Source organism: Hordeum vulgare, chromosome 3H (assembly GCF_904849725.1).
Source record: "Hordeum vulgare subsp. vulgare chromosome 3H, MorexV3_pseudomolecules_assembly, whole genome shotgun sequence".
Lineage (NCBI taxonomy): Eukaryota > Viridiplantae > Streptophyta > Magnoliopsida > Poales > Poaceae > Hordeum > Hordeum vulgare.
The window spans coordinates 464,394,374-464,682,731 of NC_058520.1; the positions used below are offsets into that span (position 1 = coordinate 464,394,374).

A 288,358-nucleotide genomic window follows, 5' to 3' on the forward strand; every position below is an offset into this window, starting at 1 on the left:
TTGTCATCATCAACCTTCCTTCATCGCCAATTCCATGATGCTCTTCACCATTCGTGAGTAATCTCATCGTAGGCTTGCTGGACGGTGATGTGTTGGATGAGATCTATCATGTAATCGAGTTAGTTTTGACGGGGATTGATCCCTAGTATCCACTATGTTCTGAGATTGATGTTGCTACTACTTTGCCATGCTTAATGCTTGTCACTAGGGCCCGAGTGCCATGATTTCAGATCTGAACCTATTATGTTGTCGCTAATATATGTGTGTTTTAGATTCTATCTTGCAAGTTGTAGTCACCTACTATGTGTTATGACCCGGCAAGCCCGGAGTGACAATAGCCGGAACCACTCCCGAAGATGACTATAGTATGAGGAGTTCATCTATTCACCAAGTGTTAATTCGTCACTCCCGGTACACTATCGCAATGCCTGAAATCTTTCCGGAAGCCAAATGAAACAATCCTATATATCAATCTTCGTTTCTGGACCATTCCGGAAACCCTCGTGAAGTCCGTGATCTCATCCGGGACTCCAAACAAAACTTCGGTCACCAGCACCTATAGCTCAACTATACCAAAACGTCATTGAACCTTAAGTTTGGAGACCATGCGGGTTCGAGAACTATGCCGACATGACGTGAGACAGTCCCCGGTCAATATCCAATAACGGGACCTGGATGTCCATATTGGATCCTACATATTCTACGAAGATCTTATCGGTTGAACCTGTGTGCCAAGGATTCATATAATCCCGTTTATCATTCCCTTTGTCCTTCGGTATGTTACTTGCCCGAGATTTGATCGTCGGTATTCCTATACCTATTTCAATCTCGTTACCGGCAAGTCTCTTTACTCGTTCCGTAATACAAGATCTCGTGACTAAAACTTTAGTCACATTGCTTGCAAGGCTTATATGTGATGTTGTATTACTGAGTGGGCCCGAAGATACCTCTCCGTCACACGGAGTGAAAAATCCAAGTCTTGATCCATGCTAACTCAACGGACACCTTTGAAGATACCTGTAGAGCACCTTTATAGTCACACAGTAACGTTGCGACGTTTGATACACACAAGGTATTCCTCCAGTGTCAGTGAGTTACATGATCTCATGGTCATAGGAATGAATACTTGACACGCAGAAAACAATAGCAACAAAACAAGACGATCACATGCTATGTTTGTAGTTTGGGTCTTGTCCATCACATCATTCTCCCAATGGTGTGATCCAGTCATCAAGTGACAACACTTGTATATGGTCAAAAAACCTTAACCATCCTTGATCAACTTGCTAGTCAACTAGAGGCTTACTAGGGACATAGTTTTGTCTATATATCCACACATGCATTTATGTTTTCATTCAATACAATTGTAGCATGGATAATAAATGATTATCTCGAAACGGGAAATATAATAATAACTATTTTATCATTGCCTCTAGGGCATATTTCCAATAGGAAGGCCATTAAATGTTACATAACCCGACATTGGATTTTCTGAAATTGATCTCCATGTGCGGTCTTCAAGTGACACCTAGTTCAAGCCGCCTCCAGATAATCCTGCATCGAGCTTTCGCCGTCTTGGATTTGTAAGTCGCCCATTTTCCAATTGCAATTGGTTAAGGCATGGAACTCAGCCTCGTCGGTCAAGATGGTGGACGGATCAGCATCAGATTCAAAAGGATGCTTATGGCGCTGCGGCGTCAGAACTGTGATTTCGTAAGAAGGAGGAGTAACACGCTTGTTGTGCTCATCATAAGCCGCCTGATACTTGGTTAAGTCCAGACTAGCTGCCAGTTGAGTCGCAGCGAAGCGAGATTCCTTCACACAGCGATGGTAATTCTCTTTTGTAAATTCTGACTCGTCATCTTTGTATTCTGGAAATCCCCCAGTTATCTCCTCCAGCTTAAGCTCTGGAGCATAAGCCAAGCACAGGGTCAGGGTGGTCAGTACTCCTTTCCGGGCGGCTGATCTTTTTAGTTCTTCAATCTGTGGTGGCAGCATGGACAAGCATCCCAACATATATTTGATTGACTTTACGGGCTCCTTGTCGCCCATAACAGCCTTAATAGCCATCACGCCGCTAGTATACAGTTGCTCTGTCAAGGTATATATTGCCTTCAGCTTCAATACACAATCATCATGAAGATTGGTAGATCGAGGACCTCCAGCAAGGATACACACGCATAAGTCGCCGGAATGTCTTACAACACGACTTTGGAAGTAAGGATACTGGCGGATACTTACCAAACACGGCATTGGCCATTTTTGAGATATGAAATTTCAACCCGGACAGTTCCTACACGGCGACCTTCATTTGTTCCTCGGCTTGTTCAGCCCTTTTCAGCAAGGCGGCTCGCTCGGCTTCGGCCTTTTCTTCAAGCTCCTTGTGATCCGCCTTCATCTTTTCAATATCAACCAATGCAAGGTGGAGATTCTCTTCAAACTTAGCTTGAGCATCTTGCTGCTCATCTAGGCTTTGCCTCAGGTCGGCCTGGTTCAACGATTCCTGCAAACACCAGAAGGTTATAACAAGTTTCATGCAGATTGCGAGCAATATCCCTGACACTTGGGGGCTAATGTCCGATTCATTTTTTCTGTGGTAATACCTTAAAGCAAGACCCGGCTCATCTTCAAGAAGATGACCCGGCCCTTGGGGGCTACAGGTTGAGGCTTTCTTCAAATAAAAACTAAAAGACCCGACTCATCTTCAAGAAGATGACCCGGCCCTTGGGGCTACAGGTTGAACCTTTCTTCAAATAAAAACTAAAGACCCGACTCATCTTCAAGGAGATGACCGGCCCTTGGAGGCTACAGGTTGAGGCTTTCTTCAAATAAAAACTAAAGACCCACCTCATCTTCAAGAAGATGACTCGGTCCTTGTGGGCTACAGGTTGAAAATTTCTACAAAGCTCGACTCATCACAGATGACTCGCCCTTTGGAGGGCTAATAGGAGTACATGTAAAGAAGGATAACAGGTATCATACCTCATGTTTTCTTTTCATCATATTAACCAGGATTTTCTCCATTTCATGACTCGTCTCCAGGCGACTCAAAAAGCCAGAATATAATTCATCAAACTCCAGCTTCTCAAAGTTGGGAAGCTTCAATTTGGTCATGCCCTTCTCTACAAGGACTGGGGCGTCCTTGGGAGCATGCTTGGTCAATACTACGGATGGAGGTTTAGAATAGCCTATTCCAACGACGAAGATTGGATCTGTATCAAGCGTCACGTCTTCAGCCGCCTTTTGAGGGCTTGGCGGATTGGGATTTGTAGTTGTTTCCTTCTGCGGGCTTGGTAGTTCATCCTGGATATCATGGAAGTCGTTAGGAGCTTCGACGTGAGTCTCAGCCAGCTCATCTTGAGCCTCTGGGATGGAAGCACTCATTCCAATTATCTCAGCCGCCTTGGGAATGGATGATGACTCGCGGGTTTTCCTCTTCTTTGCTTGAGCCCTACAAAGGATGGTAATTATGTTAAAATAGAAACATTGGGGACCAAAGTACATGTTGGCAAATGAACTTGTCCCTGGAGGCGGATTAAAGGGGGAAGAGCCGAAGCAGCTAAGTCGCTAGATGAAGGAGGTGAAACCTGTTGGACATAAGATTCCAAAGATTGTGAAAATCATAAAGAATCGTCTCCATAAGAAAGGACATTTAGTATAACACATACCTCGCTCTGTCGTTTGCGACCAGTTGTTTTCTTAGGCAACCCGGACAAGAGATCACCAGTATGGCTTCGAGTATGACGTTTTGGCATGAAACTCGCCTTCTTCAAAAGGAAATTGGGATCTAGATGAGCATCTGGGTGAGACAGGGGAACTTTCCTACACACCCGCCTTCCCAGCCTGGGAGGGGAAGAATTTGAGTCGGAAGAAATGTAAATTACCTCGATGTCTTCATCTTGGCTCTCCATGTCATCATCCTATAAACAGAAACGACAATGCTTAAGTATGGACTGAGGTAGAACAAAAAGACAAAAAAACTTTTACCTCTGAGTGCTCCTGTGTGGCGCGAGACTCGCCCACAATAGAGGACTCTTTTGTGGCGGCTTTGCCCATGGTCTTCTTCTTCTTTGGGACAGCTTTCGTTGTCGTCTTCTTGATGACAGTTTTAGATCTTCGCTTCTAGAAAGGCGAGTTCTTTTGGTTAACATAATTCGAGGCCGGGTCAGAAAACAAGCTCAAAATTATAAAGAGAACAAAACAAGCGAGTCAAGTTATTTTACCTTTGGAGCCGGGTTGGAGACACAGAACAGTTTTAAGCCAATCTTGGAGCAATTCTCGATTGGCTCACCACATTGTTTCTTCACAATATTGACAATATCTTCCTCCACAAGCATGACGTTGTAGAAGCATTGCGGATGGTTTAAGTTGCCATCATATTCACACATTAAGCCGCCTCGGCGGATCAGAGGCATTATCCGCCATTCCACCTAACAGCGAATCAAATCAATTCCAGTGAGGCCGTTGGCGGTCAAGGCCGTGAGTTTTGTGAAGACAGGGGCGAGTGAAGCTTCTTCCTCATCAGTCAGCTTTTCGGGCAGCTCAAAATCCATGGGTAGACGTTACTGCCTAAAACCTGGTAGAGGGTTCTTAGTGGCTGGAGCAGTGTTGCGGCAGTAAAACCAAGTCTTCCCCCAGCCCTTAGGGTGACTAGGTAAAGCGGCAGTTGGGAACCCGCATTCTCATCGTCTTTGAATGTTTATCCCGCCAAGTTCTAGGCAGGGGCCGTCGGCGAATTCGGTTTGGCGGTTCAAATAGAAGAATTTCCTAGACAGAAGGACGGTTGGCTCTATCTGCAAGTAAGCTTCACGGAATACTTGGAATTGACAGAGGTTGGTGATCGAGTTCGGGCCTAAATCCCGGGGATGGAGGTTAAAGAAATGTAGTGCGTCTCTAAAGAATTTTGAGCCGGGCGGTGTGAAGCCCCGCTCAATATGGTTAGGCAAAACAACCACCTCCCCATCGGCGGGTTGTGGACGTTGTTCTCCTAAGGCAGCTCGCCAACCGATTTGTTCCTACGGAGCTAGAGTTCCCACTTTGATAAAGTCTTCAAGGATTGTGTCGCTGACCTCTGATGGCAACCAATTACACTTGGAGATGTGACCCATGGCTGCAAAGGCACAGAGGCAGAGATTTGCATAAAGGTGATTGGCGGGTCGTAATGACCTGTAGAAATGTAAACTCGCCAACAAGTGGTTGGAGAGGCATCTAAACAGAAATTATGACTCGCCGCAGCCTGGGAGGCATCTAAACAGAAATTATGACTCGCCACAGACTGGGAGGCGTCTAGACAGAAATTATGACTCATCGCAGCCTAAGGACGAATTGCTTTTCAAGTTTTCCTTAGTAAATTTCCTGGATCTGAGGCAAATACAATGCTAGGAAATATGGATCTACGGGTGCCCTAAATAAAAAAATATTCTGCAAGTCCTAAGAACACTAAGGATGCAGAAGCACCGTAGAACCCATGAGGGGATCTTGCGAAGCCATGGAAAAGAGCAACAAATTTGCTGCCATTATTAAACGAATCTACCACGAGTTTTTACTAAGCTACGGGATTCAAATGGTACGTATGAGGCAAATGGCGAATCCACAAAGGGTTGAAGAACTAAAACATCGCCCTAGGAACCAAAATGATTGGTAAACTAGATCTAAGTGTTGGGGTAACGTAGAATAAATTCAAAAAACTTCCTACGCATATTCAGATCTTCCTATGGAGAGACCAGCAACGAGAGAGGGGTGAGTGCATCTTCATACCTTTGAAGATCGCTAAGCGGAAGCATTACTAGAACGCGGTTGATGGAGTCGTACTCGCGGCGATTCAGATCGCGGTGTGATTCCGATCTAGTGCCGAACTACGGCACCTCCGCGTTCAACACACGTGCAACCCGGTGACGTCTCCCGCACCTTGATCCAGCAAGGAGGAGGGAGAGGTTGGGGAAGAACTCCAGCAGCACGATGGCGTGGTGTCGATGGAGAGAAGAGGTCTCCCGGCAGGGCTTCGCCAAGCACCGGCAGAGAGGAGGAGAAAGAAGGGCAGGGCTGCGCCGAGGGAGAGGGAAAAGTGTGTCTCCAAAATCCCAAAAGTGCCCACTATATATAGGAGGAGGGGAGGGGGTGCCACCCCTAGGGTTCCCACCCTAGGTGGTGCGGCAGCACCCCCCAGATGGGACGTGCGGCGGTCAGGGGGGAGGAGGGGTGGCACACCCCTCTGGTGGGCCTTAGGCCCACCTGCGCTAGGGTTCCCCTCCCTCTCCCCTCTTCCTGCGCCATGGGCTGGTTCCCTCTCCCACTTGGCCCATCTAGCCTAAGGGGTCGTTGCCCCCTTTCGGTGGACCCCCGAGGCCACCTCCGGTGGTCCCGGTACGTTACCGGTGACGCCCGAAACACGTGCGGTGTCCGAAACCATCCGTCCTATATATCAATCTTTACCTCCGGACCATTCCGGAGCTCCTCGTGACGTTCGGGATCTCATCCGGGACTCCGAACAACTTTCGATAACCTCGTATAACAATTCCCTATGACCCTAACGTCATCGAACCTTAAGTGTGTAGACCCTACGGGTTCGGGAGACAGGTAGACATGACCGAGACACCTCTTTGGCCAATAACCATCAGCAGGGTCTGGATACCCATGGTGGCTCCCACTTGCTCCACGATGATCTCATCGGATGAACCACGATGTCAAGGATTCAATCAATCCCGTATACAATTCCCTTTGTCTGTCGGTATAGAACTTGCCCGAGATTCGATCGTCGGTATACCTATACCTTGTTCAATCTCGTTACCGGTAAGTATCTTTACTCGTTCCGTAGCACGTCATCGTGTGACTAACTCCTTAGTCACATTGAGCTCATGATGATGTTCTACCGAGTAGGCCCAGAGATACCTCTCCGTCATACGGAGTGACAAATCCCGATCTCGATTCGTGCCAACCCAACAGATACTTTCGGAGGTACCCGTAGTGCATCTTTATAGTCACCGTTTACGTTGTGACGTTTGATACACCCAAAGCACTCCTACGGTATCCGGGAGTTGCACAATCTCACGGTCGAAGGAAAAGACACTTGACATTAGAAAAGCTTTAGCATACGAACAATATGATCTAGTGCTATGCTTAGGATTGGGTCTTGTCCATCACATCATTCTCCCAATGATGTGATCCCATTATCAATGACATCTAATGCCCATGACCAGGAAACCATGATCATCTATTGACCAACGAGCTAGCCAACTAGAGGCTTGCTAGGGACACATTGTGATCTATTTATTCACACATGTATTATTGGTTCCTGTTAATACAATTATAGCATGAACAATAGACGATTATCATGAACAAGGAAATATGATAATAACCATTTTACTATTGCCTCTAGGGCATATTTCCAACAGTCTCCCACTTGCACTAGAATCAATAATCTAGTTACATTGTGATGTATCGAACACCCATAGCATTATGGTGTTGATCATGTTTTGCTTGTGGAAGAGGTTTAGTCAACGGGTCTACAATATTCAGATCTGTGTGTACTTTACAAATATCTATTACTCCACTCTGGACATGGTCCTGGATGGAGTTGTAGCGGCGTTTGATGTGCTTCGTCTTCCGGTGAAACCTGGGCTCCTTGGCTATGGCAATGGCCCCAGTGTTATCACAGAAGAGTGTCATTGGACCCGATGCGCTTGGAACCACCCCAAGGTCGGTGATGAGCTCCTTCATCCAAATTCCTTCATGAGCCGCTTCTGAAGCAGCTATGTACTCCGCTTCACATGTAGATGCTGCCATAACTTCTTGCTTGCTGCTGCACCAGCTCACTGCCCCACCATTCAAAACATATACGTATCCGGTCTGTGACTTAGAGTCATCCGGATCTGTGTCGAAGCTAGCATCGACGTAACCCTTTACGACGAGCTCTTCGTCACCTCCTTAAACGAGAAACATTTCCTTAGTCCTTTTCAGGTACTGAAGGATATTCTTGATCGTTGTCCATTGTTCCATACCGGGATCACTTTGGTACCTCCCTACCAAACTTATGGCAAGGTTTATATCAGGTCCGGTACACAGCATGGCATACATGAGAGAGCCTACGGCTGAAGTGTAGGGGACATAACTCATCTTCTCTCTATCTGCTGCCGTGGTCGGCGATTGAGTCTTACTCAATCTCATACCTTGCAAAACTGGCAAGAACCCTTTCTTTGAGTTTTCCATATTAAACTTATTCAATATCTTGTCAAGGTATGTACTTTGCGAAAGACCTATGAGGTGTCTCGATCTATCTCTATAGATCTTGATGCCGAATATGTATGCAGCTTCTCCAAGGTCCTTCATTGAAAAACTCTTGTTCAAATATGCCTTTATGCTCTCCAACATTTCTGTATTGTTCCCCATCAATAATATGTCATCCACATACAGTATGAGGAAAGCTACAGAGCTCCCACTCACTTTCTTGTACAGACGGGCTTCTTCATAAACCTGTATGAACCCAAACGCTTTAATCACCTCATTAAAGCGAATGTTCCAACTCCGAGATGCTTGCACCAGCCCATAGATGGAGCGCTGGAGCTTGCACACTTTGTTAGCACCCTTAGGGTCGACAAAACCTTCTGGTTGCATCATATACAACTCTTCCTTAAGGTTCCCGTTAAGGAACGCTGTTTTGACGTCCATTTGCCAAATTTCATAATCATAAAAGGCGGCAATTGCTAACATGATTCGGACTGATTTCAGCTTCGCTACATAAGAGAAAGTCTCTTCGTAGTCATCTCCTTAAATTTGTTGAAAACCCTTTGCGACAAGTCGAGCTTTATAAACGGTTACATTACCGTTTGCATCTGTCCTCTTCTTGAAGATCCATTTATTTTCTATGGCTCGTTGGTCATCGGGCAAGTCCACCAAAGTCCATACTTTGTTCTCATACATGGATCCTATCTTGGATTTCATAGCTTCAAGCCATTTGTTGGAATCCGGGCCCGCCATCGCTTCTTCATTGTTCGAAGGTTCATCGTTGTCTAACAACATGATTTCCATCACAGGGTTGCCGTACCACTCTGGTGCGGAGCGTGCCCTCATGGACCTTTGCGGTTCAGTAGTAACTTGATCCGAGGCTTGATGATCATTATCATTAACTTCCTCTTCAGTTGGTGTAGGCGCCACAGGAACAACTTCCCGCGCCGCGCTACTATCCTGTTCGAGAGGGGGTGTAATTACCTCATCAAGTTCTACCTTCCTCCCACTTACTTCTTTCGAGAGAAAATCTTTCTCTAGAAAGGATCCGTTCTTGGCAACAAAGGTTTTACCTTCGGATCTAAGATAGAAGGTATACCCAACAGTTTCTTAGGGTATCCTATGAATACGCATTTCTCCGCTTTGGGTTCGAGCTTTTCTGGTTGAAGTTTCTTGACATAAGCATCGCAGCCCCAAACTTTAAGAAACTACAACTTAGGTTTCTTGCCAAACCATAGTTCATACGGTGTCGTCTCAACGGATTTAGACGGTGCCCTATTTAAAGTGAATGCTGCAGTTTCTAATGTGTATCCCCAAAATGATAGCGGTAAGTCAGTAAGAGACATCATAGATCGTACCATATCTAATAAAGTGAGATTACGACGTTCAGACACTCCATTGCGTTGCGGTGTGCCAGTCGGCGTCAGTTGTGAAACGATTCCACACTTCCTTAGGTGTGTGCCAAACTTGTGAGTCAAATATTCTCCTCCACGATCAGATCGTAGATACTTAATTTTTCTATCACGTTGATTCTCGACCTCACTCTGAAATTCCTTGAACTTTTCAAATGTCTCAGATTTGTGCTTCATCAAGTAGATATACCCATACCTACTCAAATCATCGGTGAGAGTGAGAACACAACGATAGCCACCGCGAGCTTCAACGTTCATTGGACCACACACATCAGTATGTATTATTTCCAATAAGCGGTTGCTCTCTCCATTATTCCTGAGAATGGAGTCTTAGTCATCTTGCCCATGAGGCACGGTTCGCATGTGTCAAATGATTCAAAATCAAGAGACTCGAATAGTCCATCACTATGGAGCTTCTTCATGCGCTTAACGCCGATATGACCAAGGCGGCAGTGCCACAAGTATGTGAGACTATCATTATCAACTTTACATCTTTTGGTACTCACACTATGAATATGCGTGACATCACGATCGAGATTCATCAAGAATAAACCATTCACCAGCGGAGCATGACCATAAAACATATCACTCATATAAATAGAACAACCATTATTCTCTGACTTAAATGAGTAGCCGTCTTGCATTAAGCAAGACCCTGATACAATGTTCATGCTTAAAGCTGGTACTAAATAACAATTATTAAGGTTTAAAACAAATCCCGACGGTAGATGTAGAGGTAGCGTGCCGACGGCGATCACATCGACCTTGGAGCCATTCCCGATGCGCATCGTCACCTCGTCCTTTGCCAGTCTCCGCTTATTCCGCAGTTCCTGCTTTGAGTTGCAAATGTGAGCAACAGCACCGGTATCAAATACCCAGGAGCTACTACGAGAGTTGTTAAGGTACACATCAATAACATGTATATCACATATACCTTTAACGTTGCCGGCCTTCTTGTCCGCTAAGTATTTGGGGCAGTTCCGTTTCTAGTGACCCTTTCCCTTGCAATAGAAGCACTCAGTCTCAGGCTTGGGTCCATTCTTTTTCTTCTTCCCGGCATCTGGCTTACCGGGCGCGGAAACGGCTTTGCCGTCTTTCTTGAAGTTTTTCTTACCCTTGCCCTTCTTGAAACTAGTGGTCTTGTTGATCATCAACACTTGATGCTCTTTCTTGATTTCTACTTCTACAGACTTGAGCATCGAGTACAACTCGAGAATGGTCTTCTCCATCCCTTGCATGTTGTACTTCAGCACAAAACCTTTGTAGCTTGGTGGGAGAGGTTGGAGGATTCTGTCAATTATAGCATCATCCGGAAGTTCGACTCCAAGTGAAGTCAGACGACCGTGTAACCCAGACATTTTGAGTATGTGCTCACTGACAGAACTGTTCTCCTCCATCTTACAGCTAAAGAACTTGTCGGAGACTTCATATCTCTCGACACGGGCATGAGCTTGAAAAACTAGCTTCAGCTCTTGGAACATCTCATATGCACCGTGTTGCTCAAAACGCCTTTGGAGCCCCGTTTCTAAACTGTATAACATGCCACACCTAACTAGAGAGTAGTCATCACTCCGCGTTTGCCGGACGTTCAGAATGTCCTGGGCTGCTGCGGGAGCGGGAGGGTCACCTAGGGGCGCATCAAGGACATAAGCCATTTTAGCTGCTTCAAGGATGAGCTTCAAGTTGCGAACCCAGACCGCATAGTTGCTACCATCATCTTTCATCTTGTTTTTCTCTAGGAATGCGTTGAAATTGAGGTTGACGTTGGCCATCTACAATATTTATAAAGACAACTTTTAGACTAAGTTCATGACAATTAAGTTCATTTAATCAAATTAAGTATGAACTCCCACTTAAATCGACATCCCTCTAGTCATCTAAGTGATACATGATCCATGTTGACTAACTCGTGTTCGATCATCACGTGAGACGGACTAGTCACCATGGTGAGCAACTTCATGCTGATCGTATTCAACCATACGACTCATGTTCGACCTTTCGGTCTCTTGTATTCGAGGTCATGTCTGTACATGCTAAGCTCGTCGGGTCAACCTAGGTGTTTCGCGTGTGTAAATCTGGCTTACACCCGTTGTATGCGAATGTTAGAATCTATCACACCCGATCATCACGTGGTGCTTCGAGACAACGATCCTTCGCAATGGTGCACACTTAGGGGAATACGTTCTCGAAATTTTAAGAGGGATCATCTTATTATGCTACCGTCGTTCTAAGCAATAAGATGAAAACATGATAAACATCACAATGCAATCATATAGTGACATGATATGGCCATTATCATCTTTGCTCTTTCGATCTCCATCTTCAGGCATCGCATGATCATCATCGTCACCGGCGTGACACCATGATCTCCATCATCGTGTCACCGTGAAGTCGTCACGCCAACTACTACTATCACTAATACTATAGCTAACCGTTAGCAATGAAGTAAAAGTAGTAAGCACATGGCGTTGCATCTTATACAATAAATTAAGACAACTCCTATGGCTCCTGTCGGTTGTCATACTCATTGACATGCAAGTCGTGAAACCTATTACAATAACATGATCATCTCATACATCATACATGCAACATCACAACTATGGCCATATCACATCACATGTCAAACCCTGCAAAAACAAGTTAGACGTCCTCTAATTGTTGTTGCAAGTTTTACGTGGCTGATTTGGGTTTCTAGCAAGAACTCTTTCTTACCTACGTGACAGCCACAATGATGATATGTCAAAGCTATTTACCCTTCATAAGGACCCTTTTCATCAAATCCAATCCGACTAGAGTAGGAGAGACAGACACCCGCTAGCCACCTTTATGCACGGTGTGAATGTCTGTCGGTGGAACCAATCTCACGTAAGCGTATGTGTAAGGTCGGTCCGGGCCGCTTCATCCCACAATACCGCCGGAAAAGAATAAGACTAGTAGAGGCAAGAAATTTACAAATCATCGCCCACAACCTTTTGTGTTCTGCTCGTGCATAGAATCTGCGCATAGAAAACCTGGCTCGGATGCCACTGTTGGGGTAACGTAGCATAAATTCAAAAAAATTCCTACGAATATTCAGATCTTCCTATGGAGAGACCAGCAACGAGAGAGGGGTGAGTGCATCTTCATACCTTTGAAGATCGCTAAGCGGAAGCGTTACTAGAACGCGGTTGATGGAGTCGTACTCGCGGCATTCAGATCGCGGTGTGATTCCGATCTAGTGCCGAACTATGGCACCTCCGCGTTCAACACACGTGCAGCCCGGTGACTTCTCCCGCACCTTGATCCAGCAAGGAGGAGGGAGAGGTTGGGGAAGAAATCCAGCAGCACGACGGCGTGGTGTCGATGGAGAGACGAGGTCTCCCGGGAGGGCTTCTCCAAGCACCGGCAGAGAGGAGGAGAAAGAAGGGCAGGGCTGCGCCGAGGTAGAGGGAAAAGTGTGTCTCCAGAAGCCCAAAAGTGCCCACTATATATAGGAGGAGGGGAGGAGGGTGCCACCCCTAGGGTTCCCACCCTAGGTGGTGCGGCAGCCCCCCCCAGATGGGAGGTGCGGCGGCCAGGGGGGAGGAGGGGTGGCGCACCCCTCTGGTGGGCCTTAGGCCCACCTGCGCTAGGGTCCCCCCCCTCTTCCTACGCCATGGGCTGAGTGGGGGGCGCACCAGCCCACCTAGGGGCTGGTTCCCTCCCCCACTTGGCCCATCTAGCCTCCCGGGGTCGTTGCCCCTTTCGGTGGTCCCGGTGGTCCCGGTACGTTACCGGTGACGCCCGAAACACTTCCGGTGTCCGAAACCATCCGTCCTATATATCAATCTTTAACTATGGACCATTCCGGAGCTCCTCGTGGCGTCCAGGATCTCATCTGGGACTGCGAACAACTTTCGATAACTTCGTATAACAATTCCCTATAACCCTAGCGTCATCGAACCTTAAGTGTGTAGACCCTACGGGTTCGGGAGACAGGTAGACATGACCGAGACACCTCTCTGGCCAATAACCATCAACAGGGTATGGATACCCATGGTGGCTCCCACTTGCTCCACGATGATCTCATCGGATGAACCACGATGTCAAGGATTCAATCAATCCCATATACAATTCCCTTTGTCTGTCGGTATAGAACTTGCCCGAGATTCGATCGTCGATATACCTATACTTTGTTCAATCTCGTTACCGGTAAGTCTCTTTACTCGTTCCGTAGCACGTCATCGTGTGACTAACTCCTTAGTCACATTGAGCTCATGATGATGTTCTACCGAGTGGGCCTAGAGATACCTCTCCGTCACACGGAGTGACAAATCCCGATCTCGATTCGTGCCAACCCAACAGATACTTTTGGAGGTACCCGTAGTGCACCTTTATTATCACCCAGTTACATTGTGACGTTTGATACACCCAAAGCACCCCTACGGTATTCGGGAGTTGCACAATCTCACGGTCGAAGGAAAAGACACTTTACATTAGAAAAGCTTTAGCATACGAACAATACGATCTAGTGCTATGCTTAGGATTGGGTCTTGTCCATCACATCATTCTCCCAATGATGTGATCCCATTATCAATGACATCTAATGTCCATGACCAGGAAACCATGATCATCTATTGACCAACGAGCTAGCCAACTAGAGGCTTGCTAGGGACACATTGTGATCTATTTATTCACACATGTATTACTGTTTCCTGTTAATACAATTATAGCATGAACAATAGACGATGATCATGAACAAGGAAATATGATAATAACCATTTTATTATTGCCTCTAGGCCATATTTCCAACACTAAGAAGAAGAGGAAGTTTACCTGGTGAATGCAGACATTGGCGGAGGCGGACCCGCTAAGATCTGCGCCGAGCGCCGAGCCCGAACGATCGGACAGTAGATCCGAAGCGGAAGCTCTGTGGCGGTGGAACACTCGCAGCACCAACTCGAGGAGGAAGAAGAGGAGCGACAGTGCACGCGAAGGAAAAGGCCCCCTCCCCTGTGGCTATTTAAGAACCCAGGCCAAAGCTGGAACAACACTCGCTGGAAACGTGTGGACACATTAAAAATCGGCAATGATGGCGCTTGGATTTTCGGGGTGACAAGATAAAGTCAAAGAAGATCCGTTGAGATAACGTCACTAGATCCGTGAACTGATGGGGGATATGATGTCACCTATGAGTAATCTGGGGATTTGGGCGAAGCATGGAGATTGGCGGCTTGTCACTTTTTTGAGAAAAAAGGCCGAGTCAGATATTTTGTGTGAGTCGCCATGGTTAGGAGTAAAGGTTTGTTGGCGTGAATAAATTCAAGACAATATGGGGCCTAATGTTGGGGATATTACCCGCTGTGTGACCCGCCCTATTGGATCGGGTCAGGTTCATGGCGACTCAAGGCCCAAGAACACAGGAGGCGTGGGGTGATCTTCATAGAGAGGGTCGTTTCAGCCCGTGAGCCTGGGGGCGACTCAAGACCCAAGAAGAGGAAGACTCGCTGGGAGGTTTCCTTACTTGAGAGACAAGACGGGTTAGAGATATATCGGGTCACAATTCATGATGTGACCTGGACTCCTGTAAAATCTAGGGCCTCGACCTAGATATAAAGGCGAGCCTCTAGGGTAGAAAGTTAAGTTACAATCCATCGAGAGCTAGGTCAGGCGCGTTACGCACCCTTGTAACCGATTCCACCATCAGATATAAACAAAGCAGGACGTAGGCTTTTACCTCCATCGGAGGGGCCGAACCTGGGTAAACCCGAGTCTCGCTTCTGCTCAACCCCTTTGAGTCGCCACCAAGGTGCGATGGCTCCATCACTAAGTCCTTTCACGAGGACATCTGCCGTGACAAAACCACGACACGGGTCTTAAGTTTAGCTTCCATAAAAGCGAATTGTTCTGTTTTGGTGAGGCTCGGGAAAATGCCGCTTTGTATGCTGAATTATTCGGATGCGGACAAGGTCATTTTCCTATCAACTATTTGGGTATTCCGATTCATTATCGGAGACTTACAAAGGTTGAGTGGAAAAAGGTGGAGGAAAGACTCCAACTAAGACTTAATAGTTGGAAAGGCAAGCTCCTATCTCTTGGTGGAAGATTGGTCCTCATAAATTCGGTACTAACTAACATGGTACTGTATATGATCTCATTCTTCCAAATACCTAAAGGAGTTCTAAAACGATTGGATTATTTCCGATCTAGGTTCTTCTCGCAAGGGGATGGAGAGAAAAATAAATATTGACTGACTAAGTGGAGCGCGGTTTGTTGTCCTAAAGACCAAGGAGGGCTCGGTGTTCATGACCTTGAGGTTAAGGACAGAGCTCTATTGGGTAAATGGCTCTTCAAGCTTCTTTCTGAAGAAGAATTGTGGCAAACCCTCCTCACGAGAAAGTATGTGGGAAATTAAGCCGTATCTCAGGTTCTTTAGAAGCCTCGTGATTCGCAGTTCTGGGCAGGCCTGATGGCTACGAAGAAGTTCTTTTTCCCACAAGGATCCTTCTCAATTAGGGATGGGTTGGAAATTCGCTTTTGGGAGGATAAATGTCTAGGTCCATCCACTCTCAAAGAGCAATATCCGGCTTTGTATGCGATTGTGTGCGAAACAAGAGTGACACGATTGCTAAGGTGTTGGGTACCTCCCCACCAAACGTTTCATTTAGGAGAAGTTTACTTGGAACAAGACAAGCATCTTGGAATGCCTTGCTCACCCGATTGGATACCATCCGTCTATCGGAAGGTCTAGATAAATTTCGATGGAATCTTACGAAGAATGGTCAATTCTCAGTTGATTCCATGTATAGAGCATTAATCCTACCCGAAGTACCACTCGATAATAAGGAGAATAACAAAGTTTGGAAGATGAAGATTCTGCTAAAAACTAAGGTGTTTGCATGGTATCTTCGCCGAGATGTTATTCTTACGAGAGATAACCTTGCAAAACGCAATTGGCATGAAAGTAAAAAGTGTGTATTCTGTCAACACGACAAGAGTATTACACACTTGTTCTTTCAGTGCGAGTTCGCTAGGTCTATATGGTCAGCCATCCAAATAGGTTCTACCTTACATCCTCCGACTTCGGCTGCAAACATTTTTGGCAACCGACTGAACGGGGTTGATTCTAGGTTTAAACTATTTTGTAGGATGGAAGCGATTGCCGTTGTTCGCTCGTTGTGGCTATGTAGAAATGACAAGGTTTTTAATGACAAAAATACTTCTGTTATGCAGGTTATTCATCGGTGTACAACAACACTACGAGTCTGGTCGGCCCTGCAGCGTGCGCAACATCGAGACTTATTTTTGGAGGTGACGTTACGTTTGAAGGCAGCGGCTAGGGAGTTATTTTCCCGGCATGGATGGCAGCATAGTCTCCGGATTTATCTACCACCCTGTTAGGCGGCTTCACAAATTCTCATATGTAGTTTGCCATGCTTTTTTTTCAGTTTGTGTACTAGTAAACTTCTATACTTCTTGGTTGTGTGCATCCTTGGTATGCAAAGGCCGGATGTAAATCTTAAAACTCTTAAGTAATAAATTCTTTTTATAAAAAAAAACGATGAACTGAAGTCGTACGTGAGTGTTGCTTTATCTCTAAAACGGACGAAATCCTATTTTAAAAAGAGAAGTAAGCAGTGCAAAGCCCGAAAGTCGTTTCGTACATTGCGAAATATACATTGTATGGTACACCACGCCACTAGTACTGTTTTCTGGTCCGCGTGCCTGCGACGAGCTCTGTTCCTCCTCTGGGTTTTGCCTGGCCACTTCGGCGCCCACCAGCGTACTGCTCCCACGCATGCATGAGCACGATGCGTCCATCGCCCAAGCAAGCAAGCGCGCCGAGCTGATGACGCCGAGCATACCGCACGCACATATCCATTCGCGGTCCCGGCGGTCGATGATCCACTCCTCCTACTGTCACCGTCGCTGTGCACGAGCCATGCATGTAGACGCGCAGGCACAGCAGACGCTCGCCACGCATTCACAGCTGGCGGGCGGGTTAACAATCCGACCTTGTTCGCCTTGTTCGAGTCAAAATACGGCGCCAACTTGCATCATTGCATGTGCCCATCGAGGCAGGGCAAGGCGATGATGCATGCATGCAGCGCCCTTGGGCCTTCGGGGTGCGCTGCGACGCATGCAGCACGCCACCACGGCCGGTCGCAAGATTACAATCAGCTCGGGTGCGTGCGTGCGTGCACCTCCATCATCATCACCATCATCATCCGATCCATGCATGCATGCACGCACACACGATCGCACGTGTGGAACCCCCCTCGCACGTACTGTAGGTACACCCGGTCACGGCGCATGTCCCGCCCTGCACGTGCGACGCCAGGTTACCTGTCGGTGGGAGGTCTGGCTCGGCCAGTATGATGATGATGATGATATGAAATCCTAACTACTGATCGGTAGGAGTACAACAAGCAAGCGCGTGTGCCCCACGTGTCATCGAGCCAAACCGATCGAACCCCGATCTAGCCAAAGAGGTAACCGCGCTGGTAGCTTAGCCAAAAGGACCGGGCAGAGGACAAAGCTACTAATTTACGCAGATTGGCGCTCATCTTGTCGCAGAAAGCATTATGTATGTGCTGCACCGTACTCTTCCCACTTGCACTCCAATATGACAAAAAATCATGCATCGAATGGTAGTACTTCCTTTTGACCAGGAGAGCGTTCATTGGCCATGGCCACCTCACGCGCATAATTGGATACTTATATACGAGTGTTATAAACAAATCAAGCATCTAACGGTCCCAAAAATGACAACATGACAAACGATTTCATATACTACAGTGGCTGCTACTCCTGCTTTTCTTTGAGTACGGGCTGATACTCAAATCACGCATCCACGCTTGCATTGATTGTCATAACATACTGCGGTGTCATTGGGGTGGATCTTGGACTGCTCCCCTCTTCTCCTCGTTGTCAGTTGGCTGTGAGCTGTTGAAGGATTTGACCAGATGATCAAAGCCACGGAGGAGGGCAGGAGGTGCATGTGCCGACTATGATTCGATGGCCCTCTACTGCCCGGGTGCTACCTGCTTCTGCTGCTACTATGAAAAGGCCGGCCGGGACTACCACCTTCGTCGTGCAGGACTGTGCAGATTGTTGCGTCCATTGCCTCTCAATCGCACCCACGGGCCACGAGTTTAGTAGCATATTTCAGTCTTTACACAACAAAAATTCTAGTAGTATTGCTAAAGCTGTGACGAGTAATATGAATTGGAAGGAATACATCTTTTTTCTCATACTATATAGCTGCTCCGTCTCGTCGATCCTAAATCAGGTCGCAGTACTACCTACTGGCCGTTGCACGATCGACATCATAAGCCAGGATTAGCTTAGCTTTTGAGCCGCGGGACGCAACGGATTCTCCCGATTCTTAACTTCACGAGCATCACAGCGAAAGAAATATAGACATCCGTCCAGTATAGCATAATTCAGACAGCAAGCCAGACCAAGTGTCAGTGCCGTTGTAGTTGTAGCCCAACATCAAAGCTACGACAGGAGTTGCCTCTTTCCAGCATCCAGACTCCCGGGCCGTGAATTAACGTAGACACGTCTCATTCGATCGGTTGCTCCCAAGGCCAAAACCTCCGAGACGGCAGCACCACCCTCGTACTTCGCCGCACGCACGCACGCACGAGTGCATGACACGACACAGTCTGCCTTCGTCGTGCCATCGCTGAAACTTGGTAGCATCAATCAACGACAAAAAAAAGAGTACTGTACAAAGAAACTTGCTGATGCATGCATCCGTTCGGTTCATTTCGTGTGCACGTACATGTAACTGGAGTGTACGGTGTAGCTGCATGGACGCTAGATCTGTTGAAAGAGTCCGTACAACCTCGCACGGCTAGTAGTCCAATATACTCTTGGTTTCATGCATCTTGTCCTGCCACCATTTTTTGGGCCAAGAGAAACAATGGCACGCCGGACACACAGGATAACAAGGTTAAAGGTTGTTCATCGGCTCTCTACCGTGCCTGTAGTACTAGCCCCGGATCATCCATGCTATACCGTGCCAGCTTGCGAGTACGTGCCGTTAGTTTGTTCCATGCTTGAGCTAGCTGGAGTTGGACCCAACAAACTACAACGCGCCGTGTCACATGTGCACAGCGCTGCAGAAAACGAGCCCGAAAATTGTATACTACCAGCCCGGAGACGCGGCAGAGACACGCACAGGCATATTCGAGCAGCCGGTTGTATTAAAAATCCAAGCTCCTGGTTTCGGTACTAGCCAAGAGCCATCGTGAAAGGCCAACACGACCACGCACCTCGACGATCTCGAGTTAACATATGAGCCGAAGCCTGAGGAGGACATATATATCCTAGCATGCAGTGTCGTCACTGACACCGGCAATGGCGAGAATTTTAAGCCGCATGCAGTGCAGGTCTCGGAAGGAAGGCCACGCTGAACCGCAGGCAGATCGAGGCGAGGCCAGTGCACGCGCACGCGAACGCACAGCTGGGCGCGCGCAAGTTGGCGGTAGACTAGTGGAGCGGTAGGAGAGGGGAGGTGGATGCGACGACTATGTGAGACAGGTCATGTGACGGTGCGGAGTCTGAGGCGCCCAGCAAGGCTTGTTCTCCCGATACTCCATCCACTCCCGTTGTTTATCTTCTTGGAATCGTGTCTTGTTCATTCATTCATGGGAACCGGATGGGCAGCTTTTATGTGTCTGCCGTCCGGGGTAGTAAGATCTAGCTTCCGTGTGTACGGCACGCATAGGCTGTAGCGTGTGTGCAGGCCAGGCACCTGCGCCTCTCCCGCTGCTGTGATGCAGGACAGGCTCCAACGTGTGGGACTGGAAATAAGAGCCTGATGCAGGCCAGGTTCCAACGTGTGAGACTGGAAATAAAAGCAACTCTACCGGACGAGTATATGGGTTTTTTTTCTGCGAGATCAGAGCATCTCTAGTAGAACCCTCAAATCCTTAAATGTAAAACCAGTTTTAAGGGTTGAGAATTGCCCAATTTTAACACTTTTAAGGGTTGAAAAACAGGGGAATCCGTTATAAGGGTTGGGTTTGAGGGTTCTACTCTTTGCCCCAACCCCAACCCTTAAAACTGTCATTTGGCATTGCATAATTTTCACTAGAAAAACATAATAAACCTCCAAACAAACACGGAAATAAAGATCATTGATGCATGGTTTAATAGTTTTTACATCACACAATCATCATCTTCCCCCTCTACTCGGCACCATCACTAAAAAATTACACTTGGCGCCATTTCCTAGACCACTTCCACATCCATCAAGCACCTCCATTGTCGCCGGTGGTGGAGTCTTCCACGCCGCCATCGCCACCACAACTCATCGGAGCGTCACCCCGAAGAGTAGAGGACGCACCACGGAATATCCTCTTCCTCTCCGCGATGTCCTCCTTGTAGTCCTTCCACCATTGCAATTGTTCTTGATCCATGTCCTTCTTGGACATCATCATGTGCTCCTTCTCTTCCACCATGAGTTCTTTCCATACCTTTGCCTCTTTCACCTTGATCATCCTCTCCTCCAAGTCGGCCTTGCGCTTTGCTTCTTCATGCTTTGCTTCCACTTGCGCAAGCTTGACCTCTTTCTTCTTCTCGATGATAAGAAGCTTCGTCTCCAATGTCTACGTTGTCAATTCCTCTCTTGCCTTCATCATTTGCTCCACTTGTCCACTTGTCAAAGGTTTGAAGAATTGCCCAAGCATGTTTAAATGGGAATGGCTTGCCCTTGGAAGCGGCCATCTCCTTGTACCTCATGCCGGCAATTGTCTCCTATCAACCACACATAATCACATAAGAACACAACAATGGCCACACATAATCACATAATCAAAATAGTGAAGAGATATGTACTCACATAGTCACTCTCCACAGTTCCACTAGGTGGTGCATCCCTCACTTGGTCCATGGCCGCACTCCAACGAGCACAAGCGGGCTTCATCAACTCCCACCGGCCTTGAAGCGACCGGTAAGTGCGAGAGATGAACCCACTATTCTTCGGCTTGATCCTACAATAGTTGTCCTCGATCCTTTGCCAATACAGTTTATCGGTTTGGTCGGTGCCGGTGGTTGCATCCATCCCCACAGCTTCCCAAGCACGAACCAAGAGGATATCTTCCGCCTCGGTGTAGTTTGTCGACCGCGTGCGTGGATGGGAAGCGACGGTAAATGCCTCCTCCCCTATCTCGGCCACCTCCTCCTCGTCATCCCCTTCATCCTCCTCATCTTCCTCCAAGTCATCAACCCTAAAGGGTTCTAGAGGCGGAGCCCCGAGGTTCATGAACACCATTTCCTCGAACAAGGATGGGGTTGCCATTTCCTCGAACACCTCGTGCGCGACGGGAGGAGGTTCGGCGGGCGTGGCAGCAGGCTTCTTCCGCGTCGCGAGCTTCTTCCGCTGCTTGGCCACGGCGGAGGACTCGCCGACGGCCTTGGAGGCAGCCCCTCGCGGCCCACGGGAAGCCGGGGCGGTGGCAGGGGCGGGAGTGGCGGCCGGGGCTGGCGCGGACGGAGGCGGTGGCAGGCCTGCCCGCCGCCGCTTGGCCCCGACGGTGGCGGGGGCGACCGGGGCTGGCGCTGCGGCGGCCGTGGCGGGGATGGGGCCGGCAGGGGCGGGCGCGGCCGGGGCCGGGGCGGGCGCGGCCGGGGCCGGGGCGGGCGCATCGGCGGCCGGGGCGGGCGCTGCAGCCGCGGCCGGGGCGGGGACGGGGCCGGCAGGGGCGGGCGCGGCCGGGGCCGGGGCGGGCGCGGCGGCGGCGGGGGGCTCCATGGCGGCGGCGGGGGCGAGGCGGGCGCGAGGAAGGCGACGGCTGGAGACGGGAGCGGGATGAAAATCCCTCCCGCGCTGGAGCTGAAGTGGAGTGCGGGTTGGGAGGAGAAACTCCTCCCAACCCTCACTTCTACAGGCTCAAAATTAGTTTGAGGGTCGGACCTCTAAAAATATTTACGGGTTTAAGGGTTTAAGGGTTCTAGTCTACGCCGTTTTTGGGACGAAAACTGTAAAAAAGCGGTTATTTTTAAGGGTTTGTGGGTTCGAGGGTTCTACTAGAGATGCTCTCACACCCCCACATACTCGGTCCGGTCCTTTACCCATGATTTCTCATTTCTCATCATGTTTCTGGTCGTCTGTATCTCAAATCCATCGCCCCGTCATCGATCCGCGAGATGTGGAACACCGACCGGCGCGACGACTATGACCCCGAGCGGAGGTCCTGCGTCAAAGCCGACGCGACGCGGAAGTGGTCACCCGTACGACACTCGAGAGAGCGCACGCGGGGCCGGAACGACGGACCGGTGGCGTCGTCGGCCGAGTGGACTTCCTCCTCCCCCCGCCCCCCGGTGGATGGAGACGCGATTTTAGCAGCGATGCTCACATGCAGTGCACGGGAGGAGGAAGAGGAGCGGTAACACTGCCGAAGGGAGGAGAAAATCAAGGCCGAAGTAGGGCCTTGCATCGGCCCTCGCATTCGACGAGAAGGAAGAGGAGTGGCGCCGCGAGGCTGCTAACCAGGAGAGGATTTTCATCAACCTCACCTCCGACTCCGACTCCGATTGAACGCGATCGCTGGGCGTCGGTAAGCTTGATAGTCAGCTACCGCATCATATGAGCTCAAGCGAGCTTGATTTTACCTATTTCTAGGGTAGGACAGCTCCAACGAGCTTGATTTTACCTAGTTCTAGGGTAGAACAACTTCAGCGAGCTTTTTATGTAAAATATGTATGATATGTATGAACGACCTGCCCCTATGTATGAACGATCTGCCCGCTTTTACGTTATAATTTGTCACGCGATTTTTTTCTTCAAATTTTACAATTTCGGTTATGGTTCCTGTTCGGTAATGGCTATTTTAAACCAGCACCGACGCTGTTGTGCAAACTTTAAACGCGTCGGCGGCGTCGCGGAATACGGGGTATGCTAGAGTTGTTCTAATCAAAGGCGGATGTTAAATGTGGTAACCTTTGGTGTAGGGCCAACTGTCCTTCATGAAATACCAACTGAGTCGCCGAAAGCAAACTGGAGAATATTGTTAATGGAGTTGCCTAGAGGAAACTAAAGTAATCTCGCCCATCACTTTGGGAACTGCTCATGCATGCTTGATGGAGACTCAAAAGGCCAAAAAGTACTCAAACTAGCAATTGCTCAACTGTTAATGTTAGGGAAAAACAGTACCCCTAGCTAAACATTCTTAGCTTTATTTTGTTATAAAAAAAAGACATCATCATGGTTCAATCAACTTCAACAGAGTCGACGCCCTGAACATACGTACCACACGATTTGACCTCAGATGTCACAGCTAGCGTGTAGTGGTACGTCAGTTGCCTACCGAAATAGCCAAGCCATCCATCCATCCATCCATCCATCCATCCCCGAGAGAAACAAGATACGCAGTAGGAACGAGATGATGCAGGTGGCGGTATTGGAGTTCATCAAGCTCGTCACCTGCAGCCTGCATTGTCCTGTACATCAATTAAGTTGTCCATCAAGGTAGGACACCCATCACGCAGCTGCACGCCCTGTTTCCTTGCGGCCTCGTACCGGCTCGAGAGGGACTGCCACTAACCACGGACGGGCGTGCGTGCACGCGCGGCGTCTTCAATTCCCGGACGACACCAACTCCTGGCGGTCACAGCCGCGCGCGCACGGCTGGACGACACAGGCCGCTCGCGCGCCGTGCGCCGGGTCGCCGTGAGCAGTGGTCTGATGGCGCCGGCCGCGCCGCTGTCCGCGGTCGACGGCGACCGCTGCGCCGGGACACGGCGGCAGCGGCGCTTTCCGCCGGGGCCGCGTGCGCCCTCTCGACGGCGACGTGGATTGCTCCGTCCCAACCATACGTGACGGCGATGTCCAGAGGGACGCATGCATGAATCTCCTCTGTTTCTCTGCACACACACACATCAGTTGTGCACTCGCGCGTGGTCGCATGGCCACACGATCTAGGGCAATCCTTCATCGGGACTTTAGGGATTCCGAAACTTTCTGGCTTTCAGTTTGTTGTCGGGGAATTAACCAGGCTAAACGCGGATATTTGGCAGCAATACAAACTGTCAAGGACCAATGAATCGACAACCCCAAGGAAAACAATAACACCTGAATGATTAACCACTAAGTGAATGAATCCGCATGGCATGATTACCTTTGATGCAACCACCATTTATTTCCGGAGAAACATGAGATACTGTACTAGCATAGTGTGGGATATAATAGTAGGACCTAATTATGGCCTGTGATGGTGAAAAGTTTCAAATGCCCTAAAGGTGAAAGGAAAAGAACCATTGTGGTGCTTAAATATTTGCTATTGTCATCTTGCGTGTAATCTATTGCCCCCCACACTTAGCCCATGCGTGTTTGTCTCTTGTGACCGAATTCAAGAACACCTCTTTCCACTCCCACTCACAAAAGAAGCAAGGGTCCTCCCCGGGAAAGAGAAGAAAAGCAAGGGCAGGTGACACGATTACTACAATTCAAGAACGGTTCCATACGGATATACTAATAATTAGCAAAGAAGCTGCATTACTTTATAATTTCTTTAGGGCCGCCAGTTAATCATGCACATCAATCATATTAGTGGGCCGGACTTCCTTTTAGAACTCTAGTAGTACGTGCATGCATAGTCTATGGAGCACTGGCCTATCTTGAATTCGCCTATCTTCGCATCACTTGTTTATTTTGTATTAGTAGCAAAGAAGATTGGACGTACCCGCGATGGAAAATTGGGCGTACGGCGCCGAGCTCTTGACTAGACATGGGCAATTTGATCTAGATGTTCTCAAAGGGAATTGTTTAATTGTTCAGTGGACTTAGATTCAAGGGACATATTTATCGATTGCATGTTAACTGAGGGGAATACAAGTTGCTGTTTTGAAGAAGAAGAAAAAGAGAGGAGGTGACACGATTGTGAAGCGAAATGGCCTTTTGCTACGTTCGGGAGTAGTAGTAGTACTAGGCTCGTTGTGTAGTCGCATCTGATGGATGAAGGTTGGACAGAGGCGACCCCACACTCCGTCGCTCATCATGTCAGCTAGGCAGAGCACCACCTGAATCCGAGAATTTTATGATGCCGCTGCTGCTGCGTGTACGTCGTCCACTTCCCGTAGCATCAACTCTAGTAACACGAGACGTGACCCCGCCGCTCGAGAAACCTACGATCTTCCGTACTAGTTGCCCGTAAAACCAAACAGATGCTGAGCAAAAGTTGAGAACCACTAATATCCCGTGAGAAGTCAGCTGCACAAGATACCGGCAGCACTGCATGCATGCATGCATGCCGCCGGGATCCCGGTTTCACCGATATTATCACAGGGGCAGCCCCACTGGGACGGAACGGGGGCGCGCACGGGCGTAGCATTAAACCCCGTTGGCCACTAGCGCCCCCCGAAATCCCGTCGAGCTAGTAGTATCTCTGATGGTGACCGCCACCCCTGCTGCACGTGAACCGCTCTCACGTCGGTCAAGCGGCAGTGGCGGCACAAGCGCAACAGCGGCGTACGTGCGCGCGGTGCGGCGTAGCGCACGTCGGGCGTGGCGAAGGCGCGCGCGGCACGGCGGGGGATCCGGTGCTCGGCATGGCAGCAGTCAAATCCGGGCATGTGGGCGGTGGGTGGCTGCATCTGCGTGGGGTTGCGGTGACCCGCACGTCTCGCCCGCACGGTTGGGTTTCGATGGCGACGTCGCACCCTTCCTCTGTTGACGTGCATCGCTTGTTTGGGGGCAATATTGTTGATTGGGGTTGATGGTCACACCATTCACGCGAAAATTCGCGAGGCACGCACTGCGGAAACGTCTGCTGCCGTCCGTCTGTGCCTGCTCCGTACCTTTATTTGGGCAGAAAATGGCTGGAAAATGGATGGAAATTGTTAACCCTTAAAACAGTATAGATGTTTATTTTGGTATAAATTCGTCTGTCTATATGTCCGGATCCTACATCCCCGTTTTGTTACAAACCCTGTTTCACGAGTTCCGACCACTCTTAATCTTCTTCTTTCTTTATGTTATTTCAGCTTTGTTTTCTCATCTTCTTTTATCTTCCTTTCTCTTCTGTTCATTTTTTCCCGTTTACTTGATCTTCATTCATTCCTTCGCGCTCCCCTATGTGTTGTTTGTTTGATGGATTGCTCTTTCTAACATGTTATGTTCTCTTGCCTCGTATATGTATCATTCTCTTCTTCGACACTTGCTTCCTTCTATTGTTAAATATTGGTTTGTGAAAACATTTTGATACAATAGTTATGATTTTTTTCCTTAGCAGATATGATTTCGATTATTTTGTTCAAAGTGCACTGCCTTTTCTATTATCTGATTTCATTTTGATTGCTAACATCTTTTTCTGTTGTACGATAGGGATATCTTTCGTCATGAAACTTCGTCTTTGCATTAAGTTTTTTTCCCTTGGAACTTGTGCCTATTGTTGAATAAATAGATATGTTTTGATTAAACTAATTTAGGAAATAATCATGATCATGACATTGACAATATTACTGACATACATACTTCATTAGTATGTACTACGCATATAATAAAGACATCTACGCATATATCTAGTACTGTTAAAATAAAAATTAATAAAAACGGGATAACATGTTATACCCTTCAATAGGCTAGTTTGCCGTAGCCGCGACAGTGGCGGTTGCAACATCCCCGGCCGCCTTCTTATCGACTTAGAGTTTCTCGACGATGATGGCGTCGTTGGGGAAGACATGTGATGACGAAGACGACGCAAACATAGAGAAAGCACATGAACGGGGGTGAGAGGAGTCGCGTAGTCGCTCCCCAAAAACCTAATCGTCCCTCTCGCGTATAGGATCTAGAGAAGCGCGGTTTTAGAGGCTTGCTCTCCTGTCAACCGTGTACAGGGGTGAACGGAGTGGAGTTGCCGACGACAGTAGCAGCAAGAGGAACGAGTTCGCGTGAAGCAGATGTGATTTGTTCGTGGCGGCTAGGGTTGGCTGAGACCTCACGTATTTATATGCGTGTCCGGGTGGAGAAACTTGGGACGGACCCACACCCGAGTAGGCAACAACCCACGATTCGACGTCTCAGATCATGGCGCGTCCGTTACGGACTCTCCGTTCCTGGTGAGCAAAAATAAGCGTGTAGGTATGTCCTCGGCTTGGTTCAATCCCGCGGCGCGTCGTGACGAGGCGGGCGACGAAGGAGTAGTGCGTGGGGGTCCCTTCTCTTCTCAAGCTCCAATAACATGTTGAATAGAAACCATTATAAGGGGTCTAACTCTTTCTCCACTAGCGGGGTGGGACTAAAGTTTCCATCACTCTGCCATATAACCCACATGGACCCTTGTAGATTTTCCGAAATTATTATATGGGCCCTAGGCCCATCTCATATTTCAACAATCCCCCATCAGATCTCAAGGCCCCATTATGTCCTTTGTTCCAGTCACTGTTTTGATATACCAGCATTTCAGTGAAGACTTGTTAAGGTTGAGCTTCACCTAGAGCATGCTACACTCCTTCACAACTGAACAACGGACAATGCCTTGAATTGTCTGTTTGGCATAAAGAAGTTTCACCACATGTCTTACTAGTACTAGGTTGTCGAAGGCTCACCCTCGGGTGGAGCATATTGATCACACTCTTGGCCTATTCATGAGATTACTAGAGATCACCCCCAATCTTATAGACTGTGACCAACAGTCAGGCTCATATAGATGTGTTCCTCCAAAGACCACTCTATAGGACATCATCTTCCTTACATATAAGCTTTAGAACACATTAAGGGAGTAGTCATCCTATCATACAATATCCGAGAGTATTGCATCTCCAACGGAGTGGGTTAGTAGAAATACTCTCATCAGCTCATCACTCGCTTGTTTTCATGGGTCCTACTTCACGGGATCTCCGATCACATAGGTTGGGTTACCACCATGGCAACTCATGTGGGTCTCATACCCATCTCCCTTGATGCATTATCTATCACAACATGTGACAGCCCTTAGGGAAAGGGATCAGCCATATTCTTAGCCGTTTGGATATAATCCAACACTATCACTCCAAAGTTTCTTAAATGTGTCGCAACTTTCAATCTTATTCTTTTATGTTTGTTGGACTTCATGTTGTCCTTTGAACTCTTTACTTTGACAATAACTGTTTGATTCTCGTAGTTCATAAGGATAGCCGAAACCGACTTCTCAACCACTCGCAAGTCCATTAAAAGTTCTTGAAGAAATTCTGGTTCGACACCAGATGTGTCTAATGTTGTTAATTCTGCTTCCATTGTTGATCTCGTTAAGATCGTTTGATTGCAATACTTCCAAGAAACATCACCACCTCCAGGGGTAAACACATACCTAGTAGTGGCCTTTATCTCATCAGCATCAGAGATCCAATCCACATCACTATACCCTTAAAGTACCGATGGATATACGGTCTAGTGAAGTCGATGGTTCATAGTACCTTTCAAATAGCGCATAATTCTTTCAACACCCTGCCAATGTACATCACGTGGATTAGCAACCAACCGACTCAGTTTGCTCATAGCAAACACGATGTCACGCCTCACTGCACTCGCTAGATACATAAGTGAACCAATAATTTGAGAGTATCTCAATTGATTTTTAGTCGTGCCTTTTAACTTTTGAATCAACACTCTAGGATCATATGGCATTTGAGAAATTTTGCAGCCCGAATATTCAAAATGACTCAAATCTTCTCAACATAATGGGATTGCAGAAGTGTATTCCCACCATCATCATATCTCAATAGCTTGATGTTCAAGATAACATCATCCACCCCAAGGTCCTTCATCACAAAATTCTGAGACAAGAAATGACTTAACCTCCTCAATCACTTTGAGGTTGGTTTCAAATATCAGTATGCCATCAACATACAAGCACAAGATAACTCCTTCGCCCCTACCATGGCGATAGTATGCACATTTGTCACCTTCATTAACAAGTAACAACGAAGCCAATAGATGTCAGAGTTGTATTAAACTTCTCATGCCATTGCTTAGGTGTTTCTCTCAGTCCATACAAAGACTTCAACAACTTACACACGTTTCCTTCCTGATCATCTATCATAAAGCCATCTGGCTGTTGCATATAGGTTTCCTTGTCTAGCTCTACATTTAGGAAAGCCGTCTTGACATCCATTTGATGGACGAGAATACCATGTGAGGCCGCCAACGAAAGTAGTACACGAATGCTGGTCAGCCTAGCCACACATGAATATGTATCCAAGAAATCTTCTTCTTCTTTCTGGGAATAACCCTTGGCCACAAGCCTAGCCTTGTACTTTTCAATCGTACCGTTGGGCATAAGTTTCTTTTGAACACCCACTTACATCCCAATGGTTAGCAACCATAGGGACGTTCAATAATCTCCCAAGTCCCGTTAGACATGATGGAATCCATCTCTCTACGGTATGCATCTTTCCAGTAGTGAGGATCTGGAGATGCATCAACTTTTGAAATATAAGTGGGATTATCATCCACGAGGTACACGAGGAAATCATCACCAAAGGTCTTTTTAGTCTATTGTCACTTGCCCCTAACAAGCGTTTCCTCATCATCCTCCTGAGGATTTTCATCACGTGTTTCTCATAATATTCCATAGGAATGGAAGGATCAGGAGTCTCCTCAGATGGGGATGTATCTCGTGCACCGAGGAAATCATGTGTTTTTTCATAATAGTCCATTCAAAAGTGTTCAAAAAAATTCAGAATTGTTTTAGTGCATTCACGCAACATCAATGTATATTGTCAAAAAAATGTAAATCAAAATTTAAAACATTGGTCGAGATAAAAATGACAAACTTGACACTAAATAGTACATAACACAAATTGGGTTTCAGTTTTGTCCCATTAGCACATTAATGTCAAAAAATTTATTTTTGTATCTCAAGCAATGTTTCGAATTTTAATATGAACTTTTTGTTGGTGATCGTAGTAATTTCAAAAAAAATCCTACGTCATGCAAGGATCTATTTGTGGAGAAACCAACAACGAGAGAGGTTGTAGAGCATCTTCATACCTTTGAAGATCGCTAAGCGGAAGCGTTTCTAGAACGTGGTTGATGGAGTCGTACTCGCAGCGATTCAGACCGTGGTGGATTCCGATCTATGTGACGAACCACGGCACCTCCGCGCTCAACACACGTTCAGTCCGATGATGTCTCCAACGCCTTGATCCAGCAAGGAGGAAGGAGAGGTTGAGGGAGAGCTCTGACATCACGACGACGTGGTGGCGGTGGAGCTACGTGGCACTCCGGTAGGGCTTCGCCAAGCTATGCGGAGGGCGAGGAGGGGGAAGGGTAGGGCTGCACCGTGTAGGGAGGAAAAGATGTGTGCAGCCCTCCCAAAACCCTTGGGTATATATATAGGAGGGAGGGAGAGGGGCCGGCCACATGATACGTCCAAAATGCATCACAATTTTGTATCATAATTTGTCTCTATTCATTGATATATTTCACAATATGATGCTGTTCTTATAGTGTTTTGGCTTATTTTACACATTTTACAACTTTCCGGTGCCGAAACAGCAGACGCAGGATTCAGCGGAGAAAAGAGCATGAAGAGTTGCCATATGAGAACATCTCCAAATTAGCTCAAATTTACGGGGAAGGAGTTTCTGAAAAATTAACGAAGATAGGCCGAAGAAGGGCCGGAGGGGGGACACCACGCACCCAGGCGACTTGGTGGCGCGACGTGCCTCCTGGCCGCGCAGGGAGGCCTCCTGGGTGGTGGGTCCCACCTCTGGTGCTCCTCTTTGGCCTGTATGCCCTCGTGACCCAAAACTCCCGAGGACATAAGAGTTTTAGCGGTTCCGCCGCCGCTCCGCGGCGGAAACCTACATAGAAGAAAAGACCTTTCCGGCGGGCAGATTCCATCGGGGAGAACTCCTCACGGAAGGGGAGATCGTCCTCATCGTCATCACCATCGTCACGGGCATCATTGGGATCATCATCACCATCATCATCATCACCAACACCATCTCCATCTTCACCCCATCTCACTTTACCATTGCAATCGGAGTTGTATCTTGCACTATTCAACCCCTCTACTCTACCGGCGTAGATTACTCTTTTGTTGTGAATGCTATTGAGTTTTGTTGGAGAATTATTGTTATGACCAGATTGTTCATCATTTTCATCACCTCTGATCATGATCTCTTTTATGTCTTATGAGTAGTCATATGATGTTGAAGTAATATGTGTTGATTGATATTTAAGTTGTGGTGTTATTCTTCTAGTGGTGCTATGTGAACGTCGACTACATAACACTTCGCCTTTTTAAGGACCTATGGGAATGCATCGTGTATAAAGAATGCTTATGGTGTGTTGCCGGAGTGACAGAAACCTGAACCCCAGTTCATGTACTTTTGCACGAGGGAGTGTTGGATCCTAAAGCTTATTGCTATGGTTAGGTTTTGCCTTAATTTCTCTCTTGTATTTGCGGATGCTTGCAAGGGGTTTAACCATAAGAGTGTACTTGTCTTAGCCTAGACGGTGCACTAGTAAAGATCCACCCACATAACAATTATCAATACAAAGCATAGTACTAGACGGAATATGGCGAAAGCACTTGACTATCTCTCCCGTGTGTCCTCAGGAACGCCTTAGTCTTTATAAGTTTAGTCCCTCGGCTTATTCTTTGTGTTCAAAAGTATAGGGCCACTTGCTCCACCTCGGCACCATTTACTTTCCTTGCATTTATTTCCTTGTTTCTCATACGAGAAAACCCATAAAAATTTACCTTTCAGTGCTTGCAGTTATTCCTTGCTCAAGATCGCTTGTCAGTACCTTCTGCTCCTTGTTGGGTTCGACACTCTTACTTATCAAAAATTATACGATCCCCTACACTTGTTGTCATCAAGACCATTTTCTGGAGTCGTTGTCAGGGAGTGTGGCGCTATTGGTAAGTGAAATTGGTAAGGAAACCTTTACGTTGTACGTGGTGTTTTTTACTTTGCTCTTTCCGCTTCTTGTCCCTATGGACAACTCTGCTCTTGGTTTGTTGCTTGTGGGGAACCGCCCTAACGCTATTGTGGTGGAGTAGCCTCCTCCACCTACGGAAATTGTGCCCTTTAAACTACCAACTGGTATTATTCATTGTATCTTGGCTAATCGATATGCAGGAGATAGACATCTCATGACGAGATAATGTATATACTTCTCGCCCCTCGTTGGATACCCCAAGTGGAAGGTGGAGATGTAGTTAGGAGCAAATTTCCCTTACACGGAGACTGTAAGGTTTATCGAACCAGGAGGACTCCAAGGTTCAACAAGTAGGTGTCTCCTGTCCTAGTTAGAAGAAGACGTGGACCTGCACACAGAACAAATAACTTTGCTCCCAACGAGTACACAAAGGTTGTCAATCTCTCCGGCCTTGTAGTTTGCAAAGGGTCAAAACACAAGCGGGAAGGTAATAGTGATTGCCACGGAAAAGTAAATGAAAGCGATAGATGATGGAGGTGTAAACAATGATGGTGATATGGACCAGAGTCACATGATGTTCAGTAGTGATGTCTTTCTCCCAAAAGACGATAAACAACTATGCTAGGGCAACAAAGCACAATTGGGCAATTGACAGAATTATTACCGCACCGCAATGCTAATTATGCTCCTTGATAGTTAGAGGTTCAATAGTAATGGGCAGTACGCCAAGACAAGTAGATCGTTTATTCATCAGCATCTACTTACTAATCATGCACCTTGAGATATCTATCCAGAACATCTCTCCGGTATTAAGTTGCGAGCCCCACACAAAGTGTAAACTCAAAGCAACGGACAACTACATTAACGAACTATGCGTAAGGTAAACAATCCTTGCAACTGTGGTCACAAGCACCGTTTTTTCTCCTTGCTGGCAACAAGCACATCCCCTAGTATCATGTTTCTGTCACTCAAGCTAGACATCGAGGGGCCCGAACCCACAATCATGGATAATGCTCCCTCTTGGAGTTACGATCTACTACTTGGCCAAAGGAATAAAAAGCAACGGAGAACATGCAAGGATCACTAAGGAACATAATATAAAAGGATAATCAAATATATAACTCATAAAAATCTGAACATAATCTCATAATCCATCGGATCCCAACAAACTGAGCATAGGAAAAGGAAGAGAATTACATAGATGCCTTGATCATTTAGGCCAGCTCGCAAGGACTAACCATTGAAGCACAAGATTGGAGAGAATACATCACATAGCTACTGGTCATGGACTCATGGTCCAAGGAGGACTACTCACGACACGTCCTGGAAGCGTCCATGGCGGTGGAGAAGCTCCCGGAGGTCAATCCTCCCTCCGGCAGGGTGCCGGGAAGAGGTCACCTGACGCTCTCGATCTTGGAAGCGCTGCAGCGACAGAACGATGGAGAAATTCATGATCCCAGAAAATCTGCGAGGGTTTCCTCACGGATCTCTCAATACAGGCCAAAGGAGGGCACCGGAGGAGGTGGGACCCACCCAGGCGACCTCCTGGCGCGGCCTAGCTAGGGCCTGGCCGCGCCAGCAGTCCGCCTCGGAGTCAGCCTGGGCATTCGGGTATTTCGGTTATTTCGGTTCGAGTAGTTCGGTTTATGGGTAATTCGGGTATTCGAAAATGGGAACCAAAATTATTTCTGTCAAAAAAATTCCCGAACCCAAATTACCCTAAATTTCGGTTCGAGTAATTCGGGTACCCAAAATACTCAAAATATTCTGAGCATACATCAACTTTTGGTATGAATAACTCGGATAGTATGGGTATTTTTTGGTAATATGAGTATTTTAGTTAGTATGGGAAACAAGTTAGTGTAATAATAGCATGAAAAATTTGGACAGTATGAAAATTTGGGTAGTATGGGTATTTCGGGTTTTCCACACTAGAACCCAAACCCTAACCCGAAAACCGAATAGTCAAGAATTGAGAACCGAACCCTTACCGGATACTCGAATTACCCGACAATTCGGGTAATTCGGTTCGGTTCGGGTTCGGGTACCCAAATGCCCAAGGTGACCTGGGAGGCCCCTGACCTCCCTCTGGCCCTCCTTCGGTGATTCCGAAGCTTCTGTTTCGCTGATTTTTTTTATATATTTTTCTGGATTTTTTCGGGCTTCGGAAAATTGGGTAAAAGCCCCTGCAAAATAGACATCGGCACACAGAAACTAGCACTAGGTGCACTGAGTTAGTAGGTTAGTCCAAATATGTGTAAAATGATATAAAAGTGTAGCAAAACATATAACAATGACACCCAAAAGATCATGAAACAAGCATAAATTATAGATACGTTTGGGACGTATCAACATCCCGAAGCTTAATTTTTGCTCGTCCCCGAGTAGATAAATGATAACACAATAATTTATGTGGTGACATGCTAACACACATATAAGAATTTCAAAGTAAAGCAAGTGAGATATGCAATTCAAGTTAAGACAATAACAAGCAAGAGCTTATATCTAGTATTGAATTTAGCAAAGTAAGAACATAAAGGTGCAAGAGCTCTCGTTGTCCGTGACTCGAATGTCTTCAAATGGTGTTTGCGTGCAAGAAGTGGGAGATGTGTTCATAAATAAAATATTTTTTAATTGAGAACTCAATCTACTAAACCTCACACTTAGACTCCTTCGGAATCTTATTTTTACTCATCCCCAGACCACTTGTGAGGCACAAGTCAAAATAATCCTCTCCCTTTCGATTTTGAGCACTCATGCAATGAATGAGCGTAAGCAAGATATGTTGGCATTTAGGATGGCAAATATAATAATGATGGGAAGGAAGACAAAAAGGTGCGAAAGGCTCACATCAATGAGGACAACCATAGGCGAGAGAAAGCCAAATGATAGATATGATGTGAGGAGTAGGGATTGCCATGTAACGGATGCACATATGAGCTAAGGTAAGCTCTCCAATGGGACTAGTGGGGGTGCATCCAACTTGTTTTCTCATGGAGACCTAGAGCTCATTTGAGGAGGCTCATCATTGGATTATGCAAACGAAGTTTTATAGTGTAAGGGTCCCCACATAGTTATGCATGAATGATAATCTCTATGTAGTACCAATATAGTAATGGAGTACGAGTGTGGATCTTTCAAAAGGAATAGTAGTGTTGCCCCCTTCTCTCTTTTTATTTCTTTTTCTTTTTCTATTTTTTTTATTTTTTTGTGGCCTCTTCGGCTCTTTCTTTTTATCTCCCATTTGTCCTCTTTGGGATCTTTTGTTTTGTCCTCTTTGGGATCTTTTCCTCTCTTAAGGGCAACACTCTATGTTTTACATGAATAGAAAGAAAAATCATCACACTTTATCAGAAGTACTCAACATAAAGGCAAATGAAAACTATCATGATGTATGCAAATGTATGCCTCTGCCAGTGTAGCAGGATATGCAATGATTCTAGCGCGTCATGTAGCAGTAATGAGGGCAAGTCCCAACTATCATGCGACTCTATGATCAAGAAAAAGCATGTATGACATGAAGATCAAGTCATGAGATGATGGATGTTGCATGGCAATGTATCTCCGAAGGGCTATGGAAATGCCTTTATAGGTAGGTATGGTGGCTGTTTTGAGGAAAGATATAATGAGGCTTATGTATGACAGAGCGTATCATGTCATGGGTTTGGATGCACCGGCGGAGTTTGCACCAACTCTCAATGTGAGAAAGGGAAATGCACGGTACCAGAGAGGCTAGCAAAATATGGATGGTGGAAGTGCCAACAATCGAATACTCACATTAGTCCGGAGAACTCATACACTTGTTATCGGTAACTCTCTATCTAGTTAGGAAATTCACAAAGAAACAAGTACCCCGAGGAGGAATGTTTGGGGGTTTGGTTATCCTTGCGCATCCCCAACTCATGGTAACGTGAGGGTACTCTATATATTCCAACCCCTTCATAGGTTAGCGATCAATTTAGTAGCTAGAGTTCTCAACTAATTTTTAGTTTTTAAAAATCACACGGATTTCCCAAAATACGACACCTATTACCAATAAGCTTAAGCTCTTGGCACCAATAGTCCAAACGTTTCTCAAATCAATACCTCAAAACTATTGCAAGTTACTACTATACTTAAATAGCAACCTCAATTACCTACTCATGCAAGACACACAACTCAGTACAACGAGCCAACTCTCTAAACAAGATAAGCATGAAAACTCAAGGGAGTTCCAAGATCAACCTAAATAAAAGCTCTTAAAAAGATAAGCATGAAAACTAAGAGCTAAGCATGACAGTAGCTACGAGAAGATGAAGAACACACATAAAAGATAAGCATGAAAAGCTATGTTGTGTTCTAGAGTGGAATGGAGCGTGTCTCTCTCCCAAACAAGGTAGGCTAGGTTTCAACTTGTTATGACCGGCAAACAAACTAGCGGGACGCTCCAAGTATAGCACATATCATATGACGTGATAAAAATATAGCATGGAGATGGACGAACTGATGATTGTTGATAGAGAAGGGGATGCACGGGGGCATCCTCAAGCTTAGACTCTTGAGTCTCCTTGAATATTTCTTGGGATTCATGGGGAAATCCCCAAGCTTGAGTGTTTGACAATCCTTTATCTTCTTTCATCATCTCTCCCATCGCATACTTGAAAACTCTCTTCATACAAAACTCATCATAAGCTGATTAGAGTGGTTAGTTCCCTTAATAAAATAATTCAATACCTGCTAGAAATAAATATTTTCATGAAACGCTACTGATTCTCATGATTGCCAAAAGGTTTTTGCAAAAAAAAAGCAAGCTTAGGATTCGCAAAACAATGAAAACACAAAACATGGCAGAATCTGTGAAAAACAAAACATCACGTAGTAAATAATTTATTCGGGGTACTTATGCAACTCAAATAAAAAAACTCATAACAGATGACAGAAAGACAATTCTATAGAGCATGCTGTAAAAACACTTCAAATCAAAAAGATGATCTGGTGATTTTTGGCGAATTTTTCCGTCAAGCAGACAAAATCTGTTTCTGGACAACATGTCACAACTTTTGTACTTTCTTGCAATCGGAGGCAATAACTTGGCACAAAGCTTAAAAATAAAGATACAATGATGTTTCTATAGTAGTAACACACATCTAGACCACTAAAACAGAAAGTAAAAACCAATTGGTTTGCCTCCCAACAAACACTTTCTTTTATGCCTTTTAGCTAGACACAATGCAAGATGATCAAGTTGTATCAATTGAACCATCATCAAGATCATCAAAGAGCTCTTCAATAATACAACTAGTCTTAAGAGGACTCTCAAAGAGAGGCTTAGTGGCAACACTTCTAGGAGCGAAAGCAAAGGTAGTAAGACCAATTGGAATTTCATTTCTAATTCTATTTAAGAGAGGTATCTCTTCCAAGGTCTTCACAGTTTCAACACCCCTAGCAATAGGTATACTTGTTTTGGGTAGAGGAACCTTGGGTATGTTTACGAATCTAGGTCCCTTACTTGCAGGGGTTTCTACTTTTTAAGTCTTGATGGAGGATAGAGTAGTTCCTAGAGTTTCAAAAATATCCTCGATCCACATCATGGGATTTAAGGGTCTCCAAAATTTTATAAATTTTGTTCATGGAGCTATCAAGTCTATTTAAGTTCCCTTGAATCCTACGATCTACTTCATTAATCTTACTCATGCTTGGCATCTCTAGCTCTATTTTCTCAAGTTTACTCATAACATGAGATAAAGTGATATCATCCTTTATGTCAACAATAGGTGGGATTCTGACAAGATTTTCCATAACGTTAGGGGCCTCCCCTACGGGAGCTTCCAAGAAATTCCCTCCTATTGTTGTGTCTAGAACAAACCTATGCCAAGAAGTAATACCAACATAAAAATTTCTAAGCAAAATAGTGGTGGATTGCTTCTTGGTGGCTCTATCTTGAGAATTTTTAATTCTATACCAAGCAACTTTCAAACTTTCTCCAACCCTTTGTTTGAAGGTGAGAATCTCTCCTTCGGGCGCAACACTAGAGGCAAAGGATTTAGGCATACTGACTAAACAAAGCTAAATTTTTTTGTGGCTTTTGTATAAGACTCTAAAGCAAAAACTGAAAAGCAAACTAACAAGACTAAAGAGCAAAGGTAAAAGATAGTGTGCAACTCCCCTATGTTGAAGAGTGGAGTCCCCGGCAATGGCGCTACAAATTCGCTTGATGACGAGATGATGTATATACTTCTCGCCCCTCGTTGGATACCCCAAGTGGAAGGTGGAGATGTAGTCAGCAACAAATTTCCCTTACATGGAGACTGTAAGGTTTATCGAATCAGGAGGACTCCTGGGCTCAACAAGTAGGTGTCTCCTGTCCTGGTCAGCAGAAGACGTGGACCTGCTGATGACCCACAAGTGTAGGGGATCTATCATAGCCTTTTCAATAAGTAAGAGTGTCGAACCCAACGAGGAGCAGGAGGTATTGACAAGTGATCTTGACCAAGGAATAACTGCAAGTACTGAAAGGTAACTTTTTATGGGTTTTCGAGTATAAGCAACAAGGAAATAAATGCAAGTAAAGTAAATAGTGTTGAGGTGCATCAAGTGGCCCAATCCTTTTGAGTGCAAAGGATAAGCCAAGGGACTAAACTTATAAAGACTAAGGCGTTCCTGAGGACACACGGGAGAGATAGTCAAGTGCTTTCGCCATACTCTGTCTAGTACTATGTTTTGTATTGATAAGTGTTATGTGGGTGGATCTTAACTAGTGCACTGTCTAGGCTAAGACAAGTACACTCTTATGATTAATCCCTCTTGCAAGCATCCGCAAATATAAGAGAGAAATTAAGGCAAATCCTAACCATAGCAATAAGCTTTAGGATCCAATACTCCCTCATGCAAAAGTATGTGAACTGGGGTTCATGTTTCTGTCACTCCGGCAACCCAGCATAAGCATTCTTTATACACGATGCATTCCCTTAGGTCCTTAAAAAGGCGAAGTGTTATGTAGTCGACATTCACATAACACCACTAAAAGAATAACACCATAACTTAAATATCAATCAACACATATTACTTCAACATCATATGACTACTAACATCTAGACTTTTCCCATGTCCTCAAGAACTAATGGAACTACTCACAAGACATAAAAGAGATCATGATCAGAGGTGATGAAAATATGATTAACAATCTGGTCATAACAATAATTATCCAACAAAACTCAATAACATTCACCACAAAAGAGTAATCAACACCGGTAGAGTAGAGGGGATGAATAGTGCAAGGTACAACTCTGATTGCAATGCTGAAGTAGATGGGATGAAGGTGGGGATGGTGTTGGTGTTGGTGATAATGGTGATGATGATCTCGATGATGCCCGTGACGATGGTGATGACGATGAGGACAATCTCCCCTTCTGGGAGGAGTTCTCCCCGGCGGAATCTGCCTGCCGAAAAGGTCTTTTCTTCCCAGAATTTTTAGGTCAAGAGGGACATATAGGCCAAAGGAGAGCACCGGGGGATGGGCCCATCACCTAGGCGGCCTCCTGGCCGGCCTAGGGGGAGGGGGCGAGCAGGTCGCCTGGGTGACCTGTGGCCCCCCTCCGACTCTTCTTTGGCCTGTCTTTGGGACCTGTTCGGGAACTTCCTCCCTCAAAATTTCAGCGCAATTGGATATGTTCTGATATTGTAACTCTTCGTGCTATTTTCTCCGCTGAATCATGCGTCTGCTGTTTCGGCATCGGAAAGTTGTAAACTGTGTAAAATAGGCCAAAATACTATAAATACATCATCATAAAGTGAAACATATCAATGAATAGAGACAAATTATCATGCAAAATAGTGATGCATTTTGGACGTATCAACTCCCCCAAGCTTAGATCTCGCTTGTCCCCAAGCGAATAGTGAGATCGATGAACCTGTCCACAAGTTTAGAGAGTGAAGTGTCGATAAATAAGAATACGAACAAGAAGCATCATAATTTCTCTACTAAACTCAACCATCCTCAACAACAATCTCAACTCATAAGGCCCTTATGAAAGAGTAATATCAATTACAATCAAAAATAGAGCTAAGAAAACTCATCAAACCATGGCAAAGATGTCCTTGGTCAAAGAACAACTAATAATTTTTAACTTTTGTTCTTCCTCTTATATTTTGATTACATCAATTGAAGATTTTTGAAAGAACATGTTATTTGTCAAGAAATGAAAATGCTAACACGAAGGAAGATGTTTGCTTTAGCTAGGCTTAACAAACAACTCACTTATCTTAATGATAACATCAACAAAGGTGTGATATGACGACTCTCAATGAAACGATATAAATGTATGCATCTTTGCCAACATAAGGTGTCTGCTCTTTTCAGGATAGAAAGAAGTAGGTTTACTGACTCAACATAAAAGTAAAAGATTGGCCCTTCGCAGAGGAAAGTAGGGAAAACTCATGTGCTAGAGCTTTTTTAGAGAACAACAAGATTGTAAAACAAGCTTCTGAGAGGTGCATGTTTTGTCAACGAATGCTAGTAGATAGCCCAATACTTCTCATGTTGGACAAATTTGGAGGAACGGCTCCCAAAGTGGGGACGATCACATCCCCTTAGTCTCCCTTGTTTATCACTACCAAAGTTTTCTGATTTCTCATCAACAAAGCGTGAAGGAGGTTTCATTTGTTGTTATTATCTTTTACGAGCTGGGCGCGCTCATGCCAGTTGCTCCTCATATTAGGGGTTCGCAGATAACATGCAAACCCAAGATAAAACTTGTCTAGTATGAAAAGATCATGAATTATCTACTACTTCCTCATGACCTAAAGCAGAGGCACAAAACAGGGAGTAATATTTGAAGGTTTAAAGATAGCACATGAGTAATATACTTTAGGAGTGGCGTTGAAATATCGGGATATATGGTGGACTCTTGGGAAGGTTGAGGTTTCAGGGTATGGATGCACAAGCAATATTCCCGCTTAGTGCAAGGGTTGGCTAGCAAAGGCTTTTTGAGAGCAGACAAATAATGTTGACTTGGATGCAAAACAATATAAAGTTTAACATAAAGAAATGGCATAAAACATCAAGTTGTCTTCCTTGTCAGCATAAGACTTCAAGCATAAGCATATAAAAGGTTTTGGCTATGTCGCTACTAGAAAAACTCATGCTTGTTGTTATGACCAATGCTATGTTTGCCAAGATTAAATAAAGTTTTCAAAGCCATACCTGATGTGTAAGATCAAAACTCCCATAAGAATCAGCATATAAGATCAATTGCATGAAGAGAATACCAAGTGCAGCAAAGAAACCAATAGACTTATCATTAATATTCCATCATAGACACAACACACTCACGGATACAACTCTCCACAATGTAGTGATAGACCTCAATGCAAACACCTATTTCATAAGATAACTTCCCTAGACATGATATGACACTAAACTTGACAAAAAGAGGTAAAAGATAAAAATAAAAATACCGGGCACTCCCCCAAGCTTGGAACAAGCTAAGGGAATGCCATTACCCATGAAGATTTCACTCTTCATCCTTGTTCTTTTTGTTCTTCAAGTCCGTTATTATGCGCCGAAGGGTTTTGTTTTCAGCTTCGAATATGACCACCTGTACTTTGAGCACACGGAAGTCTTCAAAGAATTGGTTACTAATTCTGTAAGCTTCGGATAAAGTAGATGACACAGGTGGAGCTCCTGGTGGAGGGGCAGTTTCTAGAAGGTGCAGAGAAAGACCATGTTGAGGGTTAATAAACCCTACGAGGATGGGGTTGTTGGAGCTGGATCCTCGTGATGAAGGATCTCCTTCTTACTGGGTGGTGACCATCTTGACTTCCTCTCTCACGAAGCACTCCATCTCTGCTTGTCTTACGGCTATAGCTTTGTTGGTGGGCCATCCGGTGACCTTCCCTTGGTTGATATCCTGCTGGACACGACAGAGACGACGACCTGTGTAGTCTTCCCCGCTTGAGTCGCAAGAAGACATCTCGAATAATAGCTTCTTAGCCTGGCAAAAACACGGAATCGCAAGATACAAAGCCGGGACGATTCCTGCTTGAGTCGCAAGAAAACACACGAAATCACAAGATACAAAGCAGGGACGATCCGGTAAAATATATAGGAAACATTTCTGCACCAAAAGGAAGGTAATGAGCCAAAGTGGAGTCGGAGATGGGCTCTATGTTGTCCTGGCGGCCTCCTGGCGCGGCCAGGGCCTAGCCCGCGCCAGCAGGTCGCCTGGGTGACCTAGAGATCCTCTCCGGCTCTGCTTCGGCTCGGAATTTTCCTAATTTTGCAAAAATGCATAAAACGGAACTTCTATTGATGTTCACAAACTTTCCTAACCGTATTTCATACCTTTTCTTATTCTGCTTCTGCCGGTGTCTGATACAGTGTTGCAATATGTTCTTCATGAGTGGCTACCTGTATCACATCCACCTCTACATTGATGGGGTCTCCAGCCATGTAATGCTTGAGTCTTTGCCCATTCACAACATGTGGTTTTGTGCCTTCAAAATTATTAATCTTGATTGCACCGGAGCGGTAGACTTCTTCGATATGGTACGGTCCTTCCCACTTGGAAAGTAGTTTACCTGGAGAAAACCTGAAACAAGATCTATACAACAAAACTTTGTCACTGATACGTCTCCAACGTATCTATAATTTTTGATGGTTTCATGCTATTATCTTGTCAAACTTTGGATGTTTTGTATGCCTTTTTTTAATCTTTTTTGGGACTAACTTCTTAACTCAGTGCCAAGTGCCAGTTCCTATTTTTTCCGTGTTTTTGACCCTTTTCACAGGAGGATTTTAAACAGATTCCAAACGGAATAAAACTTCCGAAAAGATTTTTTTCGAAACAGAAGACGATCGATAGACTTGAGAACCATGACAGAGGGTCACCAGGGACCCCACAAGCCCCCTAGCCTTGGCCAGGGGGGCCCGCGCCTCCCAGGCTTGTGGGCTCCCTCGGCCTCCTCTGCCCTAGGTCTTTCGCCTATATATTCCCAAAAATCCCAGAAAAAATCAGGAGATCAACGAAAACACTTTTCCACCGCCGCAAGCTTTTGTCTCCGCAAGATCCCATCTGGGGCACGTTCTAGTGCCCTGTCGGAGGGGGGATTCGGATACAGAGGGCTTCTTCATCAACACCATGACCTCTCCAATGATGCGTGAGTAGTTCACCATAGACCTACGGGTCCATAGCTAGTAGCTAGATGGCTTCTTCTCTCTCTTGGATCTTCAATACAAGGTTCTCCATGATATTCGTGGAGATCTATCCGATGTAATCTTCTTTGCGGTGTGTTTGTCGAGATCCGATGAATTGTGGATTTATGATCAGATTATCTATGAATCTTATTTGAGTTTCTTCTGATCTCTCTTATGCATGATTTCATATCCTTGTAATTCTCTTTGACTTGTGGGTTTTGTTTGGACAACTTGATCTATGATTCTTGCAATGGGAGAACTGCTTGGTTTTGGGTTCATACCGTGCGGTGACCTCACCCAGTGACAGAAGGGGTAGCGAGGCACACATCGTGTTGTTGCCATCAAGGGTAAAAAGATGGGGTTTTCATCATTGGTTTGAGTTTATCCCTCTACATCATGTCATCTTGCTTAAAGTATCGGTCTACTCGTCTCGGACGTGATGCCTATATGTATGATCATTGCCTTAGATATCGTCATGACTTTGCGCGGTTCTATCAATTGCTCGACAGTAATTTGTTCACCCACTATAATATTTTCTATTTTGAGAGAAGCCTGTAGTGAACACTATGGCCCCCGGGTCTACTTCACACCATATTTTCAGCCCCACTCTTTTACTTCGTTGCACTTTCCGCCTCCAGATCTCACTTTGCAATCAATCTTGAAGGGATTGACAACCCCTTTATAGTGTTGGGTGCAAGCTCTTTTGTGTTTGCACAGGTACTCTGGACTTGACGAGATTCTCCTACTGGATTGATACCTTGGTTCTCAAACTGAGGGAAATACTTACTGCTCCTGCCCAGCATCACCCTTTCCTCTTCAAGGGAAAAACCAACGCAAGCCAAGTCTCCGTCAACGTGCCAATTTCTGGCGCTGTTGTTTGAGAAGTAGAAGTCACCAACATTAAATTCACGTTTCAAAATTCTCTTGTCATGCCACTTCTTTACCTTTTCTTTGAACATTTTTGCGCTCTCATAAGCTTCACTTCTCCACTCATCTAGAGAAGTCAAGTCCATGAGCCGCTTTTCACCAGCAAGCTTTGGATCAACATTAAGCTCTCTAACAGCCCAAAAAGCTTTGTGTTCTAACTCCAGAGGTAGATGGCATGCCTTGCCATAAACCATCTTATACGGAGACATCCCCATGGGATTTTTGTAAGCAGTTCTATATGCCCACAAGGCATCTCCTATCTTACGGGACCAATCCTTTCTAGAACTGTTCACTGTCGTTTGCAAGATCAACTTGATCTCTCTATTTGTGAGCTCAACTTGCCCACTTGTTTGCGGGTGGTAGGGTGAAGCAATTCTATGATTAACATCATATTTGGCTAGAGCTTTCCTAAAAGCACCGTGTGTAAAATGTGATCCTCCGTCGGTCATGAGGTACCTAGGTACACCAAACCTGGGGAAGATTACATCCTTGAGCATTTTCAAAGGTGTCTTATGATCAACACTTTCAGTGGGGATTGCTTCAACCCACTTGGTCACATAATCTACAACTACTAAGATGTGAGTGTACTTGTGTGAAGGAGGTAAAGGACCCATAAAATTAAATCCCCAGCAATCAAAATGCTCAATGACTAGAGAATAATTCATAGGGATCTCATTCCTCCTACTAATATTACCAACTCTCTCGCACTTATCACATGATAAAACGTAATTTCTAGCATCTTTAAAAAGAGTAGGCCAATAAAAACCTAATTGGAGAACCTTGTGTGCGGTCCTCTCACCGGCATGATGTCCTCCATAAGGACTATTATGACATTGTCTCAAGATATCCTTCTGCTCATGCTCCGGTATGCACCTCCTCACAATTCCATCCGCACCTTCTCTAAAAAGATGTGGGTCATACCAAAAGTAATACCTCAAGTCATGGAAGAACTTCTTCCGCTGTTGGAATGTTAAACCTGGAGGCAAAAACTTTGCAACAATAAAGTTAGCATAATCTGCATACCATGGATCTGAATTAGATTTCACGTGCAAAACAACTAACTGTTCATCAGGAAAATTATCGTTGACCGGAATAGGATCATGTGGTATGTCCTCCATCCTGGAAAGGTTGTCTGCTACAGGGTTGTCTGCTCCTTTCCTATCAACAATCTGCAAATCAAATTCTTGAAGAAGAAGGACCCATCTGATAAGCCTTCGTTTGGCATCCTTCTTTTCCATAAGATACTTAATAGCAACATGATCAATGTGAATGATAATTTTAGAATCAACAATGTAAGGCCTAAACTTATCACAAGCAAACACTACCGCTAAAAATTCTTTAACAGTAGTAGCATAATTCTTTTAAGGAGTGTCAAGGGTTTTGCTGGCATAATGGATAACATTCAATTTCTTATCAACCCTTTGTCCTAACACAACTCCAACAGCAAAATCACTAGCATCACATATGATTTCAAAAGGAAAATTCCAATCAAGTGATTGGACTATAGGGGCGGTTATCAAGGCTTTCTTAAGAACTTTGAAGGCTTCCTTACAATTCATCAAACACAAAAGGAATATCCTTCTGGAGAAGATTGGTAAGGGGTTTCGAAGTTTTAGAAAAGTCTTTAATAAATCTCCTATAGAAACCAGCATGACAGAGGAAACTATGAATACCTCTGATGTCCCTTGGATAAGGCATTCTCTCGATTGCTTCAACCTTTGCCTTGTCCACCTCGATTCCTTTTTCAGAAATCTTGTGGCCAAGAACAATTCCCTCATTGACCATGAAGTGGCACTTCTCCCAGTTGAGTACCAAGTTCGTCTCCACGCATCTCTGCAAAAGTTTATTAAGGTTGTGGAGACAATGGTCAAAAGATGTTCCATAAACACAGAAATCATCCATGAAGACCTCAAAAATTTCGTCACAAAAGCCATGATAGATAGCGGACATACACCTTTGAAAAGTAGCACGAGCATTGTGTAAACCAAAAGGCATACGTCTATAAGCATAAGTACCAAAGGGACAAGTAAAAGTGGTCTTCTCTTGATCGGCAGTATTAACATGAATTTGAGATAAGCCAGAGTACCCATCAAGATAGCAAAAGTGAGTGTTTTTGGATAACCTTTGGAGAATTTGGTCAATGGACGACAGCGGGTAGTGGTCCTTCCTGGTTGCCTTGTTCAACTTCCTCTAATCAATACATATTCTATATCCAATAACAATTCTCTGAGGTATTAGTTCATTCTTATCATCAGGAACCACAATTGTACCGCCTTTCTTGGGAACACATTGTATTGGACTTACCCACTTACTATCAGCTATAGGGTAGATAATACCCGTGGCTAGAAGCTTGAGGATTTCGGTCCTCACAACATCCTTCATCTCCGGGTTTAAACGTCGTTGATGATCAACCACCGGTTTAGCATCAGGCTCAAGATTGATAGTATGCTGACAAATAGATGGACTAATCCCTTTAAAATCATCAAGGGTATAGCCAATAACGCCTTGGTGTTTACGAAGGACTTCCAATAATCGTTGTTCTTCATATCCTGAAAGGTTAGAATTGATAATAACAGGATATACTTTCTTTTCATCTCAATAAGCATACTTGAGCGTACTGGGAAGAGGTTTGAGATCAAACACCGGGTCCTCTTTTGGTTTTGGTAAAATTCCCAAAGGTTGAACCGGAAGGTTGTGCTTCAGGATAGCATGTTGTCTCAAGAATATGTCATCTAGCTCATTCCTTTCCTGCATATGCATATCATTCTCGTGGTTTTCCATAAATTGCTACAAAGGATCATTAGGAGGAATAGCAATAGAAGCAATCTCTTCAATAATTTTATCATTACTAGTTAGATCACTACCACGAGTTTGCTTCGAGAATTTAGAAAAGTAAAATTCATATGGCTCACCATTAAATTCAACATATACTTTTCCTTTCCTGCAATCTATAATAGCTCCACAAGTTTTGAGAATAGGCCTACCAAAGATAATAGGGCAAAAACTATCTGATATTGAACCAAGTACTAGAAAGTCGGTAGGATATTTTACCTTTCCACATAAAACTTCAATATCTCGCACAATTCCAATATGAGAGATAGTTTCTTTGTTTGCAAGATGAATAGTGACATTGACTTCTTCAATTTCACATGGTAGAATCTCATTCATAATCTCTTGGTAAAGTGAAAAAGGAATAGCACAAGCACCGGATCCCAAATCACATAGCCCATAATAATTATGATGTCCTATTTTAACAAATACAAATGGAGTACCTGAAATTGGGCCTTTATTCTTGGCTGTAACAAGGTTAGTGGAAACAACACAAAAATTTATATTAGAATCCTCAGTATTACTAGTAACAAGATCCTTGACTAATGCAACTTGAGGATCTACTTTAATCAGGTCCTCATGCTCATCAGTCGTTCTTTCACTTTTATTCAGGATGCGTGTGACAAAACAATGCTCACTCATCCTTGCGGGAAAAGGGCGCTTTTCATATTCAACTGCAAACAAGATAGGGTCAATAACGTTAATATCAACAGGTAATTCCTTAAAAGTTTATGATGTTTATCCTCCTTCTTCTCAGAAGAGTCAATATGAGAGGCAAAGTTTTTGCAAAAATCAATTAGAAGCTCAGAATCAAGACCAATCTTAGCACAAAAGGTATTGAAGTAATTAGTTTTCACATAGCTCTCAACGTAATCACGCTCATAATTTATAACGGGTTCAATACCTTTATCAATCTCCCAGTCTTGAGTGTTCTTATGGATCCTTTCAATAAGATCTCATTTTGCTTCTGTGCTTTTGTTGGAGGATGCCCCACTAGAAGAAGCATCAAGCATCTCTTTATCTTGACGAGAAAGCCTTGCATAAAAATTTATGAGAATAATTTCTTTGGAGAGCTCATGATTGGGGCATTTGAGCATTAAGGATTTCAGTCTCCCCAAGCTTGAGCAATGCTTTCTCCGTCATGAGACCAAAAGTTATAAATATAATTCCTGTCTCGATGTATTCCATGAAGAGGATAAAACTTTGCATAAAAGAGAGGCATAAGATCTTGCCAATTTAGTAAACGAGAGTCATCAAGAAGCCTATACCAATCCAAATCCTTATCTTTTAATGATACATATAATAGATTTCTCATAACAAAATCTGTCGATATACGTGCAAGCTTAAATATGGAGCATAGTTGTGAAAGATATAGCAAGTGTTCACCTCGATGTCTACCTCCTGCATATCGATTAGCCAAAACACAATTAATAATACAAGTTGGTATTTTAAAGGGGACAATTTCTGTAGGTGAGGGAGGATTATCCACCACAATAGCGTTGGGGAGGTTCCCCACGAGCAACAAACCAAGAGCAGAGTGGTCCATAGGGACAAAAAGCAGTAACAGTAAAACAAAAACAACACGTACAGTGTAAAGATTTCCTTACCAATAGCACTCTACTCCCCGCCAACGGCGCCAGAAAATGGTCTTGATGACCCACAAGTGTAGGGGACCTTTCATAGCTATTTATATAAGTAAGAGTGTCGAACCCAACGAGGAGCAGGAGGTATTGACAAGTGATCTTGAGCAAGGAATAACTGCAAGTACTGAAAGGTAACTTTTTATGGGTTTTCGAGTATAAGCAACAAGGAAATAAATGCAAGTAAAGTAAATGGTGCTGAGGTGCAGCAAGTGGCCCAATCCTTTTGAGTGAAAATGATAAGCCGTGGGACTAAACTTATAAAGACTAAAGAGTTCCCGAGGACACACGGGAGAGATAGTCAAGTGCTTCCGCCATACTGTGTCTAGTATTATGTTTTGTATTGATAAGTGTTATGTGGGTGGATCGTAACTAGTGCACTGTCTAGGATAAGACAAGTACACTCTTATGATTAATCCCTCTTGCAAGCATCTGCAAATACAAGAGAGAAATTAAGGCAAAGCCTAACCATATCAATAAGCTTTAGGATCCAATACTCCCTCATGCAAAAGTATGCGAACTGGGGTTCAGGTTTCTGTCACTCCGGCAACCCACCATAAGCATTCTTTATACAGGATGAATTCCCCTAGGTCCTTAAAAAGGCGAAGTGTTATGTAGTCGACGTTCACATAACACCACTAGAAGAGTAACACCATAATTTAAATATCAATCAACACATATTACTTCAACATCATATGACTACTAACATCTAGACTTTTCCCATGTCCTCAAGAACTAATAGAACTACTGACAAGACATAAAAGAGATCATGATTAGAGGTGTTGAAAATATGATTAACAATCTGGTCATAACAATAATCCTCCAACAAAAATCAATAGCATTCACCACAAAAGAGTAATCAACACCGGTAGAGTAGAGGGGATGAATAATGCAAGGTACAACTCTGATTGCAATGGTGAAGTAGATGGGATGAAGGTGGAGATGGTGCTGGTGTTGGTGATGATGATCTCGATGATGCCGGTGACGATGGAGATGATGATGAAGACGATCTCCCCTTTCGAGAGGAGTTCTCCCTGGCGGAATCTGCTCGCCGGAAAGGTCTTTTCTTCTATGTAGGTTTCCGTCGTAGAGCTGCGGCAGAATCGCGAAAAATCTTATGTTCCCAGATCTTTTAGGTCAAGAGGGACATATAGGCCAAAGGAGAGCACCGAGGGCTGGTCCCATCACTCAGGCAGCCTCCTGGAGCGGCCTAGGGGGGCGCCAGCAGGTCGCATGGGTGACCTATGGCCCCCTTCGGATCTTCTTTGGCCTGTATTCGGGACCTGTTCGGAAACTTCTTCCCTCAAAATTTCAGCGCAATTGGAGATGTTCTCATATTGCAACTCTTCGTGCTATTTTTTCCGCTGAATTCTGCGTTTGCTGTTTCGGCACCGGAAAGTTGTAAACTGTGTAAAATAGTCCAAAACACTATAAGTACATCATCATAAAGTGAAATATATCAATGAATAGAGACAAATTATGATAAAAAATAGTGATGCATTTTGGACGTATCACCTGCACACACAACAAATAAGTTTCCTCCCAACAAGTACAGAGAGGTTGTCAATCTCTCCGGCAAAGGGTCAAAACACAAGCGGGGAGGTAATAGTGATTCAACGACAAAGTAAATAAAAGCGATAGATGATGGAGGTGTAAACAATGATGGTGATATGGACCGAAGTCACATGATGTTCATTAGTGTCTCTCTCCCAAAAGACGATAACAACTATGCTAGGGTAACAAATCATAGTTGGGCAATCGACAGAATTATGATCGCACGACAATGCTTATTATGCTCCTTGATAGTTAGAGGTTCAATAGTAATGGGTAGTACGCCAAGACAAGTAGACCGTTTATTCATCAGCATCTACTTACTAATCATCCACCTTGAGATATCTATCCAGAACATCTCTCCGGTATTAAGTTGCGAGCCCCACACGAAGTGTAAACTCAAAACAACGGACAACTGCATTAACGAACTATGCGTAAGGTAAACAATCCTTCACAAGCACCGTTGTTTTCTCCCTCGTGGCAACAGGCACATCCCCTAGTACTAACCATTGAAGCACAAGATTGGAGAGAAGACATCACATAGCTACTGGTCATGGACTCATGGTCCAAGGAGGACTACTCACGGCACGTCCGGAAAGCGTCCATGGCGGTGGAGAAGCTCTCGGAGGTCAATCCTCCCTCCGGCAGGGTGCTGGGAAGAGGTATCCTGATGCTCGTGATCTTGGAAGTGTTGTGGTGATGGAACGATGGAGAAATTCGTGATTCCAGAAAATCTGCGAGGGTTTCCTCACGGATCTCTAAATATAGGCCAAAGGAGGACACCGGAGGAGGTGGGACCCACCCAGGCGACCTCGTGGTGCGGCCTAGGGCCTGGCCGCACCAACAGGCCTCCTGGGAGGCCCCTGGCCCCCCTCTGGCCCTCCTTCGGTGATCCCGAAGCTTCTGTTTCGCTGATCTTTTATATATTTTTCTGGATTTTTTCGGGCTTCGGAAAATTGGGTAAAATCCCCTGCAAAATAGACATCGGCAGACAGAAAGTGGCAGTGGGTGCACTGAGTTAGTAGGTTAGTCCAAATATGTGTAAAATGATCTAAAAGTGTAGCAAAACATATAGCAATGTCACCCAAAAGATCATGGAACAAGCAAAAATTATAGATACGTTTGGGACGTATCAACATCCAGGTGAACACTTGCTATATCTTTCACAACTATGCTCCTTATTTAAGATTGCACGTAGGTATAAGCTTCTTGATGACTCTCATTCTCTAAATTGGCAAGATCTTATGCCTCTCTTTTATGCAAAGTTTTATACTCTTCATGAAATGCATCGCGACATGAACTATATTTATAACTTTTGGTCTCGTGGCACAGAAAGCATCGCTCAAGCTTGGGGGAGATTGAAGTCCCTAATGTTCAAATGTCCCAATCATGAGCTCCCAAAGGAAATTATTCTTACAAATTTGTATGCAAGGCTTTCTCGTCAAGATAAAGAAATGTTTGATGCCTCCTCTAGTGGGGCATTCTCCAACAAAAGCATTGTAGCTAGGTGGGATCTTATTGAAAGGATCGAGAGGAACACTGAAGATTGGGAGATTGATAAAGGTATTGAACCTATTATAAATTATAAGCATGATTACATTGAGAGCTATGTGAAAATTGATTACTTCAATACCTTTTGTGCTAAGATTGGTCTTGATTCCCAGCTTCTAATTGATTTTTGCAAAGACTTTGTCTCTCATAATGATTCCTCTGAAAAAGAGGATCAACACCATAAACCATTTAAGTAATTATGTGTTGATATCAATGTTGCTGACCCTATCTTGCATGCAGTTTTATGTGAAAAGCCCCCTTTCCCCACAAGGATGAGGGAGAATTCTTTTGTCACACGCATACTGAATAAAAGTGAAAGAACGACTGATGAGCATGAGGACCTGATTAAGGTCAATCCTCAAGTTGCATTAGTCAATGATCTTGTTACTAGTAATAGTGATGATTCCAATATAAATTTTGTGCTATTTCTACTAACCTTGTTACAACCAAGAATAAAGGCCCATTTTCAGGTACTCCAGTTGTATCTGTTAAAATAGGAGATCATAATTATTACGGGCTATGCGATTTGGGATCCAGTGCTAGTGCTATTCCTTTTTCACTTTATCAAGAGATCATGAATGAGATTCTACGATGTGAAATTGAAGACGTTGATGTTACTATTCATCTTGCAAACAAAGAAACTATCTCTCATATTGGAATTGTGCGAGATGTTGAAGTCCTATGTGGAAAGGTAAAATATCCTACCGACTTTCTAGTACTCGGTTCAGTGCAAGATAGTTTTTCCCATATTATCTTTGGTAGGCCTTTTCTCAAAACTTGTGGAGCTATTATAGATTGGAGGAAAGGAAAAGTATCCGTTGAATTTAATGGTGCGCTATATGAATTTAACTTTTCTAAATTCTCGAAGCAAACTCGTGGTACTGACTTGCTTAGTAATGATAAAATTATTGAAGAGATTGCTTCTATTGCTATTCCTCCTAACGATCCTTTGCAGCAATTTATGGAGGACCACGAGAATGATATGCATATGCAGAAAAAGGATGAGCTAGACGACATTGAGACAACCTGCTACCCTGAAGCACCACCTTCTGATTGAGCCTTTGGGAATTCTATAAAAAGCAAAAGAAGACCCGTTGTTTGATCTTAAACCTCTTCCCAATACGCTCAAGTATACTTATTTAGATGAAAATAAAGTATATCCTGTTATTATCAATGCTAACCTTTCGGGACATGAAGAAGAGTGATTATTCGAAGTCCTTCGCAAACACCGGGGCGCTATTGGCTATACCCTTGATGATATTAAGGGGATTAGTCCATCTATTTGTCAGCATACTGTCAATCTTGAGCCTGATGCTAAACTGGTTTTTGATCATCAACGATGGTTGAACCCGAAGATGAAGGATGTTGTGAGGACCAAAATCCTCAAGCTTCTAGCTGCAGGTATTATCTATCCTATAGATGATAGTAACTGGGTAAGTCTGGTACATTGTGTTCCCAAGAAAGGAGGTACGACTGTGGTTCCTAATGATAAGAATGAACTAATACCTCAGAGAATTATTATTGGATATAGAATGTGTATTGATTACATGAAGCTGAACAAAGCAACGAGGAAGGACAACTACCCGCTGTCGTTCATCGACCAAATGCATGAAAGGTTATCTAAAAACACTCACTTTTGCTATCTTGATGGGTATTCTGGCTTCTCTCAAATTCATGTTAACACTGCCGATCAAGAGAAGACCACTTTTACTTGTCCCTTTGGTACTTATGCTTATAGACGTATGCCTTTTGGTTTATGCAATGCCCCTGCTACTTTTCAAAGGTGTATGTCTTCTATCTTTCATGGTTTTTGTGAGGAAACTTTGGAGGTTTTCATGGACGATTTCTCCGTCTATGGAACCTCTTTTGACCATTGTCTCCACAACCTTAATAAAGTTTTGCAGAGATGTGAGGAGACGAACTTGGTACTCAACTGGGAGAAGTGCCACTTCATGGTCAATGAGGGAATTGTTCTTGGCCACAAGATTTCTGAAAAGGGAATCGAGGTGGACAGGGCAAAGGTCGAAGCAATTGAGAGGATGCCTTATCCAAAGGACATCAGAGGTATTCGTAGTTACCTCGGTCATGGTGGTTTCTATAGAAGATTTATTAAAGACTTTTCTAAGACTCTGAAACACCTCACTAATCTTTTCTAGAAGATTATTCCTTTTGTGTTTGACGAAAATTGTAAGGAAGCCTTCGAAGTTCTTAAGAAAGCCTTGATAACCTCCCCTATAGTACAACCACGTGATTGGAATTTGCCTTTTGAAATTATGTGTGATGCTAGTTATTTTACTGTTAGAGCTGTGTTAGGACAAAGGGTTGATTAAAAATTGAATGTTATACATTATGCTAGCAAAACCCTTGATAGTTCTCAAAAACAATTAGTGGTAGAGTTATCTTGTGATAAGTTTAGGCCTTACATTGTTGATTCCAAAGTCATCATTCATACTGATCATGCTGCTATTAAGTATCTTATGGAAAAGAAGGATGCCAAACCAAGGCTTATCAAATGGGTCCTTCTTATTAAAGAATTTGATTTACAAATTGTTGATTGGAAGGGAGCAGACAACCCTGTAGCAGACAACCTTTCCAGGATGGAGGACATACCACACGATCCTATTCCGGTCAATGATAGTTTTCCTGATGAACAGTTAGTTCTTTTGAAGGTACAATCTAATTCCAATCCATGGTATGCAGATTATGCTAACTTTATTGTTGCAAAGTTTTTGCCTCTAGGTTTAACATTCCAGCAAAGGAAGAAATTCTTCCACGACTGGAGGTATTACTTTTGGGATGATCCACATCTTTTTAGAGAAGGTGTGGATGGGATCGTGAGGAGATGCGTACCGGAGCATGAGCAGAAGGATATCTTGAGATAATGTCATAGCAGTCCTTATGGAGGACATCATGCCGGTGAGTGGACCACACACAAGATTCTCCAGTCATTTTTTTATTGGCCTACTCTCTTTAAATATGCTAGAAATTATGTTTTATCTTGTGATGAGTGTTAGAGAGTTGGTAATATTAGTAGGAGAAATGAGATGCATATGAATTATTCTCTAGTCATTGATCCTTTTGAATGATGGGGTTTTGATTTTATGGGTCCTTTTCCTCCTTCACACAAGTACACTCACATCTTAGTGGGTGTAGATTATGTGACCAAGTGGGTTGAAGCAATCCCCACTGAAAGTACCGATCACAAGACATCTTTGAAAATGCTCAAGGATGTAATCTTCCCTAGGTTTGGTGTACCTAGGTACCTCATGACCGACGGAGGATCACATTTACACACGGTGCTTTTAGAAAAGCTCTAGCCAAACATGATGTTAATCATAGAATTGCTTCACCTTACCACCCTCAAACAAGTGGGTAAGTTGAGATCACAAATAGAGAGATCAAGTTGATCTTGCAAAAGACAGTGAACAGTTCTAGAAAGGACTGGTCCAAAAAGTTAGGAGATGCCTTGTGGGCGTATAGAATGGCTTACAGAAATCCCATGGGAATGTCTCCGTATAAGATGGTCTATGGCAAGGCAGGCCATCTACCTTTAGAGTTAGAGCACATAGCTTTCTGGGTTGTTAGAGAGCTTAATGCTGACCCAAAGCTTGCTCGTGAAAAGCGTAATCATGAACTTGGCTTCTCTAGATGAGTGGAGAAGTGAAGCTTACAAGAGTGGAAAAATGTTCAAAGAAAAGGTAAAGAAGTGGCATGACAAGAGAATTTTGAAACATGAATTTAATGTTGGTGATAAAGTTTTGCTGTATAGATCTCCTTTCAGGTTTTCTCCAGGTAAATTACTTTCCAAGTGGGAAGGACCGTACCATATCGAAGAAGTCTACCGCTCTGGTGCAATCAAGATTTATAATTTTGAAGGCACCATACCACATGTTGTGAATGGGCAAAGACACAAGCATTACATGGCTGGAGACCCCATTAATGTAGAGGTGGATGTGATACACATAGCTATTCATGAAGAACATATTGCAATACTATGTCAGACACCAGCAGAAGTAGAACATGAATATATATGTAATACGACAAGGAAACTTCGCGAACATAAATAAAAGTTCTGTATTATGTGTTTTTGCGAAATTAGGAAAATTCCAAGCCGAAGTGGAGCCGGAAAGGAACTCCCCGGGCTCCACGCGACCTGATGGCGTGGCCTGCCTCCTGGCCGTGCAGGGAGGCCGCCTGGGCCACCAGGAGTTCGTCTCCAACCCCACTTTGGCTTGTTACTTTCCTTTCGGTGCAGAAATCTTTTCTATATATTTTCCCGGATCGTCCGGTTTTGTATATTGCGATTCCGTGCGTTTTCTCTTTTGATCTTTTTATGCGAGGCTAACAAGCTATTTTTCAAGATGTCTTCTTGCGAGTCAAGCAGGAAAGACTACACGGGTCGTCGTCTCCGCCGTGTCCAGCAAGATATCAACCAAGGGAAGGTCACCAGATGGGCTACTAATGAAGAAATTGCCGCAAGATGAGCAGAGATGGAGTGCTCCATGAGAGAGGAAGTCAAGATGGTCAACATCCAGCAAGAATGAGATCCTTCATCACGAGTATCCAGCTCCAACAACCCCATCCTCGTGGGGTTTATTAACCCTCAACATGATCTTACAGAATCACTAACCAATTCTGTGAAGACTTCCGTGTGCTTAAAGTACAAGTGGCCATATTGGAAGCTGAAAACCAAACCCTTCGGCACATAATAGTGGACTTGAAGAACAACAAGTAGGATGAAGAGTGAAATCTTCATGGGTAATGGCATTCCCTTAGCTCGTTCCAAGCTTGGGGGAGTGTCGGGTATCTTTATCTTTATCCTTTATCTTTTATGGTCAAGTTTAGTGCCGTATCATGTCTAGGGAAGTTATCTTATCAAATAGGTGTTTGCATTGAGGTCTATCACTCCTTTGTGGAGAGTCTTGTATCCAAGAGTGTGCACTTGTCTATGATGGACTATTAATGAGAAGTCTATTGGTTTCTTCGCTGCACCTGGCAATCTCTTCATGCAATCGACTTTATCTGCTGATTCTTATGGGAGTATTGATCTTATATATCAGGTATGGCTTTGAAAACTTTATTTTATCTTGGCAAACATAGCATTGGTCATAACAACAAGCATGAGTTTTTCTAGTAGCGACATAGCCAAAACTTTTATGTTCTTATGCTTGATGTCTTATGCTGACAAGGAAGACAACTTGATGTTTCATCCCAATTATTTATGTTAAACTTTATATTGTTTTGCATCCAAGTCAACATAATTTGTCTGCTCTCCAAAGCCTTTGCCAGCTAACCCTTGTACTAAGCGGGAATACTGCTTGTGCACCCATACCTTCAAACCTCAACCTCCCCAAGAGTCCACCATACCTTCCCAATATGTGGTATTTCACCGCCACTCCTAAAGTATATAACTCATGTGCTATCTTTAAACTTTCAAAATATTATTCCCTGTTTTGTGCCTCTGTTTTAGCTCATGAGGAAGTGGCAGATAAGTCATGATCTTCTCATACCGGACAAGCTTTATCCTGAGTTTGCATGTCTAATCTGCGAACCCCTAATACAAGAAGGGACTGGCATGAGTGCGCCCAGCTCGTAAAAGATAATAGCAATAAGTAAAACCTCCTTCACACTTTGTTTATGATAAATCAGAAAACTTTGGTAGTGATAAACAGAGGAGACTAAGGGGATGTGATCGTCCCCACTTTGGGAGCCGTTCCTCAAAACTTGTCCATGATGAGAAGTATTGGGCTATCTGCTAGCATTCATTAACAAATTATGCACCTCCCAAAAACTTGTTTTACAATATTATTGATTTCAAAATCTCTAAAAGTTCTAGCACATGAGTTTTCCCTACTTCCCTCCGCGAAGGGCTAATCCTTTACTTTTATGTTGAGTCAGTAAACCTACTTCTTTCTATCCTATAAAAGAGGAGACACCTTATGTTAACAAAGATGCATGCATTTATATTGTTTCATTGAGAATTTCCATATCACAACTTTGTTGACTTCATCATTAAGATAAGTAAGTTGTTTGTTAAGCCTAGCTAAAGCAAACATGTTCTTTCAAAAAGCTTCAATTGATCTCGTCAAAATATAAGAGGAAGAGCAAAAGTTAAAAGTTATTAGTTGTTCTTTGACCAAGGACATGTTTGCCATGGTTTAATGAGTTTCCTTAGCCCTATTTTTTATTGTAACTGATATTACTCTTTCATATGAACCTTCTGATTTGAGATTGCTGTTGAGGATGGTTGAGTTTAGTAGAGAAATTATGATGCTTCTTGTCCATATTCTTATTTATCGACACTTCACTCTCTAAACTTGTGGACAGGTTTATAGAGCTCAGTATTCGCTTGGGGACAAGCGATGTCTAAGCTTGGGGGAGTTGATATTTCCAAAATGCATCACTATTTTGTATCATAATTTGTCTCTATTCATTGATATATTTCACAATATGATGTTGTTCTTATAGTGTTTTGGTTATTTTACATAGTTTACAACTTTCTGGTGGCGAAACAGCAGACGCGGGATTCAACGGAGGAAAGAGCATGAAGAGTTGCCATATCAGAACATCTCCAACTTATCTGAAGTTTATGGGGAAGGAGTTTCTGAACAATTCACGAAGAGAGGCCAAAGAAAGGCCAGAGGGGGCCACCAGGCACCCATACGACCTGGTGGCATGGCCTGCCTCCTGGACGCACAGGGAGGCCGCCTGGGTGGTGGGTCCCACCTCTGGTGCTCCTATTTGGCCTATATGACCCTTGTGACATAAAACTCCCGAGGACAGAAGAGTTTTCGCAGTTCCGTCGCCGTTCCGCGGCGGAAACCTACACAGAAGAAAAGACCTTTCAAGCGGGCAGATTCCGTCGGGGAGAACTCCTCCCGGAAGGGGAGATCGTCCTAATCGTCACGGGCATCATCGAGATCATCATCACCATCATCATCATCACCAGCACCATCTCCATCTTCACTCCATCTCACTTTACCATTGCAATCGGAGTTGTACCTTGCACTATTCATCCCCTCTACTCTACCGGTGTTGATTACTCTTTTGTGGTGAATGCTATTGAGTTTTGTTGGAGAATTATTGTTATGACCAGATTGTTCATCATATTTTCATCCCCTCTGATCATGATCTCTTTTATGTCTTGTGAGTAGTTACTTTAGTTCTTGAGGACATGGGAGAAGTCTAGCTGTTAGTAGTCATATGATGTTGAAGTAATATGTGTTGATTGATATTTAAGTTGTGGTCTTATTCTTCTAGTGGTGTTATGTGAACGTCGACTACATAACACTTGGGATACTTTTTAAGGACCTAGGAGAATTCATAGTGTATAAAGAATTCTTATGGTGGGTTCCTGGAGTGACAAAACCTGAACCCCAGTTCGCAATCTTTTGCACGATGGAGTGTTGGATCCTAAAGCTTATTGCTATGGTTAGGCTTTGCCTTAATTTATCTCTTGTATTTGCGGATGCTTGCAAGGGGTTTAACCGTAAGAGTGTACTTGTCTTAGCCTAGACGGTGCACTAGTAAAGATCCACCCACATAACACTTATCAATACAAAACATAGTACTAGACCGAATATGGCGAAAGCACTTGACTATCTCTCCCGTGTGTCCTCAGGAACGCCTTAGTCTTTATAAGTTTAGTCCCTCGGCTTATCCTTTGTGTTCAAAAGGATTGGTCCACTTGCTCCACCTCGGCACCATTTACTTTCCTTGCATTTATTTCCTTGTTGCTCATACCAGAAAACCCATAAAAATTTACCTTTCAGTGCTTGCAGTTATTCCTTGCTCAAGATCGCATGTCACTACCTTCTGCTCCTCGTTGGGTTTGACACTCTAACTTATCAAAAAGGCTACAATAGATCCCCTACACTTGTGGGTCATCACCACTCTAGGGTTTCCCCTAGGTGGTGCGGCTACCCCCTCAGATGGGAGGCAAGGGCGGCGGCCAGGGCAAGGGTGTGGCATCCCTAGGGATAGCTTGCCACCCAAGGCAAGCCCCCACGCCCTAGGGTTTTTGCCTATCTTGCCCCCTTGCGCCTTGGGCTGGGTGGTGGTGGCCCACCAGCCCACTTTGGGCTGGTTCCCAACCACCTCTGGCCCAAATAACCTTTCGAAGCTAGTGGCCCCTCCCGATGGACCCCTAGAACCCTTTGGGTGGTCCCGGTGCATTACTGGTGACGCCCGAAACACTTCCGGCGTCCGAATCCTCACTTCCTATACCTGAATCTTTACCTCCGAACAATTCTGGAGCTCCTCGTGACGTCTGGGATCTCATATGGGACTCCTAACAACCTTCGGTAACCACGTACACTATTTCCATATAACCCTAGCGTCATCGAACCTTAAGTGTGTCGCCCCTACGGGTTCGGGAGACATGCAGACATGACCGAGACACCTCTCTGGTCATTAACCAACAACGGGATTTGGATATGCATGTTGGTTTCCACATGTTCCATGATGGTCTCATGGGATGAACCACAATGTTGGGGCTTCGACGAATCAAGTATGCAATTCCCTTTGTCTACCAGTATGATACTTGTCCGAGATTTGATCGTCGGTATCCCTATACGTTGTTCAATCTCGTTACCGACAAGTCTCTTTACTCGTTCCGTAACACATCATCCTGTGGCTAACTCCTTATTTACACTGAGCTCAATATGATGATGGATTACCGAGTGGGCCCAGAGATACCTGTCCGTCACATGGAGTGACAAATCTCAGTCTTCATTTGTACAACCCATCAGACACTTCCGAAGATACCTGTAGTGTACCTTTATAATCACCCAGTTACGTTGTAACGTTTGATACACCCAAAGCACTCCTACGGTATCCGAGAGTTTCACAATCTCATGGTCTAAGGAAATGATACTTGACATTAGAAAAGCTTTAGCAGACAAGCAACACAATCTAGTGCTATGCTTAGGATTGGGTTTTGTCCATCACATCATTCCCCAATGATGTCATCCCGTTATCAATGACATCCAATGTCCATGATCAGGAAACCATGATCATCTATTGATCAATGAGCTAGCCTACTAGAGGCTCACTAGGGACACATTGTGATCTATATATTCACACAGTATTATAGTTTCTGGTTAATACAATTATAGCATGAATAATAGACAATTATCATGAACGAGGAAATATAATATTAACCACTTTATTATTGCCTCTAGGGCATATTTCCAACACTTTTGTGACAACATAAATTGTTGTTGTCTCAATGACCTAATTTATTTTCAGAATGTGCAACAAGGTCTGGTGCACCGGTAGCATCAATTACGCTGGTGCACGAGATACGTTCCCATCCTTAGATTCCTATCTAGAAGTGCTTTGCATATCTCTCATGGGGAAAATATCGTCAAAGAATGTAGTATCCTTAGACTCCATAATCGTACCGACCTTCACATCAGGTACCTCAGATTTCACTACTAGAAATCTATAGCCAACACTATTCTTAGCATATCCCAAATTAACACACTCCACAGTCTTTGGACCATGCTTACGCTTTTTTGGGGATCGACACATTAGCTTTCGCCACACAACCCAAAATACGCAAGTAGGAGAGTGTTGTCCTTCTCTTGTATGTAACGACTAAGATGCGGCCCTTTCCTTATTTGGGGGCGAGGCCTCAAAAGGGGAAAGGGGCGCATCTATGCGTTTCGCAAATGGGATAATCATCACAATACATAAATGAGATTAACAAGTAGGGCATACACTTGCCATCTGTTAAGAATATATCATATAGCTTACAGACACACATTATTCAGAGTAGCAGCAAGTCCAGCTACAGACTTAAACCGAAGAAAAACAGATGATCTAACACATCCCGTATGCTACTCCACGATCACGACCACGGCCTGAGTCTTCCGGATAGTTCACATATAGACGGCCAGAGTCCTCATCAAACTCCCACTTCAGCTGGTTCTCATCAGGATCTCCCGCATCAGGCGTACGTGTACGTGTTGGGATTTGTAGTAATCTGTGAGCCACGGGGACTCAGCAATCTAATGACCTTGGTACTGAATCTAGTCAAGTTATTAGGTGAGGAGGGTTTAGTGTATGGCTTTGCAGCAACCTAAGCATATATGGTGGCTAACTTACGATGAACAGAGTAATTTATATGGTGGTCTACGCGATCGATGGAAGACTAGATGATCACTAAGTGATCATGTACACCTACTTACGTCAAACATAACCCCACCGTGTTCCCGATCGAAGAGTGGTCTTCGAAGGAGACAATCACGGTTACGCACACAGTTGGCAGTTTTATTAGAGTTACTTGAAGTTGTCTAGAACCGGATGTTAACAAATTATCCATATTTGCCACATAACCGCGGGCACGACTTTCCGAAAGATTAAACCCTGCAGGGGTGCTCCAACTAGTCCATCACAAAATGCCACGGGCCGCAAAGTAATCCTCTATCACGAAACTCGTGATCTCGTCAGATTCCTTAGAGGAAAACCTCAACTTTGAGGAGACCCAAAGTTTCATCGGGATTCCTATACACAAGATCTATCGCTAAGGTAAGACAAATTTGGCAAGACCTCCCGACGTGTCGACGAACCCGATAGGAGCCGCGCATCTCGTTCTCAGGACACGATGGATGAGCACTACGTACACTCGCCGGATAGACATCCCCCGAGTTGCCCTGGGTGGCCCCGCAAGTGGCTCTAATTTTGGACCAACGCTCATGAGGAGCACTGGCCTGGGTTGTTGATTAAATCCTCAGGGTAGCTATTCCCTATGAAAATTATTATTAGGTGATTAGCATATTAAAACCAATGTTGGGTCCTACCAGACTAGCCTTAACAGTACACGATTTATCAAGGGGGTCCCCATAAAAACCCTGAACGTGTTAGGAGCAATCAGTTATGGAAACAAACACCGGTAACCGAAACTGGGGCGGCAATAATGGAACAAATCACCCGGAAAAAGGCTAGGCCTTCCATCATTTACCAAGTATATAGGTGCATTAATTAAATAGCAGTTTAAACATAATTACATCAAAATACTCATGTTATCACATGAGACAGCTGGCACCTGCAACTAGGAAAGCTATTCATTAGAAGTTGAGCAAGCCTACTTAGCCAAACAACATTTGCTAGGAGAGGAAGGTGTTTGGGGTTCATGGCAATGACAGGTGGAATTTATATCAAGTGGTAGGCAGCGAGCATGTATCGAAGGAAACGTGATTCTAAGCATAACAAAGCTAGATACAGTATCAAGGTCACGGTCATCTTGCATGTGATGTCTTCAGCTTGGAGCCGCTCTGGATCTTCCTGCATGTACTCTCCAGAATCCATGTACTCGCTCTCCGATCCCGATGATACCCAAGATAAGATAACAGCCAATGAACACCAACACAACATGATGCAAAAAGCAATATGATGCATGTGTGAAGAAGGAAGCATGCATCACTATTCTAGTCACTTTCATATGCATTAGTTAAGTTAATAGGTTTCTGGACAAAACCTCATTTTAAGTTATCTTGACATGCATGATGATGGCATTAACATGTGCATCACGAGAAAACGATGCAAAAGCATATAAGGAACATGGAGAACGGAGTTACGGATCAACCGGAAACTACAAAACAAGATATGGAGACCCATGGTTCAAATCAGCCACAAACACACTCCAATGGCACTCTCCTGGTGTTACCTGGTTGCCACATGATCAAGCAACCAAATATAAGTGGGGTGGTGCAAGGGAACACACCACACCATCAACAATGCCCACACAAGCTTCAAATCAACAAAAACATGCAATCTGTTTTCAACTGCATCATAACAGTTTCTCTACAACATTCAAAGTAGCTACAACCATCCAAATGAGCCAAACAAGATATGAGGAAAAAGCCATCCAAAATCTCTACAACCCTGTGATAGAAGTTAATACAAAGGATTCACCCATGAGCAGATCTATGGACACAAACTTGGACATAATATTACATATTCTGGGACTTGGTGAAAATCTCAGATTTTCACGAGCTCCTTATGCTCTGAAGCATTTTAGCAGCCTCCAAAATGATATCTATAGGAAATGAATAAGCATGAAATTTAACATGGATCTAGAAAAACATAAAATCTTACAAACTTTAGTTTGTTGCATGGGCTGTTTCCCAACACAGGAGCTAATGCAACCAAGACAATAGGGGAAGAAAATAACATCAGATTCCCAGACTTTGACAAGGCACAATAGGTGCATACAAATTCCTATGAACAAAAGAAACACCCCATGTTGTAGAGTGGTTCACCCACTACTACTACCTCATGGATTCATCCTCATAGGGTCAAGGCACGACCTAATACAAAGCACTAAACATGGCATCATGACAGAAAATAACAGTTTTGTGAAGTTGCTCTAAAGTTAAATATGATTGCACCAATGGATTCCTGGGATGATTCTACCCTAGAATCATATATAATACATAGGTACTTGCATGTAACATCTAGGCACAACGCTAGCTCGAAAAACACACCTAGAATCCAATATGACATATAGGAACAATATCACATGTAAATATTGTTGGAATTATGCCCTAGAGGCAATAATAAATATAGTAAATATAGTTATTATTATAATTCCTGTATCAAGATAATCGTTTATTATCCATGCTATAATTGTATTGAATGAAGACTTATATACATGTGTGGATACATAGACAAAACACTGTCCCTAGCAAGCCTCTAGTTGGCTAGCCAGTTGATCAAAGAATGTCAGTGTCTTCTGATTATAAACAAGGTGTTGTTGCTTGATAACTGGATCACGTCATTAGGAGAATCACGTGATGGACTAGACCCAAACTAATAGACGTAGCATGTTGATCGTGTCATTTTGTTGCTACTGTTTTCTGCGTGTCAAGTATTTGTTCCTATGACCATGAGATCATATAACTCACTGACACCGGAGGAATACTTTGTGTGTATCAAACGTCGCAACGTAACTGGGTGACTATAAATATGCTCTACAGGTATCTCCGAAGGTGTTCGTTGAGTTAGTATGGATCGAGACTGGAATTTGTCACTCCGTGTGACGGAGAGGTATCTCGGGGCCCACTCGGTAATACAACATCACACACAAGCCTTGCAAGCAATGTGACTTAGTGTAAGTTGCGGGATCTTGTATTACGGAACGAGTAAAGAGACTTGCCGGTAAACGAGATTGAAATAGGTATGCGGATACTGACGATCGAATCTCGGGCAAGTAACATACCGAAGGACAAAGGGAATGACATACGGAATTATATGAATCCTTGGCACTGAGGTTCAAACGATAAGATCTTCGTAGAATATGTAGGATCCAATATGGACATCCAGGTCCCGCTATTGGATATTGACCGAGGAGTCTCTCGGGTCATGTCTACATAGTTCTCGAACCCGCAGGGTCTGCACACTTAAGGTTCGACGTTGTTTTATGCGTATTTGAGTTATATGGTTGGTTACCGAATGTTGTTCGGAGTCCCGGATGAGATCACGGACGTCACGAGGGTTTCCGGAATGGTCCGGAAACGAAGATTGATATATAGGATGACCACATTTGATTACCGGAAGGTTTTCGGAGTTACCGGGAATGTACCGGGAATGAGGAATGGGTTCCGGGAGTTCACCGGGGGGTGGGGGCAACCCACCCCGGGGAAGCCCATAGGCCTTGGGGGTGGCGCACCAGCCCTTAGTGGGCTTGTGGGACAGCCCAAGAGGGCCCTATGCGCCATAGGAAGAAAATCAAAGAGAAAAGAAAAAAAAGGGGAGGGTTGCCCCCCTTGGCTCGGCCGAAGCCCTTGAGGATCCTTGGACCCCAAGGCAAGGCTCCCCCTCTTCCCCCTATATATACAGAGGTTTTAGGGCTGATTTGAGACGACTTTTCCACGGCAGCCCGACCACATACCTCCACGGTTTTTCCTCTAGATCGCGTTTCTGCGGAGCTCGGGCGGAGCCCTGCTGAGATAAGATCACCACCAACCTCCGGAGCGCCATGGATATAGCACTATATGTGGAATAGAGTGTGGTGGTTGTGAGACAAAAAGGATGAGATGGTCACATTGACTCGGCGTGTCAAAAGGCTATGGAGATGCCCATTAATAGATATCAATGTGAATGAGTAGGGATTGCCATACAAGAGATGCACTAGAGCTAAAAGTATGTGAAAGCTCAAAAGGAAAACTAGTGGGTGTGCATCCAACTTGCTTGCTCAAGAAGACCTAGGGAAATTTTGAGGAAGCCCATCATTGGAATATACAAGCCAAGTTATATAATGAAGATTCCCACTAGCATATGGTAGTGACAAAGCAAGAAGCTCTCAATCATGAAGAACATGGTGCTATTATGAAGCACAAGTGAGGAAAAAGATAGTAGCATTGTCCCTTCTCTCTTTTTCTCTTTTTTTCATTTGGGATCTTAGGCCTCTTTTTTTGGGCTCTTTGGCCTCTTTTTTTTATTTCCTCACATGGGACAATGCTCTAATAATGAAGATCATCACACTTTTGTTTACTCACAGCTCAAAATGGTGATGACTCTATAGGAAATGCCTCCGGCAGTGTACCGAGATGTGCAACGATCTAGCATGGCGTATGACCTTGAAACATCTCGCTAGCTATCTTACGATCATGCAAAGACAATATGAGAGTGACGGCACAAGTCATGAGACGGAACAGTGGGAGTTGCATGGCAATATATCTCGGAATGGCTATGAAAATGCCATAGTAGGTAGGTATGGTGGCTGTTTTGAGGAAGGCATATGGTGGGTTTGTGCACCGACGAGAATTGCGTGGCACTAGAGAGGCTAGCAATGGTTGAAGGTGAAAGTGCATCTATACCATGCACTCACATTAGTCATGAAGAACTCACATACTTGTTGCGAAAGTTTTTATTAGTAATCGAAATAAAGTGCTAAACGCATACTCCGAGGGGAAGGGTTGGTAGGTGTTAACCATCGCGCGATCCCAACCTCAACACAAAGGATGACAATCAATAGATCAATTATGCTCCGACTTCCTAACATAGCGGTTCACCATACGTGCATGCTACGGGAATCACTAACTTTAACACAAGTATTTCTAGATTCACAACACCCTACTAACATAGCTCTTAATATTACCAAATCCATGTCTCAAAACTAATTGAGAGGAATCAAAACTTCTCTTTCTACTCAATGCACATGAAGATGGAGATTTTTGCATCCTCTTTGGGCACCTATCACATTTGGGACTACCTTCATAGCATAAGCCAACTACCAAATCACGCACCGCCGTGCTCTAAATATATAAGTGAAGCACTAGAGCAAAAGTATCTAGCTCAAAAGATATAAGTGAAGCACAAAGAGCAAAAGTATCTAGCTCAAAAGATATAAGTGAAGCACAAAGAGCAAAAGTATCTAGCTCAAAAGATATAAGTGAAGCACTATGAGCATTCTAGCAAAATCACGATGAGTGCATGTCTCTCTCTCTCAAAAAGGTGTGCAGCAAGGATGATTGTGACACAACAAAAGGAAAAGACTCCTAAGATACAAGACGCTCCAAGCAAAAGACATATCATGTGGTGAATAAAAATATAGCTCCAAGTAATGTTACCGATGGATTGAAGAAGAAAGAGGGGATGCCTTCCCGGGGCATCCCCAAGCTTAGGCTTTTTGGTGTCCTTGAATTTTCTTGGGATGCCTTGGGCATCCCTAAGCTTGAGCTCTTTCCACTCCTTATCTCTTTGTCCATGAGAACATCACCCAAAACTTGAAAACTTCACAACACAAAACTTAAATAGAAACTCGTGATAACATTAGCACAAGAAAACAAACTACCACTTCTTTTAGTACTCTAGCAAACTTGAATTCCATCTATATTGGTGTTGGGCTACTGTATTTTCACTTTTCCATGGCTAGTACCCCCCGATACTAACCATAGTTTCATCAAAACAAGCAACCAACTCAACAAAAACAGAATCTGTCAAAAACAGACCAGTCTGTAGCAATCTGTATACTTCGTATACTTATGGTACCTCAACAAATCTGAAAAATTAAGACGGCCTGGGAAAAAGTCATATCAACCAGCAGCAAAAAGAATCAACTCAAAAGCTCTGTCTGAATAAAAACGAAAAATCATCTCGTGAGCGAAAAGTTTCTGTCTTTTTCCAGCATGATCAAACAACCATTACCAAGACTAGTCATAAAGGTTTTGCTTGGCTCAAACACAAAAAGAAACACAAAAAACACAATCACAACAGAATTGTGATGGTGTGGACGCAACAAAATAGAAAGAAAAAGATAAATTCATTGGGTTGCTTCCCAACAAGCGCTATTGTTTAACGCCCTTAGCTAGGCATTGATAATTCAATGATGCTCACAGAAAAGAAAAGAATTGAAGCACAACGAGAGCATCATAAAGCATGTGAAAGTCACATCTAAGTCTAACATACTTCCTATGCATAGGCATTTTATAGGAAAACAGATTATCAAGACAACCAGTAGTTGTCATATGCAAGGAAGAAGAAAGAGACAATAGCAATCTCCACATAACGAGAGGTAATTTAGTGATATGAAAGTTTCTACCACCATATTTTCCTCTATCATAATAATTACATGTGGGACCGTATTCGAATTCAACAATGTAACTATCACATAGGATATTCTTTTCATGATCCACATGCATGCAAAGTTGACGCTTCTCAAAAATAGTGGGATTATCATCAACTAAAGTCATGACTTCTCCAAACCCACTTTCAATAATATTGCAAATATCATATTCATCATGAGGGTTAAACAAATTTTCAAGATCATAAGAAAAATCATCGCCCCACTCATGATCATTGCAACAAGTAGTGGACATAGCAAAACTAGCATCCCCAAGCTTAGGGTTTTGCATATTTTTTGCATGATTGTCACTAATAGAATTTATAGTGCAACCATTGCAATCATGCTTTTCATCCAAGGAGCCCTCGTGAATCACTTCATAAATTTCTTCCTCACAATTTTCAGATTCATGCATCTCAATCAAAACTCCATAAAGATAATCAAGTGCACTCAACTCAGTAGCAATTGGATCTCTTAAAGAGATTAGCAAGTGGATGAGGATCCATATCACTAGATTTTCAGCAAGCGAAGATGCAAGCATATTGAAGGCACATGGCACACAAGCGAATAGAAAGCAAGCGAGAGAAAAGGGTGAACGAAAAAGGCAAACAAAAAAGGTACATTGGTGAAGTGGGGGAGAGGAAAACAAGAGGTAACTAGCAAACAAAGTAAATGCAAGAGATGAGTTTGCGACACTTACTTGGATGAGTTCTTGACTTGATCTTCCTCCCCGGCAACGGTGCCAGAAATTATTCTGCTACGGCAACAAAAGTCCTTCCTTGGCGCTAGGAATTCTTCTTGTTACTTCTCTGGTTTGCATCGGTTTTCCCTTGAAGAGAAAAGGGTGATGCATCACAAGAGCAGTAAGTATTTCCCTCAGTTTGAGAACCAGGGTATCGATCCAGAAGGAGGGTCTCGTCAAGTCCAGAGTACCTGTGCAAACACAAACAAGCTTGCACCCAACGCTTCAAAGGGGTTGTCAATCCCTTCAAGATTGTTTGCAAAGTGAGATCTGAAGGCGGAAAATGCAACTAAGTAAAAAGTGCAAGGCTAGAAATATGATGTGGAGTAGACCCGGGGGCCATAGTGTTCACTAGAGGCTTCTCTGAAAATAGCAAATATCATGGTGGGTGAACAAATTACTGTCGAGCAGTTGATAGAACTGCGCAAAGTCATGATGATATCTAAGGCAATGATCATACATATAGGCATCACGTCCGAGACAAGTAGACCGATACTTTCAGCATCTACTACTATTACTCCACACATCGACCGCTATCCAGCATGCATCTAGTCTATTGAGTTCATGACGAACAGAGTAACGCCTTAAGCAAGATGACATGATGTAGAGGGATAATGTCAAACCAATGATGAAAACCCCATCTTTTTACCCTTGATGGCAACAACACGATGCGTGCCTCGCTACCCCTTCTGTCACTAGGTGAGGTGACCGCACGGTATGAACCCAAAACCAAGCACTTCTCCCATTGCAAGAATCATAGATCTAGCTGGCCAGACAAAACCCACAACTCGTAGAGAATTACAAGGATATGAAATCATGCATAAGAGAGATCAGAAGAAAATCAAATAATATTCATAGATAATATGATCATAAATCCACAATTCATCGGATCTCGACAAACACACCGCAAAAGAAGATTACATCGGATAGATCTCCATGAAGATCATGGAGAACTTTGTATTGAAGATCCAAGAGAGAGAAGAAGCCATCTAGTTACTAGCTATGGACCCGTAGGTCTATGGTGAACTACTCATGCATCATCGGAGAGGTCATGGTGTTGATGAAGAAGCCCTCCATATCCGAATCCCCCTCCGGCAGGGCACCAGAATGTGCCCCAGATGGGATCTGCGGAGACAGAAGCTTGCGGCGGTGGAAAAGTACTTCCGATGATCTCCTGATTTTTTTGGGATTTTTAAGGAATATATAGGCGCAACCCCTAGGGCAAAGGGCGTCCAGGGGGCCCACAAGCCTGTGGGCCGCGGCCTACCCGCTAGCCATGGGGTGGGGGCTTGTGGGCCCCCTGAGGTTCCCTTGCCTTGGTTCTCAAGCTTCCCGATCTTCTTCCGTTACGGAAAAAATCTTTTCAGGGATTTTCTTCCGTTTGGACTCTGTTTCAAGATCTCCTTTGAAAGGGGTCAAAAACATGGAAAAAACAAGAACTGGCACTTGGCACTGAGTTAATAAGTTAGTCCTAGAAAATATATAAAAGGCATGCAAAACATCCAAAGTTTGACAAGATAATAGCATGAAACCATCAAAAATTATAGATACGTTGGAGACTTATCAATAAGCAAGGTCGCCTCTCTTGCCAACGATTCTGAAAGGCCCAACAAAACAAGGAGCAAGCTTGCCTTTGATGCCAAAACGCTGAGTGCCCTTCATAGGAGATACTTTGAGATAGACGAAGTCATCGAGCTCATAACACATGTCACGATGCTTGCTATCATAGTAGCTCTTCTGACGGGACTGCGCTGCTTTGAGATTATCCCGAATGACACGACACATTTCTTCTGCTTCTTCAATCAAGTCATTTCCAAGAACCTGACGCTCGCCAATCTCTGACCAGTTGAGCGGGGAACGACACTTCCTGCCATAGAGAATCTCAAACGGAGCTTTGCCTGAACTTGCGTGATAGATGTTGTTATATGAAAACTCAGCAGAAGGTAGGTAGTCTTCCCACTTCACGCCAAAGGAAGTGACGCATGCTCTTAGCATATCCTCGAGGATCTGATTGACTCTCTCAACTTTCCCACCAGTCTGAGGATGAAAGGTTGTGCTGACTCGAATCTTAGTACCCATCGCAGACTGAAATGAGTCCCAGAACTTGGAAGTAAAGATGCTTCCGCGATCCGAAGAAATCAGCATTGGGACGCCGTGCAATGAGACTATCCTCAAAGTGTACAACTCTGCAAGCTGAGCTGCCGAGATAAACTCCTTGACTGGAAGGAAATGAGAGACTTTGCTCAACTTGTCGATGACGACGAAGATGGCATCGTTACCCTTCTTGGACTTCGGAAACCCGGTGACGAAATCCATCTCAATATGGTCAAACTTCTACTTGGGAATGGGAAATGGATGCAAAAGACCTGCTAGACATTGATGCTCTACTTTCACCCTTCGACATACATCACATTCATTTACGAACTGAACAATTTCACGCTTCATGCGAGTCCACCAGAAGGTCTGTTTCAAATCCTGAGACATCTTGGAACTTCCTGGATGTATCGAGGGAAGAGAGTTATGAGCTTGTTCCATGATAACCTTTCTGAGATCCCCTTTCGGAACGACAAGACGATCCTCAAAGAATAATGTATCTCTGGCATCAACACTGAAGCACTTATACTTGGGAACTCACTTTGCCAAGCCAATCTTAACTTTCTTCACCATTGCATCAAGAAGTTGAGCTTGTCGGACCTAGTCTTCCAAGGTAGGAGAAATTTGAAGATTGGCAAGAAATCCCTGAGGTACTAACTGAAGGTTGAGCTTTCTGAAAGATTCACAAAGATCACGCTGGAGAGGCTTCAGAACGAGACTGTTGCAGTAAGCCGTCCTGCTCAAAGCATCTGCCACAACATTAGCTTTGCCTGGAGTGTACTCAACGCTCAGATTAAAATCTTGGAGCATTTCCACCCAACGAGTTTGCCAAAGATTGAGGTTAGGCTGGGTGAAGATGTACTTGAGACTCTTGTGATCGGTGAACACTTCAACCTTTCTCTCCAACAAGAGGTGTCTCCAAGTCATCAGAGCATGTCCACTGCCGCCAACTCAAGATCATGAGTGGGGTAATTCTTCTCACTTGGCTTCAACTGCCTCGAGGTATAAGCTACCAATTTCTTGTCTTGCATCAACACTGCACCAAGACCTTGAAGAGAGGCGTCGCAGAACACTTGATAAGGTTTGGAGTCATCAGGAGGAACCAAGACTGGAGTAGAAGTGAGTTTCTCTTTGAGTGTTTTGAAAGCCAACTGACACTCTAGAGACCAGACATACTTCACACCCTTCTGAAGAAGACTTGAGAGAGGCTTAGAAATGTTGGAGAAATTCTCAACGAATCTTCTACAATAGCTTGCAAGCCCGAGAAAGCTTCGAAGCTGCTTCACATTTTGCGGAGGTTCCCACTCAACAATGGCGTGCACCTTTGACGGATCAACTTTGATTCCCTCGGCAGAGGTGATGTGCCCAAGGTAGACAACTTCTTTCAACCAGAACTCACATTTGGAAAACTTAGCATAGAACTTATGCTCTCTTAGCTTATCAAGCACAAGTCTCAGATGTTCTTCATGCTCTTCCTCAGTTTCCGAAAAGACTAGAATATCATCAAGATACAACAAGACGAATTCATTCTTGAATGGGGAGAAGATATAATTCATCATCCGACAGAAGGTCGGTGGAGCATTGGCTAGACAGAAAGACATCACCGTGTACTCATACGAGCCAAAGCTTCTTCTGAAAGCAGTCTTTGGAATGTCCTGAGATCAAGCTTCAAGAAGATCTTAGCCCCTTTCAATTGCTCAAACAACTCATTGATGTTAGGAAGTGGATACTTGTTTTTAATCATCTTCTTATTCAATGGGCAGTAATCGACACAGAGTCGTTCTGTACCATCCTTCTTCTCGACCCAGACGCTCTTGCTCATCAAGTTGTTTCTTCAGCTCCTTCAGCTCTTCTGGACCCAATTTGTACGGCCGTTTGCACATAGGCTCAGTACCCAGTTCAAGCTCAATTACGAACTCAACTGCTCGGTGCGGATATATTCCTGGCAGTTCTTCTGGAAAAACATCTTCATATTCGCAGACCACTGGGACTTGCGAAATTGGAGAGATCTCACCCTTCTCATTCAAAGAAAACAGACAGACCGTGCCTTCACGTGCTGCGAAGATAATCACGTCCTCCGAAGAATGAGTTAGCTTCACTTCTTTAGCTTCACAATCAATAGACGCCTTGTGCATAGCCAACCAATCCATCTCAAGGATCAAATAAATATGAGAGTTGCCAAGGACAATAGGAGAAGTCAGAAAGGCATAATTACCCATCTTGACAGTGACATCCGGAACAAACCCATTCGATGTCATTTGCATTCCCGGAGAAATGATTTTTAATGGCCTAGGAGTGTCTGCTGTCACGAAATCATGCTTCGCAACAAAAGGCCTTGAAATGAATGAATGCAATGCACCAGAGTCAAATAAAACCTTAGCAGGAATATCATTAACTGAGAGATTACCCATAATCACGTCTGAGGAGTTCTCTGCTGCAGCTGCATTCACCATATTGACTCTCACAGACCTGGGGGTGAACTTCACTATAGCATTGATTGGAGGCTTCCCTGGAGGAGGAGGCGGAAGACATAGCTGAGAGGTGCACTTGTCGGCATAGTGACCCTTCTGCCCACACTTGTGACCAGTAACATCTGCCGGCTGACGGAACTGCACCTGAGGATTCCCTTGCTTCTGGTGCTGAAACCTGTGCTGGAAAGCTGGGTTGGGTGGGTGGGAAGAACCAGGACCACCTGATTGCTTGAACTGCTGAGTCCGTCGAGGAGGAGGAGGAGACACCGAGTATTTCTGCTGCTTCGAAACCACCTGAGTTGAGGGCGACGAACTGGACTCTGTGTAACGCTTCTTCGAATTCTCCACCCTGAGCAAAGCTGCCTCAGCCCTGAGAGCCAAGTTATAGAACTTATCAAACACATCGGGATCGTGCAAGGCGAGGGCCAACTCCAAGTCCTCTCTCAGACCACCTTTGAACTAATAGATCTTGCTCTTCTGATCTGGAATGTCCTGCAAGGCATATCGAGCCAGCTCATGGAACTCAACGTTGTACTTGTACATAGAGGAACCACCTTGCTTCAAGCGTCTGAACTTCTCACGCATCTCTTCCACAAAGCTAGACGGGATATAGTGGGACCTGAAATCTCTGTAGAACTCATCCCAACTAATCAATCTGCCACCCGTGGAGTCCTTCAACTGCTGCCACCAAACTGTTGCCTGCCCCTTGAGCTGAAACGTTGCAAACTTGACGAAGTCCTCTAGACGGACATTGCTGCACTCAAAGTATTTGTTCATGTCCCGAATCCAGTCCTGAGCATCAAACGGCTGATCACACGACGTGAAGGTCTTCGGCTGGTTTGCCAAGAATTGACTCAGAGATGCAAACTGATTACCACCGTGGTTGAAATTGCCCTGCTGCTGCTTGGTCCTCTCTTGCAACAGCTGGATTAACATCTGGGTGTTAGCATTTGTTGCAGCCATCACCGCTTGCCAAGTCTCTGCAGGAGCAAGCGGCGGCGGCGGAGGAGGCGGAGGAGGTGGTGGCGGAACATCAGCACCCTCGCGACCCGGATTCTGACGAGTTGGTGGAGCCATCCTGAAGATGGACAACACATTAGACCAGAGAATAACATTGAAGGTAAAGCTGAATCAAAAGGCAGGAATATCTGAACAAGAATATTAGCAATTGCACTCGAACAAAATAGTAAGAATGCTTCCCCAAAGTGATTGTCGACAAAATCTGATTAAAGACCACTAGCAAACCAAGTATGAGCTAGAACTGCTCGGAACAAACGTATGACAGAGATTCCATCCGATATCTTCGTGGATATGATCCCACGGACTCGTATTTACAGTAGCCATCCTATGCAAGGTGGTGCACACGACTTACGAAGCACCCCGAGTCGTAGCAAGCTACAAGGACTCTTTAAGACACAACGAGAACCGCTGTAAGACGACCGTGAACAAACGTACCCACTAATATCAAATCCGAACCTCACATCATGCATCTGTAGGAAGATTGTCCTATAAGTCACTACTTGATATCCCACCTATGAATTCCCGAAATATCTGGTCACGCAATCTGGTACACGGATACAAGGAGTAATATGTCACACAACTCCTATACTAACCCGTCCAGTGTATTACATCCGTCAACACATAACCAGAATCTCGGACCTTCATCTACTACAGACCCTCGTGATCACAACGATACAAAGTGTGGTGATACATCTGGAACTCTGTGCACCAATACTGGGGAAGCTGGACTCCTCTCGTCACAACTAGTATTGAAGCAATTACGAACATCCTCCGTCCTAAGATACTAAGAAATGTGAATGATGGCGATGTGCACAAGAATCCCCTCGAGCTCAAATCCCCGGAAGAAATCAAGTCAGATAGGAGGCACCAAGACAGAACTCCGTCACATCGATATCATATAGATTTCAAAATACCCGCGTGATCCTAAATTTTTTTTGAGCGAGAAGAGGAGTAGAATTAAGATTTACTAAGTCGAGAACCTCACCAGAGCATAGAAGAGGAGAAAAAAGAAACCTACTCTCCGATATAACTAAGACTCAAAACATTTTACTAGACTCGACTCGTCCAAGTTCGATCACACGAAGGCTCCTATTGTCGTAAGGCTCTGATTACCAACTTCTAATGACTAAGATGCGACCCTTTCCTTATTTGGGGGCGAGGCCTCAAAAGGGAAAAGGGGAGCATCTACGCATTTCGCAAACGGGATAATCATCACAATACATAAATAAAGATTAACAAGTAGGGCATACACTTGCCATCTGTTAAGAATATATCATATAGCTTACACACACACATTATTCAGAGTAGCAGCAAGTCCAGCTACGGACTTAAACCGAATAAAAACAAATGATCTAACACATCCCGTATGCTACCCCACGATCACGACCACGGTCTCAGTCTTCCGGATAGTTCACATACAGACGACCAGAGTCCTCATTGAACTCCCACTTCAGCTGCTTGTCATTAGGATCTCCTGCATCGGGCGTACCTGTACCTGTTGGGGTTTGTAGTAATTTGTGAGCCACGGGGACTCAGCAATCTAATGACCTTGGTACTGAATCTAGTCAAGTTATTAGGTGAGGACGGTTTAGTGTATGGGTTTGCAGCAACCTAAGCATATATGATGGATAACTTATGATGAACAGAGTAATTTATATGGTGGTCTATGCTTAGCAGTCCCCGGCAACGGCGCCAGAAAAATGTTGTTTAGCAGTCCCCGGCAACGACACTAGAAGAATATTGTTGACGAGTCCCTGACTTGATGCCTTCGCGACAACAGAGCCAGAACTGCTCCCAGTTCCTCAACAATTAGCAATTGTCTTGCAATGGCCCACCAGCGCGTGGGTTCGCGGCAGTTTTCGATGGTAGAGTATTCGACCCAAATTTGTTGATTCGCCAATCAAGAGGTGGGAGGATACTCTCGAGTATTAGCAGCTGAATGTGTCAGATTCAACCACACCTGAAAGATTAGTATCTGCAAGCAAAGTATCAGCAGCAAAGTAGTATGATAACAACGGCGTCAGAAACGATCTGGTGGTAAGGCAGACTATTCCTTACTGTCGTATCAATGGCGCCAGAAAAGTATTGTAGCAGGTAGCAGCAGTGTAACGAGTAACAACAGTGGCAAGGAACAGCAGTAGTGACTGCGGTAGCAAGTAGCAACAATAGCAAGCGACAGTAGTGGCAGCAACAACATTAGTAACAGCAGTAACAACAGCAGAGGAAAGCAAGTAACAGTAGTAACATCAGTAGTAGGACTAACTCGTAGGCAATGGGTCGGTGATTCGTTTGGATGATATTCATCATGCAACAGTTATAACATGGAGAGATATGTGGCTAGCTCCTGTTCGTCAATGTGATGTAGGCATGCATTTCGTGTGTAGTCATACGTGCTTAGGGAAAAGAACTTGCATGACATCTATTGTCCATCCCTCCCGTGGCAGCGGGGTCCAAAAGGATACTATAGGATATTAAGGTTCTCCTTTTAATAAAGAACCGGAACAACGCATTAGCACTTGGTGAACACATGAACTCCTCAAACTATGGTCATCACCAGGAGTGGTTCCGGTTATTGTCACTCCGGGGTTGCCGGGTCATAACACATAGTAGGTAACTACAATTTGCAAGATCGGATCTAAAACACACATGTATTGGTGACAACGTAATAATTTCATATCTGAAATCATGGCACTCGGGCCCTAGTGACAAGCATTAAGCATGGCAAAGTAGTAGCAACATCAATCTCAGAACATAGTGGATACTAGGGATCAATCCCCGTCAAAACTAACTTGATTACATGATAGATCTCATCCTACTCATCACCGCCCAGCGAGCCTACGAATAGATTACTCACGAATGATGAAGTGCTTCATGGAATTGGAGAGGGAAGAAGGTTGATGATGACGATGGCGACGATTTCCCCTCTCCGGAGCCCAAAACGGACTCCAGATTTGTCCTCCAGATGAAGAACAGGATGTGGCGGCGCCTCCGTATCGCAAACGCGCCGAAATCTTCTCTTATGATTTTTCTTCTGGGCGAAATTGAATTTATAGAGCTGAGTTTGGGGGCGGCAGAGCCACGTGGGCCCCACAAGCTTGGTTGCCACGGCTAGGGGGGTGGCCGCGGCAACAGGGCTTGTGGCCCACTAGCCCATCCCCTCCGTTGGATCTTTGTGCACGTATTTTTCATATTTTCCAGAAAAATTCTCCGTAAATTTTCAGGACGTTCCGAGAACTTTCATTTCTGCACAAAAACAACACCATCGCAATTCTGCTGAAAACAGCGCCAGTCCGGGTTAGTTCCATTCAAATCATGCAAATTAGAGTCCAAAACAAGGGCAAAAGAGTTTGGAAAAGTAGATACGACGGAGACATATCAACTCCCCCAAGCTTAAAACCTTGCTTGTCCTCAAGCAATTCAGTTGACAAACTGAAAGAGAAAGAAAAACTTTGACAAACTCTGGTTGATCTTGTTGTTGCAACTATGTATAACTCATAACCAGAATTTCAGCAAGATCACAGGTTAACCACATAAGCAAGTGACACAAAGGTCTCCCGGTAAACTAATATCAATGGCTAATCAGCTAGCGAGCAAATAATAATGAGTTTCAGATACCAACAATTCAATCAAAACAAGCATGAAGCCATATGAATAGGTGGTATCTCGCTAGCTCTTTCTGAGACCGCAAAACATAAATGCTGAGCACTTTCAAAGATCAAGGGCTCACTAAACATTGTAACTCATAGCAACGAAGATCCAGTCATAGTCATACTCAATATCAATCAAAAGCAAAGCATAAAATTGACAGAGGTGCTCTCTAATTGGTGCTTATATAAGAAGAGGATGACTCAACAGGAAAGTAAATAGACAGGCCCTTCGTATAGGGAAGCATTGATTTGCAGAGGTGCCAGAGCTCAAGCTTTGAAAACAGAGATAATAATTTTGGGTGGCATGCTTTCATTGTCAACGCAATGACCAAGAGTTCTCAATATCTTCCACGCTACTCATGCTATAGGCAGTTCCCAAACAGAAAAGTAAAGTTTTAACTCCCCCACCACCAATCAATCACACTCCACGGCTAGCCGAATCCTCGGGTACCGTCCATACTAACATCAATCCAGGGGGAGTCTTGTTTTACAATTATTTTTTCGATTTAAGCGTGGAACTGGGCATTCCAATTACCGGCCCCTTTCTCGTGAATGACAGTGAATAAAAACATGTCGAGGATAACACGCCTAGCATGGAAGGTATCAATAGCCCCCTGTCACCACATGAGCGGTTCGGGCGTGCAAAACAGAATATTTCTTGAAGGTTTAGAGAATGGCACATGCAAATTTACTTGGAACGGCAAGTAAATACCGCAAATAGGTAGGTATGGTGGACTCTCATGGAAAAACTTTTGGGTTTATGGAAGTGGATGCACAAGCAGTATTCCGCTTAGTACAAATGAAGGCTAGCAAAAGACTGGGACGCGACCAACTCGAGAGCGACAACAGTCATCAAGATGCAATTAGTTTGACTAACATGGAGTGCAAGCCTGAACAAGATATAAATCACCATGAACACGAACATCATAGAGGCTATGTTGATATTGTTTCAACTACATGCATGAACATGCACCAAGTTAAGCCACTTGAATCATTCAAACGAGAATACCATCCTATCATACTGCATCATAGTCATCTCAAAATCTATGTTGGCATTCAAGACAAACCATTATAAGCTCCTAGCTAAATAAGCATGGCATCAGAAACTATGATCTCTAAGTTGTCATTGCAAACATGGTTCTCTCACAACAAAGCTGAATCTGGGACGACAAGCTAGCCATATTTACAAAAACAAAATAGATAGAGTTCATACCAGCTTTTCCAATCTCAGTCACTTCATCATATCTCATCATTATTGGCTTTCACTTGCACGATTGAACGACGTGAACAATAATAAGCGTGCTCGTGCAATGGACTAAGCTGAATCTGCAGGCAAACACAAAGGAGAAGACAAAGTAATATGGATCTTTGAAAGCTAAACAGGTATGCATGCAAAAGCCACTAAACATTGCAACCAATATCTTCTACCTTGGCCCAAAGAAAAAGAAAACTATTTACACGGGAAAGATCCCAACAAGCAAAATAAGAAAGGAAAATCTTTTTGGGTTTTCTCAAAAGGACACAAAACAAGAAAACAGGAAAACGAAAATAAACTAGCATGGATAATAAAGTGGCAAAGTGTAAACACCGCCTAACAAAGTGAAAGCATAAGCATGAATGTAAGGTCGGTGAGAACACGTACTCCCCCAAGATTAGGCTTTTGGCCTAGCTTGGTCTACTCCCAAGGTGGGAAATAATCAGCTCCGGGATACTCTGGAGCAGACTGTGGATGCCAGTGCTGTGTGAGCTCCTCTCGCTCCCACTGATAAACTGGCGTCTGGTACTCGACTGGCGGCTCGGGCACGGGCACCTGTGGTTGGGCCAAGCCCCAATATGTGTAGATCTCCGAGGGCATAATAATGTACCTGCCTGCATGAAGATCGAACAAAGAAGGAGCAGGCAAAGTAATAGTGTCTCGAGTACCCTCAGTAAATACGAGGTTATAAATCATCCGTCTACTAGCATCTCTATCCAGAAAATCATGGCGAACCATGCTGTCATAATCCAGATATTTCTCAGGAAGAAGAATCTCTTCTTCCTCGCGAAGTCTAATAGGTATCTCAAAGTGTCTAGCGAGACGAGTAGCATAAATACCTCCATAGACGACACCTTTGGAATGGTTTGTGTTCAACCGCTGAGCTACTATAGCACCTAGGCTATAAGTCTTAGTGCTATAAAGGCCTTCGCGCAAAGCCGCAAGGTCTGGGGAACTAAGTGATCCAGCCTCCCCACAGCCAATCAAACATTTTCCCACAAATAATGAGAAGTACCGAAGCACAGGAAAATGTATGCCAGCAATTCTAGCGCGAGACACTCCTCGCTCCTCTCCAACAGCAATAGTGCCTATAAAATTCTCCAAGTCCCGTGGATGAGGATCATGAATATCCCCAACATAAGGTAATTTGCATGCAATGCAAAAATCCTGTAGTGTCATGCACTGGGGGATATCGTACAACATGAACTCAACCATGGGAGGATTCTTCCTCGGATAAAAGTTGAAGCTTTGAACGAAAGTATTGGTGAGGAGGAGGTATTGTGAGCACTTATCTTCAACGAACGCGGTAAGACGTGCGTTCTCCACCAAGTAATAAAAGTCTTCTTAAAGCCCAGTGGCGCGGAAAAATTCACCACTTGGCCACTCGCACGCTCGAACTTATGTGACTCGAGGAACCACGTACTTGGGGTGATTCTTCTCATCCTCCTTGGGGTTACGGCTTGAAGAGCCTCTCAAGAATCTCCTCATCTTTTCCTTTTCTAGCTTTGAAAAATTCCGAAATTTTTAGAGACTTCGAAAGAAAAGTGAATAAAGATTAACCCAACTCGTAGCAACTACTCCTACTAGTGCCTAGAGACCGTATCACGCACTAACACTACTTGGGACCAGCTAACATCAACATTTCAAGCTCAAGAACAGGGTCACCAAGGTAGCAAGAATATGCGAAGGATAAATCACTAGAGAAAAAACTAATTGGACCAATGGAGGAGTCACTTACCAAGGAGTAATTTCCCCAAAACAGTTCGGAGAATGATGCTTTGAGCAAGGAGATCGAAAATCACAGCCAAATTAGCAAGAACAGGGGTTTGAGCTGTGAAACAATTTTTTCTGGAGGTAGAGGAAGAGTATGGGAGCTGGAATGAGTGGAGGGGGCCCCTGTGGGCCCCACAAGCTTGCTCCCTGCAGCCAGGGGGTAGCCCACGGTGACAGGGCTTGTGGCCCACTGGGGTGGCCCCCAGGCCAGCTCTCTGTCCCAGTATTTTTCAAATATTCCAAAAAAAATCATACTACATTTTCAGGACCATCGGAGAACTTTTATTTTTGAGGTATTTTTCTCCGCGACGCTAAAATAGAAAACAGGGAAAACTAAACTAAATCTATCATTTTTCTTCTAAGAAAAAGAAAGTGAAAGCTTAAAACAGAGGTATGTGACTCTTTGGTTCATCCATTTCATGGTCATTGTAAGTGCATCTAGTGCCCCTTAGTGATTTTGGTGGTTTGAAGACTTATAAGTTAAGTATCTAATGTGTTTGTGAGTGTACACAGGATCTATAAGTCATTGAGGAGTTTGAGATATTTGAAGAATATCGACCCCTAAAAAATTATATCTTCAGTTGAAGAAATTGGTCTGAAGCTGAAGAAATGAATCGCGAGGAATCTGCGATGAAATTGATATTCCTCATGAAGATACTGATATTGAGAAGACCGGTGGTTCCTGAAGAAAATCATTCTGAAGAAATTGAAGCATGAAGATTTACGTTTTCTGTTTTACTTTCTTCGCATTTGATGAATAGGAACACCGTACTGTTAAAGGGGGTCAAAGTTACACTATGGAATGGATTTCCTCATGATGCTCAACCCAAGCCTAATCCTACTAAAAGCCTCAAGTGAGGAATATGAGTGACATGAGGACTCTCACAGTTGAGGGTCCCGACCGTTTCGATAACCACGCCAAGTCACTGGTCTTATCCACTCCAACGGTAATATTATTTAAGGGCATTAGTGTCAAATCATGCCGGGATGCTCCCAGGCTATAAATAGCCACCCCCACAACCACTAGCTGGTTGGCTGCTCCGTTAGAAACTGACACTTGTCATAAGAGCAACCCAAATTCCTCAGAGCCTTCAAGAGTAATTCATCTGTGAGGAAATACACCACCCACCGAAACCACAAACCAAACCTAGTGATTGAGCATCACTGAAGAAGTTGTTCCTGTGTGGGAGTGAAGCCTTTTACCTTTGAGGACTGTGCATCCTCCAGACGGTTAGACGTCATGGTCTAGAGCAATCCAGCAGTCAATTGTGGATCGCCGGGTGACCAAGTTTGTGAGGGTTTGGAAGTCTGCCCTGAAGACTTACCACGAGTGTTGGGCGAGGACTGTGTGTCCTTAGCTCAAGGAGAATACGGTAGGGACTGTGTGTCCCGGGACTGGGTGTCCTTTGGTTTCAATGCCAAGCCGCTCCAAACCAGATGTACAACTGTCACAACAGTTGGAACTGGGTCATCAACGACTGTCTTCTCTGAGAATCGGGTTCTAATTCCTCAACTCTTTACTTTCTTTGTATTATGTGTTCATGACTTTCACTGTGACTGTTTGAAGAATTTTTTGAAGACTTTCTCTGAATTTCCTCAACCCCAAATTCTTCACAATAGTTAATCATCATCTGTATTCTGCGTGCCTGCTTACTGTGCAATCTGTTTTCACATTCTTCACTCTATAATACTGCTGTTGTGAACGTTTGCACGTCTGATCCTATACTGTTTCCGCTGTAAGTTAGTCATCAGTGAGGAATTTCCTCAAAAGGAATTTCCTCAGTGATGAAATTCTAAAAATCTCCTATTCACCCCCCTCTAGTCGATACAACACACTTTCAGTCATCGAAAGAAATCCGTCAATGTGGTTGATCAAATCCTTATGACAAAACTTTCTCGAATCGCAAGAGAGAAAGGAGAATTTTCGAATAGCCACTAAGTCACCTCAATGGGGATATGAATCTCCCTAACAAGCAAATCATACTTCATCTTGACACGAGGAATAGGGCATTCAAAGCTCCCAATAAGAATCGATGAAGTTTTTTTGATAGCATTGATGCAATGTACTTGATATCGTTTCTTCGGAAAGTGCACGGTATGCTCATTACCGTTGACGTGGAAAGTGACATTGCCTTTGTTGCAATCTATAACAGCCCCTGAAGTGTTTAAAAAGGGTCTTCCGAGAATGACAGCCATGGCATCGTCCTCGGGAATATCCAAGATAACAAAGTCTGTTAAGATAGTGGTGTTAGCAACCACAACAGGCACATCCTCGCAAATGCCAACAGGGAAAGCAGTTGATTTGTCAGCCATTTGCAGAGAGATTTCAGTAGGTGTCAACTTATCCATCTCAAGTCTACGATAAAGAGAGAGAGGCATAACACTAACTCCGGCTCCAAGGTCACATAAGGCAGTTCTTACGTAGTTTCCTTTAATGGAGCAAGGTATAGTGGGCACTCCGGGATCACCAAGTTTCTTAAGAGTTCCACCTTTGAAGGTGTGATTGGGAAGCATGGCGGAGATCTCAAGATCTGGTATCTTCCGTTTATTAGTCACGATATCTTTCATGTACTTGGCATACAGAGACATTTTGAGCATATCAACTAACCGCATCTGCAGAAAGACGGGTCTTATCATTTCAATAAAGCTCTCAAAATCCTCATCATCCTTTTTCTTGGATGGCTTAGGAGGAAAGGGCATAGGTCTCCGAACCCATGACTCTCTTTCTTTACCATGCTTCCTAGGAGTGAAGTCATTCTTATCGTATCTCTTAGGTTGTGGGTTATCAGGATTAACCGTAGGTTCAATCTCCACATCCTCACCATTGCTAGGTTGAGCACCATTATGAACATCGTTGTCCACATTGTCACCAGGTTCATGTTCATCACCAGATTGTGTTTCTGCATCAGACGCAGAAATATCATTTGGTTCTTTAGGTGTGACAGTATTTGGTGAACTAACATGCAGGTTTCTATCTTCCTTCTTCTTCTCCTTAGGATGATTGGGTGCATCTGCATTAATTCCTTGAGAATATTGATCAATTCTCTTAGGATGACCTTTAGGATACAAAGGTTCCTGAGTCATTTTGCCTCCTCTAGTAATGACTTTGACAAAATTGTCATTTAATTCATTGAGCAAGTCATTCTGAGCTTTAAATACTTGCTCTACCTGAGTAGTAATCATAGAGGCATGTTTACTCAGAAGCTTCAGATCATTGACATTTCTGTCTACACAAGCACTTAAATGACTGAGCATACGAGTACTTTGTTCCAAATGTCTGCTAACATAATCATTGAACTCTGTTGTTTGGCAACAAAGTTGTCAAATTCATCAAAGCATAGGCTAGCAGGTTTATCAAAAGGAATATCACTCTCATCAAACCTACGCAAAGAATTTACTTCTACTACCTGTATCGGGTTATCGAGACCATGGATCTCTTTGATAGGTGGCAGATTTTTGACATCTTCAGATCTAATGCCTTTCTCTTGCATAGATTTCTTGGCTTCTTGCATATCTTCGGGACGTAGGAATAGAATACCTCTTTTCTTCGGAGTTGGCTTAGGAGGTGGTTTGGAAATAGTCCAAGCATTATCGTTGATCAAGATGTTATTCAGTAGAGTCTCAGCTTGTTCTACAGTTTGTTCCCTAAAAACACAACCGACACAACTATCTAGGTGGTCTCTAGAAGCATCGGTAAGTCCGTTATAGAATATATCAAGTATCTCGTTCTTCTTAAGAGGGTGATTAGGCAAAGCATTCTGTAGCTGGACGAGCCTCCCCCAAGCTTGCGGGAGACTCTCTTCTTGGAGTTGAGCAAAGTTGTATATTTCCTGCAAGGCAGCTTGCTTCTTATGGGCAGGGAAATATTTCTCACAGAAGTAATAGACCATATCTTGGGGACTACTCACACATCCAGGAGCAAGAGAAGTGAACCAAGTTTTAGCGTCATCCTTTAGAGAGAAAGGAAACAACTTAAGGATATAGTAGTGGCGGATCTTCTCCTCACTAGTGAAAAGGGTGGTTATATCGTGTAGTTTAGTAAGATGGGCTATGACCGTCTCAGACTCATAACCGTGAAAAGGATCAGATTCGACTAGAGAGATTATCTCAGGGTCGACAGAGAATTCATAATCCTTATCGGTGATAAAGATAGGTGAAGTGGCAAACTTCGGGTCGTATTTCATCCTAGCTTTCAGAGATTTTTCCTTCCACTTGAGGAGTAATTTCTCAGCATCATAGGCATCCTTACACGCAAGAAAATCCTCAGCTATCTCTCCCTCCATATCGTAACCCTCAGGTATATAAGGCAATTCATATCTAGGAGAGCTAGATCTAGCAGGAGCAAAAGCAGGTTCTATCTCAATAGTATCGGCAGTTTCAGAAGCATCACGAGCATTGGCAGTAACTCTAGCAATATGAGCACCAAGGAACACTCCTAGTGGCACATCAGGCAAAGTAGTATCTCTAGCATCATCAGGCAAAGCAGTATCAAGCATAGCATCTCTAGCAGTATAAGGCATAACATCTCTAGCAGTATCTGGCATAACATCTCTAGCAGTATCAGGCATAGCATCATCAAGCATAGCATCTCTAGCAGTATCAGGCATAGCATCTCTAGCAGTATCAGGCATAGCATCATCAAGCATAGTAGCATCATAACCATCATCAAGCACAGGCGACATATCAAGATTTCTAACAGGAGGTGATGTCGCAAACTTACTCATAACTGAAGGTGAATCATGTGCAGAGCTAGATGGCAGTTCCTTACCTCCCCTCGTAGTTGAGGGCAAGACTTTAGTTTTTGGATCTTTTAGATTCTTCATAGTGATCAGCAGATATAAATCCCAAGTGACTCAAAGAATATAGCAATACCTCCCCGGCAACAACGCCAGAAAAATGATGCTTAGCAGTCCCCGGCAACGGCGCCAGAAAAATGCTGCTTAGCAGTCCCCAGCAACGACACTAGAAGAATGTTGTTGATGAGTCCCTGACTTGATGCCTTCGCGACAACAGAGCCAGAACTGCTCCCATTTGCTCAACAATTAGCAATTGTCTTGCAATGGCCCACCAGCGCGTGGGTTCGTGGCAGTTTTCGAGGGTAGAGTATTCGACCCAAATTTGTTTTCGAGGGTAGAGTTTTCGAGGATACTCGCGAGTATTACCAGTTGAATGTGTCAGATTCAACCAGACCTGAAAGATTAGTATCTGCAAGCAAAGTATCAGCAGCAAAGTAGTATGATAACAACAGCGTCAGAAACGATCTGGTGATAAGGCAGACTATTCCTAACTGTCGTATCAATGGCGCCAGAAAAGTATTGTAGCAGGTAGCAGCAGTGTAACGAGTAACAACGGTGGCAAGGAACAGCAGTAGTGACTACGGTAAGAAGTAGCAACAGTAGCAAGCGGCAGTAGTAACTGCAGCAGAGCAAAGCAAGTAACATCAGTAAGAGCAGCAGTAGGACTAACTCGTAGGCAATGGGTCAGTGATTCGTTTGGATGATATTCATCATGCAATAGTTATAACACGGAGAGATATGTGGCTAGCTCCCGTTTGTCAATGTGATGTAGGCATGCATTCCGTGTGTAGTCGTACGTGCTTAGGGAAAAGAACTTGCATGACATCTATTGTCCATCCCTCCCGTGGCAGTGGGGTCCAAAAGGATACTACAGGATATTAAGGTTCTCCTTTTAATAAAGAACCGAACAACGCATTAGCACTTGGTGAACACATGAACTCCTCAAACTATGGTCATCACCGGGAGTGGTTCCGATTATTGTCACTCCGGGGTTGCCAGGTCATAACACATAGTAGGTAACTACAACTTGCAAGATCGGATCTAAAACACACATATATTGATGGCAACATAATAATTTCAGATCTAAAATCATGGCACTCGGGCCCTAGTGACAAGCATTAAGCATGGCAAAGTAGTAGGAACATCAATCTCAAAACATAGTGGATACTAGGGATCAATCCCCGTCAAAACTAACTCGATTACATGATAGATCTCATCCTACTCATCACCGCCCAGCGAGCCTACGAATAGATTACTCACGAACGATGAAGAGCTTCATGGAATTGGAGAGGGGAGAAGGTTGATGATGACGATGGCGACGATTTCCCCTCTCCGGAGCCCAAAACGGACTCCAGATTTGTCCTCCAGATGAAGAACAGGATGTGGCGGCGCCTCCGTATCGCAAACGCGACGAAATCTTCTCTTCTGATTTTTTCCTGGGTGTAAGTGAATTTATAGAGCTGAGTTTGGGGCGGCAGAGCCACGTGGGCCCCACAAGCTTGGTTGCCGCGGCCAGGGGGCTGGCCGCGGCAACAGGGCTTGTGGCCCACTAGCCCATCCCCTCCGGTGGATCTTTGCGCAGGTATTTTTCATATTTTAGAGAAAAATTCTCCGCAAATTTTTAGGACGTTCCGAGAACTTTCATTTCTGCACAAAAACAACACCATGGCAATTCTGCTGAAAACAGCGTTAGTCCGGGTTAGTTCCATTCAAATCATGCAAATTAGAGTCCAAAACAAGGGCAAAAGAGTTTGGAAAAGGAGATACGACGGAGACGTATGAGTCTACGCGATCGATCGAAGACTAGATGATCACTAAGTGATCTTGTACACCTACTTACGTCAAACATAACCCCATAGTGTTCCCGATCGAAGAGTGGTCTTCGAAGGAGACAGTCACGGTTACGCACACAGTTGATAGTTTTATTAGAGTTACTTTAACTTGTCTAGAACCAGATGTTAACAAATTATCCATATTTGCCACATAACCGCGGGCACGACTTTCCGAAAGATTAAACCCTGCAGGGGTGCTCCAACTAGTCCATCACAAACTGCCATGGGCCGCAAAGTAATCTTCTATCACAAAACTCGTGATCTCTTCGGATTCCTTAGAGGAAAACCTCAACTTTGAGGAGACCCAAAGTTTCATCGAGATTCCTATACGCAATGATATATCGCTAAGGTAAGACAAATCTGGCAAGACCTCCCAATGTGTTGACTAATCTGATAGGAGCCGCGTATCTCGTTCTCACGACATGACGGATGAGCACTACGCACGGTGGCTCAATAGACATCCCCCGAGTTGCCCCGGGTGGCCCCGCAAGTGGCTCTAGTTTTGGACCAACACTCATGAGGAGCACTGGCCCGGGTTGTTGATTAAATCCTCGGGGTAGCTATTCCCTATGCAAATTATTATTAGGTGATTAGCAGATTAAAACCAATGTTGGGTCCTGCCACACAAGCCTTAACACTACACGATTTATCAAGGGGTCCCCATAACAACCCAGAACGTGTTAGGAGCGATCAGTTATGGAAACAAACACCGGTAACCGAAACTAGGGCGACAATAACGGAACAAATCACCCGACAAAAGGCTAGGCCTTCCATCATTTACCAAGTATATAGGTGCATTAATTAAATAGCAGTTTAAACATAATGATATCAAAATACTCATGTTATCACATGAGACAGCTCGCACGTGCAACTAGCAAAGCTATTCATTAGAAGTTGAGCAAGCCTACTTAGCCAAACAACATTTGCTAGGAGAGGAAGGAGTTTGGGGTTCATGGCAATGACAGGTGGCATTTATATCAAGTGGTAGGCAGCGAGCATGTATCAAAGGAAACGTGATTCTAAGCATAACAAAACTAGATACGGTATCAAGGTCACGGTCATCTTGCGTGTGATGTCTGTAGCTTGGAACTGCTCTTGATCTTCCTGCACGTACTCTCCAGAATCCACGTACTCACTCTCCGATCCCGATGCTACCCAAGATAAGATAACAGCCAATGAACACCAACACAGCATGACACAACAAGCAATATGATGCATGTGTGAAGAAGGAAGCATGCATCACTATTCTAGTCACTTTCATATGCATTAGTTGAGTTAATAGGATTCTGGACAAAACCTCATTTTAAGTTATCTTGACATGCATGATGATGTCATGAACATGTGCATCACGAGAAAACGATGCAAAATCATATAAAGAACATGGAGAACGGAGTTACGGATCAACCAGAAACTACAAAACAAGATATAGAGACCTACGATTCAAATCAGCCACAAACACACTCCAATGGCACTCTCCTGGTGTTACCAGGTTGCCACATGATCAAGCAACCAAATATAAGTGGGATGGTGCACGGGAACACACCACACCATCAACAATGCCCACACAAGCTTCAAATCAACAAAAACATGCAATCTGTTTTCAACAGCATCATAACAGTTTGTCTACAACATTTAAAGTAGCTACAACCATCAAATGAGCCAAACAAGATATGAGGCAAAAGCCATCCAAAATCTCTACAACCCTGTGAAAGAAGTTAATACAAAGGATTCACCCATGAGCAGATCTATGGACACAAACTTGGACAAAATATTACAGATTTTGGGACTTAGTGTAAATCTCAGATTTTCACCAGCTGCTTATGCTCTAAAGCATTTTGGCAGCCTCCAAAATGATATCTACAGGAAGTGAATAAGCATGAAATTTAACATGGATCTAGACAAACACAAAATCTCACAAACTTTAGTTTGTTGCATGGGCTGATTACCAACACAGGAGCTAATGCAACCAAGACAACAGGGTAAGAAAATAACATCAAATTCCCAAACTTAGTGAAAATCACAGATTTTCACAAATCTGTCAGTTTCAGCCAAGTGTCAACTTTGACAAGGCACAATAGGTGCATACAAATTCCTATGAACAAAACAAAGACCCCATGATGTAGAGGGGTTCACCCACTACTACTACCTCAAGGATTCATCCTCATAGGGTCAAGGGACCACCTAATACAAAGCACTAAACATGGCATCATGACAGAAAATAACAGTTTTATGAAGTTGCTCTAAAGTGAAATATGATTGCACCAATGGATTCCTCGGATAATTCTACCCCAAAATCATATATATAATACATAGGTAGTTGCATGTAACATCTAGGCACAAAGCTAGCTCGAAAAACACACATAGAATCCAATATGACATATAGGAACAATATCACATGTAAATATAGCACAAGTAGCAACATCTACACCTACACATGCACACACACAAGACCCACACACAACTACATCACTCCAATGTGGCAAGCATGAGGGGTTAGCCCTCATGCACAAGTGCATATGTGCACCCATGCCCACACACACACATGCATGAGCACATACACACACACACATGTGCTCACACACACACTCTACAAAAGTATGTGCAACATGAGGGTTAGGCCCCCTTGCACATGTGCATATGTGCACCCACATGCACACACACTCACATATACATACACTCACTCATGTGCACATACACATTCCCACATACATACACACACTCATGAGCACAAGCACTCTCTCACACACATACACACACACACTCATGCATGAACTCTAGGCATTAAAATAAACAACGATGTTTTGGTTTTGCTAAAAAAAGGACAAAGCATTACTTTCTGCACAAGAAAAGGAAAAGGGAAAAAAACAAGGGGAAGAAAAAATAAAATGGGGAGGCCGTGGAATCAAACCGAGTACCTTCCTGGTAGCACAACCCATCGGCTACCACCCTGCTAGCACCCAGTTACTGCACTAGTAGGAGCAACAAAACAGGTAAGCTAGCTCTGACGATAGTACACACTGAATTAAATCGAAACAACAAAAGGGGGGGCGTCAGGAGGATTCGAACCCGAGACCTGAGGCGTACGAGCCCACACGTGCAACCAGTCGGGCTACAGACACACACTTGAGAGGGAGAGGGGAGTTGCTCTTTTGAGCATCCCACTCTGCTCCTACTGCAGGCCAGCGGAAGCCGGAACAGGGGAGGCGCAACGGCGGCACTCCAGTGATCTACCACCTACAACTACTACGGCCCGAGACATGGGAGGTTGGGGGAACCCATTCCCGTGCCAAACTCCATAGGAGAAGGCCCGCGATGGGGCGGCTGCACCGGAACAAGGGGAGCTCGACGTCGGCGACCTACGAGCTCAGAGAGGGGAACCTAAGCGCGGGGAAGAAGAGGAGGAGACGGCGCTCACCCAGAGGAACTCGGAGATGCGCTCGACGCCGAGGAAGAGGAAGAAGAGGCGGGGCGACCGACGACCACCACTGCTCCGCTCCGTCTCCGACGAGGCCGGCGTGGAGAAGACGACAGAGGAGAGGATCCGGCTCTCTGGCGATGGGAACGGGTCGAGGGAGGATCCAGCATCCTCCCTACCCCATTGGCCTTCCCAGAGGGGCTACCGGCGACGAGGGAACGGTGGGGGTCGACGGGCTGACAGTCTGAATCGGCCCTCTGAACCTACCTTGCAGAGGGGAAACGAAGGGGGAGAAGGAAGAGGTGGCGGCGGTGAGGAGGGGAGACGCGGAACCCTAGGAGGAGGGGCAAGGATGACAAGGTTAAATAGCCCCTCGACGTTCGTGTACTCACAGTGTCGATGCGCCGATCCTCTCTCGCGCACTCGCCTCTGTCTGACGGGAGAAACAGGGAACGGCGTCACGGAGAAGAAAGGAGAGAGAGATGGGCTTGCGCGGGGAAAAGGAGGAGATGGGCGAGGGAGAAGGAGGGAGCCAGCCCACGTGGCGCCTGATAACAGAGAAGAAAAAGGTTTCTCATTTTCAAATAACAACTCTCAAACAAAAATGCACACAGCCACACAGGGGTTGAAAATAAAATAATATAAATACATAGGGCATAAGGAAATTATGCCCTATTTAACAAAAATGAAAACCAGAATTTCGGACGTAATTAAATTATATTTAAAACATAATTTCCTATGCTGTTTTGTTGATAAAATCCCTATATGTCTTAAGTTTTGAAACCCCAAGACAACACCCCTTCATACACAAGATAAAACAACAAATGATCAACATTTTTAAAACAGGTTTAAACCAAGTGAATTCATGAGTTCAAATATAATGGAGAAGGGGTTTTGAAACCTTGTTTGAAAGCAACCTAGTTTGAAAACACCACCACATCAAACACAAGCACCTAGCACTCTTAATGGATCAAGCAACAACAACATCACAATGGAATGTCATGCATGCAAATGAATGCCATGATGCAAGATGGAGACACAATACAAAGCCACATGAAATGATAACTCTTATAGCATTGATGGTTCCAAAATAGAAAAGGTCCCCAAAATAGCAAGGGTTACATATGGGGCATTACATTGGACCACTGCTCATAGGGAATGACCTCATTATATTTTATCAGAACCTTATTCAGGACATGGCATGAAGTCAATATGGCCTTCCTTCACCATGCGTTGGATAGATCCGATGTATCTCACATGACGTTAACCAAAATAGCTAGAGTATGATTTTTATGCTCGGCAACCCCGTATGACTGGGGAGAATAGGGAGGCTTCCTGTCATGAATAATATCGTGTTCCGCACAAAAATAATCAAAATCATTCGAGAAGTACTCTCCATCATGATCTGAACAGACTCGTCTAATTTTCTTTTAAAGTTGGTTCTCAACTACTGCATTGTAGATTTTAAAGTAGTGTAGAGCCTCATATTTAGTATTTAACATATACACATACAATATCTAGTGGAATCATCTATCAATGTCATGAAATATTTGTTTCCATCTTTAGTCAACACACCACTCATCTCATAAAGATCAGAATGTATGAGTTCTAATGAAGCCAAGTGTCTCTCCTTCGCAGCCTTGTGAGGCTTGCGAGGTTGCTTTGCTTGCACACACGAATGACACTTAGAACCTTTGGGTAAGGTGAAACTTGGGATTAAATTCAGTTTTGCTAGCCGCGACATAACATCAAAACTAATGTGACAAACACGTGAATGCCAAACTTCAGATTCATTAACACTCGAATGAATATTGTCCATGACTTGATTACAAAAATCCGCAAGGAAAAGGCAGAACACATCTCCGCATTCATAACCTTTTCCAACAAAAAGCCCATATTTCATAAAAACTACCTTATTAGGCTAGAAGAGAACCTTAAACCCTTCTCTACGCAGAAGGGAGCCACTCAGGAGATTCCCCATGATGGCGGGGACATGCTTCACGTTGTTCAACTACACGATCCTTCCCGAAGTAAACCTCATATCAACCGTGCGAACACCAAGAAAACAAGCACTCGTCATTCCCCATAAATACGGACCCGCGGTGTGACCTGGTAACAAGAAAACAATAAAATGTGAGCACGCACATGAATATTTGCACCCGTGTCGAGCCACCAATCATTGGATTGACAAACTAAAAATATAGTAAATAAATTACTGTACACTGATGCCCATGATCATATTGTCATACTTGGAGTCCGGCCTTGGCTTCTTGTACTTGTTTGGGCACTTGTTGGCCCAATGTTCACTAGTGCAGGCGACTCCTATACAAACGGTTTTTATCCCCTTTCTGCGACGTAGTTTTAAACCGTCGCCTTACTTGTGTGGGCGATAGCCCCGAGGGGGAAGGGGGTATCTTGCACAACACCAATATTTCATCGGCAATGCATACGTGCGGTCTCACACGCCACACAAAAATAGAACGTGTGCGTTTTGGAGCGTCATCACAAACACCCATATTGCAGAAGTCGTGTGAGATGTGCTTAGCATCCCACACAGGGAATTTCAAAGATACGTTTCCGTTCGTATTATACATCACACACAATTTTCTGCATAAAGTCGTCTGTGATAGGGGTGGCTATCATACACGGTGCCTAGAAGAAACTATTTGGCATAGATTATCCATAACACACACTTTTTATGTGGAAACGTTTATGAAAGGGTGGCCTAACAGATACAATTGTCCGTCGGAAGTCGTGTCTGATTATTCGCTGATCCAACACTCCAGCTTTCCAGATTATTCGCTGATCCAACACTCCAACTTTTCAGAAACCATGTGTGTTTGTTTAGGTCATCGCTCACAATGTTGTCTTAGAAACCGTTTGCGATTGGAAACCCCAACAATCGGACTAATTGCTCTATTATTTATAATCCTGTTAGTAATCAAATTGACACTACATACCAAGCACACCACATATTTCATATTCGTATTACGGTAACCAGGATTTCATAATTGAAATACATCAGAGTACAACATCATATAGGAATATACTACCGAGCTACTCAATTACACGACAGGACCAAGTTGCATATGCAACATCTAAAATCTTTGGAAGTACAATCATAGACGGTAAATATGAGATGTATCTCGTCTAGAAAACCGTTGAGGCGGGAGGCAAACATTGAGACTTCAGTCATGTCGAAGGTCCTTACAACTTTAGGCCAGTGCCTGTGGATGGTTGCCCGTCCATCCTTCATCCTCTTGAGAAATACTTCAAGATTATACCATGGGTGAATACCTCCCTCGCATCTTTACCATACATGTGGTTTGATACGTACTCATCGATGAACTACTTTGGAAATGACTAGAGACAAAGATATGCATAAATTTCGTTTCAAAAATCTGAAATGTCGCAAAGGAAAAAAAGACAAGGTAAAAGAGATAGTACCATCCTATAGTTCATTGATGTCTTTTTTATTGTGCACACAAACATCTTATTTTTTTGTCGCTAGTTTCTTTATCTTAACAATCTTTCTGAGTTTCTTGATTTGACTGATATTCATGAACAACTCATTTCCCCACATGCAAAATGGGTCGAACAGTGCGTCTAAACCTCTTACAGTAGGACCTACATGTGCAAGACCAAATTATTAGAAACCTAAATATTAGAATGGTTTCTGCAATTGCACAATAATGTGTTATTAGCCAAAGGATCGTGAATGTGCAAACCTCGATGGTAAACTTCAATACCTTCCATTATTCCCTGTGTAACGTATTTAAGATAGATATTGATCATATTATAAGTGAGATTTGGCATGCTATCAGCAAAATATGTTAGTGGAAAATATACGCATTGCAGATCCAACATATTAATCCGAGCCACATGCAAAAGCCAACCGTACTAAGAATTAAAAGTTATAGCAATTGTTTGTTTACATTTATTTAGTATATTCAAATTCGATTTAGCTTTTGCATGCATAACAATAAATTTTTTTACCAACAACAATCGAACATCACATTGCACATGTCTTAGTGCTTTATCGGGAGCCATAATGTGGAGTTTGTTCGTGGCTCCGGAGAGAGGGATTCATCACCGTCGTCATCAACAAGCCTTCTCCATCAACAATTTCATGATGCTCACAACCATGTGTGAGTAATTTCATTGTAGGCATGCTGAAGGTAGTTGGGTTAGATAAGATTTCATATGTAATCAAATCAGTTTTGTTAGGGATTAATCCCTAGTATCCACTAAGATAAGATTGATGTTATTATGACTTAAGGTGACTAATTCTTGTCACTAAGGCCGAGTGTCATGATTTCAGATATGTACCTATCATGTTTTTATGAATATATTATATATAATTAATTTATCAAAAAATCAATAGTTTCTACACAAAAGCATTCATCACAAAAGAATAAATTCATCGAATTGTACAGTATGTAAATTGGATTGTGCATTAGACATATATATCAGAGATTTGACACTAAAAATCGGTTTCTACACTAGTAAATCAAATTTTACTAAGTATAACAAGATTGAATAGAACATTAATAAGCATAAAATCGGTCTCTAGACTAGCAAATTAAATTCTACTAAGTATAATCGGATTGAACTCTACTAAACCAACACAAAGAATAGCATTTGGTTCTAAACTAAAAATAATTTCTTCACTAATAAGTATAAAATCGATTTATACACTAATAATACAAATTCTACTAAGTATAATCTGATTGAACACTACTAAATCAACACAAAAAACAAGCATCCAACTCGACACCAAAACATATTCAACACTAAAAAATATTCCACCCAAAGCACAAAATTGATTTCTACACTAGTAAATCAAATTCTACTAAGTATGATTGGATTGTGCACTACTAAATCTAATTCAACACTACTAATGTTCTACAGGCGTCCGTAAACGAGGGAAGCGCGAGGGGAGGGGAAGAAGATGTGTGAGGGGAGGGGAAGAAGATGTGCGAGGAGAGAGGATCTCACGTGCTGACTCGGATGTGGGGCGGCCGCACTGGTTCGATAATGATGAGCGGCGAGTCCAAAGGTGGCGATGATGGCATGGTCGAGAAAAATATATAAAAAATAGGGTAAATCACAATGACTTAGATTTTTTTGACTCGAAGAGGTGGATAAAAGATCATCTAGTACTCGCGCGAGCCTAGGAGGCCATGCCATAGCAAAATTTAGCCCACAGAAAAAAGAATTAAAAAACATCTATATCATACTAAGAAGGTACAACGCGTGTGAAATGTAAATATTTTCATTTGGATTAAATGAAAATCATTTAGTTTGCATATAATGCATTCAGTTATTTTAAACCATGTTGAAATATATGTGGATAGCTTTGAATGGCTGACTTCCGTATGTGTCTTCGTGGACCGGTCTTCCTTCCTTCGCGGACGAATGTGGTGTCCAGTTTGCGGGCCGAGCCCTTATAACTTTTAATAGCAAAACCGAATATTTGTGTCACTTCTCTTTCTGCAGTCATCGCTTCCATACTTAACTGAAATCGCAATATATCACAGCAAATTACATAATGCCTGCACGGCATATTGCCCCCTCCGAATGTAGCTCGAGATTCAGAGAAGGAGAATGTGGAACACACGATTTGACAACAGATTGATCTTCTTCATCTTCACCAGCCATATAGGGAAGCAGCTGTCACGAGGAAGCAATCCAGATTCAGAGTAACCACCATCAACATCGGACAGAAGTCCTATAATTCGGCAGCCGTACAGCGAAAAAACTGGATACATGGCCGACCTGGAACTTAGCTGGAACTTGCGCTAGGGGCTGAATCAGCTCGTGAGATAAAGCGCTGGGATTGGTTTTCGTCCACTCAATCACGCAATGATCATGTGAATAATACCCGTTGCTAACAAGATAGGGTGCGTGCATGCCAGCTGTCACTTCAGAGATCAAATTTTGTCAAAAGGAGCCTTCCCGGCTTCTGCTTCTTTATTCCAGGTCTTGGATGAGATCTCGAAATCCTGCCCTCTCGCGCTGCAATTGGCCATTGGACAAGAAATGGTTTTTGCATGTTGACCAAAATAACAAACTTTTTTCAAAACACAAAGTAAGAAACTTCTCGAAGCATGTGGATGGTGGTTTAGTTGGGATTACTTTATCATTATTATTATTATTATTAGTTGGGGACTACTTTATTGTACAGCTCAATCGGTAGAAAAGCTAATTTGAAATTGTGTTCAAAGTTTTTTTTTTGAGCTGCCCTTACTAATAGGAGGAACCTTGACCGGAGTGAGGAAACGAGAAGTAGGATGCGATCGGCTCGGTCTGGTTTACCAAGAGATCGAGTGGGTCGTGATAGGCCTTTTTCTTTTCTTTTCGACTGACAGGATTTTGTGACTTCTGAGAGTGATTCTTTCGTCACGTACCAGTGACTTTGTTCATACGAAGGTAACGTTCGATTGTTAAAGGAATATAAACGTATCGTTCGTTACTACGGAGAATTCCTTTACATCTGCTGTATTTTTGTTCCATTCATATGTGTATTTCAACCTTCCATGTACTCAGGACGGAGGGAGCATATGCGTACTTCAATCTTGCCACGGTACGTGCGATTCGTGTGCCGGGCCTGACAGTAGTAGCCTGCCAGGGTTGGTGAAAGGATTACGTTCGTGCGGCGATGCGCAAAGCAGACTACCGGCTCCATTTTGATAACAACAAGCAGGGAGTCAAAAGTACGAAGGACCCGGACGGGCATAGGCACCGTGCGGGGTGGCCACGTCGCAGCGTTCGCGCCAGGGTTCCACGTGCCGATCAATACATCAAGCGCGCCGAAAGCCGCGGCCATGGCCGTCCGTCGCGGATGGATCGTCGGAGAAGGATGTGACATGCACGTACCGGTAGGCGTGGCCGTAGGCCCGTAGCGGGTGAACAAATCTGCACGTCTATCCACCCGGGGCAACGCGCCGGCGCCACGAGCCAGGGAGACGAGGAACAGTTCCGAATCGCGGGGATCCCCTCCTGCTCACACGGACCATGGAGTTGTTGAGGTTCATCTTAAAGCAACTCTAGCACACCCCGCATTCGCCCGGCCCGTAAAACGTGTTTGCAGTTCGTTTAAAAATATCTATGCGGACCGACGCGTACGGACGCGGATGCAGACACCGCATAACGGATCCGTAAAAGAGCATATTCGCGAAATATGCTTTGGTGGGGGAAAGCGCGGGCTGAAATGATCCCTCCCAACCGCTTTCCCTCATATGCGGGGCACCGCAGCGGCGAGGTGGAAACCCGCGAATACGCGGGGTGGGGCCGAGATTTTGCCGCGCCCCGCAAAAATATTTGTGGACCGGGGCGGGATGCGTGGTCTGATCGTGCAGGTTTTCCCGCCCCGACCCGTATTTTGGCATTTATTTTCCGGATCGGGGCGGGATGGGGGGTGTGCTAGAGTTGCTCTTAGGGCAACGTCAAGGTGTCGACGCAAACTGTCAATGCGTGTCTGTTTAGATTCAACCGGACAAAATCATGGCCTAACGCGTGAAAGTAAAAGTAGGAGTGTCTTTTTTGTCCGCGCGTGATCAACTTTCAGATTCAAATGTAATTTGGGTTCATGTCGGCACGAACACGGAACACATGCACGCGTTGTCCGTCCTTGTCCCTCTTCGCATGCTAGTCGGTGATACATTGGTCATTTCTCCATCTCTTTCATGGACAACTAACACACCTGGCCACCCTGCCTACGTCGTCGCCACCCAACTCCGGTGGTCAGGCCGCCGCCCGCACCCACATAGCTCCCCAACAGCACGTTGTACCTTGACGAACGTTCTTGTCGGCGTTGGTGCTCTATTTTTGCCGCCGTAGCACCCGCACGTCCATGCCAACCTCTCGCCTCCACTACCGCCAACAACTCTCCAAGTGCGGCTACCGGCCTCGCCGGTCGTTGCCACTACTGCCTCCACGCCGGCATGACTGCTGCCTCGTTTGGGAGAGATGCGGGGCCCTCTCCCGGCCGACTTCTTCCGCGAGGCCTGCATGTTTTTGGCGTTTCGCATGCAAGGTACAAATGGATAGTGTCGATAATTACTTTTTCAACAACTTCATTTGTGATTCAGATGATTTGTCGTCCGATGATGAGGAAACTATGGTCGGGACTTTGGACATCCATGACCACATTAGTATGCAGCGGGTGATGTTTAGGGGCTTGATCCTGGGGCATACTCTTGCGTTGAATCGCAACAAAGAGAGAGTGGCCATTGCCTACTGTGCAAGGACTACTTCTAGTCCGCTGACCCACTATTCAAACATAACCTATTCTCACGTCGCTTTCCGATGGCTAGACATGTGTTCTATCATATCCGGGCAGGGACGAATCCAGGATGGACGCATGGAGGGGGCGAGTTTGCTCATGGAGGGGGAAAAGCTTTCATGGTGTAGGAAAATTTGGCTGAAGTAGCTAATTGGATTGAACAAAAATCAAATCATTGAGGGGGGTCTAGCCCCCTTGCCCCCCTTAGATCCATCCATGTATCCGGGAGGGGGTAGTGGAGTGCGATAATTATTTCGACTGCAAGGAGGATGTCTTGGAAAATGTTGGCTTCTCCTCTTAGCAGAAATGCACTATAGCTATTCAGATGCTTGCATACAGAATACCCGATGATCTTATTGATGAATATGTTCACATGAGAGAGTCCATGTGCCTAGAATCCATGTATAGGTTCTGCAAGGCTAGTATTTGGCCCAGAGTACTTGAGAGAGCCAACAACTGCATATACAACCCGGTTATTGGTGGTCAATGCCAATAGGGGCTTTTTGGGGATGCTTGGTAGCATAGATTGCATGCACTCGGAGTGCAAGAACTGTCTTTATGCTTAGCAGGGATAGTATAGGGCCATGTCAAAGCTTGCATTGTCATAGTTGAGGTCCTAGCTTCACAAGGTCACTAGATTTGACACTCTTTCTTTGGCATGTTCGGCTCTCACAATGACATCAACATGCTTCAACGCTCTTCGGTGTTCGCAAGGCTTGCATAAGGTCAACTTTGAGAGAAATGGCCACCACTACAACAAAGGATACTACCTAGTTGATGGTATCTATCATCAATGGACTACTCTGGTAAAAACAATCTCTAACCCGATAAGAGAGAAGAGGTAGAGATTTTCCCAAGCACAAGAGAATACTAGAAAGAATGTGGAGCGTGTTTTCAGTGTTCTTCAATCTCGATGGCGCATCGTCCGGTATCCCGCTAGAACTTGGAGCACCAAGAAGTTATGGAAGGTGATGACTGCTTGTGTAATCATGCGCAACATGATCGTAGAGGATGAGCATAAGGATGAAATCTTCAATCACTGGTAAGAATTTCAAGGTGAAAATATAGTGCCTGAGCATGAAGGAGGGACACCGTTTGCACAGTAGACCGAATTTCATCATCAAATGCATGTTTGGGAAACTCAGAATCAACTACAAGATGATTTGGTCGAGCATATGTGGGCCCACCATGGCAACCAATAGATGTATCGGGTATTTTTCAACTATGAGATTTTATTTGGTTTTGAAACTATAATATTTGTATTTGGTTGAATTATATGAACTTTGGGAATTGTATTTGATATGTATGCGAAATGAAAAAAAAATATTGCCGTGCGGACGAAACTGTATCGGCGTGTTGGGCGCACTACCAACCCAAACGCGGACACGGGCGGACAAAGTCTAGAGCGCCGACCCAAATGGACAAAAAGCGGACAAAATCCACGCTCGTTCATGTCGGTGCGTTGGAGTTGCCCTTAGAGCATCTACATATGATATGTCCACTTTGCATCATGTTTTCCTGTTGAGATTTATTATTTCTTTGGTCATTATTTCACTTTATGATGCAATCCTAATGCCCTTTCTCTCTTATTTTTCAAGATTCATACAAAGAGGGAGATTGTTGGCAGCTACAATTTTGGACCGGAAAAGGCTACGGAAGAGTTGAATATTCTGTGGAACTCCACATGACGTGAAAATTGATGGAGAATTATTTTGGAATATATTAAAATATTGGCGAAAAAGTTAACAAAAAGGGGCCCAACAGAAGGCCATAAGCCTAGGGGACGCGCCCCTTGAGCTCATGGCCCCCCGGCATGCCTCTTGTGCCCATCTAAGAGTATAGCAGCGGAAAGTAAAACATGCAAGTGTAAGGTAGAGGGTAAGGTAGGGAGATCAAACGCAAAGGTTGACACGACAATTTTGGCATGGTTTCGATAGGTGGCGCTATCGTATGTCCATGTTAGTGGAGACTTCAACCCACGAAGGGTAATGTCTGCGAGAGTTCACGGAGGGCTCCACCCACAAGGGGTCCACAAAGAAGCGGCCTTTTCTATTCCACCACGACTTCTGTCCACACAAGACTAGCCTCACTCATGGTAGATCTTCACGAAATAGGTGATCTCCTTGCCCTTACAAACATCTTGGTTCAACTCCACAACACGAAGTAGGAGGCTCCCAAGTGATACCTAACCAATCTAGGAGGCACCACCCTCCAAAAGGTAATAGATGTGGTAGAACAATGAACTCCTTGCTCTTTGCTTCTAAAGATAGTCTCCTTAACACACAATCACTCTCTCTCAGATTTGGCACGGGTAGGAGAGATTGATCTTGTGGAAAGCAACTTGGGAGGTTATAAATATAGGTTCAAATGATTGGAATGGAATCTGATGATCTCAACACATGAGTAGGTGGCTCTCTCTCAGAAAAATGGATGTGGCAAGTGTTTGTGTGTGTTCTGAGTACTTCCTCTACGAATGATAGGTAGGTGGAGGGGTATATATAGGCACCCCCCAAAATCCAACTGTTACAACATTATTGTCCAACTCGGTGACACTAAAAAGAATCTCGGTGGTACCGAGTTGCACTGAATGTGGCAACTTTTGAATTCTCGGTGAGACCGATATTGGAATCTCAGTGGTACCGATTTCAAACTCGGAAATTCGGATTCGTGAAACCTTCTCAACAGAAAGTTGGTCGCTGATTGTCGGTTGCATCGATAGGAACATTGGTGGTACCGAGATGATAGGGTTTGGCATAGGTTCTGTCAAGTGTAAAATCGGTAGGGCTGAATGGAAATTGTTGGTGGCACCACTTTTACTAGTTTTGGTTTGGACAAAGATATTTTGTGGGAGAATGGCTGAGTAGTTTTGGTGGCTATATCTAAGCATTTGAGCAACCAATTCCTCATAATACCTCATCCCCTTTTAATTGTATTGGCTTTCCTACGGACTCAAAGTGATTTCTCACAAAGTAAAATGTAGAGTCTTCTTGCTTGAAGCTTGAGCCACTCCTATTCCTTCCTTGCATCAGGGGGCATGTCCTCACAATCCTATAGCCAAAGCATATTTGAACTTTTCTTAAATATACTTGAATAAACTCATTAGTCCAATGATGCATATGTTGTGATTAATTACCGAAACCACCTTAGGGAGCAATTGTGCTTTCAATCTCCCCCTTTTTGGTAATTGGTGAGAACATATATATCAAAGCTTCGACAAAAGATATAATCAATGATTAGCATAAACGCTTTGAGGAGTATGTGAAAATCAAGAGCTCCCCCTAAATTCGTGCATTGTTTTCAATTTTTGTTTGACTGCAAATGGACAATCGATTAGGATCATGGGTTACTCTTCCATGTCACATACAACTTGGTGGTGCGCATAAATGATATGAATGAAAAGTAATGCACATATCACCAAACAAGACGTGAATGATCAACATGTAGATAGCTCAAAAGTAATAATGTGGTAGCATCAAACAACCATAACGTATGATCAAACACACCTCTAAACCAAAAAATTCATCCAAAGGACCAAACGTTTTGAAAAACTAAACGAGAGAAAATAAAATGCAAAGCTCTCCCTCTCTAAGCCCTATTTGACCTATACACTTCTCCCCCTTTGGCAACAAGTTACCAAAAATTTCAAAGGTCTAGAAGTAAGCGTCTCTCTAGGCACAATCTCCTACGGTAGCTGAAGATGGAGTGGACAAGAGAGCATCAACAAAGGCTTCTGCAGATGTCTCTTGAGCTCGAGCTGTAGACATTGGAGGTGCTCGAGCAATAGCTGAAGCTTGAGCTGACGAAGATGGTCTCGCTTCAGGTGCTACCATAGCTGCAGACCTATCCTGGGTCCTAAACTGAGTGGTAGTAGGAAGAGACGAATCATCATCATCATCATCATTGCTGGTGCATGGAATCTTCACCGAGTCAACTTCATGCTGAAGCTGCTCAATAGTGGTGGTCAACTAAGTCAGCTTGACATCTAGGTCATGGAATTTTGTCTCCACGATCCTCTCTAGGCTCTTCTGGTTCAGCAAGATTTCACAAACATTGTTCTTCATCGCTTGGATGCTGCTGACCAAGAAAGACATCTGCTCATCTCTGGTTTTGAGCTGTGGGGGTTGAGCTAGAGCATTCCTAGCAGCCTCTGCAATTGCTGCCTCTGGTGCCTCTCTAGAAGTAGGTGAGCTGGGATGGGTGTCATCCATCACAACTTCATTATATTCAAAATCAGGCTGAAGTGGCAGGTTGGGACGATCAAGTTGATATGCATGCTTGCCAATCTTGGCATTGATGAGCATCAAAATGTATGGAGCATATCCACAAGATCTGTTCTGGTCTGCTGCAGTTCTCTTGACAGTCTCAACTATCAAGTCCATCACTCGGGACCGGGTTTGGGTGTCTAGATGGTGCAGCATGTTGATGGAATATCCTCTAATCATCTTGTCATCACCTAACTTGGGCATCAGGTTGTGTCTCTTGATAGTGTTTGTAGTGGGCATTCTAGCTTGGAGGAAATAGACAGAGCCAAATTTGCGAGATGTCAGATAATCATTGGTCACAACCTTGCACGTGCTAGCCATGGAGTTGTGATTCATTTTGAGTTGTGAACACGCATCCAAGTCCTGTTCACGTGCTTTAGGAGCACCAATTATAGTGGGTCATTCATCAACTGTGGTTTCATACCGGTGACCCTCACTCATCCAAACAATTCTTCTATCTGGATAGAAATGAGCGGTGGAATAGAATTGGATGATCATTTCATCATTCTATGCAGTCATCTCGTTGCCAACAAAATCTTCAATGTCAACCATCCAGAAGTTTTTCTCACATGAGGAAAATAATGTTCATTGGCTTGATGTATTCCCAATCGACATATCTCATGTCACTCAGTGCAGGATTCTTGTCGAGCAAGACCGTCTCATAGAAATCTTGTTGTTCCCTTGTGAGAAAGTGGGGATCAACAACAATTATCCTTCTCACAGCATATGGATCAACAGATCCCCACTTCTTCAATCGTGTATCTTTCCTCGTCTTCATGTTCTCAGCAACAAGGTGAGATGCATCATGATTTGGCAGATGAGGTTTTAGCTTCATAAGCACAAGGGCATCATCATCTTACTCAGCAGAAAAATCTTTGGACACAGAGTCGTTGTTTTTCTCAGCTGCATGAATATACTTTGTAGTCATCTTCGGAGCTACATGCTTCTTTGGGGCACAAGACTTCTTGGGAGCAGAGGGCTTCTTTGGCATAGCATCAACCATCAGCTTAGTCTTCTTTGGAGGAGAAACCTGAGCTGAATTTTCTTCTTCATCATCAGCTGCAACAATTTTTGCTGGATCTTCATACATGGAGGTTTACCTTCCAACAACATGGACTATCCTATTCCTGGCTCTCTTCACACTTGGCTTCTTGGTAAGCCTAGACTCTCGAGCTGTGGTGTGTGAAGGTTTAGCATACTATTTCCTCAGAGTCTTCCTGACTGTGGTCTTCCCCTTCTGCTTTCGGGGATTAGATTCCTCAGGGTTGAAATCAACATCTTCTTCATCAGAAATAAGCTTCCTTCTCGTCCTAGTGCCTGCCTTGGGCAAGGTATAAGAGCTGGGAGTACCTGGATCAGAAGGGGTCCTCTCAGGACTTGTGCGTGAGTCAGATTCAGCATGGGGCTCACTGAAGTTGTTCTCACTATCATCGGAACCTCACAACTTGCAAGACCAAGCACACAGGCAGACTAGCAAACTAGCAGACAAGTAGACCATGTGAAAAGATATAGAAGAGGTTGAAAACATAAGCATCACATAATTGCAGAAGTTTCATCGAATTTGAAATCTGAAAAACTTAGTTTCAACTTTCAACAAAAATGGATTTCGGTTCCACCAAGTCAGAAATTTCGGAGCCACCGAGACACATGTTCTCTTTAACATAAACTTAGCACCCGTTTCGGTTTCACCGAAACGAAGAACTCAGTTCCACCGCAAACATTCTCAGTAACCCTAAAACCAAAATCGGTACTACCGACTTACGCAACTCGATGACACCGAGATTCAATCTGGTGGGCTGTTAAACCTAAATTCTTCTTTGCGCGCTAATCTAAGGAATTTTTCTTCTCGATTGAACTTGTAGCAATTATGGAAAGATAATGGCATAACCTTTTCTGCAAGAATAAGATTGGAGCACAAACGGAATTCGAATCCATACCCTAACTCAGTGTGGATCCGCTTTGGCGGCCACGACGGTGAAGATCCCGTTGGTGGCGAGGACTCCTAGCGAAGGCGCACAATATAAAACAAGTAGATGTGCGGGGACTAGGGCGCAGCGACAAAGGTGTACGGCAGGTCGACATTTGAAGAAATTTCCAACCGTCGGGTCCGCTGATATATGTATCCCTTCAGTGTCGGTGACACCGAGTTGAGATTTTCGGTGCCACCGAGTTCCAAAACTGTCAGCTCACAAATAAACTCGGTGAGGCCAAAAAGCCAAACTCGGTTACACTGAGATGATAAAACAGATCAACACTAGGCTTCGATGGGACCGAGATTTTGGGGTTGGTCACACCGAGTTGCACTTTGGGAGGTTTTGGAATTCATCCCTTGTCGAAACGGATCTCCGAGTGCTCCTGACACACACTGTCTCGAGAGTGCTTTCTCCAAATTTTTGATGAAGCATAAAGAGAAGTTGAGACGAGAAATGATAGATATCTAGAAGGGGGTACTTAGGCATTCTTGTATATCCAATTGGCCAAAAGAAATAGGAAGCCAAATAAGAACAGTTGGTTATCCTCGAATGAGTAAGACATGCATACCAACATGCTCACACAATAAGATGTCAAATAAAACATGGTGTACATGCACAAACATTCTAGCATCTATCGGGAACTTTGGTGATGACGAAGTCATCTATATATGAGTATATTGACATAGGAGCCAAGTAAAAATACTCGATCATAGGTCATACTTATCGATTATTCACAAGTGGGGTTACCACTTTTACATAATGCATTAATGTGTGCACATCATTTAGGAGACGCTTGTACTCAAGTCTTGGAGTAAATCTCCCCCTAGATGTGACATCCCCCCTAGGAGGGATAAACTAACCTTGGTTTTTTTGTAGAAGACTTCAAGTAGGTGAAGTAGTGGTGGATGCTCATTGTTGATAAAGATCATCTTGAGTTGGGAGCAATCCTTGTTGTTTCTTACTCTTCTCACCTACATGGGTTAGTGCCAAAGCAAAAGGAACAAATGCAATGATATCTATGTACATGGAGTAAATTACATGGTAGGTGATGTCCAAAGATGCATTAATTACCTTGTCCCTTGCTCACCTTTGAGGGAATGTGTGACTCCCTGAACTAATGCATGTGATTGGAGTTGATTACATATAGTTCTTGCCAAAATGAATAAGAGTGAATTTCATTACCGGAGTCACCCCTCAAGAACTTTATAGTTCTTGCTCTTGGGGATACACATCACTTTGATGGGGATCCTTGGAGTTGTGGTAGAACTAGATGAGGTCGTACTAGAAGTGTCCTTGGGAACCCTCTCAACCTTGGCTTGGGGTTCTTCCTCAAATGAGTCAATCTCCTCTTGAAGCTTTCCCTTGGCTTTGTGGTCTTGTGGTAGAAGGCCATCTTGAGAGCTTGTTCCCTTGGGAGGAGTAGGATCATACTTCTCTTCTTGAGGAATAAACTTGGGAATGGGATATTGACCTTCTTCCCAAACATCTCCATTGACGTTGAAGTAGCCAACACCTTGTTTCTTCCGATGTCCTCCTTCCTTGTGCACAATTTCCTCGATTTGCTTACTTCCGACAAGTCTCTTGAAGACACCTCTCTCTCTATAATCCCTTCCAATAAATCATTTTCTTGCTCAAGTGTAACTTGGCTAAGAGAATCATTAGTGTAATCAAGAGAGCTACTAGGAACAACATCATTTGATCTAGCTTTAGCATTGTTGTTACTAGATGAAGAATTTTTTTTTGCCTTTGTTACTAGTGTTCTTAGGTTTAACTCATGGAACAAAAGTAGACAAGAGTAATCATTTCACTAGATAAGAGGAACACTTCTTTCAAAGATCATCATTGATTGCTTTTAGAAACTCATGCTCTTGCTCTAAATTTAGCTTCTCAAAGCGGTAGCTTCTTATGAGTTTTTGTAAGCTTTCTATCATCTTCTAGAGTAGTTTCATGAGCTAACTTAAGAGTGTTTAATTCTTTAGTTAGTCGTTCAATCTCTTTCTTATCCTCATCATTTTATTTCTCTTGACTAGCATGAATATTTTCAAGTTCATTTTCAATGTTATCACTAGTCTTATCAAGGAGCAAGTCATCTTCTCCTAACAAGCCATCCTCATCACTATCAAAGTCAAAGTACTCGGGGTGTGATACCTTGGGGCCTTTTGCTATGAAGAAGTTTGCAATCCCTTCATTTGGTGAATCAAATAAGTCGTAGGAGTTGCAGGAAATGAGTGCAATGCCGGCAACACCTTCATCTTGATTGTTGTTGGGGTTGGAGTGATAGCTTCTCTCGGATTGGTTGTCAGACTTGGAGCCGGAAACACATTCACCAACGTGAGCTTGATGTCTTCTTCTTTAAATGCTCTTGGTGTACTTGTCCATCTTCTCCGATTCTTTGCCTCCCCAGGGGTGTCTTCGTTCATAATGATCTTCTCTACTCCTTCGCTCTCTACGAGATGACTCATCTCTTGAGCTTTGTCTTCTAGGTGAGTCTTCTCTTTTGTGGGGATCCGAGCACTCATTGGAAAAGTGTTCGGGCTTTCCACGGTTGTAGCAGTTTCGATCATGACTAGACGAACGCTTCTCATCTTATCTTGAGCTTGAGCTTCTCTATTTGCCTCTACTCTTGTAGAACTTGTTGAATTTTGTGAGCATGAGGCTGATCTCTTCATTGGTAACAAGGTTGTCACTGGATGTAGCGGATGTCGGTGTCAAAACCGACAGATCTTGGTAGGGGGTCCCGAACAGTAGACCTAGGATCAATGGGTGCAGGAGAGAAGGGGAGACGGTATTTACCTAGATTTGGGCCATCTTGAGGAGGTAAAACCCTACGTATTGCTTTATTATGTTGATGGGGAAACAAAGGTTACAGAGTTGATCTACCTCAATATCGCATGAGCTAACCTGCCTATATGCATAAGAACCTCTGGTTTATATACACACCACGGTTCCTAGGGTCACATGTTACCAACCTTTGTCGGGGATAGATGGGTCGAACTGGTCCTCTTGACTTGGAGTGCACGTCTAGTCTTCGGAGCTTTCCATCTTGATTACGAATCTGTCAAAGAACCCGGTCTTCAATGATACAACCCATATGGTCGGCCCATAGGGGACTACCTGACTACCCGAGGACCCCTTAATCCAGAACTCCCCGAATAGCCCCCGAACTGGCTTTCAACACCGATGTGTACGATCTTTGGTAGTCGGACACTTAGTATAATCGGCTTGCACGATGAGTTCCTCTTATGTTCGGCTGGCATCAGTTTAGTCGCTGTAATGACATCGCGTTCTCAAAACAAGCATCATTAAATCTTGAATCGCGGCAAGTCCTAGATGTGAACATTCCCTTATCCGACAAGTCTTCTGATGAAAAGTCGTGATAACTAATAATGAGAAAAACTTGAATCGCGGCTCGAGGCCACTTTCCTCGGGGCACGTTCTATCAGCAAAGAGATCGTGTCCCGTATTTAAGGGGATTTGAACAACAACACGGGCCAGCCCACAGGCGCTCAAAGGTGCGATCGCTTCAAGAAGTGTCGGAGCCAAGGACGGAGTAAGCGAAAACCCTTGGTTTTACGACCTCCTTTAAAAAGACAGAAAAGATCCAAAGCTCACCACATGCATTCCAAACTCGACCCCCTCCTTCCAAGGTCGAGCGCCCAGATCCATTTCATCCCACCCTTTCCAGCCACTCCCTTTTCCAAGCTTCACAATGGCCGGCTCGGGCTCTCAGCGCAAGTAGGAGATCTCCCGTGTCTTCGACGGGTACATGAAGGAACTAAAGCGCTGTGGCTATCTTGCACCCGACATCGCCCACCGAGCACCGAAAAAGGGCCAGGTGGTACCTACACCAAGGACTAGTGAGCGGGTGGTGTTCGCCCCCCACTTCCTCCGGGAACTAGCTAGGCTTCCCTCTTCACCCCTTCGTCAGGGGTTTGATGTTTTATTACGGGTTAGATTTCCATGACCTTCCCCCGAATACTATCATGAATGTTTCCACCTTCATCACTGTTTGCCAGGACTTCCTGCGGGTTCATCCGCATTTTGTCCTATGGATTAAAGTCTTCTACGTTAAGCCGAAGTCGGTCAGCAGTCAACACGCCAAATATGGTGGGGCTATGATAAGCAAGATTTGCCGCGTGCCGTGGCTGGAGGGTACCTTGATCGACTCCAGCAAGGGCTAGCAGAAGGAGTGGTTCTACATCATGGAGCCACGAGAAGCAAGCTGGGCAGTGCCCGACGCCTTCAGATCTGGACTCCTCGTGAGGTTAACCTCATGGGTCAAGAATGGCCTAGACCAGGGCTTGGCTTTGGATGTGAACCTGCTGCAAAAGTGCATCAAGCAGATAATGGCAATGAACATCCAACTCACCGATGTAGTCCAGGTCATGCTCCACCGCCACATCCTTCCCTGCCAGCACCGAGATAACATGATGTGATCTTACAAGCCGAGCTACCCCTGGGTGGTGCATGACTTCTACCGCACCACCCATGAGAACTTGTGGCGGATACTTCTCAAGCCGCAACAAGAGTGGCCGACCGAGGATGAAGACACATGCTTGGATGCCGATACCACCCTTTCGAGGTACGTCCAAACTCTTATAGTTACTTAAAGTTCTTGTTTTATTGAAGGCTTACTATCTCTCCTACCTTGTAGGATTGGCTGGCCCTAGCCGAGAACATAGACGGCCTAGCTCCCCTGCCCAAGGGACCTCGGTCTCCTCTGCTCAGCCTCATGTTGGTGGTGGTGCCATACACGGCGCCAAAAAATAAGAAGGAGACCCGCGGGGGTCTCCATTTGAGGGACCCCCTGGATACCAAGTACGGGGACACCCATGCATCCTCCACCCACGAGCGAGAGGATGCAGAAGACGATGAAGAGAAAGAATCTCTCCAGACAGAAAGAGGGAGGCGCCAGAGGGGGCCGAGGAGGGGCTGCCTCCTCGGCTCCAAAGAGACCTTGCAAGAGCAAGGTTGCCCTGATCGGCGCTGGCCCGGATTCTGATGATGAGCTCGGATCCTTCGAGGTGATTCCTCGCCGAACCCCTAGGGTAAAGCCCCCGACCCAAAGGTATGGAATCTCATTCTCTATTTAGCGGAATTACACCGGATTTATATTAATAATGAACAACGAGCTGCTCTTGTCACAGCCGTGTGCAAGACCTTCCAATAGACGAGGTCTTAGAGGGGGTATGATGGCCGTTGAGCAGGCGGAGAGCGGGAATGCATCTCGCAATACCCATCCTCGGGCCTCGGATGAGGTAGCCAAGGTGATGTACCATCAGGCCCCGCCGGCCGGTGTCGAGGTGGTGATGGCTGAGGTGGGTACATCGAACACCCGGACCGGGAGGTCCCGGCCAAAGTTGATACACTAGCCTCCGAAGACCGGAAGGTCATAACTGGCATTGATGCACTAGCCACTGAAGAACAGGAGATCCCGCCCTAGGTCCATGCCTCGGTTACCGTCCCCTAGGAGATTGGTTCCCTCCCCGCAAGTGGAGTGGGGAACCATATTCCCTCCGAGCTTTGCATGGAGAAGGATTCCCGAAGCCCTGATGTTTCGTAGTCTTCGGTGTCGCCTCCAGCATGGCCCGTAGCAGAGCAGGCTACGACTGGGTGGCCGCACAAGATGGAGGACGCCTTGACTGGTTCCTTCATTTGCGAAGAACATCGCACCCTTATGGGGGCGGTTTTGCAGAGTATTCAGTTTAGTAACAGCAGACTAAGCGAAGCCTTCAATGGCTTGCTGGTGGGTTTTAAGGTAAGTTGTGTAATGTTTTAAGTTTTATTCATAAGGTTTTATATGCCTTTATGGGTACAACAGCCCCGAGCCATGGCTAAGTTTGACAAGCTTATCCGTGGCTCAAAATAACTCCTAAGCATAAAAAATAATTTGGTGATTTTTCAATTAACGGCTTGCTCGAATAATTACAATGAAAGAATCTAGCATGCCGATAACTTGGAGTATTTTAAAATTCATAACTCTGTCTTGCACACCTCGTCCTCCACTGCTGATGCCAATGCTCTTGAGATAGCCGAGCTGAACCAGGAATTGAAGGTTTCCGACGAAGATCTCAGCTGCGTGAATGTCTGGTTCGATGAAAGGCACGGTAAGTTCCAAGTAGTGGTGCAAAAATTATTACTGCCCTTGGTAAACAAGAATGTCCTGATTTTTAATATCTGACCCCGTGATATCGATTTGGTCAGCAGCCCAGGACAGAGAGTTCGAGAAACTCCAGACCAAACTGGAGCAGGCCAAGAAGGAGGCCGCTGTTGATAACCCACACGTATAGGGGATCAATTGTAGCCTTTCTCTATAAGTAAGAGTGTTGAACCCAACAAGGAGCTAAAGGTAGAACAAATATTCACTCCAGTTCTATCGACCACCGATACAACTCTATGCACGCTTAATGTTCGATTACCTAGAACAAGTATGAAACTAGAAGTATTTTGTAGGTGTGATAGGATAGGTTTGCAAGAAAATAAAGAATACATAAATAAAACTAGGGGGTGCTAAGATAAAGAAACAACTAAGTTAGTCATAGTAGAGTTCTTTTTGTCACAAGAAGGTTATTTGTCCCTAGGCAAGCGATAACTCGACCGGTAATCATAATTGCAATTTTATATGAGGGAGAGGCATAAGCTAACATACTTTCTCTACTTGGACGATATGCACTTATGATTGGAACTCAAGCAAGCATCCGCAACTACAAAAGATCATTAAGGTAAAACTCAACCATAGCATTGTAAGGTATCAAGTCCTCTTTATTCCCATACGCAAACAACCTACTTATTGGGTCTGTGCTTCTGTCACTCACGCCACCCACCATAAGCGAATCATAAGCATATTGAAAACCCTACAATGGGGATTCCTCATGCATGCGCGACACGGTGAGCACCATAGGACAACACCAATAATAAAACATGCAACTCAAACGAATCATGATCATCGATCAACCCATAGGACAAAAATGATCTACTCAAACATCATAGGATAGCTGTGCATCATTGGGAAATAATATATAGCCTTGAGCACCATGTTTAAGTAAAGATTACAGCGGGGAGAAGGGGTGTTACACCGCTTCATAGAGGGGGAGAGAGTTGGTGATGACGACAGCGAAGTTGTTGGTGTAGATGGCCGTTACGGTGATGGCCCCGGTGGCGTTCCGGCGCCACCAGGAGAGAGGGGGAGAGAGCCCCTCCTTATTCTTCTTCCTTGTCCTTCCCCCTAGATGGGAGAATGATTTCCCCTCTGGTCCATGGTCCCCATGGCAGCGGAGGAGCAAGAGCCCCTCCAAGATTGGATCTCTCTCTCTGTTTCCTTCTCTTTCTGCGTTTTTGTCCGTTCCAGATTCTAGCGTTTCACCATTTCTTATATTCCCGGAGATCCGTAACTCTAATTGGGCTGAAATTTTAACACGATTTTAACCCAAAAATTAGCTTTCATTTGGTGAAAGAAGGGCACCAACAGCCTTATGGTGTGGCCACAAGCCTGCCCGGCGTGACCTACCCCCCAGGCCGCGCCTCTATGGCTTGTGGCCCCCTCGGGCACTGCCTTCTGTTGATTCCACTTCTCAAAATTCACAAATATTCAAAAAAACAATCTTTGTAAGTTTTTATCCCATTTGGACTTCGTTTTATATGAATTTTCTGCGAAAAAAACATGCCACAAACAGGAATTGGCACTCGTCACTCGATCAATATGTTAGTCCCAATAATAGTATAAAAAGTTGCCAAAAGTATATGAAAGTTGAAGAATATTGGCATGAAACAATAAAAAATGATAGATATGATGGAGACGTATCAACATCCCCAAGCTTAATTCCTGCTCGTCCTCGAGTAGGTTGATACGTCCATTTTGCATCATGTTTTCATGTTGATATTTATCGCTTCTTTGGCTATTATTTCACTTCACGGTACTATTCTTATGCCTTTTCTCTCATATTTTGCAAGGTTTACATGAAGAGGGAGGATACCGGCAACTGGAATTCTGGCCTGAAAGTGGAGCAAAGTTGAGATACCTATTCTGCGCAACTCCAAACGCCGTAAAAATCAACGAGGAATTTTTCCCGATTTATCAAAAATACTGGGCCGAAAAAGTGCGAGAGGGGCACCAGGGGGTGCCCACAAGCCTGCACGGCGCGGCCAGCCCCCCAGGCCGCGCCATGGGGGCTTGTGGGCAGGCCACTGGCCCACTTGCTCCCCTCTTTTGCTATATGGAGGGTTTCGTCCAGAAAAAATAAAGTAGGACCTTTTTCGTGATTTCGCCGCCGCCACGAGGCGGAACTTGAGCAGAACCAATCTAGAGCTCTGGCAGGATGATCCTGCCGGGGAAACTTCCCTCCCGGAGGGGGAAATCGTCACCATCGTCATCACCAACACTCCTCTCATCTAAGGGGACTCGTCACCATCAACATCTTCGTAAGCACTATCTCATCTCCAAACCCTAGTTCATCTCTCGTAACCAATCTCCGTCTCGCGACTTCGATTGGTACTTGTAAGGTTGCTAGTAGTGTTGATTACTCTTTGTAGTTGATGCTAGTTGGATTATTTGGTAGAAGATTTTATATTCAGATCCTTGATGCTACTCATTACCTCTCTGGTCATGAATATGATTGTGCTTTTTGAGTAGTTACTTTTGTTCCTGAGGACATGGGATAAGTCATGCTAATAGTAGTCATGTGAATTTGGTATTCGTTCGGTATTTTGATATGTTGTATGTTGTTTTTCCTCTAGTAGTGTTATGTGAACGTCGACTGCATAACACTTCACCATTAGTAAGGGCCTAGAGGAAGGCATTGGGAAGTAGTAAGTAGATGATTGGTTGCTAGAGTGACAGAAGCTTAAACCCTAGTTTATGCGTTACTTCGTAAGGGGCTGATTTGGATCCACTAGTTTAATGCTATGGTTAGACTTTGTCTTAATTCTTCTTTCGTAGTTGCGGATGCTTGCGAGAGGGGTTAATCATAAGTGGGATGCTTGTCCAAGTAAGGGCAGTACCCAAGCGCCGGTCCACCCACATATCAAACTATCAAAGTAACGAACGCGAATCATATGAACATGATGAAACTAGCATGACAGAAATTCCCGTGTGTCCCCGTGAGCGTTTTTCCTCCTAAAAAACTTTGTCCAGGCTTGTATCTTTCTACAAAAGGGATTGGGCCAATTTTCTGCATCGTTGCTACTTTTGTTACTTGTTGCTCGCTACGAATCATCTCACCACACAATCACTTGTTACCGACAATTTCAGTGTTTGCAGATATTTCCTTGGTGAAAACCACTTGTCAGATCCTACTGCTCCTCGTTGGGTTGACACTCTTACTTATCGAAAGGACTACGATTGATCCCCTATACTTGTGGGTAATCAAGGCTCTTTTCTGGCGCCGTTGCCGGGGAGTGAAGCGCCTTTGGTAAGTGGAACTTGGTAAGGAAACATTCATATAGTGTGCTGAAATTTATTGTCACTTGTCACTATGGATACTAATCCTTTGAGGGCCTTGTTCGGGGTATCTTCACCTCGAACGGAAGCACAAATAGTTGCTCCTCAACCTGCTGCACCTACTGAAAATATTTGCTTTTTATTTCCTTCGGGTATGCTTGAGAAACTGTTGGCTAATCCTTTTACAGGAGATGGAACATCACATCCAGACTTGCATCTAATCTATGTAGATGAAGTTTGTGGTTTATTTAAGCTTGCAGGTGTGCCTGAGGATGAGGTCAAGAAGAAGGTCTTTCCTTTATCTTCGAAGGATAAGGCGTTGACATGTTATAGGCTATGTGATGATACTGGATCATAGGACTACAATCGGTTGAAATTGGAATTTCATCAAAAGTTTTATCCTATGCATTTAGTACATTGTGATCGGAATTATATTTATAATTTTTGGCCTCGTGATAGAGAAAGCATCGCTCAATCTTGGGGGAGGCTTAAATCAATGCTACATTCATGCCCCAATCATGAGCTCTCGAGAGAAATTATCATTCAGAACTTCTATGCTCGGCTTTCTCATGATGATCGCACCATGCTTGACACTTCTTGTACCGGTTCTTTTATGAAGAGAGATATCGACTTCAAATGGAATTTATTGGAGAGAATTAAACGCAACTCTGAAGATTGGGAGCTTGAAGAAGTAAGGAGTGAGGTATGAATTTCACGTTTGATTGCGTTAAATCCTTTGTTGAGACAAAAACCTTTAGTGATTTTAGCGCTAAGTATGGACTTGACTCTGAGATAGTAGCTTCATTGTGTGAATCCTTTGCTGCTCATATTGATCTCCCCAAAGAGAAGTGGTTTAAATATCCTCCTCCTTTAGAAGTCAATGTAGTTAAACCCACTCCAGTTGAAGAGGAAGTCATTGCCTATAATGATCCTGTTGTTCCTAGTGCTTACATTGAGAAACCACCTTTCCCTGTTAGGATAAAGGATCATTCTAAAGCTTCAACTATGATACGTAGAGGCTATATTAGAACACCTACACCCCCTGAGCAAATTAGAGTTGAACCTAGCATTGCTATTATCAAAGATCTTCTGTCCGAAGAAGTTGAGGGACATAATATTCACTTCTGTGATTATGCTGCTAGAATTGCTAAACCTCACGCTAGAGACAAACATAGGCCTGTTGTTGGCATGCCTGTGGTTTCTGTTAAGATAGGAGATCATTGTTATCATGGCTTATGTGACGTGGGTGCTAGTGTTAGTGCAATACCTCAACCCTTATATGATGAAATCAAAGATGAGATTGTACCTGTTGAGATAGAGCCCATTGATGTCACTATTCAGCTTACCAATAGAGATACTATCTGCCCTGTGGGAATTGTAAGGGATGTTGAAGTCTTGTGTCGTAAAACGAAGTATCCTGCTGATTTCCTCATTCTTGCTACTGCACAAGATAGCTTGTGTCCCATCATATTTGGTAAACCTTTTCTCAATACTGTCAATGCTCATATTGATTGTGAGAAGCAAACTGTCACTGTTGGCTTTGAAGGTGTGTCACATGAGTTCAATTTCTCTAAGTTTGGTAGACAACCTCATGTGCCTAGTAGGGATTAAACTATTGCTTTAGCCTCTATTGCCGTGCCTCCTACTGATCCCTTAGAGAAATACTTACTTAAGCATGAAAATGATATGCATATGGATGAAAGGGATGAGATAGATAGAGTTCTCTTAGAACAATATCCTATCCTTAAGAATAACTTGCCTGTTGAACTGCTTGGGGATCCACCCCTACCAAAGAGTAATCCTGTGTTTGAGCTTAAACAGTTGCCTGATACTCTTAAGTATGCCTACCTTGATGAAAAGGAGATATATCATGTTATTATTAGTGCTAGCCTCTCAGAGCATGAAGAAAAGAAGTTACTAAAAACTCTGAGGAAGCACCGTGCTGCTATTGGATATACTCTTGATGATATTAAGGGCATTAGTCCTACCCTATGCCAGCACAATATCCCGTTGTCCCTAATGATAAGGATGAATTGATCCCACAGAGGATTATCACCCGCTATAGGATGGTGATCGGTTTTAGGAAATTAAATAAAGCCACTAGGAAAGATCATTGCCCTTTGCCTTTTATCGACCAAATGCTAGAAAGGTTGTATAAACACACACACTTGTGCTTTCTAGACGGTTATTCTGGTTTCTCCCAAATACCAATTGCACAATCTGATCAGGAGAAAACCACTTTCACCTGTCCTTTCGGTACCTTTGCTTATAGACTTATGCCTTTTGGCTTATGTAATGCACTTGCCACCTTTCAAAGATGTATGATGGCTATATTCTCTGACTTCTGTGAAAAGATTGTTGAGGTTTTCATGGATGACTTTTCCGTTTACGGGTCTTCCTTTGATGATTGCCTCAGCAACCTTGATCGAGTCTTGCAGAGATGTAAAGACACCAATCTTGTCTTGAATTGGGAGAAGTGCCACTTTATGGTTAATGAAGGCATCGTCTTAGGACATAATATTTGTGAAAGAGGTATTGAAGTTGATAAGGCTAAGGTTGGTGCAATCGAGAAAATGCCATACCCCATAGATATCAAAGGGATAAGAAGTTTCCTTGGTCATGCTGGTTTATATAGAAGGTTCATTAAAGACTTCTCTAAGATTTCTAGGCCTCTTACCAATCTCTTGCAAAAGGATATTCCTTTTGTTTTTGACGATGATTGTGAGGAAGCCTTCAAAATACTTAAGAGGGCTTTGATAACTGCACCTATTGTTCAACCACCTGATTGGAACTTGCCTTTTGAAATCATGTGTGACGCTAGTGATTATGCTGTTGGTGCTGTTCTAGGGCAAAGAGTTGATAAGAAGTTGAATGTTATTCACTATGCTAGTAAAACCCTAGACAGTGCCCAAAGAAACTATGCCACTACGGAAAAGGAGTTTTTAGCAGTCGTGTTTGCATGTGAAAAGTTTAGGTCTTACATAGTTGATTCCAAAGTCACTATTGACACTGATCATGCTGCTATTAAGTACCTCATAGAGAAGAAACACGCTAAACCTAGACTTATCAGATGGGTTCTCTTGCTACAAGAATTTGATTTGCACGTTGTCGATAGAAAGGGTGCTGATAACCTAGTAGCAGATAACTTGTCTAGGTTGGAGAACATTCTTGATGACCCACAACCTATTGATGATAGCTTTCCCGGTGAGCAACTGAGTGTCATCAATGCTTCACGTAGTGCACCGTCGTATGTTGATTATGCGAACTATATCGTTGCCAAATACATACCACCTAGTTTCACGTACCAGCAAAAGAAGAAATCCTTCTTTGACTTGAGACACTACTTTTGGGATGATCCTCACCTTTATAAGGAAGGAGTAGATGGTGTTATTAGACATTGTGTACCTGAACATGAACAGGGACAGATCCTACACAAGTGTCACTCCGAGGCCTATGGAGGACGCCATGTGGGATATAGAACTCCACACAAGGTATTGCAATCATGTTTCTATGGGCCCACTCTCTTCAAGGATGCCCGTAAGTTTGTCTTGTCGTGTGACGAGTGTCAAAGGATAAGTAATATTAGTAAACGTCAGGAAATGCCTATGAACTATTCACTTGTCATTGAACCATTTGATGTCTTGGGCTTTGATTATATGGGACCTTTTCCAAAATCCAACGAGTATACTCATATCTTAGTTGCTGTTGATTACGTCACTAAGTGGGTAGAAGCTATCCCCACTAGTAGTGTTGATCACAACACCTCTATCAAGATGCTGAAAGAAGTTATCTTCCCTAGATTTGGAGTCCCTAGATATCTAATGACCGACGGTGGTTCACATTTCATTCATGGTGCTTTCCGTAAAGCGCTTGCTAAGTACGATGTCAACCATAGAATTGCGTCTCCCTATCACCCTCAGTCCAGTGGTCAAGTAGAGCTAAGCAATAGAGAGATTAAACTAATTCTGCAAAAGACTGTCAACAGGTCTAGAAAGAATTGGTCTAAGAAGCTCGATGATGCACTGTGGGCTTATAGAACTGCCTATAAGAATCCCATGGGCATGTCTCCGTACAAAATGGTGTATGGGAAAGCATGTAACTTACCTCTTGAGCTAGAGCATAAAGCTTATTGGGCAATCAAAGAGCTCAACTTTGATTTCAAACTTGCCGGTGAGAAGAGGTTAGTTGATATTAGCTCACTTGATGAGTGGATAACTCAGGCATATGAGAATGCCGAGCTGTTCAAAGAGAAGGCTAAGAGGTGGCATGATAAGAGGATACAAAAGCGTGAGTTCAATGTAGGTGATTATGTCTTGCTATATAACTCTCGTTTAAGATTCTTTGCACGCAAGCTTCTCTCTAAATGGGAAGGTCCCGATGTTGTTGAGTAAGTATATCCTTCCGGTGCTATCAAGATCAACAACACGGAAGGTAATTGTCCGAGAGTGGTAAATGGGCAGAGAATCAAGCATTATATCTCAGGTACTCCCATAAATGTTGAAAGTAATATCATCAATACCATAACTCCGGAAGAATACCTAAGGGATATTTATCAACCCGTTTCAGACTCCGAAAATGAAGAGGTATGTGATTCGGTAAGAAAACAGAGTCCAAAACTTTTCCAGTAGGAAATTTTCTCCATTTTGGAATATTTGAAAAAATACAAAAATTGGAAGTAGTTCGGAAAGTGCGTGAGGAGGCGACAAGCCTGCACGGTGCGAGCCCACCCCATGGCCACGCCGTGAGGGCTTGTGGACACCTCGTACGCCTCCCGGACTCCGTTTTCGTGTAGGATACTCCTTCTGGTTTGGAAAATATCATTATATATACTCCCGTTTGGTCTGACCCCTGCATCGCGCAGATTTCCTCTGTTTTTCGTTTTGAGCCTGTTTTCTGCCGCAGATCTAGGTCAAGATGTCGTCCCAGGAATCTGTGGGGGAGAAGAGCCCCGTCAAATCTATGGAGAAGTTCATGCTGATCTGAAAAGGATGGAGGTCATGGAGGCTAAGGAGAGGCTACCTAAAGAAACCAAGGGCAAAGCTAAGGAGAAGGATCAGGCATGGGACGAAGTGCAATCTGTGCTCAACAAGGAAGAAGTTGAAGAAGTGGATTTCCTCCAACCTTACCTCCACCTAATGTCTCCATCTTTGATTGAACTCTTGAGGTTTTGTGAAACAACTCGTGCTCACAATACTTGTCTCACTCGTGAAGTTGTTTTGTTGGAAAAACATATCGCATATCTCCAAGGTATAAATCAAAGATTAATGTCCCTCTTGTAGTGAAAGATTGCAACAACTCCACCATCACCACCAAAGGAAGACAACTGAGCATTGGTATGGGCAATCCCCTTGGCTTGTGCCAAGCTTGGGGGAGTTGCCCCGGTATCGTATCACCATCACATCTTTTGCCTTTACCTTTGTTTTAGTTTTCCTTTTCAATTTTCTCTTTCTCTAGTAGTTTAAAAGTCTTAGTGTTTTAGTTTTGAGTTTTGCTTTGTGTCACCCCCGTTGTATTCTTGCTCGTGAGCCTTATAATAAAGAGTGTCTTAGTTGAAGGGCCTTGCCTCTTGCCATGATCAAAAGAGTGAGAATAGAACAAAAGCATGAAAGATCATGTAATGATCTTATGGGAAGTGATGGCTTCACATATAAAAAGAATGAGGATTGAAACTTGTTGAGGGTAGGCAAACGTAGACCTTGGTCATTGTTGCAATTAATAGAAAGTGATAAGGAAGGAGAGGTTCACATATAAATATATCATCTCTAACACCATCTATGATTTCGAACACTCACTAAACTATTACATACCTAAAAGTAGATGTTGGACAAGGAAGACAACGTAATGACTTGTGTTTGCTTGGCTCTGAACAATGTTATATGATTAGAGATCCCTTAGCATGTGATGATTGCTTCCACCTCACAGTAGCCGAAACTCCCGCACCAAGTAGCATAAACCTTCAAACCAGTTTTGCCATGAGTGTCCACCTTACCTACCTATGGGTTGAATAAGATCCCTCAAGTAAGTTGTCATCGGTGCAAGCAATAAAAATTGCTCTCTAATATGTATGATCTATTAGTGTGTGGAAAATAAGATTTATACGAACCTGTGATGAGGAAGACATAAAAGCGACAGACTGCATAATAAAGTTCTTTATCACAGGAGGCAATATAAAGTGACGTTCCTCCGCACTAAGAGGACACACATCCAAACCTCAAAAGCGCATGACAACCTCTGCTTCCCTTTGCGAAGGGCCTATCTTGTACCTTTACTTTTTGCCCTTGAAAGAGTCATGGTGATCTTCACCAATTCCTTATCTCGCCTTTATCTTGGCTAACGTCATATGCTAGGGAAAGATCTATATTCATATGTCAACTTGGAGGTAGGCATTCATGAATTATTATTGTTGACATTACCCTTGAGGTGAGCAGTTGGGAGGCAAAACTATAAGCCCCCATCTTTCTCTGTGTCCAGCTGGAACTTTGATCTCATGAGTACCACGTGAGTTGTAGCAATTGTAGAGAACGAAAGAATGATTGAGTATCTGGATTTGCTTTACAAGCTCTTATTTGACTCTTTCTGATGTTGTGATTAATAGCAATTGCTTCAATGACTAAAGGCTATCGGTTGTTACTTATCGGTAAGGTTCTTGATCCATGCTTTACTTTGTGAAGGAATTATCACTTTAGCATGAGAGATTATATGTTGGTATTGCTGTTCTGATCTTGATCATGATGCATGCATGTTCGTGTGTTGTTTTGTCGACACCTATCTCCCTAAACATGTGGACATTTATTGAGCTCAGCTTTCGATTGAGGACAAGCGAGGTCTAAGCTTGGGGGAGTTGATACGTCCATTTTGCATCATGTTTTCATGTTGATATTTATTGCTTCTTTGGCTGTTATTTCACTTCACGGTAATATTCTTATGCCTTTTCTCTCTTATTTTGCAAGGTTTACATGAAGAGGGAGAATATCGGCAACTGGAATTCTGGCCTGAAAGTGGAGCAAAGTTGAGATACCTATTTTGCGCAACTCCAAAGACCGTAAAAATCAACGAGGATTTTTTTCCCGATTTATCAAAAATATTGGTCCGAAGAAGTGCTAGAGGAGCACCAGGGGGTGCCCACAAGCCTGCACGGCGCGACCACCCCCCCCAGGCCGTGCCATGGGGGCTTGTGGGCAGCCCACTGGCCCACTTGCTCCCCTCTTTTGCTATATGGAGGGTTTCGTCATGAAAAAAAATAAAGGTGGAGCTTTTTCGTGTTTTCGCCGCCGCCACGAGGCGGAACTTGAGCAGAACCAATCTAGAGTTCAGGCAGGACGATCCTGCTGGGGAAACTTCCCTCCTGGAGGGGGAAATCGTCGCCATCATCATCACCAACACTCCTCTCATCGGAGGGGACTCGTTACCATCAACACCTTCATTAGCACCATCTCATATCCAAACCCTAGTTCATCTCTCGTAACCAATCTCCGTCTCGCGACTCCAATTGGTACTTGTAAGGTTGCTAGTAGTGTTGATTACTCGTTGTAGTTGATGCTAGTTGGATTATTTGGTGGAAGAGTTTATGTTCAGATCCTTGATGCTACTCATTACCTCTCTGGTCATGAATATGATTATGCTTTGTGAGTAGTTACTTTTGTTCCTGAGGATATGGGATAAGTCATGCTAATAGTAGTCATGTGAATTTGGTATTCGTTCGGTATATTGATATGTTATATGTTGTTTTTCCTCTAGTGGTGTTATGTGAACGTCGACTACATAACACTTCACCATTATTTGGGCCTAGAGGAAGGCATTGGGAAGTAGTAAGTAGATGATGGGTTGCTAGAGTGACAGAAGCTTAAACCCTAGTTTATGCGTTACTTCGTAAGGGGCTGATTTGGATCCACTAGTTTAATGCTATGGTTAGACTTTGTCTTAATTCTTCTTTCGTAGTTGCGGATGCTTGCGAGAGGGGTTAATCATAAGTGGGATGCTTGTCCAAGTAAGGGCAGTACCCAAGCGTCGGTCCATCCACATATCAAACTATCAAAGTAACGAACGCGAATCATATGAACATGATGAAACTAGCATGACAGAAATTCTCGTGTGTCCTCGGGAGCGTTTTTCGTCCTATAAGACTTTGTTCAGGCTTGTCTCTTGCTACAAAAAGGATTGATCCACTTTGTTGCACCGTTGCTACTTTTGTTACTTGTTGCTTGCTACGAATCATCTCACCACACAATCACTTGTTACCGACAATTTCAGTGCTTGCAGATATGTCCTTGCTGAAAACCACTTGTCAGATCGTTCTGCTCCTCGTTGGGTTCGACATTCTTACTTATCAAAAGGACTACGATTGATCCCCTATACTTGTGGGTCATCATAGGTAAATGATAAAAAAGATAATTTTTGATGCGGAATGCTACCTAGCATAATCTTTATCATATAATCTAATCATGGCATGAATATTAAGACACGAGTGATTCAAAGCAATAGTCTATCATTTGACATTAAGACTATAATACTTCAAGCGTACTAATAAAGCAATCATGTCTTCTCAATCATTGACCCATTCATGAAACACACTCAAATATTAGCTATGCCCAATGCTCAAGTACGATCATAGTGTTCCCTAGTTGGTGCTTATAAGAGAAGATGGAGATTCAAAGCAAAAATAAAAAATGCATAATGTAAATAGATAGGCCCTTTGCACAGGGAAGTAGGTATTTGTAGAGGTGCCAGAGCTCAAGGTTTAAATTGAGAGAGAAAAATTATTTTGAGTACCATGCTTTTCCTGTCAACGAAAACGACAAAGTAGTTCACAATACTTTACATGCTAGATACATCATAGGCGGTTTCCAAATAGAATGGTAAAGTTTTTACCCCCCTCCACCAATCAATCACACTCCACGGCAAGCCGAATCCACAGGTACCGTCCATACTAACAACATTCCTGGGAGAGTTTTGTTTCATTATATTTGATTTAATTTTTGAGCATGGAACTGGGCATCCCGAATACCAGCCACTTTCTCGTGAGTGATAGTGAATAAACACATATCGTGAGAATAACCCACATAGCATGGAAAAATATTGGATACTCCCCACCGTTTCATGAGCGGTAGGGCACACGAAAGAGAAATTTTATTTTGAAAATTTAGAGATGGTACATACAAATTAGCTTGGATCGGCATGGAAATACCACATATAGGTAGGTATGATGGACTCATGAGGCAAAACTTGGTTTATGGATTTTGGATGCACAAGTAGTGTTTCTACTTAGTACAAATGAAGGCTAGAAAATAGATTGGGAAGCAATAAAACCAAGAAACAAAAATTCACATAAGTGAGCATTGTGTCATAACTAACACCGAATAATGCACCACAGTAGGATATAACTTCGTTGCATAACTATTGACTTGTGTGCATGCATAGGGAATCACAAACCTTAACACCAATATTCCTATTAATGCACAATTACTCACTAGCATGACTCTAATTCACCATCTTTATATCGCAAAACTATTACAAGGAATCAAACATATTATATTTAGTGATCTACAAGTTTTATGTAGGATTTTATGACTAACCATGTGAATGACCAACTCGTGTTAACACTCTAAATAGATATAAGTGAATAATGAGAGTTTAGTTCTTTCTACAAAATATAAGCCCACGCTCTAACAAATGTAAGTGAAGCAAAAGAGCATTCTACGAATGGCGGTTTTCTATGTGTAGAGAAACATGCAATCCAAACTTCAAATGATATAAGTGAAGCACATGAAGTATTCTATAAAGCCATACTCAATATATATAAGTGAGGTGCAAAGAGCCTTCTATAAATCAACCAAGGACATTCTCATACCAGCATGGTGCATTATAAAAAGAAATCACATGATGCTCCAAGATTTACGCATATCATGTGACGAATAAAAATAGCTCCAAGTAAAATTACCGTTGGTTGTTAGAAGAAAGAGGGGATGCCTTCAGGGGAATCCCCAAGCTTAGTTGCTTGGGAGTCCTTTAATATTACCTTGGGGTGTCTCAGGCATCCCCAAGCTTAGTATCTTTCCACTTCTTATTCCTTCATCCATCATGATCTTGCCCAAAACTTGAAAACTTCAATCACACAAAACTTAACAAAACCCTCGTGAGATCCGTTAGTAATAATAAAGAAAATTATAACTTTAAGTACTGTTGCCAACCAATTCATATTTTGTTTTTGCATTTTATTTGATATAATATAACTTTTCCATGGCTTACACCACCGATACAATCGATAGTTTCATCAAAACGAGCAAAATAATGCATCAAAAACAGAATCTGTCAAAAACAGGACAATATGTAGTAATATGTACATTAACCATAATTTTGTAACTCTAAAAACTCTGTAAAATAAGGAAGAAATAAAAAATATGCATAGTAGTACTATGTAAGAATTTCAGAAACTTTTGACATTCCAATAAAAAATGTAAATTCACACACTACAGCCAAAGTTCTGTTTTTGCACTGCACACACCAAACAAGCAATCTAATCATCCTAAAGGAAAATCTTGGCACATTATTTTTATAATACATTGAATATATTCAATGGGATAATTATTTTTGTTGAAAAGTTTCTGTAATTAAGATTCGCAAAGTTTCCATGGGCATGAACAAAGTTCAAGGAGCTCCCCCACTTCAACGGTGCTCGTCCTTCTTACTTTCACTTCTCTTTTTGAAAAAGTTTTAGGTTCCCCTCTTTATTTTTTGTTTTTAAACTATATCAAAGTAGATAAAAGAATAAAATGACTCTCTAAAACAACCAGGTTGTCTCCCTGGCAGTGCTTTCTTTAAAGCCATTAAGCTAGGCATAAAGTGCTCAAGTAATGGATCCACCCGGATCCCAAGGTATATCAAAGCCAATTTTAATTAACAATGATATGTAATTTAGTAGTGAGCACAAAGTAACATATATCACACAACAACGAAGTATAACTCTTTTCCTATGCATCGGCATGTCATAAAAGAACAATTCATGCACACAAAGTAAAGGCCAATACATAGCATAAGAAGTTTCTTGCAATTTTATCATATTGAAAACATAGAGAGGTGGAGATGTAGTTCCTCTCCCATAATAATTACAAGTAGGAGCAGCAAGCACATGCATATTATATCTATTAAAATCATCCCGTGCAATGGTAAAACGCAACCCATCAATATAATCCTTAATAAGCGCAAACTTCTCCGATATAGTGTAGTTGTGAGAATTCAAAAAGATAATAGGACTATCATGCGTGGGTGCAATAGCAACAATTTCATTCTTAACATAAGTAACTATAGCAAGTTCATCTCCATAAGCATCATTCATATTGGCATCATGGCCACAAGCATAGCAAGAATCAAGTTCATGAAAAAGGGATATATCAAACGAATCCAAGGGATCATAGAAATTGTCATAGCATTCATCCTTCCGTAAGCACGAATGGAAATTAAACAATTTTTAAGTTGAAGAGTTACTCTCATTAGAAGGTGGGTACGGGTATCTAAGATGCTCTTCCTCCTTTTGTTCTTCGCTCCCCTCCTCATCTTTTTCATCCAATGAGCTCGCAGTGTCATCCATAGATTCCTGCAAAAATATTAGTCTCCTCTTGGACACCGGAGGAGTCCTCAATATATGGCTTAACATAAGCATTAGTAGCATAGTTTTCATAGCAATATTTAAGTATGGCAAAACTTTCAGATTTGTAAAGAGTAGCATCATACTTTTCAATCAAAGAAGCAATTTCATAGGCACCCTTAAAAGCAACAAATTCTTCAATTTTCTCAATATCATAGTAATTATAAACACCCTTGGCACAAGAAGATACAATTCCATTATCCTTAAACTCACATTGATAGGGAAGGTGTTTTTAGGGTCTTCAGAACAACAATTAAAATCATAAATTTCGCATAAATTGCAAGCATAACATTGCAAAGTATTAATATGATGCCATAAAAGTTTCCCTTTTTGAGATAAGCGGTGTCACACATAATAAGCATGCTCATTTAATGATTTGTTGTCAACTAAGCTAGTTGGGGTTTCAACACGAGCACAAATGGATCGAAGATGACCCAAGTAATATTGTTAGGTGGTACGGAACACGAGTGGTTCCTCAACTTGTGGAGCAGCAAGTACATCTAATTTCTTTGGTATTTTGCGTTTCCTACCCCTATTTAAAAATAGAAAACAAGCTAAACAACAAATAAAATCTACGTAGTGATAAATCAAACAAGCAGACACGAGAATATTCACCCCACGCTACGTATCCTTCTCGATAAGTAAGAGTATCGAACCCAACAAGGAGCTAAAGATAGAACAAATTTCCCCTCAAGTTCTATCGACCACCGATACAACTCTACGCATGCTTAACGTTTGCTTTACCTAGAACAATTATGAAACTAACAGTACTTTTTAGGTGTGATATGATAGGTTTGCAAGAAAATAAAGAACACGTAAATAAAGACTAGGGGCTGCTAAGATAAAGAAACAACTAAGTTAGTCTTAGTAGAGATCTTTTTGTCACAAGAAGGTTATTTGTCCGTAGGCAATCGATAACTAGACCGGTAATCATCATTGTAATTTTATATGAGGGAGAGGCATAAGCTAACATACTCTCTCTACTTGGATCATATGCACTCATGATTGGAACTCTAGCAAGCATCCGCAACTACAAAAGGTCATTAAGGTAAAACTCAACCATAGCATTATAAGGTATCAAGTCCTCTTTATTCCCATACGCGAACAACCTACTTACTTGGGTCTATGCTTCTGTCACTCACGCAACCCACCATAAGAGAATCATAAACATATTGCAAACCCTACAATGGGGATCCCTCATGCTTGCGCGACACGGAGAGCACCATAGGACAACACCAATAATAAAACATGCAACTCAAACCAATCATGATCATAAATCAACCCATAGGACAAAAAAGATCTACTCAAACATTATAGGATAGCCATGCATCATTGGGAAATAGTATATAGTGTTGATCACCATGGTTAAGTAGAGATTACAGCGGGGTGAGGGGGAGAGAGTTGGTGATGACAGCGGCAAAGTTGTTTGTGTAGATCGTCGTCACGATGATGGCCTCGACGGTGTTCCGGTGCCACCGGAGAGACGGGGAGAGAGCCCCCCTCCTTCTTATTATTCCTTGTCCTTCCCCCTAGATGGGAGAAGGGTTTCCCTTGTGGTCCATGGCCTCCATGGCGGCAGAGGGGCGAGAGCCCCTCCGAGATTGGATCTCTTTCTCTGTTTCCTTCTGTTTTTGCGTTCTTCTCCGTTCCAGATTCTGGCGTTTCACTGTTTCTTATATTCCCGGAGATCGTTAACTCCGATTGGGCTGAAATTTTAACACGTTTTTATCCAGAAATTAGCTTTCTTGTGGCGAAATATGGGCACCAACCACGTTACAGGGTGGACACAAGCCCGCCCGATGCGACCTACCCCCACGCCGCACCCCTATGGCTTGTGGTCCCCTCGGGCCCTGCCTTTTGTTGATTCCACTTCCCAAAATTCACAAATATTCCAAAAAAATCTTTGTAAGTTTTTTTTTATCTCATTTGGACTTTGTTTGATATGGATTTTCTGCGAAACAAAAAACATGCAACAAACAAGAACTGACACTGGGCACTAGATCAATATGTTTGTCCCATAAATAGAATAAAAAGTTGCCAAAAGTATATGAAAGTTGTAGAATATTAGCATGAAACAATCAAAAATTATATATATGACGGATACATATCAGCTGCTCATAAGGTGGTGGCCGAACAAGTAGCTACCAAGCTGAACTCCCTCAAGGTTGATAGAAACAAGCATGATGCTAGGGTTGCAGAGATTCAACACAGTCTGTAAGAGGCGAGCTCTAAGTGTCAGGCCTTGGAGCAGAAATCTTGGGAGCAAATGACCGAGATCTCCAAGCTGTCCACCAAGCTCAAATCAGAGCGGGTGGACCGGAAGTTCTTTGAAGAAGAGGTGCGTCAAGGCAAGCTGATGGAAAATGGTAAGCCATAATTATTGCAATGTGCCTTTTGTGGAAACATGTATGCCTTTCTTACGCGGATATGGCGTTCCTCACGCACCTTCAAGGAGCTCATGCGGAGTGTGGCGGAAGCAACCAAGCACTACTTGGGCCATGACGGGGATGTTGAGCGGAGGCTTTTCGGGCTCAGTTTGAGACTCTTGAGCCTAACCGTATTATGAGCTACCAGATGAAACATCTCATGGAGCTGCATAGGATGGCGGAGCCAGCCATGAAGGATCTCTGTGTCCAGTTGTAGCCTATCGAGCCTCTGCTGAGGAGCTACTATGACATAGTTGAGAAGTTGGTTGATGTCGTGCCCCGTATCGAGGTCCTTAAGCGTTCCATCCTCATAGAAGGAGCCCGGATGGCCTTTGCGAGGACCATGGTGCATTTTCCAGGATGAAGCCCCTTATGAAGGCAACCGTACCTTCGCGTGTTGGGAAGGAGCGCATGCTTCCTGAGCTGTATTTTCCCTCTACGACGGAGGGTGCTTAGGTTATAGAAGCTCAATTCTCAAAAGATGTACTCTTGGAGTGAATGTAATGTCATGTGCTTCCGAACACTTTATTTTTATGATGCTAGTCTTTGAATGTGATGCACTTGTGTATTAATTTGACTCTTGTCTTTTGGCCGTTTAATCTGAAGGTACCAGTCGTCGGCTTCAGCCCCTAGGTAGAGGCTACTTGGGGTGTTTCATCATTCGTACTACTACCCTTAGCCGATGTGTCGGTCCACAAAGGTGGTAGTGTCACTACACCATGGTAGAGATTTCGTGACACAAACTATATGTTGGCATAGGGTAACTTTGCCGAGACATAAGTTGTAGCTAACACCAATACTGACAGAAGACGGAACAGTCGGAGGACATGCTGTGAGCAAAAGTATTGCCAACAGTTATTTACTTCCCGACACATTTTCACTCGGCATACACCCTACCTATGCCGATAGACTACATGCTTACATACACCCTACCTTTCCCGAAAGTTGGTTTGTGGACATACACCCTACCTACACTGACAGTTTGTGTGTGTGCATACACCCTACTTTGGATGGCACATGGATTGTACTTCTAGGTATATATCTTTGCCAACACTTTTTCTGTTGGGATAGGCACATACCTTTGCCGACATTTATGCTTTCTATATAGGTACCTGATACGTCTCCAACGTATCTATAATTTTTGATGGTTTCATGCTATTATCTTGTCAAACTTTGGATGTTTTGTATACCATTTATATATTTTTTGGGACTAACTTATTAACTCAGTGCCAAGCGCCAGTTCCTGTTTTTCCATGTTTTTGACCCCTTTCAGAGGAGGATTTTGAATGGAATCCAAACGGAATGAAACTGCGAAAACGATTTTTTCCGGAACAGAAAAAGATCGGAGAGCCGGAGAATCAGGGAAGGGGCCCACCAGGGACCCCACAAGCCCTCATGGCGCGGACAGGGGGGCTCGCGGCCCCCTGGCTTGTGGGCTCCCTGAGGCTCCTTTGCCCTAGGTTTTGCGCCTATATATTCCCTAAAATCCCAGAAAAAATCTGGAGATCATCGAAAGTACTTTTCCGCCGCCGCAAGCTTTTGTCTCCGCAAGATCCCATCTGGGGCACGTTCTGGTGCCCTGCCGGAGGGGGGATTCAGATATGGAGGGCTTCTTCATCAACACCATGACCTCTCCGATGATGCGTGAGTATTTCACCGTAGACCTACGGGTCCATAGCTAGTAAATAGATGGCTTCTTCTCTCTCTTGGATCTTCAATACAAAGTTCTCCATGATCTTCATGGAGATCTATCCGATGTAATCTTCTTTTGCGGTGTATTTGTCGAGATCCGATGAATTGTGGATTTATGATCAGATTATCTATGAATCTTATTTGAGTTTCTTCTGACCTCTCTTATGCATGATTTCATATCCTTGTAATTCTCTTCGAGTTGTGGGTTTTGTTTGGCCAACTAGATCTATGATTCTTGCAATGGGAGAAGTGCTTGGTCTTGGGTTCCTACCGTGCGGTGACCTCACCTAGTGACACAAGGGGTAGCGAGGCACGCATCATGTTGTTTCCATCAAGGGTAAAAATATGGCGTTTTCATCATTGGTTTGAGATTATACCTCTACAGCATGTCATCTTGCTTAAGGCGTTACTCTGTTCGTCATGAACTCAATACACTAGATGCTTGCTGGATAGCGGTCGATGTGTGGAGTAATAGTAGTAGATGTAGAAAGTATCAGTGTACTTGTCTCGGACATGATGCCTATATGTATGATCATTGCCTTAGATATCGTCATGACTTTGCGCGGTTCTATCAATTGCTCGACAGTAATTTATTCACCCATCGTGATATTTGCTATTTTCAGAGAAGCCTCTAGTAACACTATGGCCCCCGGGTCCACTCCACACCATATTTTCATCCTTACACTTTTCTTCGTTGCACTTTCCGCCTTCAGATCTCACTTTGCAATCAATCTTGAAGGGATTGACAACCCCTTTAAAGCGTTGGGTGCAAGCTCTTTTGTGTTTGCGCGGGTACTGTGGACTTGATGATATTCTCCTACTGGATTGATACCTTAGTTCTCAAACTGAGGGAAATACTTACTTCTCCTGTGCTGCATCACCCTTTCCTCTTCAAGGGAAAAACCAACGCAAGCTCAAGAGACGATAGAAGGATCTCTGGCACCATTGCCAGGGAAGGACCTTTGTTGCCGTAGCAGAAGGATTTCTGGCGCCGTTGCCGGGGAGGATCAAGTCAAGAACTCATCCAAGTAAGTGTCGCAAACTCATCTCTTGCATTTACTTTGTTTGCCAGTTGCCTCTCGTTTTCCTCTCCCCCACTTCACAATTTGCATTTTTCGTTTGCCTTTTCGTGCGCCCTTTTTCTCACTTGCTCTTTGTTCGCTTGTGTGCTTGCTTGCTTGCTGAAGTCACCATGAATGAAAACAAAAAACTTTGTGACTTCTCGAATACTAATAATAATGATTTTATTAGTATCCGATTGCTCCCGCCACTAGTGCGGAGTCATACGAAATCAATGCCGCTTTGCTGAATCTTGTTATGAAAGAGAAATTCTCTGGCCTTCCTAGTGAAGAGGCCGCATCCCATCTCAATACCTTATAGAGCTTTGCGATATGCAAAAGAAAAAAGATGTGGATAATGATGTGATTAAATTGAAACTTTTTCCTTTCTCGTTGCGAGATCGCGAAAAAACTTGGTTTTCGTCTTTCCCAAAAATAGTATCGATTCTTGGGATAAGTGCAAAAATACTTATATTTCCAAGTATTTTCCGCCGGCTAAGATTATCTCTCTCCGTAATGATATCATGAATTTCAAGCAACTTGATCATGAGCATGTTGCACAATCTTGGGACAGAATGAAATTGATGATTAGAAATTGTCCCGCTCATGCCTTGAGTCTTTGGATGATTATACAAATCTTTTACGCTGGCTTGAATTTCGCTTCTAGAAATATCTTGGACTCTCCCTCAGGTGGAACGTTCATGGAAATCATGTTAGGGGAAGCCACAAAGCTCCTAGAAAATATCATGACGAACTACTCTCAGTGGCATACTGAAAGGTCACCTACTAGTAAGAAGGTACACGCTATAGAACAAATTAACTCATTGAGTGCTAAGATGGATGAGTTAATGAATTTGGTTGCTAGTAGAAGTGCTCCTTTAGATCCTAATGATATGCCCTTGTCTTCTTTGATTGAGAGTAGCAACTCTAGCTTGTACGTTAATTTTGTTGGTAGGAATAATTTTGGCAACAATAATGCTTTTAGAGGAAACTATGTTCCTAGACCTTTTCCTAGTAACTCCTCTAAGAACTTTGGCAACTCCTACAACAATACTCATGGAAATTACAATAGGTTACCCTCTGATCTAGAGAGTAATATCAAAGAGTTTATCAACTTGCAATTTTTTTTCAATGCGTCCATAGAGGAAAAACTACTCAAAATGGACGATTTGGCTAAGAGCGTTGATAGAATGTCTAGTGATATTGATGCTTTGAAAGTTAGATGTTCTCCTCCCAAGATCAATATGTATGAAACTTTGAAAGCTATGTGTGTTTCTATGATTGAGAGCAAAGAAAGAACCGCCCAAATTCATGCTAGACATGAATGGCTTAAAAAGGCGTGTTCTCGTGTTAAGAATCACGAAGATCTTAAAGTGCTTGGTGTAAATCCTATTGAATCTTTGTTTTCTTGTGTCAAACCTAATGATGATGGGTCTGGATATGAATCCAGCTTGGTTGAAAAACGCCTGAATGATTCGGAGTCCATCTATCATGATGCTAAAAGCATTGAAAGTGGAGTAGAAGATATTAAAACTTTGAGTAGTAATGAAATTACTACTTTGGATTTCAAGGAATTCAATTATGATAGTTGCTCCTTGATTGAATGCATTTCATTGATGCAATCCATGTTAAACTCTCCACACGCTTATAGCGAAAACAAGGCCTTTATCGATCATATCGTCGAAGCCATGATAAAATCTCTTGAAGAGAAACTTGAATTGGAAGTCCCTATCCCTAGAAAGCTTCATGATGAGTGGGAATCTACTACCAAAATCAAAATCAAAAACTATGAATGCAATGCTTTGTGTGATTTGGGTGCTAGTGTTATCGCGATTCCAAAGTCTTTATGTGATGTTTAATGGGATTGAAGAGTGTTCTCTTAATTTGCATCTTGCGGATTCTACTGTCAAGAAACCCATGGGAAGGATCAATGATGTTCTTATTATTTCAAATAGGAACTATGTGCGTGTGGATTTCATTGTGACTGACATTGATTGCAATCCTACATGCCCTATTATTCTTGGTAGACATTTCCTAAGGACTATCAGTGCTATCATCGATATGAAGGAAGGGAATATTAGATTTCAATTTCCTTTAAAGAAGGGCATGGAGCACTTTCCTAGAAATAAAATAAGATTGCCTTATGAATCCATGATGAGGGCCACTTATGGTTTGAGCACCAAAGACGACGATACGTGATTCTATCGCTTTTATGCCTAGCTAAGGGCGTTGAACAATAGCGCTTGTTGGGAGGCAAACCAATGAATTTATCTTTTTTCTTTATGTTTTGTTGCGTCCACACCATCATAATTCTGTTGTGATTGTGTTTTTTGTGTTTCTTTTTGTGTTTGATCCAAGCAAAACCTTTATGACTAGTCTTGGTGATGGTTGTTTGATCCTGCTGGAAAAAGTCAGATAAATTTTTGGTCACGAGATGTTTTTTCATTTTTATTCAGAAAGAGCTTCTGAGTTGATTCTTTTTGGTTCTGGTTGATATGCCTTTTTCCCAGGCAGTCGTAAGTTTTCAGAATTTTTGAGGTACCGGAATATATGAAGTATACAGATTGCTACAGACTGGTCTATTTTTGACATATTCTGTTTTTGTTGAGTTGGTTGCTTGTTTTGATGAAACTATGGATAGTATCGGGGGGGGGGGGGGGTACTAGACATGGAAAATTGAGAATACAATAGCCCAACATCAATATAGATAGAATTCAAGTTTTCTACAGTACCAAAAGAGGTGGTAGTTTGTTTTCTTGTGCTAATGTTATCACGAGTTTCTGTTTAAGTTTTGCGTTGTGAAGTTTTCAAGTTTTGGGTGATGTTCTCATGGAAAAAGAGATAAGGAGTGGAAATAGCTCAAGCTTGGAGATGCCCAATTCATCCCAAGCCAAATTCAAGGACACCAAAAAGCCTAAGCTTGGGGATTCCCCGGGAAGGCATCCCCTCTTTCGTCTTCAATCCATCGGTAACATTACTTGGAGCTATATTTTTATTCACCACAGGATATGTGTTTTGCTTGGAGCGTCTTGTATCATAGGAGTATTTTATTTTTGTTGTGTCACAATCATCCTTGCTGCACACATTTTTGAGAGATAGAGACATGCACTCATCGTGATTTTGCTAGAGTTCTCATAGTGCTTCACTTATATCTTTTGAGCTAGATAATTTTGCTCTATGTGCTTCACTTATATCTTTTAGAGCATGGCGGTGCGTGATTTGGTAGTTTGCTTATGCTATGAAAGTAGTCCCAAACGTGATAGGTACCCAAAGAGGATACAAAAACCTCCATCTTCATGTGCATTGAGTAGAAAGAGAAGTCTTGATTCCTCTCAATTAGTTTTGAGACGTGGATTCGGTAATATTAAGAGTTATGTTAGTAGGGTGTTGTGAATCTAGAAATACTTGTGTTGAAGTTAGTGATTCCCGTAGCATGCACGTATGGTGAACCGCTGTGTTAGGAAGTCGGAGCATAATTGATCTACTGATTGTCATCCTTTGTGTTGAGGTCGGGATCGCGCGATGGTTAACACCTACCAACCCTTCCCCTAGGAGTATGCGTTTAGCACTTTGTTTCGATTACTAATAAAAACTTCCGCAACAAGTATGTGAGTTCTTCATGACTAATGTGAGTCCATGGTATAGATGCACTTTCACCTTCCACCTTTGCTAGCCTCTCTTGTGCCACGCAACTTTCGCCGGTACACAAACCCACCATATGCCTTCCTCAAAACAGCCACCATACCTACCTACTATGGCATTTTCATAGCCATTCCGAGATATATTGCCATGCAACTCCCACTATTCCATCTCATTACTTGTGCCGTCACTCTCATATTGCCATTGCATGATCGTAAGATAGCTAGCGAGATGTTTCAACGTGATACGCCAAGCACATCCCGGTACACTGCCGAAGGCATTTCCTATAGAGTCATCATCGTTCTGAGCTTTGAGTAAATAAAAGTGTGATGATCATCATTATTAGAGCATTGTACCATGTGAGGAAATAAAAAAAGAGCCCAAAGAGCCCAAAAAAAGGAGAAAAGAGAAAAGAAAAAAAGAGAGGCCTAAGAGCCCAAAAAAAGAGAGAAAACGAAAGAAGGGACAATGCTACTATCTTTTTCCACACTTGTGCTTCATAATAGCACCATGTTCTTCATGATTGAGAGCTTCTTGCTTTGTCACTACCATATGCTAGTGGGAACCTTCATTATATAACTTGGTTTGTATATTCCAATGATGGGCTTCCTCAAAACTGCCCTAGGTCTTCGTGAGCAAGCAAGTTGGATGCACACCCACTACTTTTCCTATTGAGGTTTCACATATTTATAGCTCTAGTGCATCCTTTGTATGGCAATACCTACTCATTCACATTGATATCTATTAGTGGGCATCTCCATAGCCTTTTGATACGCCGAGTCAATGTGACCATCTCCTCCTTTTTGTCTCACAACCACCACCACACTCTATTCCACCTATAGTCCTATATCCATGGCTCACGCTCATGTATTGCATGATAGTTATAAAAAGTTTGAGAAAGTAAGAGTGCGAAAACAATTACTTGGCCAATACCGGGGTTGTGCATGATTTACATTAGTTGTGTGAGGATGATGGAGATTAGCCAGACTATATGATTTTGTAGGGATAACTTTCCTTGGCCTTGTTATTTTGAAAGTTCAAGATTACCTTGCTAGTTTGCTTGAAGTATTATTGTTTTCATGTCAATAGCAAACTATTGTTTTGAATCTTACGGATCTGAACATTCATGTCACATGAAAGAAATTGCAAAGGACAATTATGCTAGGTAGAATTCCACATCAAAAATTCATTCTTTATCACTTCCCTACTCGAGGACGAGCAGGAGTTAAGCTTGGGGATGCTTGATACGTCTCCAACGTATCTATAATTTTTGATGGTTTCATGCTATTATCCTGTCGAACTTTGAATGTTTTGTATACCTTTTATATACTTTTTGGGACTAACTTTTTAACTCAGTGCCAAGCGCCAGTTCCTGTTTTTTCCATGTTTTTGACCACTTTCAGAGGAGGTTTTTTAACGGAGTCCAAACGGAATGAAACTGCCAAAAAGATTTTTTCCGGAACAGAAAAAGATCGTAGAGCCGGAGAATCAGGGCAGGGGCCCACCAGGGACCCCACAAGCCCTCATGACGCGGCCAGGGGGCCGCGACCCCCTGGTTTGTGGGCTCCCTAAGGCTCCTTTGCCCTAGGTTTTGGGCCTATATATTCCCTAAAATCCCTGAAAAAATCAGGAGATCATCGAAGTACTTTTCCGCCGCCGCAAGCTTCTGTCTCCGCAAGATCCCATCTGGGGCACGTTCTCGTGCCCTGTCGGAGGGGGGATTCGGATACGAAGGGCTTCTTCATCAACACCATGACCTCTCTGATGATGCGTGAGTAGTTCACCATAGACCTACGGGTCCATAGCTAGTAGCTAGATGGCTTCTTCTCTCTCTTGGATCTTCAATACAAAGTTCTCCATGATCTTCATGGAGATCTATCCGATGTAATCTTCTTTTGCGGTGTATTTGTCGAGATCCAATGAATTGTGGATTTATGATCAGATTATCTATGAATCTTATTTGAGTTTCTTCCGATCTCTCTTATGCATGATTACAAATCCACAATTCATCGGATGTCGACAAACACACCGCCAAAGAAGATTACATCGGATAGATCTCCATGAAGATCATGGAGAACTTTGTATTGAAGATCCAAGAGAGAGAAGAAGCCAACTAGCTACTAACTACGGATCCGTAGGTCTGAAGTGAACTACTCACGAGTCATTGGAGGGGCGATGTTGATGATGAAGTAGCCCTCCAACTCCAAAGCCCCCTCCAGCAGGGTACCGGGAAGGGTCTCCAGATGAGATCTCGCGGAAACGGAAGCTTGCGGCGGCGAAAAAGTATTTTCGAGGCTCCCCTGATTTTTTGCGGAATATTTGGGAATTTATAGGCCAAAAACCTAGGTCATGTTGCGGCCAGCGAGGCCACAAGCCTGCCCACCGCCGCCCCCTGGTGGTGGAGTGGGGGCTTGTGGGCTCCCTGGAGCCCACCTGGCTTGGCCCAAAAGCCCCCTGGTCTTCTTCCATTCGGGAAAAAATCATTTCGGGGTTTTTATTCCATTTGGACTCCGTTCCAAAATCAGATCTGAAAAGAGTCAAAAACACGGAAAAACAAGAACTGACACTTGGCACTGAATCAATAAGTTAGTCCCAAAAAAGATATAAAAGATACATAAAACATCCAAAGAAGACAAGATAACAGCGTGAAACCATCAAAAATTATAGATACGTTTGAGACGTATCAATATGTATGTTTGCTGACACTTTGAATTTGTTTACCAACACATGATTTGTTGGTAAGTAGTGCACAACCAAACCAATAATTTCATATATATATACTGAAATGCAATCGACAAACAACATCAAGATGGACACAATGTACAACAATGATTATAGGTTCACAAAGATACGTATATTGACATGGGTTCACAAATAGCCATATATATCACATAGGTTCACAAGCACAACTAGAAGTATAGTTTAACCATACAAAACACACAAGTCAGATGGTTGATACGTCTCAAACGTATCTATAATTTTTGATGGTTTCATGATGTTATCTTGTCATCTTTGGATGTTTTATGTACCTTTTATATATTTTTGGGACTAACTTATTAATTCAGTGCCAAGTGCCAGTTCCTGTTTTTTCTGTGTTTTTGGCTCTTTTCAGATCTGATTTTGGAACGGAGTCCAAACGGAATAAAATCCCCGAATAAAATTTTCCCGAACGGAAGAAGAACAGGGGGCTTGAGGGCCCAGCCAGGAGAGCTACAGGGGGCCCACAAGCCCTGTAGTCGCCACCAGGGGGAGGCGGCTAGCAGGCTTGTGGCCTCCCTCGTGCCCCCCTGACCTAGCTCCTTCGCCTATATATTCCCTAAAATACAGAAAAAATCAGGGAATCCACGAAAACACTTTTCTGCCGCCGCAAGCTTCCGTTTCCGCAAGATCTCATCTAGAGACCCTACCCGGTGCCCTGCCGGAGGGGACTTTGGAGTTGGAGGGCTTCTACATCAACATCATCGCCCCTCCAATGACTCGTGAGTAGTTCACTTCAGACCTACAGGTCCGTAGTTAGTTTCTAGATGGCTTCTTGTCTCTCTTGGATCTTCAATACAAAGTTCTCCATGATCTTCATGGAGATCTATCCGATGTAATCCGCTTTGGCGGTGTGTTTGTCGAGATCCAATGAATTGTGGATTTGTGATCAGATTATCTATGATATATATTTGAGTCTTTGCTGATTTCTTATATGCATGATTTGATATCCTTGTAAGTCTCCGAGTCTTGGGTTTTGTTTGGCCAACTAGATCTATGATTCTTGCAATGGGAGAAGTGCTTGGTTTTGGGTTCATACCATGTGGTGGCCTTTCCCAGTGACAGTAGGGGCAGCAAGGCACACATCGTGTAGTTGCCATCAAGGGTAACAAGATGGGCTTTGTCGTAGATATGAGATTGTCCATCTACATCATGTCATCTTGCTTAAGGCGTTACTCTGTTCTTTTGGACTTAATACACTAGATGCATGCTGGATAGCGGTCGACGTGTGGAGTAATAGTAGTAGATGCAGAAAGTATCGGTCTACTTGTTTTGGACATGATGCCTATAGATATAATCATTGCCATAGATGACGTCACGACTTTGCGTGGTTCTATCAATTGCTCGACAGTAATTTGTTCACCCACCGTCTACTTGCTTTCATGAGAGAAGCCACTAGTGAACACTACGGCCCCCGGGTCTATTCACACCTATCGTTTCCACTTTTGCTTTTACTTTGATTTGTTACTTTGTTCCTTTCAGTTCTCACTTGGCAAACAATCTATAAGGGATTGACAACCCCTTCATAGTGTTGGGAGCAAGCTTTTTGTGTTTGTGTAGGTACTTGTGATACTCCTTCACTGGATCGATAACTTGGTTCTCAAAACCGAGGGAAATACTTACCACCGTTGTGCTACATCACCCTTTCTGCTTCGAGGGAACACCAAGGCAAGGCTCCAAGGCCACGCGGGAAATCCTTTGCATATTTGCCTAGGAAGTCCCTAAAGGCGTAGCCGTAGCAGAAGGATTCCTGGTGTCGTTGCTGAGGAGAATCAATACAAGAATAGTCTCCCGTCAGCACGTGTTTGTGGCGTCGTTGGAAGGTCTTTTGTTGCAGTAACAGAAGTATTTCTGGCGCCGTTGCCGGGGAAGGGGAGATCTATTCAAGTATTTCTCACAAACTCATCTCTTGCATTTACTTTTTTGCCAGTTGCCTCTTGTTTTCCTCTCCCCCACTTCACATTTGTCGTTTTCATTTGCCTTTCTCCTTTGCCTTTTTCGTTTGCCTTTCCTTTGCTTGTGTGCTATGTGCCTTCAATATGCTTGCATCTTTGCTTGCTGAAAATCTAGTGATATGGATCCTCATCCACTTGCTAATCTCTTTAAGAGATCCAGTTATGTTGATCCAATTGCTAGTGAGTTGAGTGCACTTGACTTTCTCTATGGAGTTTTGCTTGAGATGCGTGAATCTGAAAATCGTGATGAAGAAATTTACGAAGTGATTCATGACGGCTCCTTGAATGAAAAGCATGATTGCAATGGTTTCACTATAAATCCTATTAGTGACAGTCATGCTAAAAATATGCAAAACCCTAAGCTTGGGGATGCTAGTTTTTCTTTGTCCACTACTTGTTGCAATAATCATGATTGGGGTGATGATCTTTCTTATGATCTTGAAAATTTATTCAAACCTCATAATGAATATGATATTTGCAATAATATTGAAAGTGGGTTTGGAGAATTCATGACTTTAGTTGATGATAATCCCACTATTTTTGAAGAGCGTCAACTTTGCATGCATGTGGGTCATGAAAAGAGTATCCTATGGGATAGCTATTTTGTTGAATTTGATTATGATCCCACATATAATTGCTTTGAGAGAGGAAAATATTGTAGTAGAAACTTTCATGTTACCAAATCACCTCTCTTTATGTGGAGATTGCTATTGTCTCTTTCTTCTTCCTTGCATATGGCAACTATTGGTTGTCTTGACAATCTGTTTTCCTATAAAATGCCTATGCATAGGAAATATGTTAGACTTAGATGTGATTTTCACATGCTTTATGATGCTCTCGTTGTGCTTCCATTCTTGTCTTTTGTGTGAGCATCATTGAATTATCAATGCCTAGCTAAGGGCGTTAAACAATAGCGCTTGTTGGGAGGCAACCCAATGAATTTATCTTTTTCTTTCTGTTTTGTTGCGTCCACACTTTCATAATTCTGTTATGATTGTGATGGGGTTATAGTCCCAAGATAGGGTCAGAGGCCTGCCCTATAGGTCGTACCCAAGGACTACCCTTCAGAGAGGACGAGGCCCTTGGACAGTTCCGACTGAACTAAGGACTCCCCCATCATCCAGTCGGTGACGAGCACTCGGAGCATATTTAACGTACCGACTGGATTCCACTCTGGACATCGTAACCTCCCAGGAGGGCAATGGTCATACGTTTTCATACACCATTATTAACATTTAAGGCTTACATTACCTGTAACGTAGGAATTTATTCGCCACTATTCCACCCCTGTCCACCGGGTCATTATGAAGGGCAGCGCACTCTATATAAGCTGCCCTTCCCCATTGGTGCGGGGGTTGGTTTTTCAACTGTAATCCGATATTCCACTCGACACTAAGCTCCCAAGAGCACTGAGACGTAGAGCTTTTACCTCCACTGAAGAGGGGCCTGAACTAATACATCCTCGCCGTAGCTAAGGCTCTGCCCATCCTTTTGTACCCTACACTTCTACTGTCAGACTTATACCCACAACAGTTGGCGCCCACCGTGGGGCAGGCGTCTAAGCGACTTCCGGCGAGTTTGTGATTTCATCTTTTCATCATGTCGTCCGGCGGAGATCTGTGCATGGGTCACGAGATGCTCTTTGGCGCACTCTCCTTCATCGTCGACGATTCGGCATGGCTTCGGGATGCACCCCTCGACATCGAGGCGCTCCCCAGTCGCGGGGCTACGCACTTCCGTGCCGGTTCCTGCGACATCCTTCTTCTCCAGCCATCGGCCCCGGTGTCGATCCTCGCCCCCGTCACGCGTCGCAACAAGCGATCCCGTCGCCCTGGCTCCAGCGTTGGGTGCGACACGCCCAGGCGCGACAGAGCGCGTCCTCTCAAGTGGCGGTGCTCAAATCGGTTGTGGTCGCGCCACCATCCCAGTGCTTGGACTCAGTTCCGACTGAGCTACCTTCCGAGTACCTGGGTCGCGGGCCTGCAGCCGAAGTTCTCATGGCCGATTCCCATGAAAGTCCCCTCCGGACTGGTCGGAACGAGCATGAGGTCGGAGAATCATCCGGCGCTCGTCGTCAACACCGTCGTTCTGTCAGTCGACGCACTCGCCAGAGCGACGTCGAGGTGTTCCGCACACCCGTCCTCAACCTGGCTGTGGCTGCCAGGATAGCCGACTCTCTCCAGCCGACTGATTCGGAGGTTGGCAGAGGGATCGAGCAGATCCATGCCCTGTTGCATATGGGGCAGCAGCAAAATTCGGCGGTCTCCCAGTCGCACAACAGGATCCACAACAGTTCTGTTCACACAAACACGCATCGGTCGGTTTTCAGCCCCGACTCTCATCAGCGACGCAGAGGGGGCAGCCGTTCCAGGAATCCCGAAGATCGTCGCCGTTCACGCACCCCTCCGCGGGGTGGGCCCTACGGACCTCGGCATCACGATGATCGTCGTTCAGTCGGCGACGCGCATGATCCAAGGCCTGACGCAAGAGGGTACATCGCCCAGAAGAAGGTCGACAGGAGTCGAGCCCACCGTGATGGTCACGATAGAGACCGTCCGAGTGGAAGCAAGACCGCCATCTCGGGCCCCGAGTGCTTCAGCCAGGCCATCCGTTCAGCTGACATCCCTCCCAACTTCCGATTGGCGTCGGGAATCAGCAAGTTCATGGGAGAGTCCAAGCCACAAACGTGGTTGGACGACTACAGAGTGGCGGTCCAGATCAGTGGCGGAGATGACCAGGTCGCCATGAAACATCTCCCCCTGATGCTCGACGGCTCGGCGCGAGCTTGGCTAAAACAGTTGGCTCCGTCAAGCATCTACAGCTGGGCAGATCTGTCCCGTGTCTTCATCAGGACCTTCGAGGGCATGTGCAAACGCCCTGCTGGTCTCGTGGAGCTCCAGCACTGCGTCCAAAAGCAGAACAAGCCCTTGCGCGATTTCATCCAGCGCTGGACGACCCTCTACCACACGGTGGAGAACGTCACGGAGCATCAAGCAGTCTGCGCCTTCAAGGCAGGCGGGCGGTATAGGGATCTGTACCTGAAATTCGGTCGGATAGGCGACATCTCCATGAGCAAGATGATGGAGATAGCCGCACGCTATGCAAATGGCGAAGAGGAGGACCGGATACACAACGGCAAGCATAAGTCACTCGCCGATGGAGATGGGAACAGCAGTCGGAAGCAGAAGCAGAAGGCTCAATCCACTCCGCATGCAGAGGCAGCAACTGTTACAAATGCCAAGTTCAAAGGCAAGGGGAAGGCTCAGTACACCCCCAAGAAGAGGCAGTCAGGAAATTCCATCCTGGATCAGCCGTGTCCAATCCACACGAAGATGGACGAAGAAGGCAACACCATATTCCCGAAGCATACCACTCGGCAGTGTCGCCTCCTGATCCAAGGATTCGGTGAAGGTCAGCCGAGTGAAAAGGACACCGAGCAGGATGAGGAGGACAAGGGGGATCCGTTCCCCCAAGTCCATGCAACGCTGATGATTTTTGCTGATGTGGAAAGCAAAAGTCGACTGAAGCTGATGAACAGGGAGGTGAACATGGCAACCCCAATCACCCCCACGTTCATCAAGTGGTCACAGACTGCGATCACCTTTGATCAGTCGGACTATCCAGCACACATACCCACCCCAGGGAGGCAAGCTCTGGTCGTGGACCCGGTGGTGGAAGGAGTCCGACTGCGCAAAGTCCCCATGGACGGCAGCAGCGGTTTGAACATCATGTACGCCGACACTCTCAAGGGAATGGGCATTCAGATGTCCAAACTTAGCGAGAGCACTATGTAGTTCCACGGAGTCGTCCCAGGACGAAAGGCCAAGTCACTCGGTCAAATCGCGTTGGATTTCGTCTTCGGCTCTGACAAGAACTTCCGTAAGGAGAAGCTGACATTCGAGGTGGTGGACTTCCAGAGTGCATACCACGCGATTCTGGGCTGTCCGGCGTATGCGCGTTTCATGGCCCGTCCATGTTACGTGTATTTGAAGCTGAAGATGCCAGGTCCCAAAGGTGTGATCACGATTACAGGCAATCGGCAGCGAGCCGAGGAGTGTTTGCAGCAGGGCTCGAGGATTGCTGATCAGCAGATGGCTATTCTCGAGCTGGATGAGTACAAGAAGACCGCCGACCCTGCTGACCTGATGCGTTCAAAGAAGCCAGCTTCCGAGTCCGCGTTTTAGTCGGCGGGTGACACGAAGAAAGTCAGCATCCACCCGACAGAGGACACCGCCGCCCCGATGAACATCTCCACCACCCTTGATCCAAAATAGGAAGCCGAGCTCATCCAATTCCTTCGTGAGAACTGGAACATTTTCGCATGGAAGCCCGCTGACATGCCAGGTGTACCCAAGGAGTTGGTTGAGCACCGACTGCATGTGGATCCTGCTGCTCGGCCCGTCCGAGAACGCCTGCGTCGGTCCGCCGCGCACAAGAGGAAAGCAATCGGAGAGGAGGTGGTTAAACTTTCGGCAGCCAACTTCATTCGCGAGGTGCACCACTCCGAGTGGCTCGCTAATGTGGTCATGGTGCCCAAGAAGGACTAGTCTCTCCGTATGTGCATTGATTTCAAGCATCTCAATAAGGTCTGTCCGAAAGATCACTTCCCGCTCCCCCGCATCGATCAAATTGTCGATTCGACTGCGGGTTGTTAGCGTTTATCCTTCCTTGATGCCTATTCGGGCTATCATCAGATCCGTCTGTATGGTCCGGATGAATTAAAAACAGCCTTCATCACCCCATTCGGGTGTTTCTGCTACATCACTATGCCATTCGGTTTGAAGAATGCAGGAGCAACTTTTATGCGCATGATCCAAAAATGCCTCCTTGACCAGATCGGTCGAAATGTGGAGGCATATATGGACGATATCATAGTCAAGTCGCGCAAAGGTTCCTACCTGCTGACTGACTTGGCAGAAACATTCGCCAACCTACGTAGGTACGATATCAAGCTCAACCCAGCCAAGTGTTCATTCGGTGTTCCCAGCGGGAAGTTACTCGGTTTCTTCGTTTCCGAACGAGGGATCGATGTCAACCCCGAAAAGATCGGGACCATCGTTCGAATGGAACGGCCGGTAAGAATACATGATGTTCAAAGGCTCACAGGTTGCCTAGCGGCTTTGAGCAGGTTTATCGCACAACTCGGCGAGAAGGCGTTACCTCTGTACCGACTCATGAAGAAATCAGATACCTTTGAGTGGACAGACGAAGCCCAAATTGCATTCGACGACCTCAAAGCCCTGCTTTCCACCCAACCGGTTCTTACTGCCCCGCTCAGTAAAGAACCCCTTCTTCTGTACATCGCGGCTACAAATCAAGTCGTCAGCACCGTTCTGACAGTCGAACGCGAAGAAGAAGGCAAAGCGTACAAGGTTCAGCGGCCAGTATATTATGTCTCCGAAGTCCTGACTCCTTCCAAGCAGAGGTATCCCCATATCAGAAGCTTATTTATGGGATCTACATAAATAAGGTGGCTCATTACTTCCAAGACCACTCGGTGTCTGTCATGTCTGATGCTCCGTTGTCGGAAATTCTCCACAATCGGGATGCATCGGGCCGAGTCGCAAAGTGGGCAATGGAGATGCTATACTGCGACATCAAGTTCGAAGCCAAGAAAGCTATAAAGTCTCAAGCTCTGGCTGACTTCATAGCAAAATGGGTAGAACAACAGCAACCGACTCACATCTACTCAAGTATGTGTTGCAGATACATTTCGATTCCTCCAACAACGAAGCAGAGTACGAAGCTCTCCTTTACGGGTTGCGCATGGCCATCACACTCAGCGTCCGTCGCCTGATGATATATGGCGACTCAGATCTGGTGGTTAATCAAGTAATTAAGGAGTGGGATGTAAGGAACCCCACCATGACTGCATACTGCAACATAGTAAGGAAGCTCGAGAAGAAGTTTTAAGGTCTGGAACTTCACCATGTTCCCACACTGAAAAACCAAGTAGCAGATGAATTGGCAAAACTTGGATCCACTCGGAGACCAGTCCCGAGTGATGTCTACCTCGAGCACCTACATCTCCCCTCGGTGAAGGAAGATCCCTTTACATAGGATCCAGTACAACCAAAGAGATCAACAGATCTGACTAAAGTCGAGGTCCCCGTTGTGGTTGATTTGATCATGGAGATTCTTGTTGTCATCCCCGAGTGGATTGTGCCGTTCATTGCGTACATCATGAGGCAAGAGTTACCAGAAGAAGAAGTCCAAGCTAGGCAGATCGTCCGCAGGTCGAAGTCCTTCATCGTCATTGATGGCCAGTTGTACAGGGAAAGTGTTTTGGGCGTCCTTCAGCGGTGTATCTCCCCTGAGGAGGGACAGTTAATCTTGGAAGAAATTCACTCGGGAACCTGCGGTCATCATGCCTCCTCAAGAGCAATCGTCGCCAAAGCATTCAGAGCTGGTTTCTTCTGGTTACTGGCGAATGAAATCGCAAAAGATGTGGTCGACCGATGCGAAGGCTGTAAGTTCTATTCGAACAAGTCCCACAAGCCAACGTCTGCGCTGATGACAATTCCTCTTGTTTGGCCATTCGCCGTGTGGGGATTAGACACGGTCGGACCATTCAGAACAGGCCAAGGAGGATTCACTCATCTGCTAGTAGCAGTCGACAAGTTTACCAAGTGGATCGAAGCCAAGCCCATCAAGAAGCTCGACGCCCTTACGGCCATCAAGTTTATCAGAGACATCATCGCCAGATTCGGGGTTCCGCACAGCATAATCACCGACAATGGCACGAACTTTGACTCAGACAGATTCAAAGGTTTTTGCAAAGGCCAAGGTATCCGAGTGGATTTTGCATCCGTGGCGCACCCCCAAACAAACGGGCAAGTAGAGCGGGCGAATGGACTTATTCTTCAAGGGTTGAAGCCTTGACTCCTGCGAGAAGTTGGACATGCCGCCGGCGCATGGGTCACCGAGCTGCCTTCGGTGTTGTGGGGCCTCCGCACAACTCCGAATAGATCTACAGGGCGATCCCTGTTCTTCCTCGTTTATGGAGCAGAGGTAGTCCTTCCGAGCGATTTGCTTCACAACTCTCCACGAGTCGAACTCTTCTCCGAAGCCCAAGCAGAGCAAGCCAGGCAAGACGGAGTGGATCTTCTAGAAGAAGAGCGCGAGATGGCACTGACTCGCTCAACAATTTATCAACAAGATCTGCGGCGATTTCACGTGCGGCACGTCATGAGTCGCACATTCCAAGCAGGCGACCTCGTGCTCCGAGTGGATCAACAGAGACCACACAAGCTGGCTCCCGCCTGGGAAGGACCCTTCATCGTCTCTAAGGTGCTGAACAATGGAGCATATCGACTCTACAACCTCGACACGGAAACGGACGAGCCGCGAGCATGGAATGGAGATCTCCTGAAGCGCTTCTACACATAACCGCCGACGGGGGCAATGTAAAGAGCAAGTATCGTTGAAGTAATACAAAGCAGATTGATTTCTTGCCGATTCAAAATTCTTCCGTGTTTGCAGACTCCGGCCTAAAAAACTCGCTCCAAGTGTGCACTAAAATTCGCACTCGGGGACTTAGCTGTGACCCAGAATCGCCTACGTACAAACTCGCTCTGAGTGCGCACTAAAAGTGCCCACTAGGGGACTTAGCTGCGACCCAGAATCGCCTAAGTACAAACTCGCTCCGAGTGTGCACTAAAAGTCGCACTCGGGGACTTAGCTGCAACCCAGAATCGCCTAAGTACAAACTCGCTCCGAGTGTGCACTAAAAGTCGCACTCGGGGACTTAGCTGCGACCCAGAATCGCCTAAGTACAAACTCGCTCCGAGTGTGCACTAAAATTCGCACTCGGGGACTTAGCTGTGACCCAGAATCGCCTAAGTACAAACTCGCTCCGAGTGTGCACTAAAAGTCGCACTCGAGGACTTAGCTGTGACCCAGAATCGCCTACGTACAAACTCGCTTCGAGTGTGCACTAAAAGCCGCACTCAGGGACTTAGCTGTGACCCGGAATCGCATAAGTACAAACTCGCTCCGAGTGTGCACTAAAAGTCGCACTCGGGGACTTAGCTGCGACCCAGAATCGCCTAAGTACAAACTCGCTCCGAGTGTGCACTAAAAGCCGCACTCGGGGACTTAGCTGCAACCCTGCATCGCCTAAGTACAAACTCGCTCTGAGTGTGCACTAAAAGTCGCACTCGGGGACTTAGCTGCGACCCAGCATCGCCTAAGTACAAACTCACTCCGAGTGTGCACTAAAAGTCGCACTCGGGGACTTAGCTGTGACCCAGAGTCGCCTAAGTACAAACTCGCTCCGAGTGCGCGCTAAAAGACATGCTCAGAGACTTAGCTGCGATCCAGAGTCGCCTAAGTAAAAAAGCTTCCTCCAAGTGTATACTCGAGATCCACTTGGAGGCTTAGCAGACCCTCATTGAGGCTCATGTGGATGTGAAGACAACTGACAACTACATGTGTATCGACTCACTCCGAGTGCGCACGAAAAGTCACACTCGGGGACTTAGCTGCGACTCAGAGTCTCCTAAGTAAAAAAGCTTCCTCCGACTGTGTACTCGAGATACACTCGAAGGCTTAGCAGACCCTCATTGAGGCTCATGTGGATGTGAAGACAACTAACAACTACATGACTATCAACTCACTCCGAGTGCGCACAAAAAGTCACACTCGGGGACTTAGTTGCGACTCAGAGTCGCCTAAGTAAAAAGCTTCCTCGTGTTTGCCATTGGCTTCACGAAGAAATGCCAAACAAAAACCACGAGCCAAAATTGTGTAAAAAAAACTTGGCGAAAGACGAGCAAAATATTCGATTCGAATTCAAAGTTGGATCTACGATCAGTCGGCTCGGTGTGAATCAAGCTTATCCACACCGAACCACGAATGTGACGGCCAACAGCAGTGGCCAAAGTTTGATACAGATACCACTCGGCATACCGAGGTAAATGTGCGTTCACTATCAAGTTTTTTTCAAGCGTCACTGGGACTGGCAGGCTCCACAAAGGTGTCAAGGTCGATTCCGTGTGCAATGCGAGTAGCTGTGTCCAGGAAGGTCTCCATGAAATCTTCGAATCGAAGCTTCTTGGTGTTGGCAACCTCCCATGTCTTCAGCTTTTCTTCGCGAGCTTCCTTGCAGTGCACTCGGACCAGAGATAGCACCACGTCCGCACCACAATGAGCGGTAGACTTCTTCCATGCCTGCACTCTGCTCGGGACGTCCTCCAGCCGAGTCATCAACCCGTCTATTTCTTGCCGAGAATCGTCTTCAGGCCACAACTCCTTGTCGATCCGGCCGATGACTTCTCTCAGGTGGCCAATGAAAGGTCCAACCCTGCTCAGGCGAATGTGGCTCGGAGCAAGTCCCGGTTGGCTTCGTCGCCGAGTGGAACGTTCGGAACAACCGCCCATTCAATATCGGCTGCTTCAGCCTCAACGTCCCGACAGAAGTCTGCAAAGAAAAGACAAGCAGAAAGTAAGAGCAGAGTGGACTCCAAAGTCAAGAAGCGCTCGTCAAAAACTTACCACCAAGTAGTGCAACCATCTTCCTTGCCCAGTCGCTGACGTACTTCTCCTGCGCCATGCATCGAGTGTTTTTCAACTTCGGCTAGCAATGCTTTGTTGGTCTCCCGAGACTCCTCCAATGACTTCTCTTGGTGAGCAAGAGCCCCCTTCACACCAGCCAGGTCATTCACAGCCGCCTCCAAGTCCGCAGCAAGCTGAATCTTCTCAGCCTTCAGAGCATTGTACACACACCCCATTTCGCAAGTCTTCTGCCAAATAAGCACAAAGGGAAGATCAAACACATTCAACAAAGAAAACAATCAAAGCTCAAAGTTCTTCAGACCCATGCCGATGCAAGCAATCGACATCGGTCTCGGGGACTACACCCAGTGGGTTCACTAAGAGTGACCCCACTGGCATGAAGCTCGAACAGGTCGGCCCTATTGAGCTACATGACAAACAGACAAATCTATGAGACCGCTAATGGGCCAACCTGAGTAGGGCCGACCTGAGTAACACTACTCTCGGGGACTACACCCAGTGGGTGCACTCGGAGTGCCCCCACTCGTACCATTCGGGCAGATCAGCTCTGATATGTTCAGGTCATGGAAAATACATATAAAGACAACTGCCGGTGCAAGCACTCGACAGAAGTCTTGGGGACGACACCCAGTGGGTTCACTCGGAGTGAACCCACTGCAAAATCATCCTACTGTATCCGAGTATATCACTCAAACCCCAGTGGGTGACAAGAGGAAAGTAAACACTTACTAGCACACTTACTCGGATATCGTCCCGGAGCTCCAAGATTTTCTTGTACAAAGATGCGATGGAGTCGTACGCTCCCTTGGCATCACCCACCATCAGCTCCACCTGTGCCATGGCGTCCTTGGCGGCCCCCACCTGGTCTTCCGGGAGATGTCGGGCGTCATATTGAACGGTTGACGGACCCGGCGCGACAGAAGACTCCCTGGCCATCCAGAGCTCAGCTCCAGTCAGTCCCGCCGTGAGGGGCACCGTCTCAGTCGGCGGCACCGTCTCGGTCGGCGGCTCATTCATGGTGGGAGCAGCAGTAGATGGGACAACCTCAAGGACAGACGCCAAAGCTGGCTCCGACCCCCTTTGGTCGTCGTCCTCCAGATGGATCACCTCCGAAGGAAGCTCGACTGAACAAAATGAAACTACAGAAAAAGGTCAAGATCAAAGACAGCACTCGCGAATCAATAATACAAACTCTCGGAGTTGTGACAACGTACCTTGCTGGGACGTGGCAGCGCTATCCGTGTCCATGGGTTCATCGTCCTGGCGCGGCAGAGAGGTGGCAGAGGTAGCAGCTCTGTTGAGTGAAATACACTTGACATGTAAGCATGAGTTCAATCAGATACTGAAGGAAGATAGAAGAACAAGACACTTACGCTGAGGCGACTGGAACAACGATCCTCATCCGAGGCAAAGCTTTCCGAGGCTTAGGCCCACTAGGTTTGGCCACCTTAGACGGCTGGTCCGTGTGCTCGGCAGCCGCGTCCCTGGTCCTCTTCACACTCCGAGCACTTGGAGCCACGGGAGGGGCTGGCGGAGCACTCGGGGCCGCTCGAGGAGCCGCCGGAGCAGCAGGATCGTGACGGAGCTTAGTTCGGTGCTCTGGTGGTGGAGGTGGCAAGCTCTGCTCCCCTTCCTCCTCCTCCTCCTCTTCCGACTCCTCCTCCGTGTCCCCACTGTCGGTGACATACTCGGCGCTATCCACGCTGCCCTCCTGGCTGCCCTCCTCTTCCTCAGCTGGATTCCCGTTCGAGACAGCAGAATACCAGTTAGTCCACGCCTGCACAAGACACAGTCGGCAACGTCAGTCAGCAGGACAAGAAAAGTAATAAATCTAAGAAGATTAAAAGCACTCGACAAGATGCGCTTACCTCATTCGGAGGAGGATTGTCGGCGTGGAAGGGCTTCACCCGCCAGGCTCCTTCGGGGTTATCACACGCGCCTGTGATACCGCGGACGCACGCCCTCATAGTTTCCCCGATCACGCACTCTGGATGAGACCGAGTGGAGTCTGAAGGCCCCGTGTAGTGCCACATAGTGTGGTGTCGGGCCTGCATTGGCTGGATGCGCCAACCCAGAAAAGTCTCCAGCAGGTCCGTGCCGGTGGCTCCCTTGCAGACGACGGCTATCAGCACGTCGACCAAAGGCTGGATCTGGATCCTTTCCCCCTTAGAGAGCGCAAGCTTCCTGGGAGGGCCCGGACGGTCTAGGCTAAAAGGTGGCAACCCGCTCGAGGCATTCGGACAAGCAATGTCCTGGCAATTGAACCAGGTCGACTGCCAGTTCCTAACTGACTCGGAAAACTTGAGGGGGGGGGGGGTAGCTACTCTTTGTTTTCTTCTGGAAACCTAAACCCCCGCAGAGCTGGAGGAGATGGGTCTTATCGTCCGACTGGCTAAGCTTTTTGACGGTTTGGGATCTAGCGGAGAAGACGTACTTAAAAAGCCCCCAATGAGGGGGACATCCAATAAAGCACTCGCAAAGGGTGACGAATGCAGCAAGGTGGGCTATTGCGTTTGGAGGAAAATGATGGAGCTGCGCCCCGAAGTAGGTCATGATACCTCAGAAGAAGTGGTGGGGAGGCAAGGAGAAGCCCCTGAACACATGGCTAAGCAGCAGAACGCGCTCCCCCTCCTTCGGCGCCGGCTCCGTCTCGCCTTCCAGCAGCCGCCAGGACTTGTTGACGATCATGCCATGCTCCACCAACTCCAGCAGGTCGTCCTCCGTCACCGAGGAGGGGAGGAAATCCCCCTGGATCCAACCCGCCCGCTGCCGCCGCTGGGAAGGAGGCGCCCTCTTCTTCTTCTTCTTCTGCGACTCAAGTTTGCTGGTCTGCCCCTTCGCCATGGTGAAGGCGACGGATCCGCGGAGGAGGAGGGGAAGGAGGAAGCTTGGGGCGTGCAGAGAGCTTCGGGAGAAGCGGGATTAATGCGAGGAACATAAGCAGCGCAACAAAGAATCCCGCCGGAGAGGTTTAAATAAGCTTCCGACTGGGTCACTAACAGGTGAACCCAAAATCTTATCCCCCGAACCGGCTGCTGCGATGTTGGTGGAGAAGATAAAGGCGCGGTAATCGAGGCGGCGAAACCTACTCGATGGCAATGTCGTCATCCCCGCTGAGCGTGTGGCAACCGAAATTTGAGGATCCCGGAAAATCCGGCGCTGTCAGTTTGACCAATCACGTCGAAAGATTCCTCGGAAGCACTCGGTCTCTGACGGTTCGTTTCACCGATACCTTCGCTCGGATCACTGGTTGAAAGGACAAAATGGATCGAGGCAAACAACACCAAAGTCACCTCCATACCAGTTGGATCCATACTCCGGACATCACTTCATCGTTCCAACCCCGATCCATTCGGGGACTAATGATGGGGTTATAGTCTGAGGATAGGGTCATAGGCCTGCCCTATAGGTCCTACCCAAGGACTACCCTTCATAGAGGACGAGGCCCTTGGACAGTTCCGACTAAACTAAGGACTCCCCCATCATCCAGTCGGTGACGAGCACTCGGAGCATATTTAACGTACCGATTGGATTCCACTCTGTACATCGTAACCTCCCAGGAGGGCAACGGTCATACGTTTTCATACACCATTATTAACATTTAAGGCTTACGTTACGTGTAACGTAGGCATTTATTCACCACTATTCCACCCATGTCCACCGGGTCATTATGAAGAGCAACACACTCTATATAATCCGCCCTTCCCCACTGGTGCGGGGGTTGGTTTTTCAACTGTAATCCGATATTCCACTCGACACTAAGCTCCCAAGAGCACGGAGACGTAGGACTTTTACGTCCACCGTAGAGGGGCCTGAACTCATACATCCTTGCCGTAGCTAAGGCTCTGCCCATCCTTTCGTACCCTACACTTCTACTGTCAGACTTATACCCACGACAGATTGTGTTTTTTGTATTTCTTTTTGCGTTTGTGCCAAGCAAAACCGTTATGATTAGTCTTGGGGATGATCGTTTGGTCATGCTGGAAAAGACAGAAACTTTCTGCTCACGAAAAGAATTTTCATTTTTTTCTGTAAGAGCTTTTGAGTTGATTCTTTTTTGCTTCTGATTGCTACACAAATTCTTCAGACTGTCGTAATTTTTCAGAATTTTTGAAGTACCAGAAGTATACGAAGTATACAGATTGCTACAGACTGGTCTGCTGTTAACAGATTCTGTTTTTGTTGTGTTGGTTGCTTATTTTGATGAAACTATGGATAGTATCGGGGGGTATTAGCCATGGAATATTGAAAATACAGTAACCCAACATCAACATAAGTAGAATTTAAGTTTGCTACAATACCTAAGGAAGTGGTGGTTTGCTTTCTTATACTAATGTTATCACGAGTTTCTGTTTAAGTTTGGTGTTGTGAAGTTTTCAAGTTTTGGGTGAAGTTCTTATGGACAAAAATATAAAGAGTGGCAAGAGCAGAAGCTTGGGGATGCCCAAGGCACCCCAAGAGATTCAAGGATACCGTAAAAGCCTAAGCTTGGGGATGCCCCGGGAAGGCATCCCCTCTTTCTTCTTCAAATCCATCGGTAACGTTACTTGGGGCCATATTTTTATTCACCACATTTTATGTGTTTTCCTTGGAGCGTCTTGTATCGTAGGAGTATTTTATTTCTGTTGTGTCACAATCATCCTTGCTACACACCTAGAGAGAGAGACATGCACTCACCGTGATTTTGTCGAGCTTCACTTATATCCTTTGGTAGACAATTCAGCTCACATGTGCTTCACTTATATCTTTTGAGCTAGTTTATTTTGCTCTATGTGCTTCACTTATATCTTTTAGAGCACAACGGTGCGTGGCTTGGTAGTTGATCTATGCTATGAAAGTAGTCTCAAAAGGGGTAGTTATCCAAAGGGATACAAAAACTTCCACCTTCATGTGCATTGAATACTTAGAGAAGTTTGATTCATCTCAATTAGTTTTTAGTTGTGGTTATGGTAATATTGAAGTCATGCTAGTAAGGTATTGTGAATCTAGAAATACTTGTGTTGAAGTTAGTGATTCCCGTAGCATGCACGTATGGTGAACCGCTATGTGATGAAGTCTGAGCATGATTAGTCTATTGATTGTCATCCTTTGTGTGGCGGTCGGGATCGCGCGATGGTTTATACCTACCAACCCTTCCCATAGGAGTATGCGTTGAATGCTTTGTTTCGATTACTAATAAAACTTTTGCAACAAGTATATGAGTTCTTCATGACTAATGTTGAGTCCATGGTTTAGATGCACTTTCACCTTCCACCATCACTATCTTCTTAGTGCCGTGCAACTTTCGCCGGTGCACAAAACCCACCATTAGCCTCCCTCAAAACAGCCACCATACCTACCTACTATGGATTTTTCAACGTCATTCCGAGATATATTGCCATGCAACTACCACCATGACATGTGCCACCACATCTACATTGCCATTGCATGATCGTAAGATAGCTAGCATGATGTTTCCATTAATGTCTATGCCATGCTAGATCATTGTCACGGTACACTACCGAAGGCATTCCATATAGAGTCATCATTGCTCTAAGTTTTGAGTTGTAAGTGTGATGATCATCATTGATGGATCATTGTTCCATGTGAGGAAAAAAAAGAGGCCAAAGATGCCCACCCAAAAAAGGCCAAAGAGCCCACCAATGGTCCGGAAGTTTCTACTCCAAGTCCTTCTCACATGAGCACAAAGTTTCTACTCCAAAACACTTGAAGCACCAAATGGTCCGAAACACACATAAGATTCGTGACATGATTGAAGTTGGCTTCCAAAATACTGCGAACAACCGTGTATGTTCTATGATACTCCAAGTCCTTCTCACATCCAATGCTAGGTGGCTAAGTACGTGAAAATATTCCATACGAATTTGTAAAGAAAGTATAATCAACTGAAAATTTGTTGAAAGCTCCTCAACAGTGATATGGTATTATTGTACTATCATAACTAGTACACTAGTACCAAACTGTATATCAACATTCAACCATCTTCTAATATTCACCTTAGATTACACAGTTACCAAATAAAACTTAGTTTCTAAATTAAATGCACTTAGCATCCCATGCAAAACATACATATGTACTAGAAAATAATGTATCGTTCGACCAAGATGCTCGAAAGATGTCAGTTGTATCTACTTTTTTTTCATGAATAAATATGGAGCTATAAACAGAAATAGGTGCACATAAATATGGAGATTGACAAATAACTACAACTTTTAATTGTTAAATGTCTCCATGGTGGGACAAGTGCCAAGGGCTGGTGAGAAAAGGTGCACACAAATACAGATATTGTAAACTTGATGTGTATCATAGTACCTGCACCTCCAAGCACATTAGTTATCTTCTTGGGATCTTTGATCTGCAACAACAATCACTACTTAATAGGTGACCGATTAGCACAAAAGAAAAGAAATCAAGTGCTCTAGATTATTACCATAGAAGATGGTCATGCAATCGATTCCCCTTAGCATCTCCCATGGTCAACACATTCCCATACCAACGAGGCAACTTAGTATCCCTTTTGAACACCGAATAGATGCAAATTTTGACATATTGTGAACCTAGGGGCTCACCCCCACCATAGCCTTTGGATTAGTTGTTTGAATGGTTCCTTTGGTAACTATAATATTTAAAGGTCTAGTTATGCTATATAGTATCGCATCTCTTCCACCCTATAGGAAAAAATATGCAAGTCAGAATATAATCATGGTAAAGAAGCAAGTTCATATAGCATCATATTGGCAATTAAAGGCCAGAAGGAAAGGAAAGATTTACCCCTTGTTGTCTGTTATGTTTCTCAACATTAATAATTCTTCTTCCAATAAGAGTGTCATCATTCTGCATAGAAGCATTTGACTCAGCCATCTCCTCTAAAAAAGCATTACTTTTCGAGTATTATTGACTTCTATTGTGCGTATGTTCTACATCACAATCAAGCATTATAGATGTTAAATATAATAAACTACAACATGATCACAACATTACATGTTGCAATATTGCAGAGGTACTGTATAATATAACTAGTGCTACCTGTTGTGGAGTATTTGGTTCATGTCCAGGTGTGCTATTGGTTTTTTCTTGTTGCCCCTGTGAAGATAGTAAAAGTTGCCTCATCTGAGACATTTGCTTCTTCATGTCATCCATTTCGTCTTGCGGATGTTCCAGTTTTTGGTTAGATACACGACACTTTTCCATTTCTATTTGAAGCTTTGTAGATTTAAACTACTGGGTTCCTGTCAACTTAAGGTCACATGGAGTTGGCCCCAAACGAACAACACGAACATATCCATTTTTTCTTTTCCACAAACATATGCAAACAAATCACCATCCTTAATACCATTCTCCAACTATTCTGGGTGCTTTAATGCTTCATCTTGAAGTTCTTTCTATAGATTTCAGGAATTGTTATGTGTTCGTATTTACTACATAAACAGAAATGTGAAAGGAATCGAGAAACTAAAGTGCATCTGAACTTACAATTCTTACTGGAGACCCTTCTTGTGGAAGTCCACTAATTCGATGTGTATGTATTTCAATAAAAAAATCATGTTTATGTGGGCGGCGCTTGAGCTCCTCGGTCTATGTCAAGTGATAAAAAATATTAAAACAATGAGAAAAATGTACAAACATTAATGTTTACAACAAGAATTGCATGGTTGCATACCATTTCAATGTCAATCCGTGAAAAACTCTTACTTCCAGATGTGTGATTTTGCGTGTGATGTGCTCGATTATTTTTACCTCTTATTGAGCGAGCCTACCAAATGGTTTGATAAAGATCATGTCACACAAGCAATCATGTCACACAAGTAGCATAGAAGGTCAATACTAACCTAAGAAAGAGCATACCTTAGCTTTTAGAGTCAACGAAAATGCAACAAGCAACTAACATTGGTGAGGATGAACTCTAGCATCACATGATGCTATAAGTTCATCATATTCATATGATTCATCATAATAATCCCTCTTTAGGTCTGATTTGAAGTGTTTCCGTTTAATATGTGTTGTTTTCATATACCATTGGAAAATTCGTTCGTCTAATTCCCAAAACAACTGAAAAATAAGCATTAGAGAACAATATAGAAGCATCAACAACCAATAACAATATAGCAACAACAACAACCAATAACAATATAGCAGCAACAACAACCTATAACAATATAGCAGCAACAACCAATAAGAATATAGCAACAACAACAACAACCAATAACAATATAGCAGCAGCAGCAACCAATAACAATATAGCAGCTGCAATCAATAACAATATAACAACAACAACCAAGTATTGAAAGGTTCTATTCTTAGAAAACTCTCGTTACCTTTGCCTAGGTCCATAAAGGAAGTTTTTTAGACAGATCAACCTTCCTCCAATCATTAAATTCAACCGGAAAACCCTTGGTTTTTACTTGTGTTCCAACAAAGTTGGCGAACCATGTAGCAGATTTACCACAAGGCCGACCATACTCATTGATTTCCAACTTGAGTTTAGGCTTGTTTTGCCTTCCCATATGCTTTTCATAGCAGTAACTTTCCTAACCTCCCTTTCCTGGACTGATATCCAATAAATGCATAAAATAGGTTTAGTACTATAAGTGCATTATCATTCAATTGCTAATCTTGAAGGTACACACATCAAAGTAAAGAGGCATACCTTCAGGTTCAGTTATTACAACCTCAGATTCATTTGAAATTTCAGTATTTAATCTTATAATAGATCGCGATTGCCGGTGTGGAGCTTGAGTTTGTGAAACAATATTTCGCTTTTGTCTCTAAAATTAAACACATGAATAAATAGTGAAATAGTTTTAGTAGTATATGATGCAAAACTATAATCCAACATTAAGAAATTGAAGACATGTGTTTTCTGTTAGTTATGTCATGCCTAGAAACAATACCTTTTCTTCTTTCGGGGGAGCAAATTGGCCTTCCCACTCAAATGCATCTCCTAGACCTTTAAAATTCAAAGTTCTCTTCATGTTCTCATTTTGTCTTCTAAGTACTTCAAGTACATTTTTGTTCCTTTCAAGTTCATATTCAGGAGTTCTTTCTGTGCTTGTTGTTCCGGCTGCCATTTTTGCTCCTGCTCTTGTAAGTGTTTACAAATGAGTTAGCAGTCCATACAACATGCAAGTATTTCAACTCAAGTAACAACCAAATTTTACACAACTACCAAATAAAATGCGGAAAATCATTGTCACACTTACTTCCTCTTTGGTGCAACAATAATTATTCCATCTATATCAGCCCTTACATGAGAAAATTTGGTATAATCAATTTTGGGATCAACATCTATGTGTAGATCAATTAACAACCCCTTATTAGCATTGTCATGATCTACATTTTCATCATCCACATTTTCTTCATCATCCACAACGGACATAGAGTAGGTGCCACGTGGTTTTGTGTTCTGGACAACTGCACACCAGCCTTTATCATCAACCTCTGGAAGATAGAAAACTTGTGCGACTTGTGATGCTAAGATATAAGGTTCATTTGATAACTTATCGCCACTACTGAATAAATGGTTGAAGTTAACAATAGTAAACCCAAACTGATCGGTTTTTACCCATTTGTGTTGTTCACGATTGTCAACCCAATCACATCAAAATAACACCATATATCCTTTTTGGTGGTAGTTTAGCTCAATTATCTCCCTAATAATGCCATAATATATCTCTATTCCTCTTGAATTTTGTGCAGCTATAGCTACTCCACCGTTTTGAATAGGTCTACCATCATCACTCGAGTGTGTATGAAAATCGAACCTATTAGTAGTATAGTTGTTAAATTTTCTAGCAATCATGATAGGATCTCGGGCTAAAATTTGCATTTCTTCTGATACTTCTATTCCTGTGTCAACTAATGAAAATACCCGAGTATAGAATTGTTGTTAGTCACAACAGGTTAACATGATTAATGTTGAGTATAAGTCATGTGATGTCCTACTTACATGCTCTCGAAACCACTCATGGAACTTCTCATGTTGCATAGTGTTGATTGCTTTTTCATTGGGAAGACCAATTAAGGATAGGTGCTCGTGGTGCTTGCTATAATTGCATGGGCATCTTATCAAATTAACTATCATAAGAAATATACGGAAGGAAGAGATAATATCACTAGTGTGGGCAGCTTACTTCACATAAGGTACTATTTCACTTTGGTTGAACAATACATATCTATGTGCTTGGATCCAAGAATTTTTTGGTAATTATACAATGCTACCCAATCCTTGCCCCTTGATGCACAAGTATGGATTGGTGTTGGACGTTTCATTATTCAGCACCGCAACATTATTATCTTGCCGACTGAACCTAGTCTCACACCTTTGAGATAGCGAGAACATAATGTAAGGCCCTCATGAAACAAATAACCCTCAACGATTGATCCTTCTGGATGGCTTCTAGTGCGAACATGTCCTTTGAAGTACCCCAAATACCTTCACAACACAGATTGTAAGCCTATTTGCAAAAAAATAGGTTGCTATTAGAATTTGTTTAGAAGATCACCTTTACACTGACCACATGCTTCGGAAGTGTACTCGACCACGAGTTGTAACTTGGGCAGACAAATGTACCATCAAGTGGACCATGACATCAAAAAGACTTGGCAGGAATATAGTTTCAAGTATGCTTAAGGTCTCAACTATTTCAGTCTCTATAATTTGCATATCACTGACGCGGATAACAGGTGTGCAAATCTTCATGAAAAGTTACTAACACAAGTCAATGCAGCACATACTCTTGATGGGAATATTTGTCGAAACACAAGCGGAAGAAGGTGTTGTTGCAGAATGTTATTATCATGGCTCTTTGGTCCAAACATCTTCTTCTCGCCAACATGGATATAATGTCGAGATCCGACGAATTGTGGATTTATGATCAGATTATCTATGAATCTTATTTGAGTTTCTGCTGATCTCTGTTATGCACGATTTCATATCCTTGTAATTATCTTCGAGTTGTGGGTTTTGTTTGGTCAGCTTGATCTACGATTCTTGAAATGGGAGAAGTGCTTGGTTTTGGGTCCATACCGTGCGGTGACCTCACCCAGTGACAAAAGGGGTAGCGAGGCACGCATCGTCTTCTTGCCATCAAGGGTAAAAAGATGGGGTTTTCATCATTGGTTTGAGTTTATCCCTGTACATCATGTCATCTTGCTTAAGGCGTTACTCTGTTCGTCATGAACTCAATACACTAGATGCATGCTGGATAGCGGTCGATGTGTGGAGTAATAGTAGTAGATGCAGAAAGTATTGGTCTACTTGTCTCGGACGTGATCCTATATGTATGATCATTGCCTTAGATATCATCATGACTTTGCGCGGTTCTATCAATTGCTCGACAGTAATTTGTTCACGCACCGTAATATTTTCTATTTTGAGAGAGGCCTCTAGTGAACACTATGGCCCCCGGGTCTACTTCACACCATATTTTCAGCCTTACACTTTTTCTTCGTTGCACTTTCCGCCTTCAGATCGCACTTTGCAATCAATCTTGAAGGGATTGCCAACCCCTTTATTGTTGGGTAACGTAGCATAAATTCAAAAAAATTCCTACGCATATTCAGATCTTTCTATGGAAAGACCAACAATGAGAGAGGGGTGAGTGCATCTTCATACCTTTGAAGATTGCTAAGCGGAAGGGTTACTAGAACGCGGTTGATGGAGTCATACTCACGGCGATTCACATCGCGGTGTGATTCCGATCTAGTGCCGAACTACGACACCTCCGCGTTCAACACACATGCAGCCCTGTGACGTCTCCCGCACCTTGATCCAGCAAGGAGGAGGGAGAGGTTGGGGAAGAACACCAGCAGCACGACGGCGTGGTGTCGATGGAGAGACGAGGTCTCCCGGCAGGGCTTCGCCAAGCACCGGAAGAGAGGAGGAGAAAGAAGGGCAGGGTTGCGCCGAGGGAGAGGGAAAAGTGTGTCTCGAAAAGCCCAAAAGTGCCCACTATATATAGGGGGAGGGAGGGGCTGCGCCCCCTTGAGGGTTCCCCCTCCTGGGGGGGGGGGCAGCCCTAGATGGGGGGAGGTGCGGCGGCCAAGGGTGGGAGGAGGGGTGGCACACCCCTCTGGTGGGCCTTAGGCCCACCTGCGCTAGGGTTCCCCCCTCTCCCCTCTTCCTGCGCCATGGGCTGAGTGGGGGGCGCACCAGCCCACCTAGGGTCTTGTTCCCTTCCCCACTTGGCCCATCTATCCTCCCGGGGTCGTTGCCCCCTTTCGGTGGACCCCCGGGGCCACCTCTAGTGGTCCCGGTGGTCCCGGTGATGCCCGAAACACTTCCGGTGTCCGAAACCATCCATCCTATATATGAATCTTTACCTCCGGACCATTTTGGAGCTCCTCGTGACGTCCGGGATCTCATCCGGGACTCCGAACAACTTTCGATAACCTCGTATAACAATTCTCTATAACCCTAGCGTCATCGAACCTTAAGTGTGTAGACCCTACGGGTTCGGGAGACACGCAGACATGACCGAGACACCTCTCCGGCCAATAACCATCAGCAGGGTCTGGATACCCATGGTGGCTCCCACTTGCTCCACGATGGTCTCATCGGATGAACCACGATGTCAAGGATTCAATCAATCCCGTATACAATTCCCTTTGAATGTCGGTATAGAACTTGCCCGAGATTCGATCGTCGGTATACCTATACCTTGTTCAATCTCGTTACCGGTAAGTCTCTTTACTCGTTCCGTTGCACGTCATCGTGTGACTAACTCCTTAGTCACATTGAGCTCATGATGATGTTCTACCGAGTGGGCCCAGAGATACCTCTCCGTCACACGGAGTGACAAATCCCGATCTCGATTCGTACCAACGCAACAGACACTTTCGGAGATACCCGTAGTGCACCTTATAGTCACCCAGTTATGTTGTGATGTTTCATACACCCAAAGCACTCCTACTGTATCTGGGAGTTGCACAATCTCATGGTCGAAGGAAAAGATACTTGACATTAGAAAAGCTTTAGCATACGAACAATACGATCTAGTGCTACGCTTAGGATTGGGTCTTGTCCATCACATCATTCTCCCAATGATGTGATCCCGTTATCAATGACATCCAATGCCCATGATCAGGAAACCATGATCATCTATTGCTAACGAGCTAGCGAACTAGAGGCTTGCTAGGGACACATTGTGATCTATTTATTCACACATGTATTACTGTTTCCTGTTAATACAATTATAGCATGAACAATAGACGATTACCATGAACAAGGAAATATGATAATAACCATTTTATTATTGCCTCTAGGGCATATTTCCAACAGTCTCCCACTTGCACTAGAGTCAATAATCTAGTTACATTGTGATGTATCGAACACCCATAGCATTATGGTGTTGATCATGTTTTGCTCGTGGAAGAGGTTTAGTCAATGGGTCTGCAACATTCAGATCCGTGTGTACTTTACAAATCTCTATTACTCCACTCTGGACATGGTCCTGTATGGAGTAGTAGGGGCGTTTGATGTGCTTCGTCTTCTGGTGAAACCTGGGCTCCTTGTCTATGGCAATGGTCCGAGTGTTATCACAGAAGAGCGCCATTGGACCCGACGCACTTGGAACCACTCCAAGGTCGGTGATGAGCTCCTTCATCCAAATTCCTTCATGAACTATTTCTGAAGCAGCTATGTACTCCGCTTCACATGTAGATGATGCCACGACTTCTTTCTTGCGGCTACACCAGCTCACTGCCCCACCGTTCAAAACATATACGTATCCGGTGTGTGACTTATAGTCATCTGGATCTGTGTCGAAGCTAGCGTCAATGTAACCCTTTACAACGAGCTCTTCGTCACCTCCATAAACGAGAAACATTTCCTTAGTCCTTTTCAGGTACTTAAGGATATTCTGGACCGCTGTCGAGTGTTCCATACCGGGATCACTCTGGTACCTCCCTACCAAACTTATGGCAAGGTTTATATCAGGTCTGGCACACAGCATGGCATACATAAGAGAGCCTACGGCTGAAGCGTAGGGGACAATACTCATCTTCTCTCTATCTACTACCGTGGTCGGCGACTGAGTCTTATTCGATCTCACACCTTGCAAAACTGGCAAGAACCCTTTCTTTGAGTTTTCCATATTGAACTTCTTCAATATCTTGTCAAGATATGTACTTTGCGAAAGACCTATGAGGCGTCTCGATCTATCTCTATAGATCTTGATGCCTAATATGTACACAGCTTCTCCAAGGTCCTTCATTGAAAAACTCTTGTTCAAATAGGCCTTTATGCTCTCCAACATCTCTATGTCATTCCCCATCAATAATATGTCATCCACATACAGTATGAGGAAAGCTACAGAGCTCCCACTCACTTTCTTGTACAGACAGGCTTCTCCGTAAACCTGTATGAACCCAAACGCTTTAATCACCTCATTAAAGCGAATGTTCCAACTCCGAGATGCTTGCACCAGCCCATAGATGGAGCGCTGGAGCTTGCACACTTTGTTAGCACCCTTAGGGTCGGCAAAACCTTCTGGTTGCATCATATACAACTCTTCGTTAAGGTTCCCGTGAAGGAACGCTGTTTTCACGTCCATTTGCCAAATTTCATAATCATAAAAGGCGGCAATTGCTAACATGATTCAGACCGATTTCAGCTTCGCTACGGGAGGGAAAGTCTCTTCGTAGTCAATTCCTTGAATTTGTCGAAAACCCTTTGCGACAGGTCGAGCTTTATAAACGGTTACATTACCGTTTGCATCAGTCTTCTTCTTGAAGATCCATTTATTTTCTATGTGTCGGGACCCCGATCCTAAGCCATATGAATCCAGCCTGTAACACATCGCATCCCTTTGTGGTCTCACGCACGGTTAAATCCACGGCTGCAGCCTTACCTTAGCCGGGACCGTTTGCGTCTTTTGACTCACGTATGCGATAGTGTCGCTAGCATTCCAATGTCAAAGAACCCGGATCGACATGTCGCCAAAGTGGCGGTTCCGCACAAGGACAGGCATACATGACCCAACAAAGCAGGTGTCGGTCATCAACGAACGTAGACGAGTCGTAGCAAGCTACAAGGACTCCATTACGTCGCGTGACATTTCCCCAAAGGGGACGGACACAGCAGCTAAGAAGGACACATGCCGGTCAACCAATGTGTCCGGAGCAGTAGCGAACTACCAAGGCTCGCTGGATCACAACGGGGCATTTCCTTGTAGGGAGTGCTACTAAAGTTCACGACTAGGTATTCGAACCCCATACATATCAAGTAAGACACACGTATGCATGGCATACCGATATGTATAGATACATCGATGGCATCACAACATAACCATAAACATACAAACTTTATTTAGGAGGCTCGGAAGAGCCACACACATAATATTACACATCAAGGGTCTCGCGACCCATAATAGCAGTCATACAATACAAGCCAGCGGAAGAATTATAAACTGTCTGGGTACAGACAGAGCAACTAGAAGGCACATGGCCTGACTATACTACAGAGCCGACGTAGGGCCAGATCGTAGCTGGGACACCAGCTACTCGTCGTCGTCGATGTCTACGAAGAACCCTCCATTAGGGTCATTAGCAACCTCTGCAACATTATTAAGCAAACATGAGTACGAAGGTACTCAGCAAGACTTTAGGATGGCTAACTCCTCATGCAAGGTATCAAGAAGGTATTGTGGGGTTTCATGCAGAAAGCCAGCATTTGACTCGTGGCTAGACAACTTGCTTTTTGAAATTAGTTTTGACAACTTGATTTCTCGCACACGAGTCCACTAACACCACAACAATACACTATCGTGGAATCATTCCGTCTCCATACGGAAATGCAGTCCACGACACTCACGCTTATCTTGACAATTTTATGAGTAGCCATTGAAGTTATCTATGAACAACATATGTCTCCAAGTAGTCCATATCCGCGGACGCGGCTATTCGAATAGATCATAACCCTGCAGGGGTGTACTTCGTCACACACGCTCCCGCCACTTATCGCCATGTGCACGTCATGCACCTCGGCAACCTTCAAGCGGAAGCCCAGCGAGGGAGTCGGCCACGACCGTTAACCACATTAGTACCTAGTCCAGGTTTATCGTCTATCCGAGAGTAACCCGTACGGAAGTCCGGCCGAGGTTTCCGCCACGGCCTCAAACGATGTGCGCAGGGTTCCCAAGCCCACCATCCGGGTGCCACTTGGTACACCGTGCCACTGCCTACCGCATCATGGTCCACCTCTCAGGTCAGCACCATGCACGGCCTCCAGCATTACTATAAACACCAGAAACTACTTGCAACTCCTGGACCGAGTACTACACGATTAATAGGCCGAGCGGGGTCATATTTCAGGGCCCAGCATGTGGTAGCATCTAGTCTTGGATTACATACACGGAACTCAGTTCCTAAGGACGGTTCCAATGAAACAACCCGCCATGTACTCCTACACAGCCTTTCACCGGTACCTTTACCAAATCAAGTTCAACACACGACCTTTGCTTACCGAACACATTCCACATTTCTGTTCATCTCCCAGATGACAGACCATACACAACTCTAAGCATAGCATGCATAGCAGGATAAGGCACATCATAGCTCAAGCAACTACCAGGTATGCTAGGTTGCAAGGTTCGGCTATTTACTGTGACAAGGTTAAGTCATGCAAAGGAAGTGGGTCCAACTATCGTGGCAAAAGCAGTTGAAGCATTTGAATGCATTAAATAGGTGCAGGAGCAAGAACATAGGTGTTATCGGGATGATCAAAAGGGGTGCTTGCCTTGTGGCTCAGAGGAGGAACGATATCCGTCGGACGGATATTCGGTGGAATCCGGGGGTGCGGAGCCTACCGAAATGAATGGCAACATTCAATAACAATCATATGCAATCAAAATGATGCATGAGCATGGCATGAGAATGCAAAGTGATAAGTTATTATAATCAAGATGTTTTAGGTTTAGAGTTGATTTGAATCACATTCGAATAGCAATTCAAACGGGTATTTTCGGATACCGGTTTAATTGATTCGACCTGATGCTCAGATCAACCTAATGTTAACATGCATGAAATGTCATGTTATGGTACTGGTTTATATCTAGGGCAGTGTGTGATCATTGCATTTATAATGAAATTTGGATGTCTTTGCAAATTCCATTTATAAAGTGATTAAAGAATTGAATTAGTCCTTATTTCACAATTTAGGGTTCTGTAACTTTTTCAAACATAGCTGAAAGTAGCATAATCAGAAACCTTGAATTTTTCTGATACTTTTTCATATATAAATTATTTTCATTGGAGTTACAGATTAATTTCTATGATTTTTGCAATTTTTAGCAATTTCCTGAATTATTTTTATACTGGAAATTCCATTTATTGCATCAGGCTGACGTCAGCAGGTCAGTCGACCTGTGCAGGTCAAACCTGACAGGGGGGCCCCACTGGTCAGCCTCTCTGGGACTAATCCCGCGCTGACCAGCCCCTAATTCGGGTTTGACCAGGCGTGGGGCCCTCTGTCAGTGACTCAGAGGAGGGCGATTAGGCCCTAATGGCCGGCCACGTCGACGGCCACCGGAGGGTGGTCGCCGGCGACAAACCCGCGGCGGAGGGCTCGCCGGAGGCGACCTAGACGGCGCTGCACCGCATGAAAACGCACGCGGTTGGCAGCTAAAGCAAGCTCGCGAAGTGGCCGATCTGGCAGGACCAACTAGGGAGGCTAGGGTCGCCGGAAGAGGCATCGGCGACGAGCCGGAGCGGCGGCCGAAGCTCGGGCGTCGTCAGGGGCTTTGAATCAGAGGGATCCACGCTTAGATCTTAGCTGCTACGGCATCTACGCGTCGTCCTGGAGCTTCTGGTGCTCACGGGAGGACGAGCTGGACATCGGAGGGCTACCGGCGACGAGCGGCAGCGGCGGTGCTCGTCGGGCTCCGGTGAAACTAGGGCTAGAGGAGGGGATCGACGGGGAAAGCTTAGGTAAAACCACCGTGTGCTCACAGGGAGTGCAGAGAAGAGCTCAGACGGCTCGGGGAAGGCCTGGGGGCGACGAATCGACGGGAGAGGTCCGACGGCCGGAGGAAGAAGACGACGGCGTTGCGGGCGTTGCAGGGCTCGAGGGGACTTCCGCTTCTTCAAAGACGACCAGGGCGACGAGGCGGAGCTAATGGCGTGCTCGCGGAGGAGATCCTATGGCCAGGGGCACAGCCAGCTCGAGCTCGAGCTCGGCTCTAATGGCGGCAGCAGAGAGGGGGAGGAGATCCGGGCGGAGGGGAAGAACCGAGGCGGGGAATGGATAGGGGAGGCTCTGGGGAGCTTATCCCCGTCGTCGCCAGCGCGAACCGGCGGCCAGGCAGGCACGCAGGTGCGTGGCCGCGCCGGAGGAGGCAGCGGCCACCTCCTGCTGCCTACTGGTGTGGGGAAGGGGACGAGCGGCGAGATGGGCTAGGCCTGGCTTGGGCGTCAGGTAAATTTTTTCCTTTTTCTTCTGCTTTTGTTTTTCTGTTTTGCTATTTATTGCTTTGCTAATTATTTGAGCTCCAAAACAAAAAGTAAAAACTAATTTTGACCTCCTGAAATATTTGTTATAATAACCCCACTCATTTCCAAGACTTTCAACATTTTTGGAAAATTATAGTTTCTGATTTCAAATTTTTAAATTTGAAACCAGTTGCTTTTGCATTTATTTAAAATGCTTAAAGTGTCAAGAAAATAGTTTTCTCTAATGGTCATTTACTTTCATGATTTATCAGAAAGTTTGAACATTTCTTGAGGCCATTTTGGGTTCATTGATTTTGAACTAGTTGAATTTTCCTTTAATTGAAATGGTGGCTAGGGTTTCGAGTTTTTCCTTTGCCACTTTGTTGTTTTTGTTGGAACTTCTTGGATGCAAATGCAAAGAAGACATGAGCACAATGCTATCTAGCTTAAGGTTTAGGGATGTGACACTATGGCTCGCCGGTCATCGGGAAGTTCACCAAAGTCCATACTTTGTTCTCATACATGGATCCTATCTCGGATTTCATAGCTTCAAGCCATTTGTTGGAATACGGGCCCGCCATCGCTTCTTCATAGTTCGAAGGTTCACCCTTGTCTAACAACATGATTTCCATCACAGGGTTGCCGTACCACTCTGGTGCGGAGCGTGCCATCGTGGAACTTCGCGGTTCAGTCGTAACTTGATCTGAAGCTTCATGATCATTATCATTAACTTCCTCTTCAGTTGATGTAGGCACCACAGGAACAACTTCCCACGCTACGCTACTATCCTGTTCGAGAGGGGGTGTAATTACCTCATCAAGTTCTACCTTCCTCCCACTTACTTCTTTCGAGAGAAACTCTTTCTCTAGAAAGGATCCGTTCTTGGCAACAAAGGTTTTACCTTCGGATCTAATATAGAAGGTATACCCAATAGTTTCCTTAGGGTATCCTATGAATACGCATTTCTCCGCTTTGGGTTCGAGCTTTTCTGGTTGAAGTTTCTTCACATTAGCATGGCAGCCCCAAACTTTAAGAAACGACAACTTAGGTTTCTTGCCAAACCATAGTTCATACGGTGTCATCTCAACAGATTTAGACGGTGCCCTATTTAAAGTGAATGCTGCAGTTTCTAATGTGTATCCCCAAAATGATAGCGGTAAGTCGGTAAGAGACATCATAGATCGTACCATATCTAATAAAGTGCGATTACGACGTTCAGACACTCCGTTGCGTTGCGTTGTGCCAGGCGGCGTCAGTTGTGAAAAGATTCCACACTTCCTTAGGTGTGTGCCAAACTCGTGACTCAAATATTCTCCTCCACGATTAGATCGTAGACACTTAATTTTTCTGTCACATTGATTCTCGACCTCACTCTGAAATTCCTTGAACTTTTCAAATGTCTCAGATTTGTGCTTCATCAAGTAGATATACCCATACCTACTCAAATCATCGGTGAGAGTGAGAACATAACGATAGCCACCGCGAGCTTCAACGTTCATTGGACCACACACATCAGTATGTATTATTTCCAATAAGTCAGTTGCTCTCTCCATTATTCCTGAGAATGGAGTCTTAGTCATCTTGCCCATGAGGCACGGTTCGCATGTGTGAAATGATTCAAAGTCAAGAGACTCTAATAGTCCATCAGTATGGAGCTTCTTCATGCGCTTAACGTCGATATGACCAAGGGGGCAGTGCCACAAGTATGTGGCACTATCATTATCAACTTTACATCTTTTGGTACTCACACTATGAATATGCGTAACATCACGATCGAGAATCATGAAGAATAAACCATTCACCAGCGGAGCATGACCATAAAACATATCACTCATATAAATAGAACAACCATTATTCTCTGACTTAAATGAGTAGCCGTCTCGCATTAAGCAAGACCCTAATACAATGTTCATGCTTCAAGCTGGTACTAAATAACAATTATTAAGGTTTAAAACTAATCCCGACGGTAGATGTAGAGGTAGCGTGCCGACGCGATCACATCGACCTTGGAGCCATTCCCGACGCGCATCGTCACCTCGTCCTTGGCCAGTCTCCGCTTATTCCGCAGGTCCTGCTTTGAGTTGCAAATGTGAGCAACAACACTGGTATCAAAAACCCAAGAGCTACTATGAGCACTGGTAAGGTACACATCAATATCATGTATATCACATATACCTTTAACGTTGCCGGCCTTCTTGTCCGCTAAGTATTTGGGGCAGTTCCGCTTCCAGTGACCCTTTCCCTTGCAATAGAAGCACTTAGTCTCAGGCTTGGGTCCATTCTTTTTCTTCTTCCCAGTATCTGGCTTACCGGCCGCGGCAACGGATTTTCCGTCTTTCTTGAAGTTCTTCTTACCCTTGCCCTTCTTGAAACTAGTGGTGTTGTTGACCATCAACACTTGATGCTCTTTCTTGATTTCTACTTCTGCACACTTGAGCATAGAGTACAACTCGGGAATGGTCTTCTCCATCCCTTGCATGTTGTAGTTCAGCACAAAACCTTTGTAGCTTGGTGGGAGAGACTGGAGGATTGTGTCAATTATAGCATCATCCGGAAGTTCGACTCCAAGTGAAGTCAGACGACCATGTAACCTAGAAATTTTGAGTATGTGCTCACTAACAGAACTGTTCTCCTCCATCTTATAGCTAAAGAACTTGTCGGAGACTTCATATCTCTCGACACGGGCATGAGCTTGAAAAACTAGATTCATCTCTTGGAACATCTCATATGCACTGTGTTGCTCAAAACGCCTTTGGAGCCCCGTTTCTAAATTGTATAACATGCCACACCTAACCAGAGAGTAGTCATCACTCCGCGTTTGCCAGACGTTCAGAATGTCCTAGGCTGCTGCGGGAGCGGGAGGGTCACCTAGTGGTGCATCAAGGACATAAGCCTTTTTAGCTACTTCCAGGATGAGCTTCAAGTTGCGAACCCAGTCCGCATAGTTGCTACCATCATCTTTCATCTTGTTTTTCTCTAGGAATGCGTTGAAATTGAGGTTGACGTTGGCCATCTACAATATTTATAAATACACCTTTTAGACTAAGTTCATGACAATTATGTTCATTTAATCAAATTAAGTATGAACTCCCACTTAAATCGACATCCCTCTAGTCATCTAAGTGATACATGATCCATGTTGACTAACCCGTGTCCGATCATCACGTGAGACGGACTAGTCACCATGGTGAGCAACTTCATGCTGATCGTATTCAACCATACGACTCATGTTCAACCTTTCGGTCTCTTGTATTCGAGGTCATGTCTGTACATGCTAAGCTCGTCGAGTCAACCTAGGTGTTTCACGTGTGTAAATCTGGCTTACACCCGTTGTATGCGAACGTTAGAATCTATCACACCCGATCATCACGTGGTGCTTCGAGACAACGATCCTTCGCAAAGGTGCACACTTAGGGGAATACGTTCTAGAAATTTTAAGAGGGATCATCTTATTATGCTACCGTCGTTCTAAGCAATAAGATGAAAAACATGATAAACATCACAATGCAATCATATAGTGACATGATATGGCCATTATCATCTTTGTTCTTTCGATCTCCATCTTCAGGCATCGCATGATCATCATTGTCGCCGGCGTGACACCATGATCTCCATCATCGTGTCTCCGTGAAGTCGTCACGCCAACTACTACTATCACTACTACTATAGCTAACCATTAGCAATGAAGTAAAAGTAGTAAGCACATGGCGTTGCATCTCATACAATAAATTAAGACAACTCCTATGGCTCATGCCGGTTGTCATACTCATCGACATGCAAGTAGTGAAACCTATTACAATAACATGATCATCTCATACATCATACATGTAACATCACAACTTTGGCCAGATCACATCACATGTCAAACCCTGCAAAAACAAGTTAGACGTCCTCAAATTGTTGTTGCAAGTTTTACGTGGCTGATTTGGGTTTCTAGCAAGAACGCTTTCTTACCTACGTGACAGCCACAACGATTAGAGTAGGAGAGACAACCCTTCATAAGGACCCTTTTCATCAAATCCAATCCGACTAGAGTAGGAGAGACAGACACCCGCTAGCCACCTTTCTGCACGGTGTGCATGTCTGTCGGTGGAACCAGTCTCACGTAAGCGTACGTGTAATGTCGGTCCGGGCCGCTTCATCCCACAATACCGCCGGAAAAGAATAAGACTAGTAGCGGCAAGCAATTGACAAATCATCGCCCACAACCTTTTGTGTTCTACTCGTGCATAGAATCTACGCATAAAAAACCTGGCTCGGATGCCACTTTTGGGTAACGTATCATAAATTCAAAAAATTTCCTACGCATATCTAGATCTTCCTATGGAGAGACCAGCAACGAGAGAGGGGTGAGTGCATCTTCATACCTTTGAAGATCGCTAAGCGGAAGCGTTACTAGTACGCGGTTGATGGAGTCGTACTCGCGGCGATTCAGATCGCGGTGTGATTCCGATCTAGTGCCAAACTACGGCACCTCCGCGTTCAACACACGTGCAGCCCGGTGACGTCTCCTGCACCTTGATCCAGCAAGGAGGAGGGAGAGGTTGGGGAAGAACTCCAGCAGCACAACGGCGTGGTGTCGATGGAGAGACGAGGTCTCCCGACAGGGCTTCGCCAAGCACCGGCGGAGAGGAGGGGAAAGAAGGGCAGGGCTGCGCCGAGGGAGAGGGAAAAGTGTGTCTCCAAAAGCCCAAAAGTGCCCACTATATATAGGTGGAGGGAGGGGCTGTGCCTCCTGGGTGGGGCGGCAGCCCTAGATGGGGGGAGGTGCGGCAGCCAAGGGGGGGAGGAGGGGTGGCGCAGCCCTCTGGTGGGCCTTAGGCCCACCTGCGCTAGGGTTCCCCCCTCTCCCCTCTTCCTGCGCCATGGGCTGAGTGGGGGGGCGCACCAGCCCACCTAGGGCCTGGTTCCCTTCCCCACTTGGCCCATCTAGCCTCCCGGGGTCGTTGCCCCCTTTCGGTGGACCCCCGGGGCCACCTCCGGTGGTCCCGGTGGTCCCGGTACGTTACCGGTGATGCCCGAAACACTTCCGGTGTCCGAAAGCATCCGTCCTATATATCAATCTTTACCTATGGACCATTCCGGAGCTCCTCGTGACGTCCGGGACTCCGAACAACTTTCGATAACCTCGTATAACAATTCCCTATAACCCTAGCGTCATCGAACCTTAAGTGTGTAGACCCTACGGGTTCGGGAGACACCCAGACATGACCGAGACACCTCTCCGGCCAATAACCATCAGCGGGGTCTGGATACCCATGGTGGCTCCTACTTGCTCCACGATGATCTCATCGGATGAACCACGATGTCAAGGATTCAATCAATCCCGTATACAACTCCCTTTGTGTGTCGGTATAGAACTTGCCCGAGATTCGATCGTTAGTATACCTATACCTTGTTCAATCTCGTTATCGGTAAGTCTCTTTACTCGTTCCGTAGCACGTCATCGTCTGACTAACTCCTTAGTCACATTGAGCTCATGATGATGTTCTACCGAGTGGGCCCAGAGATACCTCTCCGTCACACGGAGTGACAAATCCCGATCTCGATTCGTACCAACCCAACAGACACTTTCGGAGATACCCGTAGTGCACCTTTATAGTCACCCAGTTACGTTGGGACGTTTGATACACCCAAAGCACTCCTACGGTATCCGGGAGTTGCACAATCTCACGGTCAAAGGAAAAGATACATGACATTAGAAAAGCTTTAGCATACGAACAATACGATCTAGTGCTACGCTTAGGATTGGGTCTTGTCCATCACATCATTCTCCCAATGATGTGATCCCGTTATCAATGACATCCAATGCCCATGATCAGGAAACCATGATCATCTATTGACTGACGAGCTAGCCAACTAGAGGCTTGCTAGGGACACATTGTGATCTATTTATTCACACATGTATTACTAGTTCTTGTTAATACAATTATAGCATGAACAATAGACGATTACCATGAACAAGGAAATATGATAATAACCATTTTATTATTGCCTCTAGGGCATATTTCCAACATTTATAGCGTTGGGTGCAAGCTCTTTTGTGTTTGTGCAGGTACTCTGGACTTGACGAGATTCTCCTACTGGATTGATATCTTGGTTCTCAAACTGAGGGAAATACTTACTGATCCTGTGCTATATCGCCCTTTCCTCTTCAAGGGAAAAACCAACGCAAGCTCAAGAGACGACAGAAGATTTATGTCGCCGTAGCAAAACGGTGTCGTATCTTCCATCCAAGGCTCTAAGTATCTTCTTGACGATGAATTTGTTGGTAATGTCTTTGCTTCCTAAGCCAGCAATTTTATTTAGTAACTCTGACTAGTGAAGTACACCCTACACATGCACATCTAAGAGTATAGCAGCGGAAAGTAAAACATGCAAGTGTAAAGTAGAGGGTAAGGTAGGGAGATCAAACACAAAGGTTGACACGACCATTTTTGGCATTGTTACGATAGGTGGCGCTATCGTACGTCCATGTTAGTGGGGACTTCAACCTACGAATGGTAACGGCTGCGAGAGTCCATGGAGGGCTCCACCCACAAGGGGTCCACAAAGAAGCGACCTTGTTTGTTCCACCACGGCTAGTGTCCACACAGGACTAGCCTCACTCACGGTAGATCTTCACGAAGTAGGCGATCTCCTTGCCCTTAGAAACATCTTGGTTCAACTCCAAAACACAAAGTAGGAGGCTCCCAAGCGACATCTAAACAACCTAGGAGGCAGCACCCTCCAAAAGGTAATAGATGTGGTAGAACGATGAAATCCTTACTTTAGTGCTTCTAAAATAGCCTCCTCAACACTCAATCACTCTCTCTCAGATTTGGCACAGGTAGGAGAGATTGATCTTGTGGAAATCAACGTGGGGAGGCTATAAATCAAGGTTCAAATTATTGGAATGGAATCTCTTGATCTCAACACATGAGTAGGTGGCTCTCTCTAAAAAAATGGATCTGGCAAGTGTGTGTGAGTGTGTGTTCCGAGTGCTTCCTCTACGAATGAGAGGTAGGTGGAGGGGTATATCTGGGCATCCACAAAAATCCAACCGTAACAACATTATTTCCCAACTCGGTGACATCGAAGAGAATCATCGTGGTACCGAGTTGCACTAAATGTGGAAACTTTTTAATTCTCGGTGAGAACGATATAGGAATCTTGATGGTACCGATACAATGACCTAGACCAGTTTGCAAATCTCGGCGAGACCGATTTCAAACTCGGAAATTCCGATTTGTGAAATCTTCTCAACAGAAAGTTGGTCAGTGATTCTCGATGGCACCGATAGGAATGTTGGTGGTACCGAGATGGTAGGATTTGGCTTAGGTTGTTTCAAGATTAAAATCGGAAGGGTTGAATGGAAATTGTTGGTGGCACCGATTTTGCTGTTTTGGGTCTGGACAAACATATTTTGTGGGAGAATGGCTGAGTATTTTTGGTGGCTATCTCTAAGCACTTGAGCAACCAATTCATCATAATACCTCATCCCATTTTAATAGTATTGGCTTTCCAACATACTCAAAGTGATTTCTCACAAAGTAAAATATAGAGCCTTCTTCCTTGAAGCTTCAGCCAATCCTATTCCTTCCTTGCATCAAGGGGCATCTCGTCACAATCCTAGAGCCAAAGCATCTTTGAACTTTTCTAAAATATACTTGAATAAACTTATTAGTCCAATGATGCATATGTTGTGGTTAATTACCAAAACCACCTTAGGGATCAATTGTGCTTTCACCATCTTCTCCTATATCAGGATATTTTCCCGAGGAAAAAAATGAAGAGATTACTATTGGGACAAAGTGGTGCCGTCTCCAGGCTTAATCAGGGCAGGAGCGCTTTCGCTCTCTAGCGGAGGGATTCGCTGGGGATACTTTACCTTGGGATGGGGAAATGGAAGCCCTCGTGGACCAATCTTCATGAAGTTATTCACTAGAGGTTATCATTTCAATCCTTACTTCATCTCGTGTATTCAATCTTTGTGTCCAAACCTCAAACTGGAACCTGTGGGTTGCTGGTAGTGTTGATTACATCTTATGGTTGATGTTAGTTGGTTTAATTGGTGGAAGAATATATGGTTAGATTTTTAAGCTTATTCATTACACCTCTGATCTTGAACATGATCATTATTTGTGAAGATTTACTTTCGTCCTTGAGGACAATCCTGTGACGTTGGTATTCGTTCGATATTTTGATGATGTGTATGTTGCTCTTCCTTTAGTGGTGTCATGTGAACGTCAACTAACTGAAACTTCACCATATTTGCTACTATGGTAAAGCATTGGAGAGTAATAAGTAGATGATGGGTCGCGAGAGTGATAAAAGATCAAACCCTGGTTTATGCGTTATTCCGTAAGGGGTTGATTTGGATCCATACATCTCATGCTATGGTTAGATTTATCTTAATTCTTCTTTCATAGTTGGGGATGATTACGAGAGGGGTAATCATAAGAGGGTTATTTTTCACGTAAGAACAACACCCTAGCACCGGTCCAATCATATATCAAACTATCAAAGTACCCAACGTGAATCAACTAAACAAGATGAACGTGACTAGATGACAAATCCCATTTATCCTCGAGAGCGCTTTACTTCCTATAAGAGAACTTTCTGGCTTCTAATTTGATGTAAATAGGATTCACACAACTTGCTACACCTTTGTTACGGTTGTTAGTTTTTACGAATTGCCTTGCAAGAAAACTATTTTTTACCGCTACTTTTAGTGCTTGCATAGACTACCTTGCTAAAACCACTTGTTATTTCCTTTTGCTCCTTGTTGGTTTCGACACTTTTACTTATCAAAAGGACTATGATTGATCCCTGAGACTTGTGGGTCATCAAGACTCTTTTCTCGCACCGTTGCCGGGGAGTGAAGCGCCTTTGGTAAGTGGAATTTGGGAAGGAAATATTTTTGCTACATGTTGAAATTTATTGTCACTTGTTACTGTGGAGGATAATCCATTCAATGGGTTGTTCGGGTATCTCCACCACGACTACAAGTGGCAAAAGTGAGTCCTCAACCCAATTAAAATATTTCTTATGTAATTCCTTGGGGTGTTTAAGGGAAACCGCTAGCTAATCCTTATGCGAGAGCTGGAACAATACATCCTGATACCCACTTGATCTATATAGATGAAATTTGTGGACTATTTTAGCTTGCGATTTTATCCGAGAATGGGTTAACAAGAAGGTATTCCCTTATATTTTTAGGGAAAGTAATTGATATAGTATAGGCTATTGGATGATGCTGGAACATGGTATTGGAATCGATTGAAGCTGGAGTTTCACCATAAATGTGACCCTATGCATCTGGTTCATCATGGTCAGAATTATATATATAATTTTTGGCCGCATGAAGGAGAAAGTGTCGCTCAAGATTGGGGAGGCTTTCATCTATGATGCACACATACTCCAATCATGTGATATCAACAGAAATAATCATACAATATTTGCTCGCCTTTCACATGATGATCAATCAATGCTCGATACTTCTTCTACTGGTTCCTTTACAAAGAGAACTATTGAATCCAAATGGAATCCCATGGAAATAATTAATTACAACTCTGAAGATTGGGAAATCTACAAAGGTAAAGGGTCATGTATAAGTCTTGAGTTTGATTGTCGTACATTTTTCATGGAAAATGAAACTTTTCATAAGTTTAGTGCAACATACGGAGTTGACTCTGAGATATTAACTACTTTCTATGAATCACTTGCTACTCATGTTGATCTTTCTAAGGATAAGTGGTTTAAATTCCATCCACTTGTTGATGAAACTTGTGAGGAACCTCTTACAGCTTACAGTCATTTATAATGTTGATTGAGTTTTAGCCTACTACTTATACCTAGAAACCACCTTTTCCTCTTAGGATTAAGGAACATGCTAAGGTTGCAACTGTGGTTAATAAGAGTAATATCAAAACACATAGAGCCTCTAAACAAATAAAAGTAGAACATAAAATTGCATTGGTTAATGGTTTATTATTTGATAATATTAATTGTCAAGTTATATATTTCTGCAATGCGGCAACTCGTATTGCTAAAAAAGATTCTAAAAATAAATACAAACTCATTGTTGCCATGCGTGTTGTTTCTTTCAAAATTGGAGATCATTGTTATCATGGTTTATGTGATATGGGTGCTAGTATTACATGCATTCACTTTAACCTTTACAAAGCAATTATGCATGCTATTGCACATGTTGACTTAGAAGATATTGATGCTACTATTAAGCTTGCAAATAGTTAGACTATTTCACCACTTGGGATTGTTAGAGATGTTGAAGTCTTGTGTGGTAAGATCAAATACCCTACCGATTTCCTAGTTCTTGTGTGGTAATTTTTGTCACAATATTTTTGGTAGACTATTCCTGAATAATGTTAGTGCTAAATTTATTGCAATAGGTAAATGGTGAGTGTTAACATTGGTGATGTGTGATGTCTACTACGCAACTTTGTTCTTGTAGGCGTTGTTCGGCCTCCAAGTCCAGAGTGTTGTAGGACAACAACAAATTTACCTCAGGTGGATAACCTAAGGATAATCAGTCCGTGGGAGGTGTAGGATGAACATGGCCTCTCTCAAACAACCCTACAATCCAATACAAGAAATCGCTTGTGTCCCCAACAAAACCAATACAAATGAAAATTGTATAGGTGCAATAGTTCGATGAAGAGATGGTGATACAAATATAGTATGGATAGTACAAATATATTTTTATAATCTGAATAAATAAAAGCAGTGAGGTAGCAAGTAGTAAACAACGAGAAAAACGCTTTATTAATGCTTAGAAACAAGGAATAGGGTTCATAGTTTCAGTAGTGCAAACTCTCGACAATGCAAACATAGTAGAATCATATGATCATTCCTCAACGTGCGACAAAGAATCACTCCAAATTTCATATCTAGCAGAGAACATAATATGTAATTGTTGTAGGTAGTAGAACCACCTCAAAGTTATCCTTTCTGATCAATCTATTGGGCTATTCCTATAAGGTTCACAAAGAGACCTAGAGTTTTTACTAGCATAACCCGTATGATACATATCAATCAACCCTAATGTCACCTAGATACTGCAATATCACCACAAGTATCCTTAGGTTAACTATTCTACATGCATCAAACAATTTCAGATTCACCATATTCAATCGAACATAAAAAATCAAGGAGTACCCCAAGATTTGTATCGGAGTTGGTAGGACAAGAACTTGTATGAACCCCTATGCATAGATTACCCCATTGTCACCACGGGAATCCGCAAGTTGAGTACCAAGACATATATCAAGTATTCTAAAATCCAATATTGGATCCAAAATAATGAGATCTCAAAGGGAAAGATTCAATCCATCACAGCAAGATAGCAAGGGACAAACACCATTTGATCCAACTATAACAACAAAGCCCGTGATACATCAAGATCGTGCCATCTCAAGAAGATGAGAGATAGATAGATAGATAGAGATAGAGAGAGAGAGAGAGAGAGAAAGAGATTAAACACATAGCTACTGGTACATACCCTCAGCCCCGAGGGTGAACTACTCCCTCCTCATCATGGCCAGAGAGAGAGAGAAAGAGATTAAACACATAGCTACTGGTACATACCCTCAGCCCCGAGGGTGAACTACTCCCTCCTCATCATGGCCTGTGTCGGGATGATGAAGATGGCTAGTGGAGATGATTTACCCCTCCTCCATGATACTAGAAAGGCTCCATATGAATTTTTCTTCTATACAAAGAGTTAAGGTGACGAAGCGGAGGTTCTCTCCTAATGTGTGAGGGTTTTGGGATTTATAGGATTTTGTAGCATTGGAATCACAAGCAATGGATCCACATGGGCCCCAGAAGCTATATGGGTACACCATGTTATCCTGTGGCCCACATGTGGTTCCCCTCTTGTGGTTCTTCGCTCCAATATTGCTCATATGTTCCACAAAAAATCATCAAAAAGCATCAAGCGATTCTGAGAAATTCCATTTTCTGCACAAAAAACAGCACCACGACAATTCTACTTAAAACATCGTCACTTCGGGTTAGTTCTAAATAAATCATATAAAGTGAATAAAAACCATATAGAAGTATTGTAAACATAGGCAAATATGGCATGAATACTTCATAAATTATCGATACATTGGAGAGGTATCAGCATCCCCAAGCTTAATTCCTACTCATCGTGGACTAGGTAAATGATTATAGAAATAATTTATAAAGTGTTAATGATAGAATAGTGTATAATTTTAATCAATGATAATTTTAGTATCATTTTTGGCGTCAAAGCCACCAACTTTTCTCATAGAAGTCATGAGGATAAAGTAGCAATCAATTCACATTTCATGGTTCAAACAATACATTCTCTTGAAACTTCACAACCTAAGTTCTTAGTCATCAAACAGTTCATAGTTTCAGCAAAGTCTAAGTAAGAGCTCCACATACTCAATTATCATATAGTCTTCTATGGTTGCTAATACCCAAAGCATATTTTTAGAACAAAGCATATTTTTAGAACAAACAACATCCATTAATGTTTCGCCTACCAACGTACTTATCATGAAGATAATTGTCAACAATAATGAATTGAACAAATTTATTTGAATGGATATATGTGTTTGGACCTTTCCCCACCACATGGTGCTTGCCAACTAATAGATTGAGGTTTAAAATAAGCTGTCACAACATGAAACTTAAACAACATGAAAGTAAATAGATTGTCCCTTCGCAGAGGAAACCAATGATTTGCAGAGGTGCCACAACTCAATGTTTAAAACAGAGGTGAATATATTTTGGGTGGTGTTCCTCTCCTGTCAATGTTACAACAAGATATTTCAGTATCTTGCATGCTAATCACATTATTTGTAGTTCCCAAACAAAATTGAAATTTAACCCCCCCTCAACCATTTAATCACATTCCATGGCTAGCCATATCCACGGGTACCCTCCAAACAATCAACTTTCTAGTTGGAGTTCTTCTTTATTTATTTTTTTGTATTATGTAAGACTAGGAATCATTTTTACCAGCCTATCTCATGCAATGACAATTGAATAAATACTCATCATGAAAGTAACTTGCTTAGCATGGATGATGTTGACCGCCTCGATTGCTTCATCAGCGGTACAGGCACACAAAACGGATGTTTATTTGAAGCATTTAGGGGTGGCACATGAAAATTTTACTTGGAATGGCACTGAAATACCATATATATGTAGGTATGATGGACTCTCATGGAATAAAGTTGGATCAATGATTTGGATGCACAAGTAGTATTTCTACATAGTACGAAGTTTTTGCTAGCAAAAGGTTCTAAACAAGCACCACATGTTGGAGGATCCATAACAATATGAATTTTATGCAAATATACCCAAACATACCCATTACGTTGTCTTCCTTGTCCAACTTCAACTATTTGATCAAGGTTGAAACTAATTAATGGGTATTCACAATCATAAAAGATTTCCAAGATAACATATTTATATGTGTAGGTTCTCTTTCTTATACTACCCATTCATGATTTGCTTGTATGACCAATATTGCGATTTTCAAACTTCAATAGATATTTCTTTCTATACCAAATGTGAAAGTACTACTAAGCTTAAAGTACAATGAGAATTTCAGATTCATGATATTTCATTCATTCACAATTTACTCTTACGATATAGGTGAAGCACAAAAGTAAACATCAAACTACTCTCAAAAGATATAAGTGAAGCACAATTAGTAGTTAAACAATTAAGTAGCTATGTGAGGACTCTCTCTCTCAATAAAGACTTCCAGATCTGAGAATTTTATTCAAACAACAAACAAAACAAAAGACACACGCGAACCGATATTTGTTGACGAAGAGAGGTGGGACTTGTAGCATCCCAAGGCTTAGATGCTTGATGCTTCTTGATATATTTACTTGGGGTACCTTGGGAATACCCAAGTTTAAGATTTTGTATCCCATTCAATCCTCTCATATTCTGGTTTCACCTAAGTCTCAAATAAGTTCATGCACAAAAACTCGAAAAGAACTCGCGAAATAGGTTAGTACACATAAGAATAAATAAACACTTCATGTACTACCAAGACAAGTTGCATAATAATTTTCAAACATTTGGTATTGTATACTATCATTTCCATAATTTGTATCTACTAATACAAGCCATGAAAACTCTTGGATAAGTAGATAACAAAACCATGACAACAATCTGTCATAACAGAACATTCCGTAGAAATCAACTTAAAAAGTGTATTGGTGTGTATCCAAAAAATATGAAAATTACGAAATGTTAAATAATTTGTATGATAGTACTGTGCAGAAATTTAAGAAACTTTCCATATTCCAGTGAAATCTGATAACTCAAGTACTACATCAGAAGTTTTTGTTTTAGTACAACACACATCACACATGCAATTAAAGCATTCTAAGTATAATTATTGGAACTTTTTATTCAAAACCAAGATTATAAATAATATCTAATAGAGAAGAATAAGATAAAATGATGCTCCAAGCAAATGACATATCATGTGACAAATAAAAATATAGCTCCAAGTAAGATATACCTATAATGTTGAAGACGAAAGAGGGGATGCCTTCTCGGGCATCCCCAAGCTTAGACGCTTGAGTCTTCCATGGACATTACCTTGGGGTACCTTGGGCATCCCCAAGCTTAGGTTCTTTCTGATCCTTGTTCTTCTCATATCGATATCTCACCAAAAACTTGAAAACTTCACTCACACAAATGGGTACACTGTAATGGGACCTTTTGCTTCCTCTAATGGGTACACTCATATTTTAGTTTCTATTGATTATATTAATAAGTTGGTAGAAGATATTCCAACTAGTAGCGCTGATCATAACACTTCTATTAAAAAGCTTAGAGATGTTATTTTCCCGAGGTTTGTAGTCCCAAGATATTAAATGACTAATGGTGGTTTGCATTTTATTCATGGTGCTTTCCGTAAACTTCTAGCTAAATAGGATGTTAACCATAAAATTGCATCACCTTATCACCCTTAGTATAGCGGTCAAATTGAGTTGAGTAACCGAATAATAAAATTGATCTTGCAAAAGATTGTTAATTGATCTAGAAGGAATTGGTCTAAGAAATTTGATGATGCATTATGGACTTATATAGCTTCTTACAAAAAAACCTATGGGGATATCCCCGTATAAAATAATCTACAACTCAACTTCAAATTTTATATATTTGAACTTCATCTTTTATTTGTTCCTTATATTTTTATTGTAGATGACGAACTGCTTGTTGTGACATCGTCGAGATCCATCTCTTCTCAAAAGATACAGCGAGTTGTACACTGCTCTTACTAGGGCTCAGAGTGACAATAAGAAGTATGGCTTTTTATTAATTATTGTGTTAAATTGTATTTTCTAGTCGCAGTCTTTTGCCCTCATTCGTTCTTTTTATTTTTGTAGTATCTTATGTTTCATTTTTTTAAATAATAATAATTGAGGGGCATGATTGCTTATAAAATTGAGTTGGCCGATATTACAATTTGTGAAGTTGGACAATCTTTTTGGAATATACACATGCTCACTACACGCCTTGTAAATTTTGGGGTTTCTTTGGTGGTAGATAAGTTTAAGGGATCTCCGGCGATGGTTGTCCCGTTCCATATTTGTGCAGGCATGCAAAACTTTTTTATGTGTTGTTTGATTCTCTTTTGTCTATTTTCGTGTGATGACCTGTTTGCTTCAATACTCTTTCATGTTTGCTTTTGTTTTTGCAGTCAAGTATTTCGAATAGTGGTAGTGTAGGTAGGAGTGTGAAATTGATCTTCTCTTCAAAAGCCCAGGAACGTGTCGATAAAAAAATGATGAGTAATGTTTTTATGTGTCCAAAACCATCTTTTGTTTGTTGGTATTATACTGTCTTGTTTTTGTTCTTGTAATAATTTTATTTATTTATACTTCCAACAGGTCATGTTTGCAACATGTGATCCGCCAGAGACGAGGAATGACATTGGCCATTATTGTGTAGTTGCCTTGAATGTGAAGAAAAGACAGTTTGAATCTCTTGACTCACTTAATAAACCTCCCAGCTCTGAAGCAAATAGGGTTTTTAGGAGGATGGTTAAAAATATCAACCATGCATGGAAAGAAGGTAGCTCAAGTTCTGATGAGCCGCTAAATCCTCCTACACTTGATGGCTTTACGTTGAAACATGTGGTTGTCCCAATTCAGCCAAATGGGTATGTTTCTCGTAACCCCTCTCCCCCTTACCCCTGAACCGTTATTTTATATTTATGTGAAACTAATGTTTTTGTTCTTCTTTGCAGGCATGATTTTGGATTCTATATGTTCCAATTCTTGCATACGTGGTATGGTGTTCAAGTTGCTCAGTTTGGGCTGGAACACATTGGCTACATCAAAAAGGCCATGCTCTACAACTGGCTTACCTCGACACGGTGTTCCATTGATTTTTCATCACTTTTAATATTTGAAGATAAAGGTTTTGTTAGTGAACTACTTTATTTCCCTTATATATTTTGTCTACTACTTTCTTATGCTTCTTAAGGTGTTTATTTATTCGTGTGCTAGTGAAATGCATGTTTTTGACAGTGGGGGCTACATATTTTTTTGTGTAAGTGAGCTACATTTTTGTAGACAAGTGAGGTGTATTTTATGGGCAAGTGTGGTGCATTGTTCTGGACAAGTGGGATGCATTGTTCTAGACAAGTGACATTCATTGTTCTAGACAAGTGGGATGCAGTATGCTCTTTGTTGAACTGCTTTTCTATATATACATTTTTGAGCTGCATTTAATGATTTTGGTTTTGTATTTGGGCTGAGTGTTCCCATGTTTTTCCCATCGTTATCAGGTTTTGATGTAGGTCTCCATGGATGTTGTCCATCGTTATCAGGTTTTGATGTAGGTTTTGATGTAGGTCTCCATGGATGTAGGTCTCCATGGATGTTTTTCCCATCGTTATCAGGTTTTGATGTAGGTTTCCATGGACTCGTATGTCATGGATTGTATCATTAAGTACTGGAAGCAAGATCCTGAAATGAGTTTAGTTTATCGTTCTGGTGGACGTGTGCTACTTTTACCTCTATTTATCACGGTGAATGTGTCCCTTGTCATGTTATTTTGCTTTGGTGCATTTTTCTATTTTACTTAATTATTTACGTCCACGCGTGCATGCATCTTATTCTTTTTTCTGGTCCCATTTGTTATTTTTCTGTGGAGTATGTTCTTCAAATGGAAGTCATGGTAAAGAGAAATGATGAAGGATACCGTGTGTTGACGGTTGTGCATAGCCCATTTGATTTAGAAGATGCGCTTAAACATTTCATGTTTTTTGTTGGTGATGAAAACCTGTTGGACACAAAACTAGTAAGTCCATTGTTTCCATCCTTTATTCTACTTTATTGCATTTCTTTTTTAGTTATTAGAAGTTGTGGTCCTAATATTGTGTGTGTAGTGAACTTCATTTTTCATTTGTTTTTTGATGCGGCACATTTTGATGCCGTGCTGCAAGGATGGACATAACAACGTATACACGATGAACCGACATCGTGAGACCATTGTTATCAATGACACCAGGAGGTACACTTGCAATGCTGATTCACGACAAAGTAGCGCACGAGCGACTACCACTCAGGTTGCGCTGAAGTGGTATGTCATGTTTTTCTCATTACGGTTTATCGAAAATCTGTTTTTTACTCGTTGTGCTTCAAGCATTTACTGGTTTTTGCTATACATCTTAGCCAACTATAAAGCTTGTATTTGTGCTACTTCTTATTTTTCAAACCACAAAATTACTACACTGGTAGTACATATAGTACCACACTTGTTAATACAGTGCAGTGCAACATGTGTGACACAGAACTGCATTTATCCCACCGCCAAACTTGTGTAAAATAGTGATAAAAGAATGAACTCACATGCATTAGAAGAGGGACTGTCTAGACGTTGTGAAGAACTTGTAGTTGCATCGTCTGATACATATAACTTACTCATATAATTTCTCTCCTTTTTGTTATACCTTTTTGTTTATTGATCTCCGACGTATTTTTACTTTGTGCTGCCTTTTCCCATTTCGCTAGATGAGGAGGATGACTCAATTGATGAAGAGGATTTACAGTGAAAAGTTATATACCTTTAAGAAGCACCCTGACTGGGTTAAATTGGCAGAGAAGCCCTATTACCCGGTTGTGCGAGAGTAGGAGCCAAATGAGTGTGTAATATATGCTCTTAGGTTTTCGCAGCTATATGACGGTGTGCGTATAGTTGACCGAATTGTGAAATGCGACGTAATACTTTTTGTGTCTCTCCTTTTTTGTTACAATTTTTTAATGTTTTCAAATTTCATTTTTCATCACAACATTTTAATTACTTATCTGCATTCTTTAAATTTTTTAGCATGTTGTTGAAGATTGGAAGGCGGAGTACATTTTTTCAGCGTGTTGTTAAATCCTTTGAACATGTTGTATTATGGAGACATGCCATCTCAGCCAGGAGATCTGATTGCAAGGCTTGGTCTTACTTCCGTGTCGCACTCGCAGTCAGAGTCGCACTCGCACATGCAGTAACAATCATTGGAATTGTGTGGTTAAAGCCTTGGGTTTCGCTGATAGCTAGGTTTTATGGTTTGTACTATGTGTTGTCTAAGGTAGATAATGTGTATGAAGACTACTTTTTTGTCTTCTCTAGCGTCTGTTTTTGCAGTTTGTACATGGTGAAACTCTGAGTATTTTATTTTTATATAAATGATTTATATATGTGAAATCCAGTTTTGTTTACGTGTGTTTTTGCTTTTTTGCAACCGTTCTGTTGTAGTTGTGTCTTTTTCATCCTTTCATATGTGCAAGAACTTGCAGAATGGCACTGCATTCATGTGTATAACTCAACTCCAAAATGGTTGTGTTCTTTTTCATCACAACTTTATTCTTTTTCATATCCGTTTTTTTAATCGAGCGTGTTTGGGGTCGGAAGCACAATAAACTCACTACGCTTGTCAACCAAGCGCACTGCATGAGTTAGCGCGAGGCCGAGCTAGGGGTGTGGGAGGGGGGTGTCAACTCCCCTCCCCCATTCCGAGCGAGGCCAAGCGTGGAACAAGTCGGAGGAGACGACGACACGTCTTGCCGCGTCATCGCATGTTCCGGCGAGTCCGGCACACCCCATGACCCCACTATCTATCTTAGGGGTGTCCGGGGTGCGGTTGTTTTGGGGGGGAAATCAGAATAAACGCACTGCGCGTGTCAACCAAGCGCACTGCATGCCTTAGCGCGAGGCCATGCCGAGGGTGTGGAGGGGGGTTTGGACCCCAGACCCCCCTCCCCAGCCCCGGCTAGGCCGAGCCTGGAACAAGCCGGAGCAGGCGACGACGCGGCTTGCCACATCATCGCATGCTCCTGTGAGTCCATCACATCCCGTGACCCCACTATCTATCTTCGGGGTGTCAGGAGGTGCGGTTTTCTAGGGGAAAACAGAATAAACGCACTGCGCCTATCAACCAAGCGCAGTGCATGCGTTAGCGCGAGGCCGGGCCGGGGATAGGGGTGTGGACACCCCCTCCCGCACCCTAGGCGAAGCCGAGCGTGGAACGAGCCGGAGCATGCGATGAAGCGGCTTGCGGCATCGTCGCATGCTCCAGTGAGTTTGTCACACCCCGTGACCCCACTATCCATCTTAGGGGTGTCAGGGGTGCGGTTGTTCTAGGGGAAACAAAATAAACGCAATGCGCGTGTCAACCAAGCGCACTGCATGTGTTAGCGCGAGACTGAGCCGGGGGTGGGTAGGGGTTCGCTGCATACTCTCGTGAACTGAAATGAAGTAAACGGTGCACCTCTCCTTAATGAACTACATACTCTCGCATAAGTGTGCTGGCATGCTCCCTTTTATGTTATGGATATTTTCAGTGTTCGTTCGGCACTATTTAGTATTGTAAGTACTTGCGTGTCAACTAAATTGTACTTAGCGTTTTGGAGTACTCGTACTGTTATCCTTAGCGTGTCAGTGCTTAACATGACTACTTCAACATGACATGATTTCTGCATAAACATAATAGCAAGCAAGCTAGATGACTTGTTCAATCAAATAAACAAACTACATACTTGACATAAGCAAACTTGTTTAAGCCGATACACTTGACATTAGGAAACTTGTTCATTCTACGAGAAGCAAAGTACAAACTTGAAACAATAGAAAGGATGCTACTTCTTGAGCTTGCATTAGCTTTCCCTTGAAAAGGAAAGGGTGATGCAGCAAACTAGATAAGTATTTACCTTATTCTGTTGAGAACCAAGGTATCAATCCAGTAAGAGGAACAAGCAAGGCCCCAATCTTAGCACCTACACAAACAATGAAACACTTGCACCCAACGCTAAAAAGGGGTTGTCAATCCCTTCACGGTTATTTGCAAGGATGAGATATGATAGAGATAGATGTAAAAGATTGCTAGAACTAGAAGTAAAACAAAAGTAAATAAATGCCAGCAATATATTTTTGGTATTTTTGGTTTATAGATCTAGAAGTATAATATGTAAAATAGACCCTGGGCCATAGGTTTCACTAGAGGCTTCTCTCATGAAGGAAAATAATACGGTGGGTGAACAAATTACTATCGAGCAACTGATAGAAAAGCGAATAATTATGCATATATGCATCACGTTCGTGTCAAGTAGACCAAAATGATTCTACATCTACTACTATTACTCCACACATCGACCGACTCATGCCTGCATCTAGAGTATTAAGTTCATGAAGAACAGAGTAACACATTAGGTAAGATGACATGATGTAGAGGGATAGACTCGAGCAATATGATGAAAACTCCATCTTTTTATCCTTGATGGAAACAATGCAATACGTGCCTCGCTACCCCTACTTTCTCACTGGGTGAGGACACCGCAAGATTGAACCCAAAACTAAGCACTTCTCCTGTTGCAATTATTACCAATCTAGTTGGCCAAACCAAACCAATAACTCGAAGAGACTTACTAAGATATGAAATCATGCATATAAGAATTCAGAAAAGATTCAAATAGTATTCATAGATAATGTGAACATAAACCCATAATTCATCGGATCTCGACAAACACACTGCAAAATGAATATTACATTGGATATATCTCCACGAAGATCATGAAGAAGATGGTATTGAAGAATAAAGAGAGAGAAGAAGCCATCTAGCTATAGCTATGGACCCATAGGTCTGTGGTGATCTAATGACGCATCATCGGAGAGACAATGGAGTTGATGTAGATGCTCTCCATGATCGATTCCCCCTCTGGCAGATTACCAAAAAAGGCTCCCGGATTGGATCTCAAGGGAACAAAGGCTCCCGGCGGCGGAAAAGTATATTTTGGTGTCGTTCTGGTATTGGTGAATAATTGGGAATTTATAGGACGGGGATTACGGTTAGGAGGCCTGTAGGGGGCCCACAAGCCAGGGGCGCCCCCTAGGGTGCACCCTGCAGGCTTGTCGTTTCCCAGCAGGTTTCTTCTGGTCTAAGAAATATCATTACAGAGATTGTATTCCGTTTGGACTCCATTTAATATTCCTTATTTGCAATACTCAAAAACATGGAAAAACATAAACTAGCACTAGGCTCTAGGTTAATAGGTTGGTCCCAAAAATAATATAAAATAGCATAATAATGCATATAAAACATACAAAACAGATAATATAATAGCATGGAACAATAAAAAATTATAGATACGTATCAAAGGACAAGCACAAGCTCACGCAACTCCAAGGCCAAATTTTGAAAAGAAAAATCGTCATCACTCGTAGCCGTAGTAGGGGTTGTCATAATTCTCCTCCGCCTATTTTGCTTTTGCATACCCCAGACCTTCTCTGATGTTTTCAATTTTGTTCCATGACTCATAGGTGGCGTACGCACCTACCGTTGCATACTCGATGAGGTGATCCGACAATGGGCAGATCCGCCATAGTTTATGGTCTTCTTCCCTATCGGTCTTTTCCTTCATGTTTTGTAGAAAGGTTGTATCACGCTGCCTGCAACATCAGCCAAAGAGTGCAACCTCTTTCCTCCCATGAATGGAACTCTGCATTTGCACTGAATGTCTATGTACTTGTTGGGGTTGATCTCCAAACCAGATTCATGCACCTTCTGTTTGTCACCTGCAATGTTGAAGCTGACAAAGCTGTACAACTCGTCCTCCTTCACGACCGTGCAGAGGCCCTTGGGCCTGCAAGGGGGAAGACAGATTGAAGATGAACCCATCAAGTACTTTCTTATATAGTATAATTCATGGATGAATAAATTTCAGAGACTAGTATACAAAGTTCACAAGTTAAATTCAAGCACAACATGTTATTTTTATTTTGGTATTTACCATTGAGTCAATGATATATCTGTTGTTTAGTACTAGTTTAGTTTTCTTTGTTGAACAAAAGAACATATACCAGTGCCTCGCCAAGTTCCTTTACATTTTATTGTTGATGAAAAAAAACATCGGGCAAAGTTGAGAAGCTAGTTTACTACATAAATTCCAGAAACTATATTGTTGCATCAAGATCACAAATTATACTAGTACATCAAATTTCAGGGTGCATCACTTATTAAACATATGCATGAATATGATGAATGAGTGAGATGGTTCACCATTTTGTTGTCGCGATGATGTGGTATACCAGGCAGAGTTCCTCCATGCATAACTGCACAATTGTTGCCCTTTACGGAGGCTCGTCTTCCCTCATATACTTCACACAAGCACCGATGTACCGAGGGTACAAGCCGCCGACCCTCTTCCTGATCCTGTCGATCATCTTGTTGGATTCGTCTCGACTACTAGTGCATATGACATCCAACTTCTCCTTGTCATGGATGTCAAAATCATTAAGGCGCCTCGTGTAGTCGAGCTTCTGATCAGGGACCTCAACGTCGTCAACCTCGCTGGCCTGGTCGGACGTCTCACCATAGGGATGATTGGCAGATGGTTCCTCCGCCATTGCCCTCCTCCACCGATGGTGGGCTTGAGACAAAGATGTTGTGGGGAGTTGCTAGTTGAGATGGAGCGGCATTGGTGTTTTCAAAATGGAGTGGGAATGGGAGTTTTTGTGGCGTGGTTTGGGTCGTCGAGGAGGCGGTTGGACGGGGGCTCGCTGCGGTAGTGGGGGTAGTAGACGTGCGCTCGCCGTGATAGTGGGAGGAGAGGAATGGGCAATGGTTATTTTGGGGACGAAGCAGTTCTGATTTTTCACGTATAGTGGTGGGGTGGTGGTGTGAGGCATAACATGGAAGCTGAAGAGAGGACGTGAGTGGGGTGGTGCTTGTGACAACTTCATGTAGGCTCGCAAGTGTCTCAAATGAGATGATTGTGTTTTTTGGTGGATTTTCTTACTAAGTGCACTTCTTGGATATCTTGATAGAACTGCTTAAATCCATTAATTGTACTGCATGCAACTGATTTTATTCTTCGTATATTGTATTATATCATATCTCAAAATTCATACAAATGTAAGCGCACTGCTTTTTTTATGGAGTTCATTTTTAATTTTCTTATTTTTATAGATGACTGTGCTCAATTTTTTGGGGGGTTGGAGTGTTGTGTGGGCAGGGGTATCGGACTGCTTTGCTTAACTAACCGAGCTGCATTTTTTATTTTAACTAGACGAACTGCATTATTGTAGGCTGCGGACTGCATTTAGACGTTTACTTGGGCCTCCCTTTATTTATTTATGAGAACGAACTGCAGTTTCTTGCAGTGCCCACACACATTTTTTTGTTTTGGTTTTTAATTTCGAAAACCTTTTAAAGTTTTCTTGTTCCTTTATTTTATTTTTTTATTTTTGTAGTCACTCTTTTATTTTAGTGGGTCGTGGTATTTTAACCAGTCTTGCGTTTTGGGCATGTGTTTGGGAGCGAAGACGCATTCAGCCCAAGTAGGCCCGCCAGCAGGGGAAATGTGAGCTTTGATGTGTGATGTGTGTATGCGCTAAGGATTAGTCCCACGTCGCCACAGAGAGGGCCCGCCACCGGTTGTAAGCCACGATGAGGCAACCGTTTCCAACTCCTCTAGTTACTGATTGGGAGCATATACATGCCCCATGCCCTGACCTGTGGGCTCTTGTGTGCCATGCACCATGCATCATGGTGCAAAATGGACTCACATTTACTAGTGCGTGCGTGGTTGCACCTCGGCGGTCAATATTTTTTTCTTTTCCCATCCAGTGCACTTTCTCTTGCACTGCATCTACACACCTTGTGCACTGTGTGATATTACTTTCCTGAACTGCATTCACCTTTTGTTTAGGATTGTTTATGAATTATAATATTTTAGAAATATAAATATTAATGAGCTATGTTTAATGGGCGATCAATTTTTTCTTTTCCCGTCGATTGCACTTTCTCTTGCACTTCATGTACACACCTTGTGCACTGCTTGATATTACTTTCGTGAACTGCATTCACCTTTGTTTAGCATGGTTTGCAAATTACATTTTTTAGAAATATAAATATTTATGAGCTGCGTTTAGTGGGTGGGAGGTGCAGCAGTCAAAGTACACCTTTTTTGGTCTTCCTTTTTCTTGGTAACATAAGTTTTATTTGTTGTCCTTAATTATTGGTAACATAAATTTATTAACTCTCATTTAATTTTCACTTTTATTTTCTGCGTTGCTAGACTTTTTTCCTTCCTCTTCTATAGGTTTAGGCCAACTTCTAACCTATGTTTGCATTTCATTTCCCGTGTAGCCGCAACTTCTCTCCTTCCTTTAGTGTCCCATTCTTTCTTTTCATTTTCTAGGGTTTGTTGTGATGGCTCCAAGCCCGTGCACGAATCTCTCCTACTATAGCCATGGTTGTAGTGTCCCGAGATGCTATGATTTCTCAGCTTGCTCGCACGCCCATCATGCTCGCCGAGCGGGTAAGGTCTTCTACCTAGCTAGGTGAGCGGAGCAGCTTGCATATGACACAGTTTTCATGGAGGGATTGAATCTAGACCATATCAACATCGTTGAATTCTATTATGCTCTGCTTCGTCGTGGCCTTGGCCGCACAAGTCCTTTTGTCCATCAGCTTACGCCCATAGACGCGAAGACTCACTACAAGATGGTAATTTTCTTTTGATCTCATTTTTCCTTTGTGACTTTTATTAGGTTGTATAATTCCATACTTTTCTAAACTTCTAGTGCCATAGGAGTGTACTTCTTTTATTTATCAAAGCATACTGCACGGTGTTCTTATATCTTGTTTTTATTTTTTACTCACGTGTGGGGATCTCGTGTTTGTTTTGCATGTACTATAGAGTTCATACTACATGTGTCGGGGATATACCATTACCAGCTTGTACAATTTTCCCCCATGTACTGTGTGAACTACATACAACTATATTTATGAGCTGCGTGACAATTAGAAGCGTACTGCAGTTTAGCATGTTCCACACTGCATGTACCTCGCTTACATAAGAGGTTCGGAAACTGTGTGTGCGTTTTATCTCTACTCCTTGTTAGTTTTTTGTTGCACTTCATCTAGCTCGTGCCTGTTCTGTGTGCAGGGTTTTTTCTGTTCTGTGCACAATATGAGAATTGTAGTGCTAGTATCATCCTCTAACGATATTAGTACTTTTTGCAGAAAATTCCCCAACGAGTTGTTAGGTATCACTGGCTCAAGAAGAATGGTATTCTCCATGTTGTTCTCGGCAACGGACTCCCGAATCCAGTCAAGTACCGCGTAGGCATTGATGAGCGGCTTTATCTGCAGAAAGGTTGGAAGGAATTCGTCATTGAAAATGGCTTGAAGTCTGAACAAGTTATTGTCCTCAACTTTTCTGAACCCGAGGATTGTTTGTTTAAAATCACGTTTGATGTGATTGGATAAGATTATGAGATTGATTGTAATAAGTATTTTTTGTGTATCGAATGCTAAATCATTTGACGTGATTGCAATAAGTACTTTTGTGACCTGAACCACGTAGCATATAGGTCAGAACTTTGTGTTGTCTATGAGATAACTGCATTGCCTTTTATGGTTTGTGGATCAAAGTGCGTCAATGCTTACCCCACACTGCTATGTTATGGTTTTCTCCATACATCATCTCTCTCTAATGGTTTAGTGGAAGAACTCACTACAAAAGTTATACAGATAAGCAAACTACTATATATATGATTAATTTATTGAACTATATATATTTGGTCCTTAACCTGCTACTTCTTCGCGGTGACTAGATTGCGTTTAATGTTGCACTTTGTCTTGCTTTCCGTGGCGGGGTTGCCGCTTCGGGTCTTTTGACCATTGTGTTTGTGGCCCCTTGCCTAGGTGTTGACGCGGTTTTTAGTTTCCAACACTATGAGCAGCAAACTTTTTTGCTCCTCACTTGTTGGTTGATGGTCGTTTTTGTTTTCCACCGTTGTGAACAACATCATTTCGTGCTCCTACCTTTTTGTTGTTGTGTCATTCTTAGTTGTTTCTGTATAGAAGCATTCCCTTCTATTTTCTATTTCTTGTCTGGTGGGCTTGTGGGCATTGTTTCTTCATGTTCCTTGTCATCTTCACTCTCTTCTTCTTCATCCTCCTCTGCTTCATCTTCTTCGGCTTCCTCATTTTGTGATCTTGTTCTTTCGGCGCAGGTTCTTGAACTGTGCCTCTTTCTCTTTTCGCAAATGCTGCAAAGTCTCAGTTTCGTCCATTTCTTAGTGATCTGAGCGGAATCTCTGTTTGGTTGTGCATCGCCATGGCCATGGTTTTCTTGTTCATGTTTTCTTTTACATGTCCTGGAATTATGGCTGTTTATGGTATTATATGACTTGCGCCTTCTTATTCCAAGTGGCCGACCATCATGTCGAGCTCTGGTTGTGGCTTACTATTTTTGCCATCATTTTTCTCCTTGTAGGCAACCTTTTTTTAATTGCATCGCCCTTTTTGTTCCTCCCTCTCATGTTTAAAATAGGAGGTGGAATAATGTTTCTTTTTTATTGCACGAGTAGCATTGTGTTCGGTATCTTCTACTTGCTCGGTATTCTTGTTGAGCTAGGAATTCTTTGCTTGTTTTATTTTTGCTTCTTCTTCTTGTTCTTCATTCAGCACATCAACTTCCTCGATCAGTGACCTCATACGAGACAATGTCGTGTGGTACCCATCGTTGGACCTTGTCCCTTTGCTTTCAGGTCCATTGATGTTTCTGACAACAATTTTCTACGGAAAAATAGTGAACTTCCATCTGGTGTTGTTTGTTCATAGTATCTTCTATCAAATTTCGGATTTGATCTTGCATTTGGGGTGTATATTTTCATGACGTACACCTCACGAATCTTGTCTACTCTCAGGTGAGGGAGCATGCATACCACATGTACGCAAAAGAGCGCTCCAAACAACACACGTTTCTTTGTTTTGTAAGTGAACTGCATGATAGTAATAAACATAGATTTTATTATTTGTTCATTTTGAGGAAGTGCACTTCACTTTTGGTTTTAAATATGAGTAAGTGAGCTTCATACATAACTTTCGGAAAATAGGATTTTTTGTGCTAGTGAGCCGCAGCTATTTGTGTACAGAGTTTACATTCACATTCGTACACACCGTTCTTTTTCATTGGCAAGCACTTGAAATTCATGCCTTGCCCAATCAAATGCATCCAATCTATGGTAGTGGTGTACAAGGTACTTTGTTGGGTTCTCACCCCACTGTTGTGCTCTCAATGCGGTGCTGTGGTAGAGTGTTTCTTTGAAATCTGCAAAAATTGCCCTTGTGTATATTTTCTACAGCTAAACTTCGAACCCAAACTGGGTCGTTGTCTTTACTTCTGACTGCATGATCAGCAATGCAGCGTCATGAATCGAAGAGCTGAACATATTGTTTTTTGTAGTTATTTAGCAGTTTTTGTGGACATTTTATTTTACCTCATTTGCAACTGTCTCTTCGTGCTCGACGGCCTTCCTGGACTGAATGCACGTGTCCACGTGTTGAGCAAACAGATGGAGATCATATTTCTCTTTGATGAAGTTTTTTCAATATACAGTTCATGCTTTCGCTTCTCTGCATGTAAGTGATCCCACATTGAATTCAACACTTGGTCGTTTTGCACATTGTATTTTTGCTTGAGGTCCTTCCATGCTCGTTCAAATTCTGACGGTATTAGTGGGTGGTTCAACTCCGCAGTGAGTTAATCCTTGAGTTTCTTGTGCGCCTTATATAGGAATGCGAGGTGGTCTTTGTACTTCTTCATAATGTGCCGTCGACACAACTTGCAATGTATCGGGGAGACTAGTTTTTAATGCTTCCGCCATCGAAGAGCATTGGTGTGAGAGGCACAACTAATGTATTTTTATTAATTTGTTTATGTGTAAGAAATATGATAGAAATAGAAGTGTACCAAAGAAACGTAAGTATACACGTGTTGTATTTGTACCTGTGAGCATGCAGATTGGGGGCTTGTAGTTCATACACCTCAAGAATGTTTTGAAAACCCACTCGAACGACGGTATTGTTTCATCTCGCACAAGGGCGACAGCGAATATGGTGCTCGGTAGATGATGGTTCACTCCCACGAAGACTCCCAACGGCATGTGGAATTTGTTAGTTTTATATGTTGTGTCAAATGTAACAGAGTCCCCGAAATCTTCGTATGATCCTCTGTAATTTGCGTTGGCCCAAAAGATGTTTCTTACACGATTATCGTCATCCACGTTGTAATCATAGACGAACTCTTGATTGATCTTATTCATCTTCTCGAAGAAATCCAAAAGTTTCTTAACGTCATCTTAAGACTCTTCTTTAGCAAACATTTGTTTCCTATATTTCAAAGGTAGTGCAAACTCATCTTATAAAACAAGAAATGATTACCCCATAGAACGGTCAAGCGGTATGTTATGTGTTGTGCTTACTTGTTGACCCAGTCGCAGCTAGTATGTCTCATGAAGTGCAAACCACTGGACAAATGCGACAACATTGACATCATGTGTGCGTGTGTGTGGTTGTCCAGCTGCATGTCCTTCACCAATTGGTCAATCAAAGGACCGTCTCTTTTGTGTGAGTGCATGTGCAAAAGCATCCCGGGGATATCTAGCATCTTGTGATTGTGGTTGAGATGAACCATTTCTATCCCAAAATTCTCATTCTTCCTCGTTTTGACTCTAATTCCTACCATGCAGCCAACCCATTTCGATGTCTTCTCGCGTTTCCGGTCATAATATGCTACACTCTACTTGTGAGTCCCTTCACTTGAGCAAACAATGTAGGCATTTCCTTGTGTTTTTCCCTCTTGTGTATGCCAACCCCTGCATATCTTGCATAAGTGTTGTAAAAGTCACATGCAGTGTCGTACGAGATGAACTTCATTCCAGCGGCAGGTATCAGGTTTGGCGCCATGTTTTTATCCTACATCAATTGTAATTCTCTATGAGATAAAGTGCAATGTTGTGTTAAAATAAGAGAACTGCATATGAATTAAGAAATCACTGAAATGTTACTAAGTTTTTGGAAGAGTCGACTATATTAGATGTTAGGCCAAACTTCAGAGTAAATGTGAGTGTGCACTGCAAGTTTATCTCAATGGACTGCAAATATTATTTTTTTCAGGACATAAGCTTACATGTGTGTAATGTCGTTCATCCGATTGGCGTTTGCAGCTCAGCGGGTTGTATTGGACATGGTGGGGTTATAGCTAATCAGTGTAGTTAACGATCTCACGGTGGCAGTAGTGAGGAGGACTTGTATCTGCCATTGGCTTCTGACCGAGGCACCCTGGGTCATTGCAGTGTTGCACTTGTTACAGCAGGTGCACTCCGAGCTATGTTTTTTGATGGAGCAGGTGCACGCTGAGCTCTGTTTTGTCGTGGAGTGGGTGCATGCTGAGCTTTGTTTTGTGGTGCACCAGCTCGACACGGTGGTAATCCAGTGTTGTGGTGATGTATCAATGGGTTCATTTGAAATTGCCGAAGCAGAGGCGCATCATCGTAATCATCATCTTCTGGAACATCATGGTCAACATCATCATAGTTGTGTGTTCGTACATGTTGTCCAAATGTAGTGAACCCTTGCTTGTACTCTAGGTTGAGAACTGTTATTGGATCATCTTCATCGTCATCATCATCATCATTATGTTGGTGAGCACCCTCCCACAGGATAGTGACAATGTTGCCATCTTCGAGTACCTCTTCTTCGTGGAAGAAATTTTATTCCGGAGAGTATTGCACCCTGTTTGTTGTCCTGGAGAATCCTTGAGCTATCTCACGGGTAACCCAACGAGTGTCTCTTGTGGAAAAAGCTTGACTCTTCCAAATTTTGATGGTCCTTGGGTTGTCAATTATGCGCAACATTTTGTTTCTGCTGAACGTCATTTCCTCCACAAAACGGTGAGATGCATTGTCAGGTAAAGCAAACCGAATCATACGAACTACATTTTGTTTAAAAGGGCACGGCGAACTAATGCACGTGGACTACATCATCCAGCAGGGTGAACTGAAGTAACCGCACTGCGTCATTATCCATAGTGAACCTGTAGAACTGATAATCGACAAGTGTAGGGGATCGCAACAGTTTTCGAGGGTAGAGTATTCAACCCAAATTTATTGATTCAACTCAAGGGGAAGCGAAAGAATATTCTCAAGTATTAGCAACTGAGTTGTCAATTCAACCACACCTGAAAGATTAGTATCTGCAAGCAAAGTATCAGTAGCAAAGTAGTATGATAGCAACGGTGCTAGAAAAAGGGTGTGTTGACGGCAGACTATTCCTAACTTGTTGTATCAATGGCGCCAGAAAAGTCTTGCAGCAGGTAACAGCAAAGTAGCAAGTAACAACAGTAGTGAGAGCAGCAGCAAGTAATAGCAGTAGTGACAGCAGTAGTCACAGCAGTAGCAACAGAGTAACAGCAGTAGCAACAGTCGTAGTGACAAAGTAACGTAGCAAGGACCAGTAGTAAAAGACTCGTAGGCATTGGATAGGTGATGGATGATTATGGAAGATGTGGTTCATCATGTAACAGCTATAACACAGAGAGATAAGTAACTACCTCCCGTTCTTCAATCTAATGTAGGCATGTATTCCGTATGTAGTCATACATGCTTAGGGAAAAGAACTTGCATGACATCTATTGTCCATCCCTCCCATGGCAGTGGGGTCCTAATGGAAACTACGGGATATTAAGGTTCTCCTTTTAATAAAGAACCGGACCAACGCATTAACACTTGGTGAATACGTGAACTCCTCATACTATGGTTATCTCCGGGAGTGGTTCCGGCTATTGTCACTCCGGGGTTGCCGGGTCATAACACATAGTAGGTGACTACAACTTGCAAGATAGGATCTAAAACACACATATATTGGCGACAACGTAATAGGTTCAGATCTGAAATCATGGCACTCGGGCCCTAGTGACAAGCATTAAGCATGGCAAAGTAGTGGCAACATCAATCTCAGAACATACTGGATACTAGGGATCAATCCCCGTCAAAAGTAACTCGATTACATGATAGATCTCATCCAACTCATCACCGTCCAGCAAGCCTACGATGACATTACTCACGAGCGATGAAGAGCATCATGGAATTGGCGATGGAGGAAGGTTGATGATGATGATGGCGATGATCTCCCCTCTCCGGAGCCCAGAACAGACTCCGGGTCTGCCCTCGAGATGAAGAACAGGAGGTCGCGGCGCCTCCGTATCGTAAAATGCAATGTATCCTTCTCTCTAATTTTTTTTCAGGCGAAACAGAATATATAGAGCTGAGTTTGGAGGTGGTGGCGCCACGTGGGCCCCACAAGCCTGGTTGGTGCGGCCTGGGGGGGTGGCTGCGCCGCCTGGGCTTGTGGCCCACTGGCTCACCCCTTCCGGTGGATCTTTGCGCAGGTATTTTTCATTAATTCCAGAAAAATTCTCCGTAAATTTTTTTGTCATTCCGAGAACTTTTATTTCTGCACAAAAACAACACCATGGCAATTCTGCTGAAAACAACGTTAGTCCAGGTTAGTTTCATTCAAATCATGCAAATTAGAGTCTAAAACAAGGGCAAAAGAGTTCGGAAAAGTAGATACGACGGAAGCGTATCAACTCCCCCAAGCTTAAAGCCTTGCTTGTCCTCAAGCAATTCAGTTGACAAACTGAAACAGACAAAAGAAAAACTTTGACAAACTCTATTTGATCTTGTTGTTGCAACTATGTCTAACTCATATCCAGAGTTTCAGCAAGATCACAAGCAAACCACATAAGGAAAATGACATCTAGGTCTCACGGTAAACTCATATCAATGGCATAATCAACTAGCGAGCAAATAATAATAAGTCTCATATGTCAACACTTCAATCAAAACAATCATGAAGCAGTACGAACAGATGGTATCTCGCTAGCTCTTTCTGAGACCTTAAAACATAAATGCAGAGCACCTTCAATGACCAAGGGCTGACTAAACATTGTAATTCATGGCAAAGAAGATCATGTCACAGTCATACTGAATACAGTTAAAAGCAAAGCATAAAAATGACATAGGTGCTCTCTAATTGGTGCTTTTGCAAGAGGAGGATGACTCAACAGGAACATAAATAGACAGGCCCTTCGCAGAGGGAAGGATTGATTTGCAGAGGTGCCAGAGCTCAAGCTTTGAAAATGGAGATAATAATTTTGGGTGGCATGCTTTCATTGTCAACACAATGACTAAGAGTTCTCAACATCTTCCACGCTACACATGCTATAGGCGGTTCCCAAACAGAAAAGTAAAGTTTTGACTCCCCCAACCAATAATCAATCACACTCCACGGCTAACCGAATCCTCGGGTACCATCCATACCAACATCAATCCTGGGGGAGTTTTGTTTGCAATTATCTTTTCGATTTGAGCATGGAACTGGGAATTCCAATTACCGGCCCCTTTCTCGTGAATGATAGTGAATAAACACATATCAAGGATAACACTCCTAGCATGGAAATACTAATAGCCCCCTGTCACTACATGAGCGCTTCGGGCATCCAAAACAGATTATTTCTTGAAGATTTAGAAAGTGGCACATGCAAATTCACTTGGAACGGCAGGTAGATACCACACATAGGTAGGTATGATGGACTCATATGGAACAACTTTGGGTTTATGGAAGTGGATGCACAAGCAATATTCTCGCTTAGTACAAGTGAAGGCTAGCAAAAGATTGGGAAGCGACCAACTAGAGAGCGACAATAGTCATCAAAATGCATTGAGATTAACCAACATTGAGTGCAAGCATGAGTAGGACATAAATCACCATGAACATGAATATCGTAGAGGCTATGTTGATTTTGTTTCAACTACATGCGTAAACATGCGCCAAGTCAAGCCACTTGAATCATTCAAAGGAGGATACCATCCTATCATACTACATCATAGTCATCTCAACATTCATGTTGGCAACCAAGACAAACCATTATAAGCTCCTAGCTAAGTAAGAATGACATAAGCAACTATGATCTCTAAGTTGTCATTGCAAACATGTTTCTCTCACAACAAAGCTGAACTAGGAACAGTGAGCTAGTCATATTTACAAAAACAAAATAGATCGAGTTCATACCAGCTTTTCCAGGCTCAGTCACTTCATCATATATCGTCATTATTGCCTTTCACTTGCACGACCGAACGATGTGAACAATAATAAGAGTGCTCGTGCATTGGACTAAAGCTGGAATCTGCAGGCAAACACAAAGGAGAAGACAAAGTAATATGGCTCTTTGAAAGCTAAACAGGTATGCATGCAAGAGCCACTAAACATTGTAACCATTATCTTCTACCTTGACCCAAAGAAAAGTAAAACTATTTAAATGGGAAAGCTGCCAACAAGCAATAGAAGAAAAGAAAATCTTTTTGGGTTTTGTCAAACTAGACAGACACACGAAAAGAAAATGAGAAAAAGAATATAAACTAGCATGGATGATGCAGTGGCAAAGTGTGAACACCGACGAACAAAGTGAAAGCATAAGCAAGAATGTAAAGTCGGTGAGGCCTAAGTTGGTCTACTCCCAAGGAGGGGAATAACCAGTTCCGGGGTACTCCGGAGTGGCCTGAGGATGCCACTGTTGTGTGAGCTCCTCTCGCTCCCACTGATAAACTGGCGTCTGGTACTCGACTGGTGGCTCGGGCACCGGCACCTGTGGTTGGGCTAAGCCCCAATATGCGTAGATGTCCGAGGGCATAATAATGTACCTGCCTGCATGAATATTGAACAAAGAAGGAGCAGGCAAAGTAATAGTCTCACAAGTACGCTCACTAAATACCAGGTTATAAATCATCCTTCTATTTATATCTCTATCAAGAAATTCATGGCGAACCATGCTATCGTAATCTAGATATCTCTCGGGAAGAAGAATCTCTTCTTTCTCGTCCAGTCTAATAGGTATCTCAAAGTGTCTAGCAAGACGGGTAGCATAGATACCTCCATAGACAACACCTTTAGAACGGTTCAGGTTCAACCGTTGAGCTACTATAGCGCCCAAGCTATAAGTTTTATCGTTATAAAGGGCTTCGCGCAAGACCGCAAGATCTGGGGAACTAAGTGACCCAGCTTTCCCACGGCCAATCAAACATTTTCCCACAAATGATGAGAAGTACCAAAGCACGGGAAAATGAATGCTAGCAGCTCTAGCGCAAGACACTCCTCTCTCCTCTCCTACGGCAATTGTATCGATGAAAGCTTCCAAGTCTCGTGGACGAGGATCATTAATATCCCCAACGTAAGGTAATTTGCAAACATTGCAAAAATCCTGGAGTGACATGCGCTGGGGGATATCATAAAGTTTGAACTCAACCATAGGAGGATTCTTCCTCGGATAGAAGTTAAAGCTTTGTACGAAGATATTGGTGAGGAGGAGGTATTGCGGACACTTATCTTCAACGAAGGCGGTAAGGCCTGCGTTCTCCACCAAATGATAAAAGTCCTCATAAATTCCAGCGGCGCGTAAGAACACATCGCTTGGCCACTCGCACGCTCGAACTTCTGCGACTCGAGGGACCAGATACTTGGGCTTCTTCTCACTCCCATTATCCTTGGGGTCACGGCTTGATGAGCCTCTTAAGAACCTCCTCATCATTTCCCTTTTCTATCTCTGAAAAGTGAACAAGGCTCAACAAAACTCATAGCAGCAAGTAACAGCAGTAGTGACAGCAGTAGCAAGGAACATCAGTAGTGACAGCAGTAGCAACAGAGTAACAACAGTAGCAACAGTAGTAGTGACAAAGTAACGTAGCAAGGACCAGTAGTAAAAGACTCGTAGGCATTGGATCTGTGATGGATGATTATGCCAGATGTGATTCATCATGTAACAACTATAACATGGATAGATAAGTAACTAGCCCCCGTTCGTCAATCTAATGTAGGCATGTATTCCGTATGTAGTCATACGTGCTTAGGGAAAAGCACTTGCATGACGTCTATTGTCAATCCCTCCCGTGGCAGCGGGGTCCTAATGGAAACTACGGGATATTAAGGTTCTCCTTTTAATAAAGAACCGGACCAACGCACTAACACTTGGTGAATACATGAACTCCTCATACTATGGTCATCTCCGGGAGTGGTTCCGGCTATTGTCACTACGGGGTTGTCGGGTCATAACACGTAGTAGGTGACTACAACTTGCAAGATAGGATCTAAAACACACATATATTGGCGACAACAATGGGTTCAGATCTGAAATCATGGCACTCGGGCCCTAGTGACAAGCATTAAGCATGGCAAAGTAGTAGCAACATCAATCTCAGAACATAGTGGATACTAGGGGTCAATCCCCGTCAAAACTAACTCGATTACATGATAGATGTCATCCAACTCATCACCGTCCAGCAAGCCTACGATGAGATTACTCATGAACGATGAAGAGCATCATGGAATTGGCGATGGAGGAAGGTTGATGATGACGATGGGGACGATCTCCCCTCTCCGGAGCCTAGAACGGACTCCAGATCTACCCTCCAGATGAAGAACAGGAGGTGGCAGCGCCTCCGTATCGTAAAAAGCGATGAATCCTTCTCTCTGAATTTTTCCGAGCGAAACGGAATATATAGAGCTGAGTTTGGAGGCGGTGGCTCCACGTTGGTGCGGCCTGGGCTTGTGGCCCACTAGCTCACCCCCTCCGGTGGATCTTTGCGCAGGTATTTTTCATTAATTCCAAAAAAATTCTCCGTAAATTTTCAAGTCATTCCGAGAACTTTCATTTCTGCACAAAAACAACACCATGGCAATTCTGCTGAAAACAACGTTAGTACGGGTTAGTTCCATTCAAATCATACAAATTAGAGTCCAAAACTAGGGCAAAAGAGTTCGGAAAAGTATATACGACGGAGGCGTATCAAGAACCATACTACATAATCGAGCAACTGCACTACAATTTTAATGATGACAAACTGAAGTAACCACACTGCTTCATTTTTGTTGATGTACTCGACTGCATGTACTCCATTGTGCAGAATAAGTAAACTCAGATAGGCGAAGAAGTATACTGCTTACCTCATGTTGCAGTGCTTTCTTGCGTTTGCACGAGGAAGTTCCCTTCGCGTCCGTCTCCAGCACTCTTGCATTCACCTGTGCAGTCCTCTTGCCCTTCAGGAATTCATGAATGTTTTGGACGTTGCTCAAGGAGAGTGGAGACGGTGAATTTGCATTGTAGGTCATTGCGGCCTTCATCCAAGAAGCTATGATGGATGAAGCAACCTTGCACACAGTCCTCCTTTGTTGAATTGGAGCTATGTTGAGGCACCACCAATCCACATCCGATGAAGGACAGGTAATTGGAGACGCAACGCTCAACGTCGTGGAAGAAAGTCTCGAGGAGATCGGTGGTGGCGTCACCGAGCTGCTGGCATGGAAGAGGGGTGATATACGAGCGAGAGAAGGCCACCAATGTGCGAGAAGGACGACAGGGGAGGGGCGGCTGCGCCCCAAGCCACCGTCGTGGGAGAAGACCGAGAGGGGAGGGGCGACATCAGTCCCAGGCCGTCGGCATGGAAGAAGGCCAGGAGGGGAGGGCCGGTGGCGCTGACAGGCCGCTGTTGCGCAAGAAGGCGGGGAGGGGAGGTGTGGCGGTGTTGCCAGGCCACCGACATGGAAGAAGGCAGGTGGGGAGGGGATGTGGAGCCTCCAGGGCGCCGTTGCAATAGAAGGCGGCAAGGGAAAGGGTGGCAGTGCTCCTAGGCCGCTGTCGTCGTAGAACGCACGGTGGGGAGGGGTAGCAGAGATCTAATGGAGCATTTGTATAATAAGCCTCGGTGTTAGCAGAATAAGGTCTTAAGGGGTGTTATTAGAATAGACCCACCCTATATATATATGAGTCATTTTTGTTCACATTATCCTCGACGTAAATAAGTTGGGAGGCGAGAACAATAAAGCTCCTATTTTCCTACGTGTATGCTGGATATGTTTGCTCCAAAAATATGCATCGAGTGTGAGCAATCATAGAAGACTAAATGATCGTTGAGGACAAGTAAGGTCTAAGCTTGGGGGAGTTGATACTTCCATTTTGCATCATTATTTCTTATTGATATTTATATTGTTCTCGGTCATTATTCCACTTTATGATACAAGTCCAATGACTTTTCTCTCTCAATTTGCAAGATCTACACAAATAGGGAAATTATTGGAAAATGAATTTTGTGGATCTCAAATGACCTAAAATTTCATGATGAATTTTTAGGGAATATTTAGGAATTACTTGAGCAAAGAAGTACCAGAGGGGGCCACCTGTTGGTGCCAAGCCAACATGGCGCGGCCACCCCATGGGCTCGATGGGTTTTGACCTATAAAAAATGAGGAGGATACTTTCGAGACGAAGAGCGACCGTCTTGAAGTGGAAACCTGGTCTGAGGGCATTTTGCTCTCCGACACAATGATTTTGCTACGGAAACTCCCCTCCGGGAGGGTAAAATTGAAGCCAATGTCATCATCAATGCTTCCTCCTTTCTCGGAGGGCCAATATTCATAAACATCTTCATCAGCACCAGCAATCCCTACTCATTCACATTGATATCTATTGATGGGCATCTCCATAGCCCATTGATACGCCGAGTCGATGTGACCATCTCCTCCTTTTTGCCTAACAACCTCCACCACACTGTATTCCACCTATAGTGTTATATACATGGCTCATGCTCATGTATTGCATGGGAGTTCAAAAAGTTTGAGAAAGTAAGAGTGCGAAAACTATAACTTGGCCAATACCGGGGTTGTGCATGATTTAAATTCGTTTGTGGGGATGAAGGAGCATAGCTAGACTATATGATTTTGTAGGGATAACTTTCTTTGGCCTTGTTATTTCCAAAGTTCATGATTACCTTGCTAGTATGCTTAAAGTATTATTGTTTTCATGTCAATAGTAAACTTTTGTTTTGAATCTTATGGATCTGAACATTCAAGCCACAAGAAAAAAGTTACAAAGAACAAATATGTTAGGTAGCATTCCACATCATAAATTCGGTCTTTATCACTTCCCTACTCGAGGACGGACAGGAGTTAAGCTTGGGGATGCTTGATACGTCTCCAACATATCTATAATTTTTTATGGTTTCATGCTATTATCTTGTCAACTTTGGATGTTTTATATGCATGAATATGCTATTTTACATCTTTTTTGGGACTAACCTATTAACTTAGTGCCTCGTGCCAGTTTCTGTTTTTTCTGTGTTTTTGACCTTTTCAGAAAAGAATATTAAACGGAGTCCAAACGGAATAAAACCTGCAGGATGATTTTTTCCATAACACAAGATACACAAGGGACTTCAGAACCAAGGCAGGAGACCTCGTGGGAGGTCACAAGCACCCTAGGCGCGCCCTAGGGGGGCCACGCCTAGAAGGCTTATGGGCCCCACGTGCCTCCTTTGCACTACCTCTTTCGCCTATAAATTTTCTAAAATCCCGAAACCAAAGAAGAGAGCCACGAAAATACTTTTCCGCCGCGGCAAGCTTCTGTCTCTGCAAGATCCCTTCCGGGGACCGTTCTGGTGCCCTCCCGGAGGGGGATTCGGACACGGAGGGCATCTTCATCAACACCATTGCCTCTCCGATGATGCGTGAGTAGTTCACCACAAACCTTCGGGTCCATAGCTAGTAGCTAGATGGCTCCTTCTCTCTCTTGGATCTTCAATACAAAGTTCTCCATGATCTTCACGGAGATCTATCCGATGAAACTTTGATACGTCTCTAACGTATCTATAATTTTTGATGGTTTCATGCTATTATCTTGTCAGACTTTGGATGATTTGCATGCCTTTTATATACTTTTGGGACTAATTTATTAACTCAGTGCCAAGTGCGAGTTCCTGTTTTTTCCATGTTTTTGACCCCTTTCAGAGGAGATTTTGAAACGTAGTCCAAACGGAATAAATCCCGGAAAAGAATTTTTCCATAACGGAAGAAGATCAGGAGACTTGAGAGCCAAGGCAGGGGGCCCCAGGGGCTCCACAAGCCCTCACCGCATGGACAGGGGGGAGGTCGTGGCCCACCGGCTTGTGGGCCCCCTAGACGCCCTTTGCCCTAGGGTTTGCACCTATATATTCCCAAAAATCCCAAAAAAAAGGAGATCATCGAAAGTACTTTTCCGCCTCCGCAAGCTTCTGTCTCCGCAAGATCCCATCTGGGGCACGTTCTGGTGCCCTGCCGGACGGGGGTTCGGACACGGAGGGCTTCTTCATCAACACCATGACCTCTCCGATGATGCGTGAGTAGTTCACCATAGACCTACGGGTCCATAGCTAGTAACTAGATGGCTTCTTCTCTCTCTTGGATCTTCAATACAAAGTTCTCCATGATCTTCATGGAGATCTATCCGATGTAATCTTCTTTTGCGGTGTGTTTGTCGAGATCCGATGAATTCTGGATTTATGATCAGATTATCTATGAATCTTATTTGAGTTTCTTCTGATCTCTCTTATGCAAGATTTCATATCGTTGTAATTTTCTTCGAGTTGTGGGTTTTGTTTGGCCAACTAGATCTATGATTCTTGCAATGGGAGAAGTGCTTGGTTTTGGGTTCATACCATGCGGTGACCTCACCCAGTGACAGAAGGGGTAGCGAGGCACGCATCGTGTTGTTGCCATCAAGGGTAAAAAGATGGGGTTTTCATCATTGGTTTGAGATTATCCCTCTACATCATGTCATCTTGCTTAAGGCGTTACTCTGTTCGTCATGAACTCAATACACTAGATGCATGCTGCATAGCGGTCGATGTGTGGAGTAATAGTAGTAGATGCAGAAAGTATCGGTCTACTTGTCTCGGACGTGATGCCTATATGTATGATCATTGCCTTAGATATCATCATGACTTCGCGTGGTTCTATCAATTGCTCCGTTGTTGTCTGTTGCCATAGCAGAAGAATTTCGGGCTCCGTTGCCAGGGAGGATCAAGTCAAGAACTCATCCAAGTAGGTGTCACAAACTCATCTCTTGCATTTACTTTGTTTGTCAGTTGCCTCTCGTTTTCCTCTCGCCCACTTCACCAATTTGCCCTTTTCTTCGTTTGCCTTTCCTTTGCTTGTGTGCTATGTGCTTTAAATATGCTTGCATCTTTGCTTGCTAAGTATCTCTTGATATGGTTCCTCATCCACTTGCTAACCTCTTTAAGAGATCCAATTATGTCGAACCATTTGCTAGCGAGTTGAGTGCACTTGACTTTCTCTATGGAGTTTTGCTTGAGATGCGTGAATCTGAAAATCGTGATGAAGAAATTTATGAAGTGATTCACGAGGGCTCCTTGAATGAAAAGCATGATTGCAATGATTTCATTATAAATTCTATTAATGACAATCATGCTGAAAATATGCAAAACCCTAAACTTGGGGATGCTAGTTTTGCTGTGTCCCCTACTTGTTGCAATGATCATGATTGGGGTAATGATTTTTCTTATGATCTTGAAAATTTGTTTAAGCCTCATGATGAATATGATGTTTCCAATAAGATTTAGAGTGGGTTTGGAGAAGTCATGACTTTAGTTGATGATAATCCCACTATTTTTGAAGAGCGACAACTTTGCATGCATGTGGATCATGAAAATAATATCCTTTGTGATAGCTATATTGTTCAATTTGATTATGATCCCACATGTAATTGCTATGAGAGAGCAAACTATTGTGGTAGAAACTTTCATGTTACCAAATCACCTCTCGTTATGTTGAGATTGCTATTGTCTCTTTCTTCTTCCTTGCATATGATAACTATTGGTTGTCTTCACAATCTGTTTTCCTATAAAATGCATATGCATATGAAGTATGTTAGACTTAGATGTGATTTCCACATGCTTTATGATGCTCTCGTTGTGCTTCAATTCTTGTCTTTTGTGTGAGCATCAATGAATTATCAATGCTAGCTAAGGGCGTTAAACAATGGCGCTTGTTGGGAGGCAACCCAATGAATTTATATTTTTCTTTCTGTTTTGTTGCGTCCACACTTTCATAATTCTGTTTTGATTGTGTTTTTTGTGTTTCTTTTTGTGTTTGAGCCAAGCAAAACCTTTATGACTAGTTTGGTGTTGGTTGTTTGATCCTGCTGAAAAAAGACAAAAACTTTTCGCTCACAAAATTATTTTTCATTTTTATTCAGAAACGGATTTTGAGTTGATTCATTTTTCTGCTGGTTGATATGCCTTTTTCCAAGGCAGTTGTAAATTTTCAGAATTTTTGAGGTACCATAAGTATACGAAATATACAGATTGCTACAGACTGGTCTGTTTTTGACAGATTCTGTTTTTTGTTGAGTTGGTTGCTTATTTTGATGAAACTATGGTTAGTATCGGGGGGTATTAGCCATGGAAAAGTGATAATACAGTATCCCAACACCGATATAGATAGAATTCAAGTTTGCTACAGTACCAAAAGAGGTGGTAGTTTGTTTTCTTGTGCTAATGATGTCACGAGTTTCTTTTTAAGTTTTGTGTTGTGAAGTTTTCAAGTTTTGGGTGATGTTCTCATGGACAAAGAGATAAGGAGTGGAAAGAGCTCAAACTTGGGGATGCCCAAGGCATCCCAAGCCAAATTCAAGGACACCAAAAAGCCTAAGCTTGGGGATGCCCCGGGAAGGCATCCCCTCTTTCGTCTTAAATCCATCGGTAACATTACTTGGAGCTATATTTTTATTCACCACATGATATGTGTTTTGCTTGGAGCGTCTTGTATCTTAGGAGTCTTTTCTTTTTGTTGTGTCACAATCATCCTTGCTGCACACCTTTTTGAGAGAGAGAGACATGCACTCATCGTGATTTTGCTAGAATTCTCATAGTGCTTCACTTATATCTTTTGAGCTAGATAGTTTTGCTCATAGTGCTTCACTTATATCTTTTGAGCTAGATACTTTTACTCTTTGTGCTTCACTTATATCTTTTAGAGCACGGCGGTGCATGATTTGGTAGTTGGCTTATGCTATGAAAGTAGTCCCAAATGTGATAGGTACCCAAAGAGGATGCAAAAACCTCCATCTTCATGTGCATTGAGTAGAAAGTGAAGTTTTGATTCCTCTCAATTAGTTTTGAGACGTGGATTTGGTAATATTAAGAGCTATGTTAGTAGGGTGTTGTGAATCTAGAAATAATTGTGTTGAAGTTAGTGATTCCCGTAGCATGCACGTATGGTGAACCGCTATGTTAGGAAGTCGGAGCATAATTGATCTATTGATTGTCATCCTTTGTGTTAAGGTCGGGATCGCGCGATGGTTAACACCTACCAACCCTTCCCCTAGGAGTATGCGTTTAGCACTTTGTTTCGATTACTAATAAGAACGTTCGCAACAAGTATGTGAGTTCTTCATGACTAATGTGAGTCCATGGTATAGATGCACTTTCACCTTCCACCATTGCTAGCCTCTCTAGTGCCGCGCAATTCTCGCCGGTGCACAAACCCACCATATGCCTTCCTTAAAACAGCCACCATACCTGCCTAGTATGGCAATTTCATAGCCATTCCGAGATATATTGCCATGCAACTCCCACCGTTCCGTCTCATGACTTATGTCGTCACTCTCATATTGCCATTGCATGATGGTAAGATAGCTAGCGAGAATGTTTCAACGTCATACGCCATGCTAGATCGTTGTACATCCCGGTACACTGTCGGAGGCATTTCCTATAGAGTCATCATCATTTTGAGCTGTGAGTAAATAAAAGTGTGATGATCATCATTATTGGAGCATTGTCCCATGTGAGGAAATAAAAAAAAGAGGCCAAAGAGCCAATAAAAAAAGAGAAAAGGGAAAAAAAAAGAGGCCTAAGAGCCAAAATAAAAACAAGAAAGAAAAAGAGAGAAGGGACAATGCTACTATCTTTTTCCACACTTGTGCTTCATAATAGCACCATGTTCTTCATGATTGAGAGATTTTGCTTTGTCACTACCATATGCTAGTGGGAATCTTCATTATATAACTTGGCTTGTAAATTCCAATGATGGGCTTCCTCAAAATTTCCCTAGGTCTTCGTGAGCAGGCAAGTTGGATGCACACCCACTAGTCTTCCTTTTGAGCTTGCACATACTTATAGCTCTAGTGCATCTCTTGTATGTCAATCCCTACTCATTCACATTGATATCTATTAATGGGCATCTCCATAGCCTTTTGATACGCCGAGTCAATGTGACCATCTCCTCCTTTTTGTCTCAGAACTACCACCACACTCTATTCCACTTATATTGCTATATCCATGGCTCACACTCATGTATTGCGTGATAGTTATAAAAAGTTTGCGAAAGTAAGAGTGCGAAAACAATTACTTGGCCAATATCGGGGTTGTCCATGATTTACATTAGTTGTGTGAGGATGATGGAGCACAGCCAGACTATATGATTTTGTAGGGATAACTTTCCATGGCCTTGTTATTTTGAAAGTTCATGATTACTTTGCTAGCTTGCTTGAAGTATTATTGTTTTCATGTCAATAGCAAACTACTGTTTTGAATCTTACGGATCTGAACATTCATGTCATGTGAAAGAAGTTGCAAAGGACAACTATGCTAGGTAGCAATCCACATCAAAAATTCATTCTTTATCACTTCCTTACTCGAGGACGAGCAGGACTTAAGCTTGGGGATGCTTGATATGTATCCAACGTATCTATAATTTTTTATGGTTTCATGCTATTATCTTGTCAAACTTTGGATGTTTTGCATGCCTTTTATATATTTTTGGGACTAACTTATTAATTCAATGCCAAGTGCCAGTTCCTGTTTTTTCCATGTTTTTTACCCCTTTCAAAGGAGATTTTGAAACGGAGTCCAAACGGAATAAAATCCCCGAAAAGAATTGTTTCGTAACGAAAAAAGATCGGGAGACTTAAGAGTCAAGGCAGGGGGGACCCAGGGGCCCCACAAGCGCTTACCCCACGGCTAGGGGGGAGGCCGCGGCCCACAGGCTTGTGGGCCCCCTAGACGCCCTTTGCCCTAGGGGTTGTGCCTATATATTCCCTAAAAATCCCAAAAAAATCAGGAGAAGATCGAAAGTACTTTTCCTCCGCCGCCAGCTTCTGTCTCCGCAAGGTCACATCTGGGGCACGTTCGGGTGCCCTGTCGGAGGGGGGATTCGGACACGAAGGGCTTCTTCATCAACACCATGACCTCTCCGATGATGCGTGAGTAGTTCACCATAGACATACGGGTCCATAGCTAGTAACTAGATGGCTTCTTCTCTCTCTTGGATATTCAATACAAAGTTCTCCATGATCTTCATGGAGATTTATCCGATGTAATCTTCTTTTGCGGTGTGTTGGTCGAGATCAGATGAATTGTGGATTTATGATCATATTATCTATGAATCTTATTTGAGTTTCTTCTATCTCTCTCATGCATGATTGCATAACCTTGTAATTCTCTTCGAGTTGTGGGTTTTGTTTGGCCAACTAGATCTATGATTCTTGCAATGGGAGAAGTGCTTGGTTTTGGGTTCATACCGTGCGGTGACCTGACCCAGTGACCGAAGGGGTAGCGAGGCACGCATCATGTTGTTGCCATCAAGGGTAAAAAGATGGGGTTTTCATGATTGGTTTGAGATTATCCCTCTACATCATGTCATCTTGCTTAAGGCATTACTCTGTTCGTCATGAACTCAATACACTAGATGCATGCTGGATAGCGGCCGATGTGTGGAGTAATAGTAGTAGATGCAGAAAGTATCGGTCTACTTGTCTCGGATGTGATGCATATATGTATGATCATTTCCTTAGATATCGTCATGACTTTGTGCGGTTCTATCACTTGCTCGACAGTAAGTTGTTCACCCACCGTGATATTTTCTATTTTGAGAGAAGCCTCTAGTGAACACTATGGCCCCCGGGTCTACTCCACACCATATTTTCAGCCTTATACTTTTTACTTCGTTGCACTTTCCGGCTTGAGATCTCACTTTGCAAACAATCTTAAAAGGATTAACAACCCCTTTGAAGCGTTGGGTGCAAGCTTGTTTGTGTTTGCGCAGGTACTCTGGACTTGATGAGACCCTCCCTCTGGATCGATACCTTGGTTCTCAAACTGAGGGAAATACTTACTGCTCCTGTGATGCATCACCCTTTCCTCTTCAAGGGAAAAACCAACGCAAGCCCAGTCTCCGTCAACGTGTCAATTTCTGGTGTTGTTGTCTGTTGCCGTAGCAAACTTTCTTTTGCGGTGTGTTTGTCGAGATCCGATGAATTGTGGATTTATGATCAGATTATCTATGAATATTATTTGAGTCTCCTCTGATCTCTTATATGCATGATTTCGTATCCTTGTAATTCTCTTCGAGTTATGGGTTTTGTTTGGCCAACTTGATCTATAATTCTTGCAATGGGACAAGTGCTTGGTTTTGGGTTCATACAGTGCGGTGTCCTCACCCACTGACAGAAAGGGTAGCGAGGCAGTTATCGTGTTGTTGCCGTCAAGGGTAAAAATATGGGGTTTATATCATATTGCATGAATTTATCCTTCTACATCATGTCATCTTGCTTAAGGCGTTACTCCGTTTGTTATGAACTTAATACACTAGATGCATGCTGGATAGCGGTTGATGTGTGGAGTAATAGTAGTAGATGCAGACACTATCGGTCTACTTGTCTCGGACGTGATGCCTATATGTATGATCATTGCCTTAGATATCGTCATGACTTTGCGCGATTCTATCAATTGCTCGACAGTAATTCGTTCACCCACGGTAATACTTGCTATCATTAGAGAAGCCTCTAGTGAACACTATGGCCCTCGGGTCTACTTCACATCATATATTCAGATCTACAAAAATACCAAAAATACTTTGTTGCACTTTTCACCTTCAGATCTCACCTTGCAAGTCATCGTGAAGGGATTGACAACCCCTTTATAGCGTTGGGTGCAAGTTTGTTTGTTTTTGCGCAGGAACATTGGTTCCTCATCTTGATACTCCTACTGGATTGATACCTTGGTTCTCAAACTGAGGAAAGTACTTATCGCTACTGTGTTGCATCACCCTTTCAACGCAAGCTCAAGATGTAGCAACCTTCTCTTAGAGACCCTAGCTGAATTGGTCGTAAATCCACAACCATTTCGTTAGGAAGGATCAAGCCCTGAAATTGCCTTACACCAAATGGTCATAAAGCACACAACACTGGTCGATGACCTTATATCTAACTGATTACGACCAATATAAATGGTCATGAGGTTCTGAACGTGGATGCATTGGTACTTAAGGCCACCTCCTTTTTATATGTATACAAAAAATGTACAATGTGTAAAACCAAATATAGACATCAAAACATATGTATGAAAAGATGTTTTTTGTTGGCAATATATGAAAACATGGTAATCATGTATTTGAAAAATGTTAAACATATATAAACAATGCATGTGAGCTCACAATCCAATCTTATTTGTTTCTGGTAATATGTTTTCTCGGTGAAGCAACTATATTTTATATTGCTTTATAATTGCTGAAAATTACGAGAACATGACCCTGCCCATAGAACCTCCCTCCACCAAATTTTTACTCATTTAGTTTATCTAATTTCCCTCAATATATATCCTAATTTTCTGTTCAGTGGAGAGCATTGTGAAGGAAGTACCATTTTTATTTATCCAAATGGTATGAATTTTTTATAAGGCCTTCATATGCCCAAATTTTCATTCGTCCCTAAATTGCAAGTCAATCCAATCATCTATGCGAGCCGAGCATCAATTTCTATTTTTTGTCAAATTGGCACATTGCAATGCAAGTGCTATCTAGATGCCTCCTATTTCCTCAAAGTTTTTGGGCTCTCTTGCATATTCGAATCATTGCCACATGCCAATATTCTACTCCATTTGCATAGTAAATCCTCATCAGCAAATTTCCAAAGTTTCTATCTAGAGAGAAGCTTTATGAAGAAAGTATTGGCTAGGGTTATCTAAATGATGTCAGACTTTTCCAAATGTTTCAAATGCTCAAATAACCAGTCTGCACAAAATTTGAGATTTATATAGCAATCCATGTGAGCTCATCATCCAATCTTTTATTCTCGTCATATTGCAGTTTGTGAACCAACTATATTTTATATTGCATAATTATTTCTGAGTCTTTACCAGGGTATGTTTCTACCTATATAACTAGCCTCCACCAAATTTGAGCTCATTGCATTTAGCCAATTTCTTTCAATAATTTTCCCAAGTTTCTATCTAGAGAAGAGCATTGTAGAGGAAGTACCACTTTTGCATGTCCAAATGGTATCAAATTCTTACAATGTGTTCCTATGCACAAATTACCACACACAAAAATTTAGCTCAATCCATTCATTTGTTTGATCCCAGCTTCAACATTCATATTTCTGTCTAGTGTGGTACTTTGCAAAGAAAGTGCCATGTAGGATCCTCAATTTAAGATGAACATTTTTGGGCACTATTTTCTATCCAAATAATTGCCTCATTACAAAATTCAGCTGCATTTGCCTATTAAATCTTCCTCGGCAAATTTCCAAAGTTTCTCTTCACCTAGGAGCTTTGTGAAGTAAGTACTAGCTAGGCATCTACTAATGAGCTGAATTTTTGCCACATATTGTATATGCCCATGTCATAGTTGTCCACAAAATTTGATCCCCATCTAATAGTCCATGTGAGCTCACCATCCAATCTTTGTTTCCGGTAATATTTTTAATTTGTGAAGCAAATATATTTTATATTGATTTATAATTTATGAAACTTTACCACGACATGATCCTGCCCATAGAACCTCCCTACACCAAATTTTATCTCATTTTAATGTAGCCAATTTTCCTCAAAAAAAATCCTATTTTTTTTGTTCAATGCAGACCATTGTGAAGGAAGTACCATTTTTATTTATACAAATGATATGAAATTTGTACAGTTGCTTCATGTACCCATATTATCATCCTCCTCCAAGATGCAGCTCAGTCCAATCAACTATGTGGGATGAGCATTAATTTCTATTTTCTGTCCACGAAAGAGCATTGTGAAGGAAATACCACTTTGGCATGTTAAAATGGTATAAATTTTTCACACTGCCTTCCTATGCCTAAATGACTCTCCACCAAATTACATCTCAAACCATTTATTCATTTGAGCCCATCTTGAACGTTCATATTTTTGTACAATGTGGTACTTTGCAAAGCAAGTGCCACCTAGGATCCTCCATTTGAGCTGAAAATTTGCCAAGACAGTCACCTTAGTAAATGATCATCCTTAGCCAAAATCTAGGGCCATTGGCCATGTTCATTTCCCCCACCGCTAATCAAACACTAGGATACAAATTCATGTTTGAGCTTAGTTTAGTCCCCTTGTGAGATTCTTCTATTGTTTTCTTCTTCCTAGAACCTACCGGGGGAGTGACCAACCCATCATACATGCCTAGGCCACTGAGAATGCGTGGCAACGCAAAGGTCATGCGGTGACCACGCGGCTATCATGCTAGTTTGCGTGCTCTTGAGTTGGGGCCATCGCCCATCGTCCAAACCTCGACGTATTGCCAGCACACCATGTATTTCTGATTAAATAGATACTTATGTACCTAGAAAATATTTTTGGAAAAAATAAAGAGCAAACTATAAGGCAGTTGCAGTTCAAATTTGACGTGCTTCCTACTGAATTAGCAGAAATTTGTCTTTTTCACAAGAGGTGGAAAAAAGTTTTGACACCCAACAATTTGGTTAATTGTAAGTTAAATATGGCCTAATATTTTAGAAAATTGATGTGGTCCAATTTTGCAAAAAAAAAATATGGTATGTTCTTCACAAAATAACTAATTTTGGGCACTCAGAAAATGAAAAATGAATTTTCCGTCCAAAGAAAATGAAAACTTCCTTAGCCAACATTGTTTGCCATTATAAGACGCATCCTTGCACACAATATTAGATCATTTCAAGAAACTATGCCATGAATGTGGCCATAAGATTGATCATTTGGCTTGAAAGCCATGAATCTTCGCACACGATACCTCATTTGTGAGAACATTTTTTTTAAATAATTACCATATTACAAGTTTATTATTTTTTTCTCGTGGCTTGGTCAGATATAATGACTCAATGCGAAGTTTTTCCAAAAAAAATTTTGAATTTTTCCTGCCCATTTCAAAACGCGGTCAAAACTGCGAGAATGACCGTTTCTAGCTAGTAGCTAAATAAAAAAATTGGTGTTTCTCTGATTAAATAGATACTTATGTACCTAGAAATGATTTTCAAAAGAAATAAAGAGCAAAATACGAGGTAGCTACAGTTCAAATTTGACCCACTTCCTCCTGAATCGGCGGAAATTTGTCTTTTTCACTAGAGGTGGATAAAATCTTTCGACACCCAATCATTTGATCAATTGTACATTAAATATGGCCTAGTATCTTATAAAATTGATTTGATCCAACTGTGCAACAATTATATGGTATGTCCTTCACAAAACAACTCATTTTGGGCACTCAGAAAATAAAAAATGAACTTTTCATCCAAAGAAAATGAAAACTTCCTTAGCCAACATTGTTTTCCATTCTAAGATGCACCCTTGAACATAATATTAGATTATTTGAACAAACAATGTCATGAATGTGGCCATAAGATTAATCATTTGGCTTGAAAGCCATGAACCTTCACATAGGATAGCTCATTTCTAAGAACACTTTTTTATAATATTTATCGTACTACAAGTTTCTTATTTTTTGTGGTATCTTGGTCACATATAATGATTCAATGCGAAGTTTTTCCTTTTTTTTGAATTTTTCATGCCCATTTCAAAAAGCAGTCAAAACGACACGAATGGATGTTCCTAGCTAGTGGCTAAATATTGGAAATACTTTGGTGTTTCTGTGATTAAATAGATACTTATGTACCTATAAATGATTTTTGGAAAGATAAAGAGCAAACTATGAGGCAGTTGTGGTTCAAATTTGACCCACTTCCAACTGAATCGGCGGTAATTTCTCTTTTTCTCGAGAGGTGGATCAAAGCTTTTGACACTTTACATTTGGTCAACTGTACTTTAAATATGGTCTAGTATTTTAGAAATTTTATTTGGTCCAATTTTGCAACAATCATATGGTATGTCCTTCACAAAACAACTCATTTTGGGCACTAGGAAAATGAAAAATGAATTTTTATCCAAAGAAAATGAAAACTTACTTAGCCAACATTGTTTGTCATTCTAAGATGCACCCTTGCACATAATATTAGATCATTTGAACAAAGCCATGAATGTGTCCATAAGATTGATCATTTCTCCTTAAAATGGTTGTTTTGTGCAAAGAAAATGCCCCCCCCCCCAAATCAACATTGTCGGTCATCCCTAGATACACACATATGCAAAATATTGTTTCATTTCAACAAACTATAAGAGGTTAGTATGTTAAATGTTACCCTAAGTAAGAGGGTGAAACTATAAGAGAAACAAAAAACAAAATTTTACTAGCTTAACTCTCATTGGTGAAATCAGTTGTGGCATGGATCGATGACATGGCAAGCATCTGTCCATCCATACATCTGTCTATCCTAGCCATCCCCTCTCTTTCTCTCTCGCGCGCGCCGCAAACACCTGCCTCTCTCTCGTGCATGCGAACCCTAGCCTTGCAGTCGCCTCCCACCATCGTTTCCCAATCAAGATCCACCACCCACCTCCCTCTCCCCTTGCCGCCAGTCTGCACCCTCCCTCTGTCGTCCCCGCTCCACATCCATAAGCCTCGGGCCTCCGCGTCGACCCCCTCCCTCTCATATCCTCTCCTCCTGCCATCACCACGAACCGCGACCGAGACCGAGCATGCCCTTCCATGGCGCGCCCAGATCCCCCCTACCGGTTGACTTCGTCGTGCCCAAATCGGCCATTGCGCGACTGGCCAGGTGAGGATGGAGACTAGGAGTGGGGTAGGGTACGGCCACCTTCTCTCTGTTGGGACGCTGCCCTCCCTACCTCTCTCTGTTCCCACGACCGTGTCGGGTCCACCTCCACCGGCATCGGCACCGGCAGCCATGCAGATGCAGCTCCAAAGGAGAGGACAGCGTCGCCTCCCTAGCTAGGGTTTTGCTGCCCCCACCGCCTCCTCTGACCCGCGCTACCCCTCCCCCCATGGTGAGTATTGTTGCGCTTACGGTCTCCGTTTGATTCCGTCGAGCATGGCGTGGGATCCGTGTCTGATCTTTTTCAATTTGGCTTTCTCGCAGGCGCTGTCGAACCAGAACATCGTCGATTACCCCAGCTTCAAGCTACCAGCACGAGACTTCAACCACCAACACGACAGCACCATCTCCACCCCTCTACATTGCCAGCGCGACTACTGTCCAGCTCTCCATCGTGTGATGATCGGACCTCCTCCCCGCCGCCACACCTTCCTACAACAGCAACAGAGGTGTGCCCCTCTTCTGCTACTAGCACCAGAGATGTGCCACTCTTCCATCCTTCCTACTAACACTGTTGTTGTGCCACTCTACCAAGAGGTAGTTCATCGCTGACGGTTGTTGTTACTCGCCACTGCCACCCTTTCTCAGGTAGCAGAGGAGTGACTCCCTCCTCTGCTTCCTACCTCGACGAGCGCCACTCTCCTCTTTTTAATTTTCCAAACTACAGGTGTTATCATTCTTCAGTCGATAAAAATGAGCGCCAGCTACTTTCATTATTTAGTAAACAACTCTGATTGTAAGCAAGCTTTTCATTGTCAATAACTGTAGTTGTAAGCCATTTTCATTTCTTATGTTAATAATTGTATTGTATTACTGAACAAACTGCAGCTACTCCTAGTGTCTAGTAGTGATAAAATTCAATCATTTTTCGAGTTTATTACACAACAAACAGCAACTAGTGCCTACTAGTGTCTAGTAGTGATAAAATTCAGTAACTTCTTATTGAACAAATTGCAACTGTAGAATAAGTTGCCCTTTTCTATTATGTACAGATTACAGAATAAGAATCATCAATCATATACACAATTAGTTGCCCTCTTATTAGTCTGATTCTCATACATGTATTTTACTTCTCTCTCTTTTTACATGGCTGATTCGCGTCCTACTAGTGCTTCTGAGGTTGCTATGCTCCAGAATTAAGAGAAACTCGGATGACATGGCATGGGAGTTTGCTATGCTCATTGATCTAAATGATTTACAAAAACATGAAATCACTTGTGAGTCTATTTGTGGACTAAGACTAATATATTTATATATGTATTGTAGCCTATCTACCATCTCAGTTTTTTTGTGGACTCATATAATTATGTAGTTGTGTATTGTTGTTCTGCCTATTGTTACTTGTTATGTAAATAAGTAAATCTATGCATTGTTATCCTATTTGAAAATGCCCAAACACAATATGTGTTGTTAAGATGTTGTCCAATTTTTATTTGTTATGTCGTCTTGTAGTATCTATGTACTCCTCTCATTTTTGAATTTCAAACATGCAAAAACATGACATGTGTTGTTGTTATATATATTATGTTGTGTTAAAGGCTTAGAGCCCATACTTGTTGATTGATTCTAGTTTTTTACACTAATGCAAAAAAGAAAGAAAAGCTAGTTGTAGGTGGTTCTGGAGTAGCTTCGTATTGAAGTTTGGCCTGCTCGTGCTTGTTTAATTGTTTAGTTAAAACGTATTCCTTTTATTGTAGTGCATTAACTCCTGGAATATTTTGTAGATTATTTATGTTTCAGTTCTTTATATTGATCCATTATTTTTGAATTTCTATATGGTAGAGAAGTTGCACTATGGAGAGGCCCTCTAAGAACGTCTGCATGGCGGAGACGGTCGTCGCGCAGTCGGGCGTTCGCGTGCGGGGCGGCGCATTCTAGCACAGCACCATCAGCCACATCCTCGCCCGACCTCACCGATGACCACCAAGTAGACGCGCAGCAGCAGGCTAGCGATCCAATCACGCAGGTTGACTAATTTCTCCGCAGGGCCCTCGAGTACCCCGCAAGCGCCTCGCAGGTACCTACCGTCCCACCGGCCTCGATCGTTTCCTGAAGTCTCATCTCTTTTACAAGATCTACATACTGGAACAATGATGCTTGGTTAATTAGTACTAGTTCGCCTATGCAATCCCTTTCTTATTTATTTTCATGAATTTCTTGAACTATCGAATATTCTTCTTTAATTATCTGATGTTATGTACCATGGTACCTAAATGTTGGGACTAAATGATTAAATCGACATGTTTATGAGGAATGTTGAATATTTTTGTGCATTAGCTTGTGGTGGAATTTTTTTGGCCGATTTGTACCCATTGGTCCATTATGGTGGTGATCCTCCTTACTTTGTTGGCTGAATAAGCTTGATCTTAGAGTGATGGTGTATATTGCAACGTACAAGACTCGTGTGGAATTAGTTAAGTTGCTATCAAATACGTTTGTTGCATGCCCCATTAGTGGTTTATATTTGAAACCTCGCATGTCAGTTTTAGTAAATATTACATCATCTAAGTTGGTTTATGCATGTTGTTGGTGATTGTATACTCTCTCCTAACAATTTTATTGTTTGTTGTATGCAAGCTGGTTGGAGCCTATTTTTTCCTTTAAAAACCTATTTTTATATCAGGTGATCATTGATCTGTCTAAGAACATGCAGATCATCATTTCACCATCTTCGCCCCCGAGGGTTTGTCATCTCTTTAGCATGTTCCAGCAATGTATTCTTTGTTGCTCACTATAAAATTGATGTGCGTGCCCTGTTCTAAAGTGGAAATCTAAAGTTCTGCAACAATTTTTCATTGTTATGATAATTTTATATTCACGAATTCACTTGATTTTGTTTCTAATATTTCGTAATTTATTATTTGTAGATGTTGGTTGATACGTCTCAAACGTATCTATAATTTTTGATGGTTTCATGTTTATATCTTGTCATCTTTGGATGTTTTATGTACCTTTTATATCTTTTTGGGGACTAACTTATTAATTCGGTGCCAAGTGCAAGTTCCTGATTTTTATGTGTTTTTGGCTCTTTTCAGATTTTATTTTGGAACGGAGTCCAAACGGAATAAAATCCCCGAAATAAATTTTCCACGAACGGAAGAAGATCAGGGGGCTTGAGGGCCAAGCCAGGAGAGCTACAGGGGGCCCACAAGCCCTGTAGCCGCCACCAGGGGGGCGGCTCGCAGGCTTGTGGCCTCCCTGGCGCCCCCCTGACCTAGCTCCTTCGCCTATATATTCCCTAAAATACAGAAAAAATCAGGGAATCCACGAAAACACTTTTCCGCCGCCGCAAGCTTCCGTTTCCGCGAGATCTCATCTGGAGACCTTTCCCGGTGCCCTGCCGGAGGGGACTTTGGAGTTGGAGGGCTTCTACATCAACATCATTGCCCCTCCAATGACTCGTGAGTATTTAACTTCAGACCTATGGGTCCATAGTTAGTAGCTAGATGGCTTCTTCTCTCTCTTGGATCTTGAATACAAAGTTCTCCATGATCTTCATGGAGATCTATCCGATGTAGTCCTCTTTGGCGGTGTGTTTGTCGAGATCCGATGAATTGTGGATTTGTGATCAGATTATCTATGATATATATTTGATTCTTTGCTGATTTCTTATATGCATGATTTGATATCCTTGTAAGTCTCTCTGAGTCTTGGGTTTTGTTTGTCCAACTAGATCTATGATTCTTGCAATGGGACAAGTGCTTGGTTTTGGGTTCGTACCGTGTGGTGACCTTTCCCGGTGACAGAAAGTGTAGTTGCCATCAAGGGTAACAAGATGGGCTTTGTCGTAGATATGAGATTGTCCATCTACATCATGTCATCTTGCTTAAGGCGTTACTCTGTTCTTTTGGACTTAATACACTAGATGCATGCTGGATAGCGATCGACGTGTGGAGTAATAGTAGTAGATGCAGGAAGTATCAGTCTACTTCTTTTGGACGTGATGCCTATAGATATAATAATTGCCATAGATGACATCACGACTTTGCGTGGTTCTATCAATTGCTCGACAGTAGTTTGTTCACCCACCGTCTACTTGCTTTCATGAGAGAAGACACTAGTGAACACTACGGCCCCCGGGTCTATTCACACCTATCATTTCCACTTTCACTTTTACTTTGCTTTGTTACTTTGTTGCTTTCAGTTCTCACTTGGCAAACAATCTATAAGGGATTGACAACCCCTTCATAGCGTTGGGAGCAAGCTTTTTGTGCTTGTGCAGGTACTTGTGATACTCCTTCACTGGATCGATACCTTGGTTCTCAAAACCGAGGGAAATACTTACCACCGCTGTGCTACATCACCCTTTCCGCTTCGAGGGAACACCAACACAAGGCTCCAAGGCCACGGGGGAATCCTTTGCATATTTGCCTAGGAAGTCCCTAAAGGCGTAGCCGTAGCAGAAGGATTCCTGGTGTCGTTGTTGAGGAGTATCAAGACAAGAATAGTCTCCCGTCAGCACGTATTTCTGGCGCCGTTGGAAGGTCTGTTGTTGCAGTAGCAGAAGTATTTCTGGCGCCGTTGCCGGGGAAGGAGAGATCTATCCAAGTAGGTCTCACAAACTCATCTCTTGCATTTACCTTTTTTGCCAGTTGCCTCTTGTTTTCCTCTCCCCCACTTCACATTTGCCTTTTTCGTTCGCCCTTTTTTCACTTGCTTTCTATTTGCCTGTGTGTTATGTGCCTTCAATATGTCTGCATCTTCGCTTGCTGAAAATCTAGTGATATGGATCCTCATCCACTTGCTAAACTCTTTAAGAGATCCCATTATGCTGATCCAATTGCTAGAGAGTTGAATGCACTTGACTATCTTGATGGAGTTCTGCTTGAGATACATGAATTTGAAAATCGTAATGAAATTTATGAAGTGATTCACGAGGACCCCTTGAATGAAAATCATGATTGCAATGGTTTCACTATAAATTCTGTTAGTGACAATCATGCTAAAAATATGCAAAACCCTAAGCTTGGGGATGCTAGTTCTGGTTTGTCCACTACTTGTTGCAATGATCATGAGTGGGGCGTTGATTTTTCTTATGATCTTGAAAATTTGTTTAAGCCTCATGATGAATATGATATTTTCAATATTATTGAAAGTGGGATTGGAGAAGTCATGACTTTATTTGATGATAATCCCACTATTTTTGAAGAGCATCAACTTTGCATGCATGTGGATCATGAAAAGAATATCCTATGTGATAGTTACATTGTTGAATTCGAATATGATCCCACATGTAATTATTATGAGAGAGGAAAATATGGTGGTAGAAACTTTCATATCACTAAGTCACCTCTCTTTATATTGAGATTGCTATTGTCTCTTTCTTCTTCCTTGCATTTGGCAGTTATTGGTTGTCTTGACAATCTGTTTTCCTATAAAATGCCTATGCATAGGAAGTATGTTAGACTTAGATGTGATTTTCACATGCTTTATGATGCTCTCGTTATGCTTCAACTCTTGTCATTTGTGTGAGCATCATTGATGCCTAGCTAAGGGCGTTAAACAATAGCGCTTGTTGGGAGGCAACCCAATGAATCTATCCTTTTTCTTTCTGTTTTGTGTTTTCCACACTTTCATAATTCTGTAATGATTGGGTTTTGTGTTTCTTTTTGCGTTTGTGCCAAGTAAAACCGTTATGATTAGTCTTGGGGATGATCGTTTGGTCATGCTGGAAAAGACAGAAACTTTCTGCTCACGAAAAGCATTTACATTTTTTTTCTGTAAGAGCTTTTTAGTTGACTCTTTTTGCTTCTGATTGCTACGCAAATTCTACAGACTCTCGTAATTGTTCAGAATTTGTGAAGTACCAGAAGTATACGAAGTATACAGATTGCTACAGATTGGTCTGCTGTTAACAGATTCTGTTTTTGTTGAGTTGGTTGCTTATTTTGATGAAACTATGGATAGTATCGGGGGGGTATTAGCCATGGAAGATTGAAAACACAGTAACCCAACATCAACATAAGTAGAATTTAAGTTTGCTACAGTACCTAAGGAAGTGGTGGTTTGCTTTCTTATACTAATGTTATCACGAGTTTCTGTTTAAGTTTCGTGTTGTGAAGTTTTCAAGTTTTGGGTGAAGTTCTTATGGACAAAGAGATAAATAGTGGCAAGAGCTCAACCTTGGGGATGCCCAAGGCACCCCAAGGGATTCAAGGATGCCGTAAAAGCCTAAGCTTGGGGATGCCCCGGGAAGGCATCCCCTCTTTCGTCTTCAATCCATCGGTAACGTTACTTGGGGCTATATTTTTATTCACCACATGTTATGTGTTTTGCTTGGAGCGTCTTCTATCGTAGGACTCTTTTATTTTTGTTGTGTCACAATCATCCTTGCTTCACACCTAGAGATAGAGACATGCACTCATCGTGATTTTGTCGAGCTTCACTTATATCCATTGGTAGACAATTCAGTTCACATGTGCTTCACTTATATCTTTTGAGCTAGTTGATTTTGCTCTATGTGCTTCACTTATATCTTTTAGAGCACGGCGGTGCGTGGCTTGGTAGTTGATCTATGCTATGAAAGCAGTCTCAAAAGGGGTAGTTATCCAAAGGGATATGAAAACTTCCACCTTCATGTGCATTGAATAGTTAGAGAAGTTTGATTCATCTCAATTAGTTTTGAGTTGTGGTTGTGGTAATATTGAAGTTATGCTAGTAAGGTTTTGTGGATCTAGAAATACTTGTGTTGAAGTTAGTGATTCCCGTAGCATGAACGTATGGTGAACCGCTATGTGATGAAATCTGAGCATGATTAGTCTATTGATTGTCATCCTTTGCGTGGCGGTCGGGATCCGCGATGGTTTATACCTACCAACCCTTCCCCTAGGAGTATGCGTTGAATGCTTTGTTTTGATTACAAATAAAACTTTTGCAACAAGTATATGAGTTCTTCATGACTAATGTTGAGTCCATGGTTTAGATGCACTTTCACCTTCTACCATCGCTATCTTCTTAGTGCCGTGCAACTTTCACCGGTGCACAAAACCCACCATTAGCCTCCCTCAAAACATCCACCATACCTACCTACTATGGCTTTTTCAAAGTCATTCCGAGATATATTGCCATGCAACTACCACCATGACATGTGCCACCACTTCTACATTGCCATTGCATGATCATAAGATAGCTAGCATGATGTTTCCATTGATGTCTATGCCATGCTAGATCATTATCACGGTACACTACCGAAGGCATTCCATATAGAGTCATCGTTGCTCTAAGTTTTGAGTTGTTAGTGTGATGGTCATCATTGATGGAGCATTGTCCCATGTGAGGAAATAAAAGAGGCCAAAGATGCCCACCAAAACAAATATAAAAAAATATAAAAAAAAGTCCAAAGAGCCCACCAAAAAAATGAGAGAAAAAGAGAGAAGGGACAATGCTACTATCTCCTTTCCAGACTTGTGCTTCATATTAAGCACCATGATCTTCATGATTGAGAGTCTCTCATTTTGTCACCACCAGATAGCTAGTGGGAAATTTTCATTACATAACTTGGCTTGTATATTCCAATGATAGGCTTCCTCAAAATTGCCTTAGGTCTTCGTGAGCAAGCAAGTTGGATGCACACCCACAATTTTTCTCTAAGAGCTTTCACATACTCCTAGCTCTAGTGCATCATTTGTATGGCAATCCCTACTCATTCACATTGATATCTATTGATGAGAATCTCCACAGCTCATTGATATGCCTAGTTAATGTGGTCATCTTCTCCTTGTTTGTCTTGCAACCTCCACCACACTCCACACCACTTATAGTGCTAAAACCATGGCTCACGCTCATGTATTGCATGAGAGTTGAAAAGGTTTGAGAAAGTGAAGGTGTGAAAACAATTACTTGGCCAATACCGGGGTTGTGCATGATTTAAATTCCTTGTGCAATTATGATAGGGCATAGCCAGACTATATGCTTTTGTAGGGATAACTTTCTTTTGGCCTTGTTATTTTGAAAGTTCATGATTACCTTGCTAGTTTGCTTGAAGTATTATTGTTTCCACGTCAATAGCAAACTATTGTTTTGAATCTAATGGATCTGAACATTCATGTCACATAAGAGGAGTTACAAAGGACATCTATGCTAAGTAGCATGAAAGCATCAACAATCCAGTCTTTATCACTTCCCAACTCGAGGACGAGCAGGACTTAAGCTTGGGGATGCTTGATACGTCTCAAATGTATCTATAATTTTTGATGGTTTCAGGTTGATATCTTGTCATCTTTGGATGTTTTATGTACCTTTTATATCTTTTTTGGGACTAACTTATTAATTCAGTGTCGAGTGTCAGTTCCTGTTTTTTCTGTGTTTTTGGCTCTTTCCAGATCTGATTTTGGAACAGAGTCCAAACGGAATAAAATCCCCGAAATAAATTTTTCCCGAACGGAAGAAGATCAGGGGGCTTGAGGGCCAAGCCAGGAGAGCTACAGGGGGCCCACAAGCCCTGTAGCCGCCACCACGGGCGGCGGCTAGCAGGCTTGTGGCCTCCCTGGCGCCCCCCTGACCTAGCTCCTTCGCATATATATTCCCTAAAATACAGAAAACAAATCAGGGAATCCACGAAAACACTTTTTCGCCGCCGCAAGCTTCCGTTTCCGCGAGATCTCATCTCGAGACCCTTCTCGGTGCCCTACCGGAGGGGACTCTGGAGTTGGAGGGCTTCTACATCAACATCACTGCCCCTCCAATGACTCGTGAGTAGTTCACTTCAGACCTACGGGTCCGTAGTTAGTAGCTAGATGGCTTCTTGTCTCTTTTGGATCTTCAATACAAAGTTCTCCATGATCTTCATGGAGATCTGTCTGATGTAATACTTTTTGGCGATGTGTTTCTCGAGATCCTATGAATTGTGGATTTGTGATCAGATTATCTATGATATATATTTGAGTCTTTCCTGATTTCTTATATGCATGATTTGATATCCTTGTAAGTCTCTCCGAGTCTTGGGTTTTGTTTGGCCAACTAGATGTATGATTCTTGCAATGGGAGAAGTGCTTGGTTTTGGGTTCATACCGTGTGGTGACCTTTCTAGTGACAGAATGGGCAGCAAGGCACACATCGTGTAGTTGCCATCAAGGGTAACAAGATGGGATTTGTCGTAGATATGAGATTGTCCATCTAAATCATGTCATCTTGCTTAAGGCGTTACTATTTTAATTTGGACTTAATACACTAGATGCATGTTGGATAGTGGTCGACGTGTGGAGTAATAGTAGTAGATGCACAAAGTATCGGTCTACTTGTTTTGGACGTGATGCCTATAGATATAGTCTTTGCCATAGATGACATCATGACTTTGCGCGGTTCTCTCAATTGTTCGACAGTAATTTGTTCGCCCACCGTCGACTTGCTTTCATGAGAGAAGCCACTAGTGAACACTACGGCCCCCGGGTCTATTCACACCTATAGTTTCCACTTTCACTTTTACTTTGTTTTGTTACTTTGTTGCTTTCAATTCTCACTTGGCAAACAATCTATAAGGGATTGACAACCCCTCCATAGCGTTGGGAGCAAGCTTTTTGTGTTTGTGCAGGTACTTGTGATACTCCTTCACTGGATCGATACCTTGGTTCTCAAAACCGAGGGAAATACTTACCACTGATGTGCTACATCACCCTTTCCGCTTCGAGGGAACACCGACACAACGCTCCAAGGCCATGGGGGAATCCTTTGCATATTTCCCTAAAGGCGTAGCCGTAGCAGAAGGATTCCTGGTGCCGTTGCTGAGGAGTATCAAGACAAGAATAGTCTCCCGTCAGCACATATTTCTGGTGTCGTTGGAAGGTCTTTTGTTGCAGTAGCATTGGTCATCATTCTTCAAAAGTTGGGTGTACAGGAGCTCTAGGAAGAAGAATCACGAAGAAAACCCACTCTCACCAATGCGTTTTAGCTCAGTGGAGCTAGTTATTTCTATATTTGGATGTATTTTATAGCTGAATACGATATTTGTATGATGTATGATTGTAATGTACTTTGCTTGGTTGTTGTATGAAATATTATGCCTTATTAACTCTTTTTGAATCAAATTATCTAATTGCTTAAATATATAACTCACGTGTGGTACCCAAACAACAATTATGGTAATTGATTACCATTTTACTAGTGGGTCCTACTTTAAAATGGAAAAGAAGCAAAAGAAAACTGACAAGTGGTCTCGAAAAAGACTAGGGCCTGAAAAAATATGGACTATAAAAGGCCGCGGCGCAAAATAAAAGGTTGTTGGGCTTGGCCCGTGTAGCTCACCAAAATTGTAAGGAAAAAACAATAAATAGGCCGAATCTATGGGCTTGGCCCATATATACACTGAATTGGACCGGACTGATTATAATCAACGACCTTTTCATTTGGTCGTAATTTTTCCACGTCAGCTTGCCACATCGGATCCGATGTGGTGTGGGAGATTGCCAGTGACCAAACAATTTGTCGTAGAACCAATGACCTTTTCATTTTGGTCGTTAAATTTCATTAAAGACGGCCAACTTTTGACCAACTTTTTTTGGTAACAAATGGAAAACCAGGACCATCGAGTGGAAAATATTGATGGTTGCAAGTTGACATATTTCTTGTAGTGTTACTCGTTGGAAAATTGTTATATCATGCAGGAGTTCCGTAATCAAGCATATGAAAGACAGCATGGAGGCGACAACGGCGGAAATCTGGGTCATCCTGGACCGGTGGGTCAGGTGTTGGGTCATTTGTGGTTTCGCAGGTCAAGATTTCCAAGGCTCACACGGCTCATGAGCCAGTTTACACGGCCACGGAAAAAATAATGGTGGTCATCAATGCTCTGGGGACGGCAATCCCCAGCCCGGTTTCAGAGTAATCCGAAGCACTTGAGCGGCAATCAGTATCATGTGTTCACCACAAGTACGTGCAGACGTGATCGAAAACTTCAGCATGGATCCATCAATATGGTTGAGCCGGCTGTCGCATCATACTTAAACTGGTGTGAGTATCCGATCACTTGGAGTAGAGAGGATCATCCTCCTCGGGTTGACAACCCAGGTGGTCTTTCCCTCGTAGTGGAACCTCAAGTTGGGGGTTATACGCTCACAAAAGTACTTATGGACGGGGGTAGCGGCATCAATATCTTATATTATGACACATTTCGATGGATGAATCTTTTAGAGAGCAAGTTGCGGTCTTCAACCATGGTTTTTCAGGGAATCGTGGACGGGAAGTCAGCATAACCAATTGGATGGATCACGCTTAATGTCGCTTTTGATCCAGAGTTTAACTACCAGTGTGAGTCCATGAATTTCAAGGTGGTCAAAATTAAGAGCCTGTACCATGCCATCTTCGGACGGCTGGCTTATGCTCGCTTCATGGTGTGTCCTTGTTATGTATATCTCAAGCTCAAGATGCCTTGGCTACATAGAACAGTCACTATCAATGGAAACCAAAACATTTATCAAGAGTGTGAGGAAGGAGACGCATCCTACGTCGAGTCAGCTTGTGCAGCAGAAGAGTTGAAGTTTTACATAGCTAATGTTGACCCGGTGGATAAGACCTCCGTGAAGAATCTCACCTTGAGTGTGAAACCGCCATGAAGTTTAAGCCCGTAGAGGATAAATCTACATAAACGTTTTCCCCATATAATACGTCGAGTCAGCTTGCTAGTTGGCTGATAAACCTACATAAATCTTTTGTCCCATGAAAGCCATTTTGAAACTTCTCCAACTAAAAGGGGGGAAATACAAGAGTTAAATAATTCACTAATACAAGATCTTATTGAGTTTTCTTATTCCCTTATGGATCATGAACACATGTAGATCAACTACATACAATACAAAGGTTTTTTATTTAATGTGGAGGTTGAGGTACACACCTATACTCATTCAACGGTACTAATGGACCTCCTAGATTATTTCCACAATATCAATGAGCTCCTTTAGGTAGCTAAAGAAAACAACCTTAATGGAAAGGAGGGTCCATTTAACAAAAATGAACTAGCACACATCATCATAAGTACAATCTGCAACCAACTGTAAATTATCTTTTTCTTCTGACCAAAGTTGTACAACAAGTTACTCTAATACCTCTTTTTATTTACATTGAACTAAAAATCAAATTACTCATCTTCTTCGCCGCACGCACCTTTGCCGCATCTACCACGTACTACCCTCGAGGATATGTGAATGAGGGTATTCGTGATGTCAAACGTGACATGTCGCCGCAGGAGCCAATGGGCAGCATGTAGTTTGATAACCCACAAGTATAGGGGATCAACTGTAGCCTTTATCATAAGTAAGAGTATCGAAACCAACGAGGAGCTAAAGGTAGAATTAATATTCCCTTCAAGTTTTATGGACCACTGATGCAATTCTACACACACAACATTCGTTTTACCTAGAACAAGAATAAAACTACTTGGATAGAATAAAACTACGAGTAATTTGCAAGAAAATAGAATTAGTTTTTAGTATAAAGCTTTCGTAACACAAGATAAGGATTTTTCCCTAGGAAACTAGACCGATAATCATTGTTGCAGTTTTATATGAGGGAGGGTCATGAGCTAACATACTTTCTCTACTTGGATCATATGCATGATTAGGACTCTAGCAAGCATCCACTAGTACTAAAGGTCATTAAGGTAAAACCCAGCGATAGCATTAAGGAACTAGTCATATTTACTCCCATACGCATCAACCCCCTTACTCGGGTTTGTATTTCAGTCACTCACGCAATCCACTATAAGAAAATTATGAATGTATTGCAACACCCCACAACGGTAAACCCACAAGCTTGCATGACACGGAGGGCACCATAGGACAACACCAAAATAAAACATACAACTCAACCCAATCACGATCATCAATCAACCCATAGGACAAAATAAATCTACTCAAACATCGTAGGATAGCCACACATCATTGGTAATCATATATAGCACTAAGGACCATATTTAAGTACAGATTATAGCGGGGAAAAGAGGTGTTACACCACTGCATAAAGGGGGGAGAGATGGTGGTGACGATGGCAAAGTTGTTAGTGTAGATAGCCTTCATGATGGTTCCGCCGACGACGCTCTCGCGCCATCAGGACAGATGGGGAAGGAGACCCTTCTTATTCTTCTTCTTTCTTGGCCTACCCCTAGATGGGAGGAGAGTTTCCCCTTTAGTCTATGGACGCCATGGACCCGGAGGGAAGGAGCCCCTCCGAGATTGGATCTCTTTCTGTTTCTCTTCTGTTTTCGCGTTCTGTTTTCTCACATTTCACCGTTTCTTAAATATCCGGAGAACCATAACTCTAATTAGGCTAAAGTTTGTAGGTGTGTTCTCCCGGTAAATTATCGTTTTTTGCGAAAGAAGGGCTCAACTAACTTACGAGTGACTCACAAGGTAACACGACGCACCCATACCCCCTCGACGCGTCGGGTTGCCTTGTCACCACCTCGGGCGTTGTGTTGCTTCAATTATTTTTCCCAAAAATCACATATATTCCAAAATAATTCTCCGTAAAAAAATTCGCATATGGGCTTTGTTGTATTTTCTTCAAAACATGCAAAAAAGAAAAGAGGGACTAGCGCTCAACACTGGATCAATATGTTAGTCCCAAAAAATAATATAAAATAGTGCCAAAAGTATAGGAAAGTTCTAGAATATTGGCATTAAATAATGAAAAATTATAGATACGACGGAGAGCATGGCGAAACATGAATATAGCATATGGGTGGAAAAGAATATGCACTAGTGCAGCAACGTGCTATACAAACAGTTTTTAACCCTTTTCCGCGATGAATATTTAAACCATCGCCTTGCATGTGTGGGTGATTAGGGTCCATCCCACACGACACGAAAAAATCATCAGCGATGGTGTCCTATGAACACCTGTCATAAAACTAAGCGCATGGGATGTCCGTACCTATAAAAAACAAGATTTATCGGACAATCGTTTGAGATATATCATATTTCCCATACGGTCCATCTTTGCTACTCGTGTGAGATCGCATTACCATCGCACGCGCTACTCTTTGATGCACCGTTTACGATTGGTTCTGCATCACAAACAGTTCATAACTATAACCCGTGTATGATAAGGAGACTACCACACACATTTTGTCCTATGACATCGTTTGCAATATACCAAGATTCCCAAACGGTCGAACTGGCGTAATCGTATAGGATGCATATGACATAAGAAATAGTGAAACATTACAAAGCGTGTACGATAAGATGCTATCAAACATTAAGGTCAGTTTAACCGTTTCTAATATTCTCTAACATCACACATAGTTTTGCACACGACAATTCTGTGCGTTGTTGCACACGGTTTCTCTCTCTAAAACAAGTCAAATCATGAGGTATATCACACACGTTCTGCTTTAAAAACCATGCGCGGTGTAATGACCTGCAGAGCATATTTTTTCATTAATTTAATTGCCGCAATTTAAAATTCTGTAGAATTTGAATTTGAAAGAGCTTATACCATTTTTCATATCCATCTTATATTGTTCTAGATTCAACAACCAATGCATTATTCCATTCACAGGTACATATGTTCGAGAATTACATCGAGAAATAATTATTACATGAGGACCATATAAGGAATGATGAACCTCGGTTGCACACTTGTATTAAATACGGTAAAGAAAGAGGAAAAATACATTGTGAGAGATGTATAAGATGAAGCGGAATGCCCATATTGTGCCCTCCCCCATGCAAAATGCACACACCACTCGAGGCCAGCACCTTGTGATGGTGGACCGCCCATCGTTCTCTGTATTGATGAGGACATCTAGATAGTCATCGTTGCCTGGTAGATATACTTTAACTTTTGCACGTCCACTAATGATGTAGCTTGAGAGGGAATCTTGAGTAAACTGATCTGGGAACCTCTAAAAACAAAAAAGATTCGAACATTGTAAATTTGGAAGCTAACAACTCATTATGGACAATAAAAAAAGTGTAGAGAGTTCTTGATTACCATCTTGTAGCTTACTGTTGTCTTGGATAAGGTGTAAATAAATAGTTTAATTGGCATATTTTGATCGATTTTATTAACAATCTTTATTAGTTTCCTCACTTGATGTTGGTTCATGAATATCTCGTCGCCCTTATATGCAAAAAGGGGCAACATGTGGATCTTTGTAACTGACATATGAACCTACAAGCAACAAGTTAGTATTAGCAGGTAAGACAAGTTAGTATTAGAAGGTAAACTGAAATTGCACAATGAGGTAGTAGAGTATTCCATGTCCCAGTATGTAAGATCTTATTACATCCAAAATACTCACATATTTGATGCATTAACATCTTATACTACAGGGTGAAGGGGGTATATATAAGCCATGTGATGAAACTAACCTCGATGGAGAACAATAGTCGTTCCCAACATTGTCATGGGTAAGTACATCGAAAGGCATGTTAAGTACGACAGGCTAAACATCAACCAAATATATGCATGGTAAACAACATGATCACAAAATTATAGCTTTCGTGTGCAGGTTTAAGGACACTAGCTAAGAAAATAAGAAGTGGAGAGGTGTGTTAACTACAATAGCCTTAACATTTAACAACAATAAAATATAGTCATTCAAATTGGGCAACACACTAGTTATTGTTACATAAAAATTGGAAGGCATATGCTCACTACAACATGCTTAACAACAAGAAAATAGTCATTCATAATGGTACCGTTGAAATTGCATAGAAGTAGCTTGGAAGAATATCTAGTACTCCCACCTAGTGGCAGAGCTTGAGCTAAAATCATGGGGGCATTGGTGCTTAAACATCAAATTGTGTAACTAAACATCACATTGTGAAAAAACTAAAATAAACAGTGGGGTGTTAATTACACCAGGCTTAATAGGAACCACATATGGGTGTTGAAACTGGTATGATAAAATAGAACGGGTAAGTACATACTTGCACATATAGAACTTCACAATGTGAATAATTGAAATAAATAAAACATACTATATAGCAATTGAATCTGGACAAATGCCCACTACAAACAACCGAGCAAGGAAAACCCAGATAAACAAGACATGTGCTCACTACAAGAGGCTTAATATCAACCAAAAATAGGCCTTCATAGTGTAATGATGAAATTGCATAGAACATAGTTGGTGCTTCAACATTAAATCTTATAACGGAATATCACATGTGATAGAACTAAAATAGGTATTGATAAAATTCAACTGCACGGTCCATACATTTAGCATGAGTTAAATAATTAAGTATGACATGGGATTCCTCACCTATCATAGATGGCTCCTTCCCATTAGAAGAGCACATATTTGGATGGGCTCCCTATTGTCAGAGATGTGCTCCTTCCCCTTGGAAGAGCATGGGTGCAGGGTGCCCTCCTAGATGTCGCGGATGGGTGATACGTCTCCAACGTACCTATAATTTTTGATGGTTTCATGCTATTATCTTATCAAACTTTGGATGTTATGCATGCCTTTTATCTATTTTTTGATACTAACTTATTAACTCAGTCCCAAGTGCCAGTTCCTGTTTTTTCCATGTTTTTGACCCCTTTCAGAGGAGATTTTCAAACAGAGTACAAACGGAAGAAAATCCCCGAAAAGATTTTTTTCCGGAACGGAAGAAGATCGGGAAGCTTGAGAGCCAAGGCAGGGGACCCTCAGGGGCCCCACAAGCCCCCACCCCGCGGCTAGCGGGGAGGCCGCGACCCACAGGCTTGTGGGCCCCCTGGGCGCCCTCTGACCTAGGGGTTGCGCCTATAAATTCCCTAAAAATCCCAAAAAAATCAGGAGATCATCGAAAGTACTTTGTCGCCGCTGCAAGCTTCTGTTCCCGCAAGATCCCATCTGGGGCACGTTCTGGTGCCCTGTCGGAGGTGAGATTCGGATACGGAGGGCTTCTTCATCAACACCATGACCTCTCCAATAATGCGTGAGTAGTTCACCATAGACCTATGGGTCCATAGCTAGTAACTAGATGGCTTCTTCTCTCTCTTGGATCTTCAATACAAAGTTCTCCATGATCTTCATGGAGATCTATCCGATGTAATCTTCTTTTGCGCTGTGTTTGTCGAGATCCGATGAATTGTGGATTTATGATCAGATTATCTATGAATCTTATTTTAGTTTCTTCTGATCTCTCTTATGCATGATTTCATATCCTTGTAATTCTCTTCGAGTTGTGGGTTTTGTTTGGCCAACTAGATCTATGATTCTTGCAATGGGAGAAGTGCTCGGTTTTGGGTTCATACCGTGCGGTGACCTCACCCAGTGATAGAAGGGGTAGCGAGGCACGCATCGTGTTGTTGCCATCAAGGGTATAAAGATGGGGTTTTCATCATTGGTTTTAGATTATCCCTCTACATCATGTCATGTTGCTTAAGGCGTTACTCTGTTCGTCATGAACTCAATACACTAGATGCATGCTGGATAGCGGTCGATGTGTGGAGTAATAGTAGTAAATGCAGAAAGTATCGGTCTACTTATCTTGGATGTGATGCATATATGTATGATCATTGCCTTAGATATCGTCATGACTTTGCGTGGTTTTATCAACTGCTCGGCAGTAATTTGTTCACCCACCATGATATTTGCTATTTTGAGAGAAGCCTCTAGTGAACACTATGGCCCCCAGGGTCTACTCCACACCATATTTTCAGCCTTACACTTTTTACTTCATTGCACTTTCCGCCTTCAGATCTCACTTTGCAAACAATCTTGAAGGGATTGACAACCCCTTTGAAGCGTTGGGTGCAAGCTTGTTTGTGTTTGCGCACGTACTCTGGACTTGACGAGGCCCTCCTTCTGGATCGATACCTTGGTTCACAAACTGAGGGAAATACTTACTGCTCCTGTGCTGCATCACCCTTTCTCTTCAAGGGAAAAACCAATGCAAGCCCAGTCTCCTGCAACGTGTCAATTTCTGGCGTTGTTGTTTGAGAAGTAGTAGAAGGATTTCTGGCGCCGTTGTCGGGGAAGGACTTTTGTTGCCGTAGCAATGGGCTGCTTCACCTTGGAAGAGCATGACTACAAGGTGTCCTCCCTTTCATGAATGGGCTCTTTCCCCATGGAAGATATGGATAGGGTGCCCTTGTCGGCATAGTCGATGAGGATTAACTTGCCGCCTGACGATGCCTAGCCACCTTCATAGAATGTGTCCTTCATAAATGACAAAAGTGGCTTTATGGTGATGATGGCAAATTCTTGAGAGCGAAGCAGAGGAGGTCAGCGGTTGGGCCTTGCATTATGTCGACGGGGGTTAAACCCGAGGGGTTATTGGTGGGCCACTTCACGTGTGAGATAGCCTCCGTCGAGATGTCATTGTCGACGAGCTTAATGTCGTAGCCGGCTGCATCGATATGCATCCATACATAAACCTGCTATGTTGTAGCCTTGACGTCGTGAGATTCCCGTGAGGCCTCGTAGGCCACCTCTTCACTGTAGGCAGCTTCCCCGGTAGTCTCGGCGGTCACCTCGTCATCGTAGTAATCCTCCCCAACGACCTTGGCGGACACCTTGCCATCGTCCGGCGTCCAGTCCCCAATATACCTCATTTTTGACATTCGCTCCTCGAGCTCCCCTCCAAGCATGGCTGGGATTAGGCTACGAGGGTCCACAGTGGGGGATCGGGTTTGTGAGGAAGGGGTGTTTAGCAGGTGCCATCTAAGAAATTCAGGGCGGCGAGGGTATGGATATGGGTTGGTAACCTGCACGGGGAGAGAAGGAGAGGTTGATTGTGGAAGCAGGGCGGCGGCAGCGGTGAGCTAGTTAGGGTTTGAGCAAGGTAGGAGTTGTGTTTGGGGGCGGGGGTATAGGAGGGGCCTGGGTGGTGTTTCGTAAATGTCGTGGCCAGTAGTAAATTTTACTTAGAGGGAGTGAAAAGCCCGGATAACTGAAATTTATTTGAAGGGCTTGAAATGGCGCGGGATGAACAAACATCACACACGGCACAAACATAATACTTGCGTGCAATTCAAAGAGAAAAACCCGTGGAACCACAAATTGTTAAATTGATCAAGGTGGGTAGCTATTTTTAGGATTCATTTCAGTGGGGTTGATGCAAAGGTATAGAATGTACACGGGCATGACACACGGTTAGAATGCGGGAATCGTGTCTGCTTGCTCCACAATCGTACACATAGTTGTCTTGTTCGACTCGTGTGTTATTTAAGTTTCAAAAAAAAGGATTTGTCTGCCATTTATATAGCAACATTGGAAAAATAAACGCAAGAAAGCTAGGGCGAGAGCACAAACACACCTACATGTAGACCAAATGTATGTATGGAAAGGTTGTTGTGATGTTCAAATACGGAATGCACAACTTCCATGTGGCACACATGTCTCGCACAACGCATTGTATTGTTGGTCTGTTCCCCCCCCCCTACTTCGAGTCACCGGGGAGGGAATGGTAGCTACAATATATGAATGAATGCAAAATATTTCTCCAATCTCACCCAACCAAAACATAAAACCAATAGGATCAATACATCATCATCACCCCCCTTGTGATATATGTGGGCAATATAGACTGTGTGGGCCCACGGATGGGCGAGTCTCTTAAACTTCACAAGATGGGTGAGGCCACAACCACATGTGTGTGACACATGCCTCTCTTACAACTCATACATTACATGATGCCACGAAGGTTTTTTCCCTCCGGCCCCACCCTCTCCCCATGCATACAAGCTTTGAGCCACTAGGAGCACATATATATATCATCACGACCTAGCTATATCATAACACATACCAAGACCTAGATAGCTTGGTCAAATTACCCCTCCCCCACTGAATTAGAGCCATCGATCGAGAGGCCACATATATGTGATAGATATTAGTATACTACCCCCAATGACAACCAAAGTGACATACCACGTGGGCACACATATGGTGTGTGGTCCACAACAACACATCTTTTCCACTTCAAAATATCTAGAGGGCGTATTTATGAACTGGATGTTTAAATACCAAATATACACAACTTTGATGTGACACATGCATACATACATACATATATATATATATATATATATATATATATATATATATATATATATATATATATATATATGTGTGTGTGTTTGTGTGTGTGCACTCAAACTTTGGTCTGGAATCTCACCATGTGAACATATCATAACAAATACCAAGAAGACTATTCCACCTTGGTCAAATTAACCTCTAGCATATATGGGCCGGTTTAAGTGACAAACCACATGGGCCCACAAATTGGCATGTCGTCCACAACCACGCGAGGGAGAGACAACATCAACGCACGCATGTGGCCCCAAACACACATATATATGTATGAAAGCATTGTGTGATGAATTCAAATACCAAACACACAACTTTTGTCACATGTGTCTCACAAATGAGAATGTCCCTCGTATGGAGGTTCACAACCCATAGTATGCCTGAGCCCACACATTTTGAGCCGATGGGAGCGATTCAGTGTGTACGTATGCGATTGATTTTTTTTGTATGGAATGTCAATGCATGTCAAATACGTACATTAGTATACCAACAATAAGAACCCACCTTTGTTAAATTAACATATCTCTACTGGAAACGGTCAAAGTGATAGCCCACTTGAGCATGGATGGGTGTGGCGCCGATAACCACGTGAGAGGGTGTTTGACAAAAATAACGAATGCATGAGGCACAGACAAATATATCTATATAAGTAATTAAGTGATTGTTTAATTTGTACCCAATTGACAACTTAAATGTAACATGCTTACGAAGGATCACACAACACGTATAGTATATATATACACCCCCTCCTCATTTCGAGATGGTGGCATGGGCATTCATGGGTTCATGGGTATGCATGAGCTCAAACATTTGTCTTGGAATATTGTACCGCATAATGAAAAGGATCCACCTTGGTCAAAACCATAATAGGTCACAAGTGATTGACCACGTGGGCCTCATAGATGGACGCGTACATCACCGCTGACCATGCACGTGAGGGAGACACTAAGGACCACCACCAGTTATATTTGACCCAAGCATTGGTGTCAAAGTGCCCACTGCAGGACTTTGATGCGATGTCTGCTTCCCAAATTGGAAAGTCCCCACACCAAAATTAACTACGTGCAACATGTCTCCTCCCGCCCCCTCAACTCTAAGCAATGGGAGGGAGTCATGACTACGCACACGTCAAACTTTGGTGTGGAATCTCACAATGATCTACCGCAACACCGACCAAAATGAATCCACCTTGGTCGAACCCCTCTCATTGCGGTTCGAAGTGATAAAACATGTGGGCCCATGAATGCGCATGTCACTAATAACACATGAGGGATTATCCAAGGGATGACCACCGTCGCATGCATATATGTCCCAAACATTTGTATGACGTTAGTGTTGTGTCTTGTTTTAAATTTTCAATGCATAACTTTATTACTTTAGTTTGGCAAGTGCCTCACCAAATGGGTAATCCCACACACACGCTCATGACATGAACTATGCCATAACGACCCCCCCCCCCCCGACCACCAGTGAACCCACCACTTCGAGGCGAGTCAAACAATTTTTATGTAGTAAACACGGGACATATGAGTATGTGTTAAAATTAGATAAAGTTCATATCCAATTTGAAAAAATTATACATCAATTGAGTTCCTAGGATTTCATAGGTGAAATCATATGTGCCATAAATGGGGTTCATGATTAGTCCCCGTGCAATAAATGGTAAGAAATCTCAAACATCTTGGTTGTGCAGAAAACATTGAAAATCTTGGGTTCTAGACAAATCGAGGAACATAATTGAAAATATTCATTTTTAAATTAAAGTAAATCCAAAACTCGGCTCAAATTCATGAAACTTGGCATTTCGTTTATTTTTTGGCACCAACATGTTGTGATATTTTTTTGCCAAATTGAAGACAAGTTTTTGATATACATTTCTTAGAAAAGGGGCCTTATTACAGGTTGGTTTACAAAGTTATCATGTTACTATTGCAAACGATTAAAGTACTCACGTCTTATCTCAGCAGTCTATTATGTAGCACCACGAGCTTTGTGTGCCATGCCAGTGGATATGAGTTGATGGGACACATGCAAGCAGTCATGCTCGGGCTGACCAGGAGGCGTGCGAGAAGGTGTGTAAATTGACAGGATGCGTGCGAGGAGGTGATACGTCCATTTTGCATCATGCTTTTATATCGATATTTATTGCATTATGGGCTGTTAATACACATTATGGTACAATACTTATGCCTTTACTCTCTTATTTTACAAGGTTTACATGAAGAGGGAGAATTCCGGCAACTCGAATCCTGGATTAGAAAAGGAGCAAATCTAAGAGACCTATTATGCACAACTCCAAAAGTCCTAAAAACTTACGGAGAATTATTTTGGAATATATAAAAAATATTGGGAGAAATAAATACACGAGGGGACCCACCAGGTAGACACAAACCACGGGCGCGGCCTACCACCCTAGGGGCGCCCTCCATGCTTGTGGGCCCCCTGGAAGGCCCCCGACGCCCATCTTATCCTATATGAAGGATTTTGACCTAGAAAAAATCATATCATAACTTTCGGGGAGAAGCGCCGCCGTCTCTAGGCGGAACTTCAGCAGAACCAATCTAGAGCTCCCACGGAGCTATTCTATCGGGAAACTTCCCTCCCCGAGGGGGAAATCGAAGCCATCGTCATCACCAATGATCCTCTCATCGAGAGGGGTTCAATATCCATCAAAATATTCATCAGCACCATCTCCTCTCAAAACCCTAGTTCATCTCTTGTATCCTATCTTTTTCTCAAAACCTCGAATTGGTACATGTGGGTTGCTAGTAGTGTTGATTACTCCTTGTAGTTGATGCTAGTTGGTTTACTTGGTGGGAGATCATATGTTTAGATCCTTAATGATTATTAATACTACTATGATTATGAACATGAATATGTTTTGTGAGTAATTACGTTTCTTCTTGAGGACATGGGATAAGTCTTGTGCTACTGCAACAAAAGACCTTCCAACCGCGCCAGAAATAAGTGTGCTAACGAGAGACTATTCTTGTCTTGATACTCCTCAGCAACGGCACCAGGAATCCTTCTGCTACGGCTACGCCTTTAGGGACTTCCTTGGCAAATATGCAAAGGATTCCCCCGTGGCCTTGGAGCCTTGCGTTGGTGTTCCCTCGATGCGGAAAGGGTGATGTAGCACAGCAGCGGTAAGTATTTCCCTCAGTTTTGAGAACCAAGGTATCTTACCAGTGAAGGATTATCACAAGTACCTGCACAAACACAAAGAGCTTGCACCCAACGCTATCAAGGGGTTGTCAATCCCTTATAGATTGTTTGCCAAGTGAGAACTGAAAGCAAAAAAGGAACAAAGCAAAGTAAAAGCAAAAGTTGAAACGATAGGTGTCAATAGACCCGGGGGCCGTAATGTTCACTAGTGGCTTCTCTCATGAAAGCAAGTAGACGGTGGGTGAACGAATTATCCAGGGGGCCCATCTTCTCCTATATGAACGAAAGCAAGTAGACGGTGGCTTCTCTCATGCTTGCGAGATAGGTTAATTATAAGTGGGATGCTTGTCCAAGTAAGGGCATCATCCAAGCACCGTTGCACCCATATACCAAATTATCAAAGTAACGAACGTGAATCATATGACCTAGCTTGACTGAAATTCCCATGTGTCCTCGGGAGCGCTTTGCTTTATATAAGAATTTGTCGAGGATTGTCCTTTGCTAAAAAAGGATTGTGCCACTTTGATGCACCGTGGTTACATTGGTTACTTGCTTCCCGTTATGAATTACCTTATCACAAAACTATCTCTTACCGATAATTTCAGTGCTTGCACAAAATACCTTACTGAAAACGCTTATCATTTCCTTCTGGTCCTCGTTGGGTTTGACACTCTTACTGATCAAAAGGACTACGATAGATCCCCTACACTTGTGGTTCATCAAGACTCTTTTCTGGCATCGTTGTCGGGTAGCGAACCGCCTTTAGTGTGTGGAACTTGGTAAGGAAAATTTATATATTGTGCTGCAATTTACTGTCACTTGTCATTATAGAAAATAATCCTTTGAGGGGCTTGTTCGGGGTATCTTCACCCCGACCAGAAGCACAAAGTGATGCTCCTCAACCTGTTGCACCTACTAAAAATATTTATTATGAAATTACTTTTGGTATGATAGAAAAATTGCTAGCTAATTCTTATGCAGGAGATGCAACACTACATCATCATTTGCATCTAATCTATGTGGAGGAAGTTTGTGGATTATTTAAGCTTGCTGGTCTGCCCGAGGATGATGTCAAAAAGAAGGTCTTTCCTTTATCTTTGAAGGAGAAGGCGTTGATGTAGTATAGGCTATGTGATGATATTGGATCATGGTACAACAACCAATTGAAATTGGAATTTCATCATAAGTTTTATCCTATGCATCTGGTTCATCATGATCGGAATTATATTTTTAAATTTTGGCGTCGTGATGGAGAAAGAATCGCTCAAGCTTGGGGAGGCTTAAGTCAATGTTATATTCATGCCCCAATCATGAGCTCCCGAGAGAAATTATTATTTAGAATTTTTATGCTCGGCTCTCTCGTAATGATCAATCCATGCTCGATACTTCTTGTGTTGGTTCCTTTATGAAGAAAGATATTGAATTCAAATGGGACTTATTGGAAAGAATTAAACGCAACTCTGAAGATAGGGAACTCGACGAAGGGATGAGTCAGGTATAATCCTTAAGTTTGATTGTGTTAAATCCTTTATAGAAACCGATGCTTTTCGTGATTTTAGCACTAAATATGGACTTGACTCTGAGGTAGTAGCTTCATTATGTGAATCTTTTGCTACTCATGTCGATCTACCCAAGGAGAAGTGGTTTAAATATCATCCTCCCATTGAAGTTAAAGTGGTTGAACCAACTAAAGTTGAAGAAGAAACTATTATTTATGATGTTGATTCTGTTATTACTAGTGCTTATATTGAGAAACCACCATTTCCTGTTAGAATAATGGAACATGGTAAAGCTTCAACTGTGGTTCGTAAGAGTTGTACTAGAACACCTGTACCTCCTGGAAAAATTAAAGTTGAACCTAATATTTCTATGGTTAAAGATCTCTTGGTTAACTCTGCCTATGTTGTCTCAGCATAGCCGGTCCCAAGCCCGGGTAAAGGAGGAGGGTTGTGATAGGCGTGGCGAGCTAACGTGAAAAACCCAGCCACTATTATGGAGATGAAACCCAAAGGAAACTCGTTGGGGCGTAACCCTCTTAGCGACGCGCTACATCGGAACCCGGGTGTGGTGTCAAATGGGCAAGGGCCGGGCCATCACCCCCTTGGTGGCGCGCCGTATCTTGATCTGGATACGGTGATAAGTGAGCAAGGGTCGGGTTGCCGCATCCTTAGTGGCGCGATGCACCAATGCCCCGGTGTAGTGAAAAATGAGCAAGGGTCTTTGCATTTGACTCGTCGAGTGCAGAGGGTAAGGAAGTTAGCCGAGCCTAGGAGGATACGCTTAGGTAGCTGGAACGTAGGGTCCCTGACAGGTAAGTTACGGGAGCTAGTTGATACGGCGGTGAGGAGGCGTGTTGACATCCTATGTGTCCAAGAGACCAAATGGAAGGGAGAAAAGGCGAAGGAGCTGGTGGATATCGGCTTCAAGTTGTGGTACACGGGGACAACTTCAAACAAGAATGGAGTAGCCATCTTGGTCAACAAGAGCCTTAGGGATGGAGTTGTGGACGTTAAGAGGCAAGGGGACCGGATGATCCTTGTCAAGCTGGTAGTTGGGGACTTGGTCCTCAATGTTATCAGTGTGTATGCCCCGCAAGTAGGCCACAATGAGAGCACCAAGAGGGAGTTCTGGGAAGGCCTGGAGGACTTGCTTAGGAGGGTACCTATTGGTTAGAAGCTCTTCATAGGGAGGAGACCTCAATGGCCATGTGGGTACATCTAACACAGGTTTTGAAAGGGTGCATGGGGGCTTTGGCTATGGCATCAGGAACCAAGAAGGAGAAGATGTCCTGAGCTTCGCTCTAACCTACGACATGGTTGTAGCTAACACCCTCCTTAGGAAGAGAGAATCCCATCTAGTGACGTTCAGTAGTGGTCTACACTCTAGCCAGATTGATTTTGTCCTCTCTAGAAGAGAAGACACACGAGCTTGTGTTGATTGTAAAGCGATACCTGGATAGAGTGTTGTCCCTCAACATAAGCTTGTGGTTGCTTACTTCCGCTTTAGGATTCGTGTCCAACGGGATAAGTGCGCCAAAGTCGCTAGAACGAAGTGGTGGAAGCTCGAGGGGGAGGCATCCGAGGCTTTCAGGGAGAGGGTAATTAAGGAGGGCCCTTGGGAGGAAGGAGGCGATGCAAACTTGATGTGGACGAGTATGGCGACCTTCTTGCGGAAGGTCGCTGTAGAGGAGTTTGGGGTGACCAAGGGAAGTAGAAGGGAAGCTAAGGACACCTGGTGGTGGAACGATTAGGTCCAAAAGGTTATTAGGGAGAAGAAGGATTGTTTCAGATGCATATATCTAGAAAGGAGTGCAGCTAACATGGAGAAGTATAAGGTGGTGAAGAATGCTGCAAAGCGGGCGGTGAGTGAAGCGAGAGGTCGGGCGTATGAGGACCTCTACCAACGTTTAAACACTAAGGAAGGCAAAAGGGACATCTATAAGATGGCCAGGATTAGGGAGAGGAAGACGAGGGATGTCGGCGAAGTCAAATGCATCAAGGACGGAGATGATCAGCTTCTTGTGAAGGATGAGGCGATCAAGCATAGATGGTGGGAGTACTTTGACAACCTTTACAATGGAGAGGTTGACAACTCTACCATTGAGCTAGACGACTCCTTTGATGATACCAGCATGTGCTTTGTGCGACGTATCCAGGAGTGTGAGGTTAAGGAGGCATTAAAAAGTATGAAAGTAGGCAAGGAAATGGGTCCTGATGGTATCCCCATCGAGGTGTGGAGAAGCCTTGGAGACATAGCGATAGTATGGCTAACTAAGCTTTTCAACCTCATTTTTCGGTCAAACAAGATGCCCGAAGAATGGAGGCGGAGTATTTTAGTACCAATCTTTAAGAACAAGGGGGATGTTCAAAGTTGTACTAATTACCACGAAATCAAGCTGATGAGCCATACTATGAAGTTATGGGAGAGAGTCATTGAACACCTCTTAAGAAGGTTGAGAAGCGTGAACAAAACCAATTTGGTTTCATGCCTGGGAGGTCTACCATGGAAGCCATATTATTGGTACGACAGCTGATGGAGAGATACAGGGAGAAAAAGAAGGACCTTCATATGGTGTTCATTGATTTGGAGAAGGCCTATGATAAGATACCTCGGAATGTCATGTGGTGGGCCTTGGAGAAACACAAAGTCCCAATAAAGTACATTACCCTCATCAAGGATATGTATGATAATGTTGTGACAAGTGTTCGGACAAGTGATGGCGACACCGATGACTTTACGATTAGAATAGGGCTACACCAAGGGTCAGCTTTGAGCCCTTATCTTTTTGATTTGGTGATGGATGAGGTCACAAGGGATATACAAGGAGATATCCCATGGTGTATGCTCTTTGCAGATGATGTGGTGCTTGTCGATGATAGCCGAACGGGGGTTAATAGAAAGTTAGAGTTATGGAGGCGGACTCTAGAATCGAAAGGTTTTAGGCTTAGTAGAACTAAAACTGAATACATGAGGTGCAGTTTTAGTGCTACTAGGTACGAGGATGGAGTGGTTAGCCTTGGTGGGCAGGTGGTACCGGAGAGAGACACGTTTCGATATTTGGGGTCCATGTTGCAGAAGGATGACGATATCGATGAAGACGTGGGCCACCGAATCAAGGCTGGGTGGATGAAGTGGGGCCAAGCTTCTGGCGTACTCTGTGACAAGAGAGTGCCACAAAAGCTAAAAGGCAGGTTTTATAGGACAGCTATCCGACCTGCGATGTTGTATGGCGCAGAGTGTTGGCCAACCAAGAGACGACATATCCAACAGTTAGGTGTAGCAGAGATGCGCATGTTGAGATGGATATGTGGCCACACCAAGAAGGATCGGGTACGGAATGACGATATACAAGAGAGACTTGGGGTAGCATCGATTGAAGAGAACCTGGTCCAGCATCGTCTCAGATGGTTTGGACATATTCAACGAAGGCCACCGGAAGCGCCGGTGCATAGCGGACGGATAAAGCGTGCTGAGCATGTTAAGAGGGGTCGTGGTAGACCAAACTTGACATGGGAGGAGTCCTTTAAGAGAGACCTGAAGGTTTGGAATATCGACAAAGACTTAGCCATGGACAGGGGTGTGTGGAAGTTAGCTATCCACATTCCAGAGCCATGACTTGGCTTCGATATCTTATGGGTTTCAACTCTAGCCTACCCCAACTTGTTTGGGACTGAAAGGCTTGGTTGCTGTTGTTGTTGTAAAGATCTCTTGGTTTATAATATTGATGGGCATGTCATTCATTTCTGTGATGAAACTGCTAGAATTGCTAGACCTGATACTAAAGGTACACATGGACCTATTGTGGCGTGCCTGTTGTTTCTGTGAAAATAGGAGATCATTGTTATCATGGCTTATGTGATGTGGGTGCTAGTGTGAGTGTAATTTACTTTACCTTATACCAAGAAATTATGAATGATATTGCACCAACTGAATTAGAAGAAATTGATGTTACCATCAAGCTTGCTAATAGAATACTATTGCACCAATTGGGATTGTTAGAGATGTTGAAGTCTTGTGTGGGAAAATAAAGTATCCTAATGATTTTCTTGTTCTTGGTTCCCCACAAGATGATTTATATCCCATTATATTCTGTAGACCCTTCTTGAATACTATTAATGCAAAGATTGATTGTGATTAAGAAATGGTTACTCTAAGTTTTGGGGATGTGTCTCCTGAGTTCAATTTCTCTAAATTTTGTAGACAACCCCATGACAAAGAATTGCCTATTAAAGATGAAATTATTGGTCTCGCTTCTATCGTTGTGCCTCCTACTGATCCCTTAGACCAATATTTGCTAGATCATAAAAATGATATGCATATGAATGAAAGAAATGAAATAGATAAGATTTTCTTTGATCAGCAGCCTATTTTAAAACACATCGTGCATGTTGAAATAGTTGGGTATCCACCTCCACCCAAGGAAGATCCCGTGTTTGAGCTTAAACAATTACTTGATACTCTGAAGTATGCTTATCCTTATGAAAAAGAGATATATCATGTTATTATTAGTGCTAACCTCTCAGAGCATGAAGAAAGTAGATTATTAAAAAAATTGAGGAAGCATCGTGCCGCTATTGGATATACTCTTGATGATCTTAAGGGCATTAGTCCCACTCTACGTTAGCACAAAATCAATATGGAGCGTCATGCTAAACCAGTTGTTGATCACCAACGACGATTAAATCCTAAAATGAAGGAAGTGGTAAGAAATGAAATACTAAAGCTTGTGGAGGCAGGTATAATTTATCCTATCGCTGATAGTAGATGGGTTAGTCCCGTTCATTGTGTCCCTAAAAAGGGAGGTATTATCGTTCTTTGTAATGATAAAACTGAATTGATCCCGCAAAGAATTGTTACAGGATATATAATGGTAATTGATTTTAGGAAATTAAATAAGGCTACTAGGAAAGATCATTACCCGCTACCTTTTATTGATCAAATGCTAGAAAGACTATTCAAACATACACATTTTTGCTTTCTAGACGGTTATTCTGGTTTCTCTCAAATACTTGTGTCAAAAGAGTATCAAGAGAAGACCACTTTTACTTGCCCTTTCGATACCTTTGCATATAGAAGTATGCCTTTTGGTTTATGCAATGCACCTATTACCTTTCAAAGAGGTATGATGACTATATTCTCTCACTTTAGTGAAAAGATTGTTGAGGTTTTCATGGATGATTTTTTCATTTACGGAACTTCTTTTGATGATTGCTTGAGCAGCCTTGATCGAGTTTTGCAGAGATGTGAAGAAAATAATCTTGTCTTGTGTCAGGAGAAGTGCCACTTTATGGTTAATGAAGGCATTGTCTTGGGACACATAATCTCGGAAAGAGGTATTGAAGTTGATAAAGCTAAAGTTGATGCTATTAAAAAAATGTCGTGTCCAACAGATATCAAAGGTATAAGAAGTTTCCTTGGTCATGCTGGTTTCTATAGGAGATTTATTAAATACTTCTCTAAAATTTCTAAGCCTCTCACTAATCTATTGCAAAAGGATGTTCCCTTCGTCTTTGATGATGATTGTGTAGAAGCATTTAAAATTCTTAAGAGAGCCTTGATCACTCACGTGTTGTTCAACCACCTGATTGGAACCTACCCTTTGAAATTATGTGTGATGCTAGTGATTATGTTGTCGGTGATGTTCTAGGGAAAAGAGTTGATAAGAAATTAAATGTCATCCATTAAGCTAGTAAAACTCTAGACAGTGCTCAAAGAAACTACGCTACCACTGAAAAGGAATTTTAGCAGTTGTGTTTGCTTGTGATAAGTTTAGACCTTATATTGTTGATTCCAAAGTAACCGTTCACACTGATCACGCTGCTATTAAATATATTATGGAAAAGAAAGATGCTAAACCTAGACTTATTAGATGGGTTCTTCTGCTACAAGAATTTGATCTGCATACTATTGATAGAAAGGGTGTTGATAACCCCGTAGCAGATAACTTGTCTAGACTAGAGAATGTTCTTGATGACCCACTACCTATTGATGATAGCTTTCCTGATGAACAATTAGTTTTCATAAATGCTTCAAGCAGTGCTCCTTGGTATGCTGATTATGCTAACTACATTGTTGCTAAATTTATACCGCCTAGTTTCACATACCAACAAAAGAAAAAGTTCTTCTATGATTTAAGACATTACTTTTGGAACGATCCACACCTTTATAAAGAAGGAGTAGATGGTATTATTAGACGTTGTGTACCTGAGCATGAACAGGGACAGATCCTACGCAAGTGTCACTCCGAGGCCTACGGAGGACACGACGCTGGAGATAGAACTGCACACAAAGTATTACTATCTAGTTTTTATTGGCCTACTCTCTTGAAGGATGCTCGTAAGTTTGTATTGTCTTGTGATGAATGTCAAAGAATTGGTAATATTAGTAAACGTGAGGAAATGTCTATGAATTACTCTCTTGTTATTGAACCATTTGATGTTTGGGGTTTTGATTATATGGGACCTTCTCCAAAGTCCAATGGGTATACTCATTTTCTAGTTGTTGTTGATTATGTTATTAAGTGGGTAGAAGCTATTCCAACTAGTAGTGCTGATCATAACACTTCTATTAAAATGCTGAAAGAAGTTATTTTCCCTAGATTTGGAGTCCCTAGATATTTAATGACTGATGGTGGTTCACACTTTATTCATGGTGATTTCCGTAAATTGCTTGCTAGGTATGATGTTAATCATAGAATTGCATCTCTTTAGCATCCTTAGTCCAGTGGTCAAGTAGAATTGAGCAATAGAGAAATTAAATTGATCTTGCAAAACACCGTTAATAGATCTAGAAAGAATCGGTCTAGGAAACTTGACGATTGATACGTCCATTTTGCATCATGTTTTCATGTTGATATTTATCGCTTCTTTAGGTGTTATTTCACTTCACGGTACAATTCTTATGCCTTTTCTCTCTTATTTTGCAAGGTTTACATGAAGAGGGAAAATGCCGGCAACTGGAATTCTCGCCTGAAAATGGAGATACCTATTCTGCACAACTCCAAACGCCGTAAAAATCAACGAGGATTTTTTCCGGATTTATAATAAATACTGGGCCAAAGAAGTGCCAGAGGGGTGCTAGGGGTTGGCCACAAGCCTGCACAGCGCGGCGACCCCCAAGGCCGCGCCATGAGGGCTTGTGGCCAACCTGATGGCCCACTTGCCCCCCTCTTTTGCTATCTGAAGGGTTTCGTCTAGGAAAAAATCAGGGAGGAGCTTTTTCATGGATTTGTCGCCGCCACGAGGCGGAACTTGAGCAGAACCAATCTAGAGCTCCGGCAGGACGATCCTGCCGAGGAAACTACCCTCCCGGAGGGGGAAATCGTCGCCATCGTCATCACCAACACTCCTCTCATTGGAGGGGACTCGTCACCATCAACATCTTCATCAGCACCATCTCATCTCCAAACCCTAGTTCATCACTTGTAACCAATCTCCGTCTCGCGACTCCGATTGGTACTTGTAAGGTTGCTAATAGTGTTAATTACTCTTTGTAGTTGATGCTAGTTGGATTATTTTGTGGAAGAGTTTATGTTCAGATCCTGATGCTACTCATTACCTCTCTGGTCATGAATATTAGTATGCTTTGTGAGTAGTTACTTTTGTTCCTGAGGACATGGGATAAGTCATGCTAATAGTAGTCATGTGAATTTGGTATTCGTTCGGTAATTTGATGTGTTGTATGTTGTTTTTCCTCTAGTTGTGTTATGGGAACATTGACTACATAACACTTCACCATTATTAGGTCCTAGAGTAAGGCATTGGGAAGTAGTAAGTAGATGATGGGTTGCTAGAGTGACAGAAGCTTAAACCCTAGTTTATGTGTTGCTTCGTAAGGGGCTGATTTGGATCCACTAGTTTAATGCTATGGTTAGACTTTGTCTTAATTCTTATTTTGTAGTTGCGGATGCTTGCAAGAGGGGTTAATCATAAGAGGGATGCTTGTCCAAGTAAGGTCAGTACCCAAGCGTTGGTCCACCCACATATCAAACTATCAAAGTAACGAATGCGAATCATATGAACATGATGAAAACTAGCATGACAGAAATTCCCGTGTGTCCTCGGGAGCGTTTTTCCTCCTATAAGACTTTGTCCAGGCTTGTCCCTTGCTACAAAAGGGATTGGGCCACTTTGCCGCACCGTTTCTACTTTTGTTACTTGTTACTTGCTACGAATCATCTCACCACACAATCACTTGTTACCGACAATTTCAGTGCCTGAAGATTTTACCTTGCTGAAAACCACTTGTCAGATCCTTCTGATCCTCGTTGGGTTAGACACTCTTACTTATCGAAAGGACTACGATTGATCCCCTATACTTGTGGGTCATCAAGACTCTTTTCTGGCTCCGTTGCCGGGGAGTGAAGCGCCTTTGGTAAGTGGAACTTGGTAAGGAAACATTCATATAGTGTGCTGAAATTTATTGTCACTTGTCACTATGGATACTAATCCTTTGAGGGGCTTGTTTGGGGTATCTTCACCTTGAACGGAAGCACAAATAGTTTCTCCTCAACCTGCTGCACCTACTGAAAATATTTGCTTTGAATTTCCTTCGGGTATGCTTGAGAAACTGCTGGCTAATCCTTTTACAGGAGATGGAACATCACATCCAGACTTGCATCTAATCTATGTAGATGAAGTTTGTGGTTTATTTAAGCTTGCAGGTTTGCCCGAGGATGAGGTCAAGAAGAAGGTCTTTCCTTTATCTTTGAAGTATAAGGCGTTGACATGGTATAGGCTATGTGATGATACTGGATCATGGGACTACAATCGGTTGAAATTGGAATTTCATCAAAAGTTTTATCCTATGTATTTAGCGCATCGTGATCGGAATTATATTTATAATTTTTGGCGTCGTGACAGAGAAAGCATCGCTCAAGCTTGGGGAGGTTTAAATCAATGCTATATTCATGCCCCAATCATGAGCTCTCGAGAGAAATTATCATTCATAACTTCTATGCTCGGCTTTCTCATGATGATCGCACCATGCTTGACACTTCTTGTACCGGTTCTTTTATGAAGAGAGATATTGACTTCAAATGGAATTTATTGGAGAGAATTAAACGCAACTCTGAAGATTGGGAGCTTGAAGAAGGTAAGGAGTCAGGTATGAATTTCACGTTTGATTGCGTTAAATCCTTTGTTGAGACAAATACATTTTGTGACTTTAGCGCTAAGTATGGACTTGACTCTGAGATAGTAGCTTCATTGTGTGAATCATTTGCTGCTCATATTGATCTCCTCAAAGAGAAGTGGTTTAAATATCATCCTCCTTTAGAAGTCAATGTAGTTAAACCCACTCCAGTTGAAGAGAAAGTCATTGCCTATAATGATCATGTTGTTCCCAGTGCTTACATTGAGAAACCGCCTTTCCCTGTTAGGATAAAGAATCATTCTAAAGCTTCAACTATGATAAGTAGAGGCTATATTTGAACACCTACACCCCCTGAGCAAATTAGAGTTGAACCTAGCATTGATATCATCAAAGATCTTCTGTCCGACGATGTTGAGGGACATAATATTCACTTCTGTGAAGATGCTGCTAGAATTGCTAAACCTCGCGCTAGAGACAAACATAGGCCTGATGTTGGCATGCTTGTTGTTTTTGTTAAGATAGGAGATCATTGTTATCATACCTCAATCCTTATAGATGAAATCAAAGACGAGATTACACCTGTTGAGATAGAGCCTATTGATGTCACTATTCAGCTTGCCAATAGAGATACTATCTGCCCTGTGGGAATTGTTAGGGATGTTGAAGTCTTGTGTGGTAAAACGAAGTATCCTGCTGATTTCCTCGTTCTTGCTACTACACAAGATAGCTTTTGTCCCATATATTTGGTAGACCTTTTCTCAATACCGTCAATGCTCATATTGATTGTGAGAAGCAAACTGTCACTGTTGGCTTTGAAGGTGTGTCACACGAGTTCAATTTCTCTAAGTTTGGTAGACAACCTCATGAAAAGGAGTTTCCTAGTAGGGATGAAACTATTGCCTTAGCCTCTGTTGCCATGCCTCATACTGATCCCTTAGAGTAGTACTTGCTTGAGCATGAAAATGATATGCATATGGATGAAAGGGATGAGATAGATAGAGTTGTCTTAGAACAATATCCTATCCTTAAGAATAACTTGCCTGTTGAACTGCTTGGGAATCCACCCCCACCAAAGGGTAATCCTGTGTTCTAGCTTAAATAGTTGCCTGATACTCTTAAGTATGCCTACCTTGATAAAAAGGAGATATATCCTGTTATTATTAGTGCTAGCCTCTCAGAGCATGAAGAAAAGAAGTTACTAAAAACTCTGAGGAAGCACCGTGCTGCTATTGGATATACTCTTGATGATCTTAAGGGCATTAGTCCTACCCTATGCCAGCACAAGATTAAAACTAATCTGGATTTCAAACCAGTTGATGATCATCAAAGGAGGTTAAATCCTAAGATGAAAGAAGTAGTAAGAAAAGAAATACTAAAGCTCCTGGAAGCAGGTATCGTTTATCTTGTTGCTCATGGCGATTGGGTGAGTCCAGTGCATTGCGTCCCTAAGAAGGGAGGCATTACCGTTGTCCCTAATGATAAGGATGAATTGATCCCACACAGGATTATTACTGGCTATAGGATGGTGGCTGATTTTAGGAAATTGAATAAAGCCACTAGGAAAGATCATTACCCTTTGCCTTTTATCGACCAAATGCTAGAAAGGCTGTCTAAACACACACACTTCTACTTTCTAGATGGTTATTCTGGTTTCTCCCAAATACCAGTTGCACAATCTGATCAGGAGAAAACCACTTTCACCTGCCCTTTCGGTACCTTTCCTTATAGACGTATGACTTTTGGATTATGTAATGCACCTGCCACCTTTCAAAGATGTATGATGGCTATACTCTCTGACTTTTGTGAAAAGATTGTTGAGGTTTTCATGGATGACTTCTCCGTTTACGGGTCTTCCTTTGATGATTGCCTCAACAACCTTGATCGAGTCTCGCAGAGATGTAAAGACACCAATCTTGTCTTGAATTAGGAGAAGTGCCACTTTATGGTTAATGAAGGCATCGTCTTAGGACATAAAACTTCTGAAAGAGGTATTGAAGTTGATAAGGCTAAGATTGATGCAATCGAGAAAATGCCATACCCCACAAATATCAAGGGTATAAGAAGTTTCCTTGGTCATGCTGGTTACTATAGAAGGTTCATTAAATACTTCTCTAAGATTTCTAGGCATCTTACCAATCTCTTGCAAAAGGATATTCCTTTTTCTTTTTACGATGATTGTGAGGAAGCTTTCGAAATACTTAAGAGGGCTTTGATAACTGCACCTATTGTTCAACCACCTAATTGGAACTTACCTTATGAGATCATGTGTGACGCTAGTGATTATGTTGTTGGTGTTGTTCTAGGGCAAAGAGTCGATAAGAAGCTGAATGTTATTCACTACGCTAGTAAAACTCTCGACAGTGCCCACAGAAACAATGCCAGTACGGAGAAGGAATTTTTAGCAGTCGTGTTTGCATGTGAAAAGTTCAGGTCTTACATAGTTGATTCCAAAGTCAGTATTCACACTGATCATGCTCCTATTAAGCACCTCATGGAGAAGAGGGACGCTAAACCTATACTTATCAGATGGGTTCTCTTGCTACAAGAATTTGACTTGCACATTGTCGACAGAAAGGGTGCTGATAACCCAGTAGCGGATAACTTGTCTAGGTTGGAGAACGTTCTTAATGACCCACAACCTATTGATGATAGCTTTCCCGATGAGCAATTGAATGTCATTAATGCTTCACGTAGTGCACCGTGGTATGCTGATTATGCGAACTATATCGTTGCCAAATACATACCACCTAGTTTCACGTACCAACAAAAGAAGAAATTCTTCTTTGACTTGAGACACTACTTTTGGGATGATCCTCAACTTTATAAGGAAGGAGTAGATGGTGTTATTAGACGTTGTGTACCTGAACATGAACAGGGACAGATCCTACAAAAGTGTCACTCCAAGGCCTACGGAGGACACCATGCGGGAGATAGAACTGCACACAAGGTATTGCAATCAGGTTTCTATTGGCCCACTCTCTTCAAGGATGCCCGTAAGTTTGTCTTGTCTTGTGACGAATGTCAAAGAATAGGTAATATTAGCAAACGTGAGGAATTGCCTATGAACTATTCACTTGTCATTGAACCATTTGATGTCTGGGGCTTTGATTATATGGGACCTTTTCCAAAATCCAATGGGTATACTCATATCTTAGTTGTTGTTGATTATGTCACTAAGTGGGTAGAAGCTATCCCCACTAGTAGTGTTGATCACAACACCTCTATCAAGATGCTGAAAGAAGTTATCTTCCCAAGATTTGGAGTCCCTAGATATCTAATGACCGACGGTGGTTCACACTTCCTTCATGGTGCTTTCCGTAAAACGTTTGCTAAGTACGATGTCAACCATAGAATTGCGTCTCCCTATCACCCTCAGTTTAGTGGTCAAGTAGAGCTAAGTAATAGAGAGATTAAATTGATTCTGCAAAAGACTGTCAACATGTCTAGAAAGAATTGGTCTAAGAAGCTCGATGATGCACTATGGGCTTATAGAACTGCCTATAAGAATCCCATGGGCATGTCTCCGTACAAAATGGTGTATGGGAAAGCATGTCACTTACCTCTTGATCTAGAGCATAAAGCTTATTGGGAAATCAAAGAGCTCAACTTTGATTTCAAACTTGCTGGTGAGAAGAGGTTATTTGACATTAGCTCGCTTGATGAGTGGAGAACTCAGGCATATGAGAATGCCAAGTTGTTCAAAGAGAAGGTTAAGAGGTGGCATGATAAGAGGATAGAAAAGCGTGAGTTCAATGTAGGTGATTATGTCTTGCTATATAACTCTTGTTTAAGATTCTTTGCAGGCAAGCTTCTCTCTAAATGGGAAGGTCTCTATGTTGTTGAGGGAGTATATCGTTCCGGTGCTATCAAGATCAACAACATGGAAGGTAGTTGTCCGAGAGTTGTAAATGGGCAGAGAATCAAGCATTATATCTCAGTTACTCCCATAAATGTTGAAAACAATATTAGCAATACCATAGCTCCGGAAGAATACCTAAGGGATATTTATCAGCCTGTTTCGGACTCCGAAAACGAAGAGGTATGTGATTCGGTAAGAAAACAGAGTCCAAAACTTTTCCAGTAGGAAATTTTCTCCGTTTTGGAATATTTGAAAAAAATACAAAAATTGGAAGTAGTCCGGAAAGTGCGCGTGGAGGTGACAAGCCTGCATGGCATGGGCCCACCCCCTCGCCACGCCGTGAGGGCTTGTGGCCACCTCGTGCACCTCCCGGACTCCCTTTTCGTGCGGGGTACTCCTTATGGTCTGCAAAAAATCATTATATATACTCCCGTTTGGTCTGACCCCTGTATCACGGAGATTTCCTCTGTTTTTCGTTTCGAGCCTGTTTTCTGCTGCAACTTTAGAGCAAGATGTCGTCCCAGGAATCTGTGGGGTAGAACAATCTCCGTCAAATCTATGGAGAAGTTCATGCTGATATGAAAAGGATGGAGGTCATGGAGGCTAAGGAAAGGCTACCTAAAGAAACCAAGGGCAAAGCTAAGGAGAAGGATCGGGCATGGGACGAAGTGCAATCGGTGCTCAACAAGGAAGAAATTGAAGAAGTGGATTTCCTCCAACCCTACCTCCACCTACTGTCTCCATCTTTGATTGAACTCTTGAGGTTTTGTGAAACAACTCGTGCTCGCAATACTTGTCTCACTCGTGAAGTTGTTTTGCTGGAAAAACATATCGCAGATCTCCAAGGTATAAATCAAAGATTAATGGCCCTCTTGGAGTCAAATATTGGAGCAACTCCTCCACATTCGCCACCAAAGGAAGACAACTAAGCATTGGTATGGGCAATCCCCTTGGCTTGTGCCAAGCTTGGGGGAGTTGCCCCGGTATCGTATCACCTTCACATCTTTTGCTTTTACCTTTGTTTTAGTTTTCCTTTTGAGTTTTCTCTTTCTCTAGTAGTTTAAAAGTCTTAGTGTTTTAGTCTTGAGTTTTGCTTTGTGTCACCCCCGATGTATTCGCGCTCGTGAGCCATATAATAAAGAGTGTCTTAGTTGAAGGGCTTTGCCTCTTGCCATGATCAAAAGAGTGAGAATAGAACAAAAGCATGAAAGATCATGTAATGATCTTATGGGAAGTGATGGCTTCACATATAAAAGGGATGATGATTGAAACTTGTTGAGGGTAGACAGTCGTGGGTATAAGTCTCACAGTAGAAGTACGGGGTATGAAAGTATATGGGCAGAGCCTTAGCTACGGCGAGGATGTATGAGTCCAGGCCCCTCTACGGTGGAGGTAAAAGCCCTACGTCTCCGTGCTCTGGGGAGCTTTGTGTCGAGTGTATAAGGGGATTACAGCAAGTGCCAACCCCTGTACCAGTGGTGAAGGGCGGCTTATATAGAGTGCGCTGCCCCTCATAATGGCCACGTGGACAGGGGTGGAATAGTGGCGATTAAAGGCTGGCGTTACTGGTAACGTAAGCCTTAAATGCTAGTTATGGTGTATGAAAATATATGACCGTTGCCCTCCTTGGAAGTTACAACGTACAGAGTGGATTTCAGTCGGTATGTTAGATATGCTCCGAGTGGATCGTCGCCGACTGGATGATGGGGGCGTCCTTAGTTCAGTCGGAAGTATCTAAGGGTCTTGTCCTCTATGAAGGGTAGTCCTTGGGTAGGACCTATAGGGCAGACCTATGACCCTACCTCGAACTATAACCCCATCATTAGTCCCCGAATGGATCGAGGTTGGAACGATGAAGTGATGTCCGGATTTTGGAGCCGACTCGTATTGAGGTGATCTTAGTATTGTTTGCCTCGATCCATTTTATCTTTGCGGCTAGTGATCCGAGTGGATATGCGAGCGAAACGAACCGTGAGGGACCGATTGCTTCTGCGGAATCTTTCGACGTGACCGGTCATACTAACAGCGCCGGATTTTCTAGGGTCCTCAAATTTCGGTTGTCGCACGCTCAGCGGGGATGACGATATCGTCATTGACTAGATTTCGCCTCCTCGATTACCACGTCGTGATCTTCTCCACTAATCTTGCTGGAGCCGGTGGGAGGATAAGATCTTGGGCCCACCTGTAGGTGACTCAGTCGGAGGCCTATTAAAGCCTCCCCGGCGAACCTTCCTGTTGCGCTGCTCGTCCTCCTCCCATTAATCTCGCCCTCCTCGCAACTCCCTGCACACCTCAAGCCACCTCCTTCCCCTCCTCCTCTGGGGACCCGTCACCCTCGCCATGACGAATGGGCAGACCAGCAAGCTTGAGGCGAAGAAGAAGAAGAAGGGGGCGGCCTCCACTCAGCGGCGGCAGCGGGCATTGCCGGCGGGCTGGATCCAGGGGGGCTTCCTCCCCTCCATGGTGAGGGAGAACGACGTGCTGGAGATAGTGGAGCACGGCATGGTCGTCAACAAGTCCTGGAGGCTGCCGGAAGGCGAGATGGAGCCGACACCGAAGGAGGGAGATCCCGTTCTTCTGCTCAGCCACGTGGCCACAGGTTTCTCCCTGGCTCCCCATCCTTTCTTCCGAGGTATCATGAATTACTTCGGGGCGCAGCTCCATCACTTTCCGCCGAATGCGATAGCTCATCTTTCTGCATTCATCACCCTCTGCGAGTGCTTCATAGGATGTCCTCCCCCATTGGGGGCTCTTTAAATATGTCTTCTCCGCTAGATCTCAAACTGTTAAGAAGCTTAGCCAGTCGGATGATAAGACACACATCCTCCAGCTCTGCGGGGGTTTAGGCTTTCAGAAGAACACAAAAAGTAGTTATCCTTCCCTTCAACTATCCGAGTCGGTTAGGAATTGGCAATCGTCCTGGTTCTATTGCGAGGACATTGCCTGCCCGAATGCTTCGAGTGGGTTACCACCCTTCAGTTTAGACCGTCCGGGCCCTCCCACGAAGCTAGCGCTCTCTAAGGGAGAGAGAACTCAGATCCAGCCTTTGGTCGACACGCTGATAGCCGTCGTCCGGAAGGGAGTCACCGGCATGGACTTGTTGGAGACTTTTCTGGGTCGATGCATCCAGCCGCTCCAGGCCCGAGACCACGCAATGTGGCATTACACGGGGCCTTCGGATACCACTCGGTCTCATCCTGAAGACGTGAGCGAGGACACCGTGAGTGCGTGGGTCCGCAGCATCACGGGCACATGTGATAACCCCGTCGGAGCTCGGCGGGTGAAGGCCTTCCGCGCCGAAAATCCTCCTCCGAATGAGGTGAGTACATGTTGTCGTGTGCTTTTAACCTTCTCAGTTTTATTGCTTTTCTTGTCTTGCTGACTGACGTTGCCGACTGTGTTTTGTGCAGGAGTGGACGAACTGGCATTCTGCGGTCTCAAATGGGAATCCGGTCGAGGAAGAAGAAGGCAGCATGGAGGGGAGCGCGGATAGTGCCGAGTACATCTCTGACAGTAGGGAGACGGAGGAGGAAACAAGAGAGGAGGAGGAGGAGAGTGAAGAGCACAGCTCGTCACCCTCACCACCAGAACACCGAACCAAGCACCGTCATGACCCCGCTGCTCCGCCGGCTCCTCATGTGGCCCCGAGTGCTCGGAGTGTGAAGAGAACCAGGGGTGCTTCTGCCGAGCCGGTGAATCAGCCGTCCAAGGTGGCTAAACCCAGCGGGTCTAAACCTCGGAAAGCTTTGCCCCGGATGAGGATCGCTGTTCCGGTCGCCTCAGCGTAAGTATCTCTGCTCTCCCATCTTCCTTCAGTATCCGATTGGACTCTTCTTTTTGGGAATTCATGTTTACCCGTCGAATGGATTTCACTCAACAGAGCTTCTACCTCCGCCACCTCTCTGCCGCATCAGGTTGACGATCCCATGGACACTGATAACGCCGCCACGTCCCAGCAAGGTACGTTGTCACGGCTCCGAGAGCTGTATTACCGTTTTGCGAGTGCTGTCTTTGATCTTGATATTTTTCTGTATTTTTATTTTGTTCAGTCGGGCTTCCTTCGGAGGTGATCCATCTGGACAACGATGACCAAAGGAGGTCGGAACCAGCTTTGGCGCCTGTCCCTGGGGTTATCCAACCTGCTGCCAATCCCGCCATAAACGTGCCGCCGACTGAACGGTGTCCCTCACGGCGGAACCGACTAGAGCGGAGCTCGGGATACCTAGGGCGCCTTCTGTCGCACCGGGTTCGTCGGCTGTTCAATATGATTCCCGACGCCTCCCGAAAGATCAAGTAGGAGCCGCCAAGGACGCCATGGTACAAGTGGAGCTGATGGTGGGCGACGCCAAGGGAGCATATGACTCCATTGTGTCCCTGTACAAGAAAAGCTTGGAGCTTCGGGATGATATCCGAGTAAGTGCGCAGTAAGTGTTTACATTCCTCTTGGTGCCCACTGGGGGTTTCAGCGAGATACTCAGATACAATAGGTTGATTTTGGAGTGGGTTCACTCCGAGTGAACCCAGTGGGTGTAGTCCACGAGACTTCTTCCGAGTGCTTGCACCGGCAGTTGTCTTCATATGTATTTTCCATAATCTCTACAGATCAGAGCTGATCTGCCCGAATGGTACCAGTGGGGGCACGCCGAGTGCACCCATTGGGTGTAGTCTCTAAGAGTAGTGTTACTCGGGTCGAGTAATAGTAATCTCAAAGTGTTGTTGGTTTGCTATGGAGCTCAATGGGATCGACCTGTTCGAGCTTCATACTAGTGGGGTCACTCTCAGTGAACCCACTGGGTGTAGTCCCCGAGACCGCTGTCGATTGCTTGCATCGGCAGGGGTCTAAAGAATCTTGAGTTTTGATTGTTTTGTCTTATCTGTCGAGACTTTTTCCTTGTTGAATCTGGCTGATCCTCCCTTTGTGTCTCTTTGCCAGAAGACTTGTGAAATAGGATCGGCCTATAATGCTCTGAAGGCTGAGAAGACTCAATTTGCTGCCGACTTGGAGGTGGCTGCGAATGACCTGGCTGGCATGAAGGAGGCTCTCGCTGAACGAGAAAATTCTTTGGAGGAATCTCGGGAGACTAACAAGGCACTGGTAGCTGAGATAGAAAAAATGAAGAAGGAGAGATCCGAATGGATGGGCCAGCTGAAGTTAATGAACACTCGGTGCAGAGCGCAGGAGAACTACATCGGCAACTGGGCGAAGAAGATGGCCGCACTGCTTGGTGGTAAGTTGGTTGCCTAGTGCTTTTGACTTTGGAGTTCACTCCGTGCTTATTTTCTCCCTGTATTTTCTTTGCTGATTTCTGTCGGGACGTTGAAGCCGAAACTGCCGAAATTGAACGGTCGCTTGGGCAACCGAATGTTCCACTCGGTGATGAAGCTAACCGGGATATGTTCCGAGTGAATTCCCGCCTTAACAGGGTGGGTCCTTTCATTGGTCGCCCGAGAGCAGTTGTCGGCCGAATTGACAAGGAGCTGTGGCCTGAAGATGACTCCCGGAATGAGATAGAGGGGTTGATGACTTGACTAGAGGACGTTCCAAGCAGAGTGCACGCATGGAATAAGTCTGCCGCTCGGTGTGGCGCAGACGTGGCGTTGTCTCTGGTCCGAGTGCACTGCAAGGAAGCCCGTGAAGACAAGCTGAAGACATTGCAGGTCACCAACACCAAGAAGCTTCGATTTGAAGATTTCATGGAGACCTTCCTCGACACGGCCACTCGGATTGCAGATGGAATCGACCTCGACACCTTTGTGGAGCCTGCCAGCCCCGACGACGCTTGATAAACTTTATGCTGAACGCGCATTTACCTCGGTATGCCGAGTGTAGTCTGTATTAAACTTTGGCCACTGCTGTTGGCTGGTACATTCTTGGCTCAGTGTGGATAAACTTGATTCACACCGAGCCGACTGATCGTAGAACCAATTTGAATTCGAACCGGATCTTTTGCTCTTCTTTCGCTGAGTTTTTTTTGACACGATTTTGGCTCGTGGTTTTTGTTTGGGCATCTCTTGGTGAAGCCAGTGGCAAACATGCGGAGCATGTAGTTGTCAGTTGTCTTCACATCCACATGAGCCTCAATGAGGGTCTGCTAAGCCTCCGAGTGTATCTCGAGTGTCCACTCGGAGGAAGCTTTTTACTTAGGCGACTCTGGTTCGCAGCTAAGTCTCCGTGTGTGACTTGAAATGCACACTGGGAGCAAGTTGTTTACCTAGGCGACTCTGAGTCGCAGCTAAGTCTCCGAGTGTGACTTTTGGTGCACACTCGGGGCGAGTTATTACTTAGGCGACTCTGGGTCGCAACTAAGTCTCCGAGTGTGACTTTTGGTGCATGCTCCGAGCAAGCTTTTACTTAGGCGACTCTGGGTCACAGCTAAGTCCCCGAGTGTGACTTTTAGCGCACACTCGGAGCAAGTTGTTTACTTAGGCGACTCTGGGTCGCAGCTAAGTCTCCGAGTGTGACTTTTAGCGCACACTCGGAGCAAGTTGTTTACTTAGGCGACTCTGGGTCGCAGCTAAGTCCCCGACTGTGACTTTTGGCGCACACTCGGAGTTAGTCTTTTAAACCGGAGTGTGCAAACGCGGAAGAATTTTGAATCGGCAAGAAATTAATCCGCTTTGTATTACTTCGATGATACTTGTTCTTTACATTGTCTCTGTCGGCTGTTACATGTAGAGGCGCTTCAGTAGATCTCCATTCCATGCTCGCGGCTCGTCCGTTTCCCTGTCGAGGTTGTAGAGTCGATATGCTCTGTTGTTCAGCACCTTAGAAATGATGAACGGTCCTTCCCAGGCGGCAGCCAACTTATGTGGTCTCTGTTGATCCACTCGGAGCACCAGGTCGCCTGCTTGGAATGTGCGGCTCCTGACGTGTCGCGCATGAAATCGCCGCAGATCTTGTTGATAAATTGTTGACCGGATCAATCCCATCTCGCGCTCCTCTTCTAAAAGGTCCACTCCGTCTTGCCTGGCTTGCTCTCCTTCAGCTTTGGTGAAGAGTTCGACTCGTGGAGAGTTGTGAAGCAAGTCACTCGAAAGGACTACCTCTCCTCCATAAACGAGGAAAAACGGGGATCGCCCTGTCGATCTATTCGGAGTTGTTCGGAGGCCTCACAGCACCGAAGGCAGCTCGGTGACCCATGCGCCGGCGGCATGCCCAACTTCCCGCAGGAGTCGAGGCTTCAACCCTTGAAGAATGAGTCCATTCGCCCGCTCCGCTTGTCCGTTTGTTTGGGGGTGCGCAACGGATGCAAAATCCACTCGGATAACTTGGCCCGCGCAAAAACCTTTGAACCTGTCCGAGTCAAAGTTTGTGCCATTGTCGGTGATTATGCTGTGTGGAACCCCGTATCTGGCGATGATGTCTCTCATAAATTTGATGGCCGTAAGGGCATCAAGCTTCTTGATTGGCTTGGCTTCAATCCTCTTGGTAAATTTGTCGACTCCTACCAACAGATGGGTGAATCCTCCTTGGCCTGTTCTGAATGGTCCGACTGTATCTAATCCCCACACGGCAAATGGCCAAGAAAGGGGAATTGTCTTCAGCGCGGACGTTGGCTTGTGGGACTTGTTTGAATAGAACTGACAACCCTCGCAATGGTCGACTATATCTTTTGCCATTTCATTCGCCTGCAACCAGAAGAAACCAGCTCTAAATGCTTTGGCGACGATCGCCCTTGAGGAGGCATGATGACCGCAGGTTCCCGAATGGATTTCTTCCAAAATTAACTGTCCTTCCTCAGGAGAGATACAACGCTGAAGGACGCCTCAAACACTTTCTCTGTATAACTGGTCATCGATGACGGTGAAGGACTTCGACCTGCGAACGATCTGCCTAGCTTGGACCTCGTCTTCCGGTAACTCTTGCCTCGGGATGTATGCAATGAAAGGCACAGTCCATTCGGGAATGACAGCTAGAATCTCCATGACCAGGTCAACCACAGCGGGAACCTTGACTTCATTCTGGTCTGTTGAGCTCTTTGGTTGCACAGGTTCTTCTGTAAAAGGATCTTCTTTTACCGAGGGGAGGTGTAGGTGCTCGAGGCATACATCACTCGGGACAGGTCTCCGTGTGGATCCAAGTTTTGCCAATTCATCTGCTGCTTGGTTTTTCAGTCGGGGAACATGGTGAAGTTCCAGACCTTCGAACTTCTTTTCGAGCTTCCTTATTGCGTTGCAGTATGCAGTCATGGTGGGGTTCCTTACATCCCACTCCATTACTTGATTAACCCACTAGATCTGAGTCGCCATAGACCATCAGGCGACGGACGCCGAGTGTGATGGCCATGCGCAACCCATATAGGAGAGCTTCATACTCTGCTTCGTTGTTGGAAGAATCAAAATGGATCTGCAACACATACTTGAGTTTATCACCTTTCGGGGTTATGAGCACTACGCCGGCGCCGGAGCCATTCAACATCTTGGACCCATCGAAGAACATGGTCCAATGGGCCGAGTAGATGTGAGTCAGTTGTTGTTGTTCTACCCATTCTGCTATGAAGTCAGCAAGAGCTTGAGACTTTATAGCTTTCTTGGCTTCGAATTTGATGTCGCAGTATAGCATCTCCATTGCCCACTTTGCCACTCGGCCTGATGCGTCCCGATTGTGGAGAATTTCCGACAACGGAGCATCAGATATGACAGATACCGAGTGGTCTTGGAAATAATGAGCCACCTTCTTTGCAGTCAGGTAGATCCCATAAATAAGCTTCTGATAATGGGGATACCTCTGCTTGGAAGGAGTCAGGACTTCTGAAACATAATATACTGGCCGCTGAACCTTGTACGCTTTGCCTTCTTCTTCGCGTTCGACTGTGAGAATGGTGCTGACGACTTGATTTGTAGCCGCGATGTACAGAAGAAGGGGTTCTTTATTGAGCGGGGCAGTAAGAACCGGCTGGGTGGAAAGCAGGGCTTTGAGGTTGTCGAATGTGGTTTGGGCTTCGTCTGTCCACTCGAAGGTATCTGACTTCTTCATGAGTCGGTACAGAGGTAACGCCTTCTCGCCGAGTCGAGCGATAAACCTGCTCAAAGCCGCTAGGCAACCTGTGAGCTTTTGTACGTCATGTACTCTTACCGGTCGCTCCATTCGAACAATGGTCCCGATCTTTTCGGGATTGACATCGATCCCTCGTTCGGAAACGAAGAATCCTAGTAACTTCCCGCTGGGAACGCCGAATGAACACTTGGCTGGGTTGAGCTTGATATCATACCTTCGTAGGTTGGCGAATGTTTCTGCCAAGTCAGTCAGCAGGTCGGAACCTTTGCGTGACTTGACTACGATATCGTCCATATATGCCTCCACATTTCGACCAATCTGGTCTAGGAGGCATTTTTGGATCATTCGCATAAAAGTTGCTCCTGCATTCTTCAAACCGAATGGCATAGTGATGTAACAAAAGCACCTGAATGGAGTGATGAAAGATGTCTTTAATTCATCTCGACCATACAGACGGATCTGATGATAGCCCGAATAGGCATCAAGGAAGGATAAGCGCTCACAATCCGCAGTCGAATAAACGATTTGATCAATGCGGGGGAGCGGGAAGTGGTCTTTTGGACAGACCTTATTAAGGTGCTTGAAGTCGATGCACATATGGAGAGACTTGTCCTTCTTGGGCACCATGACCACATTCGCGAGCCACTCAGAGTGGTGTACCTCGCGAATGAAGTTGGCTGCCAGAAGTTTAGCTACCTCCTCTCTGATTGCTTTTCTCTTGTGCGCAGCGGACCGACGCAGGCGTTCTCGGACGGGCCGAGCGGCAGGATCCACGTGCAGTCGGTGCTCATCCAACTCCCTGGGTACACCTGGCATGTCAGCAGGCTTCCATTCAAAAATGTCCTAGTTCTCACGGAGGAATTGGATGAGCTCGGCTTCCTATTTTGGATCAAGGGTGGTGGAGATGTTTGTTGGGGCGGCGGTGGCATCCGTCGGGTGGACGCTTACTTTCTTCGTGTCTCCCGCCGACTGGAATGCGGACTCGGAAGCTGGCTTCTTTGAACGCATCAGGTCGGCAGGGTCGGCAATCTTCTTGTACTCATCCAACTCGAGTACAGCCATCTCCTGGTCTGCAATTCTCGACCCCTGCTGCAGACACTCCTCGGCCCGCTGTCGATTGACTGTGACAGTAATCACGCCTTTGGGACCAAGCATCTTCAGCTTCAAATATACGTAACATGGACGGGCCATGAAACGTACGTATGCCGGACGGCCCAGAATGGCATGGTATGCACTCTGGAAATCTACCACTTCGAATGTTAACTTCTCTTTGCGGAAGTTCGTGTCAGAGCCGAAAACGACATCCAACGCAATCTGGCCGAGTGATTTGGCCTTTCTTCCTGGGACGACTCCATGGAACTGCATACTGCTCTCGCTAAGCCTGGACATCCGAATGCCCATCCCCTTGAGAGTATCGGCGTACATGATATTCAAGCCACTGCCGCCGTCCATGAGGACTTTGCGCAGTCTAACTCCTTCCACCACCGGGTCGACGACTAGAGCTTGCCTCCCTCGGGTGGGTACGTGTGCTCGGTGGTCTGACTGATCAAAGGTGATTTCAGTCTATGACCACTTGAGGAACGTGGGAGTGGATGGGGTTGCCATGTTTACCTCCCTGTTGACCAGCTTTAGTCGACTTTTGCTTTCTACATCAGCAAAAATCAATAACGTTGCATGGACTTGACGGAACGGATCCTCCTTGTCCTCATCATCTTGCTCGGTGTCTTTGTCACTCGACTGTCCTTCACCGAATCCTTGGATCACGAGGCGACACTGCCGAGTGGTATGTTTCAGCAATATGACATTGCCTTCTTCATCCGTCTTCGTGTGGATTGGACACGGTTGATCTAGGATGGAATTTCCTGACTGCTTCTTCTTGGGGGTGTACTGTTGCTTCCCCTTGCCTTTGAACTTAGCGTTTGTAACGACTGCCGCCTCTGCTTGCGGAGTGGATTGGGCTTTCTGTTTCTGCTTCCGAGTGTTGCTCCCATCTCCGTCGGTGACTGACTTATGCTTGCCGCTACGTATGCGGTCCTCCTCTTCGCCATTTGCATAGCGCGCGGCTATCTCCATCATCTTGCTCATGGAGATGTCGCATGTCCGACCAAACTTCAGGTATAGATCTGTGTACCGAACGCCTGCCTTGAAGGCGCAGACTGCTTGGTGTTCTGTAACGTTCTCCACCGTGTGGTAGAGGGTTGTCCAGCGCTGGATGAAATCGTGCAGGGGCTCGTTTTGCTTCTGAACACGGTTTTGAAGCTCCGTGAGACCAGCAGGGCGTTTGCACGTACCTTGGAAGGTCCTGATGAAGACTCGGGACAGATCTGCCCAACTGTAAATGCTTGATGGAGCTAACTGGTTCAGCCAAGCTCGAGCCGAACCGTCGAGCATTAGTGGGAGATGTTTCATGGCGACATGGTCATCTCCGCCGCCGATCTGCACTGCCACTCTGTAGTCATCTAACCAAGTTTCTGGTTTGGACTCTCCTGTGAATTTTTTGATTCCCGTCGCCAATCGGAAGTTGGGAGGGATGTCAGCTGAGCGAATGGCCCGACTGAAACACTCGGGACCAGAAACGACGGTCCTGCTTCCACTCGGACGGTCTCTATCGTGACCATCATGGTGGGCTCGACTTCTATCAACCTTCTTCTGAGTGATATACCCTCTTGCATCAGGCCTTTGATCACGCGCGCCACCACCCGAACAATGATCATCGTAATGCCAGGGTCCGTAAGGCCCGCTCTGTGGAGGAGTACGTGAACAGCGATGATCTTCGGGATGGGACCGAATGGAAAGCGAATTCCGACTCGGGTCCCTCGAACGGCTGCCCCCTCTGTGTCGCTGGTGAGAGCCGGGACTGAAAACCGACCGATGTGTGTTTGCTTGAACGGAACTGTTGTGGATCTTGTTGTGCGACTGGGAGACCGCCGAGTTTTGCTGCTGCGCTGTATGTAACAAGGCACGGATCTGCTCGATTCCTCTACCAGCCTCCGAATCAGTCGGCTGGAGAGAATCAGCGATCGTGGCGGCTGCAGCCAAGTTGAGGATGGGTGTACGAAACACCTCGACGTTGCTCTGGCGAGTGCGTCAACTGGAAGAACAAAGGTGCCGACGACGAGCGCCGGATGATTCTCCGAACTCACGCTCGTTCCGACCAGTCCCGGCGGGACTTTCGTGGGAATCGGCCATGAGTACTTCGGCTGTAGGCCCGTGACCCTGATACTCGGAAGGTAGTTCAGTCGGAACTGACTCCAAGCACTGGGATGACGGCGGGACCACAACCGATTCGAGCACTGCCACTTGAGAGGACATGTTCTGTCGCGCAAGGGCGCGTCGCACCCAACGATGGAGCCGCGGGTGACCGGATCACTTGTTGCGGAGCATGACGGGAACGAAGATCGACACCGGGGTGGATGGCTGGAGAAGAAGAGCGTCGCAGGAACTGGCACGGAAGTGCGTAGCTCCGCGACTTGGAAGCGTCTCGATGTCGAGGGGCGCATCCTGAAGCCATGCCAAATCGTCGGCGATGAAGGAGAGTGCACCGAAGAGGATCTCATCACCCATGCGCAGATCTCCGCCGGACGACGTGACGAAAAGGTGAAAATCGCAAACTCGCCGGAAGTCGCTTAGACGCCTGCCCCACGGTGGGAGCCAACTGTCGTGGGTATAAGTCTGACAGTAGAAGTACGGGGTACGAAAGTATATGGGCAGAGCCTTAGCTACGGCGAGGATGTATGAGTTCAGGCCCCTCTACGGTGGAGGTAAAAGCCCTACGTCCCCGTGCTCTGGGGAGCTTTGTGTCGAGTGTATAAGGGGATTACAGCAAGTGCCAACCCATGTACCAGTGGTGAAGGGCGGCTTATATAGAGTGCGCTGCACCTCATAATGGCCCGATGGACACGGGTGGAATAGTGGCGATTAAAGGCTGGTCTTGGGATTCTTTCTTGGCCCTTGATTACCAACACTCTAGGGCTGAATTAATTAATGAAACTAATAGGAAGGATTGGGATGATGAACTGGTGAGATTCTTTCTTTCGCTGACTGACCAAGGTAATTAATTCCTTCCATTGGCCAGGCGGCGTTACTGGTAACGTCAGCCTTAAATGCTAGTTATGGTGTATGAAAACGTATGACCGTTGCCCTCCTGGGAAGTTACGACGTACAAAGTGGATTCCAGTCGGTATGTTAGATATGCTCCGAGTGGATCGTCGCCGACTGGATGATGGGGGCGTCCTTAGTTCAGTCGGAACTATCTAAGGGTCTTGTCCTCTATGAAGGGTAGTCCTTGGGTAGGACCTATAGGGCAGACCTATGACCCTACCCTGAGACTATAACCTCATCATAGACAAACGTAGACCTTGGCCATGGTTGCAATTAATAGGAAGTGATAAAGGAGAGGTTCACATATAAATATATCATCTCTGACACCATCTATGATTGTGAACACTCACTAAACTATTGCATGCCTAGAAGTAGATGTTGGACAAGGAAGACATCATAATGAATTGTGTTTTCTTGGTTCCGAACAATGTTATATGATTAGAGATTCCTTAGCATGTGACTATTGCTTCCACCTCATATTAGCCAAAACCTCTCGCACCAAGTAGAGATACTACTTGTGCATCCATGAACCTTCAAACCAGTTTTGCCATGAGTGTCCACTGTACCTACCTATGGACTGAATAAGATCCCTAAAGTAAGTTGTCATCGGTGCAAGCAATAAAAATTGCTCTCTAATATGTATGATCTATTAGTGTGTGGAAAATAAGCTTTATACGAACCTGTGATGAGGAAGACATAAAAGCGACAGACTGCATAATAAAGTTCTTTATCATAGGTGGCAATATAAAGTGATGTTCCTCCGCACTAAGAGGACATGCATCCAAACCTCAAAAGCGCATGACAACCTCTGCTTCCCTCTGCGAAGGGCCTATCTTGTACCTTTACTTTTTGCCCTTGAAAGAGTCATGTTGATCTTCACCAATTCCTTATCTCGCCCTTATCTTGGCTAACGTCATATGCTAGGGAAAGATCTATATTCATATGTCAACTTGGAGGTAAGTATTAATGAACTATTATTGTTGACATTACCCTTGAGGTAAGCAGTTGGGAGGCAAAACTGTAAGCCCCTATCTTTCTCTCTGTCCAGCTGAAACTTTGATCTCATGAGTACCACGTGAGTTGTAGAAATTGTAGAGAACGAAAGAATGATTGAGTATGTTGATTTTCTTTACAAGCTCTTATTCGACTCTTTCTGATGTTGTGATAAATTGCAATTGCTTCAGTGACTAAAGGCTATCGGTTGTTACTTCTCGATAAGGTTATTGATCCACGCTTTACTTTGTGAAGGAATTATCAATTTAGCATGAGAGATTATATGTTGGTATTGTTGTTCTGATCTTGATCATGATGCATGCATGTTCATATCTTGTTTTGTCGACACCTCTCTCCCTAAACATGTGGACATATTTATTGAGCTAGGCTTTCGCTTGAGGACAAGCAAGGTCTAAGCTTGGGGGAGTTGATACGTCCATTTTGCATCATGTTTTCATGTTGATAATTATCGCTTCTTTGGCTGTTATTTCACTTCACGATACAATTCTTATGCCTTTTCTCTCTTATTTTGCAAGGTTTACATGAAGAGGGAGAATGCCGGCAACTGGAATTCTGGACTGAAAGTCGAGAAAAGTTGAGATACCTATTATGCGCAACTCCAAACGCCGTAAAAATCAACGAGGATTTTTTTCCGGATTTATAAAAAATACCGGGCCGAAGAAGTGCCAGAGGGGCGCCAGGGGTTGGCCACAAGCCTGCACGCCGCGGCCACCCCCCCCCAGGCCGCGCCATGAGGGCTTGTGGGCAACCTGCTGGCCCACTTGCCGCCCTCTTTTGCTATATGAAGGGTTTCGTCCAGGAAAAAAATCAGGGAGGAGCTTTTTCATGGATTCACCGCCGCCACGAGGCGGAACTTGAGCAGAACCAATCTAGAGCTCCGGCAGGACGATCCTGCCGGGGAAACTTCCCTCCCGGAGGGGGAAATCGTTGCCATCGTCATCACCAACACTCCTCTCATCGGAGGGGACTCGTCACCATCAACATCTTCATCAGCACCATCTCATCTCCAAACCCTAGTTCATCACTTGTAACCAATCTCGGTCTCGCGACTCCGATTGGTACTTGTAAGGTTGCTAGTAGTGTTAATTACTCTTTGTAGTTGATGCTAGTTGGATTATTTGGTGGAAGAGTTTATGTTCAGATCCTTGATGCTACTCATTACCTCTCGGGTCATGAATATGATTATGCTTTGTGAGTAGTTAGTTTTGTTCCTGAGGACATGGGATAAGTCATGCTAATAGTAGTCATGTGACTTTGGTATTCGTTCGATAATTTGATGTGTTGTATGTTGTTTTTCCTCTAGTGGTGTTATGTGAACGTCGACTACATAACACTTCACCATTATTTGGGCCTAGAGGAAGGCATTGGGAAGTAGTAAGTAGATGATGGGTTGCTAGAGTGACGGAAGCTTAAACCCTAGTTTATGCGTTGCTTCGTAAGGGGCTGATTTGGATCCACTAGTTTAATGCTATGGTTAGACTTTGTCTTAATTCTTATTTCGTAGTTGCGGATGCTTGCGAGAGGGGTTAATCATAAGTAGGATGCTTTTCCAAGTAAGGGCAGTACCCAAGCGCTGGTCCACCCACATATCAAACTATCAAAGTAACGAACGCGAATCATATGAACATGATGAAAACTAGCATGACAGAAATTCCCGTGTGTCCTCGGGAGCGTTTTTCCTCCTATAAGACTTTGTTCAGGCTTGTCCCTTGCTACAAAAGGGATTGGGCCACTTTGCTGCACCGTTGCTACTTTTGTTACTCGTTGCTGGCTACAAATTATCTCACCACACAATCACTTGTTACCGACAATTTTAGTGCCTGAAGATTTTACCTTGCTGAAAACCACTTGTCAGATCCTTCTGCTCCTCGTTGGGTTCGACACTCTTACTTATCCAAAGGACTACGATTGATCCCCTATACTTGTGGGTCATCAATGATGCGTTATGGGCTTATAGAACCGCTTACAAAAACCCTATGGGTATGTCTCCATATAAAACGGTTTATGGTAAAGCATGTCATTTACCTCTAGAGCTAGAACATAAAGCTTATTGGGCAATTAAAGAGCTTAACTATGATTTCAAACTTGCTGGTGAGAAGAGGTTATTTGACATTAGCTCGCTTGATAAATGGAGAACCCCAAGCCTATGAGAATGCTAAGTTGTTTAAAGAAAAGGTTACGAGATGGCATGATAGAAGGATACAAAAGCGTGAATTCAATGTAGGTGATCATGTCTTGCTATACAACTCTCGTTTAAGATTTTTTGCAGGAAAACTTCTCTCTAAATGGGAAGGGCCTTACATTATCAAGGAAGTATATCATTCCGGTGCCATCAAGATCAACAACGCTGAAGGCACAAATTCAAAGGTGGTAAATCAGGAAAGAGTCAAACATTATATCTGAGGTACTCCCATAAATGTTGAAACTAATATTATCAATACCATAACTCCGGAGGAGTACATTAGGGAGACCTATGAGAATGTTTCATACTCCGAAAAGTAATAGGTATGTGTTACGGTAAACAAACCGACTCCAAAACTTTTCTAATGGCAATTTTGACCAGTTTTAGAATATTTATAAAATTAGGAAAATTCTAAGCAGTCCGAAGAGTTCACGAGGAGGCGACAAGCCATGGGGCATGGCCTACCCCCCCTGGGCGTGCCCTGGAGGCTTGTGGCCACCCCGTGTACCCTCCAGACTCTTTTCTTATGGAAATCTCCTTCGGGTTGGTAAAAAATCATTATATAATCTCCCAAAGGTTTTGACCTTCGTATCACGAAAATATCTCCTGTTTTCATTTTGAGTTCTTTCTGCAGCAGATTTAGATCAACATGGCGTCTTCAAGTGCTTTGAAGGACAAGTCCTTCGAGAGGGTCATCAAGCCCTACCTTGCGGAGGTGCTGCAACACCCTCAAACCATTGAGATGAATGAGGGGGTCCTGCACATCCGTGATGTTGAGGGGCCAAAGAAGACCAGAAGCGTGGAAACAAGGCTTGAAGCAATGGAACAACAAGTCTTCAAGTGCCAAGGGATGGTGGAACGAGGACTCAATGCCAATCACATGATGATCGCGGATTTTACCCATAAGCACAAGCTAGACGCCAAGGACATCTCGGATCACGTGTTCAAGCTTTACGAGAAAATCAAGCATCTCCAAGCCCAGATCTATGACCTGCAAAACAAAAACTTTGAGTATGAATACGGATTAAAGAGAATGAGTTTGGCTGAAGATTTGAGGATCTCGGAGACTCGCTCATCTTTTTACAGTGGTGAGTCCATGCCTTGGAAGACGGAGGACAAGCTTCCAACGTCACCAACAACTCCAACATCACCACCTCCGAAGAAAGACAACTAAACACATGAGTATAGGGCACTCCCCTTGGCTTGTGCCAAGCTTGGGGGAGGTGCCCCTATATCGTATCACAATCACATCTTTTACTTTCTTCATTTTTCCTCTTTCGATCCTTTTGGTTATATCTTGATCTAGTAGAATAAAGTTTTAGTGAGATCTAGTTTTGAGTTTTGCTTTATGTTCCCCCTGTGTAAGAAAGTCCGAGAGTTATGTAATAAAGAGTAGTTTTGAGTTGTGAGCTTTGCTTGCTTGTTATGATCTTAACAAATAGAAATAGAAATAAGTATAGAATAAAAGCAAAGAGTATATATAATGATCTTATGGGGAGTGATGAGTTCACATATAAAAAGTATGTCGACTGAAATTTGTTGTGAGTTGACAAACAAAGCTATTGGTCATTGTTGCAATTAAAATGAAGTAATAAAGAAAGAGAGCTTCACATATAAATATATTATCTTAGACATATTTTATGATTTTGAGCACTCATTAAAATATTATACGTTAACAAGTTTATATTGGACAAGGAAGACAACATAATGAGTTACGTTTGCATATTTCCGAATAGAAGTTATATGGTTATAGATCCTTCAACATGTGTCGCTTGCTTCCACCCCACATTAGCCAAAAACTACCGCACCAAGTAGATATACCACTTGTGCATCCAAACACTTCCTTGAGAGTCCACCATACCTACATATGGATTGAGTAAGATCCTTCAAGTAAGTTGTCATCGGTGCAAGCAATAAAAATTGCTCTCTAAATATGTGTGATCTATTAGTGTGAGGAAAATAAACTTTATACAAAGTTGTGATATATAAGAAATAAAAGCGACAGACTGCATAATAAAGTTCTTTATCACAAGGGGCAATATAAAGTGACGTCCTTTTGCATTAAGGGATTGCGCATCCAACTAGAAAAGCGCATGCCAACCTCTACTTCTCTCTGCGAAGGGCCTATCTGTTACCTTTACTTTCTAGTATTTACCTTTATGCAAGAGTCATGGTGATCTTCCCCATTTCCTTTATTTCGCCTTCATATTTTGGCAAGCGTCATGTGTTGGGGAATGATCTAGACAAATATATCCACTGGATGTGGGTGATCATGAGTTATTATTGTTGACATTACCCTTGAGGTAAATAGTTGGGAGGCAAAACTATGAGCCTCTATATTTCTCTGTGTTCGATTGAAGCTTTGACCTCATAGGTACAGCGTGAGTGTTAGCAATTATGAAATACTATAGGATGATTGAGTATGTGGATTTTCTTTACAAGCTCTTATATTGACTCTTTCCTACGTTATGATAAATTGGAATTGCTTGACTGACTGAGATCATAGTTTGTTAGTTCTCGATAGAGTTCTTGATTCAAATTTTACCTTGTGAATGAATTGTTACTCTAGCATAAGAAATTATATGTCAATATGTGTTGTTGTTCTAAAGATAACCATGATGCCTTCATGTCTGTATTTTATTTTTATCGGCTCATCTATCTCTGAACATGTGGGCATTTTATCGATCTTGGTTTTCGCTTGAGGAAAAGCAAGGTCTAAGCTTGGGGGAGTTGATACATCCATTATGCATCATGCTTTTATTTCGATAGTTATTGCATTATGGTCTATTAATACACATTCTGGTACAATACCTATGCCTTTTCTCTCTTATTTTACAAGGTTTACATGAAGAGGGAGAATGCTGGCAGCTGGAATTCTGGAGTGCAAAAGGAGCAAATCTGAGAGACCTTTTCTGCACAACTCTAAAAGTCCTGCTAACTTACAAAGAATTATTTTGGAATGTGTAAAAAAATATTGGGCAAAAGAAATACATCAGGGAACCCACTAGGTGGCCACAAGCAAGGGGGCGCGGCCTACCCCGGGCATGCCCTGCAGGCTTGTGGGCCCCCTGGCAGGCCTCCGGTGCCCATCTTCTGCTATATGAAGGATTTTGACCTAGAGAAAATCATATCAGAACTTTTGGGGTGAAGCACCGTCGTCTCGAGGCAGAACTTCGACAGAACCAATCTAGAGCTCCGACGGAGCTATTCTACCGGGGAAACTTCCCTCTCGGAGGGGAAACCTGAAGCCATCGTCATCACCAATGATCCTCTCATCGAGAGGGGTCAATCTCCGTAAACATCTTCATCAGCACCATCTCCTCTCCAAACCCTAGTTCATCTCTTGTATCCGATCTTTGTCTCAAAACCTTAGGTTGGTACATGTGGGTTGCTAGTAGTGTTGATTACTCCTTGTACTTGATGCTAGTTGGTTTACTTGGTGGAAGATCATATGTTCAGATCCTTAATGCTTATTAAAACTCCTCTGATTATGAACATGAATATGCTTTGTGAGTAATTACGTTTGTTTCCGAGGACATGGGATAAGTCTTGCTATAAGTAATCATGTGAATTTGGTACTCATTCGATATTGTGATGAGATGTATGTTGTCTCTCCTCTAGTGGTGTCATGTGAACGTCGACTACATGACACTTCACCATTATTTGGGCCTAGGGGAAGTCATTGGGAAGTAATAAGTAGATGATGGGTTGCTAGATTGACATAAGCTTAAACCCTAGTTTATGCGTTGCTTCGTAAGGGGTTGATTTCGATCCATATGTTTCATGCTATGGTTAGATTTATCACGCCTAGGGCAAGTCATTGGGAAGTAATAAGTAGATGATGGGTTGCTAGATTGACATAAGCTTAAACCCTAGTTTATGCGTTGCTTCGTAAGGGGTTGATTTTGATCCATATGTTTCATGCTATGGTTAGATTTATCATACTTCTTCTTTCATAGTTGCGGATGCTTGCGAGAGAGGTTAATCATAAGTGGGATGTTTGTCCAAGTAAGGGCAGCACCCAAGCACCGGTCCACCCATATACCAAATTATCAAAGTAACGAACGCGAATCATATGAGCATGATGAAAACTAGCTTGACAGAAATTCCCATGTGTCCTCGGGGGCGCTTTGCTTTATATAAGAGTTTGTCCAGGCTTATCCTTTGCTACGAAAGGATTGGGCCACTTTGCTGCACCATTTTTACATTTGTTACTTGCTACCTGTTGCGAATTACCATATCACAAAACTATCCATTACCGATAATTTCAGTGCTTGCAGAGAATACCTTACTGAAAACCGCTTGTCATTTCCTTCTACTCCTCATTGGGTTCGACAATCTTACTTATCGAAAGGACTATGATAGATCCCCTACACTTGTGTATCATCAGCAGTGCGATGGGATGGCTCATCGGGAGACATGCCAGTAGGTGTGCGAAATGATGGGATGCGTGCGAGCAGTCCTCTATGCAGACTCATCACGAGACATGCGAGTAGGTGTATAAATTGATTGGAGGCATGCGAGAAGACCGTTGTGTAGGCTAACCAGGAGGCGAGTCATTTAACCGCCTCCCGTCGAGCTCCCAATCACCCCATATTAATCATGTATGTGCTGCTGGTTATAAAAAGCGGACGGACTTCCCACTCTCTCCACACACCGCCATCATCCCCGCCGTCGTTCCTAGTCGTAAATGCTCTCAGAAGTGTATCAGATGGCAACCAAGCGCACCATTGGAGGGAATGCTGACGCGGGGTTCGAAGCCGGGGCCAGCAAAGCACATAAGCATCTCTTGATGTTGGGTGACGAGGTTGCACTCTCCGTCGATGAGGTCTCGGCCGGACAGAAGCGCGACCACAACATCGCAAGACCCATCGTGCTACCCGAGCAGGAGACGGTGCTGCACAAAGACTACTATGACATGTCTAATGACCAGCCCAGCGACGATGACTCCGACGGTGACAACTCGGACGACAACGGAGAACTAGTTAGGTATGCTAACAATCTGTCTAGGGTTATAGTGATTTAATGGTTGATTTCTACAAATGATCATGTTGCTAATAATTCGTCTAGGATTAGTGATTCTGCTAATAATTCATAGACAGATTTTAGAATCGATATGAATGGCCTACATAGATGATTACTCCCTCCAATCTTATGTATTAGGGTCGCTACAAGGAGCGTTGCGACCTAGGTGTATGATGGTAGGGCGAGTGAAAATCTCACGCGGTTTGTTTTAGCCAATACGCCTGCTTAAAATCGTGTGTAATCCTTCACAATTTGGATAGTTATTACTGGGAGAGGAAACAATAGCCAATCGCTTGTGTCAATCACTATGGGACATTTGCATGGCTCTAGCTGTCAAGGTAACTACCCAATCACACCCGAGAAACTAGCACATGCATTGCTAGCACACTATCAATAATGCCAATTAATCAAGCCATTAACTACTAACTAGGCGTAAATATGGAGTAGTTGCGGAACAAATATATTTTGGTAGTGAGCCCTATACACCAGACCAGAGGGAGTGTAGATGTACCCCCTCTATAAACAAATAAGTATAAGAGCATTTATATCACTACTTTAGTGATATAGGGTGTAGTACTTCAAACTTACTACTCCTAGTTTGTTTGATAATAATCAGTTCGTGCATTTAGAATCATTAGTTAATAAAAAATTTGCACTATAATTTTTTTGTCGTACATTTTATGCATTTCATTTATCAATGTAATAGGTGCTATCTAAAACGTTGACAGCGCTAAATATTACCAAAAGAGGTACAAGAAACAAAATCTTGGGAGCTCTATGCGGGAAAGCATAATTGTCATATCAGGACCCAAAATGGGGGCTTCGGAAGCCTGTTCTGCACGCAAAGGCTTAACCCCGCGTTTGCAAGTGTTCTCGAGCATGCTAAAGGACGAGCCATTGGCTCCTTCAGATAAAATTTTCTTGCAGGGTGGCGCACGCCACGTACGCGGAGTACCTAGAGAAAGTTTACGTTGTTGGTGGGTACTATCAAGATTGAGTTATATATACATGTCGAGCACTACCCTAGCTATCTAGTTTGTGTGTATTATATGTATGCTTGAGTATGTTTATTATGTGTTGATCTAGTTGTTGATGAGACTTTGTTTTATAAACTAGTTGTACATGGAGCAATGTATATGCAATCTTGTGCTCCAATCAGTTTGGTTGATGGAATATTAATATACTAGCAATCATTGGCCCACAACACGCACATCTACCTATGAGTGTTGGCATTTTTCAAACACTGTGCATATTACGGTAAAAATGATAGACTTATCGTGAAACTTGTTGACCGCGGTAAAAGAAACCAGGTGTCACACAAAAAATGAAATTTGGAACTGATTTACAAACTTGGTTATTTTCCCATATTGAAACCATGTGCGATGACTAACATTGTGTCGCGACACACATGTCCTCATTGTCCAGTATGCATTCTCGTGGATCGCAATTCTGCAATCGTAGGATTTACACATGTCACGATAGTCATTATTGCACGAGAGTGGCACTTTCCGCACACGGTTTTGTAAACACTGTTTTGACAGTACCATTTTGACTTAAATATGCAACGGACAATTGATATCTGCACCTTAACAATCAACCGACTTGTTTAATTACCATTCTCCATAATGGCTTGTGTTTACCTTCCCGGTCTCATTGCAAACAAATTATATTATGCAACCGACAGCGATCATTCACATCGTCACACCAGTTGCTTAGTGTTGAACGTGTGCGCTGCTTTAAGTCATTTCATGCAGTTCATTTTTGCCAACCGTTTGCCATTTAACACCCACAATAATGTGAGCTTCTTTTGGACGACGCGTTCCCAGCCGAGCTAAGTGGGGAAGCTCTAGACGGTTGCGCGCTGGGACCTGCACAGTTGAGCGGGAACGGGCTCAACAACGATACATTGGTGGCACTTGGAGCCACCGCGTGGCCAAACGAACCGCGTGTTTTCGAGTTGGTCAAGCTTGCATAGCAATCCTCTACCGAGAACACGGTGAAAAGACATGCCAGTAACAACTCGTTCGGCCCCCATTTACTCCACCGCTCTTTTAACCTCTTGTTTGTCTTCAACCTTTACCCTCAATACAAGAAGGACACCCACGACTCCAAATACAAAGATGATATCCTGCTCGGCTCAATGATGGAGCTCCGAGCGGCTTCCGACAATGAGCGGAAGTTCACCATTCGTGCCTACGTGGACACCCACATAAGGTTCAAGGACCTCTCGATAGTGTACACCAACGACCCGGTCAGGGTGGAGAACTCCATCCACACATGGAGTAGTTACTTGTCGGTGACAAGTACAAAGTGGTCGGCTTCGACCTCGAGTACACCAACGGTCGTGTCGGGCATGATCAAAAGGTTGCCATTGCCCAGTTGTGTGTGGGCCATTATGTCCTCGTCTACCACTACTGCGTGGCCACAAGGCCTTGCCAGCGTTTCGCCAGGTTTGTCAATAGCCCCGACTAATCGGTATGATGGAGACCACCAACTATGAAAAGGTGCTCAAGACCATGGGCTTCGCCTATCGAAATCTTGTGGACATCCAATGCTAGTACACAATCGTGGGTGCTAATGAGAAGCACAAAGACTCCCTGGTTGACCTCTCCATGGCCATCATCAACCCCTCCTATAGAGGCATGAAGGATGTCTGCAAGAAATAGAAAGTTGCCTAGCACTCCTGGTTCAAAAGACTAGATGAAGATCACGTCAAGTACGTGGCCAAGGACGCGTACGTAAGATACAAGATGTGCAGGCGGATCATTGACATGCGAAAGTGCCTCCGTCTTGCGTCGACTGGCACCTGTCATCACAAGAAGTATAGATGATTTGATGATCGTTACTACTAGTTTAGTATGCATGTACTTGTTAATTGAGGTGTGCAAATGTCATGTGTAGTGAGTAATGTAATTGAATGTTTATTTAGGTTATGTGATCATGTTGTTGTTTTGTAGACAAAGTATAGATGGTATGCAGACCGAGCAATTCACATCCCTTATGATTAAATAAAGGAACTTGGGTGCGAGCAAATGTTTGCCCGCAGCACAAACAACTTATTATGTATGTCTTTTTATCTATCTTCCCACACAATTCCGATTACTAACGTGTTTGTTGGATATCACACACATCTTGTTAGGCTGAACCGTTTGTGCTATTTTTGTCGTAACAAACAGTTCGTCCGAGTGACCCGTTTACCTAATATCACATACAACTTCAGATGCCCATTACTCGTTCCTTTTCACGAAAATCCAATGCATATCACGAGTACGAGTGACTCTCTTAGAGTGATATTTTTAGTTAATATATTCATAATGATGATTTCTATACCAACCATGCCGATACGACGATTCTACGTACTAGACTTGCTCTCAGAGGTCAATTTTGCAGTATATTGTCATAAAGGCACTTTATTTTTGGATCGGGATTGCTTGGTAGAATTTTACCTCACCTCACTATCATCAAACTATCTGAAACACAACATGCTAATAATAAGAACAAATATGGGTGTTTCCACCTTTTCTGGTGCGATACATTGCGACGGGCCTTTTTGCAGGCGAGATGGGCAGCGGCACCCATCCAAGCAAAGGGAGGTGACAACTTTTAGTACACCCCCACATCCATGGCACAGTGCGCATTCATTCATGGTGGTAAATGCCACATAGCAGGCACGAGCAACCAACCCGGCCGGCCGCTTGACCCAGTCGTGTTGCCTTTTAGTTGGAGGCGCTCTCTGCGAGCAATGCTTCACGGTGGTACTACATCTCACGGGGAGGGATGGAGTTGAGAGAGAGAGATGGGCGCTGGCAGGCCCAGGCGGCAGGTCGCTGAATGAGCCGGTTACTCACTCGTCGGGCTACACGGGCAGTGACTGTGCCATGATAACCCTGTCCCTGGATGCCCTACATGTCCTCCCCCAGCAGATGAGGGTGGAGGCATTAGGCCAAGCACAGCCATCCTGGGGCCCGCCCGCCCCCGCCCATCACACACACATGTATGATGATGATGCCCTCCCTTTGAACAATGAACACACGGACAAGAAGCAGGGGCAAATGCACAAGCAAGCACACATGCGTCTATCCATCCATCCATCCATCGCCAGCATGCAGCGCCGTTGCGTTGCGTTGCGTTGCGTTGCTAGATACACTCGCGGGAATTGCTCGAACGCTGACGATGAGATGTGAACTCTTCGGACTAGATTTTGTGTGTGCGTGAGATTGGCCGAGGAACATGCCGCGTTTTTGGGCTGCCGGCTGGCCATTAATGGCGAGGATGACACCCCGAGGAAAATGAGAATTAGTACAACTTCATTGTGAGAATTTTGTAAGAATTTAAAATGAGGATGCATATTTGAGCTTGTTTCTGCACAAGGAAAAGAAAGCGCTGGTGCTGCACTGCACTGCATATGCATGCATGCATGATAGACTGTGAAAGCCACATGGTGGTATTGATACCACTATTCCGATGGGTGGGAAGGGATCATGATAGCACTGGGCGAGCTTGGTTTAAGCCGGAGCTCCAAAACAACGCAGGCAGAGGAGAGGGCCCACGCCCGTGAGGTGACGCCAGAGGCTCCATTCCGAGGCACAGTTTGTCAATGTCACCATGGCCTTTGTAGCTTTTCCAGACTTTGTGTTGTGTGTTCGGTTGTTGTTGTTGCTGCTGTGCTGTGCTGTGCTGCTGCATGGCGGAGTCATGGACCCTGAGGCAGACTACATGGAGGAGCTCTTGGGGCTCCTGAAGGGTAAAAACTATTCAATTCACTTCACCCGAGAGAAAATGGCCTGCCATGCCCTGCCTGTGTAGCTAAGCCTGTGTGGACGGAGAAGCTGCTTATTACTGACCTGTGAAGATATAGTAGATGCCCATCACCAGCAGCCTCATGAATTTTTACCATATGTGACAACTGCCGTTCGCCCAGGCCCAGCTCTCTCTCTCTCTCTCTCTCTCAGAGCGAAGGAATAACAATAAACAAACCATAACAAGGAACACGCTCCAAGCTCAAATCTGAACCTGCAACCCTAGGTTTGAACAGCCCTCTTGAGATCTGAGGGAATCAGCTTGCCACTTACTGGCTGGACACGGACGATTAGTTTAACCAGGCCTAAGCATTGGACACAGCACCATGCATCTACAATGGAGAAGGCGAGTATAATAAGGCGAGGCGAGGAGCCATGTTACCCATGAGATTAAGATATGAGCAGAGAGAGAGAGAGAGAGAGAGGGGGAGAGAGGACAAAAACTGGTTAAGGGAACCTTTGACCAACTAAAGGCTAAGCTAAGCTCACTGATTGATGATTTGAAGACAAAGCAAGCCCCGGAAATTAAAGAAAGGTGGCCGTGCTGCGTGAGTGCGCCTTCTTGTATGTGTGTGCGCGCCACAGTGCCTCCGGCCCCCCACCACACACCCACACCCACACCCACAGGCCATGCGCTACCTCACATGGAAACAGGAGCTGTGTCAGCCTCTTGACTGCCCATTGGCTGGTCTTTCGCTGTTCACCTCGGCCTCCCTCCGTCCTCCTGCCTGCCTGCCTCCAGTGTACCCACCCTCTCAGATTTACATAGCTCAGGGTACGTAGGGTTTCCACCGTGCATCTGCAGCAATGGTACCATGTTTTGATCATCAACTGATGCAACACACATTGTATGTACAATGCCCCAGCCAACTGCTAAGCAACAACAACACTCGAAGCGAATTTTTGACGAGGACGCAACCGCAGTCGAGGGAACTTGCACCGAAGAAAATCCACCATTTATATATGTACATACACAGCTCTTACTGGAGCGCTACGACAAAATAAACAAGGAGATGAAGAAGAAGAAGAAGAAGATGAAGAAAGCTGGCAAAGAAAGAGAAGAAAAAGGTGAGCTACTCCTATAGGTACATGACGGCTTGGGCTTACGAGAGCTACAAGGGAGGGAAAATTTCTTCTTATCGTGTACCATCACAGGGAGGTTCTAAGCTTGCGTGGGAACCTCAGAATGGTATCATCACATCATCATCAATCATCTGAGAGGCTGATTTCTACGGGTTTTTTCGCCCCCAAACCCAAACTGGACGGACGGACGGACGTGTTGCTGCCGGTCACCGCCGTCTGCGTGTCGCCGGTGGTCATCTTCCTAATCTTTCTCCTCCTTGGCCTCCTTGAGGGTCATGTCCATGACCCCAAAACCAGGATCGTCGCTCAGCCCGGTAGCCACCGACGAGGTTTTCGAGTCCACCGTTGACCCAGCCTGGATCTCCTTGAACATCGTCATCACCTTGAGCATCGTTGGTCGCCTCGACGGCCTGTCATCCAGGCACGCACATGCGATTTTCAAATGCTCCAGCAGCTCAAGCTCCAGGGTGGGATCGTCCTTCAGCAGCTCCGGGTCAAACACATCAGTGATCTTCAACTTTGTGTGCATCTTCACCCATCCTACAAGATTATGGTCCTCACCAAAATCTGTTGAATCCGTCGGGGGCTTCCCAGTGAGCAGCTCCAGCAACACAACACCGTAGCTATACACATCACCCTTGGTGGTGCATCGGAAGCTCTGGTAGTACTCCGGTGGCACATACCCCGGCGTGCCGGCGAGGGTGGACACGCTCAGGTGTGTGTCCACCACACTCATCATCCTCGCCATGCCGAAATCAGAGACCCTTGCCTCCAGATTCTCATCAACAAGCACATTGCTTGACTTCATGTCTCGGTGGATGATGTGCGGAATGCAGTTGTGGTGGAGGAATGCCAACCCCCTTGCTGCCCCGATTGCAATCTTTCGCCTTGCCGCCCAGTTCAGCCTTACCCCAATCTTTTTGCGGTCGTGCAGCACATCCTCCAAGCTGCCATACTTCATGAAGTCATACATCAGCAGCCGCTCCTCGCCGATCTTGCAGTAGCCGAGGAGCGGAACAAGGTTGCGGTGTTTGATCTTGCCAATGGTCTCCATTTCCGCTGTGAACTCCCGGTCACCCTGGCCACTCACATGTATTAGCTTCTTGATAGCAACAACCCTCCCATCCTTGAGCTGTGCCTTGTAGACATCACCAAATCCACCAGACCCAATCAAGCTATCATTGTGGAAGCCATTGGTGGCCTCAACAAGATCACCCAAGGTGAGTTTCTGCAGTGGCTTCTCAAATGCAGCAAGGTTGATGCTGAGAGCATTTGTACCAGAGAGTCTCCAATTGGAATTCATCGTGCCAGAATGTGACCGGCTATCAATGTATATATCACGGGAGGTACTTGCCTCGTCATTCTTCTGCCTCCGCTTCTTGCTCTCGATGGCTATGATGACCAACCCAAATATACAGAAGAGCGAGAACAAGAGTCCCATAGCAACGCTGCCCGCAAGGGACGCCTTCCTCCGGTTAGATTGGCCACCGTTGGAAGAGCCTTGCCCAGTATGCGACTCACATGGTGGCAGTGGAAAGCCACACAGACCGGAGTTGTTCTCATACTGGCTCTTTGGGAATGTGGCAAGAGAACCAAGCTCTGGAATTGTCCCATTCAGCTGATTACTCGACAGATTGATCTCAGACAAAGACAGTGACGAGAACGAGCTGGGTATCTGCCCTTCCAATCGGTTGTGCGAAAGGTCAAGTACTGCAAGCTTCTTTGCACCAGCTAGCTCTGTTGGGATAGCACCAGACAGAAGGTTGTGCCCAAGATTCATGATCATGAGGTAGAACATATTGCCAAGCTCCTTGGGTATCTCCGAGTCAAGCTGATTAAATGACAAATCCAGAAATATCATGGAGCCATTCTTGTTGAAGGTATACTCTGTGCTCCCCATGTACATCCTTGTGAAGTTGCACAGCTTCTTGCTCGGCATCCGACTAAGGTCCTCGGACCGGATGCTTGAGAACTCCAGCAAGCTGCCCTTGCCACGACACTGGCTGCTCAGCTCGTCGTTGCGAAGATACACATAGGGCCGCCCAATAATGAGGCCAACGGTCATCTTCCCCGACTGCTCTGCCAGCTCGGGTGGAATTGATCCATTAAGTTGGTTGCTGTTGAGGTCCAGCCATACCAAGCTCTTGCAGTCACCAAGCTCTGCGGGTATCTTTCCGGTGAAGGAATTATTGCTCAGCTTTAGGATTGCCAAGTTGCTGAGCTTCCCAAGCCACGAGGGGATCGGCCCAGACAGCCGGTTGCTCGCCAAGGATATCCAGTTGAGCTGCTTGCACTTGGCCAGCTCCGGCGGGATGCTGCCGGTGAGCCCGTTGTAGTCGAGGATGAGATGCTCCAGGCCGGGAATGCTTGACAGAGACGCAGGTATCTCGCCCTCCAGTAAGTTCTGCCACATGATAAGGTCCTGGAGGCGGCTAAGCTCGCCGAGGGATTCCGGGATGGAGCCGTTGATGTAGTTGAGACTGAGGTCGAGGGAGACGAGGTCGGTGCAGTTGGAGACGGCCTCCGGGATGCTGCCGGAGAGATAGTTGTTCTGAAGGTAGAGCACGCGGAGCCTCGAGTTGGGATCTTGGCAGAGGGAGTCGGGGATGCTGCCGGAGAAGTTGTTGGAGCTGAGGTCGAGCACCTCGAGGTCCGGCAGCGCAGCGACGGAATCAGGGATGGAGCCGCTGAAGTGGTTGAAGGAGAGGGACAGCGACTGGAGCTGCTGCAGGCCGGTGAAAGCGTCGGCGGGGACCTCGCCAGAGAAGTTGTTGTTGGACAGGTTGAGGGCGGTGAGCGAGGTGAGGCCGGCGATGTTGGGCGGGAACGCGCCGGCGAGATGGTTGCTGGAGAGGTTGAGCGCTCTGAGGCTGCGGCAGCCGGAGAGCGCCGCCGCGGCGACATCGCCGGCGATGAGGTTGCCGGATAGGTCAAGGTACTGCAGGCCGGAGCAGTTGGTGAAGTCCGAGAGGCCGCCGGAGATCTTGTTCCAGGCGAGGTCCAGCCACCGGACAGACCCAAGGCCGGCACCCACCATCCAGCGAAGGTCGGCATCTCCGGCGATCTTGTTGCTGGACAAGTCGAGGGCGTCGAGGGCCGCAAACCCCTGCCCGCCACCGCCACCGCCAGCGGGCTTGGCCGCACCAACCGCGTCACCGGAGAGATTCAGCGTCCGGAGCGCGCCGCAGGAGCCGGCGAGCGCGGCGACGTCGGCGACGGAGCCGCGCAGCGCGGCATTCCCGGAGAGGTCGAGCTCCTCGAGCTTGCCGCCGCACCTGGCGGCCGCGAGCGCGCCGCTGACGTTGGCGCCGCGCAGGCTGAGCCGCTCGACGGCGCTGAGCTGCAGCAGGGTGTTGGCGACGGCGCGGAAGTCGGCATTGAGCGTGACGGCGGCGAGCGAGAGCGACGTGAGCCGCCCGCCCCGGCACACCGCGCCGGGGAACCTGCAGGCGCCCTCCCGCGCGGTCCAGCCTTCGAGCGGCGCCTGGCTGGGCAGCGCCATCCTGAACTCGTCCAGCAGCTGCGCGTCGTCGGCCGCCGCCGCGAGCGCCGCGAGAAGGAGCGCCGCCGCCGCTACCGCCAGCCG

At 43.9% G+C, this 288,358-nt stretch overlaps 1 protein-coding gene across 1 annotated transcript in view; it reads right to left on the reverse strand.

The window, feature by feature from the left end:
- Positions 1–284,623: 284,623 nt before the first annotated feature.
- The window catches only part of LOC123444284 (brassinosteroid LRR receptor kinase BRI1), a 3,953-nt gene continuing 218 nt past the window's right edge, over positions 284,624–288,358 (reverse strand). Inside the window, exon 1 of the mRNA XM_045120961.1 lies at positions 284,624–288,358. This exon is cut by the window's right edge and continues 218 nt beyond it. Coding sequence (XP_044976896.1) covers positions 285,014–288,358 — 3,345 coding nt within the window. The 3' untranslated portion in view covers positions 284,624–285,013.